Genomic DNA, 215,351 nt, shown 5'->3' with positions numbered 1-215,351 from the left:
AGCAAATGTGATAGAATTGGACACTTCCCCACGGGATCTGATGCTTCAGGCCTTTGCTGTCTTTCAGCAAGAGTCATCTAATGAATTCCGCCCTGTTCTGCTAACGGCAGGATGTTCTGCATTCAGGACAGGGCTCTGACACGGCTGCTCGATGCATATGCTACACAACCATTAAAAGATAAGAACTGTAATCCGAATTTGTGTAAAGATCTGAATAGACAGGATCCAAGTTGCATGAAAGAAATAAAAGTACATCCAGCATTTGTCCTACCAACCAAAATACAGTCATGGGGTCTAACTCTTTCCACAGGCTCGGTCGTCTGCGGCTGGAGCACCGTTCGCTTCTGCAAGTTCCCTGTGACTGACTGGCAGGGAGAATCAGAGAGGAGGACTGTCCTCAGGCTGCTTTGTGAGACAGAAAATGAATGTTTGAGCACAAGTTGTCAAATACCTCGGTTACAAGGGAGTGTGAACAAATCGCTCTTATGTTTCTTCCCATTTACATGTAGAAAATCTCTGCATAACTCACCGCAGAAAAAACGTCCTGGACTGAAAAGAGAACTGAGACCTGAGCCAGGCCCTCGATCTTCCTCAGAGTTTGCGTTTTATATTTTAAAACTGAGTCTCCAGATCCAAACCTCCCAGTGCTCTAGAGTCTGGGCTGAAACTGTAACCTGGTAAATGGGATTTTGGCCACCACTAGCAGAAGGCCATGGGCTTTGCACTGACCCAACACCGCAGGGTCTCAGGATGTCTCCGGGCTTGCCGTGCCCTGAGCTGGGTGTCCCTCTGATCACAAGTGTCCCATGGCCAAGGGCTCGTGCCTGACCTGCCTGAGCTCAGCGCTGGGGACACCCCACATGGCCAAGGGCTGCCGCCCCGGGCAGGCACTGCCCAGCAAACACCAGCCCTTTGTGTGGCCGGGCTGGGACCTGGGCAGCTCTGCCAGTGGGGCTGGGGACCGGGGAGAAGGGAGCAGGGGGTGGGGAGAGAGGGGAGGAAGATACACCCGGGGGGACCCAAGAGTGAGGAGGAAGAAACCCCACCATGGACATGGCCATCACACTCCTGCCAGGGAAGACCTGCGGATGGTGGGGACGTGTAACCCTCTCCCCGATTGTGGCTGAGGGAGACTGACCCCGTCACCCCCTGGGGTGCAGAGGGACACCATCAGGGTGAGCATCACACCAGAGATAAGGGGTAGAGTTTAGGAAAGTTTTTTGTATAAAAAATTAAATTGCATTACTGATGAGGCTTTAAAAACATTAACTAGGAATTTTACGATATTAGACTTTCCAAATACTAATTGGACTAAGAAATTCTTGGCTCCATTATTATTGTATGTTTCTTTTTCTTACCCCCATAACAATAGTTTGGAAGGACAATAAGGTACCCTGGGTTTTTGTTATTTTAGGGTTGAGATCTCATGAAGCTACTTCCATTCTGCCTTGGAGGATAATTTCCAGCTCCGAGTTGGCTTTGAATTTAGCCAGGTTCAGATCCAAGGATATCTTAAAGCATCTGTCTTTGACTTGGCTTAATCAGTAATATCAGCCCCTCATCTTGCTGAGCAAAATTTTCTACTACAAGCCACAATGTTATTAAGCAAATGTTCACCACCTGATTTTCCAAGGGGAATTAAACACCTCTCCCACCTCTCTTACATCTGAGCAGCACCCCAGGCTGAATAGATGCAGGAATTTTCCTGCCCCTGGGAACAATCTTTCCCTGAGAACAACACCCCACAAACTATAATTTGGCTGCCAATGTCATCTCCAGCATAATCAAGTGTTGACTTAATTAGAAATCCTTTTAAGTGATGCATAGGGAGAAAAACACATTTTTTTTCAAAGTATTCCTCATTTGTAATTATTATTTCACTTGTGAATCTTCCACACTCCATTGAAAATGCCATATGGAAAACAAATTAGTTTGCTACAGTGACTAATGTTTACTGCCACTTCTGCTCTGAAGTTTCGGGCCAAGTTTTTAAATCATCAGTCCTTCCTCTGGCAAAACTGCCGCTGAAATCAGTCCGTACGACCAAAGCCTGGATATAAGTCGAAGCACCGCTATAGGAAATGGCACTACGTTCCACCTGGTCACTACGAGTAATCCAGGAATTTAATAGCAAGCCGTTATTTATTTACGCAGTTGCCTAAAAACGTTGCATGTGCTAAATATGATAAAATTGAAAGGATGCTGTTTTCATTGAGAGAGGGACAATATTTCCCGGCTGCACCGCGCGGCTGCTTGTGGGGAGCTTCGCGATCTGTTACGAGCTTCGCAGCCTTGCAAGTCATTTGCGCCCTTCTTTAGCTCAGACTCTCCACTTGGAATAACAGAATACTTAGTCCCAAAATACGATTTGTTTAATTATACTCTCGTACCGCACCTGTCACTCCAGTCTCACGTAGTTCCCCTTTGCTTGGCTGTTCCCTGATCCTCCAGGAAAACACTGAGAGCATTTTTTTCTCGTCGTACTCTTCCCCTTAATTTCACCGAGCGTAGGCGTTGCTTTTACAGAATAGTGACTTTGAGGGTGATCCTCCTTCCTTTTTTGAAGACTGGCCTTAAGTTGGATTCTCTCCCACCTTCTGCTGCTTTCTCAACGTACTGTGTACTGTTTCCAAACAGTCAGTAGTACAAGAAATTCATTTGTTGGGAGCGATTTGCTTTATACCGCACAGATTTGCTCAGGTAGAAGCCATTGGCTCACCTTCCAGCCATGTCCAGAAGGTTATCGCAATAACCATAAAAGATGGGATTTCTTTTTTCCTTTGAATTCTGTGGAATCGTAAGGGGCCATCTGGATACAAGCACGTAAAGTCGGCAAGAGTTTTTGGCTCCTCTGCTCTGGGAATTTAGTGAAAGTTTTGATTAAAGTTTCTGTGGCCGAGTCCCGCATGAGCAAGTTCTGTTTCTAATGGCCATATGGAATTCCCGTTGGTGAGAGCTCATCTGGAGGATGCCAATAGGATCTGTATTAAAAACCCCCTAGTGATTGGTAATGCAGATCAGAAAGAAGGACTTGGCTCGGTGCAGTACCACACTTAGTCATCCAAAGATATTAGCACAAAGTACTGAGGAGTGTGGGAGTTGCTTAGGACTAAGGACTTCAGGGTTTGGATTGTTTGTATCATTATTAGGTATTATTTATTAATAATAATGTATCTAATCACTACTTGGAGGACAGGACAGTTGGCAACCGTAACTCTATTAGCCAAAATTATGAGTGTTTCAAAACACCATCTGTTGATGGTTACCTCTAAGCAATGAAAATAGAAACCAAATTTACATACTGGTTGGCTGCGGAGCAGCTCCAGGACTCTGGCTGAGGGCACGGTGCTGGGCATAGACGCAGGATTGACGGGACAACTGCTTCTTACTGTCCCCGTTCATTTCTGTACGGACCTCCCGGCTGCTGCTTCTGCAGCGTCAAACAGTACTCTTGTCAGCTGCTGCATCTCTGTAACACGTAATCATTTATTTACTGATCTTAAATAGAAATACAGGACAGAAAATATCACAGGCAACCGCATCATACGGAGTGGAAAGTACCCTGCCACTACTGCCTCAGCAATCTCTGAAATCAAAGGAGATAGATAAATTCAAGCTTTCCAGCCAGGACTAAAACCCTGCATTAAAAATACAGGGCGCAACACATCTTTTTTAACAGAAAACACTGTTAATGTTGCAAAGTAAAGCACTCGAAAATTAGGGAATGCCAGATTGATTGTTGCCATGGAGAAGTCCTTGAGAGCATTAATCACTGCCTTGAGAGCTGGGTTTGAATAGAGTGCAGAAAATAAAGCACGGGGCCACGCACGGACCCACGATGTGAAAACAAAACATCACATAGCTGCTCATTAGATGAACACCATTATCCTGCACGCTGCAGGTAGGTGTCCTGCAGAAAGAAACAGTACGGAATCATGTAATTAACATTCTACCATCATGCATATGCACAGCAAATGACTTGGGAGCTCGCCAACATGGCTGAACTCTTGAGTGCTTGACTATGTAACGTCCTTCTTTTATGTGACTGTGTTTGAATGAAAACTTGGCGTTTGTTCTTCCTAGAAAAGAAGTGAATTGACGGAAGATACGACACAGGTCGTACTACTTTGTTCCAGCCCCAGGGTCCTCCTTTACAGCGGAAGGAGGGCACTGCTCAGACTACAGAACACAGGCTTAAGAGCCTGGAGATCTGGGTCCTTGCCAGCCGTGTCTTCCCCGTGAGGCAGATGAGCTCTGTTACAGGCCTCCAGCTGTGGTCCCCTCTAGGGCAGGAGATCTTGTGGAGCCCACAATGGAGCTGGGAACAGAAGTACGGAGTAGGGACAGGATGAGGGTGTGCCTCAGACTAGATGTCCAGGATGCTCTACAGAGTGCATCTCCCCATAGCATAAATCACAGAATCACAGAGTGGTTCGGGTTGGAAGGGACCTTAAAGATCATCCAGTTCCAACCCCCCTGCCCTGGGCAGGGACACCTCCCACTAGAGCAGGTTGCTGAAAGCCTCATCCAGCCTGGCCTCGAGGACCTCTCAGCTCTGCCACGAGCGTGTGGTGTGATCTTGAGCAAGACACTCTACTGCTCCGTGCCTCACTTTTTTATCTGTAAAACAGGGATAATGGTGCTTAACTTTTCAAATGTCTTTGTGAGCAATGGGCAGAAGGGTATTTCAGCTCGGTATGTTCTATAGATGTATTTCTCAATGTTAATTAAAGCTTTTTCAAAATATAACCTGCATTGTGGATGGCCATCTTTGTTTCTCTCCCCTTGCTTTTTTATCTCTTCCCCATTTCAATTGATTTAAAAAAATCTTGCTCTTTCACTGCCCTTTTATGTAAGCATTGGCTGCCCTTTACTCACCACTCAGGTTTAATATTCCCAAATTTTATTAACTAGTTATTTACAAACTGCCAAATCAAACAGATTAGCAAGCAAGACTCAAAACAAGACAAAAGATCCTGTGTTAGTCTCTCACTGAGTAAATAATCTGCTTGGGTCATGTATAATTAATCAATCTGCTGTTTCACAGAGGACTCAACCATTCTTGTCCATCCTGGCAAATAACACAGCACTCTGTATTTTGCTATGATTGTCTCTGGTGCACATGCAAGCAGCTGACTGTGTGCTTTCTTCCAGAAAGGAAAAGAGCAAATTTAAGAAGAATGACTCTCAGGAGAAGCTGGAGACCTCGCCGCACAAACTTGAGAACACTGGGGTGTCTGAGTGGTATGTTAGAGATAAAAACGGTTCCCAAAGGGATCAAACACCTGCAGAAACACGGTATGATCAAGCATTCCCCAGTACATGGCCAAAACAGCAACTATGTACAGAAGCACTCATTTTAAGCTCGTTTATTGTATCTCAGTAAGAACCTGATTAGGGAAATAATTTAGGCATATGCTTAGCTTTAAGCATGTGGCTAGATCTGGTGATGTAGCATGACCAGCAAACGCAAGTGGTCCTTTACGAAGTTGTGCCAAAGAAAGCGACTATCAAAGTCCTTTTCCGCTTTCTTTCCCATAATCTTTTTTTTATGTGCTTTTCCTATTTTACCATCCTCGTGGAATATGTGACCACTGTTCCCTCTCTGTTAGATTGAGTCCAACACAGCAACGGACCAGAGATACGGGACTGGCAACAGCTCACGCTCTGGCCTCCGGTGGAAGGAATAATACTTGACAGAAATTGGTGTGACAGGCTGCTTTGAGGCATCGGAGGCTCAGCCAGCCTGCATTTCTGGGAATCACAGTTTCAGCGTAGACTGGCTGGGGTGTTTAACACGAGCAAGAAGACAGCACAGTTCCCCCTATTGCACCCTGTTGTTTCCATAGGATGCCCCCGGTCCTATCTGAGCAGATACCCGACTTTCCAAAGCAGTACAAGAGACTGTTCCTTGTCTTGATCTTCCACGTGCCCATGATATGCAGATTAGTTGATGATTATGAAGTCCTCAGCAGTGATGGGTAGAGCTTTTTTACCACCAATGGTAGTCATTAGATTACCTACTTTGACCTCCTGCCAGGACGTTTCATTCACTTACCAATAACTTCTGCCTCTCTGAAGCCGACCCTGCAGCAGGCACCCAGGCCGGAGACAGAGGATTTACCTGTTCCTTTGGGTTTGTCCCAATGCCTTCCTGATCTGTCTTGTCAATTGAATTTCTCTTCTTTTAACACCCATCCCCTGTGACGCCTTTTTCTATTAGATTGAAAAGCTCCGATATTTTCTCTTTGTGAAAGTGCTTAAGCACTATAATCAAATAACCCATCAGTCGTCTTTTTGTCAAGACAGAGACACTGAACTCCCTGACTCACTGTCACGCTTTATTTTAACCACTGAATCGTTTCCTGGGCTCTTATCTGCACTGCATCTACCTCTAGAATACTTTCGCATTTTTGGGGCACAACGCCATTACTGCTGTCACTCACGCCGTATCCAGAGGTAAATTCACCTCCTTAAATTAGTTGCTATTCTTCTGAATCGTTTAATCTCCTGTTTAATTATTATGGCTCCTTAGCAACTTAGCTGACAGCCTCTTTGAAAATTTACTGTTGGAAAAGCAAACAGTGCAAATGGAATACCCTGGATGGCAAATAGAGGACTTTTCCCCATTGATTCCCACAGACTATGTCTTGTTTAAGGCTACTGTAATGACATAAAAGAAATACAAGCACATTTCAATTAAAGAACTATGCTCTCCTTCGGGAAAACTCTTCCAGAAAACAGCGTAAAGAAACAATCTGACTGCTACTCCATTTTGGGTTTGGATACGTGAAATTAAGTCCTCTTGAAGAATAAGATATTCCTTGCTTAAGGCAATTTGTAGCAAAGTGATGTTGGTCCTTTTGCCTCCAATAAAGCTTAGGCCATTGGATTTAACTGAAGGTTTACCTTTCTCCCAAAGATCAGCCGTAAGATTCAGGCTTGGCATGAATTTCCTTGTGGAAATGACCATAAGAAGGGTTTCCATTAGGTCAATATCCAGGGTTGCTATGTATTGCTTTTTCTTTTGAATAGCAAGTTACCAATAACGACCTCACAGCTCCGAAGAGCTTTGTGTGCATCCTACACCATTTTTAAGTTGCGTCCTACACCATTTTTAGGTTTCCTACTTAGTTTACGAGAATACTGTTTCACACTGTGTTGGACAACATGTCGGACACGCTGGACAAGCTGTATTACACGAAGAAAAAAAGTCCCTTTAAGTAACAGTGGAGGGGACGTCCCAACGCATGATGACTCCTCTCATGTCTTCTGGAGGGACTGGGGGTGGCATTCAGGACTTAACAGTGTGGAAGTAGAAAGATCTGCCCATCTTAGTAATATGTAAAGAGACGGGGCACAGTAAAACTTTCATTACAGAGGGTGAAGACTGTTAGTATTGGTCTCCCAGCACGCTGAATTTTTTCTGCCCCCTTTGCTATCTTGCTGGGGGACAGTAAAAGACTGCCCCATCCCGTATGACCTCTTGAGTTTTTCCCTATGTGCTTCCTCAAGGAGACCCCAGCTTGCACAGTAGAAAAGTAGTTTCTCTTCTAATCTTTTCTCTCTCTTCTTCCTCACTTGTGCCTTTTTCCTGCTGGCCAGACCACATCTCGGCTGAGGCTGAGCTCCTCGGCAATAAAGGGTTTCCATGTCACGCGAGGTGCAGCCTTACAGGTGTCCAGAGCAGCACTTCAGGTCCCCATGGACAGCCTGTCCCTCCAAGTCTAGACTCTTGCATGTTTCTCTGAAGCTCACGACAACCGTGCTGCTGTTCCCCATTTGCCCACTCTGACCACTGTGCAGACCGTGATTGGTCCTCCTAGCTGCTGAGGAAGCACAAAAATAAACAGAAATATCAGATAATGGTTTTCCAGAGAGGGAAGGAGGGAGGTGTTTAATGATGCGGAGAAGAAGTGGTGAATATTAACGGAGATTACTTCAAATCTCTCTCTCTCTCTCTTCAGACAGAGCAGAAAGGATAGATAATGATCAAAAAACGGCTTCTGAAAATGCGGCTCCCGGCCCTTGTGACTCAGGCACCAGTGGAGCGAGGCCAGAGAGACTATCAATGCTAAGTCCCCGAGTCCTTGATGCTCTCTGCAGGAGGCACTTGAATGTGTCCAAGACGACGCTACGGCCCAGCCAAGTTTTCTGATGAATAACTCCACAGGGGGCACAGGCCTGTTGAAGGTCATGAAACATTTCTGCTGACATTGATGTTAAATACTAAATCCTTTTGCTTTTGTACTGAAGCAGCTGGAACCCAGCTATGTGCTGCAGTCCCTGCCACTCGTGTATTTACGAAGGCAACTGCAATGAAGCCAGGCACAGAAGACCACCTCTGACAGGCAACCCCCCGGCTTCAGTGATCACCTGAATCCGTGGATCTCTTTGTGGCATCCAGTACAATCTGGCGACACTCTGCTGTAAACCTCTACTAAGCAATTCACTTTTGCTGTCTCTTACACCTTTCTGTGTATTAAAGAGACAAGTTCTGGAAAAAACCTCAATACACAAAGTGGAAACAAAAAGCTTCCTTCTTTGCTCTGTATTACCAGAAGCATCTCAATTTGTTAAAACCAGATAAAACTGAATTTTCATTCTTTGTTTTCCACAGGCTTTTAGAAATTGAAGTGAGGTTCTGTCCTGTGCTGTGCCAGATTTGAAGACTGCTCTGTATGTCCAAACACGTTTGTTTCTTCCATGTATTTTTGCTAGGCGAATTTTTCATCCTCTGACCTTGTCACATTTATACTGTAACCTAGTAAACATGATTTTGGCCATCAGTAGCAGAAGACCGTGGGCACTGCATTGACCCAACACCGCAGGGTCTCAGGATGTCTCTGGGCTTGCCGTGCCCTGAGCTGGGTGTCCCTCTGATCACAAGTGTCCCGGGGCCAAGGGCTCGTGCCCGACCTGCCTGAGCTCAGCGCTGGGGACACCCTGCATGGCCAAGGGCTGCCGCCCCGGGCAGGCACTGCCCAGCAAACACCAGCCCTTTGTGTGGCCGGGCTGGGACCTGGGCAGCTCTGCCAGTGGGGCTGGGGACCGGGGAGAAGGGAGCAGGGGGTGGGGAGAGGCAGAAAAAGATATCCCCAGGTGGTCTTACAAGTGAGGAGGAAGAAACCCCACCATGGACATGGCCATCACACTCCTGCCAGGGAAGACCTGCGGATGGTGGGGACGTGTAACCCTCTCCCCGATTGTGGCTGAGGGAGACTGACCCCGTCACCCCCTGGGGTGCAGAGGGACACCATCAGGGTGAGCATCACACCAGAGATAAGGGGTAGAGTTTAGGAAGTTTTTTTTGTATAAAAAGTTAAATTGCATTACTGGTGAGGCTTTAAAAACATTAATCAGTTTGGACTACTAGACTGTTGCAATGTTATCTGGGCTAACTATTGTCAGTTCTGCCCTTGAGGTGTGTTCTGCTATTGCCCATAACGTGACTTTCAGCGTACCAGCATCCGGAGCCTGTCAGTACCACTGCCAGGTGATGAGGCTTTTCCTCAAAGTTGTCTTCATAGAAAGTACCGTGAACGCAGGCTTGCTGAGGGCATTGCTGAAGTACCTCAGCTCTCGGGAGGGACTGAGCTGATTTCTTCAGCACAGACACTTGCTTGACTAACTCCACCAGCAGTGGAAGGCTGTTAGACCACTTAATTTAGGCACATAACTGAGATGTCTTCTTTAGCAATGCAGTTCCCCTGGGGTTGCCTCTCTAATTGATGACGAGTCATCTCTAAAGGTAGTTCAGGTTTTGGGTGTCTGAATGAAGCTTAATTTGAGTTTAAGACCAGAGGACCATCCTCTAGAGGGAGATGAGAGCTGTGCTCAGACCACGACGTCTCTGTAACAGAAACATCATTCAAAACACGGAGCCTCCAGGCGGTTATAGCGCGACTTTTGTAATGCTCCCATACACTGATCTCCTGCGGAGTCTGAGCACCAGCATTCTTCTGTCTTCTGTACCAGAGACACCTCGCGCTTGGCTAGAGGAGTAATTCTGTTAGCCGAAAGCAGCAGTAGGTTGTTGTCATAAACTGGATGAAGCACTTAAGAGAGGGACCGCAGGCTTTGTACTGTATGCCTCTGTTGAAATAACTTGAAAAACCCATTTGTACAAGATATACCAGACGCTTCAAAATGTTCTCAGATGCTCTCCAATTGCAAAAGATATTTACATGGCCTATAAAACTGAGGATATAACCCGGGTATAGAAACCCTTCCGTGTGACTCATCTGACCAGCCCCAGTGGAAAGAACGAACGCAGAGAGCAGCCCAAAAGCAAACCACAGACTAACTACCGTACTCTTGAAGCGTGAGTTCAGCTCCCGCTACGATACACCCAGCTGGGTCTGGAGTGCAAGTGTTCCCCCATACTAAATGTTCTATTAATCAGTTCTATGAATGATAATTTTTTAATTTTTTTTTTTGCCAGAATGTGGTACACCTGTGACGTGCTACGGAGCAGGGGAAGGCAGGGCAATATTCTTAGCGCATCTCTCTGTTGGCTCCTGCTCTTGCTTTTAGGCAGATTGCACCTCAGAAACTCCTCAGGTGGTGCAGGCCAAGGGATGCGTGTGGTACACGTTCGGCACCTTTGAAATCCAAGCCTGAATTCTTGCACGTATTCAATGATAGTCTTTACATGCGTAAATGTTTTCAAGGTAAAACCCCTACTGGAACCACTTTTCCTGGCATGGATTTAAGATGAACCCTTTCCACTGCTCACGGGAGGCTGCGTCCCCTCCTCTGTTTGGGACTTTTACCTTTTTCTTTTGGTGTGTTGGTGCTTAGCACCATGTCACTTCTGGTTTTCCGCTTCATACATCCACGTATACAGCACACCAAGAAAATATTTTTGCTGTACCTTTGTGTTTGGGAATTTCAGAATTATTCACGCAGTCATTGCTTGGAATGGATCAAATCAGGGGCTGCTTCTTTTATCCATTCAGTCAGTAACGAAGGCTGAGTTCATCAGCTGAACAGGCAGCCCAGATAAGGCAGGTTTGGGAAAGAATTTTTATTGTTCCAAAGAGTTAGTATTCAGGCATTATAGACTTGAGTAAATTTTAATTGTGTTTCTAAGTATACATTTAATAAATGGACCGTGGAGAAGGAAAAAAAAAAAAAAAAAGGGGGGGGTGCTGTGAGCAGTGGGAGGAAAAACAGGAAATGAGACCATGAATCAAATCCCGTCTCGGAGATGACAGTCAGGCTGGCTACAAATTCTGCAGCTCACTTGCTGCTGACGTGAACCACACCAGTCAGATAAAAGTCTATCAACATAAATAATCACATATTAATATGACATAATATTAATATATTACGCTTTGAAGTCCATAGGCAAACCTGAGGGTCCTGAAGTGCGTGATGCGCATTAACTAAGTAAGATTTGCAACAGCTTCCCGTGGATGATGCTGCAAGGCATGGAATCCAGGCTGTCCTCTGCGGAAGGCGCAGGGATCTCCGGGGCGGTACGTGTAGTCATAATCCAATATACAGTGCATAGCAGCCAATAGAGAAATAAAAACTAATGAAGTATCACAAGTAGTTGAGAAACGATCTCGAGGAAGCGGTGGTGGTCTGCAGATAGCACACCTCACATGGAGCCCTCTCAGACACCGACTCGAAATCCAGCCTCGCTCCTGCAATGCGTATCATGAGTTGAACTCACTTCTTTTGTTTTTTATTATTTCACAGAAAAAGAATAATAATTCGTCATTATTCATAGATCGTGTTGTTAACCGTGATGCCTCAGGAAACTAAATCATGCAGGTACAAGTCTCTGTGTGGTATCAACTGGCAACTGCTGCTGATAAGGTGCTACTGGGCAGGCAGCAAAATTCAAGCACGCTCTTGTCTTGAACTAATGAGAATAAACACAGACTGAGAAAAGTGAAGCAATGATTGAAGCATCGATTCTGAGGTGAGCCATAAACATTCAAGCCTCTGCAGGAGCTGTATTGGGATTGAAAGGGAAGGTCTTCTGCCTTTCATATAACCAGGCCTTCAAAGATCTTTGAAAAGCTCATCCAGAGGAATTTGATGGTTTAGCTTAATTTGCCCTGCAGTTACAACGGTACTGAAAGTTGTGCCAAGAGCACCAACAGAAGAAGAATTTGCACACCAGGAACGTACCGCAGATACATTATTTACTCACGAAATCTCACCTTACGGCAGGAGGCACTGCAGATAGTTGCATCCAACAGGAAAGGGTAATTTCCGGATTTTGAGAACTTGCAGACTTTGCTAAATGCTCACTGCTGGTAAGGAGGAAGTTAGGCACTATCAAAGCCCTTCCGTGCTGAACATTTGGAAAGAACAGATGACCCTCAAGGGATAACCAGGTAAAGTCACGTGGTACAACACGCTCACCGTGGCAGTGACCGAGCAAGACGATCCTCCGCAGAATAAAAACTCACAGCAGGTGTGCAATGAGCCTTTATATGTCACCTCACCTATCGAGGGTTTTCACGGCATTTTTTAAGTCTCGAGACAAGAGTCTGAAATTTAATAGTAACTTGTTCCTGGGCTCATTAGGATTTATTTGTTTGTGAATGTCTGGCAATGCCGTCCTTCACTTCTCTTTAGCTATACTTTATAGCGAACAATTTGAGTATTAAGTGGCACAAGAAATATTTCTACCACAAAGGAATATGTCCAGGCAAGGACAAATCAAGACTGGACAACGGCATTGCTTTTTAACAAAGGATCAAGCAGTTACAATCTGGCCACAAAAACATGCGGGGTATGTGGTAAAGACACAGCACCACACGAAGTGAATGTTTTTAGCCTGGGAAGATACACCCTGTTTTTCAGATACACAGCGAAATACCTGAAGTTCACCAGTTTGAGATGGATTTTCTGCTTACGCAATTCCGAAATGCGTTAAGATCAAACAAGAATCAGAAGCAGTTAATGGGTTTGTATGGATCGCTACATTTTTATTTGTCGTTCTGCTCTTGCATCACCTTTTTTCTTGGTAGAAATGTACTCTCTAGTAACCACTGAAGAGAACTGACCCAGAAGACCAATGTCCTGCTGCTTTGGCACTGAATGACCTTGGGCATGTCACTTCATCATCTGTATCTTAGTTTTTAGTCTGTCTGGAGGTGGGACGCAGGTATTTGAGGTAACACACATGTCAGAAGTGCCTGGCTTGGCTGTACAGCACTCCTGTAGACTGATTAACACTACTAAGTAGCAACAAATTATTCTATGCTGAGCTCTGTTTTGATGTTTTGATTACTGCTGCTGCCTGCACTAGTTAGTTTAAACTAGGTTGTGTTTTTCTATGCCACATAGCAGGCAAATGTTTACCACATTGATAGACACTACTCTTAAAACAAGCGCATGATTTATGAGAACACATAAATTGTTTTCAGTTATACACAGAACAAAATCTTTTTCTATTTGCAAATTGCTTGTGAGAGTTGTGAACTAGACATGAGTTTATTTGCCAATCATTAACGAATGATTTTTGGACTGCAAATTTGTTGTAGCCTTTTCTCACATTAATTTCTAATAGCTTTTTCTTCTAGCCATGTCCCTGAAAGAGCTCTCAAATATGTTTGACAGTCCACAGAGAAAAGATGCTGACATACAGATAGCTCTGGCCTGCAGCAACCGGTCTTTCATTTCCACCTATTACAGGGGAGCCATAAATTCTGGGGTACCTCAGTCCTGCTCTTTCTACAGTGAGTGAACCCCATGGACACATCAAAATGACACAAAGCAATTTGGAGATGTAATTCTGCCCATTTCTTCTTCTTCCCCCTCCTGGAATCTCTGCATATGTTAGAGTCTTCTGTAATTTCAAACCATACAAAACAATCATAAACACCCTGGTAGAAAACAGCTGTTGTTAAAACCTTAATTCCTAAATATAAATCTTTCTGTTCAGCAAGACAAGAGTGTTTCCTCAGAACTCTCCCAACAGAGGACAAATATATTAGAAGATTCAGAAATATATTCTGATTTGGAGATGGGCGTTTCCACAACAGTTACATCACTAACTGAATAAATAAAGTTCGACCCCCTAAAAACATTCCTGGTTCAGAAAAGAAGAAAAATTCACTACCTTCAGTTTGTTGGTGCTCGCACCGTATCGACACAGATAGATGCACAGTCCATTTATTCCCTTAAAAACATACCGTTACCAGGGTGTTGAATTCATAATAGTGCCCCCTCATAGAAACTGGTTTAACATCTATAAAAACAGGCATAAACATCACGTCACATACCTCAAGAGAATGGCTCATATGTCCTTGATATATTTTCAAGCAATTTTTATTTGGATGTAAAGTGTCTATCAGCCAACATTTCAGCAGTATCTGCCTTCCTTGGGGCTTAAGATATTGCAGAAGCATTGGCTGACAGCCACTTTACTACCAAATAAAAATTGCTTGAAAATATATCAAGGACATGTGAGCAGCTCTGTTGATGCAACCAACATGATGTTTGCATCGATTCAGAGAAATGAAATGAGTCAGATGACACAGGCTGCAATAATCCGTTGCGATCATTGTGTAAACACTTTGGGACAAACTTCTTGCAAGGGGAGTTGAAGGCTTTGGTGTCACTTTGGTACAAATAGGCTATCCTTCCTTCAGCCAAGGAGATGAAGGCCTTGGAAAGGGGGAAAAGAGAGGATAAAATTTCCCAAATATCATGGTTATCATGATTTGTACGTTGCCAGCTTCAAGAAGTCCCGGCAGAAGATTAGGGCTTCATTGGGTAAAACCAGTGAAGAGTACAGATGGCAGGAGAGACAAAACAATGTATATTCATATAGTCCAGCTATGTAAAGTTACTTCTTGCCTCATACTTAGTCTAGAGAAATTCAACGATGTGTCTGACACTGTTGGCATCCAGAATGCAATACTTTTCCTGCTATCATACACTACAGAACACCTTTCTCCTCCTTTCAGCAGTCTCCCCAGCACACACCTCTGCGATTCTGCCGTCAAGGTAGGCCACTGGATCTACAGGGTGGATTTTACGTGGCAGAACAGCCAGATCCAGATGCAGTTTACATTGCAGGCTGAAAAGAAAATGTATTATGCATTATTAACATTATTCATCTCTTGGAAAGAAAATTACATGCCCAAAGGGACTATACTAATGGTAATTTTATGCTGGTATGATGTGGAAAATGGGATGAGGCATCAGCTCAGGCCCAGAGCTCCAGCAGGAGCCAGAAGCACCCACCTCAAACCAGGTCTGCCCTGAATCATAGAATCATAGAACCGTCTAGGTTGGAAGGGACCTTTCAGATCATCTAGTCCAATCATCAGTCTAACACTGCCACTAAACCATATTCCTCAGCACCACGGCTACACGTCTTTTAAATGCCTTCAGGGATGGTGACTCCACCACTGCCCTGGGCAGCCTGTTCCAAGGCTTGACAAATCTTTCAGTGAAGAAATTTTTCCCAGTATCCATCCTAAACCTCCCCTGGTAGAACTTGAGGCCATTTCCTCTTGTCCTATCACCTGTTCCTTGGGAGAAGAGACCGATCCCCATCTCCCTACCCCGTCCTTTCAGGGAGCTGCAGAGAGCGAGAAGGTCTCCCCTCAGCCTCCTTCTCTCCAGGCTGAACACCCCCAGCTCCCTCAGCCACTCCTCATCAGACTTGTGCTCCAGACCCCTCACCAGCTCCGTTGTCCTTCTCTGGACACGCTCCAGCCCCTCAATGTCTTTCCTGTCAAGAGGGGCCCAAAACTGAACACAACATATGAGGCACCATATGGCCTCACCAAAGGGGCAGAAGCATTCCCCTCCCCCGCCCCCCGCCCGCTTAGCCCCAGCGGGAGGAGCAGAGCGGGTGTGGGTGTGTGTGTCCCCAAAGTCCCCTCAGAGCGGGGCCGTGCCCCGGGAGAGCCCCGGGGGCCATGAGGGACGACACTTTCCCGCCCGCAGTGCGGGCCAGCAGTCACCGAGGCTGGTGAGAACTACACTACCCAGCGTGCACCGCGCGGGCGCGCAGCTCCCGCCTGCCCGCCTCCTTGCGCAAAGCATCACGGGACTTGTAGTCCGAACCCCGTCAAGTTTCCCCCGAAAAAGTTTCCGCACGCTTTCCGGGTACCTCAACGGTTTCCATGGCTACGGCCCGGCAACCAATGGAGAGCGGGGTTCTACGCGCGGGGGGCGGGGTGGGGCGAGCGGCGGGCCAATGAGGGGCGGGTTTGTTGCGGGGCGAGCTGGCAGCGGGGCCGGCGAGTCTCCTTGGGGCCGTCCCTGGCCGCGGCCTGGTGGCGCCGGGAGAAGATGGGCGGTGGCGGGAGCAGCACCCGGCGCGTCACCTTCGAGGCGGACGAGAATGAGAACATCACGGTGGTGAAGGGCGTGCGGGTGAGAGCGGGGCTCCCCCGGGGCTCACTCCCCCCGGGCCGGGGGCGGTTCTCGCCGGGACCCGCAGGGACACCTCGGGGCCTGGCTCTCCCCGGCCTGCTCCGAGCTCGGCCCGGTCCCCCTGCGCTGCTGGCTCCTGTCCCTGCAGTTCCGTCCCCTCCCGCCTTGGAGGGTGCTCTCCTCCGCTTCCATCCCCGCACCCGCGGTGACCTCCACCCCTTCCCCGCTTTTCAGCTGGGTTTTGTAGGGGACCGAGAGCCGTGGTGCTCCGGTGCGGTCTAGAGGTGTCCGTGGTGGCAAGAACCACGCTGTGCATAGGAACTTGTCCTGGGGGAACCTTGTCCCCAGCCTGGTTCCCAAAGACGGGGCGCAGAACAGTTGTAGGAGAGATGTGGAACTATCAGGGCTTGGTTTGTCTTTCCCTGACCTCTACATGTGAGAGCTCCTCCCTTTCCCATATTCTGCTCTCTTACGTGCGCCGTATCCCGCTTCCTCTGTACCTGCAGAAGCATTCCCATTCTTTGCCTATTTATGGCATGCTGTTTCCTGTAGTAATCCAGAAGGTAGTGTGTGTGACACAAGACACTCTTGAGAAAATCTCCCAGTTTAGAATTTTTTTTTATGTAAGACACTATATTTCATACCAGGAATGATAATAAGTTGTCTTATTACTGCTCATAGGGAGAAGTGTTGCAGAATGTAAGTGTGATGATAGCTGCTGCCTGTTTCAGCATACTAATATTTTTCAGTTCTGGTCATTTAATGCTCTCAGGCAAGTAGGTGACAGTAACGTTAGTGTTCACAGCAGAGTTCATCCGCTCTGAAACGTGCTTAAATACTGGGAAGGGCTATTGGAATTTCTCTAAAGTATCCTGATACTAAAGTATATTGTGGATAAAAACTGAATAATATTACATGTAATAAGAAGATCCACCACTTCACTAAATAAATTATGTTAGTCAATAGGACGTTCAAAAGTGGATCTCTTTACATATGTGAAACTACCTGTGAAGTTAAGTTGAGAGTTTTAGGACTGGGTTAAGAAATCTTACGCTGAAGGAAGGAATTTTACTCTTTCAGTTGTGTTTTAGATTACAAGTTTTTGCAAAAACCTTTGTAACACACATTTCTGCCAGTGAGAGATGTCATGCTGTAGGTTTAGTAAAGAATTTGCTAATTAAAATTAATTCTCATGAGGAGTTAAAACAGCATTTTGATAAGAATTGATGTTTGAGGAAACCAGTAGAAAGTTATTAGTTGGAAAACAAAAGCTTTCATGTTATTCATTCTTTAACTTTTGTTACTTTTTTCCATGGGCTACAATAGATCTAAAACTGGAAATTACTCCTATTTTCAGTTTGGTTCTGCATAATTTCTGACAGTATTTTTGTGTGTGTTGCACAAGTATTTTGAGGGCTTTGTCAGGATGAAGTTCCTCCTGGGTTAAGTGCTGTGTGGTATTTGACTGTCATCCAAATAACTGCGAAAGGCAAAAAGGCTGATTAATTACAAGCAACGTGTCGAAGGGTGTTGTTTCCTTTACCCTTCCCTGTATCCTGTATTTTCTTATATCATTTTCTTGTGTTCTGTGAGAGCCAAAATGATCTTGTTCAGAGATGAGCACTCACCCCACAAATAAGGGGGAAATAGAAAGTTAATTTTGCTTTGTGGATAGAAATTTAGCAGCTTTCATAGCTTATTTTGGGGCTCTGTGGTCTTTTTTTAAAAGTTTTACTTCATTTTTGGGGGAAAGAGAGGGGTAATGGGGATAATGAAGGAGATGCATTCTGACTGTGGGTTGGGGTTATATTTTTCAGCTTTCTGACAGTGTCATTGATCGTATGAAGGAACCTTCTTCACCCAGTGGAAGATCGCAGCACCGATCGGCATCTGGTGGAGGTATGCCCATGTTTTTCTGTTTTCTAATGTGAGGAAGCAAATCAAATGTGCCCTTCAGAGCATTGTAATGAACTCATTGCCATTTTGTACGGATGATTTTTTGACATTAACTTTTTTGCTTGTCTCCTATTGAAGAAGGAAGTAGTTTGTAGGCTTTTAGAGGAGTTACATTACTCTTTTTTTCGTCTGACTGACATTTAAATGTAAAACACAACTGTTTAGTAGATGTGGTTTTCTAAGGTATTATCCATTGTTAAAGTCCTTTTTTTTTTAAAAAAAAAAGAAAAAAAAAGGCAGATATTCAGTACAAGCATGCATTGAGTTGTGAAGTGAAAATTCTTGTCTACTTAACACCAAATTTTAGTATAGTGAGCCTCTGTTGAAGTATACTTAAGCAAACATTAAAAGAATAATACGTTATTTTCCTCTCATGGAAATAAGTCACATACAGTTTATACAGATCGATGGCTCAAAACGATGGCTTTCTTAACATATTATATTTCATTATTGAGGCCTGTTCAAATGCATCAAACAGGCTTCGTGCCAGGCAGCCTGTTTGCTAATTTAAAATACTTTAGCACAGTGAACACGATGTAGCTACTGAGGAGTGAAAATGAATGGCAGAGATTGGAGCATGTGATTTATGTTTGTTGACTCTGTGAAACATGTGAGGTTCGAGTAAGACTTCTTATCAGTGCTCCAGAAATACTAATGTCAGTATTCCCTAGGGGTGTTTTGCCTTGATACTTAAAGAAAATCCCACCAAGACTCAACACCCTGATTGAAAACAAGCCCTGTGACAGCAGTGGGCCTTGCAGCAAGACTTGAATGATCAGAACATAGCATCTTTCTTTCATCTGAAGCATAGAAAATTGGTTTCCTGTTGCTTAATTGAAGGTGTCTGTGGTGTAGGTGTCTATATCCGAGCTGGGCTCCCTCTGTAATCAGTAGAAAGAAAAAGATGTTTTGGGGGACATTTATCTGGCTTATTTGAGAATTCTAGTTCAGGATGAGATGAATTGTCCTGTAGGAACACAGGGGTGAAGAGGTCAGATGTAAGCATCTAAGGATGTCAAGCAAATCCAACACAGGATGTTTTACATATATCAGGGCTCCCAAATGATGCTGTTTTAGGGGTTTGTTTTTCCACTTTATGAATAGGAAGACTGTGGCATAGGGAGGGCAAGGAAAATACCAGTGCTAAAAATTACTTAAACTGTCAGTTGACTTGTGAAATGTAGTTTGCCCAATAAAATTGCTTAGAAGTAACGCTTGCTTAAGTAAGGTTTGAATGGAGTAGGGGGTAGTTTCATGGGGGGGCTGCCAGATTGTCTGTCTCTTTTTCTTTTCGAATAGTAGCCTTCTCATAATGCTACATGTATTTTACTGTCGTGAAGAAGTTATTCTAGGTAAAGGATTTGTATGAAATAATACTTGTGCATCCTACCTACTTTCACGGCAGTGCTTGTTGCTTTTTCATCCTTAAACCTGGGTTATGGAAGTCGTCCTGTGAATAAGCACCTGTGATTTTTGGGTTGTGGTGGCTGTAGGTGAAGGCTGTAATACCGCAGTCATGCTTTGCTAATTCGCAGTATGTACGTATCTTGGTCCTTTATTTTGTTTCTCTTTGGGTCTTGGAAATAGCGCTTTTTAATTTTTTTTATTTTTTTTTTATTGAAAGGCATAATGAATCACTTGACCATTTGCAAGGTTGGCAAACCTTATGCGTATTTTTGCTTTAAGAACAAGTGATTTGGGTGAAGTGCTTGTGTTTCCCCAGGAAAGTATAACTGGTGTTATACCTCAGCTGCTATAATGATTTGTATTTAAGAGGATTAAATTATACTTAAATGCATGTTACCATAGCCCCATTCCTCTTTCATTGAATGTGTTTTGATGAAGAATTACAAACTATTGAACTTCTTTGATGCTGTAAGAACAGTCAACCTATTTTTTTATTTTGTAGCTACATCTAACCTGTCAGAGTCTGCGTATGTCTGATAAGGTCCTGTTACAGGAAGGCTTCAAAGCCAGTGCTCCAATCACTTAATATCGAACTACTGTCTGCTGGAGGCTGTGGGTGCTGGATCCCAAATCTGGGGATCTTCCTTCTGTGATGCAGCAGTGCTGGCGCTTGGTGTCTTGGTAAAACCTCCTGCACTGTTAATGAGATACCTCTGTCCAGGCAGCTCCTCCCCTCATGTTTGTCAATCTGGTGATAGCGAGTTGTTTTTCTGACAGAGTGGATCCCTCACTGCTTCTGAAGAGAGTTTTCCAGGGATGGTGGTGTTTGGAGGCTGCCTCTAGCTTTTGGATTACCAGCTGGGCAACTTTCGAACTTGACAGTTTGTTAGCCTGAATTTATATCTTTATAAATTCTAGACAAATAACACTCTCCTACAAAAATAAAAAAGATGCCTAGAGGGAGAAACATTAGAGCTATTAAAAAAAGCCCTTTCTTTAAGTCAAGTCTTTGATAGCTTTTGGTGGAGGAATAATGGATTAGATTACATGAAAGAATGTGTATCTTGTTGCTTGCCAATATATGATGAATTTATTGACTTCAGTTTGGGGTCTGAAAATGAAATTACATACACTTACAAAGAAATCTGACATCTGAATACTATGTCTTAAAGCATCCTAGCTTGCTTGGATCGTTTTCTGACTTCTGAGTAATATTAAATGCACTAAAATATTTAACAGGTGTAAAATCTTTAAAGTATGTCTGTAATTCCTAAAGCAATATTGATGAAAAGTAATTTAGTCAGACAACGAATACTTTTTCTTTTCTTCTGAGTGTGTGTTATACCTAAAGCTTTAGTCATAACAGACAAAGGGAATGGTTTAATTCGTTTTAGCTTAGTGGATATCTGACAAGCTAGTAGTCTATTATGGAAAAAAAAAAACAAAAACAAAACAAAAAACCCAAATGCTTAAATTATCGAGAGTCTCTGCATCTCAGACAGCCATTTTTTTCCCTTCACAGAAACAGATTACACTGAGGATACTGAAGATTTTTCTCTTTTTTTTTTTTTTTTTTGACATTGTATTATTTGTTATTGTTACTCTACTGTCCTTGTGAAAACAAAGCAGTAAAGGACCCATGTCATAAAGTACTATGTATTGTGTAGGTGTGTAATCAAGTGCGCACTGCTGATGCCTCCTTAGAAATTGGAAATTGGGTTAGACCTGGCAAGTTTCCAATGGAGAAGAATGTATTTTTAGCCTTGGTTATTCGTGTGAAATGATACCTTTTAATTGTGTACTCTGTTGTGTTGGCATCTGTGTCTTTTGGTGGAGTTTCAGTGGCCCAGGGTATCTTGGGTCGATCAGAAACACATAAGGAAGCATTGTTGAGATGTACAGAAATGAGTGTTTGAAGAATTTGGTTGTAGTTGGAGATGCAACCAGGATTTAACTCAACTTTAGGAGAGCGAACTTCAGCTTGTGAAGAGAGCTAGGTGGTGGGATCCCGTGGGAGGCAGCTCTGAGGTATAAGCTCAGGAAACCTGTGAGGTCCTTAAGGACAACCTCCTCCTGGTGCTATAAGGTTCCATTCCAGCATTCAGGAAAATTGATAGGTATTATCGGGAGGCTGGTCTGGTTAAACAGGGAGCTCATGATAGTCCTTCAGCGTAAAAATGAGGTCAGCGGGAGGTGGAAGCAGAGACAGACTTTTTTTTTTTTTTTTAAAGAATCACAGCATGTACTGATGGTATTAGTAATTGTGGATAGTCAGATGTTACATGAAAAAAAAAGTAAAATTGGAATACCTCATGATAAGTGTTGTGGGAGGCTCTGCTTTATTGCTTCTAACTTTGAATTGTTTTGTATTTTCACTTTTTATGAGTATGTGGAAGTTTACAGAGTTTGGGTATGTTTACGCCAGTTAAGCAAGAATCGTCTGCAGATAAATCCTGTTAGTTCTGTGCCCTTTAACGTGTTAATTGTTTTCATCTACCTTTTTGTTGCAACAACGCTTTCTCTGCATAAACTGAAAGGTGAAGTACAAATGATGTTTCTGTTGTTTTTATTTTGCAAAATTCCCCTTATTTTCAGAAAAGGAAAACACCAGAGGTTTAACAAGACATTTTGGTGCGTGGGTTTCCCTGCTGTTTATCTTGCTGTGAGACACCGTAAGTCTCAGGCACTTCCTTTCAGCCACTGACATGGATTTGCAACCTTTCTTCCTGTAGTAGCAACCAGGAGAGCTTGGTCTCTCCATCTGGTAATGCTTAATTTGCCCTCCTCTAGGTGCCGTTCTGTGTACTCTTTAGAAGGAGGTTTTAAACTTAACGGGTACCAAAACCCTTTGTGAAATAATTCAAGTCGGAAACCCCAGTCAACAAACTGAGCTGGTCTGTGGACCACTGGTAGCCTGGAAGGCCATGATTTGCATCTTATAGAATATTTGGTTTGTTTTTAATAGAATGCTTGTTATTTTGCTTTGGTTTCCCTCCGACTTCTAGGAGGGAAAACAAAATAGTTTTTCAAAGGAATGCAGAGATATTTGTGAGAAATACCAATGACTTGTGATAGGCTTTTGGTCTGAAATTCTTGGAAGCCTCTAATGTAGCTGTCATGGCAAGAATACATTCCAAAGAATATTTGGCAGTTTTGTTGGGTAAGGTTCATCCTACTGTTCTTTTTGAAGGAGGTAGATGTATGGTGTAATGCATTGGTTTGTAGGGGAAGGGCAGCTTCATCGGAAGCTTCTGGCACCCAGGCAATAGCCTACTCGGGTGTATATTTTTTGATGCATGATCAAAATTTGAGCGAGCCATCACTGCATATGTGATGCTGCAGTGCTCACTCTGGCTGTCCTGGGGCTTGCTATATGGCTACTTATTTGTCACTGGGTTTCTTGGAGATAACTTTATTTCCAGTGATGTATATTGATATTCTTTGGGTTAAAGGTTCACTATTGATGGAAGTATTTTATTATCAAAAGGTGAAATGTCTTGTAACTCACTAGACTGCTAAAGATGCCAAACTTTTAATGCTGCCACTGTAACAGCAAATCTTTAGTTGCGTCTGACATTCATGTCACTGGATTGCAGGAGTATAGGGAAGATAGAATTATGCATGGGAGATGAAGCAAGTACTACAAAAATTAAAGTTCTCACTGTCAGTGTGACATGCAAGGTGTTCTGTGAATGCTTTCAGGTGGATGGGTATGTCCTTGTAAAATGGTACTGAAATTAGAAGGAAAAACTAGCAAGTAATGCAGCTTGTACATCTGGGTCTTTTTCTTTTAGTTCATAGTAATTTGAAGTTCAGGGCTGTGGAAGGGCTTAGTTCACTCCATGTCCTCAAAGTACTGTTTTAACCCCATCAAAAAGATGGTGCATAATTAATGGAGGGCTGGGTAGGCATGATGAGAATGTTAGAGTAGGCAAAAAGCCCTAATTTAATTGTTTAAAAACGATTCAGACTGGACGTTAGGAAGAAGTTCTTCACCATGAGGGTGGTGAGACACTGGAACAGGTTGCCCAGAGAGGTGGTGGAAGCCCCATCCCTGGAAGTTTTTAAGGCCAGGCTGGATAAGGCTCTGAGCAACCTGGTCTAGTGGGAGGTGTCCCTGCCCATGGCAGGGGGGTTGGAACAAGATGGTCTTTAAGGTCCCTTCCAACCCTAACAATTCCATGATTCTGTGATTCCGTGAATATGGAAAAAGTACATAACTGTATAAGAGGAACATCTAGAAGCTTACAAATACTAGTCTCGCTTATGAACAGAAATTTTTTAGGTGTGAATGAAAAAGCCTGGATCTGCCTGCTGTACTGTGTGGTACTATATTCCTGATATTCCCAATGTTTGTCTGATTCAAAAGTAGTGTTTTGACTCTTCACTGAAATACTGTCTTAGAGATGCCATCAAGACTGCATATTTGCGCTGCCCACTTTAATTGCATTTCCAGTGCTGATGCGTCCTGTGGAACAACAGACATTTTAAACACGTGTCCAAAGGTAGAACAAGAACAAATGACAAAAGGTGTTGGAACTTCTCATGCCAATGTCATGTATTTGAGGCTATAGTCTGATGTTACAACTAATCTCATCTAATGCTTTCATGTCTGCTCCCATAATAATGTGGTGCCCAGTGACCTAAACCATCCAGCAGTGCTCTACAAGAAGAGTTTTGTACCAGTTTAGCTCCCTTGGTTGAACCTTTGTGTATTTAGGGAAGGGAAGCAGGAGCACACACAGGAGCAATAGCATCACTTTTCTGTTTTAGTGATGACCACCTTTTGGAACAGCTTTGCGGATTACGTCAAACGTAAGTTTTTATTCCCTGAATCATCTGCTTGAGCAACTTCACCACTGGGCATCAAAGTGCCAGCTCTGGTGGAAGGGAGTAAACCCAATCATCCTTAATTAATGGAGCTGGAGAGCACAGGCATGGCTCAAGCGGTCTGGACTGTATCTTCAGCAGGGGAGTGTTGTGAGGTGAAACAATCCTCAAGCTTTCATAGACTAGATATATATTATTTTTTTTTCCCCTAATACTGAAATGATATTTTATGCTGTTCAAGGAAAGACTAATTTTTTCCCCCTAAACAAAAAAGAACTTTTACAGGTAAATTAGTAATAACAATTAAAAAAAGCTGACCTACCGGCCACCTGAAATCTTATTTATCTCTCAGTTTGGCAGTGGACTGCATGAAATACATACCCTTGAATTCTGCCTGAAATACATACCCTTAAATGACATGTGTGTTAATGTTAACCCGGAGTTTGGCATGATATAGATTTGGCTTAAGTTTGATTGTGCAGTTGGAAGGATGGGAAGAGGTAGAAGTAGAGAAGGTAGAAGAAATAGAAGAGGTATCACCATCTCTCCCTTCCTTTCTCCCTCTGTTTCTTTCGATGTAATGAAATGACCATGTTCAACTTTGTATAAAAACGTGGTCTGTGTGTGGGAGGCATTTAAGGCTGGAATTGCAGTAATTGATTCCCATCCTCCCTCTCTCCTTCTGCTCCTGCTATTGCTTTATTTGTTGTTATTCAGTGTTGTAAGGGGAGCTAAAGAAATGAATTCTGAGGTTTGCAAGGGTTCTGCAAATGGAGGAATTAGGTTTTTGAGAGTTCGTGGAATTGAGTTGTGTTTTTTGTTTTTTGTGTCTTCCCCCTCCATGAGCATCAGGCAGAAAGCCAATATATCCCATGAAAGTTGTCAAATATGAAGGGGACATTTGGTTGGTTTATTCGGGGAATCTTGTTTTACAACTGATAGAGAACTTTTGATATTCCAAATGAAATTTAAAGAAAGAACACTCGGTGTGTCAGGTCCTGTCCTACTCGTATGCATAAGTAACTTGGTCTCAGGCCGCAGTAGATTCATTGTGATGATAGTCAGCTTCTTTTATAGATTTTTTTTTTTTTTTAACAAATGATTTTCTATGTGTGTGGCTCTTTGCAGATAGGCAGAATTTATCTTTCAATGGGCATTCATTTAGAAGTGTCATTTTTGTTTCTATATATTCTTAGAAACAGGTGATTCTTATGTACCACATACTGTGTGCTTTTCGGTCTCTAGTGGATTTGTCGAAATTAAATTTCATGCTATTCTGCTTAAGGCTGCATGTGCTCTATTAGGGTTTACTGAGTGCAGACGTTTGCTCTAAAAATCTTTCGGAGTAGTTGTGTGGTACACATATAAAGCAATTTTTGTCGTAGCTAGTCTAACAAGCATATCCAAAGTATTTGCTTAGAAATGGCTTGCAAGTTAAACGTTAGAGCCACCTGCTTTTTGATGTGGAAGCACAAGATTTGTGCATGCTAAAACATAATCTTCCAGTAGATAACAGAAAATCATGTTGAAAAGCAACTGTTTTGTGGCTGGCATGTGATTCTTGTATTAATTTCTAGTGCTGCAGTAAGCTTAATTAAGAAAGCCAGGGAAACTGTCTCTAGAAACACAGAGGAAAAAAATTAACCTGGGAAAAAGAGATTGGGCACAGTTCATGGAGCCCTTTGAAAAACAGCATGTAATAATGAGTTTTAAGGGCTAAATGGTTATGCTTTTATGCGTGGAATTGGTGCCACTGCCTTTTACTAGTTGCGAGCACTGAATTGTTTTGTAGTTAAATCCTGGCAAAGTTTTAGACCTTTGAGCGTAGACAGTTGGAGCCTTAGGCTGAACGTTTTGAAAATGCAGCCAGAGGTTGCAGACGACACCGAGTTGGGTGGGAGCATCGATCTGCTTGAGGGTAGAAAGGCGTTGCAGAGGGATCTGGACAGGCTGAAAAGATGGGCCGAGGCCAACGGTGTGAGGTTCAACAAGGCCAAGTGCCAGGTCCTGTACTTGGATCACAACCCCATGCAGCGTTACAAGCTTGTGGCAGAGTGGCTGGAGAGCTGCCTGGCAGAAAAGGACCTGGGGGTGTTGGTCAACAGCCAGCTGAATATGAGCCACCAGTGTGCCAAGGTGGCCAACAGCATGCTGGCCTGTATCAGGAACAGTGTGGCCAGCAGGACCAGGGCAGTGGTTGTCCCCCTGTACTGGGCACTGGTGAGGCCTCACCTCAAATGCCGTGTCCAGTTTTGGGCCCCTCACGACAAGAAAGACATTGAGGTGCTGGAGCTTGTCCAGAGAAGGGCAACGGAGCTGGTGAGGGGTCTGGAGCACAAGTCTTATGAGGAGCGGCTGGGGTTGTTTAGCCTGGAGAAAAGGAGGCTGAGGGGAGACCTTCTTGCTCTCTGCAACTGCCTGAAAGGAAGGGGTAGGGAGATGGGGATCGGGCTCTTCTCCCAAGGAACAGGCAATAGGACAAGAGGAAACGGCCTCAAGTTGTACCAGGGGAGGTTTAGGATGGATATTAGGAACAATTTTTTCACCAAAAGGGTTATGAAGCATTGAAACAGGCTGCCCAGGGAAGTGGTGGAGTCACCATCCCTGCAGGTATTTAAAAGACGGGTAGACATAGTGCTTATAGATATGGTTTAGTGGTGGGTTTTGTCAGTGTTATGTTGATGGTTTGACTCGGTGATCTGAAAGGTCCCTTCCACTCTAGCCAATTCTATGATTCTAAATGTTTGAGGCAGACTCATGGAAAGACAGTGTGGGATTTTTCTAAGGTGGCTTGCTTTCTTTCTTTCCCTTCTTTCTCCTTTCCCTTCTTTCTCCTTTCCCTTCTTTCTCCTTTCCCTTCTTTCTCCTTTCCCTTCTTTCTCCTTTCCCTTCTTTCTCCTTTCCCTTCTTTCTCCTTTCCCTTCTTTCTCCTTTCCCTTCTTTCTCCTTTCCCTTCTTTCTCCTTTCCCTTCTTTCTCCTTTCCCTTCTTTCTCCTTTCCCTTCTTTCTCCTTTCCCTTCTTTCTCCTTTCCCTTCTTTCTCCTTTCCCTTCTTTCTCCTTTCCCTTCTTTCTCCTTTCCCTTCTTTCTCCTTTCCCTTCTTTCTCCTTTCCCTTCTTTCTCCTTTCCCTTCTTTCTCCTTTCCCTTCTTTCTCCTTTCCCTTCTTTCTCCTTTCCCTTCTTTCTCCTTTCCCTTCTTTCTCCTTTCCCTTCTTTCTCCTTTCCCTTCTTTCTCCTTTCCCTTCTTTCTCCTTTCCCTTCTTTCTCCTTTCCCTTCTTTCTCCTTTCCCTTCTTTCTCCTTTCCCTTCTTTCTCCTTTCCCTTCTTTCTCCTTTCCCTTCTTTCTCCTTTCCCTTCTTTCTCCTTTCCCTTCTTTCTCCTTTCCCTTCTTTCTCCTTTCCCTTCTTTCTCCTTTCCCTTCTTTCTCCTTTCCCTTCTTTCTCCTTTCCCTTCTTTCTCCTTTCCCTTCTTTCTCCTTTCCCTTCTTTCTCCTTTCCCTTCTTTCTCCTTTCCCTTCTTTCTCCTTTCCCTTCTTTCTCCTTTCCCTTCTTTCTCCTTTCCCTTCTTTCTCCTTTCCCTTCTTTCTCCTTTCCCTTCTTTCTCCTTTCCCTTCTTTCTCCTTTCCCTTCTTTCTCCTTTCCCTTCTTTCTCCTTTCCCTTCTTTCTCCTTTCCCTTCTTTCTCCTTTCCCTTCTTTCTCCTTTCCCTTCTTTCTCCTTTCCCTTCTTTCTCCTTTCCCTTCTTTCTCCTTTCCCTTCTTTCTCCTTTCCCTTCTTTCTCCTTTCCCTTCTTTCTCCTTTCCCTTCTTTCTCCTTTCCCTTCTTTCTCCTTTCCCTTCTTTCTCCTTTCCCTTCTTTCTCCTTTCCCTTCTTTCTCCTTTCCCTTCTTTCTCCTTTCCCTTCTTTCTCCTTTCCCTTCTTTCTCCTTTCCCTTCTTTCTCCTTTCCCTTCTTTCTCCTTTCCCTTCTTTCTCCTTTCCCTTCTTTCTCCTTTCCCTTCTTTCTCCTTTCCCTTCTTTCTCCTTTCCCTTCTTTCTCCTTTCCCTTCTTTCTCCTTTCCCTTCTTTCTCCTTTCCCTTCTTTCTCCTTTCCCTTCTTTCTCCTTTCCCTTCTTTCTCCTTTCCCTTCTTTCTCCTTTCCCTTCTTTCTCCTTTCCCTTCTTTCTCCTTTCCCTTCTTTCTCCTTTCCCTTCTTTCTCCTTTCCCTTCTTTCTCCTTTCCCTTCTTTCTTTCTGAAATTGAAGTTCACATATGTTCAAGTTCTTGGTTCATATTGAGAGTTATATGCGCTGAAGATTGCCAGTAGTATGCATTGAGCTGTTTAATATTTCTTCCGAAAATTCAGCCTTTGACTTGTCTAGTCCATGCTGAGTCTGAGCACCAGAGTAAAAGCCAGCTATTTGTCCTTCAGAGACCTTCCTGGGATTATAGGTCAAAAAGACCAGATAGCTGGCTAAGATAAAAGGGTATGTAATTTAAAGGATTGTTAGGCTAGAAGTCATTTGGAGCAGTGTTTTGCTATCTTAAAGAACAAAATGGAAAATATTGATAATTTTAATGAAAGAAAACCAATGACTAAATTACAACTGTTTGCTTTCACCAGTATTAGTCTTGATAGTACTATGCAAGGAAATTGTCATTCTGCTATATAGCATCCTCTCTGGTTTTATGGTAAAATATAATCTTATCCAAATCATCTCTCCAGTTACTACAACTGTCAATAAAATGAAAAGAACAGAGGGACGGCTATAAGGGGAGAATATATCAAAATATTTCTAAACCAAGTCTCCAATGAACGGGTAAGAGGTGGTTGTGCAGGACAAGGAGATCTCCAAGTAATAAAATCTTGTGGTTTTAGTAGTAAACGCTACTTTTCTTTCCCTCACAGTTTGTTTACCAGTTAGAGAATCTTCAGTGTGCTATTAAAGGATACTTTAAATGTATGATTTATTGCATTAAGGTGAAAAGAAAAGCTTTGTTTTATTCTTTCATCTTCAGGCTGCAGCAAAGTGTTACTAAAACTCTTCATCACTTGTCAGATGAGGCAGGTTAAGTGTATTATATAGTGCTGCTTCTTGAAAGCTTGTTGTTTTTTAGTTAAACAGGAGGTAACCACTTAGAGACTTATTTTCTTCTGCCCCAGGGGAACAGTATGCAGTTTCCTCTACTGCTGCAATTTTTTTTTTCCAAGACTGGTTTGCATGTGTACTGAACTCCTAGATTTTCTATGATCTCATGTTGAGATATATAACTAAAGTTTTGGGAAACACCAGACTGAAAATTGCATTTTTCAGATATTGCTACCTGTTTTTTGAAATCTAAATCTAAAAAATAGGAGGAGGACATTCTTTCTTCCCTTTGCGTGCAAGGTTGGTTGTGCACCTCTGACAATGCTTTGTGAAGCCAGTTTATCTGATTCGCATTTTTAGCTTCATTAACCGTGTTTGAGTTCACCTAATGTTAATCACCTGAAAAATATGCATCTAATCTAAGCTAGTAATTTAGCCTAGGGGTGAGATGTGGTGGTTCATCCCATCCTCTGAAAGGCTTCTATTGCTCCTTAATCTCTGAAGCTCTATACAGAAAGAGTTGAGATGAGTAGTTCATCCAAGGTACTCTACTTTTTTCGTAGTTCCTTTTTTTTTTTTTTCCCCCCCCTTCTCTCTCTTTCTTGGTGAGAAGGAGGCAGCTAATTGAGTCCTTTCTCTCACAATAATCCCTGATGATACTAAGTGACATTTCTCAACGGGGGCAGGGGGGGGTGGCACTGAATATTCTGAAATTTAAGTAGAAAAAGTAGTATCTGCAGAAATTGGTAGAAGGAATTAATAAAGGCAGTGGTTATATAGAAGAGTGACTTTAATGCTAACGAGCAACCTAAGGAAACTGTAATTTTTGGGAAGCAGCACTGGATATCACATCCCATGACGTTGTCGATGAAGTTTTGACTGAGGACCAGTCATCTGTTGCTGTGCCAGTCTGTCTGTTGAGGAGATTGCTGAGCACCCTGGCTCTTTTTCAATCTGCTCTCTCCTTTGCAGAGGAGAGAATGTTTCACTCAAAGTGAACCTCGTATATTTCTGAATTAACTGGAAGCTTCTTTGCTGACATCAGATTACTCTTTCTCCTTAGACTTTTCATATCTGACCTCTTGCCCACTTGAACAGCCTCTTTCTTTTTCCCTGCACCTTTTATTAAATTAAATTCCTGAATTTGCGTTCTGGTATTTGAGATGATACTCACTCTTGCATTTGCTCATTCATGCTGGGTTAACTTGCTACTTGGTGACTACTCAAGGCAGTTTGTTCCTAGAATGGAATGCAATCTCCTTTTTTTTTTTTTTTTTTTTTTCTCACAATACTGCTACTTGCTACATCCTTCTGGAGTATCTTGTTTTTCTTACTGTGAACAGCTTACACCATTTCCACCACTGATAGCTTTTTAGTGTTGTAAGTATTACATCAGTTTAGAGACCAGTCATTTGAAAAAGTTTTTCGGTTTTTTTTTAGTAGATCTCATTACCCGTTATTAAAAATGTAGGTTAGATTATTGTTGGGAGAATTTTAAGCATTTCAGCATTTGTATTTTATTTTTATATACTTTCTGAATAATGAAGATAGGCATAAACGTCATAGTTTCATACTGTTTACAACCATTTTTCAGCTTGTATTGCAAGCAGTAATACAGTGCTAAATGTTGGTTGGAAAATACTTCAGTTACCACGTTTCAGAGTTGACAATACTGTAGCTCTCTTCTGACAATTAAATATAAAGTCAGTTTTGCTGCAATTGAAGGAAGACACGTTATGATGCTTTGGAAGTCACCTCTGCTTTCCTCAACAGAACCAGATCCTTTTGCCCTTGATGCTTTTGTGATGCCTAGATTTGAAATGTGTACATTGGCTATTTCTGACCTGCCTCTTGTGTCCTACCATAAATATTACATGAAATAAGTGTTCTGTCACTTTGTTACTAAAGCTTGACTTTCGGATTATTCTCTAAACCAAACATGCTGCTGTATGGGATGTGGGAAATGAGAGACGCTAACCTCAAGACATCAGAAAGTACTTGCAGATTCTCCTGCAGCTCCCTTTGTAAGTCAGCGATTCTCATTTACAGGACCTTGTTACCAATGCTGTTTAAATTCTTTTCCTTGTATCCTTCTCGAGTCGGCAGCAATGAGACCGAATGTGCTGTGGTTTGCATCTGAGCTGAAGAAACAAATTCCGGAATTACTGTTTTCTCTGCACTGATACAGAACATCCATGTATCAGCCTGTTGTTATAACTTGAATGAATGAACAGGAGATTAGATTTGAGCGTGCCACAACAGCTCTTAAAGATCCACTTATTTATCACTGCAGGCTTCTTTGTACCTAATTTTGGGTGAAGTGATTGCTTTCAGATTTTGTGCACAGTTTCAGTGCCCATGTCATCGATAAATAAAATCATAACTTGATAAGGAGATGGTTACTTTTTTTTTTTCTGAATAGTCAGCTTCTACTGGAAAATTTTTGCTCCCTTTAAAATTTAACGCTAAGTTGTTAGATTGCTTTAAATGCACAAATAAAAATTTTGGCATCTTGATTTATCTTTCAATGCAACTCTAACCACTGAGAAATCCGGTTAATGGGATTAGCAGATGTATTGATGAGTGTTATCCTTGTGTGAAACAGTTTTTTTTTTTTTCTTTTCTTTCATTAACCTTTACCTGTAAAGACAGTTTCACTGCTTGTTTTGCTTGTATTTTTCACAGTATCATTGCATGATGGCCTCTTACATAATTTGTTTTTATCTCCCTCTTTCCCAGAATAACTCTCAAAGTTGTTAACTGGTTCTATCCAAACTAGTCAGAGAGGTAGATTTCTCAAGGATAATTAATTTATTTACACATTTTCTAATAATTTGCAAATGGATTGGTGACAATGGTACTACTGCAGTGTTTCCTGATACGATTATTGACCAACGTTATATATCATAGATTATCTTCATACTGTTGAACTGATTTGCAAAGAAAAAAGTACTCCTGTACCCTGCAATGTGTCTTGCAACTTACTTTGTTTGAACCTTAAGCCTTTTGTTGGTCTCCTAGAAATTTCCTGAAAAGGATCTGTTCAGAACGGATGGGGGAAGCTCCTTACTGAGTGTGGGTATGCTGCAGAATAGTAACAAAGGTCTCTCTTTCCAGCAAGCACCCGTTCCTTTTCCGTCATTATTGTCCATATTCTTTTTCCATCACTATTGTCTCCGCCAGACTCTTTTCGGTGGTGCCCAGCAACAGGACAAGGGGCAATGGGCATAAACTGGAACACAGGAAATTCCATCTGGACGTGAGGAAAAACTTCTTTCCTCTGAGGGTGCCAGACCACTAGAAGAGGCTGCCCAGAGAGGTGGTGGAGGCTCCGTCTCTGGAGACATTCCAAACCCGCCTGGACGCGTTCCTGTGCCACCTGCCCTGGGTGACCCTGCTCTGGCAGGGGGTTGGACGAGATGATCTCCAGAGGTCCCTTCCCACCCCTGTCATTCTGTGTGATTCCTAGTTTAATTGTAGGTTTGCGTTTCTGAATCCCATATCCTTCTCTTTCTACCATATCAGTTCTTCAAAATTTCTGTATTATTCTTTCCATCCTCCTTCTTACTCGATTCCTTCCCTTCAAAAGGGCTGGTCTCCTTGGCCGGAAAGGGAATGGTACCTCCTGCTATATCCCTGTCTGCAAAAAAATTCAGAGCATTGTTGGCGAGACAGGGAAGATGGTCTGATGATAGGGTTGAGCTTGGAGGAGATAATGATATGTGGAGACTTGCAGCAAGAGCTTCTGCAGCTGTACCTGATGCGTATAGATTCATTCCTGTTGGAAAAGACGCTGAACATCATCAAGTCCAACTGTAGAAAGGCAGAGCCTGGGGAATCCTGGGGAGTGCCAAGACTGCAGAAAAGCCTATGCATCAATGAGCCTGGGGGATTTGGGAGAGCTTGGGCCAATATAAGGTGCGGAGATCCCTGCGGCAATGCATGCAAATAGGCCAGACGAGATTTTGGAAGGCCCTGGAGCTGGTGGTTGTGCTGCTGCTGTTGGCATGCTTTCTGGTGCTTGGCTGTCACGTGCATTTGAAATTTAGCAGCTGAAGGGAAGGAACTGGCTGCAGAAAGATGCCGTTCTTTGAGAGCAATAGTGGGGTAGGACAAACAAGCAATTGCACCATTCTTCAGTAGAATTAAAATATAACTTCTTAAATGTGACATGCCTTATGGTAGCTTTAAGTAGCAGAATAGTTACAAGTTAGTGATTGTTGCTGGTATTGGCGTGTGTTGATATCAGTACAGGATGGTGATTCAGAACCATAGTTTTACCGCATTCCCTACTGCGTGACCCCTCAGGAGACTGGGAGACCGGTGAATTCCACCCTGCTACAGGACAGGTAGGGAAAACTCTCCGGGAGTGTGTTGTGCTACTGATCAGTCAATACAAGTGGGCAGTCACTGTGTGTGGAACTCTGGGTCAGCCATAAAACTCACCTTCTTTGTTCGAATATTACCATGACATGAGAGAAGGTAGGGTTATTGTGTATATAAGAGGAATAGAATCAAAATCTATGAGAAGCCCGGTTGTCGTTAATTTAGTTGCTCATTGGAAGGAAAATACCATTGTTTTTTAGTTTCACAAAGCAGAGAGAGAATTTCCTTTGGCATTTGGAATGGTGAGTGTGCGGCTGGCTTTGGAAATAGCGTAAGCAATAGTGAAGGGGTTGAATGTCAGAAGGCTGATGAAACATCATTGTCATGAAGCTGTGTCCTCCCGCAAATACCAGTCTTTGGTTATCTTCCTTTATGTTTATTTGCCTTGTCTGCTCTCTCCTCATGGATTGTTTGGATTGGTTTGCTATGAAAGGACAGGCTCTATCATCAGGCATGATAAGATCATTTAAAGTTACCAAGGTCTGAGTATGAATGGAACACAAAATTTCAGTTTAGGTTGAAAAGTTAAGTGAATAGCAATTTATATTTTGCAAACATTTATTTATAAAAAAAGAGGGGAGGGATTGTTCCTTATAAGTCTGTACAGTCATTTGCCCTATGTGTACAGAATGCACAATATCAGGAAATAACATTATTCTTTATTGCGTTACCTATTCATGCTAACTCATCCCTTTCATTTACTCATTGGAAGTCTTCACTTACCTTCTTTGGGCAAGGCCCGTTCCCTATGCTTTGAACCACATTTATGTAAAAGCAGGGCCCCCTGCCCCACAACAGTTGGCACATGGACATTTGACAATAAAATTCAATGCCTAGAGCCACTCCAAGCTTGTATTCCCACCAAAGGAAAAGTACGTGAAAGTATCCTCAAGAGAGGGCTTTCTGATTCAGCGTGATGAGCAGCTTTGTGAATCGCCTTGTTCCTGTCCAAAGCAATTGCAATCCAGAGCTGTAATTGGGTAAAATTGACTTTTCAGTGCCACTGATAGTGTGCAATCACAGCTGGAGAATCCTCTTTAAAGGTGATGGTAGTAGATGAACTGAATAGCAAAATTTGCTATTTATGCAGCCTTGACAGTATGGAGAGTCCCATGTGGGAGGGCTGGCCTGTGCAACAGCAGTTAGTAATTCTTTGCAATTAGTGGTGACTTCTAAATGTAAAACTAGAGATGCTTTGGTTTATAAACCCTTTTACCTAGGTATCATGTGTAGAAATACATGATTGTTGCACTGTCATCTATAGTGGCAGACGACTTTCATTGAAATCCACGTGGTGAAAGAATTTAGAAATGATTTTTTCCAAGAAAATAAAAGGGATACCACTATGGGATTTACCCATGCTGCCAGATTAAATAACTTTACAATAAAGTTATGAACCATAAAGATCAAAAACTGGACAACTTAAAATGTCCTGAAAGAATGCTTAATCCTGTTGAAAGCAGAATCATAAAATCCTTCCCATCATTGCTTACAATATGATTATTTTTTAAATGTTGGATTGTGGAATCCTGATGCTTTTATCCGTTGTATTCAGCAAGAGAAGCTTTACAGTGTATGCACAGAGAGCTGAACTAGCAAATCTCTCAACCGTTGTTTTCAATCTAAGGGTGTTCTGCCACTGGTAGTCTTGAAAAGGTATGTGATGCTTCTGTTTTCGTTATTATTGTTTTTTAAAATTACTTACAATGAACAGGACAGCAACATGACTTATGGCTGAATAGCTGCTGAAATAAGTTATTTCGTATATATACAATTACATGCCGGAGGTGGGTGAGAAGGAGGCGTTATTAAGAAGTTTCAGTTGAACAACCTTGTAAGGGCATTGAGAACAATTTAAAAAGTTACAATAAAATTTCTTGTAGTCACGTAGCTGGCACAGCAGGAATTCTTAGAGAAACTAAAAATTAGGTCCATTTTTATGTTAACTGGATCCTTTAACTCAATCCACTTATTAGTGCTAAAGGACTTGTTTTATTAGTGTCCCATGTTTCAAGGCGTACTGCCCGTATTTCAAGTTTCTTCTCTTGTGGTGCTTTCCTGTGTCTGTCACTTGTTAGATACAACTCAAGTTAGTGCTGACAGTCTGAGCTTGGCATGAGTGGGGGAGAGGCTGATGCGTTTGCTGGGCAGTGGGGAAAACCCAGAGTGGGTGTTGCACGAGGGATTTGTAGCGGGAGAGCTCACGCGTTCATTGTTCAGTGTCGGTGACTGGAAGGGCTGTGGGATGGCCGTGTCCTGCATGGAGCTTTGTTCCTGTGGCCTTGCTTCTTGACTCCTGCCCCTTCGTTCTCCTGTGCTCCATTTCTACTTTCTGTGTTGGTTAAAAGAACTAATTGTAAGTTTAGCCTCAGGATTTTATATTTTTCAATTTTCCGTCTTTTCTGTGGATTGTATACATCCATTTCTGTTTACTTGATTTTTCTGTTAGCTTATTAGAACATAACCTTGGACATGGTAGGGACTAATGAAAGTTCTTCTCTGCTTTTCTTGTTTAGGTGTGAATCTCAGAAATGAATTATTCTTATTAAAAAGATCCATTAAGCATAGGCAAATAGAACCCAATTCAAAGAATCGCAGGGGAAAGCCTTGTAATCCTCCTCTCCCCTGTTTTTTTCCAGCCTCTCTCGTAAATTCATTGTTGGGATTTACTGCTAAAGTTCCAACAATAATATTATACTGAAAAGAAGATGTTCCAAATATAATATGAACTAATTTTGCTTTATTATTTCTAGATCACGTACCATCTTGTTTCTAATTTAAATTAGTATAAATTGATTGATATCCACATTTACATTGTAAAATAGATAATGCAATATATACAGGAGCGCCTTTGGAAACTAAAATATTAAATATTTTTAAATTATGCACACTTAATTGCATTGTTTTCATATTTAATTATCCTATGAGCTTGTTTAAGTATTGCTGCACATTACCGATATTTAACAGTTAATACAAATTTCTGTCCTTGGAGGCGCACTTCATGTTTGTAGTGAATCCGTGATTGTAGGAAGTGTCTGTAATTCTGAATTTAAATGGAAGAGTTGCCGTATGTGTTGGTTGTTAAATTTGTATGAGTCTGAAAACAGAATTTATTCTTAAGAATGCTGTTCTTTCAAAATAATAATTAAATTTAAAAAAAAAACCCAAAAAACAAAAAACCGAAACCTCAAACCTGTTTAAATACTGACCATGCCTGATCCATAGCTCATAATAAAGAAATTGGGAAATGTGTAATAAGGTCACTCACGAAGGCGACTGTTCTGGCACATGTAGATACTTGTTTCTGATGGTTCATTGTACATATACCAGGAAACTTCCCGATGGTCTCTAAGGGATTCCTTTACTGTTGGAAAAAAAAAATAGGGAGAAAAAAACAGATACTTTGGTCGGTAAAGCAAATAACTTATTACTGGATTTTTTTTCTTCAATGCTGGTGGACTGAAGGGACGGTTCGTTATTTTTTCCATTGAGCATAAGGCTAATTTGGACTATTTATAGGGTTTGACACGGGTACAACAGTGTTTGAAAACCATTAAATCTTTTTAAAACTTGTATGCCGGGAATAGTGATGTACTAACCATTACAACACTTCCTTGTTTCCTCCTGTATGCTGTTACCAGCAAATCCAGACTATTTCAAAAATAATACATAAAGAAGGAAGAGTATATTTAATGGAGTCATTGACTTACCACCTAATTTAAGCACACTAAATATATTTGCTATGGCTTTAATCGACATTAAAATCATACAGTTTGATTTCAAAACTGGAAGTCTACCTATTTTCTTTAGTGTGCAATGACTATTTATATGGCTTTCTTAAAAACTTATGTTTTCAGGAGTCCCAGACCAGAGTTCCTTGACAGTGTTACTGATGTCCAAAGCAAACTAAAGTATGTAATTCTTCCAGTGAATTTTATGCTCATAAGAGTTACCTGATTGACAGCTCTGATGAGCTGAAGCTTCTACGTGTGCACAGACAGCACGTAGCACGGGTAGGTGCAGATGGACTGTCTTGCATTGATTTACCAGTTACTTTAACCTGCGCCTCAAGTAACCTTTTTCAGGGGTGAGACAAAGTTGTGTTTTTTGGTTTTTTTGTTGTTTTTTTTTTTTCCATGGTGAGCCGCTTGAGACAACTTTGAGAATGTTGGGAAAGGTAACACTAGTTTCTTCTTCTTTAATTAATAAGAAATAAACAATACACATTTTTTTCCATGTCTAGTGGAAATTCTTGTATGCTACTTGAGTGCCTGTCATTTATATAGTTGGCTACTTTTGCTAAATTAAGAGTTATGGATTTGATATTTTGTTATTTTCTCTGCTCTTCAACTTGCATGGCTACTGTTGATACTGATTTTTTTTATATATTTTTTTTAAAAGTATGGAATTTAGATATGGACCAAACCGGAGTGTTTATTAAGAATAAATTGAGGGTATTTGCATATTATAATATTTACTTATTATGCATCTTAAATTGGCATGTGGGTGGGAAAGGTGTTTTAACTGTGGAAGACCCGTAGTGTGTTTATAAGCCCATAGATTGATGCTGTGAAGGTACCAGGTTGCCAATTTATGCTTTCCGAGTCAATATTTATGACTGTTAGCGCGCCGTTAGAAATTTTCCTTGTGACATCTTCATTAACTTTAATGTCTACAAAGCTGCCGTTGCCCTGCCAGCTACTGAGACAGATGATGGGGTTGAAGGCAGCCCTAAGGTACGTTGTCCCAAGTGAGCTGGTTAATGTTCATACTTAATGTGCACGGGGACGTGAGAACTGCCTTGGTGGATCAGATCGATGGCTTGAATGCCCTGATGCTCTGTTGTCAATACTGGATGCTACAGAGGTGAATGCAAGAAATTCTGCAGAAAGTAATTGTGAAATAGTTTTTCCAGCAAAAAAATGAACTATTCCTGTTTCTGGCAATGATTGGTACATACCTTGAAGCAGCGTTCTCCAACTCCACTTTATATGTTATGTAGCCTGTTGGTGTTCTTTAGTTTTATTCCCCGCCCTGCCCTTGATTTTACTTGTTTTTGGCTTCAGCAAAAAGAGTTGGCAATATATTGTCCACTGTGCATTTCAAATATTACAAAAATAAAAATCTTTTAAATGCTGCACTGTCCACTTTGTTGTGAGCCTTTTTAGCAATGTGTGATGGAAGTATGAAGCCCAAAGCTGCCTATTTTACATTATTACTTTCTATGCCTTCTGTGTTGAGCCGTCTTGGGTTCTCTTTCCATTATTTCTGTGTGCTTTCCCAAAGGAAAATCGTTGTGTGGTAGTGCCATACCATTGTCTTCTGATAACTTCTGAATTTATTAATCTGTTTCAGCCAAATCTAATTAAGGGGGGCTGAAAGACTCAAGGTCCTGATATTTCTCTAGGTTTTGATAAATTAAGGGCTAGGTAGAAAAGAGCCAATAAGACAAATGCCTCTATGGAGAGAAGGTCTTCAGCTGCCTGGGCTGTTTTGCCGAAGGTTTACCACTCCACACGTACGCAATGGTTGGCAGATTGACTCATGTTCCGCAAAAGCAACTGCAGCCTCTGCTGTGCATTGCCAAGCCGAGCTGGGAGATGGGAGAGAGAGCTGATGTTTGGACACTGGAGAAGGGCTCAAGGAAGACGATGTCATAGAGACCGGGAAGAGGATGTCACAGGGACAAGAGAGATCGGCTTGACTTAACATGAAGGTGCAGAGAAACCCGCAATGCGGATCTGTGAGAAAATGGTCTATGTGAGTGCTTCTGATGCCAAAAAAACCTAAACAAACCCTTCTTAGTTTTTCTACGCTTTTTCTATGCTTTACTTTCTATGCTTTGAAACATTTTCTAATGTTTCCCCTTAAAAGAAAGAAAATGATACATGAGCTATTGGACAAAATAGGTTGGAGAACTTTTCAAAGTGATTATTCTGTTAAGACCATCAACTTCAGTGGAACTGAAATAGATCTCAGCAAAGCTTATCCTTGGCTCTAGCTGTTGTGTGGAAAGACTGATAAAACACTGTGCTGGAGGAAGTGTGGAAGTGCATCGTCTTATATCTATTTTTCATATTCTTCCTCTTTCATTCTTTATATATTCTGTACTTACATTGGACCTTCTCTTCCCCTTCTATCTTCATTCCTCTCATGCTCAGCTGGCCGTGTAACACGTTTTCTTTGTGCAATGCTTGGGACTTACGTATGATTATGGTTGATTTTTAAAAACCAAGTAAAATGTGAGATAAAATCACATTATGCTTTCCAGTGTGTGTGACTATTCATTTTTCTGAACTGAATTTGTATACCATTGTGCTGCTCAGCTTGCTTGGCCTTATTTTCTCCCTTTTAAAGTTTTCCAGTCTTACAAAGTCTTGATTAAAATGATTTAGACTATTCATGTGCAGAGTTTAAAGTTTCTGTTTAGCTTTCCCATTGCTAGTGCTTTCTGTCCTCTGTTCTGCCTTAGCCTGTGGCTAATCCATGACAGTAATTTACCACTCATTTTATAACTACACTTTCTTAACAGCCTCTACTGAGTGCCAATGTAAAAGATGAACCCAGTTGTGTATGTAGCTTCTGGTTTGCTGTCTTGTTGATGCATTCAGACACTAATTTGAAGATTGTGCGTTCTGGTTTTGTGTGTCTTACCCTTGCGTTAGTCCTCTGGATTGCAGCTAAGCCGTGTACTTGAAGCGTGGGTTGTCCTTCCTTGTGACTTGTTTATTTGATGACAGAAGTAGCCATTGTAGCCCCAAATGCATTGCTGAGCTCCCTGGGTGAAGGAATGGTGGCCTGAAACTTGAGAGGAGATGCCAAGGGACCTGGACTTGTTAGGCCTGGAAGTACCCTTCCAACAAGGAAGTTACTGAGAAGACAGAACCAGTGTTTTCATGGTGGTGCACGGCAGGAAGACGAGAAACAAGAGGCATGCGTTGAAACAAGAGCGCTTTAGACCTGTAAGGAGAAGCTGTTTCACCATCGGGTCAGACAGGCCTTGAATACGTTGTCCAGAGGGGCTGTGCTGTATCCAGCCTTGGAGATGTTTTTTGTAAAGGCATATTTTTATCTCTTTAAGGAAGATGGCCAAATGGCCTGGAGAACATCTGTATGATTATATGGTTGTGCTCTGCTCTTTGAGAAGTTCCTGTCTGAAGGAAATCTGTTCACTGGACATATCATTTTTTTTTTTTATTTATTAGCAAGGCTGAATGAAAAGGAAAAGTAGAACTGATTTATTTTCCTTTTTTTTTCTTTGTAAAATCATTCTCTGAATATTATTTAGCTAAGTATTTTCTAAAAGATGTTTGATTCTATCAAACCTAAGTGTCACTTCATTAATAACTTAATGCACCTGCCCTTTCAGGAGAGTTTAGTTAAGGTGCCTGATAATAAATGCTGTTTCCATTAATGACTTTTTTGAAATGCAAGACTAATGGGCAGATTCCTAGCTCTGCAGGCTAGAGCTATTTGATTAATTTGTCCACGTTGTATTCCTGATTTCTCAGGCTAACCTTTTTGAGACTGCAGGTGTCTGCTTTACCTAATGCGTGTTGTTTGCAGCTTTGGGTGCCGCCACATTGCTGTAACCTTGATACCATGCTGAACGTTTTTTCTAGAAAGCAACTGCTTCAGAGTGAGAGGAAAAAGATAATGGATTTAGATCTTCTGACTAACGAGGGCAGGGGAGTTGGAGAAAAATAATGTGAGAGTAGCTGAGTTGCACGTACCCTTATGCACCAACCTATAGTAGACCTGGGAGATAAAATTGCCGATTGTTTCTCAAGAATTGTTTTCGTCATGTGAAGCTCTTGGCTTTGCTCCAATACTGCAAGTGGATGCCCTTTGAAGTTCCAAGATTAAGTGCGTATTATATAGCTGAAACCTCAGTAACTGTTGGTAAGTGCATAAGCTCTTCAGCACCCTTTGCTCCTCTGTCCTCATCAATTGTCCCTGTAATTACTCAAAGTGTTTTGGACCCTGGAAAACACACGCGGTGTATGCTTTTGTATTCATTTGATTTAGAAGCACAAGTGGAGAATCAGTTATAAGGGTTAAGCAAATGGCTTTGCACAGTGTGTTTGTCTGTTTTTTGTTGTTGGTTTTGTTTTTGTTTTGTTTTGTTTTTTTAAAATAACAATCGGGTTAGGCTTTGCCGGGACTACAGAAAAGAGTATTTGTCTCTGAGTGGCTCCCAAAACCATTTTCATAGGGTTTGTGGCCTTTTAAAAAGGTGGCAGAATAAACCTCTTTCAGGTTTGCAGAAGGGTGTTGGATGGAGAAAAAGCTGAACAGAAAAGCGTTGAAACACGGCCATGCGTGGAATGCTCTTACTCTTCCATAACTGCCAGCCTGCGTTATTTTCAAAACAAAACCCTGTCCTGGTGCGAGGTGCCCTTACACCCTTTCACTCCACACATCCGTCTGAAGGCATAAAGCCAACGAGAGCAATTTTGGTAGAAAACTTGAGGAAATGTGCTATAACTTCTATTCTGGAAATTGCCTCTCTTCTATTTGTTGGGCATGATCACAGATTTGGGCCAATAGATGTGTATTGGATGTAATTTGTAGTTTCTTCAGATCTCACCTTTGACTGTCTTGTGCTCTTTCTTCTGTGCTCTTAAAGCTTTGTTTTGAATGTGAGAGAGCTGAATTTGCCTTTTTTTTTGTGTGTGTGTGTATGGGAAGGGGAAGTTAAATGAAGCAAATATGTATGTTATCTTGTGCTTGCAGTATGCAAAAATGGTTTAAATAATTGGTTAATTTATAGGGGTTAATTTATATGTACTTTTTTAAAAAAGTTAGTATCTCTGCATAAAGGGGAGGAAATACGTCATGCGTTTGTGCTATAACATTAGGTGTAAATGACCATGTCTTTCAAACTTCTCCAAAAGAGTAGGTGGACAAACAAGAAAGGTCAGGTAACTGCATCCCGGAGGCCATCAAGATGCCAAAATGTCCTTGTCCGTTGACAGTCCCTGCTTGGTTGGCCAAGGTGCAGGCAAGAGCTTTGTGTTTTTTATCATCTACTGGTATGCTGCGTCTGCGATGTTACATGGAGCGGTTTGGTCACTCTTCTAAGCGTTGTGCAACCTGCTGCTAGATCCGAGCATGGTAATGAGCCCATTGGCAGTGCAGCTGGTGGTACTCCATTCCCATTATCCTGAAGAGAATACCGCTTATCAGACACCTGTCAGCATCCACCCTTCACATGCGAAGAGGACAGAGAAGAGTTATTTCTGGCTGCAGCACTATGGCTTTTTGAGTATAGTTCCCATTACTGACCATCCATCTAAATTGTCTTGCGATGCGAGCTGTGCATTAGCACATTCAGCCTGGGGAAATGGGGGAGCTGCATTCATTTTACGCTCTTGTCGGAGCATAAGAAAGCGGAGGGATGCAAGTGTGACCTTCCTAAATGTACTTACCTGAAAATCTTCCGATTTTTTTGTCTGATCTGTGATGCACTTACTATGAAGTTGATGCTGATTTCAGTAGCCTGAAGAACTTAAAATCTCAGGGGGGTGGCAGTGGGAACGGCTACAGAATTTTTGGCAACTGCTGTATACTTCTTGTCTCCGGATCATGCTTATTTTAGCAGTCTTGCACCCACCAAGTTCTAATATTCTCCAATAGTTTAATGCCCAGCTGTCTGTTTTTAATGCCCCATCATCCGAGCAGAGATTGCCATCTGAGAGAAATGCTTTTATCTAGAAACAGTTCCTTTTTTTTTTTTTCTGATCCTCTTTCTAATAAATTAACTTTTCTCGTTTTAAATGCTTCTTCCCCCAGAACAAATCCCTCCTACTTGTAGAACTGCAATTTTTTTTACTGAAACATCATAAAGTTCCCACTGGGGAGCTACCCAATTATATCTTACAATAATTCTATTGAATGATCTATAGCTCCGCTTTTATTCCCTATTAGTATTTGGCTGATCGATGGGTAACCTAATTGATTGTTAAGGTCAAATGTCTTTATTAGCTGATGCCTGAATCTTTTCTCATTATGACTTAAAAAAAACCAAACCAACCCTTCTATGGTCTCTTAGAGTTCTTGTACTCATATTTGCACCCCAGAACAATCAACTTCATGACGTAGATGCTGGTGAACAATAGACGTGCAACGTTTTGTGTATTCTCAGGTGTAGTATTAAAAGGACGTGAAATATTGAAGTATCTGGATTGAGCAGAACTGCAGTAGGAAACACTTGATCATGGGTGTTCAGATTGTTCTGTGAATAAGGTAGCTGCAATGTGAAATAAATTCTTTGCTTTTATGACAGCTTAATCATTTCGAAGTGTACAAATGCCGAACCTTAACTGCTCTCATTTTGGCTTGTGATGCTTACTGAGGTGTGGGGGAGATTAATGGGCGCCGCAGTACAGAAGCGGGATCCTGGTGATTGCCTGATATTTTGCTAAACTTTTTTTCTCTTCTGGCAATACAGTTCGCTGTGGTTAGGTGGTCTTGGTTTGGAAACGTACGGGTGTGCTATAACAACTCAGTGTCTTCTCAAACAGCGAGTAGCCTTGTGTCGCCTCAGAGGGGGAAATAGTGGAGCGGTGTCAACCGTCAGTGGAGATTCTCCCAATATAATGGGGTCCTGCCTTTTCATCCATGGTTTGTGATGGTCATCTCTCAAGATTCATGTTTACCTCTGGATTTTCACATGTTAATATATTTTTAGGCTGGGGTCTGACTGGCCATTCACAAGTGTCCCCCCACTTCGCCCAGCGCAACTCCATTTCTGCCATCTAAGCATTTCCTGCACCTGGCAGGATGGATATCGATTCATTCTGCTTTACTTAAGCTGGTTATAACTGAATTAGTTGGCCAAGACTCCCATCCAGTCGATGAAACTGCTTCATTCATTCATAAAATTCACTGTTTTAAAAGTCTACTTAAGGATGAGAAGAATTGCACACTGGACTCTATTATTAACCATAATGAGAATGTGGGCTAATGATGTTGGATAATGTTTGCAGATAAAGCCAACTCCTGGAGACTAGGTCACTGAGATACGTGGCTATTTGTCACTGGCTTTTTTGATGTGTATCTCTTTAGGCAGCAATCAGATTTTAAAAAATAATGTCAAACAAATAACTGGTTCCACAAAGGGTACTGGAATTGGAGGCTGTCCCGGTTTTGTCTTCTAATCACTAGGCACCCTCTCAGGCACTTTTTCTTTAGCTTTATTTGTAAAAATAAAAATAAAATATACATATTGGAGTTTATACAATATGTGGACTCAGACCTGTCTGTCTTAGGAGGATCTAAATTCCAGATATTTTGATTTCTGGGCAAATGCTTTAACTACTAGCTTGCTGTGAAAGAAAAGGCTGATGGCTTTTCTTCCTCTGCCCCAGTATCTCCACAAATTTCCGCCTGTGAACCGATGAGTTGTTGTCTGTATACATAAATACTTAATGCAACCTCGAAGGAGGCTGCTTGTTATCTCGTGATTGCTTGTGTCTTATATTGCCTGAAAAAGTAGTTCTCTGGTTTTTAGCTACCTAAGCAAGTGTTTATCACCTTCTTGGATACTACGCTTGACCGATAGGCATTTTAGAGTGAGATTACACGTCTTTTAGCTCTGTGGTTCCATGGAGTGGAATTTGAGCCAGATGCTTCAAAATAAGAGAATTATTGGTAGGCTTGTACTGGAATACTGGAGTATTGCAGAGTTAGAGGTACAGCTCAGCTAGTGTGGGTGTACCTTTATTCATAGAATCGTAGACTGTGTTGGGTTGGAAGGGACCTCCAAAGGTCATCTAGTCCAACCCCCTGCAGCGAGCAGGGACATCTTCAACTAGATCAGGTTGCTCAGAGCCTCATCAAGCCTGGCCTTGAATGTCTCCAGGGATGGGGCCTCCCCCACCTCTCTGGGCAACCTGGGCCAGTGTCTCACCACCCTCATTGGAAAGAACTTCTTCCTAATGTCTAATCTAACCCTGCCCTGCTCTAGTTTAAAGCCATTGCCCCTCGTCCTATCGCTACATGTCCTTGCAAACAGTCCCTCCCCAGACAGACGGCTCTAGATCAGGATTTATATTTGCATGAACCTGAAAATAATTACTTAATTTTTAATCTCTTCCCGCAGCCGTACTTTACAGTTGTTTTCTTTTCTGCCTATTGGAAAATTCACTTTTCTTGATAGCTACAAATCAATATTTTATGGAAAGTTAACAGCTGTTATATTGAAGTTGGCATAACTTTTGGTTACCAACCTACTACATTTTCCCAAGTGGAAAATGTTCGTTCTTACTAGATGACCGGGTATTCTAATTTTATATTATTTCTAATTCCTGCTTTGCTGTGTGTCAAGTTGTATTTGGATAGGGATAAAACCATCTCCAAAGTTGGGTAGGTTTTTTTTCGTGTGTGTGTTTGTTTTGAGTGGGGTTTTTTTGGGTTTGTTTTTTTTTTAGGCTGAAACAACTTCTTCAGTGTCATTTCTTATGGAATTCTCTTGAAACATGTTTTATTGCTACATCTTCTATCGAAGGAAGTAACAACAAACTATTTCTGATCTCCTTGGGTCAGATTTTTTCGGAAGCGTGCAGTTGGCTATAGATGGAGACATGGTTAATACTGAACGGTATCAGTGTTCTCGCTTGCATGACTGCGCCCTTGAATATCAGAGAGAGTTGAGAATGGACCTGTTCTGTGTTTCAAAACCTTATTGAATGGATTTTGGTGTATACACATATATATAGGTGTCGTTCAATATATAGGTGTGTCGTATATATGTGTGTATATATGTCGTGTCCATATATAGGTGGTGTTCAAGCTTCTAGGATTAGTGGCTCTTATGCTTTTATACCTTTGTATGGAAAAGGTGATTCACAGACTTGAAGAAGTTGCGTCCCTGTTTTTTTTAGTTGTCAACCAGACTTCTAATTAATTTATCTGATATAATCTAAATGAAGAAAATATTCATTCTGTGGCTGCTTCTTTAAACAAAATGGGGAGAATTTGAGGCAAAATCACTTTCGAACAACAGAAAGTAGAAGTATGGATATCTAGGATGTTGTGAACGCTTTGTTGGGTAAAATACCCATCTACAAATACATGGTTCATTACACTGGAGGATGTTTCCCTTCTTTCCGTATGAATAAGAAGCAGCTTTTTATGACTTTTCTGTTTAGGTTTCAGTCCCATCTCCTCCCCGCCCCTCCCCCCCCGCCTTTTTTTTCTTAAGAAATATGCCTTTATAAAGAAAAAAAATGTATTTAATTTAACATATACTGTGTGGTTTTTAATTTTCAAAAGATTCCACTAATTGAAAAGTTGTTTAATAAGAGTAATTTTTAAAAGCTCTCTAGTGTTTGTATGCTAAAATTTGAAAGGTGGCTAAACCACAGGAAAGCACTCCAACTGCTTTATAGAAAAAAAAATAAAATAGGGCACTGTATTTTGCAGGTGTTTCTGTAATTAGGAATATATTGTCTTCTGTTAACATTTAATTTAATTTTCTTTTAATTGTAGTTAATGATGAAGAACTAAAGAAAAGAATAGCTGAAGAACTGGCATTAGAACGAGCCAGGAGAGACTCTGAAGCTCAAAAGAGAAGGTTGGTTTGATAATAACAATATTTAAAACAAACATGTACTTAATGATTTTATTATTGTTATTTATCTACTTACTATAAAAGTTTGATTTTGTGCCCCAAGACAAAATGGTAGGTAAGACCTTTGGGTGATACAGCAAGTTTTGATATTAAATACATGTTAAAACAACAAATTAACTGCAATGTCCTTAAAAAAGCTCATATAAAATGTTGATCTAAATCCCTTTTGATCTTATAAGCCTGACTTTTTTTGTTTTTTGCAGTCTTTTAAACTCAATCATCATTGATTTCTCCTGAGTCCAAATATTCACTTTGCCGTGTAGAGACAGAAATAGTTTGAGAGCAATGTGGAGGTGGGTTATTTAAAACCCCTCTATTTGATCAAAAAGTAAATTTTAACAGAAGTAGAAATGGTAATTCTTGTTATTTCTGTGAATTGTAGATGTTTCTGTGAGTTTCAATATGTTTAGAACTGATTTAATAGTAGTACAAAGTAGAATCATAGGGTGGTTTGGGTTGGAAGGGACCTTAAAGACCACCCAGTGCCACCCCCTGCCCTGGGCAGGGACACCTCCCACCAGCCCAGGTTGCTCCAAGCCCCGTCCAACCTGGCCTTGAACCCCTCCAGGGATTGAACCCCTCATTACTGGCTCGCGTTGAGCTTCTCATCCACCAGCACCCCCAAGTCCTTCTCCTCAGGGCTGTTCTCAAGCCATTCTCTGCCCAGCCTGGATTTGTGCTTGGCATTGCCCTGATCCAGGTGCAGGACCTTGCACTTGGCCTTGTTGAACTTCATGAGGTTTGCACAGACCCACCTCTCCAGCGTGTCCAGCTCCCTCTGGATGGCATCCCTTCCCTCCAGCGTGTTGACTGCTCCTCAGCTTGGTGTTGTCGGCAAACTTGCTGAGGGTGCACTCAGTCCCACTGTCCATGTCGCCCACAAAGATGACCCCTGAGGAATGCCACTCATCGCCACTTGGACATCGAGCAACCCTTTGAGTTTGGCCATCCAGACAATTTCTTATCCACTGACTCATCCGTCAAATCCATGTCTCTCCAATTTAGAGACCAGGATGTTGTGTGGGACAGTGTCAAATGCGTTGCACAAGTTTCAGTAGATGATGTCATAGAATCATAGAATCATTGAATGGTTCGGGTTAGAAGGGACCTTAGAGATCATCTAGTTCCAACCCTGCTCCCAACGTCAGTTCTGTTCCCTTATCCGCCAGTGCTGTAATGCCGTCGTAGAAGGCCACTGAATTTGTCAGGCATGATTTGCCCTTAGTGAAGCCATGTTGGCTGTCACCGATCACCTCCTTGTTTTCCATGTGTCTTAGCATTGTTTCCAGGAGGATCTGCTCCATGATCTTGCCAGGCACAGAGGTGAGACTGACCGTCCTGTAGTTCCCAGGTCTTCCTTTTTTACCTTTTTAAAAATGGGGGTTGTTTCACCTGTTCCCATCAGCGGGAACTTCACTGACACAACTTTTCAAATACGATGGCTAGTGACTTGGCAACTTCATCCACCAGTTCCCTCAGGACCTGCACACGTATTTGAGCAGGTCCCGTGGACTTGTGCACCTTCAGGTTCCTTAGACGGTGCTAAAGTACTGCATTAAAACAGTTTACTAGTAGAAAACCATTTTGATATCCTTTTTGTTTATTGAAACATATTTTTCAGGGATTGTAGTTACTGTGAAAGACTGGGGAGGGTCACACAGAATGCAGCGGCGGACTTGGGATGCAGCGTTTTTAAATTATGCTCTGCAATGTTTAGTCTGCTACTGTGGGATTATTAGCAATTAAATAAATTCCTGTATATATATATATATAACCTACACATTGTCCTCCATTCTGAGAATGGGAAGAAAAGCTCATTATGATGAATTAAAAAAATTAGAATTTAATTAGTACTACTTAAACTGTCTGCATATATATCAGTTGTTTCCTACACATCATTATATTATTATTTAATTGAGTTAGGTTGATGGAGTATATAATTAGATAGGACTATATAAATGTCCCAGGGGAAAAAAAAAAAAAATCAGGCTTTTTTTTTTTGCATCAGCAATAAAGGAAATCAATATGTTACAGTGAAACCTCTCCTCTTTTGAACTGCGCTTTGACAGGAAAACTTGCATTACATTTGAGCTTAATGTTGACTGCTCAAGTTCAGCTGAACGTGATTACACTGTGGAAATATTTGTTTTGTAACTTCAGTATTTTGTCATTTGACGCTTTTCGGTAATTTTCATTAGGTGTTCCATAATTCAGTTTTCACGGGTTGTGCATTGATCTGTGAAAGGCAGGGAGCAGATTGGCTTGTCGTATACCTGATTTTATATTTTGTAGGGAATAATGCTGGCAGCCTTCCCTTTATTTGGTTAAGGATTAGTGAGGAAGATGCTACATATTAAAAGGATCCTGTAAAACCTTTTTGGTGTCTCAGAACTAGGTTGGAGAATCTGTGCTTTTGAAATGTAAACTATAAAAATAAATTAAAATAAAAATATAAACAATAAAATGAGAACCATCAAGTCTTGTTAGCAGCTTTAATTCTTTCCTAGTTTTGATTTTTTTTTTTTTTTTTAGCAATAAGCAAGGATTTCACATTATGCTTTCTACACAGTGTACAGATATATTTTAGTCAGATTGCAGAATCTCTTTTCATGTTGATGCAGATGTTTACTTTGCTATTACTTGAGGCTTTTACGGACTGAATTCTGGTTGAGGTTTTTGTTTTAAAACCACTTCAGAAGTGCCGTAGCAAATGTGGAGCTGTTCTCCTGCGAATCCCGTTCTTCTGAGAACGCAGTGAGCGATTTTCTGTTGATTGCTTTAAGAACGGATTGATGTTGTTCGGGTTCAGCATATGCGTGTTTTCAGCATATGTGTAATTTTTCATCTTTACTTTCAGTTTTCAAGCACATACGTACTTAAGAGCTAGATGCACATTGTTCAGATAAAGTATTTTATATCTTGCCTGTCTGTCCGGTGCAGAGAGTTCTAGATAATAAAAACAGGAAAAGGAAAGGATTACCCTCAACTGTGGTTATTCGTAATAAAGATACGAACACATTGATGCAGTGTGGGAAAACAGAGCAAAACCTGAGTTCCCAGCTATACTGTGCTTAAAATGTGTAATGGAAGGAAACTGTTAACAAGAGAACAGTTCATAGTATTCATATGTCAATAGCTGCACCAGAAAAATGAATGTAATGCAGGTTTCATAACTTAGATGGAGGGATGCAGTATAGAAATGCACTGGTGCTGTGCAAGGCCAGTTAGGCTGAAGCGTGACGGTGTCTCGTGTCTCAGAACAGCAACGCGCAGAGCTCAGACTCACTGGCTCTTTCCACTCCAGTGTCAGGCTCTTTGATAGGGAAGTGAGTATAATGAGGTCTGACGCCCTGAACACAAGAATTGCAACTTTTATCTAGGAAAAACAAGTCGAAGTGCTGGACTTCTACTATTTTTATTAATTAATTTATTTATTTATTTTAAGAGGTATGGTAGGGCCATAAGCCCATCATTAGTGAATTTATCTGGTATCCTAGTATTAAGAACTACTTGACTTTCCATTTCTGATCTGTTTAGTTTGATAATCCACTACTTGTCTTTGACCGTCTTTTAGAATCATAGAATCATTTAGGTTGGAAAAGACCCTTGGGATCATCGAGTCCAACCATCGACCCCACTCTACAGAGTTCTCCCCTACACCATATCCCCCAACACCACATCTAAACGAGTCTTAAACACATCCAGGGATGGTGACTCCACCACCTCCCTGGGCAGCCTATTCCAGTGTCTGACCACTCTTTCTGTGAAGAATTTTTCCCTAATGTCCAGCCTAAACCTCCCCTGTTGCAGCTTGAAGCCATTCCCTCTTGTCCTATCACTAATTACCTGTGAGAAGAGACCAGCACCAACCTCTCTACAGTGTCCTTCCAAGTAGTTGCAGAGAGTGATGAGGTCTCCCGTCAGCCTCCTCTTCCTCAAACTAAACAGTCCCAGCTCCTTCAATCGCTCCTCATCAGATTTATTCTCCAGGCCCTTCACCAGCTTCGTTGCCCTCCTCTGCACTCGCTCCAGCACCTCGATATCTCTCTCGTGTTGAGGTGCCCAGAACTGGACACAATACTCAAGGTGTGGCCTCACCAGTGCTGAGTACAGGGGGACAGTCACCTCCCTCCTTCTGCTGGTCACACTATTTCTAATACAAGCCAGGATGGCATTGGCCCTCTTGGCCACCTGGGCACACTGCTGGCTCGTGTTCAGCCCCTTGTCAATTAGAACCCCCAGGTCCTTTTCTGCCAGGCAGCTCTCCAGCCACACTGCCCCAAGCCTGTAGCGACGCATGGGGTTGTTGTGGCCCAAGTGCAGGACCCGGCACTTGGCCTTGTTGAAGCACATTCCATTAGCGTTGGCCCATCGGTCCAATCTATCCAAGTCTCTCTGTAGAGCCTCCCTATCCTCATGCAGATCAACACTCCCGCTTAGCTTCGTGTCATCTGCAAACTTGCTGATGATACACTCCGTGTTCTTATCAAGGTCATCAATACAGATGTTAAAGAGAAATGGTCCCAACACTGAGCCCTGAGGGACACCACTTGTGACCGGCCGCCAGCTGGATTTAACTCCATTGACCACCGCTCTTTGGGACCGCCCATCCAGCCAGTGCTTGATCCAGCAGATCGTGTGCTCATCCAGGCCTTGAGCAGACAGTTTTTCCATGAGAATTCTATGGGGGACAGTGTCAAATGCGTTTTGAGAGTCTAGGTAGACAATGTCCACAGCCTTTCCCTTATCCAATAATCTGGTCAGCTTGTCATAGAAGGAAATCAAGTTTGTCAGGCAGGATCTGCCTTTCATAATAGAAGATTTTTAATTTCGTGTCACATGCCATTGACCAATGCCTTTCATAAACCCATGCTGACTAGGCCTGATCCCCTGGTTGTCCATTGGCTGAGAATATGAAGCTTGCCTAGAGTTTTGGCTGTATGAGAGTAGGATGAAAGCCAGGAGGCTCCTCGGAAACTTAAATTTCCCTGCAAATAATGATGAACCTTTTCAGGATTTTCTTCCTCCAGAATTTGGAAGTCCATAGGGAGGTTGTGGAAGCATAGGAAGTTGTTGCAAAGATTAACCACTTTCGTGGGAATGCGTGTGGCTTCTGGTCTGTGGATGGAAATTTGAATTTTACCAATGGCTGAATTCCCTCATGTTTGACTCTCCTGGCCCAGGAGACCGCCTCATCTCACTTACTGGTTTTGCAGTCCAACTGATGGAGATACGTTCCTGGAAGTGCCAGTGCTCATGAAAGGTATACACAGAAGAAAAAGTTATTTTGAAAAACCAAAATTGAGCAACAACTTTTATCATCAGCATAATGATAAAATTTTAGGTGCTGCCAACCTCATCAGACAACTGGGTTTCTCCACTAAAACATACGCAAAATAATACTTAAATGAAAGAGGCAAATGAAGGATGTGATTTTCCATAGAAATTGAACGCTCATGAATGATTACTTACCTCTCTTTCCCTTGAGAATCAGTCTTATTTATTTTGCTGATCATTTAGCTCAGGCTAATTATATCTGTGGGTTTTCAGTGTTTTTGGCTTGGCAAGTGTTTCCTAGCTTCCACTCTTCTTATATGATTTGGCACATGGCAAATATTAATTATATGCAGAATGAGGTGGTTTTGCAAAATGCTGTGTGTGACAGTCCCTTCAATATTGCAGAAAGTTTATTTTGTTCCAATATTCACTGTACGCATGCATTTAATTTTCTTAGCATGCCAAACAGACATCCCTGTGCAGTTTGCTGATGTACGACTGCCCCAAGAGACCCAGATGATTGTTTTCCCTATGCTTAGTTGTACTTGGATTCTCCTACATCCAAAAGATTCCAGCTTTTGTTTCTTAGATGAAAAGTACTACCATAAGTAGGAGTTTTAAGGCAGGGAAAGGCTTAAAAACAGCCTTTTGTTTGGTTTAGTGGCCCTTCAGTAACTCTGTTATTAGGTCTACTCTAAAATTGTTTAAGGCATGTAGGAGCGTTGTGCAACTGTTGCTCAAAATCTTGTTAAAAATGTTCTAATGTGTGTAGAAGTTACATGGTGTATCTTAAATCTTTTATTTAAATTTCTGTTTAGACAGTTGGAACCCTGCAAGGTTACTTCTGTTTAGTTTAATATCCTGGACATGGATTAACTTGATTTGAGGGACACACTTGAACTTCTCCACGTGACTTCATCTGAAGCTGAATGGGACCCATTCCCCGGGATCCCTTGTGAAGGGAATTGAATAGGTGGTAACTGTCGGTGGAGGGGAAATGGTGGGTATCTGGAGGTTAATGATTTTAGCCAGCAGATCCAGAAGAGAACTATTGCTGCAGCCTCACAAGTGTCTCAGTGTCTCTAACTACCTTGTACTGTAGGGACAATCCTGCGTTTGCTTTTGTAGTCTTATTCAGTCCTTGTCCAGCTTTCTGGGCCTTCTAGTGGTTGCCTACTGGCATCCCTGTTATCCCTTCCCTGTATTGGCTTCTGTTTATTTTCCAGTATGGTCACCAAAAAGCCAATTAGCAGAACAAGGAAGACATGGACCTGTTGTAGTGGGCCCAAGAGGAGGCCCCCAAAACTGGTCAGAGGGCTGGAGCACCTCTGCTGTGAGGACAGACTGAGAGAGTTGGGAGTGTTCAGCCTGGAGAAGAGAAGGCTCCAGGGAGACCTTAGAGCAGCTTTCCAGTCCCTAAAAGGGGCCTACAAGAAAGCTGGAGAAGGACATTTTACAAGGGCCTGTAGTGATAGGACAAGGGGTAATGGCTTCAAACTGAAAGAGGGGAGATTGAGATGAGATCTCAGGAAGAAATTCTTTGCTGTGAGGGTGGTGAGCCCCTGGCCCAGGTTGCCCCGAGAAGCTGGGGCTTCTGCTGAACCCCTGTTCAACCTTCCAGCTGAACCCCTGGAGGGGTTCAAGGCCAGGTTGGAGGGGGCTTGGAGCAACCTGGTCTGGTGGGAGGTGTCCTTGCCCAGGGCAAGGGGTGGGACTAGATGGTCTTTAGGGTCCCTTCTACCCCAACCCATTCTGCAATTCTGTGATGGCTTTTGATAACTCTTAGATTTAGCTATGTTTTGACTCTCTAGTCTCCTAAGATATCTTTGGTAACTTTTGTCTTGAACGCCACATGAAAAATGCTTTTCTTGAGTAATGCAGATGATAGATTTTTCAAACATTCCCTGGTAATGAATTGCTGGAGTCTGTTCTACTTGGCTAGCCAGGCTCCATATGGTGTGGCATTTTATCTGTCATTAGCTGGATAACTTATTGCAACCTCTCTATTTCTAAACATTCTCATCTGTTTAAAGAAAATCTTTCTAAACCCTAAATCAGCTTTTAAAAATATGTACACACTGGTGCACGAAGGTGGCTCTCGGTGGTAGGTTATTAGATTGCAGTCATTACCTTCTTTATATTTTTTTGTTGTTGTGCTTGGGGGAGGGTCCCTATATAACTGCAATTCACTTTAGGATTTAATTCATACTCTGATGCCTCTGAGTGCTTCCCCCCGATCTTGTTTTGTCATGTCTCAGCAGTACACTGCATCTATGACAAGCTCTTAGTAAACTTCTCGGAGTAGATGGCTTTGGCAGAAAAGAACAACAAATTCACCAGCGAAAATGTAAAGCGAAAGAAGAATGAAGAACAATATTAGAGAAGAACCCTTTGGGAAACTACACACCAAAAATGTTATATTAAAATCAATACTGGAGCTTGACCTTTTTGGGCTACCGTATAATTTAAAGCTTACTATTGATTTCTGTTTTAATAACATGTTTATTCTAGTTTACTGGCATAGGTCTGGAGAACGTAAGTAATAAAATGATTGATTTATTTACAATATTCATTCTATATTTTACTGAGGTAAACTTATGAAAAGCATATTAATCTATCTTCAGTTCACATGGGTAGTGCACTGGGGGGAAAACTTTTTTGAAGTAGACTTATTTTCTTCCTAAATGATTATATTTTCCCAGGTAATTAACCACGTTAAATTGGGAGACTGGCTCTTTCTTGCAGCCGCTTTCTCACAGGGGAGAAGTAGTTTCTTTTTTTCTTTTTTTTTAAAAATAGTTGTAATCTAGTCTTCTGCCACAGGGACCTCTTGCTAGTGTTCAGGTTAAATGTGAAAACAGTCAGGGAAATTTTATCTTCTTCTACCGCTGACAGTAGGGTAGAAAGCTGGAAATACTTCCATGAAGCAGTAAAAGTGATTATAACTATTTTGACTTCTGATAGGTCAAGAATAAGAGTTTAATATCTTCTGGCATGAGTGACCATACTGTTTTGAAAAAGATATTACCCAGTTGATAATCACATTTAGGAATGCAGGAAGTGGCACAACAGACTTTCACCAAAGCTTACCTCCTCTGGTCTTCCTTTCTCTGACAAGGTTTCCATGAAGTAAGTCTTGTGGAGTGGGATTCAAGCAAATTTAAAAATATAATTGAGAGAAACTGTTTTTAGAGGGAAGTTTCTGCATTACTGTTGTTATTTCTGGAAAAGAAAACACTCTGGTGTGAAAAGGTATACTTTAGAAGTAAGGCTGTGTTGTGAGTACAGCCACATTTATGCAACGTGTGGATAATTATTCTGTCTTTGTTCATACACCCTTATACATGTCTTATATATGTCTTCCACAAACGTGGGGAATCATAGGTTTGGAAGGGACCTCTGTAGATCATCTCGTCCAACCCCCTGCCAGAGCAGGGTCACCCAGAGCAGGTGGCACAGGAACGCGTCCAGGCGGGTTTGGAATGTCTCCAGAGACGGAGACTCCACCACCTCTCTGGGCAGCCTGTGCCAGGGCTCTGCCACCCTCACAGCAAAGAAGTTCCTCCTCGTGTTGAGATGGAACTTCCAATGCTCAAGTTTGTGCCCGTTCCCTCTTGTCCTGTCCCCGGGCACCACTGACAAGAGCCTGGCCCCATCCTCCTGACACCCACCCTTTAAGGATTTATAAGTGTTGATTATATCCCCCCTCAGTCGTCTTTTTTCTAGACTGAAGAGACCCAAATCCCTCAGCCTTTCTTCATAAGAGAGGTGTTCCAGTCCTCTCATCATCTTGGTAGCTCTTTGCTGCACCCTCTCCAGCAGTTCCCTGTCCCTCTGGAACCAGGAAGCTTAATCTTTTTTTAGTATAACATTCAGTGTATCAGAAGAACCCCTGGCTGTTGATTTGAGAGAGCAAAACTTGGATATTGTATTGTTTTAAAATAGTGATAAGATATAGTGGTAGGATTTTGGGAGATAAGCCATAAATTGCATATAAACTGGAAAGAAAGGCTAACGTGACATGTGATAAGGGCCTCCTGTTTCTGACTGTGACATGTACGTCTGCACGACTCTCTCCTTCCGTATCTGAAGGTGTGTAGTTGGTAGAGAGAGGACTTAAAATAGTCATTGGGTGAGATTGCGGAGTAGGCTTTTCTGGAGTGTAAAAATCAGATAACGTTGGGCGGTGATGAGGGCTATTTGTTTACCGAAACAAAATATTCAAGTTTAGTGTGCATAACTGATTTTATAAAAATAAAAAAAAACAACAGCTATTTCTTTCGGTGAGTGTCCAAGAGGCCACTTCAGCCCCAGGGCTGGGAAACACGCACGGAGACAGCAGCAAGTTTTGGCATCCCTTCCCCAGGTTGAGTTCCTGCTAGTCATGCCGTCCCAAACGTTTTTTTCCTCTCTCACAGCAGAAGGTTCCCTCATCTGATCTGACACCCAGCAAAAGGTTTAGAAGTTGAATTTATTCTTCGACAGCTCTAATGTTACTGAGGGAATGAGGAGGGTCAGGCTGGGTCAAGGCTGTTTCTTTACAGGCAAGGGAAGGAGCCAAGATTAAGCGTGAAGACATTTTGGGTTCGAGCAGATAAATCAAGTACTCTGATCAGGTGAGCTGCTGTAACGGATGCCTCTTTGGAGAGCCATCTGTTGAGAAGACAATTCTATTATGGACGCTCAAGTCACCTTCTGGATGGGCTTGAGTTGTACCCTTTTTAAAAGCATAAGAGTTTAGCGCACGATCTTACCTGCAAAATGCCAAGGAAGGATAAAAATGCAGCCGCGCTGCTTATGAGGTTGAGGGTTTGCAAATATCAAACTGTCAGAGAAACCTGCTTTCCTTTTCCTTATTGTTTTCTGGGAATAAATAAACATTATTTGGTAGTGGTAGAGTTGCCCTCCAAGATTTCTGTTATTGGTCCAACTCTCCATTAATACCATTTTGTCTAGTTCTCAGATATACGGAGGTGAATCTCGGAGACAGGACGTGGAAATTGGAGAAAGCAGCGCCATAATTCACTCCTACCTTTATAAACCCCAATTTTCAAGGGGGTTATTTTTCACTTCGATTTTAAAACTCGGCATCTCAACTGACAACTTGTATACCAAGCTTCATCTTGATAAGTTTATTTCTAGGAGAGATGGAAAAATGACTTGAAGCCAGTGAGTTTATTTGGAGCGAGCATCAACAAAAATAATACTGTTTCATAGTTTTAGATTCAAGGAGGGAGGAGGGAAACTATTTGCCCCCCGGCAATTTTAAACAAACCTTTGCTTTCAAACTGCTGAGCTCTTTCATTTTGAAAAGTAGCAAATGAGTAGACATGGCAGAGAAACACTTAAAAATAATAATAATAATAATAAAATTTTGTAACTGTCACTTCATTGTAACGGATAATTAATGTTGTCGTAATTTCATGGCTGCCTTTGCAGATCCCAAGAGGAGTGATATTAAGTTCGAAAGTAATTTCAAGTGGAGTTATGTGGATATCGGGAAAAGTCTTAGCTAAATACATATACAAATTATGTAAAACAGTTTTACTATTCTGACTTAGGTTCTCTGCATGCCTCTGGCATAAAGGTAGACATTTGTTCATTATTCTGTCTTTCTGTAACGCTGATCTATATGCACATATTTTAAAAACAGTGGCTTTATGAAGTATAATTACAAAATCCCCTCAAACAACCTTCCCTCCCTCCTACTCACCCTCCCTCCTCTCAACGCCCGCCCCCCCCAACCCAAGTATCTTAATAAAGTCAACTCAACCGTCCTCTATAGGCTACGAACAGCCATCAGACTGACAAGAGTCAGTGTCCATATTGCAATGCCTATTAACAAGCTGTCCGTGGAGGCATTGTTGATAAATTGAAGAGCTGTATGTAATTATGAGTTTTGAAATTAGTGTCTTTGATCTTTTTATCAAGGACTGGCACATAAAATAACATGGCCATTAGCAAAGATTTTTCAATTGACAGATGTTATGCTGAGGCTGGAAGGCAGCTGGAAAAAGGAAATGAATGAATATGTTCAACCGAATGTTATTACTCGGACTCATTATTATGGGTGATTTGAGAAATATAGCATTTGAAGTGGGGGGTAGTTGAGAATGGAAGGAAATGGTTAAGGGGGGCAAGGTGGAACATATTCTTAATGAAGATATTTTGTATTAAGTTCAGTGTTTTCTTGGGTTGGGTAACAGACTTCAGCCTAAGGAAAGAGTAAATCAAAGCACTCAAAACCTTGCCCTCCTTGTTATTGCCACTAGACGTGTCCAAAACCAATGGAAGAATTGTAAGACTATTTGGGACTCACCAAAGATAAACGTCTAATGGGACATATTGGAGGGAGCAGTTAACATTATGTGAAAAGCTACTTGCTGTTTACGGATCAATTGTGGAACCACTATCACTTTTATGTGTTCAGTAATATTTATAATGAATGAAGCTCTAATTTATATATGTGTATGGCCAGCATTAAGGAGGAACAGGTCACCATGAGGAAGTGGGCATGCATGGAATAAAGTAGTGGAGTTCTCATTAAATTTAATAGTATGAAGTGCAAGCATAGGAAAGTACCAGTAATATAGAATAAGACCGTAGGAAAATCTCACTCAGATTACTGTATGCATTTCAAGGTAGATGTGCCAGAAAGAATAAAAGATACATGGAACTGATATCTGATATTAATCTTTTTTTTTTTTTTTTTTGTGATGTTAATCTGCAAGTTCCAGAGCTGCAGCTAGCTCTCATCAGAGGACAAGGAGACCTTCCCAACCCATATCTTGAGTGTGTAACCTGGCTTCTCTCTTTCTCTTCCTCTTTTTCATTTGTTTCCTTAACTTCATTCCGAGCTGTTGGAGGGTGTCTGCCTTCCATGGTGCAGCTGTGACAAGTCAACTGGGCTGATTGTGGTGGTACGGGCAAGTGTTGGGTTCGGCTTTACTTATGCAGTAAGGGGGGAAGGCAGGCCCTAGGGCTGGAGAACATCAGGTTAGACTTGGAGGGCTCTACTGTGGAGGGCTCTACTGGTGTATAGGACAAGTTGTGTTGCTCAGAAGCGTTTGATGGGACAGTGATTGGAAGGGTTATTGGTACCTTTGATCTCTTCTCTTTTCCTGCACCGTAATGGTTACGGCTTGTGATCGTTTGTAGTGACTTTGTCAAAGAATTTTGATGGTGCACATTGTGGTCTATGCAGTGGGTAGCAATTTGGACCCCTGTGGTGATGTTTGAACGGTTTTGGAGTAAGCACTCATGAAATGATTGCAAGTCTGGGTTTGATGACCTGCGTGTTCCTTTTTTAACTTTGTATTTCCACATTTTAAAGCTTTAGCATTTTTGGTTTGCCTTACTTCTTTTCTGTTTTACCAGTCCTAATTCTCTTGTACTTAGAGATTTGTCCAGTATGTAGATGTCTCAAAAAACCACCTGGATAGAACCTAAGTTGAGGAAAGGTATATTCCAGTCTTCAATTTAGAGGAGTTTTCTGCCTTTCGCGTAGACAGTTTTCAGTAATGTTTTGGGTTCTCCCTCCAGACCTCACCCAGGGCCATGCGTCATTTAAAATACAATTCACATAAAAATCTGCCAAAAGAGCAAAGTAAATTAGAGAAAAAAAATACATATATATTTTGCCTATTTGGGACTTGTGGGCAATACGAGTGCAGAAAAGTTGAAGACAAAATGTGTCCTTTTTACATCATGGCTTTACGGTGCAGAAAAGTGATATTTTCTGATAACTGATAATGAAATACTGAGTTTAGAAATAAAATTTTAGGGCAGATTTTTAAAGAATTTGGTTGCTATTAACGTTAGGAATAGCTCCCTTCACCTGTAGTATGCAAAGTTTTATGTGAATAGAGAATAATTTTTTTTAATGTGTAAATAGTGCTAGGAAATCACTTTAATTTAGAAGAACTTGTTTGACTTGTTGTTCTGAGGCTTTTATGAAGAAAAAGACATTGCCTTTCAGATAATTTATTTGTATATCTCAGTCCTTAACTATGTTTTGCGGAGGCAGAAGAGCTTCGATAATGTATCTGATTTCGCAGTCAGGTGAATAATCGGTTAGTAGAAATTGAGTAGGAGAAATATCCGTTTCCACACCTCTCAGACCTCAGTTCGGGTTAAAGTTGTTTTCCTGGTGTTTTCTCGCATCTTTTCAAATCCCCTGTCAGCTACACTGATTTTTTTCAACCGCCGCTCTCTATGGCACGTTCAGCGTGCACTCATTAAATATTGAAACTCAGTACTCAGAAACATTATTCAGGCATTAATATTGCATGGTGGCCTAAACTGCATTGTTCACAACATTTTGGGATGTTATGCAGGTCTGTCAGAATGCATTAACAAACTTGCTTGTGTCAAACTAAGCAGAAAAACCTGATGAACGGTTTCCACGGTAAACACGTTGGACTCTTAATTTTAGTCGATGTAAGCTTTTTGAGTTGAGGGGGCATCGTATAGAAATGGAAGTGTTCAGAGATGAAGGATGAAGAAAGCTGGATAAAAGTAATCTTAATTTAAAAAAAAAAATCATGGTAAGAAAGCATACAGTTTTGTTTTCATACGGAAATGTTTTATGCCTTCTTACATGGAATTCATATTTAAGGATCATTTCCACCTTTAACGACTAATACCTCTTGAGCTTTTTCTGCGTTTTATAGAGAAGAGGGGAGGATGATTTTCCTGATAGTGGACTTGGAAGCAGGAAATATTTTGATTTTAGTTGGTTGGAAGTAATGAAAAATGACACAGTTCATGCTTTGGACTTGAATGAGTTTATCTTGGATCGCCGCAGATCCATCAGATTGTGCAGCTTGGAGACTCTAATAAAGATATAACAACTGGCAAGTAATCATTTCCCTGAAAAGTAAGGAAAAGAAAATATTTAATCTTTGATAGCGTAATAAATTTTCAGTAGCTGTAATAAGGGCTGAAAATGATATATCGCTATATTTGCTTTTAATATGGTATTGTTTACCAATTTTAGATTTCCTGTGGATTCTGGATTAATGTAGAATAAAGTGTGTAGTGGCCATCAAAGCACACAACTATTATTTTTTTTAAAAGTTCTCAGTGTGTTGCTGTTGTCTATGACTTAAAAGGTGCTTTTTCCTTAGTGATAATCTTTAATATCTGCAGGTCTTTTTCAAGAATGGCAGAAATGGATATTTTGAAGTAAACAATGGAGTGAATTCTTCTGGACTGAGAATTAAATTATTCATCTTGTTAGTGTGGCTAACATGTTTCGTGCTGTGCAAGATTACAGTACCATGTCATGGGGTAAAATTAACAATTTTCTTCTCTTGATCTCATTTAAAAATGGATCTGAAAAGGATGGAATTTTTTTTTTTTTCTTCAGACTGCATTGAAGTTTTATCATGCATTTTTTTTTTAAGTTTAAATTAAGAAGAGATACAGAAAACAGGAAATTTGTCCCATCAGGGATGGTTTCTTGTTTGTTTCTTAAATTTCTAATTCTTCTGCGCAGTAATTGGAGCGAGGAGCTGGCTGTGCGTTTTGACTTCACTTGTTTTGTTGGACCCTATACGATAGTTGCCAGTTATTAATTTTAAGTCATAACATAACTGAGGGATTATTTTTCTTGTTATAGTTTTGTATTATTTTTATGTTGTCATCATTGTTTAATACTGCTTTCATTTGAATAGAAATAATGACTTTAAACTGATATATACCGAAAATGTAAAATTCTGAAAACCTTTCCATCTAAGTTTTTAAATGTAGATGGATTAGTTTAGGCCAATTTGCTTTTCCTCTGTTGTCAACTGCAGTAAATGACGAAGGTGAACTAAGCAATTGAGATTATTATTGTATTTATTTTTTTTCATGGTACTTGTGGTGGTCAGCCATAACTGATGAGTCCGGTGTGTGCTGTGGCTGGGTGCTCTCACCTGTAGCCTGTTTCTTTGGTGACAATGTATGGGACAGCGTCACTGCCATGATAAATTCCAGCCGTTCTTCATCCAAGTCAGGGCTAAATCAGTACCACTAACTTGGGAAATGCCATAACTGAATTAATTTGGGCTCTTCCGAGCTGCAAAGAAAGAGGTTTTCCTGCCAGAGGTGCGGGGTGAGAATTTTGGGCTGTCTTAGATAATGCTCTGAAATGTTTTGTGGATTCACACGCAGATTCTCTTTCACTTCAACTTGCGTGGAGTATGCTCATAGCTGGTTCAGAAACTATATAATAACAAATGCCACCTAGGGTCTTGCAGTTGCTGCCTTTACAGAAAAAAAATAATAATAGAAATAGAGAAGCAAAAATGTTATTCTGCTGAAATCAGGTATTTCCCCTTTGGCTTAGCTCTGACGATCTGCTTCAGGAGATGGTTGGGACAGATGTTTTGATCACATGCATAACTTATTTTGATTTTGCCTCTGTCCTTTCTGCCCATCCCTCAACAAATCTAGAGCTAAGAACAAGTTGGCTTATATACGAGAGAGCATCTTTCAGAATTCTTTTCATCCGTCTGCTGGTGCGGGATTGCTGCTGGAGAATAATGTGGTAGGGTTTGTGGGCAGTTTTAACAGAATCTGATTATTTTGATGAAAGTGACTTCAGGAATAAAATGGTCCAAAACTTGTCTTCTAGAGGAACCTAAATATGATAATATGATAACAAAACACATCCAAATTCTTATTATGCCTCTGTTTGTTCTGAGAACCATAAATCTTTGGTGGTTGGTGTATGGGGATTTATGTAGCCTCTTGCAGTTTCCTCAAGGATTTTTTTTTCCCCTCGGTGACAGTGGTGTTCAATCATACTTCTGATTGGGGTTTTTTTTGAGGAAAATCCAAGCTTCTTATATTTAGGTCTGCCTCTTGTGTTCAGTAATTTTAATGCATGCGATGGTGGTCTGCTCTGAGTGACGCCAAGGGGTTGTTGTCTCCAATAAGACGGGAATTACTTGAATCTAGGAATTTTCTTGAGAGGAATCTGGAGTCGAGTTTTTAATTTGGATAGGGAAGCTTCATAACTGTCACAGTATTCATTTACAAAGGAAATGAATTTTTTTTTTTTCTCCTCTAGCTAAGCTTTTAAGTCCAGTCTTTAATGGCAGTAAGAGCTGCAGGCAGAGCGTTTTCATTCTCTGTTTTGAGATAGGCTGACATCACTCCAATCTTCAAAAAAGGCAAGAAGGAGGACCCAGGGAACTACAGACCGGTTAGTCTCACCTCTGTCCCTGGGAAGGTAATGGAGCGACTCATTCTGGATGTTATCTCCAAACACGTTGAGGAACAGGAGGTTATTGGAAGTGGTCAACATGGATTTACCAAGGGTAAATCATGCTTGACCAATCTGATAGCTTTCTATGATGTTATAACGGGTTGGCTGGATGAGGGGAGAGCCGTAGATGTCATCTACCTTGACTTTAGCAAGGCTTTTGACACTGTCTCCCATAACATCCTCATTAGGAAGCTGAGGAAGTATGGGCTAGATGAGGTGACAGTGAGGTGGATCGAGAGCTGGCTGTGTGACAGAACTCAGAGGGTTGTGATCAGCTGCATAGAGTCTAGTTGGAGGCCTGTAACCAGTGGTGTCCCTCAGGGGTCAATACTTGGTCCAATTTTGTTCAGTATATTCATTAATGACCTGGATGATGGGATAGAGTGTATCCTCAGCAAGTTCGCTGATGATACCAAGCTGGGAGGGGTGGCTGACATTCCAGAGGGCCGTGCTGCCATCCAGCGTGACCTGGACAGGCTGGAGAGCTGGGCAGAGAAGAACCAAATGAGGTTCAACAAAAGCAAGTGCAAGGTCCTCCACCTGGGGAGGAAGAATGCTAAGCACCAGTATAGGTTAGGGGCGGACATGCTGGGAAGCAGCTCTGAGGAGAAGGACCTGGGGGTCCTGGTAGACAGTAAATTATCCATGAGCCAACAATGTGCCCTTGTTGCCAAAAAGACCAATGGCATCCTGGGCTGCATAGGGAAGAGTGTGGCCAGTAGGTCGAGGGAGGTCATTCTCCCCCTCTACTCTGCACTGGTGAGGCCACAACTGGAATACTGTGTCCAGTTTTGGGCTCCCCAGTTCAAGAGGGACAGGGAACTACTGGAGCGAGTCCAGCGTAGGGCAACTAAGATGACTGAGGGACTGGAGCACCTCCCTTATGAGGAAAGGCTGAGAGAGCTGGGACTCTTTAGCCTGGAGAAGAGAAGGTTGAGGGGGGACCTGATTAATGTTTACAAGTATCTAAAGGGTGGGTTTAAGGAGGATGGAGCCAGGCTCTTTTCAATGGTTCCCAGTGACAGGACAAGGGGCAATGGGCACAAGTTGGAACATAGGAAGTTCCATTCAAATACACGGAAAAACTTCTTTACGGTGAGGGTGACAGAGCACTGGAACAGGCTGCCCAGGGAGGGTGTGGAGTCCCCTTCTCTGGAGATTTTCAAGACCCGCCTGGATGCAGCCCTGAGTAATGTGCTCTGGGCAATCCTGCTTTAGCAGGGGAGTTGGACTAGATGATCTCTAGAGGTCCCTTCCAACTCTGAAGATTCTGTGATTCTGTGATAAGGAGGATGCTATGAAGGTTGTCGGTACAATGGTACAGTTTTAGCCAGTACAACTTATATTCTTCTGAAAAAAGCCTTTCCCCCCACTCCGTGTTTAATGCCCAGATATTGTCTGTATTTATAATATCTGTATTCAGGAGATGACCAATTTTCTACTCGGAAAGCATGCTTTTATTAAAACATATATAAAAAATGGATCTCTGCATCTTGTCACAAAAACCCAGCAAGTTTTCTAGGTATTCACTGATAACGTTTTTCAGTTTTAATATTCACAAGTTTGGGTTGGACTGAGAATGGAGTTCCAGAAGCAGGATGGGACCTGATACGAGTATGTTGTTTTGAAGTATCATAGTTACAAGAAGGGTGCCCAGTACGTTGATGATGTCAGTCATTGACTGCAAGGCTGGACTCTTGCTTCCAAAATAAAACTAGGTTGAAGTACCACTGAACAAGCTAAAAATTGAACTTTGTGTGTACTTGATTGTTCAGAGAAAAATTTCAGGAAGGTACGCACGCGTTTTCCTGTCTTCAGTCTGTAAACTTTTTGTTCATATAAATAGCAAAATTAAAGGTATTGTTTGTTATTTTTGCTGTTCCTTTATTTAATTTGAATACTTTTAGTTATCTAGCAGCAGATAAATCTACGGATAGATGGGAGATGGAGATGTCTGTCTGTTTAGATATGAATACCAGAATATAGTGTTAAAATCGATAGCAAAAGGAAGACTGGAGTAAATGTGGACCCACTGGTAAATAGAGCAGAGCCCCTGGGGGTGACAATGGAAGCAGAGAAGGTGGAGATACTCTAAAGCCACCTGTAGCTTCTCTTCCTCTGTCTTTACTGTTAACACCAGCTTTCAGGAATCCCAGGATCCTGAGACCAGAGTGTTGTTCTGAAGTACAGACAACTAAACCCATAGTGAAGGAGGATCAGGAACGCTTAAATTGGACATAGGGAAGTTCCATGGAGACTGAGGAGTTTGTACCGCATGAGCGCTGAGGGACCTTGCTCATGTCATCGCGTGGCCACTCTTGATTGTCTTTGAAAGATCGTGGTGATCAAAATAGGTTCCTGAAGATGGTTAGAAAGCAAATGTCATTCCCATCTACAAGAAGGGAGATCTGGGGATTAGGACAAGAAGCAACGGACGCAAACTGAAACACACAAAATTCCACCTGAACACAGGAAAACACTGTGAAGGTGGTCAAACACTGGATCAGGTTGCCTTAATAGTGAAGTCTCCATCTGTGGAGATATTCAAAACCCAACTGGGCACGGTCCTGGGCAGCCTGCTCTGCCTGTCCCTGCTTGAGCAGGGGGTTTGAACCAGATGATCACACGAGGTCCCTGCCAGCCTAAAGAACTGTGTGAATCTGAGAGCTGTGGACTGCGCTTTCTACTTAATAAAGAGGCAGTCGTCAGCCATTTCAGGGATAGGTGAAAGGAGTTATGAAGTAGAATTTAAGAGTGCCAGAAGCTTTAGGGGTAATAAAAAGATAAGTGACTTAATCATTGGGTGTTTGTTTACTAAATTGCAAAAAGCCCAAGCGTCATGCAAGAATAAATTTTCCTCATAGCCTTAACTCAGAGTGTTGGTGTCCTGAAAGACAGTGCTGTAGAAGGGCAGGAGTTGTTGCTTTCTGTATATGACTGTACGCTATAAAATGGTGGAGAGCATGAAATACTGTGAAGTGTTAATCCAGACTTTAGTACGTAGAGGTTCTTGTTAATGCTTTATGTGTATTTTCAGATAGCGCTATGGAAAAGCGATAGCATCGTATACTTGGTTTCATTAAATCAGCGACTGTAGCTAAATAGCTGTACACTTCTTGAAACAGTATTTCATAATTATTTAGAAGTATTTTATTCAAGCTATCAACTGTGTAGAAAAATGTATAGCCAGCATGTTTTCAGTTTGCTGAAACAGCATCTTTTTTAAAGTGCTTTCTTTCTTCCTGTATAAATGAGCAGTGTAACGCATAATGTCTCTTGTCTGTTAACTAGAGCTTTGTGCTTAAACGTGAGAACTATTACATTGAGCTTTTATATTTGTTGTAATTAAAAATGTCATTTTAAGTGGTCTATTTATGTGGAATTCTTGGAGTAGTGGACTGTACCGACAAGTTGTGCTATTTAACTCCTTATAAATTGCAGTTGGGCATCTATCTATCTGTTTGTTTTTTTTTACTTTTGGCTGGATAATAATATAATTTATTACTGTAGATTTAGCTGATGTTTGCCTTTATTCAGCAGCAGTACATGCTGAACGCCAGTAAAATGAATTTGTAGCGTCAAGAAGAAAACTCCTGTAAGTTGATGCAAGCAAATGTTTGAGATCAGCACGTATCTGCCTTGTGTTTGTTTCATTAAGCTGCTACAAGCCACCCAATTATGTAACTCAAATAAATGAAAATTACTTCAAAATCCTCCTCCTTTTGTTAAAACTCTGGTGAATTTAGATCAGTTGAGGTGGGCGGGGTGGGGACTTCTTTGGGAATAAAAGTTGCCCTAAGTGAAGAAGTCTAGTGGGTGCTTCAGGAAGTTAACTAATTGTATTTTTCTCTGTAGGTGTGATGAGTTGTGTTCCTGATCACACAAATGAGGATTAGAGTAGATAGGGATGACTTCAGCAAGGCGGTCTTGGATGTTTTTGAACAGAAACCATGTAACGTTTTGGCCTAAAGTGTATAAAATTTGATCACGAAATAGTATGAATTTCTTTTGTGGTAGAATGCTGCACAAGGAAGGAGAAAAAAAATCAGTAACATGTTTGCTGTGCTGCGTTCTTTGCCTGAGATGACCTTAGCGTCTTGATCCAGAAGTTTAATAAAACTATTCTTAAACACAGTGGCAAAGCTGCATACACAGACGTCGCCAAGCCTTTGAGCTTATTTTCCCCCTGTACTGGGCACTGGTGAGGCCCCACCTCGAGGGCTGTGTCCAGTTTTGGGCCCCTCACCACAAGAAAGACACTGAGGGGCTGGAGCGTGTCCAGAGAAGGGCAACGGAGCTGGTGAGGGGTCTGGAGCACGAGTCTGGTGAGGAGCGGCTGAGGGAGCTGGGGGTGTTCAGCCTGGAGGAGGCTGAGGGGAGACCTTCTCGCTCCCTGCAACTCCCTGAAAGGAGGGGGCAGCCAGGGGGGACCGGTCTCTTCTCCCAGGTAACAGGTGATAGGACAAGAGGAAATGGCCCCAAGTTGCACCAGGGGAGGTTTAGATTGGATTATAGGTAAAAATTTCTTTACCAAAAGGGTAAAGCATTGGAAGAGGCTGCCCAGGGAAGTGGTGGAGCCACCATCCCTGGAGGCATTTAAAAGACATGTAGATGTGGTGCTGAGGGACGTGGTTTAGTGGTGGGTTTTGTCAGCGTTAGGTTGATGGTTGGACTCGATGATCTGAAAGGTCCGTTCCCACCTAGATGATTCTGTGTCTGTGATTATAGACGCAGGAAGGCAGGGAACTTCTTCGGCTTGCAGCTAGCCTCTGGTGAAGGAGTACGCTTTTGCTTCTGGAGGTGAGCACATAATTTGTAGAACTGCTTTGTTAGTAAGAGTTCCTGGGTAAGGTTTGGAAGACCTGTGTGTACGGATTAGGACAGAGACCTTTCTACCCGGTATGGGGCAAGCCATTCGGTTTTCATTAAAATAAACAGAAGTCCATCAGCAAGCACGTCGTGAGGAAGGGAGGCATCTAGTTAAGCCAATTGAAATGAAGAGCTGGTAAACTCTTCATGTAGAGGAGAGTTGGAAATTCAAAGAACTGAAAAGACAAAGCTGTGTAAACTCTCTAGTATTTCAAGAAGAAGAAGAAGAAGAAAAGTCACGTGGCAAAGAGCTCCTATGTTGTTGGTTGAATGACTGTCTTCAAAAACTGTTGCAGTTGATCAAAAGGTCCTCGGGACAGATGGATATGCAGACACACGGATCAGCAAAAAAAAGCTTTATGCTAAAAGTCATGGAGCCAAAGGAAGCCAAGAAGTCAAAATGAGAAGCAGAAGTTTTATTTTTCTGTAGTCCGATATGTTTTAAACTAAATATATGGGTTTTGTGTGGTTTTTTTTCACTTACAAAAGGATATTTTTGGGGGAGTTAGAAGGTAATCCAGACAGCTCTGTAACTGCTGAAGTAAAATCAGTGGCATTGATGTAACAAATGGTGAAAAGAAGATCTGTTACTGCTGTAGAAGGGAATGGAAAATAAGAGACAAAATACACATTTACTAAAGGGAAATAGCAGCAGGGAATAAGTAATTTGATTCCTCCAACATAAGAACGTACCTACTTTAAAACAACAGAAGCACGGTAGCCTGATGTCCTCAATGGCTACTAAAACGCTTGGCATCTTCAGAAAATTACTGGTTAAACTGGAGAAGGTGGAGATTCGTCACGAATGATAAATGGAGATTATTAGTCTGGGAAGGTGGTTGGTAATGGGATTTCTCGGCAAGTGGTCTTGGAACTAATGTTAATAATATTTTTATTTCTGGAAGATGCGTTTGGTACAAAATTAGTGATACCATTGCAAACGAAAGGTTAAGGTGTCATATAAGAGGAGATAAATGACTGACTCCTACTAACTGGTAAGTGGTATGAAAGCGGAAGGCGCTTTTGCTGATAAACTAATGAGTGTTTTAGCATTGTAAATCTATCTAGAAATAGCAGGGAATAAAAAAACCTGGGAAGCATTAGTTAATCACCAAAATGAAATCCTCTGGAAATGGAGCGAGTAGTTCTGCAACGGCTGCAGGGAAGAGCCGATGGGTTGACTGGGGAAACAACGTTCCTTATAGAAGGCTGAAAGAGGGGATTTTGTCTGCATGAAAAACGGAAGATGGAACAACGGACAAGGCCGTTGTCTTAAATGATCTTTATCTCCAGGATGGTGAATGTGTTTAAATGGGGAAGTATGAATTGAGTTCGGTGATTACAAGAACGTTCCTAAGTCTCCAGAAGCTGAAATTGTGCCACAGCCTTGCACATAGAATAGGGGCAATGGTAAAGTTTGGAGATTTAGTTATTCGTTTATTTTCTTTGTGAGGCGGATTGTAGTGGTGGTTTTGGGGTTGGTGGGTTTTTTTATGGTTGTTTTGGATGAAGTTGATCAACTTATGCAAGGCGTTAACTGCTATCTGCAAAGCTGTTCACTTAGTTCTGTGTTTGGATATTTACACTGGATTTTACACCATGATAAGTGTATTTTTGAAGACATCAAGAAATCACACTTTAAGGAAGAAAGCTGCATTTGGATGAGCTCTTACGAGCAACATAGATAAGATCTTTCCAGTTTTGATGTAGATATTTCATGTTATCATTATTGGTGTCAATGAGCAAGCTAGTATTAAATATCGTTTGTCCCCTTCAGGTATTGAGAAAGAACACGTCATTCTATCTGTTTACTAATACCATTTACACATGGAGTGGGGAAAAAAGGAGATGGGCGGAGATAATTTTTTTTTTTAAAAAACATGTAATGCTTTATTACCAAAGGTGGGCGTTGGCAGGGAGGGTCTCTCCCTGTGCTCCCATCAGTTACCCTGTTGTCATGGAAGTTCCTGGATGTGGTCTGGCAACGACAGTGGGATGCAATTGCCAGCAAAGGGTGGCACACAATCCTTTTCCTTGGATTTTTATCACATGGTGTGCTTGGAAACCAGTAACTTATAGGATCGGGTATGGGGCTATATAACTTAGGCAGGAATTTTCCGTGTGCTAATTTTGGGTGTCCCCATCTTTTCCTCTATCCCCATCCTTTCCTCTCTCGCTATGGTAGGATATAGCTGTTCATGGCCAAGAAGAGAATAAGGTAGTTGGTAGTATCAAGGTAGCATCAAGACACCTGGAGTAATTTTAAATGGGCTGGTTAAAGTTGAAATAGCAAATCTTGCCCTGAGTTCTCTGCTTGTGGGAAAGCAGCATTATATTGCCATCGCTTCTGTCGCTGGTGTGGCCGTCCCCACGGCTGTGTCATTGTCTGCTAATTCCAGGGGATGTCAGAGCGTCTGATGAAAAGCTTTTTAACGGCTCGCAGTAGGGTGGGGGAGTCATCTGACTCCTGTATGTAGACGAGATTCCGGGTCATCGTCTTGCAGCAAGTTTGCAGCAAAGGACATGCGGAGTTTTGGCGAAAGTAGAAAAGAAGATCGCGTCCCTCTGTAGTGTACTTGGCAGGGAAGCAGAATGTAACAGCAGTCAGGTTAAGCCATCAAAGGCTTTATCTTGACATTAGGAGCCCATTATTTTTAAGCGTTAGGAAAACTCACTTCCGTCTTTTTGCGAGAGAGGTTGAGAGGAAACCTCGCAGAGGTTCGCAATTCCAGGGACAAGAAGGAGAAGACTCAACAAGACTGAGCTCGCGTCAAATACGGGAATAATTTGCCAAGAATTAAATGTAAATATCTAAGTGTTTTTTAATTGCAGAGAGTTTGTAATGTGGAAACCTCTGGCAGCCTTTTTCAGCTATCATCTGATTTCATATACTTTAATTGCTCCGCTAAGGACTTATGCATAAAGAAGAGATGTTTTTAGGGGAAAACCCCTTGTGGGAAGTAAAATCCAGAAAGGGCGAGGGAAGAGCTTACTTCAGTCTCTGGAAACGCTAAATGCTGTCTCTGCCGTCTCTGGCAAGAAAAAGCTTCTGACACTTCTATTTTGACACTTTTTTTTTTCTTTTTAGACAAAACACGATTTTTCCAATCGAAAAGACAACCAGCGTGTTTTGACTGCACCATTGATTGTGTGAAGGATTTGTTATATCAATGCTGCTGGAATAATTTGGGGGACCTTGGGAAATCACTTAATGGAATTTGGTCCATGTCTGCATAATCTGACTTTTTTGCTGGAGTAATTGAAGATGCTGCTTAATAAACTTTTTATAAAGATTCCCAGTTGGTTGCTGCGTTTCAGAGGGTTGTGTCTGAGCACAGAAGTAATACATCTTGTAATTGTCTTTTTTCCCTCCCCACCTCACTTAAGTATTTTCCCCGGGGAGGAATCTAATGCACTGTAATGCTAGTACCTTTTACAAAGTGACCCCACGCATTATGATTTGTTCTCGGGAGCTCCCTTGACAACGTATAAATGCACTGAGAATACTCAAGCTTCCTCTCCATCACTCTTTCAAAAATCTATTTGAAAACCCGTGTTTGATCCTGCCATTACTATTCGGAGTTCCCTAATGCTGACTCCGTGTTCAGTGTCACAACACACATGCAACAGATAAGTTTGATGAGCTAAACCATTTATAGCTATGTATTTTCATGAAAATTAGGTATGGTGTGCTTATGTCACGTACTGTAGTCAAGACTTCAAATACGTTTATGGTTTATGACATATAAATGTTGAGAATTTTCTGGGACTGGAGTTGCCTTTATTAACTCTGTTGCAACAAGTTCAATAGCTTGTTTTCATCTCATCCTCCCAAATCGCTGGGAAAGGTTTATTATGGTTGTTCAATCTTTTTGCACAGCTTGGTAAATAGATGCAGTATTTAGGTTTATGGTATGTCCAGAGATAAGAAAGCATTATCCTATTGCAGAAAAGATGGAGCTTTTACCTGGAAATAGGGTGCCCGCCGGCTGGTGGGGAGAAGGATTTTCCTGAAAAAAGGGTTCCTTAAAAACAGAACAAAACCAACCAACAAACAGAGCTCGTGCATGTTCGTGTTACTGAAAGATATATTTTTGTAAAGCTTTTGAATTACTTGTGTATAAAGCTCTTGAATTAGTTGTATTTTGTATGATTTAATGAATAGTGAGACTAAGGCTTGTAGCTTTTATGTATTCTGATTTTGACACTTCAATCTGAAATCAGCTTCTGGAATTTTTAGCGAATATTCATATTTTGATGTCTTAAGAAGTGTAATGTATTACAGTGACTGCTTTTAAAGTGACTGTGCCTACGTCCTCTTAAAACTACGTTTGGAAAATGAACCTTTGGTCTAAATTTCCCCCCACTCTCTGCAGATTGAAACAAGAGCAAATGTACGTACGGGATGAGTTTGGCAGACTTCTGGAACGAGAAAGGATTTCTTCGAATGAACATTTGACCCGAGCCATTCTTCGCGAGAGAGCCGCGACGGAAGAGGAGCGTCAGAAGGCGCAGCGTTTTGTAAGTTCCCAGACTTCTATTAGATGGCTCAGATTTTTCAAGGAACCATGTCTTCAGGCATGTTTCAAACTATACGTAGAAGAGGAAAGCAGAGGTTTTGTCACTTTTTTTTTTCAATTTATTCCTAGTTTATAGTATGTAATTTTATTTTATTCTTTTATGTAATTTTATTTTATTCTTTTTTTTTTTTTGAGGTCAAATATCCCTGTCTTAAGAATAGCTGGTTAGAAAGAGCCTCACCTTCCTGAAGGCTGCAAATACAATATGCCTTATAATACGCTTATAATACATGTGTGCGTGTAATGTTAAATGTCTTCTTTTCAGAGGCTAAATTTGGTTATTTTTACTAAATTTAGTTATTCTGTGTTAAGAAGCTACAGAATACAAGAGAACTTTTCTAGAAATTAATTACTTCGTATTTAAAGGAAATCCATAATATTTCTGGGCAAGAAATCTGGCTAACGGCAAGAATTCAAAAAGTATTAGTTTTGAAGTCTCTTATGTGCTGGAAAACAAGAAAAATTCTGACTTTTGACCATTGTCTCAAACCTTGGAACCAGTTTAGTGGAAAATTCTGTATCAAAGAATCATATTTCATTAGAGCTGATGTATGAAAACTTCCTGACAGGGAAGTTGTAAAATACGGCTGGCGGTTTTCCTCTCAAAACTGACATTATATATTTCAGTCCATTGCAAACGTCCAGCAGATTTAGAACTTGTTTTGTTCTTTGCTATGTCGAGTCTGTATTGACTCGTCTTTGTAGCAATAATCTTTATTCTCTGAAGTATGAACATGCCTTTTTTCCAAGTAACTTGAGTATAAATAGTAAACAAATTGGTATTTTCAAGAAGAAAAGTTTAAGATACTTACGTGAGCGTTCCTATCAAAATAAATGTTATTTATGCCAGCATCTCTATAAGTATTTGTTTGGCTCTCTGTATCTGAAACAAAATCAAAGCTTTCTACCGTTTATTTGTTGGTAACGTAGTAAACCAATCACTTCAGTAAGGAATAGCTTTATTTATGTTGTTTGAGTAAAAATCTATTGCCCATGTTATTTTTCCAAATCACAGTTTAAAACCAAGCAAGTTTCCCCTAAGTACACCTGAGTATTAGTATCTTTTGCAGATGTTTCCCAATGCTATTTCACCTCTATGGTAATGTTATTGTTGAAGAATAATTACAGCATAGCAAACAAATGTTTAATATTTTGTCTTTTTTAAAATATGGGAACAAAAGAAAACAGACAGGAATTCTGACCAAGGTACAGCCTTAGTCTTAAACCTTCAACTCTTGGATTCTTAATATTGTGCAGGAGACATAAGAGTATTGTGGCCTCAACCTAATGACGAGCTGAAGATTCATAATGAGGAAAATTATTTGCATCATTACTGGGGGTTTGCGTCCTTCACTTACTACTGTAGTTAGCGCTGTGCTTTTGAGAAGCACACGACGCCCTTTTCATCAGCCAAATGCTTGGGAGATTTGTTATTACTGATATCAAACTGGGTTTTTTATCCATTATGTCAATTTTGTTCTTAATTTTTACTTACTCTAGAATATTTAAGTTGGCGCTACCTCTGTGAAGCAATCGGGGAATTGCTGTTAACTAATTTTGAACGTTACCAGCCGGGGGAGCGGTGTTTCGCGGTGTGCGGCGCCGCTGTACGTTGAGCTGGAAGAAGAACATGCAAGTGGTGCTAATGAAAGGAAGGAAACACCTCAAAATCCTACAGGGTGTCCCCGCACGTGGAGGACAGCGTGACTCGCTGCCTTTCCATGGTGACGGCATCGCTGCCTGGCGTTTTAGAGCTGGCTACCGAAAATGTGCTGTTGTGGCAGCGTAGGCATGTCAGGGCAGAGATACTCCATGTGGGAAGAGAACAAGGTATCTGAGCGCTGCTGGTGACTTAGGTATCCTGGTGTAGTCATCTCGGTTTTGATCATCTTACCGTTGCAGTCTGTGAAATTTTAAAATATCTTGAGGTTCTTTGGTGAAAATCACTACGCATGTTTGCTGTTTCTGCAAATTTGTCATTCCCGCTATAGTTTGTTCATTCTTGGAAGTGTACTATGAGATAAGAAAGTAACAAGTAGCCTTTGTGTGTTTGTTTCCTTAAAATGAGTCTAAAAGTTAAAACGTTGAGTAATTCTCACCTTCCGTGCAAGTCCTTCTATAAGTTGCCTCCTTTATTTTCCTGCAACTGGTCAGTTTTTATTCCCTTGGCTCCATTGGTTCTGCTGGCTCTTCATCTGTTTCATGTATCCAAGCCGAATTTATAAACTCGGTAACGTGAGGGGATGTGTCTGTGTGTACCATTGTCAGGCAGAATGAGTAATTCCATGTTCTAGTGAACAGCTACGGTGGGTTTATATTTTTATGTAGCCTGGATTTGATCTTTTTGGAGGAATAAAAGTGTGTTTCTGAAATGTCAGTAGCATTATCTACAAAATTCCTTTGCTGCTGCTAAATTATTTAAGCAGTGCACAGGAAAAGAAAGTATGGTTAGAAAGGAAGAATTTTATTTTTCCTTTATAAAGGCTGCTAATTCAGTTTTAATAAATAGGCACAAAGTTGTTAGATTGAAGTAATATTTCCCATTCTTAAACAATTTTAACACCAGCTGCTGCTTAGAGTTTCAGAGAGAAGAAACTTTTAAGTGTTAACAACCCCAAAGTTTGCATTAATGCTTCATACAAACAAAAAAACTTGATAAAATGAAGCTAAAATGAACAGCTAAAAGAGTAAAAGCTCTGCAGGTGCCAAGAACTATGGAAAGACGTTATTTGTCTTTTTTTAAGCAAAGAAGAAACCTAAAAGAAGTCAGCAGAGCATGGACGGCAAGGTAGGGCAAAGAAGGGTGGCATCCTTAAAAAAACCATCTGGAATAATTTTTAAGTGAGCAGCATGAGGAGGATTATGACACTTGTTAGGCTAAATGTTAAAAAAGCAATCCCAAAACCCCATAAAGTATGAGAAAAAGGATTTTAAAGGGCAATTAATAAAAGGTACAAAAGGTAACACAGCCACGCACACATGGACACACACTCACACCCAGCCAACCTGGGTGAATCCACCATGGAACAGGGATCCTACCAGAGCCCACAGAGCCAGGAGCAGATGGGGGAGTCCGAGCATCACGCAGAAGAGATGAGGCCATAGCAGCAAAACACCCTCAATTAATTTTTTTCACACCTTTCTTCAGAGCGGGGGAACTTCTGAAAGTTCCCATGCCAAAACTTTGCAGGGATCTCCTCCAACAAGGTCTGAGATGTGAAGTTGATGTAGAAAATGTTAAGGGAAATCGACAGTTTTACCAATAAGAGCTCTTCAAGCCTGGATGATGGTCGTAAAAGCTCTGAAAGGAACTCGGAGCGGATAGATGAGCTGACGACAGCTGTGCTGCTACACGTGCTGCGTAAGCTGGTAGGGAAAGCTCCCTCACTACAAGTGGACTGGAAAGCGGCTGATGGGATGTCAACTTCTTCAGAAACAATTTGGGGACATATCCAGAGGTTTACAAACCAGTAATTCTGATGTTTGTACCAACCAAGGTACGCTTTAGAGTGGAATTTCCAGACCCTGACTAAAGCCCTAGAAATCCCTTGTGGAGTCAGCGTGAGGATTTCTGCAACTGTTGATGCTTAATTCAGCAGAAATAAATGCCGCTGCTGTTGATTCCTTTAGTAAAGCTTCAGATGTCATTGACTTTGAGGAGTATTTCAGTCATGGCCTAACTTTCCTTATTCCGCAGCATTTGTGTCTGGGCTTTAAGTAGCGCCGCCAGCGAGACTCGGTGTGCTGAAGGGCTGGTGAGGTCTGGCATCTCCTTTGGCTTCTCACCCACCTCTGTCTGTGGGATCCTACCATCTCCATTGCAGCGGGGCTGATAGTTGATGCTGAAATGAGCTGACTCGGAAGATTTTCATTCTCTCCTCTCTCTTATTTATTTTTTTTTCTTTCCTGTCTGGCAATTTATGTGGATTAGCTTATTTTGAAGGGTCTGATGTACGTCAGTGCTAGATGTAAGGGATGCCCTGCTGATGAAGAATTTCTTCACCTCTTTTTCTACTTATTTTCATCTCTGCAGTGCAGTTCACCTCCTGTTCTGTAGTGTCAGTGCGGATGTTGTGGACTAAAGCAAATGTATTACAAATCCATCCTGGAGCCCTTTTTCAAATGTAGATGTGCCCATGATCTGCTTTAGAGCTTGACTGCAAAAATAGCTGAATTGGGGAAATTGCAAACTGTTTATGGAGGGCAAGTCGTTGGGGGAAGAAAATTAAAACTTCTTGAACTGGCCTTACCACCAGAGAGAGTGATTTTCTACCTTTAGCTTTATCTACAGTCAGTTTTGAGACGTGATATTTGTAATGTATCTCTGAGCGTGTTCACCGAAGGACAAAGTGCACTGTAGGCTTGAAGTCGTACATGAGAACTGCCTGTAGCCGTGCAGCTGATTAAAAAAAATATGTATCTCCTTCTTCTACACCTTTAGCATGTATATATTATTTTTTCTGCCCATCCTTCTTGAAGGAGGACTTCAAGGAGGACCTTCAAGGAGGACTGTTATTTCAGTCTAGCCATAAAGAATCTCGGTACTGGTGTGGTCCTCTTTAGCAAAGACTGGTGCGGTTGAAGGCCCCATTGTTCTGAGCTCTCCAAGAATACTTGTATTACGTTTTACTCGTGTAGGCAGCAGACCTATCCTCCTTTGCAGTATTTATTATTGGAGATCTTGGCTGCACATCTCAAAATTGTGGTTAGTTGAGTTGGGCATAGTCTTGTTGAGTGGCTTTAAATGTGGTAGCTTTGCCATAAATAGCTTATTGACGTTCCATCACTTGAGTCATTATGTGAGTCAGGGTGAGACGTAGAGAATATGGAGTAAAAAAAATCAATAGTTATCCAAAGTGCAGAGGACCTGTTGTATTTCCATCTCCTTATAATGACTTGGAGTTTACTGTTAACGTATTTTCTTCACTGTCTGGACTGAAACGAGCCATCATTAAGACCCTATATGTTAGAAAATGGTTTTATTGAGCTGCCAATGACATTAAAGTCTCATTTCCCTTTGAAGAGGCACAGAAATATTGTTCTGTTCATTTGCTGTAACCATAACATTAAAATTTGATTATTGCTATCATTAGAAATCTCTATCCATACTAATACAATTATATATATTTCCCCACGTATTGTTCCAGGCTTTCATTGAAGTACCTGTTAGAGAACGAAATCTGTTGTTGCTGAGGTATTTTTTTAGTTTTGTAAATTATTTTCTACACAAAAAGGGCTATTCATAAATTCTGTGTTCAAAAAATCAATTTGCTAGAAGTATCCTTATATTAAAAAGCACTTTTTGCACCTTAGGTGAGTGTGCTAATCAGATTATTGGATATTTTTTCCTAGCAAAATCACGTTTGAAACGTATGATTCTTCTTTTACTTTTCCGAGCGCTGAAATCAATAGACAAAATACTTTCCTCGATATATTAGAGCTGAAGCATGTTGAGTTATGTTAGGAGTGAATTTGACCTGTTGTCGTAATTAAATATGTATTGTTAAAATAGAGCGTTTCACTCTTCTATGTCTCAACTGCTTAGATGTTTTCCCTGTCATCCCTGGGTGGCTGGTCCTCGTCACTACCTGTGCGTGGTAGACAATGACCTTTGCTTCAGCGTTGCATTTATTTTTCCTGTCCTCAATTCATTAGCTTTGTCAAGAGGAGGTCCCCTGTTTTCCATAAGCAGATTATATTCTGACCCTTCCTGCTCTTTCCAAAGAGTCCTGCGCTAACCGTATTTTAAGGATGACTTCACTAGAAAATACCAGGGGGGAAGAATTACTAAATGAGTTAAGGCATTAGTTCTCAAGAGAAAAGAAGTCTGTTTACAAACCTGCAGTATTTATTACATACCTCATTTACCTCATTCATCATTTTAATAGAAAAATGAATCTTTTTAGATGATTCTGAAATAATTTGAGGTAAACTACACAGCCTGAGGCAAAACATGATTGCTTACTGTAGGGAAGGCCAAGCTGTTTCTGAAAAGTACGGTATGATTGGTGACTAGAACTTAACAATTTATGATAGTAAAAATATTAAAGACTCATATTTGAAAATTCGACTTAAGGTTTGGAAACCACGTGGTACAAAATGAAATGTAATGACAGTTGTTTTGTCTCTTGTTCTTCAGTTTTATAATTTAGAAAGTAGAAATTTCTTTGAAATCTCCTTGAAACCAGAGATTTTTAGAGATTTACTCATAAGGTTTCGTTTGGGTATATGTACGCGGTTCTTTCTTTGCCGTGCGTTGTTGTTACTGCTATTTAGAAATAGGAATTTTGTTGCAGCAAACAGACTTTTTTGCATTAGTACTTTGTGATGGGCAGAAGAAATCTGTTTGGCTTTGTTCACGTTGTAGAAAACAGGGTGAAAAGACAAGAATGGAAAGAAGTTAATTTTGAGTGTTGAGGATGTGATTGATCTTGGTTTTGTTTGGTTTTGCTTTGGGGGAGAGGGGTTTGGTAGCCTTTTAGAGAAGGAAGTGGGATACAATGAAGAAGTCATTTGCATTTTGAAAATCTTAAACTCCATTGCACTGTATGTGTTCATCTTCATTTGAATAAACATAATATCACGGATATGGCTTATGTCTCTCCTGGCACACATTTCTTCTCTCACTGACGCTCCCTCCCTCCCTCTCTGGCATTTCTGCTGCAGCAGGAAGGTGTTTGGGGTGGGAATCTGGCTTGCTGTCTTTTCTGGGATGTGAAATTGATGATGTGAAAATCTACAGCACGAAAAAGAAGCTGTTGCTGTGCAAATAGAGACCAACAATGCTTTTTCCAGCAATGCAAGAAATAGGACTTCCTACCAAATATTTGCAAATCAAGAATGGTTTTCTTATCTGGACAAATATGTGTGCCGTGAAGAAATGGTAAAGACCCATTTGTGTATCTAAAAGTACTTTATTGATAAGAGTGAACAATTCCCCCCCACCACCACCACCACCACTACCTTTGATATAGTTAAACAGTAAAAATAATTTAAAATAGCCTGGGGGTGACAGGTGCTGTAGGGTGTAATCCCAGTACGGTCTCTGTCACGTGAACTGTTAAGCAAATGTTTTATTCCATCCCTGAAACTGCCATTAAGTGCCTGGGAACTAGAATAAGAAGTTGCTTACCTGTGTCTCTCTTCTGTCCCTTTGCAATGTCCGTTCTGACACTTAAAATATTTATTTCAGTGGAACAATACAAAGAATTTTCTCCTTCCTTCACTTTTTCACTTGGCAACATGTTATAGACTTTTTTAAAATTTTTTATATGTAATTGTTAATTAGTTTTTTTTTTTTCTCTGTGTCAAAGTTTGACAGATAGGAAAAACACAGTAAAAATAGAAAATTTTGAAGTCAAGTAAGGTGCCTACAGTGAGCATTTATTCTCTTTAAATATTCCTTTTTGAAGGGTGAGAGGAATGTGTTTTGATAGTCAAACAGCATTTAAAAGCATGCTTTTTTTTTTTTTTAGTTCTTATATAGCAAAACCCAAGATATTTGACAGAAGCAAAATTAATCACTGTGTTATCTCAGCATCCAGATGAAGATCTAGTGCTTTACAAAGCCTGCTGCTCCATCAATTTGTTCTTTTGGTTGGATTCAAATTGAGTTCATTTTTATAGATCCACTGCATAATACTCTGCTCTCTCCTCCCTCATTCATTAACCAATTTGTTCTCGCTACTCCCTTTTTATCGAATGGCTAACGAAATTGCCATGCTATCTTTTCAAATGAATATCATCATTCCTTGTCACGCATGGGCAAAAAGTTAAGCATATTAATCCTTTTTACATATACCTTCCCTTCTTCCAGAGAGAAGACCCCTTTCTGCCCTCAAGATATCATGAAAGGAATGTTTTAAATAACATTCTCGTGAAGCTTTGAGCACAATGCTTGTGTGTATATATATATATATATATGTATTCCTACCCAGACTCCTTTTGATTACTTCTGGGCCTTTGGAGCATGTACGCCCTGCCAGTTGTATGACACAACAAAGGCCAAATCAAAGAATTGTCAAGACTTGTCCCTCTACATGACATGGTACAAGTACATGCAATGGATTAAAACATGTTCATTCGACAAAATTCTTGAAACATAATACGGGCAGTCTCCTCCATTTCAACAAAAGAGTTTGCTGGGTCCTCAGACTCTCGTTCTCACTTAGGGGAAAATGAGATTAAATTCCCTTGGGGGAAATTTAGTTGAGATATTAGGAAGAAACTCTTTATTCTGAGTGTGGTGAGACCCGGCCCAGGTTGCCCAGGGAAGCTGTGGCTGCCCCATCCCTGGAGGGGTTCAAGGCCGGGTTGGAAGGGGCTTGGAGCAACCTGGGCTGGTGGGAGGTGTACCTGCCCATGGTGGGGGTCGTTGGAACTGGATGATCTTTAAGGTCCCTTCCAACCTGAACTATTCTGTGATTCTGTGATTTAATATTTGTTTACTCTCAGGTTAGGTTAATTTTGGCTTGGCAAATAGTCTCTTGTCTCTCCTTTAGAGGACTCTAGTTATCTTTCTTCCTTTGGGTTGAATTAGAAGACTTACGAGAAGAAAGGTTGTTTGAGGGGAAAGGAGGGTGAAAATTAAGAGCAATTTGTTTTACTAAAGACCACCTGAACAATTAATGAAAGTCCTTATTTCATGATATCTGTAACTTATCTGAGGGCTCTTCACTGTGTAATGTGGGTATTTTCTTTAGAAACACCAGCTGCAAGAAGGGGACCAAGCCATTGGAAGAGGACGGTTTGGAAAAGATCTAGCCCCTGATATATTAAAAAAAGGTCACTATATTGATTAGTGGTCTTGATGTTGCTATTTTGTGATATTCACTCTGTGTACTGTTGTAGTATTTGCTATAAACAGGACTCTGCCTGTTATGTTGCAAGCAAGTTCTGAGACATGGGCCCTTCCTTTTGAAACATTGCGCTGGAAAACAACATGAGGATTTGTTGTGAGTAGCAGTAAGATGACAAAGTGGTACATATTGTGTTCCTTGCGGCTTAATTTGATAATTTTATTTTGTAGACAACCCTTTTAGTTTTCCGTAACTCCCCTTGGTTTTGTATACGTCTCCTTTTATTACGAGCAGTTGAGAATCTGGATACTGAGTCTTATGGACAAGAGGCTGTTGAGCAGTGAGTGGGATATGTGCTTCTTACATCTCGGAAATCCTGGAATAATGGAAAATCTCTTTCCCCTGGGAGACATGTTGTCTCTGTTTTCCAGGCAGTTTTGTGGCAATAGTATTTCTTGGGAATGGGGAGAGTGGCGGGAGGAGGAGGAGAGGAGGAAGAAATCTTGAATTTCCTTATGAATAGACCGTGCCACACCAACTTTTATATTCACAACTGTGCCAAACATTGGCTTTTAAACCCACGTTGTCAGGTAAATGGTTAATTACACTTACACTGCCTCATTTGGGAGGAGCTGACTCTTGGTGTTCGTGGGGAACTCAAAGACGTGGATGTCCATTTTCATCTTTGATCGACTACTTGAAGCTCTTTGCCGTTCAGGAGTCCCATTGCCACTTGATTTTACAACTCTTTCCCACTTAGAAAATTATCTTCTTTTCCATAAGGGCAAAAGATTTTTTTTTTTTTTTTCTTCCATTGAGTGCTTATTTTGTAGTACTATTAGTTAGGGGGAATGGACCCTGCACTGGTTTCCTCTACCTTGAGTGCTATAAGGCATGGAAGTGACCTTCCAGCCTTAGTTCCACCAGGGCAGTATTAACAAAGTATTTTTCCTTATCTGTTTCTGAAAGCTTAAGTCTGGTGCTGTGTTTGTACGAGACAGGGAGAAAATATACTTTAGGAAAGCTCTGTTAAATATCTGCGAACAAACAAAAAAGCACTTTGACTTGAATGTTGCTAAGGCCAAAGCAAGTGAAAGAACCATCTACATTATCAGCATTTGCAACAATGATGTCATATTCTTCCTTAACCAAAACACAAATGTAAGTGATGCTTGAGGCAGTTTTTTTGGTTTTGGTTTTAAATACTTTTTCTGTTCTTTGTGCATTTTGACATATTCTTTATTTATTAGTATAAAACTGGATGACTTGTGTTTCTGCTGTGAGTTATTGAAGTAGCAAAACTTCAGCGTCTCCATAGGAGAACTAAATGATGACTGTGAAATACTGCTGCATGCCTTTTTGGTTCCCCCCCCCCCCCCCCCCCAGTTGAAATGCAGATTTTAAGATTTGAAAAGTTCTGTTGCCCCTCCTTGTCTGTCAGATCTCAGTCTTAGTTACCACATTTGGTTAGCAAAGAGCGTACAAAGACATAACAGATAGTGTAACGGTCTTCATCAGGAAGAAATGATTTAACCTTCACCTAGGATAACAGTTCTTGAGAACTTGTGTCACAAGTTACAATGAAATGTGATGAAAAAGCGCCATCTTGAACAATTACTGTTAGCGTTCTCATAATCGTTGCCATAGATTCACTTCACTTACACAGTGTCACAAGATATGCTGGATGGTTTAAGATACTTGACGTAAGCTACTTGTCCTGGTAGAGTTGATGATAATGTGAATTCTAGAAAAGGAATACTGACACGGAATAGTATTTCGGGGAAAAAAAGAGAGAGGTGACAATTTTATTTTTTTTTTTTTTTTTTTAAATCTCAAGTTTTGATGTAATTTTAAGTTTCCATGTCTGGAATATCTTGAGATACCTGAGTGATGTAGCAACAGGTGCCGATGTAGGTATATACAAACACGGTTTAAAAGGATATTTCGGAGAGATGGTGAGGAAAGAAAATGTAGGACGAGGGGTAGCAGTTTTAAACTGAAAGACGGGAGACTTAGAATTAGACCTTTGGAAGAAATTCTTTATTGTGAGGGGGGTGAGCCCCTGGCCCAGGTTGCCCGGAGAAGCTGTGGCTGCCCCATCCCTGGAGGTGTTCAAGGGCAGGTTGGACGGGGCTTGGAGCAACCTGGGCTGGTGGGAGGTGTCCCTGCCCAGGGCAGGGGGTGGGACTAGATGGCCTTTAAGGTCCCTTTCAACTCTAATCATTCGATGATTCTATGAAAATGGAATGCCATAGTTAAGTCCGTGGATTTTGTTTTGTTGTTTTGGGGTTTTTTTATTACGTAGATGTTAAGAAAGTTTTCATTCCTATCACGTATTAATTGTATGATGTATTCTACTGTAGGTGTGCCACTATATGCGTGAAGGAAAAAACAGCCTGCCTCCTTTGTTTCTAAAGGAGGGAAGAGTTTAAAGTATAAGGGTTAATAAATCGGGAATGTTAATACACCATTTCACTTCAGTAATAAAAATGATTCTCTTGATAGATCAATCCTCTGAAGACTGAGGGCTGTTTAATTTCCCTGTTCCCAGTCGCACAGTATGTCATCTCTGGCCTGCAAAGTGCAGTGGGGTTTGCAGCTGGAAATCCAGTCTTCTTCCAAGATGTGCAGCGCTGATAGCCTTTGTATGTACAGTTGTGCGTGTGTTAGTCACTCTTTCTCTGAGATGGTGTATTTGGGGAATCTGACATATGGCTGTGTTGCTCCCAATAAAAAAAAAAAGAAAAATCAAACTTTGATTTATACAAGTACTGTAGAGAATTGAAGACAACCCCTTTTCTTTTTGGGAGATACCTTCCACTTGAAGCTATGCTGATTTCAACATGTAGCCTACAAATTATTTGTTTTTCTTTCTGATGAATTGCGAAAGCAGAAACTAGTTTCAGCTGTCAAGTCTGCTGTTTAAAAAATGTCATAGGAAGGATATGGGAGAAGTTGGTCAACGTTCATTTTTGGGAAGCCGTGGCACAAGATGATGATAATACTTGCTTGTCACTTTACTTCTTGGTTAATATGGCTGATACTTATAATGTTGTGAGCTTGGAAGATCCACCTGTCTATTAGCATGGTGAGATACTGCATTGTCTTTTTGTCATAGAAGGTTGAATTCCAATCACGTTTGTAAATAAATAAATAAATAGAAATTCATTACTTCTCATTTTCCTAATTATCATGCAGATAAACAGTGGGGATCGTAACATTAGGATAAGTAAGTGGCTTATGATTTTGCCTCGGAGAAAGAAAGTCTTGCTGTTCCCCCTTTTCCCCCCTTGGGCTATGCAGCGGTAATAAATGAGCAAGTCCAGAGGACTTTATGATAGATAGTTAATGGTGCTATGCCTGAGCCAACAGGCTTGTTCCTGCAGCAGCTGTCGCAATTCATAGTCATTAGCATACCTTTAATGGTTGCATTTCAAAATACTTTCTACTAGGGCATTTAGCATGCAGAAGTTAAAAAAAGCCATCACCTTGAAAAAGGAGTTTTAGGTGTAGGTGAACATTTTTGGCCGAGTGCGAAGTTGGCGTATGTAGGCATGAAGGGTGTGAGCTTGAGTTGAAAATTATTGAAGGAGGTAAATACAGGTTGACTTTCAAAGTCCGTTTGTGACCACGTGTCTGTGTTTAAGCTTGTGAATAACCCAACAAAGAGCCTTCTGCACCTTTTTGTTGGGTGGCTCTTGCATTTAGAGCCCAGAAAAACTCGGAGGGAAGAGAATTACCGTATGCAACAGCGATAGCAGAGGCATTTCTAGCAGGTAAGACAGCTGAAGGGCTACCAAATATTCAAGTCATGACAGCAGACTCACAGCGATGGCTCAACGTACCTGCTATTTTGGTGCAAGAGAAAAAAGACTTCTGTAGAATATCTATCAGATTTTCTTTTAATGCTTCTGAAAGTAGGCAAGAGGGATGTTGGAAGGAAGGATAATGAGTGGGTGTTGTTTCTGCCTTAGTAATGGGAGACCTTCTAAGAAGTACTCGGATAAGTAGGTTAGTTGGATCTTTGTTTTACATCGTAGTAACTCATGTAATATTTTAATTGTCCTTCTCACTTTTATCTGCCTGTTTGAAGCGTGGAGAAAAAAAAAAAATCATAGTTATTTCTTTTGAAAGTAATGATGTTGGAAGAAGATACCGAACTCGACAAAATCATTCTTTGAACATGCTACCTGCAAGGCAGCTATTGTACAGCAGAAGAATAGTGCCTATCGTTTTCTCTTGCAGTTCGGCATGTCTTAAAAATTAATTTTAAATTTTTATATGAATGGACTTGACCTTAAGGTAAAAAAAGGGGATATTAAGGCGAGCTTTGGAGGCTTCTGGAAAAATTAAGCTGTCGTTTTTGGAAGAGTAACTTTGTCTTCCTGCAGAAGACCAGTAGAAAAATGGTGGTCAAGATCCATCAAGTATAAATGCAGGTAAGTAGTAGTAGTAGCAAGAAAAGAGGGTGACCGCATAGTCGCCGTGAGTCACTATGGCAGGGGTGTGCGCTGGCCTTAAAGTGAGAGAGAGCTCACAACCCTTGAAGGATCTTTCAAAATCTGTCAAATGCTTGACGTCCTTATTTTCTTGGGGGGTTTGGGAGTTTGTTTTGGGTTTTTTTTGTTTTTTCTTTTTTTGTTCTTTTTTTGTTGTTTTTTTTTTTGATGGTCAGTCCTGGTATATTAGGGGAGCAGATCCATGTAGCCTTGAGGAGTAAGAGATATTCTGCTGGAAGATGAGCAGGAAGTATCCTGATGAGACCGAAATCTGTGGCAATACAGATTGATCGTGTGCTAATGCTCATCAACATTAATGTTTTATTGGACAAAGCAGATTCTGAAAAAAAAACTTCAGTGCCTTTTATGAACAGTGGCTAAATAGTTGTTAGAGTGGATGTTATCAATTTCTGTCTTCTTGTTATTGCCCAGTCTGAAAATTTGCAACTTGCTCGTGCTCAGCCAATTGATAACTCTTGACCACTTCAATTTTGCAGTATTATTGTACGGTACATTTTTGTGTGCGTGACAGAACTTTTGGCTGCCTCAACAAGTAAATCTGTCAGTCTGTTATGAGTATTAAGATTGCAAAATCTCCTAGAGGTGGTTAGTGTTACTTTTGGAGAGTGGAAAAAACATATAAATTACATAGGTATCGTGAAAAATTAGTCTCCAGTGACTTTTTTTGGGTACCCAGATCCGGTGAACCAATTTGATTGTGTCGGTCTTCATTTCTGTACTCTAAACGCGCTTTGTAGGGATGTGATATGAAGCATTAACTTATCTGAAAGCACTGTAATTTTCTTTTTCGTTCAGTATTCCGTTTGGGTTGGTACATTTTATTTTAGAGGCCTGTAGCATCCTTTGGATGTGGAACATAATGGAAAAGACTGTGTGTAATTACCAGGGAGTGCTGACAGTCTGGTGCCCGAGAAAGTGTAAAGGTGATAAATATGTTAGATTTGAAGATTGCATAAACACAGAATTCAGAGCTGAAGTTCAACAGATAAGAAATACCAGATAAAATAACTTCTGAAATTATGATTTTGCTATGTTACTATTGTTTTGATGGAGCTTACTTGACTGTAATTTTTTCTATTTTAAAAAACAAATCTTCTTCCATCTCCATTTCATCTTTCCCATGTCCCATGAAACGAAAGGTGTTTAAGTTCAGAGAGCGATATAACTATTATTCCGTGTGAACTACTGGAGAAACCCAAGACATTCATCTTGTCGTGCCTTCTGTAAGCTTTGCAAATCGTCCTGGAAACAAAAAGTAGTCTTGGTAGTTGGGAATTCTGAGTTAACCTCTATTAAGTGTAGAATCATAGAATCATAGAATCTTCATGGTTGGAAAGGACCTTTGAGATCATCGAGTCCAACCATACACACACGCAAAAAAACCCCTACAATCTCTGCCACTAGAGCGTGCCCTGAAGTGCCACATCTAGACGTTTGCTAAACACCTCTAGGGATGGTGACTCAGCCCCCTCCCTGGGCAGGCTGTTCCAGTGCCTGACCACTCTGTCAGTAAAGTAATTCTTCCTGATATCTAATCTAAACCTCCCTTGCCGCAGCTTCAGCCCATTTCCTCTGGTCCTGTCATTATTCACCTGGGAGAAGAGGCCAACACCCACCTCTCTCCACCCTCCTTTCAGGTGGCTGTAGAGGGCAATGAGGTCTCCCCTCAGCCTCCTCTTCTCCATATGTAGGATCATATTTGGCTTTTAATTATTTTATTTTTTTAAATGTGGGCATTTCTTTCCCAAATTCTGTTCTTAAATTGTTTTCTTTGACATCTGTTTCTGTCTAAACTTACCCCAGTGCCCCAGTTCTTTCTCAGGTCTTCTGCTTCTTTCCACCTCTGCCAAACCCTGTAGCTCCCTCCTGCTCTTAGTCACCCCGTTTTTCAGTTTTATGTCCTTCTTTTTGTTTTCTTCTTCTCCTACTTTCAACTCTTTCTCTCTCCATTTTTTCTCTCTGCGCAAAAGAACCACCGAGTCCTTCTGTTCATACCTTCAAGACAAACTACTGCTTCTTTTCTAAAAGATGCCTGGGAGCTAATTGTCCTCTCTGGTTCTGTTGCCTGATGCTACAGTGCCTTGGAGGTGGTGGAAGGAATAATTGCAGAAGGAAACCCCTCTAGTCACTGCCGTGCTGGGAGGATGCGTGTTCTGCGAAGCTCTGGAGGTCACTGGGCTGTGCGAATTGGCCCGTGCGAGCTCTCAGCAATGGGGCGTGCGTATGGCAGATGAAATTAATGCAGAACACTATTTGCCAGGCTCTGACAAAATTTTATGGAATCTGATCTCTGTTTGTTTTTTTTTTAATTATTTTTTTTTTTAAATTTTTCCAGGGGCTTATGAACATGGCTAAGTTTAATTTGACTTTATTTGAGGTAGAAGGAGGAGTTTTTCTGAAACTGATGTTATGGGCACCGTTCTCCTGGCAGATATCAGATTCCTTGGAAACTATGTGAATGCTCAAACTTTTCAGCAGAACAAAAATAAATTTTATTTACTATTAGTGGAGGTTTTTCTCTTTTTTTTTTTATGGATTAAATGAAGTTGGCTTAGGCCCTCAGAAGACTTGGGGACGAAACATCTGTGTCATCTTTAACTCTTTCTTTCTCTTGCTTCTGACACTCTGTAGCTTGAATCATAGAATCATTTAGGTTGTAAAAGACCTTTAAGATCATCAAGTCCAACTGTTAACCCAATACTGCCAAGTCCACCACTGAACCGTGTTCCTCAGCACCACGCCTACACGTCTTTTGAATACCCCCAGGGATGGCGACTCCACCACTTTCCTGGGCAGCCTGTTCCAATGCTTGGCAACCCTTTTGGTGAAGAAATTTTTCCTAATATCCAATCTAAAGCTCCCCTGGCGCAACTTGAGTTGCCACCCGCCTCTCCTTCCTCTCCTGTCCCTTCTGAACGGCCTGCAGCCATCGATAGCCACACTCGAGTCATAGGATTCATCCCACCAAGTTTCAGTAATAGCAACCAGGTCATGGAGGCTCCGTGGAGTGGAAAATGAATGGAAAGTCATTTTATTTTGTGGAGAGGATGACACAAGGCTTTTGTACAGACGGTGGAGCAGTAAGGAGACAGCTATTTCTTTTCCCGATAGCTTTCAGTGGGAGTCTGATCAATAAATTGGAGGAAAAATGCAGACGTTCATTCACAATTACTCACAAAATAAGTTTTACTATCAGTTCGGATTTACTTTCAAGTGTGCGATGGTTAATTACGCAGAGGATGAACAAATCTAAGTAGGGGAATTACCGGTCTATGCTGCCTTAAAAGCTTAGTGTTTAGATTGTCTACTGTGTACTGCTCTTGCTGGAAGCTTTTATCCAAAGTATAGCTGCACAGTTCATTTGCAAACAGAGTAACGTTTTTCTCTGCCTACATTTGCAGCTAGTTACAGGTCTAATCAGCTGTGCCAGAACTTTTCACCCTCGGATCTCTTTATAATTGAAGAGAAATAGGTGCTTTTAGGATGTGATTCTGACCTGTTTCAGATGTCAACTTTATGATGAAGCGCATTCTCTTGTAGAAGTGTCCGTTTCTTTGTATGTGACTGTCTGGGCTTGAGGGGCTCTGGCTGAAATATGGTTGTCGTATGGTGTAGACATCTTATTGAATTAAGTTGATTTGCACCCAAAACAGATAAATAATACAATAGTACCCACATCCATGTCTCACAAAATATACTGATAATAGATTAGAAAATAAGTCATAATGAAAACTATTCCCACCATGTGTGTTTTGTTATGAAGGGTCTTCCTTAGTTTTTTTTTTCTTAGAAGTGTTTGCCTAAAGCAAACGTATAGAGAGTTGGGGTTGTTCAGCTCAAAGAGAAGGCTCCGGGGAGACGTTATTGTGGCCTTTCAGTATAGAAAGAGGCTTATAAGAAAGTCAGAGAGAGACTTTTCACCAAGACCCGTAGTGACAGGACAAGGAGCAATGGTTTTAAAATGAAAGAGGATAGATGTAGTTTGGACAAAAGGAGTAAATTTTATATGATGAGGGTGGTGAGCCCCTGGCCCAGATTGCCCGGAGAAGCTGTGGCTGCCGCATCCCTGGAGGGGTTCAAGACCACGTTGGATGGGGCTTGGAGCAGCCTGGTCTGGTGGGAGGTGTCCCTGCCCAGGGCAGGGGGGTGGGACTGGATGGTCTTCAAGGTCCCTTCCAACCCGAACCATTCTATGATTCTATGATGTTACAGCATCAGGCTTCATACAAGGTATTCCCTAAATTTCTGGAGGAACTGACAACAGTCCTGTGATTTACTGGAATTTCATGCAGTTCAACAGTGTGTTCTCAGCAGGATACTATGATAGCATTTTAACAAAATAATAAATCGGTGGTATAAGTAATTCCTTTAAGTTAGAGTTTATATAGAACAATTTTTAAAATTGTTGCATCTGTCATAATTGTAAATGGGTAGAGGACATTGCTGAGTGGGGAGCTGACAACAAAAAAAATCAGAACTTGTACTACTAGTGAGAAGAAAAAAAGCTATTTTATACTCCATTAAACTGTTACACATCATAAATAATTTATGCTCAGCTTGCTCTGTTCTGTAGCAAAGATGATAAACTAGTCATTTTAGGAGCATTTTAATGAATATAATAGTTTTCCTGACTTTCTCTGTAACAGAAACCCTGTTCCTCCAGTATTCCCCTGGTCATTATATGTATGTAACTGGGTTAAATTATAAGAATACATTTAAAAGTGAATCCTTGAGTCATACTCTATGAATTCCACAGGTATCTAGGAATGGATTGAAAATATATGTAGGTTTTTTCACTTTACTTAGTAAAATAAATTTATATTGGTTATTTCTGTCATTACCAAAAGCGCGTAAGCACCTCATGTAATATTATGAGGATATCTGTATTCCCAGACTGGAATATTCACAGTTTTTCCAGTTTAATATAAACTTTTAGATAAAGCATAAATTTTCTCAGTCAAATATACAGAGAGGTTTTTGGACTGAGTGTTTTGTGTTTGTAAATATGTCCTTTGCTTTGTCAGTGAAAATTTCTTACTTTTTCATTGCTTTAAAAAAATCCAAATAAAACACCATTGCAAAGACTGAAATTGCTTGGAAATTAAAAAAAAAAAAAAAAAAAAAAGAGAGAGAATGTCTTTTGAACTACAGCATTTTTAAAATATGGAATTTTAAAGTTAGGTTTGACTCAGATTTTGAGAATTACAGATAACAAGCTCTATATTCAGGCATTTGCATTTGTTCTGTAGAGTGTTCGGTGCTTCTGAGCACGTAACTTGCGTATTTTACTGAAATGGGCTACATGTTCTGAAAATCTAAATAGCTGAAATTGGACTTCACTTAGAGTTGCCTCATTTGCTTTTGATAATGAAAGTATAAAATGTGATGTTGCGAACAGGTAACAGCCAGTAGAAGGGTCTAGGACTCGTATTTTAGTAACAGCGCTGGATTAAAGCGTGAACCCAGAGGGTGCTGGTAGTAGAAATTAGGGTTCAGGTTCAAGTTTTGATAGCGTGAGTTCATCCTTTAGCTTATGATTGAAATTCTGTAAACTTTTTCTTCATTTTTTCTGTGAGGAACTGAAATATTTTCAGAAAGAATCTTCTCTCTGACAATTTTTCTTATTTATAGGCCTATGCAAGATACGATGCCCGATACTTCACCGATACTACTGATAGAACAATTGATACTTCTGTGTAATACCATTTTAGTGTATTTACTGTTGAATTTCAAACGATGGCATAGATTTTTTGTGGATGTGTGTATTCCTCAAAATATTTTTGAGTAGGATTAGTGGGTCTTAGTAATATTAAGTATCACCTTAAACTTGTTTTGCGATAAAAGAATAATCAAGTGGTTTTGATCTCTCTGAGAGAGAACGAGTCTTTAGTTCTCTCTTACTTTTCTTTTTGTTATTACCTGCTCCTTTAAACATTTTAAACTTTGCAGATTGGATAAAATATTGCAGAAAATAGTTTATAGAGAATTAAATTCATGGTACTCTGCCAGGAGATTACTTTGACGAGGAACTGTCCTCTGACAAATCAGTGATCGTTCCCTTTATGTAGTACATTGCAGAAACAGCAACCGCCATATTAAATCTTAATCAATAACAATGTTTCGCTAATTACAGGAGCGGGTTTATATATTGGATAAATTGCTGTTTGTAAATGTTGTATTATATTAACTAAAACAGCTAATTACCAGCAGCAGAATAAACATAAGGTTTGCTAAAAGCTTCCATCCGTAGCTTGGAGCAGTCGCTGCTGCCTAATATTTCAGTCAATGTGGAAAATAAGGTAATGACATTATAAATACATTTATAATGCAGGACAATTTCTTCTAAAATGCATGTAAGTATTATTGCTTTACTATGAAATATGATTTATTTAATGCATTTCAGCCCCCATAATATTAAGATATAATTGAGATGGGGGGGGGGAATCGCATGCAGTCAGAGTCTGCATGAAAGTGAATCATGGTCTAAATTGCTTGTAATTTTAAAGGCACTTAGGGGAATCGTGGAGTTTATATAATGCAGTCTTTGGTTTGAAAAATGTGAAGAAAACAATCGTCCAGCCTTTCAAGTTTTATTTGGCTTCAAATATTTTTTTGTATGCTAATGAAAGTCTCGCTCAGAATGAATAAAGAGAAATGCTAAAATTTTACACCTCTATCACGGCTAGGAAATGAATCCAGATCTGTTGAGAGATGGACAATTATAGTGAATATTCAGTAAAATAGCAGCCAGTAGTGTGTAATTTGTGTAATTTGGATAAAGCCACTAATACAGACGTGTGAAGGGAATGAATGATAACACAAATGATGCCGATGATCCTAGACAGGAATCATTTGAATGGCGCTGGGAATTCTGATGATTACTGCTTTCAAAAGACTGAAAATCACAGGTCTCGGCTTTATGGTTTAATTACCTGCTAAACAATTGCTGGTGATTTCACTAAATCACAAAGCTCCCAAACAAGAACACCAGTAACTGCAGCTATGCCTGAGCAATTCCAGTTTTCTTGATAACGGCCACCAAACTGTGTTTAGCTTTACAGAAACTGTCAGTTTGAAAGAAACAGGTAGTGTACGTTATCTTCAAGCATGTATTTTGGTCCAAAGATGAAATGCAGAATTCCTAGTAACCCATACTTCTGTGGCAAGGTTCACTGTAGCTCCGCAGGTGATAAAATTAGTGCTTGTAAAATAAAAGCTTTTTTTATTTTTTTTATTTTTATGATATGCAATAATTCAACTTCTCTTGAAGAAATGACTTCATGCTTTTAAAACATCTGTAATTTCTTGTGTCAAATATATTGATAATCCCATAGAATATAAATCATATGGACGGGGCTTTGAGGAACATGGTCTAGTTGGAGGTGTCCCTGCCCATGGCAGGGGGGTTGGAACTGGATGGTCTTTAACGTCCCTTCCAACCCGAACCATTCTATGATTCTTTATATCATTGCACGTAATTTCAGTTGGCAGCCAGAACATAGAGTCATAGACTGTGTTGGGTTGGAAGGGACCTCTAAAGGTCACCTAGTCCAACCCCCCTGCAGCGAGCAGGGACATCTTCAACTAGATCGGGTTGCTCAGAGCCTCATCCAGCCTGGCCTTGAATGTCTCCAGGGCTGGGGCCTCCCCCACCTCTCTGGGCAACCTGGGCCAGTGTCTCACCACCCTCATTGGGAAGAATTTCTTCCTAATGTCTGATCTAACCCTGCCCTGCTCTAGTTTAAAGCCATTGCCCCTCGTCCTATCGCTACATGGCCTTGTAAACAGGGCATCACAGGGCTGAAGCTGAAAAAGGAAGTCAGTAGACGTCTCATCCCTATCACTTACTGCTTGGACAGACTCCGGTCTCTTTGATGAGCATCTTCTTCTAGATGCGATAATCTCGGTGGAGAAAGTTGCAGGTTTCAGCAGCTCTTCATCATTTCTCCTTGCTAGAGGTGAGCGTCCCTCACCAACTGGCCTAGTAGAAATTCACGCGAGCGCTTCCCTAATTTGCTCCGGGCAAAATCTATTTACTGAAATAGTTTAAATGAATGGTGTGAGCTGAACTGATTCCCTTGCCACGAAGATTCACATGAACAGCTCCTCCGTAGGCACGGCAGTGGGATCAGTAACCTTTTCAGTGGGAGCAGCTGCACCTGGAAGATGATGTTGAGTCTCATCTGACCCAAATTAATTTAAATCTCTTTGAATGATTAGTTACTGTGTTAGTAGTAGGGACTGGAAAATTCTATGAGCCTTTTTAATATTAACTCCAGATTACTGGATGTAATCACTTTTTTAATAAAGGAGAACTTTGAGGCTGGCAAACCACATTGCTTTTATTTTGTTTGATTAATTAAAAAGCATGGTAAGGATGAATAATAAACATAAAGAATTGGTAGCTTGATTGAAGCACCACGACTCCCTTGCCTCTGTGTACTTCCTGTACGCTGTTGCCAAGAGATTTTGTGAGGGTTGATTAAAATAGTTTGAAATAAGGCACTGTCTATAGGAGTTCAAAGTAATTGCTATAAGTACTTTTATTAATAAAAGAGAGCTTCCATAGAATGAATTCTGTCTTGGGGGCTCTCAAAGGGCTTTTACAAGTTAAATATATAATTAAGTATATTATCTCCCACTATTCACAGAAATATTTTTTTTTCCTGTGGTAGAACACAGTAGCAATTTACGGTGTGAAGATCTACTATGTGAAATTGTGCTGTGAAATGAGAAAAATACAGTAGTAGTATTGTTGAAATTCAGCGTACCGAGATGACAGGAAGAGGAAGCCCAGTATAAGCTCAGCCTAAAATGAATGAGCAGCACGAGCTTAGCCAGGCAGGGCAAGAATTGCTTTCAGAATAGAGGACGCTGAATTAACATCCATTTTGTGTGGCGCTTTAATGACTTCTAGGCAGGGACTTAACTGTCTCCAGAAGTAGTAATTACAAGCCTGTTGCTTTTTAAGATAATGCTGCAGTGGATAGCCGTATTTTCGTGTTACGTCTGTTCTGGTTTAGCAGTCCATATTTATTTGGGACCAGCTTTGTGTAGGAGCTCTGTGCTGAGCGGAGTTGTTGTGTAGCCACAAAATGCTTAACTTTGAGTTTGTGGAAACAGCAGCACGATGGAATGGATGAAATGGAAACTGGGGCTGCTTCTGTCAGTGAACTGAGGTTGCATCAGAGGAACTGAAGAGTGAAGGCCCCCCAAAAACACTCTGCTCTGGCTTGAAATGGTCAAAAAAGTTAGGGTTCTTCAGGGCTGATGTGCAAATCACAGAATCATAGACTTGCCTTGGTTGGAAGGGACCTTTCAGATCATTGAGTCCAACCAACTCCCACAGAAACCATCATTAAACCATATCTCTAAGCGTTATGTCTACCCATCTTTTAAATACCTGCAGGGATGGTGCCTCAACCACTGCCCTGGGCAGCCTGTTCCAATGCTTCATAACCCTTTCGGTGTAAATTTTTTTCCTAATATCCATCCTAATCCTCCCCTGGTGCAACTTGAGGCCGTTTCCTCTTGTCCTATGGCCTGTTACACGGGAGAAGAGACTGATCCCCGTCTCCCTACGCCCTCCTTTCAGGGAGCTGCAGAGAGCGAGAAGGTCTCCCCTCAGCCTCCTTCTCTCCAGGCTGAACACCCCCAGCTCCCTCAGCCGCTCCTCACAAGACTTGTGCTCCAGACCCCTCACCAGCTCCGTTGCCCTAATGGGCAAATGGGTAATATGGTGTAGAAGCTCACTAAGATGCATTTTTTTTAATTTTTAGTCCATGCAATAAGTAATCATAATTAATAATTAAAAAAAAAAAAAAGGATTGTCTTTAGTAGCCCTATACAAGCAATTTTTTTTTGTTGAAAGTAATAACAGTTATTTGAATAGACCAATTTGGTTCTTCTTCTGTAGTCCCTCTTTGTTCTCATGTGTCAGTGGCTTTTCCCTCTTTTGTCCATCCTGGGGATGCCAGATTCCGTGGGGAAGACCAGAAGTGATGGCCCCTGCCCATCTCCCAGCCTTACTAGGACCTGTCCTGTCTTACGAAGTCTTGGCTTTGTGATATATTTGACGACCTCATGATGCCTGCCTGCCTGCCGGCCAATCAGGCTGCTATAACAGAAGTGACCTCACAACTGATGTCACCTTTGTCTGCTTCCTGTCCCTCCACCTCCCCACGTGCTGCTCTAGGGCTTGATGGGGACAGTCCCGGTCTGGCAGCAGGAGGTTTCTTGGTGGGCAGCAAACGCTACAGGAGAAATGCAGTTGGTTGATGCCAAAGCTATTTTTCTTGGAAACCTCCGCCTGAGGAGCAAAGGTCTGTTCGAAAGAAAATTGAAGGCATTGTGTATTTCTACACAGAGCCAATTTTCTCGGGAATTATTTCTAATCTTAAAGCTGTTTTTTTTTCCTGCAGCTCAAGGATTTTTGTGCTCTTCAACCCTTCAGCCGGTGGTTGTCGTGACTCCACGGAATGGGTTTCTTTTCTCGCGACACCTACTCGCTCCGTAGGAGTCTTGTTTTGCACCGTCTGAACGTGGTTGAAGGTGGCGTGTGTGAGTGTCTATATCTGAGCTTCTCACTTGGTCATCATTGATGCGACACCTAAGCACGCTGACTGGGGCGAAATACAGATTTCTCTTTACTGGGTGAACTGTGTCGCGCTGGATGAATTCACTTTCTAAAAACAGGAGGTCATTCTTACGCTGCATACCCAAGTGCCAGGTTGTTACTACAGATAATTTATTGTATTACGCTCGGGCTCGGATCTAAAATCCTGTTTAAAATAACACTTAGAGAAGTGCATTTTTTATCAAATAATGGCCTTCCAAAAGATCTACTTCCAAATTAGTAATATGGTAACATAAATGGCCATTGATATATAAAGGCAAAAAACCCAGTGGTTTTATCAGTCTTCTGTCGCTTACCTTGTACAATAAATGTTTTTGAACATTGCCTTTTCATTTATTAGATGGTCTTTTTTTGCCTTTGTGAGAAGCTGACACCTGCATGCTGAGCACTGCTAAAGCGGTAATGGAAGTTAAAGGAATCGGGAGTACAAAAAGTATAAATTAGTACCCAAATTATTAGCACTAATGGCAGTTATGGAAAAAACCCACCTGTTTTTCCTTCCCGCCCCCACGGTCCCTAGCAGCGTAGCAAGCCAAAATTTCATTTGCTTCAAGAGTGGGATTTCTCAAACGTAGTTTATTTCAGACCTCAGACTTAATGCTAGGTGTGAATAAACGTGAATTCTTGGAGTAATGCTGAAAACACCGAGTATGAGATACAGATTTGGAATATGGGCATGCATGTAGTTGTGGGGGGGGGGATATATTTACACGTATATACATTTTTTTTTCCAGTTGACATCTGTGCAAAATAGAGAAGATTCGAATGCTGAAATTAGATAAAATTATTGATTTTTATCATTTTTTACTGCTAGAAGCAATATACAAATATAGGTCTCGTTTCAGGGGGGAAAACCAATGCACTAGAGCGGGAAGTTAGTGAGCGGTACGTAAGACATCTGTATAAATGCAAATAGGTTGAACTGTTGTTTTAAAAATGAAAAACTAATTTCTGCCTTTTCCATGTCGTGATCTGGCTTTCTTCCCCCTGACTTTCTGTGCAATTCCCATCGGTTTGGAATCCCCCATGTGGCAATTCCCTGCAGTGCAGCAGCCTCACTCCTTTAATTTTCAGAATTCGTCATGAATGTATTTTGTCGGAAATGGCAATGAGAAAGGATTGAGAGGATATAAACTGCCAGGCTTTACTTTGAGAGAAAAATATTTCGGAAAGGAAATAGAGAATGTTTTGTCTTTTTTTACTGCTAGTAGTTGGGTTTTATTTCTTTTTCTGCTTAGGGCAGGAAATTATTTTAAAGCTGGAGGGTGCGATTATATGCAAAGTACAACACCCCTGTATTTATCTATAATAAATAATTACAATTAGAAGTATTCTAGCTATTTTTTATTGTTTAAAATATTATTTTTTCCCTTTGGAAATTCGAGTTGGGATGTAATAAAAACAGTGAAACTTATTTAGACTAATAATATCTTGTACTTCAAAAGAAAAAAAGTATTTTTTTAACAATAAAAAGAACTTTTGTCTAGCACATTAAGGCACATTCATGCCATCCAGCCTGGCAATCTCAGTCCTGCACGAATATCTCTCTAGATTCACTGGCATCCCTAGCACAGGGATTTTATTTTTGGTTTATTTCGGAATTTGCCCATGAAGGACTCTGCATGCATGCGGGTTTATTTTGGGAGCCTGGAGGTTTCCTTTCTCACAGTTCTTCTCATACAGTACAGAAATGTGCAGAATTATCTGGAACTGACTTTTTTCAGGCTTTTTGACTCAGTGCTTGGGGACGATGTTTTATACGCAGAACTTCTCTCTTTTTCCCTTTTACATGTCACGGCAGTTTAATTTTATAAGATAGTTTTGGTTTGATCAGCTGTTTTCCCATCTTGTTTATTAGCTCAGCAAAATTAATATTAAGGGCGCCACTTAATAATAAAAATTTCTTTGAGGAAACGCGACTGTACCCTTAAACTGATGAGTGCAGATGAGAGCTCAGATAGGGAGTAATTTCAGAGACTAAGCTTCAGCAAACGGAGCCTTCCTCCCATAATCACGTCTCCTGTATTTAATTTCCGTTTACACGACCTTCCCTTATCATTTGAGTGTAATCTGTATAACATCGTCCATGTGGTAGATAATCATCTAACACCAACTCCTGTATTTTGGAAGAAAAAGAGATAAATTACCACATTACAGATATATTGGACTTCTCACAGACTTGTTTTAAACCAGGTCCACGGTGCTTTCATAGACAGAATGGCAAATGTAGTTGAGAGGTAGGAAGGTTTCATCAATATTTCTTTTCATTCGGAGAGCAATCAAAAGCGTTCAGAGGGTTTCTTGAGCAAGTGGCAAACTTCTGCTGGCGGCAAAGCTAGTCTTGCCCTCCCAAATGTAGGCATCGTTGGCACGGTCAGTAAAAACTCTTCACGAAATGGTGTTGCTGAAGCAGCTTCTTAGTCCCCTCGTGCAGGTGATGCCCTCGACCTCTCCCGGTACCTCCAGCCATCAGTGAGTTAAGGTTGAGCAGGTGACAGGGATGCTTCTCCTTTTTAGAAATGATGTGGTCTTTAATGGATAGCAGAATTCTGCTCGCAAAAGGTAATTAAAAAGCCTGGTGAAATGTTTTGTAGGGAAACCACCAAATTAGTGTCTCCTGTCTGCAGCATACTTTAGAATTTACTAATATTATAGATGAAGAAAAGCTGTGTTATGATATAAGTAAACGTGTATTTCAAGTAATATGTATTTTGTTCTCCTTTTGGTTGTTTTTGGGCTCTTGGTATATCAAAGTAAATTTTGATAGCGGAGATAAAGGAAGACTATGTATTAGGAACCTGCCAAACTGCTATTATGGACTAAATGCTATTGTTCGGTGGTCAGCTATGGTTTGCTGCCTAAGTTTGTTTTACTAGCTCATTTGTTAACTTGTTTGAGCTCACTTGTGACGTTTTCTGCTGCAGAAGAAAGGTGTTCCAGAACTGGGCAATAGTGGTGAGTTCCGGACGAAGATGTAGGCTTCCGTAAATGTTTAAAAATCAAAACTTGATTTATAAAAGCTAAAAGATCTTCAGCTCCTCTTGAAGATGTTAATTTTTACCAGCCCTGAGTAGAGGTCATTTCTCACAGTGTTTTGGGTTCCGCTTGTGATTTGGGGTTTCTTTTATACTTGTAGGACTCAACCCAAATGCTTACATTGCATTTTGGTGCGCGTGGAGAAACAGATGGTGATTTAAGTGCCTCAGCTTCTTGACTGCTCAGAGTGAATAATTTTTGAAGAGGGATACTTTTCCAGGGATGGCTGCTGAAGCAGATAACCCCAAATTACCAATTACTTTGTTTCTCAATAAATGAGCCATGAACTTGAGGTTCAGGGTGTTTAACACAGCTTGATGCAGGCGGCATCCTCCTAAATGCTACCGGAACAACTAGAAGAACCAAGAATTCCGCAAAGATTTTGTGATGTAATTTAAACAGGTCTTGGTATGTGCAAATATTAAGAATGAAATTATTATCTGCGGTTTGACTGTAGCGCCTGCGAGTTTTAAAACTCTCTCCTGTTAGAGAAGCAGCCGATAAACTGCTCTTCTGCAGAAACAGTCTCCGTACCCAAAGCTGTGCTGGTATTTCCGAAGGGTCTGTGGTTAACAAAGCGGTATATACAGCGCAGTCCTGTATATACCGACGTCAAATCCGCCAGAAGTGAATAAAATGCGAGTGGCAGGACTGCCAACTTTTAGCTGTTAATAGTTACTCAGAAAGAAAACAAAAAAATATTTTCATGGAATCACAGAATAACTGAGGTTGGGTGGGACCTCTGAACCTGATCTAGTCAACTACAGCAGGTTGCTTGCTTTTCTCAAAATTTATTTTTAGCAATACTTATAAGAAAATTAAAACCATCAAAAGCTTAGTCCTGAAAAAAATACTATATTTTGAATTGCGATATTTTCATTGGCTTCTGATGGAGATCTTAACGTGATCGTCACTAGGATACTACTTGGAGCCCATACAACTGAGTGAAAATGGGTTCTGAAAACACAAGCTCTGTAGGGTACCCCGAGGTCAAATTATCAACATATTTTAATTTTAATGTATGTCATATTGCCTCGGTTGTATATAAGAGCGAGCGTTGCTTTGCATTCAGAGCATCCTCCCGCAGCAGCCTGCCAAATACTCTTTTGTCATTTTGTCTTTCTAGAAATAGAGACTGAAATGTGGAGGAATGAATTTAAGTTCACCCTGCAGTACTAATGGGGGGCAAAGTAAAACTCTTGTCCTTCCAGTTTTTAATTTTACAGCATAAGAGTTCATGCTTCTGCTTCTGGTTTGATTTATTTATTTAATCCCAGTTGGATTTGAGTCAGCTGCAGAATGACCTATTAGGTACAACCTATACTTCAATGTGAGTTCTTATTTTCACTGTGGTTTTCATACATGGAGCGATTAAAAGTAGTTTTGGTTTGCATTTGAGAAAAGGATCTGAGATAGGGGAAGAGAAAATGGTAATTTTATTTATTTTTCACCCTCTGACTCTCCTAAACACATTTAATCCATGGAGTGCTCAGCCCTGCTTTCATCTATTATAACTGATTTTCATTTGAGCATGTCATTTTGCTTTTTCTGTTACAATGAAGATCAAAGTGACACAGGTTCACCACGAGTGTTCTGCAGCTCTTTTCAGTCCTGGACCTTAAAGTAATAGGATTAAGTTAATTTGTTCCTGTCAGATCTCTCTCAAGGCATGTGACACTTGGACGGTTGGTTGTTATTGCATGCTGAGTGCTTTGCCTTTTTTTTTTCTTTTGTTATTTATAAATAAAAATATACTCCATAGTTCTAAAAAAAATATATTTGTTATTTGTTGAAAGCATAAAAAAAAGCTACATTAACAAGAATCACTCAAAAATATTAAATAAGGGCTGTTTGTAACTCAGTTCTTTGACATAATTTTTTTTTTTTTCATCAAGCATTTAAGGAGTTTTGGGTCCACCGCCGATGATTTGAGAAAGGAGGACACCTGCACAACTTTGTCTCTTAAGCCCCAGCCTGCGGCAATGTCTGAGGTCTCCTGTTCCACACGTAGGCGATGGTGGCACGGCGATGATTTTTCTTGTGGGTTTATAAATAGATTAGCGTTTTGGGGAGAAAGTAGTAGGGCAGAGAGGAGCCGGGTTTTATGATAATGAGTTTTATTGATTCACCTCTGTAATTTGTTATTGCGAAGGGTGCTTGCATTAAGCCGCGAGTACTAGTAGTGGGAATAGTTTAAAAATAAATGGGGAGATAGCCTCAGTCTCCACTGTGTTTCTGATATGATATTGTTAATAAGCAGATCATTTTTTTTTTTTTTAAACTTAATATTTCGAACAGTGGGTAAGGTTGTAGACGTAATTTCTCTTTTAAATCTAAATTTCCTCGCCATTATGGTTTTATGACTGTATAAACCTTAGTGATAAGATAATACAAATTATTAACCTATTCCATTTAACTTAGTTTCTTAGATGTTTTTATTCCTTTTTATCCAGAGTTTTTTTTTTTTTTTAATACCAAGGCAATCTTTGAATTGCTTACAAGAGTAATTATGAATTTCTGAACATTTCATATCTTTTTTCCTAGCTCTGAAAATATTAGAAATAATTTTACTTCAGACATCACGAGGAAAATAGCAGCATGATTGTATCTTTCATTTCTTCCTGCTGTGGGTGCATCTTAATTTAAGAAAATCCATCAATATCTTACAAAAAAAAAAAAAATCCACCAGGAAACAAGAAAACTCCTAAGAGGCACCACTCCAGTTGCGATTCAGAAGTGTGCTTCGATAAATCGGAGTCTCAAACCATAGTTTGGTATTTTGTTACCAATGTCCTTTGGCAGCGTCCAGCCTCATCTAGCGCTGCCAGCCACCGTCAAACCCTCAGATGAAACTTTTCTGCTGGCACTATCGTCATCTCTGCTTGATTTGCTCCTTTTTGGTAGTTTTGCCTAACGGTGTATCGTAAATCTCAGCTGTAGAGCTTGTGCAGACTGAAAAAGTTTTTCTCATCTCCCATATTTAGTCCTTAAAGGGGGTTAGTTGCTGGTGGAAAAAGTGGAAGAGGTGGTCTTCTGGCCCACCTACTTACCTTGTCCAGTTCGTGAGCCACATTATCATTCATAATTTATTTAATTTAATAAAAAGATGTCCGGCTTCTTTCCATTTGCCATGCTTATTTTCAAATGTGAGTATTTAGTCAAGCTAAGCCAGTCGGTTCTGGGCTCCCTGGTTCAAGAAGGACAGGGAACTGCTGGAGAGGGGACAGGAAAGGGCTACCACGATGATGAGGGGACTGGAACACCTCTCTTATGAAGAAAGGCTGAGGGATGTGGGTCTCTTCAGTCTGGAAAAAAGACGACTGAGGGGGGACCTTATCAACACTTATAAATCCTTAAAGGGTGGGTGTCAGGAGGATGAGGCCAGGCTCTTTTCAGTGGTGCCCAGTGACAGGACAAGAGGTAACGGGCACAAACTTGATCATGGGAAGTTCCATCTCAACGTGAGGAGGGACTTCTTTCCTTTGAGGGTGGCAGAGCCCTGGCACAGGCTGCCCAGAGAGGTGGTGGAGTCTCCGTCTCTGGAGACATTCCAAACCCGCCTGGACACGTTCCTGTGCCACCTGCTGTGGGTGACCCTGCTCTGGCAGGGGGTTGGACGGGATGATCTCCAGAGGTCCCTTCCAACCCTATGGTTCTATGAGTCTATGAAGTGTCTTGCAACAATGTGCCAGATCCTACCATGCTGCAGAGCTGCTGCTTTGTGCTCTTTCTTGCATGGTACTTGGTGTATGGGTGAGGTAGGGCTTGGTTTTCATGTTTATGGAAATGGAGAGAAAATTATCTTCCTCGTCTCTAGCACAAGTTTCAGTTCCCCCAGCAGTTGTGGCCAGCAGTAGTTGGACACTGGCCTCAGTTCTTTCTCTGCATCCAGCTCTGGAGCCCCCAACACCAGAAGGACATGGACCTGTTGGAGCGAGTCCAGAAGAAGCCATGAAGATGCTGGTAGGGCTGGAGCCCCTCTGCTGTGAGGACAGGCTGAGAGACTCGGCGGGGTTCAGCCTGGAGAAGAGAAGGCTCCGGGGAGACATTAGAGCCCCTTCCAGCCCCAGCGATAGGACAAGGGGTAATGGTTTTAAACTGAAAGAGGGGAGATTAGGTGAGATATTGGTAAGAAGTTCTTTGCTGTGAGGGTGGTGAGCCCCTGGCCCAGGTTGCCCAGAGAAGCTGTGGCTGCCCCATCCCTGGAGGGGTTCAAGGGCAGGTTGGACGGGGCTTGGAGCAACCTGGGCCGGTGGGAGGTGTCCCTGCCCAGGGCAGGGGGTTGGAACAAGATGGTCTTTAAAGGTCCCTTCCAAACTCTAACTGTGCTATGATTCTATGATTCCTTTTGGAGGAATCTGTCTTCTACCTCCTCACCCACAGTCCCAGCCATATCATGAAACTTTTAGATCTTTTGTAGCCTTCAGGGGGAGGATTATGTCAGCCCTACACATTCTGCTGCAGGATCCTTCTGGTTTTTCCCATTTTGCCCTTAATAAATACTTCCATATTTCCTGCTTTTTTGTGTCTTCATAATTTATCACAATCTTGATCTGAGAATAACATCTGAGGAGGTTCAGGTAGCCTGGAGCAGGAGATTAGATGTGACTGCAGCTTTTCCCAAGCCAGCTCTGGTACGCAGCCTTAGATGAATGGATTTTTGCGTGTGAAGCCCGTGTATGTCTACGAGCGTACAGAGGAATAAAATAATTGTCAGAATTATTCCTCCCATAAATATTAGACAGAAAAACTAAGTTATATTCAGGGAATAAGATGAGAAAAGCTATTGCTCTTATGTCGCTCAAAAGACCCCGAGTGTACCTGTGCTTACACTCCCTCATTTCTACGTGCATTATCCTTTTAAGCCTGTAACTACTGGGTAGATCTTTCCCTTCCGTCTTCTGATTTTGTTTGCTGTTGCGCGAAAAAAAAAAGCATTTAAAATAGATACTGCTGCCACTTTTTAACAGTTTGGAAATGCTTGTGTTAAGGCTTTGAAATTTTGTTGGGAGCTGAACAAAGAGAAGATTAGTCAAATATTCAGCGTCTTTGATACTCCCTGTTATATTAAAAACAAACAGAAAAAAAAAACCCTGCAGAAGTATCTAGGTCTCGTCTTGGTCCCACTAAGTTCCCTGGTAGATTTGTATTAAAGTATTTTCACAAAAATGCTGATCCTTTTGAAACATTTGTCCCCTGTTCTTTACGCACACTGTTCCCTTCCTGCCGGTGCTCTTTCTGTATTTCAGTGCAGGTACAGTCCTGGTGCCGTTCGGAAAATGGTATCACGTGGATAAAAACAGAGAAAAGTTTTAGGCTTGAAAAAGAAACCGCTATTTAAGAAAGCGTCAATTACAAATTTTCACAACATTTTGTAGAAACCTTTTAATACTTTACCTTTTGAGAATGAACGTGTAAGTTCTTCACTATTTATTGTAATTTTTGTGATCAAGGTATGAAGGAGAAGGGTTTTTTTATTTATATACATACATAAAAATGCGTAAATATGCAGATACACACACGCAAATATGTGTGAAGTAATATACTTGAGGTGGGGAAAAAAACCCCCTGTGTGCCTAAAGGAGGTATATTTGCTTTCCAGCTGTAGCTTGTGATGTAATTAAGAAGACCAAATCTCTGCCTACATTTCTTATGTCACTCAGCCACAGCTACGCTACTAACTCTACTTTAATTTGGGCATTCGGAACGTTAAATACTTCCAACATACCCTGGAAATTTACTTGCTACTAGAATATTTATTTTGGAGTAAAAATCTGTTGTCTAGACTATTTCTCTTGTTCTTAGAGCAAGATAGCCTTTGGCAGCAGTTAAGCTCCTAAAGGGTGAGACCTGTTTGCATGGGCAACTCCAGAATTTGGAGTGAGCAGCCACTTTTGAGGACTTTTCCGAATTCTGTAGTCAGGACCAAAGCTGCCGTTCAGGAAGAAACACTTTTTTATGGGGCCGTTGGAAAGATGTCATCCAGCCTGTTCTGCCTCTAATGAGCTGCCTGTCAGGGGCATGGATAATTACTGCTCGGACGCTGGGGATTCCATGGGAGGCCAGGCTGGAGGAGACCATCTAACCAGGTGCTGGTCCCATTCCCATCCTGGTGCCCATGGCATGCCAGCCGTTTGGGAGTCAGTGTGAGGGAGAAGGAGGAACGGTGACCACAAGTGCAGAAGACAAGACTATCGGCAGAACTGCTTGAAGCTAGGACGAACCTGCAGCTTAAGTGAAAAAAAATTAGAAGTATTGAATCCAGAGGTCATCTGACTGGTTTGAATAGGCAGATTCCAATCTGATAACTACTCTATTTTATCTCAGTTTTGGGTTTTTTTATTTTTTTTTTAAGGTCTTGATAGATGAAGCCAGCTCTGGGCCGTGAACCGTATGTATTTGCGTCTTTTTGTTACAGATTTTAAAAAAATATCTAGTTTTGTCTTAAAATTATTATATTCTACCATAACAAACTCTTACAACTTAAATTTCCGGGAAAACTGAAACTGCTTTGGCCTTTTTTTTTTTGTTGACTCCAGTTAAGTTAGAGGAGATAGGAGGCTATTTCCCCATCATTAAAAAAAGTACTACTCGCTATGTGTTACAGATTAAGGTTTCGTAAAAGCAAAGTAGACTCTCTTTAATTTTAGTTTATAGGACCTGAATTTATGCATCTGTGGTGATATTTCCGCATAATGTAGATTTATGTTTCTGTCTCTCCTTTGGGTATGTCCGATCTGGGCTCTGACTGTATATCGCCAGCGGTAATAACACTTGGGCTTCTACCACAGTTACCTTGTCGTCATTTTGGTGCCCGAATACATTTTAACTTCTGCATGTAAATATATTGCTTCCTCCACCTATAAATTGAGGTGGTGAAAGTAGAATGTGGCAGATGTCTGATAGTGCTCAATAGCATAAAGAAAGAAGTGAAAAATAGTCATTGCCCGAGGCTGCCTGTTGAGTTTGGGAAGGTAGATTACAGGTAACAAAGCTGACACTGGGTTAGGGGAAGCACAAGAAGGACACGGAGCTGTTGGAGTGGGGCCAGAGGAGGCCCCGGAGATGCTGGGAGGGCTGGAGCCCCTCTGCTGTGGGGACAGGCTGAGAGAGCTGGGGGGGTTCAGCCTGGAGAAGAAAAGGCGCTGGGGAGACCTTCCAGCCCCTGCCAGTCCCTAAAGGGGCTCCAGGAAAGCTGGGGAGGGACTCTGGCTCAGGGAGGGGAGCCACGGGACGAGGGGGAAGGGTTTTACACTGAAAGAGGGGAGATTGGGATGAGATATTGGGAAGAAATCCTTTGCTGTGAGGGTGGTGAGCCCCTGGGCCAGGTTGCCCAGAGAAGCTGTGGCTGCCCCATCCCTGGAGGGGTTCAAGGCCAGGTTGGACGGGGCTTGGAGCAACCTGGGCTGGTGGGAGGTGTCCCTGCCCAGGGCAGGGGGGTTGGAACTGGATGATCTTTAAGGTTCTTTTCAACTCTAACCATTCTATGAATGGAGGAACCCAATTTTTACAGGACATTTTACTGAGAGGTGGTTAGGACACAGGTGTTATGTCCCATTTGGAAACATTCTTGCATTTCCTTAGCACCTTGTTGAAGTACTGATTCAATACTAACTTAAACTAAACCATACCAGTTGCTGCAGTGGTCAACGTGGACTTTGCTGTGCTGTCTCACTAGAAATTTGAAATTTTCTCGTTGAAGTTTAGCAGGATCATACTGCGTTGTGATAAATGTGCCAGAAGATGTCTGTGAGTATTTTCTCACATATAAATAAGGTTTTTTTGTAATTTTGAGTGGTCAGAGATGGCCACACAATGAGGTCTGTTATAAGAAAAACGTGATTTGTGTTGGAAATTCAGCTCTTTAAACTCTCCATCCCTGAGCGTGTGTATCAGTGTTAAATAAAGGTAGAATATCAGGTAAGCTTGAATAGTTGTGTTATCTTGCAGATTGATGTGATAACTTGCACATAGTAGCAAGATAATTAAATGTAATTATGTATATATAAAAATATATGATATGTATATTATTTCTTGTTTGCTGCAGTGCAATAATCTTTTTCTTCTTTTCAAATTTCCTCTGAAATCTCTTAACCTGTATTGCATTTGTTACTCTTCTAGACCTAAAATTATCAAAAAGGAGAATCTCTTTAGAGTGGCTTTAGATGCTTGCACTCATGACTGAAGAATTAAAAAAATATTCCGAGAAGAGCGCATAGAAAGTCAATTATAAATTTCTTTTCTGCTGTTTGTCTCTGAAATCTGGCTTGCCTTACAATTCACGAGACAGTATGAGGGCAGGGGAAAAAGCGGATAAAACAGGAGTTCATCCCTTTTCTGACATTTTTGGTCAATGTTCCAGTCAATCTGCCTTGATGGTGTCGCCGTGACTCCTGTATTTCTCTGACACCAGACCAGGGCGCTTGGAAGACAAGGGAAAGTCCTTCAATCCCTAGCGCAGGTTTTCTTCTCGTTTTGTCGCAGAGCCATAACCTGAAACCTCAACAGGGCGTCATGTACTCTGTATTATGAGGGATGAATAAACATTTTATTGGATCTTTCTGCCTATTTATGATCGGTCATGTTTTGTTCTGCAGAATTATTATTTTTTTTTCCTTCATCTTTAAGGCCAGGGGAAAAGTCATTACTTTTCTACCATTTCTGAATTAATCTAATTTTCACAATTCTTTGCTATTCTCAATTTCATGCAAATACCAGGGACATTACTTCTGCAGGTAGTTGGTATGGCTCTCCACGTTTAGAAAATTAAGCGCTAATTCTCACTGTGGGCTAGAACAGTCTGTATTGCATGGCAAATAAGGTTTAAGCATGCAGTAAAAAAAACCCCACCACTTCACAAATTTGGAGAAAAGCTTTGCTTTCTAGCACTCAAAATGTTGGGCAGTACACAAAAGATTGTGTAAAATTGACATGTTTTAGCAACTCCCAAACTGTAAGAGGGTGGGTTTTTTCCCCATTATTATAAAAGTACTTGGCAGCTTGTATTTTCCTGAAGCATTCTATTGACTGGGATGAAACCACTTTTTCTATAAAGCACTTTTAAGTGCTTGCTTTCACTTGCAGACTTGCTCACCCACAACATAAAACGGTCGTGTTAAAATAATAGTATTCCTTTATAAAATATATGGATTGTAGATTCTCCAAGCGCTGTACAGACAGCACTCAGCCTCCTCGCAAACGTCACCAGCAGCCTGCAAAAGAGAAGGAAAAGAGTCTTTTCTGAGGTTGCGCAAGCGCTTGAACGGAGGACACAACTTGTCCTCCTGCAGCCCAGGACCAGACGTACTCCATTTTAGAATCAGAGAATTGTTTTGGTTGGAAGGGACCTTTAAAGATCAAGTCCAACCATTAACCTAACACTTCCAAACCCACCACCAAACCATGTCCCTCAGCACCATGTCTGCCCATCTTTTAAATACCTCCAGGGATGGGGGTTCCACCACTTCCCTGGGCAGCCTGTTCCAATGTTTGATAACCCTTTCGGTGAAGAAATTTTTTCCTAATATCCATCCTAAACCTCCACCTGAGCAACTTGAGGCCATTTCCTCTTGTCCTATTGCCTGTTCCTTGGGAGAAGAGACAGACCCCCCCCCCCAGCTACCCCCTCCTTTCGGCGAGCTGTAGAGAGCAAGAAAGTCTCCCCTCAGCCTCCTCTTCTCCAGGCTGAACACCCCCAGCTCCCTCAGCCGCTCCTCACAAGACTTGTGCTCCAGACCCCTCACCAGCTCCGTTGCCCTTCTCTGGACAAGCTCCAGCCCCTCGATGTCTTTTTTTGTGGTGAGGGGCCCAAAACTGGACATAGTATTTGAGGTGGGGCCTCACCAGTGCCCAGTACAGGGGGACGACCACTGCCCTGGTCCTGCTGGCCACACCGTTCCTGATACAGGCCAGGATGCTGTTGGCCGCCTTGGCCACCTGGGCACACTGCTGGCTCATATTCAGCCGGCTGTTGACCAACACCCCCACGTCCTTTTCCGCTGGGCAGCTTTCCAGCCACTCTGCCCCACACCTGTAGCGTTCATGGGGTTGGTGTGACCCAAGTGCAGGACCTGGCACTCGCCCCTATTGAACCTCAGAAGGGGCAGTATGGGCACTGTGTTGGACTTCGTTGACAGGGGAATGGAAAAATTCCTGAAATATGGCTTATTGGATGTTAATTGTTGGCTGTGATCTCTTTCTTACCTTCTTATGTCTTCAATATATACTACATTAAATCTCGCAGGTGTTCTTCCACCTGCTAATTGTCCGTATTGCATTTGTGCAGCGCTGAACAGAGCTGAATCCTAATCGATGTCTAAGGTTGAGCTGCTCTGTTTGTGACACAGCAATAAACAATAAGAAAAACCAACACAGTAATTAATAGTTTCTCTAGTGGTGGATCCTAGTGGGACATTCGCATCCATTTCTACCTGGCCCTTAGAGTGGTAATATTTGATTTTTCAAATGATTGACTTCTTATTATTTAGATTGAAATTACAGTCCTAATTTATACTCACCCTTGATAGTTACTTAAGCAGCTGCAGTTCGAAGCAGAGTGTAAGTAATAGCTGGGACAATTTTGGGGGTTTTACGCCTGTTTGGGAAGGTGAAGAGGAGAAGAGGGAGAGCAGAAGGAGGAAGGAGGAGGCTGGAGCAGCCATCGCTTTTGGTTTGCTTTGATAAACTCAGAGCACAGGTTCACTGTCCTCGTCTTCACTCTGCTTCTCAGCACTTTTTCTCGTTTTCAGGCTGGAAAATTGTGCTTTATGCTGCATGGATTTCTCTGTCTTAAGAACAATACGGCTAATGGTAGGAAATTCGCTGAGCAGAGAAACTCTGCAGTCTTTCTTTCTGCAGAAATCATTTGAACCAGTTTGGCATTCTGGTTTCTGTCTCAGCAGTATTTAAATTTACTTGTTCTCTGTTTTGTTTTTGGTTTTTGTTTGGTTTTTTTTTTCCCTGCTGATTTGGTATTTTGTTTTGTTTTATACCTTGAGTTTCATTTAACATCGGTTCCTTACACTGTCAGCTGTTACCAACACACAGATGAGAGGCAATTGTGCAAGAAGACTTCTGGAAGCTTTCCGTGTGGATCTGTGTAATCCCCATATAAATTGTCATCTCGATTGTGAAAGAAAAAAGCTGGCAAGGTTTATTTATGCCTTTTTAAATTTCTTGATTATGTAAATACAGCATCACAGCAGCTGACTGAAAGTGGCTGAAATTTTTGACTTAAATAATGGCTTTTTTGTCATGCACCGTAAGAAACAGAGTAGTTCTCTGGAGCTACTTTGTAGCATACAGGTGATACAAAAAAGACAAAGAATTTCCTTCTAATCTCTTATAATTCATTATTTTTACTTGTTGTCAAAAGGATGAGGTTTACAGCCCTCAGAGGAGTGCAGAGCCCCAGCTACGTTACAGGTATAACCGCGGATGTTTTCAGAGTTAATACAAACATCTAAACTTTTTTTGGATTTTGCTAAGCGATTGGCTTCACTGATAACTTGTGGCAATGAGTTCTGCAGGTTAATTATGCATTTAATTGGTTTCAAATTTGTTGCTTTTCAATTTCACTGTTCACTGAATATCTCCTCGGTCTTGTATTATGAGAAGGAGTAAATAAGAGAGCCTGACTCACCTTCTCTGAACATTTAATTATTTTGTGTACCTCTGTCGTGTACGCTTCTGTATGCACAAAGAACTTCTGAAGGTTTTGGGCTTTATCTCCAGCTTCTTCTCGGAAGCTTTTGGCTGCAGTGACCAGAGCTCTGGGAGGATCTGGTGGGTTTTTTCAGTCTCTGTCAAATAATGCAGTCATGGTGTGGTGCTGTCTCCTCCTCCCCCCTTTCATCATAAATCTTTCTGGTTTTATTCAGCTCTTTTAACACATGGGACAAGTTTTTATTGACTTGGGTACAGGAATATAAAGTCTTTCTTTGGGGTTTTACAATCAGAATAAAAATGCTTCACGTGGCTGGCGCAGGCTTTTGCTTCCAACTTGTAGCATTTTCCACTCGTCCTCACCAGATCCTGCCTGTCCTCAGGCGGCCTGATCCATGTACCTTAAATAGCTTCTTCAGATCTTCTACATGGTCTTCATGAACTTAGATGATCTCCAGTTGCCGTCATCTCAACGTATTCCTTTTTTTAGATGATTGAAGTAATCATCTAAAGTGTAAACTGAAACAGGGGATATTGACCAAGTTGCATTAAGGGCTACCATTAAGCCCACTAAGGGCCACCACGATCATTAGAGGACTGGAACGTCTCTCTTATGAAGAAAGGCTGAGGGACTTGGGTCTTTTTAGTCCAGAAAAAGGATGACTGAGGGGGGATCTTATCAACGCTTATAAAGGGTGGGTGTCAGGAGGATGGGGCCAGGCTCTTGTCAGTGGTGCCCGGGGACAGGACAAGAGGTAACGGGCACAAACTTGAGCATGGGAAGTTCCACCTAAACATGAGGAGGAACTTCTTTGCTGTGAGGGTGGCAGAGCCCTGGCACAGGCTGCCCAGAGAGGTGGTGGAGTCTCCGTCTCTGGAGACATTCCAACCCCGCCTGGACGCGTTCCTGTGCCACCTGCTGTGGGTGACCCTGCTCTGGCAGGGGGTTGGACTAGATGATCTCCAGAGGGCCCTTCCAACCCTACCTGTCTGTGATTCTGTGACCACATAATCTTCTCTGGCTTGATCTTTTTGGCCATTTCTATCCAGTAATTTTTATTAAACCTTTGAGCATTTCATTGGATTTTATGATTATTTGCTTTTCATTATTCTTTGCGTAATGCATTTTTGAATTATTATTGAATATCCCATTAGACAACTGTTTTATTCTTTCCCATTGCGAGAAAAATTCATAGTGAAATGTAGAATCATGTTTTTGTAACAGCTAGTCTCTGCCCTGCTATGTTAGTCACTCTAAATGTTCTGTCATCAAATTTACAAGACAGGATTGTCAAGAGTAAGGAATAGAAATGTTAGCGTCAGACCCTCTCTTAAATATATTTCCTGACTGCAATTATTAATTGATATTTATAAGTTAAGGGGTTTTTAGTTGCTCGGTACCAAACAACTGGCACACTCACATACCATCTGAACTGGGCAGGGCTTTAAAAACACCTTTTAAATTATTTTCATTTGCTTTTTTCCTGCATGGTCTTTACAAAAATCAAGTGTTTGTCTCCCTTACTGTCTTGTATTAAGTCTGCTTTTTCCATCAATTTTATGTATTTTTATATATTTTCTGTGCTAAGAGTATTATTTATTTCTGCTAGAATAATACAAACGCCAGCAGAGCTTGAAGTATAATTATGTTAAACATTGCACAGATGTGTAGTGGGTTCCAGGCTCTGCCCTAGAGACTCTGCAATCAAATGAGAAGAGAAATAAAAGTGCAATGAATGGGAGTTGGACACAGAAATTCAATGACACGTGTTATAGGATTATACAAAAGGAAGATGCTCACCAATAATCAATACGTAAATCAATGCCCGCTCGTTTCAGAGGTACTCTGCTCAAGGCAGTAATTCTCTTGTGGGTTTCTTTCAGAATAAATTGCTAAAACTTTAAGGAAAATTCTAAAAGACCAGCATTGTAGTTTGCTAATTAAAATACAAAGAGCATTAAATCTTGCTGTATCCTCGCGCGGGCTGCCTGCCATTTCCCCCCGCTTTCCCAAGGCCTTAAGTTCTAGTTTTGCTGGATATTAGTTTGTATTCAATTATTTAAACAGGTGTAGTAATTTTTTTTCTTACACGGGATTTTCACACTTAGTCAAATGCTTTAGAGATATCATGAAAAGAACTATGTAAGTGTCAAGCAAACTGTTATTTGCTTGAATTGAGTTTTCAAAGTGCTGCAAAGAACAAAACAGAAGAGCTAAAAAGCAATGACTTATCGGGATAGATTTTTTTATAGCCTTGATGTACACGGCATACTAATTAGCTATAAATATTTTCTTTACCATGTGAATTTTTTGTGTGTTTTGATGGGAGAAGGTCTTTTGTGAAAGCGGTAGTAGCGTTCCCAAAACTGACCCAAATGATACTCCCTTGGCAATGCTGAGGTTAAATACCTAAATATTTCACTGGTAAGTCATACACCCCGTAGAAAAGATCAGCTTATTTCAGAGTTACAACTTCTGTCTTAAATTATCTACTGTTTGCAGTTCTTTTATTACCAAGCTGATTAGGAAAATCTCTCTGGTTTGGAATAATGGTAAACAGTATGGCCGCATTATTGACTCTCCCTCAAATGAGTTGTGATGTTTTGTTTTTTCCGAAAGAGAAGAGTTCAATTGAACAAGATTTGATTTCCAAAAAAATACAGACAGTCTGTTGTCTTAAAGATATTTTTTAGTGCCTTCTTGAACAGCCAGAAATGAAGGTTCTGCTTATATTGTATCTTTCAAATTGAGAAACACCTGATGTAGTTACAAGTTATTCCATTTTGTGTCTTAAGCAGAAATCAATAACTTGAATAGCTGAGAAGAAATAAATGTACTCTTATTTTGTATTCAAAAGTGGATTTACTTACTTGGGCATCATTATTTTTTGCCTTTAGTGTAAATTGCTTACCAGGATAACAGATTGAGCAGCCTGCTCCAAAGATGCAACTTCTGTTGGAAGGAAATCACATCAATTCATGTGTAGTTTTGATCATTTGATACAAGGAGTAAGATATTCGCGCGTGGAAAATAACATTGGAGAACGTGCGGTCCCTGAGGCTGCTCGGCCTCTAATAAACAGAGGACAGTAAGTTTTCTATGGGATTTCAGATGAGATTGACTTTGAAGTGGGCTTCAATGAGGTGTTGAGTTTTCATTGCGTATATTAGTGCAGCATCTATAAGAATTATTTCACTGCTTACCTTCGGTCTACTGAATCTTCAGTTTTCAAGGCAAAAGAAATAAGTTGTGGCTTTTTAAAAATATAATGATGTAATAACGAAGCGTGCACAAAGGATGCTGGATTCCTGAAGCAAGAATAAAGGTTTCCAGATGAAAAGCTTAGAAGATTTCAAAATTTTCTCTAGTGTGAATATTTAGGTATTAGGCAGCTGAGGTGCAAGTTTTCTCTTACTGAGACCACCTTCTGGAAGGGTGGCAGTTCTTTATGTTTTCTTTTGTTTCATGTGCTGTATTGCTTTTAAAGTACATCAAATATTGGCTCACAGTGCTTACTAATACCTTCTCTTTATCTTTCCGTTGTTCATGTCATCCAGGAATTTCAAAGTACTTCTGCAAAATTATCAGTAGATCAATTCTGAACACAGTAAAAAAGGACGCAAATATTTATGACTTACTACAATAGGGGTATAGCAACGAAGCTGGAAGTAAGCATAGCCCTAATTCTGTTTACTGACAGTTGTTTTTCCTGAATTTTACAAGATAATAGTTCCCTTGCTCCATTTTTATATGGAGGAATCCACTTTGGCTCGTACGGAGCAGTCTATGACTGCTTCTTGAAGATTAGTGGAAAACTGTACATATTTGACATACGACTGAAACATCAGAAGCTGTCAGAAATGGTTATAGACATTATTTGAATTGTTAGAAATACCTGGCAGCAGTACAGATAGTCTTTAAAATGTTTGATCTTTTTTGGACTGCGTTAGTTAAATGAAAAGCATGTATAAAGTTTCAGAAAAAAGTCATTCCTTTCTTTTATTCCCGTTGACATGCCTGTGTGTAATACGGATTTGTTTGGGATCTCTTTTTTTCTTTGAACTATGATTGGAGGGAAACATGGGGTTTTTCTGCCTATTGCTAATGAATACAATAGTCAGGAATGTATTTTAATTTTTACTGTCAAGAAAATAAAATCTTCAAAATCAGTTGATTTCAAACTGAACAAACCAGAGTTGGGTGGTAAGTGCAGCTTTTCTTTAGTACTCATATTGCTCGTTTCGTAGTAACTCGGTACAACCGTGTGATCAATCTGCCCTTGGTTTTGTGGGTAAGATCATAAACCAGAATCATTTCGGTTGGAAAAGACTTTAAGATCATTGAGTCCAACCGTTAACCCAGCACTGCCAAGTCCACCACTAAACCATGTCCCTCAGCACCACGTCTGCCCATCTTTTAAATATCTCCAGGGATGGGGGTTCCACCACTTCCCTGGGCAGCCTGTTCCAATGTTTGACAACCCTTTTGGTGAAGAAATTTTTCCTAATATCCATCCTAAAACTCCCCTGGTGCAACTTGAGGCCATTTCCTCTTGTTCTATTGCCTGTTCCTTGGGAGAAGAGACCGACCCCCCCGGCTACCCCCTCCTTTCAGGAGTTGCAGAGGGCGAGAAGGTCTCCCCTCAGCCTCCTTCTCTCCAGGCTGAACACCCCCAGCTCCCTCAGCCGCTCCTCACAAGACTCCTGCTCCAGACCCCCCACCAGCTTCAGGTGAAATAGTTCAGGCTGGAAAGAACCCAGAGTCCTCCCAAGTGAGGCAATTACTTATCTACTGCTGTAGTAACTTCTCCTTGAACCTGTTCTCTACACACAGAGCCTGGGAGACCTTGTAGAAGGCACAGTAGAGGTTGTTTAGTCTCTGTGCTTGGAGGTTTTCAAAACCCAACTGGATACACCCGGTACCGGGTCTTGCCTCTTAGTTGGCCATGTTTCGAGCAGGAGCTACATGACCTGCTGAGGTCCCTTTGAGTACCTCAACTATATTCTAGGCAATTCTATGATTCTATAGGTGTTTACTCTCTCTAAATCATGCACCTCCTTCAGCAGGTGTCCCACGTTTTCTTTGTTCAGCTTTTTACTTCTAATGTGGGGATAGAAGCTCTTCTTGTTGGGACAAGAACAGTAACAAACTTCTGTTTAACGGAGAGCAACTTGCCTCTGGATTTCGGTTGTCTGTTCCTGTGGCTTACATTAGAAATGGAAATACGTAACTATTTTGTTTGACACAGCGTACATTTGTTTTCTTCTCCTTTGGTCTGTAACTAGATTTAATAAATGAAGTTAATGTCACATGTTCTGTATAGACTAGACCCTAACTTGTTCGTAAATTCAATTTTTTAATTTTCTCCATTAGCCTCCTCTCAATGTGATCTTTTTTATCTGCACTACTCATTCTTTTAGGACTTCATTATTTTTAGAAAATGTACTGTAGCACATTTACTGGTAATTACAAAAGCTTGTTTTAATTACAGTTGTCAAAGAATGCGTTTTATGATGCATCATTGTTGCTGCTGTTTCTAATTCATAGCTATTCTCTACCTTTACAAGTGGAAATTAACCGGCTGTTTTAAGTGATGTGTCTGGATCGTTTTTTGTGGTGAGGAGTGATTTTGTGAATAGCGATAGCTTCAAGGAAATGATTTGGAGGGGAAGGGAGAAGTATACGTTCTTCAGAATATCTGTAAGTGACTTTTGTTGCCCACTCAGAATGGTGTGTGTATCTATGTTGAAACTGAAGGTTAAAATTGAACACTGTTGTAATCCAACATATATTGAAGGTGGAAACGGAGAATTGTTTTTATTGGGACGCTATGTTCAGTGAACGAAGATAGTTTTGCTGACCATAATAATATACATGAGTTACGAACCTTTCTCATCTTAGATTTTATCGACATGCAAATGTGAACGCATGGGGCTATACGTGATGGGTGAATGTTGCCCATTGCAAAAGGGTTTCTGGGCAGAGCAATTTAGTGAACGTCAGAAGCCGAATAACTGTTTTACAATGTGACAGTCATAGTTTGTCCGTGAGTGATGTTAGCATCAACGAGCTCGTGAATTCACACCTACAGATGCGCTCATCCAGCAAACCTGAAGTTGCAAAACAAAGGGAAAATCCCCAGCAATGCAATGCTGAAAGATCCTTTTTCGACATCTGCTCTCTTGTAGCACTGGTACATCACGTTCATCCTGACCTGCCAGCAGTTCTCCTGGGAGATGCTCATGCTTCTGGAGCTGCTGAAGGCCAGCCCTCCGCCGCCGCTTTCTTTTGCTTGTTAATCGGTTAACATTTTTGTCAAAGCACATGGGCCCGCCTGAAGGCCCGTAGATATTTCATGTGACCTTTCCCATGAGAAAAGCCCTCATTGCTGTAGTTAGCATTTTGTCGGGCAAATCCTCTTAGTCTTGTAAACCCATTGTGACAGGGTGCTCTTCCAGCCCCCGGACCTGATGCCTGGTCTAACTCACAGCCTTGAACCTTGGGAGATCGGGGTCCCTTGATTGTCCACTTACTCCATCCTTCTGGTGGGTGGTGAGGAAATGGCTGTGAAGCACCTTGGCAAGACCTAGGCAGAGCACTGTCAGATGGTTGACGATGTTTTATAAATTTAGTGTAGAACCGGACTCTTATTTTGAAACAGATTATTCTTCTCTGCCAGAAAAATGCAAGCTGAAGGTGTCTCAGGGGTGTTCTTCTGTAAACTGGGTGGATGTTAATGAATTTGGAGCTCAGAGTCTGCACCAAGAGGCAGCTGTAAACCCGGGACTGCTGGGAGCTTCAACAGCTGATTTTGGTATCTGTCTACAAACTTCTGGAGTGAATCCAGAAGATGGCCATGAAGATGATCAGAGGGCTGGAGCACCTCTCCTATGAGGACAGACTGAGAGAGTTGGGGCTGTTCAGCCTGGAGAAGAGAAGGTTCCTTAGGGACTGGAAGAACCTCTTCCAGTCCCTAAAGGGGTTCCAGGAAAGGTGAGGAGGGACTTTTGATCAGGGAGTGGAGCCATAGGACAAGGGAGAAGGGTTTTACACTGAAAGAGGGGAGACTGAGATGAGATCTGAGGAAGAAATTCTTGGCTGCCCCATCCCTGGAGGGGTTCAAGGCCAGGTTGGACGGGGCTTGGGGCAACCTGGGCCGGTGGGAGGTGTCCCTGCCCAGGGCAGGGCGTGGAACGAGATGATTTTTAACGTCCCTTCCAACCTAAACCATTCTAAGATTCTCCTAAACTACCTGATAATGGTTTATCCCCAGCAAGTCCTTAAAGAATAGCAATTATAGACTTCACGCACCTCGAACCTTGCTGTATCCAGCTAACTGTATTCCTTTATTTATTTTTCTAAAGATAATTATGAAACATGTATTTTAATTGGCTTCTTATTTGCTCTGGTTTACCTTACAAAGGACAAAATCAGTGTGTGTCTGTTATATCCAGCATGAGAAGGCTTTGACCTGATCATGGGACTGCACTGCAAGTGTCCCCGCAGCCGTGTAGGAGGCCGTGCGTGGGCGTTTTTTGGAGACATCCCTTTCTCCGGTGATGGAAACTCACACCAGCGCTGGGCTAAATCCAGGCGCTAGTTTTGAAACTGAAACCCAGGTTGGCCTTTAAATCTTGGTCCAACTTCCTCGCGGCTCCGAAGGACCCATGTTTAATATTAGCGATCTATTTTTAGATTTTAATTTTGGGTAGTCTTGGGAAGACGGGCTGCCTCTCAAAGGTGACCTTCTGGAGCTGTTTTCTAAATAACGCCCTAGCAAATGCTTTGTTTATTAGAGTTACTTTGTGAAGAAGCAATGAACCTGTTCCAATATCTCATTTACAACTAAAGTGCAGCATTCAGCTAATTGAATACATGGCTACTGTTAATTATTTTGTTACGGCTAATTGATATTCACTGGGATCATGTTGCTGCGGCCCCATAAATATAATATTACCTTACAGGTTTTTATTTCTGCAGTGAATTCTCTTCTGTTGGCATATTTATATTGTCTCCTGTATGAATGAATATTATTTCTTTTTTAACTTTGCCGTGTCTGCGTTGCTGTACATATGCCAGGGGTGATGGCTGTATGGAAGAAACTTTTTTCCTGAGTTTCTTACTGGCCTATCAAATCTTTACTTTCACAATACGGGGAACCAAACCCTTGGGTAAATTTATTATGTAGTCTTCTTATAATCTAATATTTCTATTTGATCGGTGATATAATTGATAATATTGATAGGATCAAGGCAATAAGCAGTGTGACTATAGTTCACTGCTTGGCCCCCGTATCTTGAGTGCAGTAAAATCCATCTGGTTTGATCGCTAATTATCTAGGTGGGCAGGAAACCAAACCCAAAAAACAATCCAAAAAACTAACCAACTTTCCAGGGCAAAAAAATTGCATTCGGATGGATATCTTTGGAAGAAATGTAGTTTGCGTTCCCCTGCTCAAATTGTCTTTCATCTGTATAAATTCAGTGATCAGATGCCATTAAACAAATCCGTTTCTCTCTCTTGAATGGTATTTGGTCAGCAAGCGTGGCAGAGATGAAAAGAGTTGAAGCTCAGAGGGACGTGCACATCTGGAAAGTTTTGTCAGTGCAAAACCGTCTCAGGATTAATTGTGTCTGTGTGAGATACAATTGCAGATTAGTAAATGTATGTCTCGAAAGCAGTATTTTCTGACTAAATTATAGTTTTTTACCTATCTGTGGCCCAAATTTTTGTAGAAGTATCAATGTTGCGTGACACTAATTCAATTTAATCCATGATTTTAGCACTTCTTGCTTTCTTTCTGCTGACCCGTGTAACAGGATGGTCCTGGGCGTATGCGGCTGCGGTGTCTTAAATGATCCAAATAATGAGATGTAGTTTCGCTGTAGTCTGTAGTGTGAGAGCTGAAGCATATTTAAATACCAAGAGTATCTCGGGGTGATTTAGTAAAAATCCACATTCTAGAAGTTTTGAAGTTGTCATTTATTTATTTTAATATTTTTGCTGTTATAGAGATATTCTGAACGATAAAATGGGTGATCTGCAAGCTTGTAGTTACTTCTTTTTATTCAGCTTTTATGTCTTCCATGATCTATATTTCTGTTTCGTGAAAAAATTCTGGGCAACTTGTGATGTCCTACTAAGGTTTTTTGGGGGCATTTTTCTAGGAATGTTGTTGTTTTCCTTGATATTGGTCTCTGAGAGTTTACCTTGATCCAGTTAAAATATATTGAAAGTTTCCAAACGGTTTTAGAGCTCACATCTAAGCCAGCTCTAATTGACCTCTCAGGACTTCTAATTAAAAAAAATAATTAAAAAAAGCCAGATGTCCACATGTTATTTATTTTTATTTTATATAGACTAGATGTGAATAGGTGCTGGTCAATTTTTGAAGTGAAAAGCAGTAGTAGCAACAACGGTATTTGACCATTAAACTGTGGTTAATGTGGATGGAGCCAATGTGATGTAAATTCTCATGATGGATGAGTCTTAAATCCCTCAGCACCGTAATGTGCAGAATATTAGAAATCGAGTTGAAAATAGTAACGTAGCTGTATCTGTGGCCATAGTAATAGCCACACAGATCACTGTTCTTTACTGTGAGGGTGGTGAGCCCCTGGCCCAGGTTGCCCAGAGAAGTTCCATCCCTGGAGGGGTTCAAGGCCAGGTTGGACGGGGCTTGGAGCAACCTGGGCTGGTGGGAGGTGTCCCTGCCCAGGGCAGGGGGTGGAACTGGATTATCTTTAAGGTCCCTTCCAACCCAAACCATTCTATGATTCTATAGCCATGTAATATGGATAAAACAATTTTGTGTTTATAAAAGATACAAAAACAGTGCAGAAGAGCAGCAAGCTTTTCTATGAATTGGAAATACAGCTCTGGCTTGGTGCAGTTTTCAACTGTGCACCGTGTTAAACAAAATAGGTGGGTTTCTATTGTATGAGAAGTTTGGCAAGGGGTTTTTGGGTTGGACCTCAGGGGATTTGTCATCTTCCTAAAATGGTTTGTGGCAGTTGTGCAGATTGCCTCTCCTTTCACTCCTCATTTTTCCCTAAGAGAGGAAGGATCAGCTAATCTCCTGCTAATGGTTTTTTCTCTGAGGTGGAGAGAATTGATGGGAAGTGATCTGCTCGACCTGGAGGAGATGCTGGGTTTCATCTCCTCCATCCTTAGTCTGCTGTTGACCTGTTGTGTTTTTACACCCTGAAAATTTCTGCCCTTGTGAATTGTCAGAAACAGGGCGAGAGAATTAAGTCCTGATGCTCTCGCATGGGTTTTATTATATCTTACTGGCTTTCCAAAGTCAGATTTGCTGCTTGGTTTCAGGTCATCGATAGAATCGTGTAAAACACTACCGAGTTGTAAGAACTAAAACTGAACTGAGTTCCCGTGAGCATTACAGAACATTAATTTTACATTTTCTTTGTCGCTGGCCTATTTAACGCCACTTGCACGAAAGGAATGTTCTTGAGTTTGCAAATATTTCAGGGATCATGCGGTGGTTAGACGTAAAATATTCGTGTATGGGTATCTGTGATAGTGCATTAAAGTGTTGTATCAGATATTTGGAAGAGGATGGTTTGAGGAGGCACAATCTGCAAAGAATTTTCAGCTGTTTCTATAACCACAGCAAGAGTTGGGTTTGGGAGGTGACACAGGGCTTATCTAGAAAAAGCAAACCCACGATCAATACAAAGCATGGTACTTAGGCTTTAGAATATTTAGTGTAATCAGCTTTGGAAAAACCTGTAATTAGTTTTCTGTAGTGAATAAAGGGTAATTTAAATGGGGGTGGACAGAGCTGTAGAACGTGCTCCATGGCACCATACTGAAGATGAGGTGGTTGGCAGAGGGCAAGTGTTGCTTCGTCCAAGTAGAATTAAAATTTGGCTGTGTGCTTTTGGTACAGCAGGGATATTTTTGGTGAAGTTTCATTAAAAAACCTGCACAACTTTCATAGAATCATAGAATCATTTCGGTTGGAAAAGACCCTTGGGATCATCGAGTCCAACCATCAACTCCTCTCTACAAAGTTCTCCCCTACACCATATCCCCCAACACCACATCTAAATGAGTCTTAAACACATCCAGGGATGGTGACTCCACCACCTCCCTGGGCAGCCTATTCCAGTGTCTGACCACTCTTTCTGGGAAGAATTTTTTTCCTAATGTCCAGCCTAAACCTCCCCTGCTGCAGCTTGAATCCATTCCCTCTTGTCCTATCACTAATTACCTGTGAGAAGAGACCAGCACCAACCTCTCTACAGTGTCCTTCCAAGTAGTTGCAGAGAGTGATGAGGTCTCCCCTCAGCCTTCTCTTCCTCAAACTAAACAGTCCCAGCTCCTTCAATCGCTCCTCATCAGATTTATTCTCCAGGCCTTTCACCAGCTTCGTTGCCCTCCTCTGCACTCGCTCCAGCACCTCGAGATCTCTCTCGTATTGAGGTGCCCAAAACTGGACACAATACTCAAGGTGTGGCCTCACCAGTGCTGAGTACAGGGGGACAGTCACCTCCCTCCTTCTGCTGGTCACACTATTTCTAATACAAGCCAGGATGGCATTGGCCCTCTTGGCCACCTGGGCACACTGCTGGCTCGTGTTCAGCCGCTTGTCAGTTAGAACCCCCAGGTCCTTTTCTGCCAGGCAGCTCTCCAGCCACACTGCCCCAAGAACTACTTCAAGTAGTTTCCTCCATTGTTTTAAATTACAGATGTGCCTGACATGCATTCTTTCTATAATAAATTTTGACTTTTTGATTATTTTTTTTTACATGCTTCAGGATATAGAAAAAAAGGTAAGTAGTTCAGTAAGGAACAACGAAAAACCCAAAGTTGTTATTTCATTTTATTTTTTGTCTGTCTGCAAAAAAAAGTGCAAATCTCGACAAAGAGAATTGCGTCCTGTATGTATAGAACAAGTATAGCGCGACGTATGGTGGAAGTTGTCTGAGACGCTTCTCTGAGCCTGAGCTGGAGACACCATCTTAAGTAGTGAGAGTACAAAAGTTTACCCTTTAATGGGATGCTGCTAAAATAGAAACTTTTTGCAGTTGGCTTTGTAGTATCAGTTACCTGGGTGGAAATAACTTGTTAGAAGTAAATGACTGATGTTGAAATGGCAGTTGTGGTAATGACCACTGATAGTTAATGATTAGTCACTGAAGTTATTTTATTAATAAGACGTTATGAGCCTGGAATGAATCTGCGCTGATAATTTAGGCATTAAATCCTCCATAGCTTGTTAAAAATCACTTGTCTAAGTATTTCCTCTGGAGGACTTGTAGCTTTGTATGCATTATGTGTGCTTGTGTGCCTTTTTTAATGTATTTTAGAATTCTTAATGAGTCCCCTTAATACTACATGTTAGAACGTACTACAGATGAAAAGCCAAAAAAATGTCAACGTGCTCAGTAGCGGTGGAAGCAACGTCTCCTAAATGAATTACTCGAGTTGTATTAGTATTCAAAAGATAGATGTTCAAAATTCTTCTGTATTATTTTAAGGTACTGGACATGGGAGTGATCCTACAGTGAAGGGTTTCAGCTTACTTAGTTGGATACTTCAACCCATCTAGGAGTTTCCAGAGGAATAATTACTAATTAAAGAGGAGAGCAGAGTTTTAGATGTACTTTTTAGATCCGCTTTTGGAAATAGGTTAAGCGTTTGGTTCTTTCCAAACATTCATGTGTTTGGAATTAAGCACGTGCTAAATGCATTCCTGAACTGGGGTGGTAGAGAAAAAACAGCTACTTCGAAAGAATTCTTTTTACTCCTGCCTGCAAACGGGTGGTGCCGGTTCAGCTTTTCTCATGTCAAAATGTCCACTTAGTAACAGTTAACGAATAAATATTCAGGCTCTGCACGTATTTCGTTCGGTAGCTTAAGCAAGTTTCCCCAAGTTCAGAAGTGATCTGCAAAGTTGATTTTAAAAAAAAAAATAAATAAAAAAATTCATCTCAGCAGGGTGTGCTGGGTTCCATCTTCGTGACGTTCCCAGATACATTTGGACAAACGACGGCACAGCTGTTGAGGAGGGAAGGAAAAAACCCAGTACAATAGACAATCTCTACATTTTCAATGCCGCAATCATCAGCTTATTAATGTACTGTTGGGGGAAAACTAATAGACTGCCGTTCTCAATCGCTGTCTATTCCTTGCTGGTACAATTTATAGTAATGTTTTGCTTTGCAAGTGATGCTCGCTCTTGATCCAGTTTTATCTCTCTGTGTCTTTTTTTAGGCCAAGCAGCTGGAAGAGAAGGACAGGGAGCTGAAGAAGCATGATGCCTACTACAAAGAGCAGCTGGCTCGACTGGAGGAAAGGGTAAGTCGCCTTTGCCTTTTAACGAAGAGTTCGCTCTTCGTTTCTGCTGCTGACTTTCTCCTTATGTTTTACCCTTAAACAAGATGCCTTTTCGAAGGAGATAAAGATTAAAACTGTGGCCAGAGGGGTTTTTTTGGTATTAACTGCTACGCTTTCTGTCTTAATATTGACAGCACGAAGGCTTTAATGATGAGAATATTATTTTCTTTACTAAGTTCTCACATTCGCAATGAGATTTCGTGTCGCAGTAATTGCGTACAGAGAAATAACACTAACGAGGTTACTTTTATACCAGCACTGATGAAGAGCCAGTGTAAGTGAATATCACCAAGTAATCTTAAAATTGCACATGAAACGTGAAGATATATACTGCATTTCTGCTTTCATTGCAGTCCACGCTTGCTTTCGTTGGGTGGAGTTAGAGGTTGCTCTAAAAGCCACCAGTATATGAAGAGTTTAATGTTAATTGCGAGTTGTTTATGCCACGTTTCGAAAGCAGTTCTGTGTCTTTTTTTCGCAGTAGACTTGAAACTAAACTGTACGGAACAGTCTGGTGAGCTGTGTGAAGTGCTTACAATGTTTTAACATATTGCTGTTAACATTCCTATTCTTTATAGGGTATTATTTTATAGGATGCGAATTTTCAAATAATTACTGCTGTCATCATTTTCTACATCCCAGGTTGGTTGTAAACTTCAGCGTGAGCACAGTTGCCTCCTTTTCCGCTCTGCCTTCTTCCTGAGCCTGCTTATTGTTGATTAATTGGGATTTTTTTTTTTCAGTTAGTTTTGAAAACAACATTAACAAGATACATATTCATTTATGCAGCTTAGCAGGATAGAAGAAAACCCCTTGTTTTTATGGATTAGGAAGAAGAACATGTTGCATGAATTATCAGTGTGTATAATTGGTCTTAATGAATATTTTAAACAGAGGGCATATCAGATACTGTCTCCGTGTTTTGTCCTACATTTTTGAAGATGACATTAATGAAGTCATGTTGTTGGCGATGAAAAATAGTTTGAAAGGATGAGGGTAAATTACTTTAATGATTCTAAACCTGCATTATTTAAACAGTTAAAAATTAAGATCCTTAAAAAAACAAACCACCCTACAGAATACCTTTCTTAATCTCAGATAACTGGCTGCTGTTAGAGGAAAAGGCGTCTGCAGTATCTCATCCACCCTGGCTTCTTGTGGGGTAGTTGTACCTCTGCTCCTACTTAGCCTTCCGTTCTGTCGTCACGGTGCAAGTAGTGCTGGAGTAATTAATGGCAAAGGATGTGTGGTAAACTGGGATTCTTCGTTTGAAAGGTTTTGCTTTGCCTTTTGAAGATGCCGTGTGACAAATAAGATTTTATTCTTAGCTATTTTTAATGTTAAATTAGGTCGCTGATGGAGCGCCTTCGCTTGCTCCTGTTAAGTGAAGACTTCCAGGGTGGAACCACATGTAAACGCGCGTGCGAATATGCCATTGTTGTGTGCGAGTGAGATAACGAACTTTAAATAACTATATTTGAGTGCTAGTGAAGTGTTGTCCCCCCAGGGATGTGAAACAGGCAAACTCTGCCATCTCCTGCTTTCTCTTCTTGGACTTGGAAGTCTCCAGGGCTACAGCAGGCGGTTCTGAATTGAGTGCCTTATGCCAGGCGTGATGTTTGCTCTCTCTTCAGAGTGGGGTTCTCGTGGTATTAAGGCTTGTCTTTTCATTCCAACTTCTTTATTTGTAAGCTAAGGAACCTCTGCTGTGCCGAGTTGTCATCCGGGTTGTTTTTAAAGTACACGTGCACATCTCTTCTGCACAAAAAAAGAGTTGTTCGAGCTCTGAAAGGAGGTGAACTCTTGCGCTCCCAATCTGGCTTTGAACTTTTTCTGAGATGTGAAGATTGTAGAATGAGAACCTGCAAAAGCAGAGAGGTCATGTCTCCTGCAATCCCAGCTTCGCTGCGGCTGGTGCCTGCAACCGTCATTAAGGTCATTTGTGAGAGTCTGGATTGGGGATTTTTGAGCATTGGGATGGAAATAGAGCTTTAAGAAAAAAGGAAGGTCTGCAAAGGCCTAATGTTTTGGAAATTACAGAGCGCAATGATAGGCTGCTTATTTGTTCCTAAACTGGTCCTGCTTTCAGTGAGAGGTACCCAGTGTTGGAGTGTGGGCCGTTCAGCAGGGAAAAGATCGGACCGGGAGGTAAGGTGGGAGCAGAGCGAGTGGAGCTCAGCGAAGAAATGGCAGCACGAAGAAATGTGCAATGTGAGTCTGTCACCTGTGACAAAGAATGCTAATTACATTCTCAGATCATTCTTACATCAAATGAGCACACTTTAAAAATACTTCAGTTATGCGTATGTGGTATTTCTGTCTGTTGCATCATTGAGTGTCAGAGCTCATCTGTATGATTAATTGCCTTTTTGATTACTTAGCTTTTTCAATTAGAAGCTTGATATTTGTGTTCTTCAGTGCTGCTGAAAAAACAATGCAGACATTGATAATAAAGGGAGATGACAACAGAACAGATTAGTGTCAGCACAGTGTGCTCCTTATGGAGAAAATTACTATACATATTCAGTGCCAGATGAAGTCTGTCAATTATAAAATATTTCAGTGACTGAGTGAAGATGCTCAACCTTTTCAGAGGATTAATACAGGACAAAATAACTGTGCACCAGTGACAGCTGTGATACTAAAACATAAACAATTCTATTCTCCAGGGCAATATCTGTTCATAAATTTGGTTTCTGTGCTAAAAACCTTTTGATACTTTCCAAAAACCCAGCGATTCCCCTAACAGCTGCCAGTGTTTCTAGGTCAAAGATAGCACATAAGCCGTGAGTTATTACATGCTCCACAGCAGCAAAGCCAAATGGGGTAGTTTAACAAAGGAGTTAAAGAATAACCTTCTCATACTGTATATCTGACTAGGATGCGAAGCTGTTATTTAAGGGTTCGCACGTTAAGCTTTGAGAAAAATTTGTCGGCGTTTTTCATTGTCTGCTGACAGGCTAATGGTGCTTCTTGACTACAGCAGAAAACCCCAGAGATGGCAGTATTCAAATCACTGACATATGTGTACCCTACACTGTCTTAATTATTTACTATAATAAGGTGGCGTTAGTGGTATTTGAAACCATTTGATTTTTCTTTTAAAATAGCAGAGCAAGAAAAAAGGAAAACTACCATCTCGGGCAGATTGAGCAGCATCCTACATGGGAGATCAATCCTACGGCCTCTTCCTCTACTTTAGTCTCGCGTGCGTATCCCCACACACGCTCACACGCTTCTGTCCTCTCCTATTCGTCATTGTTCTGTTCAGCTCCTCCACATCCATCGTCCTTCCGTTGCGTCACTGGTTTCAATGTCAATTCCAAGCCCTGGTGGCTGTAGACTTCGTAACCATCTTTGCATCTCTAATGTTGCCGTGAGACATAGGTTCCGGTCAACATCAAGAGTTGCGTTAATTTTGTCTGCGGAGCAGCTGGTGCCTCGTCGTTCCTTCACCCCATTGCTTTTGCCTTTCAGTATTTTTGCTTCCTTTTAGGCCTGTAGTTTTGGTGTCGTGCAGACATTCACGATGAGGTGTGTCTCCGTGTCCTTCTATCGCTTCCAGAACGATGTGTCTCTCCCCAGTTCAAATTTTCTTCAGCAAATCCATCTCTTTTCATGTTACACCGCTTTATAATGCTATTACGCATCATTATGAGAATCATGCCCCTAGCCATAGGAGCAGAAGGAAATTAATATGCTGCTGTATGACACAACTACTTAGTTTATCACTGTGAATGAGCAAGATGTGTATCCCAATATTAATCAGGACATTTCTTGCTTGAGCTAAGCTTTTATGCTTGTTGAGCTTCCTAGAAATACTTTCAGTAAGTATTGAGTAGTACGCATGTGAATATGCATACGAGTAAGGTAATAAAATCATTCTGTTAGCATTTGGAGGTTTCGGCATTACATTAGATATGCTACAGATTTAGCAGTCAACAAGTTACTGCCCTGAGAGTTCTTCCTTGCCGATTCCGTAATTTCTGTGCCTGTCCTTGCTGACTTCAGTGGCCTTTGCGCAGTGGGATTCCTGCACCGTACAGGGCTTACTGCCAGATCAGAGCCTGAGAATATAGACGTAAGTTCTGGGAATGTGATCCTCTTATCTGCATCCATTTTTTCCTGACTTAAATTTTGAGGAAGGATTTGCAAATCGTAGGTTCGGCACTTAATTTGGGGATTCTACTTACCATGTAGGCTGTCAAGGAGCATTAACCTTAAGGTAAGATGAGCACCCAGAGCACAAAGCTGTGAGCTGATGGCACATACTATACCAGGTGTTAAATAGTATTATCCATCCTGCTTGCTACAGTAAATAGGATTTCGCTATTATGATGTGTCAGGATTTTCAGAGAAATCAAATTTACTAGACACTAAACTGCCATCCTCACTGCTGAGCAGCTTTATTCTGGGATCTTGCGTCCCTGCTAATCCTGTTGGTAGGAAACGCTTCTACCAATTGTGTGGGGAAATTATAATTTAATGATCTCTTCCTTTTTTCTATTCAAGGCTTAGAACGGACCAACATGCTTTGCAGTGATAGCCCCGGTGCTCAGGAAAGGAGATGATACACGGTGCGGCTCCGCAGCCAAGTATTGGCTTTTTGTAGGTGTTTATAATGAACATAACATTATGATGTAGTCGCCATCACAGAAACGTGGTGGGATGACTCACATAGCTATAGTGCTGCCATGGATGCCTATAGGCTCTTCAGGAAGGATAGGCAAGCAAGGAGAGGCGGGGGTGTGGCCCTGTATGTTAAGGAGTGTTATGAATGCTTTGAACTTAATGATGGTGATAATGAGACTGAGTGTTTATGGGTAAGAATCAGGGGCAGGGCTAACAAGGCGGATATCGTAGTAGGAGTCTGTTATAGACCGCCCAATCAGGATGAGGAGGCAGATGAAATATTCTATAAACGGCTGGGAGAAGTCTCAAGATCGCGAGCTCTTGTCCTCGTGGGGGACTTCAATTTGCCGGACATCTGCTGGGAATACAATACAGCAGGGAGGGAACAGTCTAGAAGGTTCCTGGAATGTGCTGGGGATAACTTCCTGACACAGCTAGTGAGAGAGCCAACTAGGGAAGGTGCCCTGCTGGATCTGTTGTTTGTAAATAGGGAAGGTCTTGTGGGGGATGTGAAGGTTGGAGGCTGTCTTGGGAACAGTGACCATGAAATGATAGAGTTTTCGATTCTGCGAGAAGCAAGGAGAGGGGTCAGCAGAACTGCTACCTTGGACTTCCGGAGGGCGGACTTTGGGCTTTTCAGGAGCCTGGTTGACAAAGTCCCCTGGGAGGCAGTCCTCCAGGGCAAAGGAGCCCAGGAAGCCTGGATGATTTTCAAGAAGGAAGTCTTAAAGGCGCAGGAGCAGACTGTCCCCATGTGCCAGAAGACAAGCCGTCGGGGAAGAAGGCCGGCCTGGCTAAACAGGGAGCTAGTGTTGCAACTTAGGAAAAAAAAGAGGATCTATGGCCTCTGGAAGGAAGGGCAGGCCACTCAAGACAACTACAAAGAGGTAGTTAAGCTATGTAGGGAAAAAATCAGGAGGGCCAAAGCCCAGCTAGAGCTAAACCTGGCTTCTGTTGTCAAGGACAACAAAAAAAGTTTCTATAAATATATTAGCAATAAGAAGAGGACTAAGGATTATCTCTGTCCTCTAGTAGATAGGGCCGGCAACATAGTGCCCAAGGATGAGGAAAAGGCTGAGGTACTCAATGCAGTGTTTGCCTCAGTCTTCAGCAGTAGGACCAGTTGTTCCCTGAGCACCCAGACCCCTGAACTAGAAGACAGGGATGGGGAGCAGAATGAAGCCCCCGTAATCCAAAGGGAAATGGTGAGGGACCTGCTTCAGCACCTGGAGGTGCACAAATCTATGGGGCCGGATGGGATCCACCCAAGGGTATTGAAAGAGCTGGCGGAGGTGCTCGCCAGGCCACTTGGTATCATTTATGAGCAGTCCTGGACAACCGGGGAGGTCCCAGCTGACTGGAGGTTAGCAAATGTGACACCCATCCACAAGAAGGGCCGGAAGGAGGATCCGGGGAACTACAGGCCAGTCAGTCTGACCTCGGTGCCTGGGAAGGTCATGGAACAGATCCTCCTCAGTGCCATTACACGGCACATGCAGGAGAACAGGGTGATCAGGCCCAGTCAGCATGGGTTTGTGAAGGGCAGGTCATGCCTATCAAACCTAATATCCTTCTATGATAAGGTGACCCACTTAGTGGATGAGGGAAAAGCTGTGGATGTTATCTACTTGGATTTTTGCAAAGCTTTTGACACTGTTTCCCACAGCATTCTCCTGGAGAAACTGGCTGCTCATGGCCTGGACAGGTGTACTCTTCGCTGGGTAAAAAACTGGCTGGATGGCCGTGCCCAGAGAGTGGTGGTAAATGGAGTTAAATCCAGTTGGTGTCCAGTCACAAGTGGTGTCCCCCAGGGCTCGGTGCTGGGGACGGTTCTCTTTAATATCTTTATCAATGATCTGGATGAAGGGATCGAATGCACCCTCAGTAAGTTCGCAGATGACACTAAACTGGGCGGGCGTGTTGATCTGCTTGAGGGTAGGTTGGCTCTGCAGAGGGATCTGGACAGGCTGGACCGATGGGCTGAGACCAATGGTATGAGGTTCAACAAGGCCAAATGCCGGGTCCTGCACTTGGGACACAACAACCCCATGCAGCGCTACAGGATTGGGGCAGAGTGGCTCGAAAGCAGCCCGACAGAAAAGGACCTGGGGGTGTTGGTGGACAGCCGGCTGAATATGAGCCAGCAGTGTGCCCAGGTGGCCAAGAAGGCCAACAGCATCCTAGCCTGTATCAGGAATAGTGTGGTGAGCCGGACTAGGGAAGTGATCATCCCCCTGTACTCGGCACTGGTGAGGCCCCACCTCGAGTACTGCATTCAGTTTTGGGCCCCTCGCTACAAGAGGGACATTGAGGTGCTGGAGCGTGTCCAGAGAAGGGCTACAAAGCTGGTGAGGGGTCTGGAGGACAAACCTTATGAAGAACGACTGAGGGAGCTGGGGTTGTTTAGCCTGGAGAAGAGGAGGCTGAGGGGAGACCTTATCACCCTCTACCACTACCTGAAAGGAGGTTGTAGAGAGATGGGGGCTGACCTCTTCTCCCTGGTGACAAGTGATAGGACGAGGAGAAACGGGTTCAAGTTACGTCAGGGGAGGTTTAGATTAGATATTAGGAAACATTTTTTCACTGAAAGGGTTATTAAACATTGGAATAGGCTGCCCAGGGAGGTGGTAGATTCACCATCCCTGGAGGTGTTTAAAAAAAGAGTAGATGGGGCACTTAGGGACATGGTTTAGAAGTGGCTTTTGTCAGGGTAGGCTAAAGGTTGGACTCGATGATCTTAAAGGTCCCTTCCAACCTCAGCAATTCTATGATTCTATGATTCTATGATTCTATAAGTGCTAAGATGCCAACAATGCGAGTTCCACATTTGTTCAGATGCTTCAGAGGCTTGTTTACCTTTTCAGATCTCAACAACTAAATAATCAGAATCTGTTTACTGTGTCTTTTGTAAACTGTAGTTTGCAAGATGTAGATAACAGAGGGGGACTATTATAAAGCACTATAATAGCTACAAACATTTTTGTTCCCTACACCGTGTTTTAGCAGTTTAAACGTTTTTGTTTCTGTTTGTTTTAAGTTCTCAGTCTGTTTACTTTCCGCGATCTTGCATGACTCCATCATCAAGAATTTCATAAGCAGAGGATGAGTCTGCTCTCACCTCTTGTGTTCAGAAGTTTGTATTCGCTAGAGCAAACATGTTTACTTTCTGTGCATTTGTACGGCATTCTTTCGTGTCTTTCAAAATCAAATCGCAGCGATGCAGGTACAGCGCTTTAAGACTTCAGGCTGGATCCAGCAAAGTAGGAAATGATTTTGGCTGATGGTACCATGTACGGAGCACTTAAGGCAAGACACAGGGAAAGCACACCAACCTTTTGTCCTTCTTCCCATCAAGAAATGGAATTAGGTCTAGCAGGGAGCTGACAGACTTGCTAAGTTTTACTTGTTGATTAAGTGCAATGGGTGCTTTCCTTCCTGGACACAAGTAATTTTTCCAAATTGTAGGTTTTTCCAAATTGTCCTCTGCAGTACAAAATACCACTCAAACAGATTTCTGTTCTGAGCCTAATGTATAGCAACAGGAATAATCACCGTGTTCTATATTTGCTTTATATTTTGCATCTTTCTTACCAGAGATGAGTGAAGCAACCTTTCGGAAGCAGCTTTAATGTACAGTGCCAACATCTTTTTTGAGAACATGTTCCGTAAAGGAATAGAATCGTAGAATGTGTTGGGTTGGAAGGGACCTTTAAAGGTCATCTAGTCCAGCCCCCCTGCCATGGGCAGGGACATCTTCAACTAGATCAGGTTGCTCAGAGCCCCGTCCAACCTGACCTGGAATGTTTCCAGGGATGGGGCATCTCCCACCTCTCTGGGCAACCTGGGCCAGTGTCTCACCACCCTCAGCGTAAAAAATTTCTTCCTTATTTCTAGTCTGAATCTTCCCTCTTTTAGTTTAAAACCATTACCCCTGGTCCTATTGCAACAGGCCCTGCTAAAAAGTTTGTCCTCATCCTTCCTGGAGCCCCTTTAGGGACTGGAAGGGGCTGGAAGGTCTCCCCAGAGCCTTCTCTTCTCCAGGCTAACCCCCCCAGCTCTCTCAGCCTGTCCCCACAGCAGAGGAAACACTGAAACTCTTACAACTTCCCCAGCTTTCAGAGTGTCTCCAGTTTGCCTCGATGGAGGTGCTTCATAGCCCTCTGTCCAGAGGGATGAATTTGGTAAACGCACTACAGCTAAAAATGCGTGATCTTTTTCTTTCTTCTGCTGTGAGATTTAAACTGATGCTTCCAGTAATGCCTGTGTTTTCTTTGACCTGACCAAACTCCCGCGTTTCAGAAAAGACTTGCTGAAAGGCGGTTCGTAGACCTTCCTTCTCTTTACGTTCTAAGTGGATATACCTATGTTGTATTACTTAACAAGAATTTTTGCTTTTAACCAGTCAGTGTAGCAGCAGTTTGTGCTTTGAAAAAAACAGTTCCGTTCTTTTTACCCCCCTTCCATTTTTATGAGATATTCTCAGTGTTTTTCTCTTGTTTCTATCTGTTTGTCTACCTATTTCTGTCTCTCCCCCTCCCCATATCAAATATATATATGTATATAAAAGTCGCATATCAATACATAACCCTATTCCCAAACACTTTTCAGGTAGAAGCAGGAAAATATATTATGGGTTCCATTTAAAGAATACCACCGTATATCGGATCACATAATTATTAATGATTTGTCTTACCACTGGGAAGTTATTGGTGCCTTCTTTTTTTTAATGGATGCTCAGCAGCGACAGGGGCTTCTTGCAGTTTTCCCTAAATCGGTGCTGCTGGAGACCCGAGTATAAAATCGAGACATATTAATTTCTCGTTTTCTATTTGGGCCAGGAGACTTTTCCGTGTCTGAGCTCATCTGCTGCATCAACCAGATAAAAGTAGGAGTTCATCAGAGTTTCCCAGTGCTTTGTGTTCCCATATTGCTCGTGAAAACCACCCTTTTTAGTACTGACCAGGGCCTAATGTTTTTGTCAGTTTAGCATAATAAAGCTGTCAACCCAACCTGTGATCTTGCTTCGCGTCGCCGATATTAGAAAATTTCTCTCTTCAAATTTCATTATATTTTGGGGGATAGGGCTTTTGTTGAACGTTTCTTGCCTGGCAGGTTGAGATTAGGAAACTTGCTACCAATTACAATATCTGAAACCTCCGCCTGATTGACAAAGACAGACTGAGCTGTAGCCTTCCGACTGCAGCGCTGCATTAATGCGCCACCTCCGTGTCTTGCGGAGCCACAATGATTATTCCGAGCAATTGTTTTTAAGCCTTGATTTTCTTTTTTTTTTTTCTTTTTTTTTCTGCTCATTATCTTTTGTTTACTGGTTTCAAAATAAATAGATAATATGCCAGTTATTAAATACCCACCTCACCCATATATTTGTTCCCTAAGCCCACCAAAAATGCAGGGCATTTTCTTGCGAGACATTTTCCCATTAAAAATACCTGCTTCGGTCTCATCTTTCACTATCACATATCCGATCAATAACAATGCTGGAATGCTGCTTAATAACAAAATAAGGAGTTGTTCCACGCTGAACAGTAGGTATTGATGTTTCTCTAAATGTTTTGTTTATAGATTATTTTTCCATTCCGCATGTGTGTCTTTATAGAAACGGAGACAAAAAAGAAAAGCGCGATCACTAATATTCCAGGCCTTTTTCCTTGCGCGGTGTAAGATGCTTGATAACTTTTAACATGTAACCACTAGTTTCATAGAGGCTGTTTGCAGTCCCTTTTTTTACTTAGCCAATACGCGCAAAACCGTGGTTGGGGATGGTTTTTGATTTTTTGGTAGTTTCGGTTTGGGGCAAAAGATGGATAATTCCAGGTTTTCATTTTGTAAGAATTTGCAGAAGACCTCGGGGTAATGGTATACGGGATGCGAGCTAATAACTTAGAGCAGCAGGGAGGTATTTATGTGATCTCTCAAGACCTTTCAAGTGCGCTGTGCTTTTTGTAACACAGTTATGGGCTTTTTTCCCCTCTATTTCACCTCCATTAGTATATCTCTCTAACCCATCATCGTTCTTACAACTTTGTTTTCCTGAGTAACTTCTGGTTTACTACATTTTTCTTGCATCGGTGGCCAGAACCGACTCTGCTATTTTCCCTCCACTCTTCCTGCTCTATTTCATTCCGCTTTTTGGCCTAAAATGCTGTTTTAAACTCCTCCTGGAGTCTCTTTCTTAGCCTATAGGATGCCCCGGTGTCGTTTCCTATAGAATTTTTGGCACTGACATTTCCCCAGGTCTGGGCGAAGGTGTTTTTTTGAGGTTGCACTGTGCGTGTTATGCAGAGATGGGAGCGGTGGGATGGACTTTGGTTGGAAATGTGGATTCTCCAAACATCTAAAATTCAAGCTCTCAGAGATTTTGGTAGTAAATAGGGGATACACTAACCCAAGAAACAGGCAAAGAATATTTTTCAGGAATTGGCTATTTATATGGTGTTTGTGTTTATCCACCTGATGTGGCTTTGTAAAGATGATTTCTTTCATAAACCCATTTCCGTTCTTGCAGCTTTTTAGTCCTTGCTGCTTGAATTGCAATTGGTTTTTTTCCTAACTTTTCCTCCGTTATACAATTATCACTGCTCTGGATCTCGGCGTTTACTGACTTCCTCCTCTAAGAATAAGAATTTATTGATGGTCCCGTGATAACTGGGGATTCAAGTCACTTGAATCTTGGCGCTTGTGAAGTCTGAACACACCGACGTGTTGTTCCTACGAATCAAAAATATAGAGGAGGATATCTTCCCGTGAATAAAAAATACAGATGAGGATAAACTGTGGTGGGAGTGGGAATATATGGGGCGATATGCAGTGGAAAAGCAGCGTGTTGGGCAGCTCTGCTCACCCTCTTCTTTATTCCCGTGTCCGAAATGATGTTTTCCGGAGAGCTGGATAACGCCTTTCCTCTGCCGTTGCTGGCCGTGCCTGAGGGAAGGACTGGAAATCGCGGCGAGGGACGTGGGAGCAAGCGCTTCTCTCCCGAGGGACCGCTGTCCCCCAAAAGCACGTGCCGGCTCCTAATGAGCCTAAGCAGGTTCTTCATCCAGCACCGCTCGCTTTTCTGAATACAAATGAGCGTACGGTTAAACATAAAGATGTCGGCGTGGCCTAAGTCACCCCCGGTGATTGTGCCTGCATCTGTTTGCGTTTCTAGTTTCAGCTGCACTTTTCCCCTTCCCCTTCTCGACGAGCGAAGAGAAGTATCATGAGAGAGAGTATTATTTATTTTTTTTTTAATAGGCAAAATGGAACAAATCGAAGACATTTGTCATTTGAATGTTAAAAGGCAGTGTTTATCGCGTTTCATGGGATATGGCAAAATGTTTTAACATATGGGGAGTTAATGAATAAGCAGCTTTCATTTCGCCCAGGTCTGTTCCCTCCTCCCACCCTCTTTCCTTTGCAGAAGTTGAAGTTTGGGAACAAATGCTATTCTAACAGTGTATTAAAACAACACTCAGAGAGATAGTTTGCTTGGATTTCTTCATCGAGGTAACAAATTCAGAAAATTCCGCAACTGTAGATTGAACCAGCTGACAAGTAAAATATTGGTTGTTTTTTTTTTTCATATACCTTCTAGATATTTTACTGCTTACATGACATTTGGAATAATTCCACAGGAATAATCCTTTAGTTTCCTGGGAATCTGACAGGAATATTTTCCCTTAAACATATTTCTCTTTTTAATATAGCCATGCTTTTTTTTTTTTTTAATTGCTCAGTAATTTTACTTTGGGGCAAGCTGAGCATTGGATGTAAATAACTGGAATACAGACCAGTCCCTGTTTTCACTTGTTTTCCGTTCTCTGTCCTTTGTGCATTTAAAACCAAGTACCTAATTTAGAGCATACTTTCCATTTAAACAAATATCAACGACATTATGTGCATTAAAACATTCTCGGAGCGCCCTTTCTCTTTAGAACGGTCCCTTTTCTGCCTAAGCAGTAGTTAGTAATTTTTCCCATTATAAAGCAATAATGTTTATGTGAAATGTTGCCATGCTTTTTTTTGGTAAATAGTCTTGTTAAACCTAAAGGCTGAAATAGCCTTCCCAAGAACATACCGGTTTCATTTTCGCTGCTGTCACTCTGAGTGATATTTTAATTTTTTCTGCCCCTAAAAATACTTCAGTCCCATAACCGATAGATAAATGAGAGAATCCCCAGGAAATGCTGCAGAATGTTTCTATTTGCCAGCACAATAAATGCAGAAGCTAATAAATGTCCTCTTACATCAGGAGGAGGCGTATAATGAGTAAATGATGGGAAAAGGAATTTGGGAAATAAATGATCAATCCAATCTAAGTCGACAAACAATTTCTTAATAACTTGGCCGTCGGTGGAGGGAGGGCTCTGCTCAGCCCAGAGGAGCTCAGCGCCAGAGACGGGCCGTTTTCATGTAATACCTGATGGATATTGGGAGGCTGATTTGGCTTCGCTGGACAGTAAGTGCCATTCAGAGACAGCCTTTTTCATGTGAGGTTTTGATGGTTCACCATTTGTGTACATGGGGAAAAGGGAGAGCGGATTTAATCCTCGTCAGCCTCGACAAGCTGGAGAGTTGGATGGAGAGGAACCTCATGAAGTTCAGCAAGGGCAAGCTGGAGGGTCCTGCACCTCGGCAGGAATAACCCCATGCACCAGGACAGGTTGGGGGCTGACCTGCTGGAGAGCAGCTCTGCAGAGAGGGACCTGGGAGTCCTGGTGGACAACAAGTTGCCTGTGAGCCAGCAATGTGCCCTTGTAGCCAAGAAGGCCAATGGTCTCCTGGGGCGCAATAAAAAGAGTGTGGCCAGCAGGTGGAGGGAGGTCATCCTCCCCCTCTGCTCTGCCCTGGGGAGGCCACAGCTGGAGCACTGTGTCCAGTTCAAGAAGGACAGGGAACTGCTGGAGAGGGGACAGCAAAGGGCTACGAAGATGATCAAGGGACTGGAGCATCTCTGTGCTGAGGAAAGGCTGAGAGTCCTGGGGCTGTTCAGCCTGGAGAAGAGCAGACTGAGAGGGGATCTCATCAATAGCTAAAGGGCAGGTGTCAGGAGGATGGGGCCAGACTTTTCTCGCTGGTGCCCAGTGACATGACAGGGGGCAATGGGCACAAACTTGAGCATGGGAAGTTCCATCTCAACGTGAGGAGGAACTTCTTTCCTTTGAGGGTGGCAGAGCCCTGGCACAGGCTGCCCAGAGAGGTGGTGGAGTCTCCGTCTCTGGAGACATTCCAACCCCGCCTGGACGCGTTCCTGTGCCACCTGCTGTGGGTGACCCTGCTCTGGCAGGGGGTTGGACTAGATGATCTCCAGAGGTCCCTTCCAACCCTACCAATCTGTGATTCTGTTTCTATAGGGTGAGCACAGAGAATGCTATTTTTTGGGAGTGCTTTATGTGAAGGACACGGTTCACAATGTACTTGAGGAAATCAGTGCTCTGTATTGTGTCCTGCTCCTGGTATAGGCATATTGTCTTCCTTATCTCGTTTTATTGTGCAAGATATCGAGTCCTGCCCAGGAGCTATGGTGCCTAGAGATGATGTACTTAACGTCAGGGAGAGTCCAGCCACCGTTAAGAGCTGAGCAAGCATCTTAGGATGCAGCCACTGCGAACAGAGCAGGTAAGACAGATGTAATGGGTTTTGTATAAGATTAATTGTTGCCCAGCTCTCAGCTTTGGCCAGGATTTGCCACAGAAGGAGTGAAAGGTTAAGTAAAATCTTTTCTGTGTGGAGAATTAAATACAGAAATTCAAAATTCTGTATTTTTCTGTATTCTGTGGAACTCCACAGAAACTAAAATACTAGCTTTTAAGGTGGCAGAAGGAACTCAAATTCGAGATGACCAGGAGGGCTGAAGGAAGAAAACTGGGCAAAATTGAAGGGGAGAAAATCAGAATAATGGACTTGGTGCCAAGCTTAGTGACGACTTCTTTTCAGCCAAGTTTTTGGTTTGAAGAGAGCAAAACCAATTTGTCTCAGGCATTACCCAGATTCCTTTAAAATCCCTGACTCCCCATTCCTTTAAAAGGGGAGAAATAGATGGCGTTGAGTTTCTGTATTTCTGAGATCCTTCCTGGAAAAATAATGTGTCATTTTACACTGATCTGTCCAAGTTGAAGGTTTCTTTTCTCTTCTTGTATTCTGTTCGAACTGTTTTTCAGGCTGTTTATGGGTTCTGCGTCTGATGAGCAGCTCGTTATGAGGTAGACGGGTCCAGTTCAGCTGCGGAGGGGCTCGTTGTTGCTCTCCTAGTTTTTAATTGGGATATCTGGACGGTGTAGGAAAAGTGATGGTGAGCCCTCAGTAGCTGGCAGAGGGGACAGAGATGATAATGCCAGACTGGCGCCGTGCTCGGCTCTCTTTAAGCGTGTCAGAGAGAATTGAAAGTTCCCCCATCTTATGCCTCTCTAACTGAAAAGCATTATACCTGAAAGCTGAGACTTTTCAATATGTTTCTATTCACATGCATATTTCCATGCCTCAAAAGGCCTTTCCTTTTGAAATATGGAAAGATAATCATGTGTTTGAAATGAGTAGATACTCTCCTGCCACTTTTGAAATCTTTATTTTTTCCCCATGTCAGAGAGTTTAACCGTTTGCGTGACTGTGGGCTATAATCACGTAGGAATGTGTATTTACGCACACTAAAACACAAAAACATAGCTGCGGTAATTAGGAAGCAAATTCAAATGAACCATAGCAGAGGAGTTCAAACATATGTCTAATTCTCTGAGAAGAATTATAATTTTTTAAAATATCTTGCCTTAATAACATTTCAGTGTTTTCCATATCGGGGACCACTGTAATCCCGTTAGAGGTTTTTTCCTGCAGCAAAATTTATTCCTTATTTGTCTATATATTTATCAGACGTAAAGCCCAAAGAAGATGTTCCTTGTTCCCAATAGACTGCGACATTAATGGAGAATATCTTTTGGTGTTTGATACCATATGTATTTTTTAAAAGCATTGCAGATAATTGTTGCTGCGTGCCAGCTCAAATGCCTTTTTGTGCCAAGCTTGCCACTGATTTCAGTAGTCAATCCTCACTAGCCTACACTTTTCAAAAGTAGAAGCATAGTAGTGCTTGGCAGTTGTTAACGTGCTATAAACTATAATTAGCGCTTTCTCCAGGTATAAACACTTGCATTTTGACCCATGTTATGGAAAACGCCTCTATTTTTTGAATAAATGGCAATTTTGCCTTTGAGTAACAAGTAGATGTTTGGCCAGAAAGTCTGTTTGATGATCCTATTTCTGTTACGTACCTTGGAAAAAAAATCACCATTTTTTCGTTGCCTCAGTTTCTCCAAGCAAGGGAATAACAACGAAATCATCGAAATATCGTACGGAGAGTGAATTTTCGGATAAAATCTATGGAAGGAGATATTGCACAATTTATTGTCTAGAGAAGGAAGTGAATTAAAATATGCAATCTTTTGTGTTAACCATTGTATTCAGCAAAACGGCAAGAAATTTGAAGGCATGATTTTAAGTTACTCCTTGTTCATTTCTTGCTTAGCTTGTCTAACAGGCTTTTAAAGCGTTTTTGCGCAGATTTCATTTTTAAGATAGCAAATTGTTATTTTTCCTGTGAGGTGGTTATAGCGTTGCATGTGTTTGCTGTTTAGTGCATTGAAACAGCATAATGCAAGTTACAAAAGTATGTATTAAAGACTGTTCTAGATTGTAGTGAATGTTATCTCCTGCATTATTTTTCAGCAAACCCGACTTTGTGGGATTTACAGTAGTGTTAGGTGCTGGATGTATGCAGGGCTTTTGTGATTACAATAGTAATACGGAGATTTTCGCTTTTTTCTTATCCCTACCTCCCACTGGGTTTCGGTTGCGCAAGCTTTGTATTCAGCAGGTAATGTTGGAAGTGAACACAACATGTCAAAATGATCTTTTTTACAAGCTGTGTATTGTTCGGTAAAGCATAAAGAGCAAAGAAAAGCTGGTTTGGAATAAGAGAAGAGCCACAGTCTTAAATGAGGCCTCCAGAAGCCCCTTTTTCCGAGGGTGCCGGGCACTGAGGAGCTCGGTCTCTCTGTACACAAGACGCCTTGATATAGTTTCCTGTAGTTCACCGAATCACAGAATGGTTCAGGTTGGAAGGGACCTTAAAGATCATCCAGTTCCAACCCCCCTGCCCTGGGCAGGGTAGACCAGGCTGCTCAAAGCCTCATCCAGCCTGGCCTTGGACACCTCCAGGGATGGGGCATTGACAGCTACCCTGGGCAACCTCTTCCAGTGCCTCACCACCCTCACAGTAAAGAATTTCTTCCTGATATCCAATCTAAATCTCCCCTCTTTCAGTTTAGTTGAAGCTGTTCAATTTTGGGGTATTTAAAAGCAAAACTCTTGAACTGTTCTGGACTTCTGAGTTGAATGTACATTAAGTTTGCTGATGGTACTAAACTAGGAGGAGCTGTGGCCTCCCTCAAGGGTAGAGAGACCTTACAGAGGGATCTGGATAGGCTTGAGAGCCGGGCAGTCACCAACCATATGAAATTTAACAAGAGCAAGTGTCGGATTCTCCACCTCGGGTGGGATAATCCTGGTTATATGAACAAATTGGGGCATGAGAGGCTGGAGAACAACCCTGCAGAGAGATCTTGGGGGTTGGGTTGATGGCAAGTTGAATATGAGTCGATGGTGGCAGCCAAAAGGGCCAACCGTGTCCTGGGGCTCATCAAGCCCAGCATTGCTAGCTAGTCGAGGGAGGTGATTGTCCCACGTGACACTGCACTGGTGTAGCCCCACCTCTAGCTCTGTGTGCAGTTTGGGGCACCTCAATATATGAAGGACACCAAATTATTAGAGTGTGTCCAGAGGAGGGTGAGCAAAATGGTGAAGGACCTTGAGGGCAAGACTTACAAGGAGCGACTGAGGTCACTTGGTGTGTTCAACTTGGAGAAGGGATGGCTGAGGGGTGACCTCATTGCTGAAGGGCGACCTCATCACAGCCTTCTTCAAGGCGGGCAGCAGAGGGGGAAGGTGCTGATTCTGGTGACCGGCAATAGGACACGAAGAGATGGAATGAAGCTGCATCGGGGGAAGTTCAGGTTGGGCATGAGGAAAAGGTTCTTCACTGAGTGGGTGACCGGCCACTGGAACGTGCTCCCCAGGTGGATCCCATGGCACCAAGGAGCATCTGGACAACGCTCTTAGTCATACGGTTTAGTTTTAGATAGTTCTGTGAGGAACAGGGAGTTGGACTCGAGGATCATTATGGGTCCCTTCCAACTTGAGATATTCTATGATATGTTCACTGTCTTGTCCCCTTTAATACCAAGCGAAGAGATAGACTTTTTTTTTACTTAATGCCACCAAATAATGCACTGCCAGCGTAACACGCCCCTTGAAATGAATACAGACCATACTCTATTCATTACACATTTCAAACAGCTTTCATGATGTTCCTTCCTTCTTAAGAATTTACCGCTGCTCCTGTCACTTAATTTTTTGAAACTTTCTTTAATTATATGTTTAAAATAACGTGCAGAATGCTGATGACTTGAGAATCTCTTGCGGCTGAGCAGGCAGTAGTATTTCAGTAGGCTTTCAACTGAGCAAACCAAAATGTTGCTGTGTATAGGTAAGATGAATTCTTGGATAACCGTGGAGGTTGGACTTCCTTTTGTTAGAAAATATGAAGAAGTTTTTCTGAAAATGACCCTTTCAGATTCAGAAAACTTCAATGATTTTTTTTTCTTTGAATTGTTGCCGTGAACTGACAAGAGGTGATTTCAGATACCTGTAAAATTGAAAGAACTTCATAAAAAAAAAAAAGAAAAATCCTTACAAGGTCTGTGTTTCTATATTGGAAAATCAAGTGTAAAATACTGTGTGTGTTTGTGCCATACAACGTGTGGAATATTTTTGAAGTGAGATTTTTACCAGTGGTTAACAGAACAAAAGATTTATGGACAATATTTGAGGGCCATATAATGTCTTTTTATTTGACTAGTTGAAGTAATTAAAGCAAGTTTTCGGACACATGAACCTATTTTCATGTGGCTCTGAGTTTACCGGCAGTGTTTTACTTCCCTTCTTGTTCAGGTTTTAAGAAATGATATGAAAGTGGAGTAAGTAGAAAGCCTCGGTGTGCAGGTAGCGTAAATACAGTTCCTTGTGGCATGGTCCATAGGATGCAGATCTAATACAAACAAGGAATCATCCTTGGAGGTGTTCAGGACTCAACTGGACACGGTCCTGAGCAACTTGGGTCATGCAGTTGGAAAAGGTGATCTCTGAAGGTGCCTCCTAAATTGTTCTATGAGTTGGCACTATAAAATGAAGCGTTCCGATTCAGAGAATTTACTTTACCCCTTGTTACGTCTGGAGAGTGAATAAATAATTCCAGTAACACATGCAGCATTGCAAAGAGCTGCTCTAGTATTCAGTAAGCTTACAGTGATGCAGATCCTACAAGGTATTTCCAGATCTTGTAATAGCAAAATGGATGTGTTTCCCATGGTGGGTTTAAGATAGCTGACCAAATCAGAGGCTTTTGTTGAGTAGCTCTGGTACTGTGGAGGGAAAAAGAGGAGAAAAAATATTGACTATATCAAGTGTATTCTGAATTCTCCCATTTTTTATATACATATAATGTGTTACGTAGAATAAACTGCAAAAATCAAAACTTGAAAATACTTCCATACATTTCTCAGGCAACTGTGTTAATCAATATAGACGTGTAATTTGTCGAGCTAGACCCCCTGCTGTGTGGAATGAAGAAGAATTATAAATGATTGTGGTTGGGTTTCTGGTGTTTTGAAAAGAACTACTATGCGTAACTCTCCCTCAGTTGTTACGTATTATTTTGCTGTTATATTGGCACAGTACAAGTGTATAACAGAGTATTTGCCGCAGAGAAAAGTTGGTCTCAATTACCGTCACTTTTCATATGCTCCTTGGTGAGATTCTGTGGCACTGCTGCCTTTTCTCTGACTTCGCTTGAAGTGGAAACATCTGGTCTGCATTGGATATGCGGGTTCACTCAGTAGTTGCTGGTGAGAGACAGACGCTGATGAAGGTTGATCAACCCATCCCATCTATGTGGCTGTTGATTATTGAGGAAGCGTAAGTTTAAGCACCTGTCTCTAGGTAGCTGATGAGGTTAGGCGTGATGAGTCCCATCCTAAGCGACAAATGCCGTAGACCATTGCCAGCACGGGTAGAGGGATTGACAGACCTGCTTCGTAACAACCGCACTGACCTGCACAGGCAAATGTTGAGCTCCCCATGTTAGCCAAAATAAATGGACGTGGTGTGGGGGGACTACGTGTGTAACGCAGGCTGCATTCTCCATAAACTAAAAATCTGTTCAGACTAACGAGGAAGGGGGTGTCTGCGAACAGGTGTCTGCGAAAGGCTGAGGATGTCTGGAGAAATACAGGTGAATAACACAAGTGATTGCTTTGAATGGAAAGGAAAAATAAACGACACCAGTGGGAGAATATACATATGTAGGACAGAACATACACTAAATACCTGCAGGAAGGTTGAAAGGCAGAATAATGGCTCTGGCTTGAAAGACGCCCTGAGCGCTGCGGGAGGGAGAGTTGAAACGGATAGCAGGAATAAACAGAACCTGCGAAGAATGCAGGAAAAAGAAGCCCAGTAGATAGTGGGAATCATCTTTAGAGGTCAGAAAACATAGTTATAAATGATGAATGTTTCTAGAGGTCTGCATTTGAATTATTTGGCTTAGCGTATCGTCCAGCTGTAGGAATTTTGTGACATGTTGCCTTATTACTTGAGAGCAATAGAATCACGTTTTTAGCTTCCGAAGCAATGTATTTGGTGCTAATGATTGCACTGTGGCATGCTGAGACACTTAATCGGTTTCTTTTTCATAGGTCCTGGAGTTTTTATTTAGCAGGTTTTTGAGTGAGAAGGCCACCTGCCTTAGTTTTGGCCGCATTTCTTTCAGAAAGGCTGTTTCCAAACAGAATGGGTCTGCGGGGATACACTGTTGTAAGAGCATTGAAAAATTCTCACATTAGTTTGATTTAAACGTGCTCGGAGCTCGTTTCGTTTCTTGCTTCACTAAGTATGAGCATAGTTCTCAATCTAGACTAAGTGTAAAATGTAGTTTTCTTGGATACAGGTACTTAACCAGTCATCTAAACAAATACATACAATGTTTTTCACCAAGGAATTTTTTTGTATCCTTAGCATTCTTGTTGTACCAGTCCTGATATTTCCTCACTGCGCACACGTGGTGTTCAAAACAGCCGCAACCGACCGTCCTTGAAGTGCTTTAGTCACTTCATAATCGCCAAAAACTGTTACTGATATGTAGTTCTTTACAGTTTTGCTTAGCTCTTGTGGTACAGCATCAGCTGTCAGGCAGTTGATATTTTGCGACCGAAAGACTTTCTACCTTGATATCTTGTAGGTGGTTTGACGTGGATCCTGAACTTGGCACAATGAAAGGATGGTCTCTCCATATTCACCTCTTCTTTACTGACTTGCTGATCCTGACGTCGTCAAAAGCTTTTCCTCCAACAGTGGAAAAAGTTTGATGGTCTCACCAAATGCAAATATTAAAGTCCTAAATAATAAGCTCATCCTACTTGGTTACTGCAGCCTGTAATTCCACGGTATGAGGGCTCTGGTGGTATCGATCAAACTTGTTCTTGAGTCTCAGCGTCGTATCGGCGTTGGCTGTGCTGAGACAGTTACCTGAGAAAGTTACCACAACCCTATACCAGCTCAGAAGAAAAAAGACAAAACTTTTTGACGCTGTGACATAGGGACAGGAACAAGCCTGTGGGATGATGCTGTTGCCAGGGCTGTTGGATTGAGAGAGACGGAATATTTTAGAATTTCTTTCAAGAACTTTATTCTTGATCTCTTGAGGGTTGGCGCATAAGTGTTATTTGTGACAGCATTTTGCTTTTCAAAAAATGGTAATCTCGCACTCATTATGCCCTTAGGCAACCAATCTCACTGAGCAGTGATAGTGGTAGATCTAATAAACAAAGCTAAACCCAGCTACTTTCCATTTATTTGAAGGAAGATATAGCTAATCTGTGATTCTTTATGTTGGGCTTCTGCCACAAGATGAATTTCACATACAGCTGCAGAGCAGATTGCACATCTACAAGCCAAAAGAGATTTTCATTCTGATATCAGATATATCACTGACGGTAAGTATACGTATTCGTAGAATTATTCCGACTGGAAGGGACCTGGGGAGGTCCAACCTCCTGCTCAAAGCAGGATCAATACCGAGACAGGTGAGGTTGTTGAGGGCTTTGTCCTGCTGGATCTTTGACGACCTCCAAGGCTGGAGATACCACAACATCTTCGGATCCCTGTCCCCCTGCTTAGTTATCCTTGGAGGGAAATATTTTTCCTTTTATCCATTTGGAACCTCTATTGTTTTGATTTTCAACCATTATCTCTTGTTCTCCCACCTCCCACTGCGCATCAATAAACAGCTGGTCTCCCTCTTGTTGATAACCTTCTCTTAGGGCTTTTAAAGCTGCTGTTAGGTCCCCCCAGATCTTCCTCTCCTCTGGACTAAACAAGTCATGTTCCCTTGGCTTCTCCTTGTAGGGTGTGTGCCCCCAGTTTCTTGTCACCTGCAAACTTGGTGAGCATCCACTCCATCTCTGGGTCACTGGTAAAGATGTTAAACAGGGATGGCTGCGGTATAGACCCCTGTGGGGCTCTACGTGTAGCTGGCCTCCAGGTGGAGCCCGATGGTCCAGCCAAATTTTCACCCATAATTCACAGAAGCGATTTTCTCTTGTTCTTTCGGCCACTTTAATGGGATATCTGCCTGCCTCTGACAGCTGACCAAAATGAGTTTGAAACAGGTGGCATTTAAAGTGATTTTCCCAGATCATTCCTCTGACTGCAGAGGATGAGCAACATGATCTTAAAATTATGGCTGCCGTAGTCCATAGAAGAGCTGCCTTGAACTCAGAGCTGTCTCTGTTACAAGTTTGCAACAGCAGCTTTGTGAGTGAGCTCAAATTGTCTTCCCTTGAGACTCTTAACACCACTAGGCTTTGTAAGAGGTATTCGTGCAGCAGACGAGCTGCAGCTATGCGTGAGTGTAACAGAAGACTTAAGCTAAGCTGACTTTGTGCTGCCGTATCAAAAATGTGTATTTTTTTAATGATATAGACATAATGTTCGTCTGTGTACATTATGTCTATACCATAGACATATGATATATGTCTATGCCTATGTCTATATGACTATATGATATATATTTCAATGAAATATCATATATTGAAATAAAATATTGGGGTGTCCTCATAACCCACAGTCATTCAAGACAGATGCTGATCCTAGCTTGCTTGTGAGCTGATGCAGTTCCCTGTGGTGTGGCTTTTGCTACGCATATTAGGAGGTGACAGGACAAGGATATGATAGGACCAGGGGTAATGGCTTTAAACTAAAAGAGGGAAGGTTCAGACTAGATATAAGGAAGAAATTTTTTACGCTGAGGGCGGTGAGACACTGGCCCGGGTTGCCCAGAGCGGTGGGAGATGCCCCATCCCTGGGAACATTCCAGGTCAGGTTGGACGGGGCTCTGAGCAACCTGATCTAGGTGAAGATGCCCCTGCTCATGGCAGGGGGTTGGATAATATGGTCTTTAAAGGTCCCTCCCAACCCAAATTATTCTGTGATTCTATAAGTGACCCATTGGACCAGTATTTAAAAATTGATTCTATTAAAGCAACCAACAATGGGGATTTTAAATCCTTTATGAGTTATTCCATCTCTCTGATGCCACGGAGAGAAAGGATTCCTCAATTTACAGTTCTTGGGCATCCCCCCTGGCAGCAGCAATACCCATTCCTATGTGCCTCAAGGACACCTGGCAACTTGCCAAGTTCCTGTGCCATTTTGGGGGGGAAAGTCTGCTTTAGGACATGGAGAAATAATATCCGTTGGTACCTTCGGGAGATGGTAATTTATAATGTGTAACAGTGAAAGGGGTGAGACACAGAAGGAAATTTGAAAATCATTTAGATAAGGCATCTTGTCATCAGCGGGAGACGTAAATATAGTTGTGCATTTACACGTGCATCTCTAAGATTGAGAACATTTGTATTAAAGACGGTACTACAATTACATGCAGATTAGATGCTTGGCTGAATAGCTGTAAGAACTTTGAATAGATTTGTCCTTTCCACAAAGGTTTTCATTTTCTTTGGCAGCTCTGAGTGTTAACAAATTAGAGATCAATGTTCTGCTAGGGCAGAAAAGTGAAGTGAAGCATATCTTGGGAGAAACTTTAGAGACGTTAATAGTTGCAGTTAAAGGTATTACTTAGTGTTGCCTGAAAAACAGGATTGGAAATTCAAAAGAAAAGGTCAAAGAAAAAGCTGGTTTCCCCATTTTCTGCTCATAACTGAGTTAAGTGCTTCGCCCCACTTACTGCATACTGAATGTATACTCTTCAACAAACGCACGTCATGAAACCAAATGATGTTGGGAAGTGAATTGGCTTCTGGCAGAACATTTTGCCAAGATATGCAGCATGTTTTTCTCCTGTGTTTCCTTTGTTTGAGTAGGTCATAGGACTGTCTCGTTCTCTGGCATCTTCAGCAGTGTTTTGGATACCTGTTTGCTTTTTTATCCCTCTGCAGAAACAGGAACGTGGTGGCACAGGGGTCCAAGGCCCTCCCTTCAATCCCTTATGGTTCAGGCATCTCTTCTGTCAGAGGGTCACTCTGGGCCAGAGCCAGGACATAACGGGGAGATGAGGTTTTATAAAGGCTTGGGAGTAAAGGGCAGAAGAGAGGGAACTGCACTTGAATTTGAGCCAACACAGGAAATACGTAGCTTTAGGCAAACTCCACCAAAATCCTGAAAATCGGTCTTAGCCTTAACTTCCTTACCATCCGGATGGCCTCTGTAGGCTCAGTCCAGGATCCCAGATCGTTATCTTAAAATTCTGGGGCTTCTCTTTCAGCTTGTCTTCTCTTTCACTGCCTTGCAGCTTCTTTTCCCACTTCTTGCACATAAGAAGTTCTCCTCTGCTGTGAAAGCACGTCCCCTGATCTCTCCGTGCATGTTCAGTCTGACTGTTTCTGAGTTGTCCTGGACATCCTCGTTATGCAGTTGAAGTCTCCCATCAAGGCATCTGTTGGGTGCTTCTCTGAAAGTTGCTTTTGTGCTGCAGTTCAGAATTGAAAATCTGGTTTGCTTTGGACAGCAACCATTCTTTTATGGAAAGATGCTTCATTTGAATAGATTTTCATAAAAGCTAAATGCCTTATTATTATTTTCAGCCCTCTGACAGGTACAGAAAACTTCCTGGTCCATCCAGTGGGTTCTGACAAAGGCAAAACAATCCCAAAGGCAGTCAGTCCCCTCGTTCAGAAATGAGCTCGTAAGAGCGTGTAAAAACCCCAACAAGAGCAGAAGTCATAAGCATTACGTACGTTCCCTGAATGCGGAGTTGGACATCCTTCGTTTCATCTCTGGAGTCGAAAAATGCAACAAATGGCTGAGTAGTGCAGCTGGACCAAATGAGAGAAGTCATACCTTCTATAAAAAATAACTTATCTAAAAATTCAAGCAAAAGCCTGATCTGATGAAATTTCAGGAGAAATTACTTCATTCATATATCATTTTAATAGCATTTGAGGTAGAATAAAGATGCAGTAGTACTTCGGAATCTGCATGATGTTATATGCTTGGTTTTCCCACAGCTTATTAAAATCAATTCAGAGACAAATAGAGGTTTTTAATTCAAATAAAGATGCCATAAAAATTGTCATAGATGTATAAAGCTGTCATTTAATATAATTTGGAACTGGAATGTATGCATACCATGGTAGGTAGTCTTGTTCTCTTTTTATTTGCCCTTCCCCAGTTCCTCCTCTTTTTGCTCACTTGTTGCTTTCACTGGCAGCTTCACAGATGAGGCACGGCTGGCTGGTTTAACGCTATTTCTTCGAAGAGTTAATCTGGCCTTTTTCTTTATAATAGTTGGCGTAACACTGAGGCATGATCTAGTGATCGTACACCTTTCATAGAATCATAGAATGGTTTGGGTTGGAAGAGACCTTAAAGATCATCTAGTTCTGAGCCCCCTGCCCTGGGCAGGGACACCTCCCACCAGCCCAGGCTGCTCAAAGCCCTGTCCAACCTGGCCTTGAATCCCTCCAGGGATGGGGCAGCCACAGCTTCTCTGGGCAACCTGTGTTTCACCACACTCACAGGAAAGAATTTCTTCCTAATATCTCACCTAAATCTCCCCTCTTTCAGTTTAAAACTGTTACCCCTCATCTTATTGCTCCCCTCCCTGCTCCAGAGTCCCTCCCCATCTTTCCTGTAGGCCCCCTTTAGGGACTGGAAGGGGCTGGAAGGTCTCCCCGCAGCCTTCTCTTCTCCAGGCTGAACCCCCTCAACTTTCTCAGCCCGTCCTCACAGCAGAGGGGCTCCAGCCCTCTGATCATCTTCATGGCCTCCTCTGGACTCACTCCAACAGGTTGTGGTCCCCCTCCAGTACCCATAACACACTCCTGCATGGGTTTCCTTCGCACAAGTGCTGTGGTAGGTCTCTTTGGACAGCGGTGGCCGTGGCTGGCATTTTGTCCCGACTTTGCGGCACCATAGAATCACAGAATGGTTAGAGTTGGAAGGCACCTTAAAGATCATCCAGTTCCACCCCCCTGCTATGGGACACCTCCCAGTAGACCTGGGTGCTCAAAGTCCCGTACAACCTGGCCTTGAACAGGCAGTGGAAGTCTTGAGGCTGGATTCACGTCTGTGAAGCAACTCTATAGGCTTAAGAGCCATTCCTTCCTTCTGGCTTTGGACATCTTCTCTTTTAAGGCCGTATAGATCTCAGGCTGCGTGTCAACAGGATGAATAAACCAAAATGCTTCGTATTATCCACAAATGGGTTTCTAAAAGATACTGAGATAAAATGGCCAGAAGTTCAATTAAGGGATAAAAGAAAGCTGAACTTCAGCAGAAATGGATTAAAAAGAGGCAAAGAAAACTTTCAAATTTGCCATTCAGGGAACATGATAATCTCTGCCTGCCGATGCTTTGAGTCCTTCCGTGGGGGAGGATGACAAGGAAAAAGAAGTCTTTAAATTAAAAATTCTCCCCTGATTCTCAAAGGTGCCAAACAGCCCAAGCTCTTCGTTCCTTTGGTGGGTGGAGCAGGTGCTGAGCTGCTCTGAAGTCAAGCTGTGCTCATTTTTGTCTTTCACAGCACTACCGTGAAGCAAAGGCCAGATTTGTCTCTTTTGTATGGAAGTCACACGTCTTTTTCTTTGTCAAATAAACTGTTAACTACATAACTATTAAATTAAAAAAAAAAAATCTTAAATAGGTTGCATGAATGTTACTCTCATACTGAATCTGTTCAGGGCTTTAAGAGGCAAGGGGCTTAAAAGAAAAAATTCAATGGCAAAAAGAAGTCATGGTATGTCTGCAGTAAAAACAGTTTCAGCACATTTGTAATAAAACGGTGCATATAGGTGATGTGTCTTTAGTGAAATTAAATCAGGGCTCTCAAGTTCTCCTGGTTCTTTAGATAACCTTTTATCAGCTTGGATGACACGAGATCTTTCAGAACTTTATCTGGCTGAGAATCTGAAGATTTTCAGCAGAGACTAAAACATGCACTTGTACTTTGAGGTCCCACATGCAGACAAAACAGCTGACCTTCTGAGGTTCTGTAGGAATTTATTTTCTCACACAGGCCTTTGAGATCAGATCTGTCTAGCAAAATAATTCTTTTCCTATTCCTCCACAATGTTCTTTAAGAAGCTTCTGCTCTTACTTTTGTTTGGGGAAGATTATTTCAGGGGCAAACAGGATGAAAATACTTTTGTCCGTGGTTAGATCTCATTTTTCTGTACCTGAATTATAGTATTATTTATACTTGCTATGGCTCCGTGTATGTATCAGGGGAAATTGGATGGATTTAAAATTAAAATTCATGTCCTCTTTTCTTTAGCTTCTCTTCCACAATGCCAGCCTACGCTTCTCTCTGTTCCCTTTTTTGACGGTAGCTCTTAAAAAAGCACTTCTTCCCCAAGAACGACAAATCCCAGTCTTTCTTTTCAAAGAAGGGTACTAGGTGAAAGGCATAGAAGATACTACTTGTCACTCGCTTTGGTCGCATCCTATGTGTTATCTTTGAGCCATAAGCACTTAAAAAACTTAACATGTTGTGGTCCTATTCAGGTCAATTAGATCAAAGTCACATGTGGAAGAAACTTAAAGAGGCTGTGAGAAGGCGGGAGTCAGTTGACAGAAGAGTCTCCTCGTGTGGAGATACAGGGTAGGAAATACAGTAGAGTAATGGAAGAATAAGTTGTCTGGACTCAGAGAACAGAGCAGAGAGGTTGATAGCGGTTGGGAATCTCTCTCCCCTGTAAGAGAGCTTGGCCAGCAAAAGTTCATGCTACCTACTGGTACCAAGCTGTGTGGTGTGGTCGACGCGCTGAAGGGAAGGGATGCCAACCAGAGGGAGCTGGACATGCTTGAGAGGTGGGCCCGTGCAAACCTCATGAAGTACAACCAGGCCAAGTGCAAAGTCCTGGACCTGGGCCATGGCAATCCCAGGCACAAATCCAGGTTGGGTGGAGAATGGCTTGAGAGGAGCCCGGAGGAGAAGGACTTGGGGGTGTTGGTGGATGAGAAGCTCAACATGAGCCGGCAATGTTTGCTGGCAGCCCAGAAAGCCCCCCGGATCCTGTGCTGCATCAAAAGAAGTATGTCCAGCAGGTCGAGAGAGGTGGTTCTACCCCTCTACTCCACTCTGGTGAGACCCCACCTGGAGTCCTGTGTCCAGCTCTGGAGTCCTCAGCACAAGAAAGACATGGACCTGTTGGAACGGGTCCAGCGGAGGGCCATGAAGATGATCCGAGGGCTGGAGCCCCTGTCCTATGAGGACAGACTGAGAGGATTGGAGTGGTTCAACCTGTAGAAGAGAAGGCTCCACCAGGGAGACCTTCTAGCCCCTTCCAGTCCCTAAAGGGGCTCCAGGAAAGCTGGGGAGGGACTCTGGATCAGGGAGGGGAGCAACAGGGCAAGGGGAACGGTTTTAAAGTGAAAAAGGGAAAATTTAGGTGAGATATTAGGAAGAAATTCTTGGCTGTGAGGGTGGTGAGCCCCTGGCCCGGGTTGCCCAGAGAAGCTGTGGCTGCCCCATCCCTGGAGGGGTTCAAGGCCAGGTTGGACGGGGCTTTGAGCAACCTGGCTTAGTGGGAGGTGTCCCTGCCGTGGCGGGGGGGTTGGAACTGTGTGATCTTTAAGGTCCCTTCTAACCCGAACCATTCTATGATTCTATGCTTTATTAATTCAGGTAGAAGAGTACTACATTGGGGATCTTAAACATCATAATTTCCAAATGATGCAAACTCGGTGTTGTGATTTTACATCACAGCATTTCTAGCATTTGGTGGATTTCTTTTTTCTCTTCCTTCAGCTTGCTCTTCATTGTGATTTTTTTTCTTTTTTAAGCTTTCTCTGCTGAAAGAATAACCAAGCGCTAAACTCAAATTGAACGAAGTCAGCATAGAAGGCAGGGGGCTTCTTCAGTTGATGCGAACCTCTTATGTGTCCCCATACCTGCTCATGTAATTGTTGAGGTTCCCCCATACGACTCTACTTACTCAATATGCAGCTCAGTGTGTATGACATCTGTTACTTATTTCACAACAATCAAACTTTGAAAAATTACTAGTTACTCATAGGCCTTTCTGGGTTACCATTCCTATAATATTGAAGAAATGGAAATAAGTTCCCTAATTCCTGTGGAAGATGATAGTTAAGGCTATGGATAAAGCATGGTGACTAATGATCACAGGTATTTTTTGTGCTCGGTAAGAGGTAGGGAAGGCACGATGTCTTGGAATCTGTAGCTGCTTCTGGCATTTTATGTGTTGGAAACAGGACTCTTACCTACTGGTTACGGTTGTTCAGCTGTTCACATCTCGCATGGCTGGGTTTGTCCCTCCTGACAGTCACGGTGCAGTTTGGGGCATACCTTTAGGACTAGATTTTAGTCATTGTATGTGCTGGAGCATCACCCAGCATCACCAGAGCCTCTTCTGCTCTTCATCCTACATGTGGGCTGTTAATACTTGCCCAAGTCCTGAGCTGGATGAGCATTTGCTCTGGTCCAGTACATCAATTTTTGTTGCAAAGGTGGGCAGTGTTTCTTCAGTCAAGCAGACAGCAAATGAGGAACCTATACAAGTGACTTAATTTTCCCCAACTGTAGCGGCTTTAAAATTAATCACCTATTTGGAGTTAGTTATTCAGGCCCCCATTGAGTCGGCAGCGATAGAGTAATTCCTGTCATTCTGAACGCTCTGTGAGGCGGGTGGGATCTCCTAGCCGGCAACCTCTGTGATTCTGGAGCACACCCCAGTGATCGGTTTAGACTAGATACTTGACTTTGAAGAAGCTAAGGTTTAGTCATCAAGAACCAAATTTACCACATTATTTTGATGCTGAAGCCAAGCATCATGCCCACACAGTGCAAGGACTTCGTAACAGATACAGAAATAGCGCCTTCTACATAATCTGGGATGATGATTAAATGCCATAACCCTGACGCGTCTGTTCCCTCTTGGAAGTTCCTAGCGTCTTTTGTAACACGCTTCCTGCACTTTCGTGCTTCTGGCAACAAAGGAGACTGTAAAGGTCTACAGAAAACCATCCTTTTGTTATACAGCAACAGAGAAAGCTTTAAAGAGGGGAAGATGCTGTGTAACTCTACTGTTTTATAATGCCTGAGGGACTCAAGTCAGAGATACAAGGGAACTTGGTTGTTGTATTTGCTACTATTTTAGTGGCTTGCTTAGTTAAAAGAATCCTAGGAATATATATAGAGAGTATATATATGGAATGTAATAAAAATAGCCGAGGTTTGTATGTTCACGCACACAATGCTTGATGCAGAATGGTAAGTGGTGTTGCAGTTCTGTTCCCTTTCCTCCCTCCTCCCTGTCCGTGTACACTTTGGGGAGAAAACAGCTGTATTTGGAATATCTGCTGGAACTCGTGAAGGTCCACAGGCCTGATCCAGAGCTACTCTGACAGTTTGCCACCACTGCTAACCTGAGAATTGGACCATAGCTTTTTTCCTCCACTTTGAGTTGAACAGCACATGAACATGTACATCATATAGACAATGTAAATACAGATATGTAACTTTATCGGGAGACTTGAGGAAATTATTTATGTTAGCAGTGCTATATTATAGCACCATTTTTTCCTGTGCTTAGAGAAATGACCACTGCATTCTTATCTTGGGGATTAGGGGGGACTTCTAACATGAAACTTCATCTCTGGATTATAGAGAATATATCTCTGAAAGAGAACCTGAGTGAATTTCAAAGGAAGATCCGATCCAAGAAGCACGGCACACTTTATCTAAGATAACAAATCATTTCTTGATAGCTTGAGTCTACTGTGGGATTAAAACTTCTTGGCATATATAGCAGCTCAGTTGATCACTTGAACTGCAATTAAAAAGTAGAACAAGTACACTCAGAATATTGTTTTTGTGTCAGAAATGCTCCTTCATGCTTGAAAATGATAAAAAATTGCAATCGATCCTTACAACTGTTGTGTTCATCTTTATTGATCAGGCGAAAGAAAGATAAATCGCAGCCCAAATAAGATTATAGTAAATGTTAGCATCGTAGGGGACTGTAGGATGATAGAGAGCTATTCATCATCTCAAATGGTGACCTGTCCGCACTCCCACCGCAGTCCGTCTGCTGTCTAATCGCATCCCCATTGATTTCATCTGCGTCCCAGCAACCTGGATGGGACTCTCACTGGGCAGCTGAGATTGCTAAATGCAAGGGGGTCACTGGTGTGAGGAGGATTTCATTTTCATTTTCTTACCGGCCAACAATGATTTATGAAAAAATAAATGACCCCAAGTCACGTGCGTGGAAGCCTTGATTCCAGTACAAATGAATTATTAGGTCTGAATCTCAGAAGCAGGAGCGCAGTAGACCACCGTGCTCTTTGTGATCTGTGCGTGACCTTTGACTGCAGTGGATGTTACACAATTTGTTATGATTTGTGGTAAAATATTAGACTTGCAATACAATTTTACCCGCGTCTGGAGTTGGTGTTCTTTTAAGTGATTTCTGTACATTACAGGATTATCATTCACAAGGAATAACCTCAGAAGATGAGATCCTCAAATGGAAAGGAAAATTGGTTTTTTCCTTGTATTTTTGTAGATCGTGCTGCTTCTTTCGGAGTTCCCATCAAGTGTTTTCGCCGTAGTGGGCTATCTTGCCTGAATTCCTCATAACATAATTTGGCACAGATAAATATTGCTCGAGACATGTTTACTAACCCAATGATCAAGGAGACCATGTCATCTTTGAGTTTTACAAAAGAGTGATCTCTCCAGTTACAGGGGTTTGTAATTTGTTTTTTCTCCCTAACAATGTTTTAGGCACATTGCTTTTTCATACATCAGTGTCTTAAATATTACTACATTGTTATTATATGCTTACTTCACCCAAAATAAAATCGGAATGATGCTTTCCATGGACTGCATTGTGCCAACCATGTATGTTAAATGTTTTTAAGGTGCAAAATCAGTGTTGTGGCACGACTAGCTTTAAACCGTGGTATAAATAGGTAGATTGTTAAAATCAGGATTCGGAATGGGGTTTATGTAATGACACAGTGTGTGATTGTAAGAGTCTTGTTGCCATGTTAACGTGACTCCCCAGGATGCTGGATGACTCAAGAGCTGCAGAGCTACGGAAGAGTTCTTGCAAGTGCCGACAAAACCTTTCTACGTCTCTGCGACCGGTTTGCCCCACCATTCAGAGAAAAATGGTTTTAGAGAACTTTTGGACTGCTTTAACTTTTCTTTATTCCTCCAACTGTGAAGCCAGGTGCCTTAGCTATTACATCTTAAGTCCAACTGTGCTAAGGCTATAAAAACCTCCTTAAAAATACCAAGTATATATTATCTAGACATGAAGCATCACAACATTATAGTGATTTGTCTTTGAATATCCTGCGTCCCACTGAGAAACTTTGCCATTTTTAAGTATAGGGAAGTTCTATTGCTCGATGATTCAGTCTTGTCTTGCCTGCGTTTTGGAAATAAATGATTTGGTGGCACTGAGCGAAAGTCATTCCTGGCTTTAGGAGAGATGAAAATATGTTCCGAAGCTGCCTGATTTGAAAAATTAAAATTAGCAACCGATTGAAATGACCTGGAAGTTTGGAATATGACAATAACTCACTGTGAGAGGCATTATCGAGGCAAAGAGCAAAAGAGAAAGTCAAGCCATAATTAATTTATTGTGCAACTTTGAAGTTTGACTCAAGTGTCACCTGCAAACTAGATGGGGATGTACGTGTAACACAAACAGGGGCACGCAAAGAAGTAAGGATTCGGTATTTCGATTTTATTTGTATTTGTTCTAATGGAGAAGCTTCAAAAGGCTCCAGCAGCAGCAGCTACTGAATGTGTGATTCTTACCCCATGTCTCTTTACGGTTTCCTCCCTGAGCCATCTCTTTTGCAGAACCTTCCGGAACCAGGAGGACGCGCTTATTTAAAAACACACCCAAAGAAAAGTCATCACTGAAACTTTGTAGCGTACCTGATTTGAGGGTTAGGTTTAGCTGGGTTTTGGAGCAACTTAAATGGTTAAAATGTCCAAATTAGCATTGTTTACTTGATATTAGCAGGTATATAAATGATATTCTGTGAAATCTGTATTTTTTTTTTTTTTAACTTTCCAGAGTGCCCAGTTCTACAAAGTTACCACGGAGCAATACCAAAAAGCTGCCGATGAAGTGTCAGCTCGGTTCAAGTAAGTCTTTTCTACTGTTGTTTTTGAGCCTGGCAGCTGGCAGGGTTCTTACCCACGTTAAAATTCGCAATAGTTCCCCTTCCCCCTATCCTAGATCCTATCAGTCTGTGCTGATTATTGAAATGAGAGAATTTGGAGGAATTTGGAAGCCAGTGTATAGGAACCATAAGCTGCATAGAAATTGGGTGCACAGTTAGTAATGTACTAATTAATTTATACTTGATAAGGTGTGTGAAATATTCTAAAAATATGTTCCTTAACATTTTTTCTCTAATGGAGCACTGAAAAGGTAGTTCCAACTTTGCATTACAATGGTATTCATCCTGTGCTTGCAGGATGTGAAAGGATTTAAATTAGCAACTTCACTTTGCCCTTAACAGTGAAGGTCAAATTAAATAATTTTGATTAGTCCTGAGGATGGTTAAATGAAGATATAGTAATTGATGGATCAAAGTGACTCTGACCCTTAGCCTTGGACTCTTCCCTTTCTGCTGCTTCATCCATTACCCAGAAGGTTCCATTTATCATTTTAGTAAGGACACAGAGAGAACTTTTTACAACCTTTTAGTCTCAGCAGTAACCAAGAAATGCTGCGTGGAATGAATTATTCTGTGACGATTTTTAGGTTTGTGGAGGGATTTTCTTTTGTTTGGTTGTTTTGGTTTGGTTTTTGATGAGCAAGAAGAGAAAAGGCCTTTTCGAACTGATAATGATATAAATAAAGTTCTTAATTGTAAGATATAAATCATTTTATCTCTTAATAGCACAAATTGTTAAATATTCTCTAGTGGATGTGTGAGGTCTTTGTACCAGTCAATGGTGCAGAGTGTATTGAGGGCTGAATTCATCTGTCCCTTAAAGAAGAGGGACAAAGTGACCATTGACTCAAGGTCTGATGTACGCGTAATTTGGAGGGTTTCCCATTACGTACGGGAAGCCTGGTGTGTCGTTAGCCATTCTGCAATGAGATTCCTGTCGAGGGGGTGTCTCTCCTTCTTCTGTTACAGGGGGTTATTTTCAGGTTTCGAAATGTCATTATCGCCTGATCTGACTTTCATTATTCCAAAACAAGATTTTCTTGTGGTTTGAAGACCCAGTTGATGGCCCTAGGTGGTCATTGTGGCCAGAAATGGGAAATGGCTTTGGGTTTGGGGTTTTTCCTCCTAACATATAAATGATCAAGTGTTTTTGAGTTCTTTTTTACCCAAATGGAGCTGGTAGGTACAGCGGGGGCCAGTCCTTAGCATCAGGCAATATCTAAGAATTTCAAGAAAACCATTTTGAAGGATGTTTCAGTCTTTCTGCGTAAGCCGAAGAGTATTTAATGAAGAGGGATTTGGAGAAGGAATCAGAGATTCCTCACACTTGATGAGATTGGTCTTTTCTTAATTTTCTAGAGACTAAAGGTATAAAGAGATATCCCCTATTTGACTAGTCTCCTCTGTAATGCCACTACTGAAATTACTGTGCTTTCTTTGCACTTCAAGCCAAAGTTCCCAAAAAATTATTTGGAGCTTTTTGATTAGTTTTGGTCCATTGCTTGAAGAAACAATAGGAAAACATTATGAAAAGAAAAAGGTGTCTGAAGTATGCACATAAATTGCGGTAGATTTGATAAAGTGCATGAAATATCAATAGTACTTTATAATTTAGAAGTTTTCCTTATATAAAATCCTTTTAAATGCCGCGTCTTTTTGTTGAAGGTTTAAACTCAGCAGATGTTATTTTATCGCTGCCTTTTTGTATGTAACTCGATGGATAAATTATGAATGATTTAGTGAAAGCTAAAGATGATGCTCTTTTGGTGTCACCAGGCACTTCTCACGTTCAGTTTAATTGCATGTGAGGATTGAGGACAGGGTTTCAAGCAATGGTGTTTAAAGAGCTTGTTTAATTGGCTGTAAAAGAAGAATTAAATAAGGTTGAACTGCTAAATTTTGTTAATGCATAAACCGATGTGCTGCGTGTCAGTGCGATTTCAGATTCTAAGTGCGAGATTAATAGATCTAATTGTGGTGTTATTACGAAATGGTCTCTCTTTATTTTAAACACGTCTAGAATTAGTTACTAAGTTTTATTGAGAGAACTTGTACTTCTTTACCTTTTTTAGCTACATCACTTTGAAGAGCAAAGAGAAGTGGATAATTACTTAAATATTTCCTGGATTTTCCTTTCCCTTCCTCCATTTAGTCCCTGAAATTACATCAGCTGTGGCTTCGTCTGTCTGTAGGGATAATTCGCCCCATTAAAAGGGAAAAAGCCAAATATCCCACATGGACTTGTATCGGGGAACTGGCAGGTCTTCTGTACTTTGTCTGCAGTCCTTATTGATGCCTGTTTATTACCTTCTCCAGCGCTGCCCGGATTAGACTGATATTCCAAATGTTCATGATAAATGTTTTATCTCCGTGAGGTCCTGATTCACATTGATCAAATTCCGAATTATCAAATGGTTCATCTCTTTAAGACACTAATTCGCATTGATCAAATCCTAAATGACCAGGTTCGGGCAGTTCCTGCAGTACACAAATTACATTAAAACAACATTACTCGAGCATGCTGCCTTTTCTAATGTAGGAGTTATGTTACCCACAGTTACATTATAACCAGAATTATTATATTATGAAGATGTCTCTGTTATAATGAGAAGTTTACACAAGAAGAAAAGAATGCGATATTACAGGAAGAGCCGGGCTTTGGGCAAAGATTTGAACTTTAACTAATCAAATTGTACATTTGTATTGTGTGGGTTTTTTCCTTAATTTGAAGGGCTGGTAGCGGGAAATTTGGCAGCTGCGGTGGTGACATTTTATTCCCCCGTGGTGTCTAGAGCCAGTAACATCTTGATTATTAATTTAGGAATAGAGATAGGGCAGATTCCGCCTAAAATAAATGTTTTTACTGTATCTTCTGTGGGTTTTGATTCCTTGTGGTAGATAACAGACTTTATAGCTGTGCAGTGGTGCTTTTTCCAAAATATTTTGCCATTCCTCTCCTGCTCCCCAGCTCTCGCGTGGACAACTTGGAGTTGCTTCTTCCTGCTGGTTTCGTGGCAAAAACGTCGTCCCCAGCCAGAGAGACTGGGAGGAAATTCGGGGCCATTTTGGGTTTTGGGGGTTTTTTTCAAGCAAAGCAAGGGTGAGGTTTCCCCCGGTATCTCAGTGTGTCACTTCGGTGTCACCTCTCAACTCCTGTGTCTGCAACGAAGCCAAATTCTGGATCTGATGCGTCACTACGCAGAGTTCATCTGCGTGTGTATGTCGATAGACTCGTGGATGAAATTATCCAGCGCTAACAGTTTTAATCACGGAGGATTCTTTGCCTCATCTGGAAGCTTGGGTGTTTATTCTGAATTGCAGATTTTGATGGCTTTATTCCCTTACTGTGAGACTTTTGATTCTGACCCTGGCCAGCAGGAGGAATGCCTCTCGGGAGCCGGAGGAGCTGGTTTTATTAAACACAGAAAGGTTTGGGATTTGCTCAGGCTGCTTCACATGCTACAATCTTCACATGTTTGAGAGGTTTTAAAAACAGTTTTACAAACCAAATCAATACGTTTCACGGGATCCCCGATCGTTTCCATTGCTCTGATCGTTGATGGAAGTGGGGGCTCGGCGATAGCCAGGCAACGGGCTATTACAGCCTTGAAAATATGTTCAGCGGGGGGTTTGATTTGGGATAGAGTCAGTGGGAATAAATGACAAACCATCGATATCATGTCCTCCTTTAATCGGTGACTCCTGCATCACGAGGCTTGGTTTATTAATGTTTACGGAAAATAAAATTTAAAGCACGGTTGTGTTTGATGGTTATCTGTAGGTACATAGAAACGTGAAGAGTTCTTCCTTTAAGTTGTGTTCCAGCGAATATTCTTTTGAACCGGGAAGTGGAGCTGGGAAAGTTTGTAACGAAGCCATGTTAAATGAGTAACAGCGACACTTCGATCTTCCAATACAATTGTCTCACAAAGCAGCGATGCCAATTTTCCGGACATTGAAAGCAAATGCAGTATAGAGAGAAATTAAGCTTTTTAATGACAGCATTAAACGGAGACCAGGGAGGTGAGGGTTTATTTCACTGTTCTCGTTACCCTTCCGATGTTGGGCACATATGGTGGCTTTTAAGGGGGCTCTTCTGCACATGCTGTAAATTAGCAATATTGATAGTTCCTTAATGCAAATATCTTCAGTAACTATCACGTTGTACTCACATGCTACTGTAATGTCGAAATCCGTGTTGGAGATACCCAGGCAAATAGTTTCTGCTTTGTCTCTGCTTGGTGCAGGCCCACTGGTGAGAAACTTTCAGTTCTCTAGCAGTTCCTTTTGCTACCTTAATTAGTCTTAGTTGCTTTTAAAAACTAAAGTTAAAAGTACAGATTATGAATTATTTGTGAACTACTACACGGTATTTTTCCGATAACAGAAAATAGGAGGCTATCCGGAAATCCTTGGGGTGAGCCTTGCAGACTTGCTGCCTTCTCGTTGAGCTCCCTTTGCTCAGCCAAAGGCCGTGGGCTCTAAATAGAAACATCCTGAAATTAATCTTTGCTCTTACAAATATAGCGTGTATGTGTAGTGCTTTGTCATGAAACAGTTGTATCCGTATTGTTTGCCCTGATGATCCTGTTGCTGGTAGCATTCTTGAATTCTTTTTTCACGTGTTATGGCTTGAGACGCTGGTCCCGAGTTATCCACAACATCCCGCTGAGGAGCGTAGGACCGGGATGTTTGCAAGTCATAGAATCATAGGGTTGGAAGGGACCTCTGGAGGTCATCTAGTCCAACCCCCTGCCAGAGCAAGGTCACCCAGAGCAGGTGGCACAGGAACACGTCCAGGAGGGTTTGGAATGTCTCCAGAGACGGAGACTCCCCCACCTCTCTGGGCAGCCTGTGCCAGGGCTCTGCCACCCTCACAGCAAAGAAGTTCCTCCTCATGTTGAGATGGAACTTCCAATGCTCAAGTTTGTGCCCGTTCCCTCTTGTCCTGTCGCTGGGCACCACTGACAAGAGCCTGGCCCCATCCTCCTGACACCCACCCTTTAAGGATTTGTAAGCTGGTCCCCCTTCAGTTGTCTTTTTTCCAGACTGAAGAGACCCAAATCCCTCAGCCTTTCTTCATCAGAGAGGTGTTCCAGTCCCCTCATCATCTTGGTAGCTCTTTGCTGCACCCTCTCCAGCAGTTCCCTGTCCTTCTTGAACCAGGGAGCCCAGAACTGGGCACAGCACTCCAGGTGTGGCCTCCCCAGGGCAGAGCAGAGGGGGAGGATGACCTCCCTCCACCTGCTGGCCACACTCTTCTTGCTGTCCCCCAGGATGCCATTGACCTTCTTGGCCACGAGTGCACATGGCTGGCTCATGGTCATCCTGTTGTCCACCAGGACTCCCAGGTCTCTTTCCACAGAGCTGCTCTCCAGCAGGTCACCCCCAAACTGTCCTGGTGCATGGGGTTATTCCTCCCCAGGTGCAGCACCCTACACTTGCCCTTATTGAATTTCATAAGGTTCCTCTTTGCCCAACTCTCCAGCCTGTCCAGGTCTCTCTGTATGGTGGCACAGCCTTCCGGAGTGTCAGCCACCCCCCCCAGCTTTGTGTCATCAGTAAACTTGCTGTCCCTTCATCCAGGTCATTGATGAATATACTGAAGAGGACTGGACCCAGTACTGACCCCTGGGGAACACCACTCCTCACTGACCTCCAACTAGACTCTGTGCCCCTAATCACGACCCTCTGAGCTCTGTCTTTCAACCAGTTATCTATCCACCTTACTGTCCATTCATCTAGCCCACTCTTCCTAAGCTTCCCAATGAGGATGCTGCGAGAGACCATGTCGAACGCCTTGCTGAAGTCAAGGTAGACCACATCTACTTCATCGTGCCAGAAGGAGCGCACAGGGTTAAATACCACCAACTCAGCTTGAACCATGGAGCTTTTCTTAGCAGTAGAGGTAATGAAATGGTCTTATTTCTCTTTCCTTCTACTCTTCCAGCCCATCCCCTTTTTGCTCCCCAAGGCTGCGTCGCTGCGTAGCTGCACAGTTGTGCTGACACCGTGCAGAGGGTGGGAATCGCTTATGTTGTTGATTTACCCAGTGCTGTTGATATCTAACAGCATTACACTTAACGCGCAAAGTGTAAATGGTGTTTTGCAGAGCGGATGTGATACTGTCACCTCTCTTAGATTTAAACCAGTTTGGATTCAGAGCGCGTAGAGCTGCTTCAGGTAGGAAGAGAAATTGATAAAGAGACTACAAATCTTTTCCATCTCTGTTATTTATCTCGTCCGTCCAAAATCCTGTTCCTTTTTGAATGCAAAAGGAATAAAACAGAATCTGTTTTCTTTGCTCGTTCCTTACAGCCAGTGCTTGGTCCTGGTAGACTTACCCGAGGGCTGCTGTGGCACAGCTCATTCAAGCAACGTGTTTGACTTTCTACTACGACTCTTTATACGTGATTTTGCTTTGGTACGGCATTCCCTCGGCTGGCGAGAGAAACCCCTTACGCCAGGCACGCCTTATGCATGCCTTTGAATCGGCGTGACGACGCGGGAATTACGTATTTCTGCCTTTCAGGTTGAGTTGCCTATTGCTTCAGCAGCTTGGCTTGAGGCAGGGGCTGTGGTGGTCAGTAGTTACCCCTGTTTCGGTTGCTCTCCAACCTATAAAAATGTAGAAGAGCTTTGAACAGCTTTAGAATATCAACATTCTATAAACCCTTCATTCAGTACATTTACCTATGAAATGATGATCGCTTCCTAAATGACAACTTCAGTTCTCCCTACAGCAAGAGCGATATCTAACTTTCTTCCTTTGATCAATACGGTCCATTAGGAATGAGAGTACTCAACAGAGCTGGATGAAATATTAATTGTGCCCTTTTTAGCTAGATGCAGATTCGTTCTGAAGGAAGTGGGAGCAGGGGATCCTGGCGTAAGAGCTGTGTGTTTTTCTGTGAAGCCCAGAATCGTGAGTCTGCATGGGGATGTGTGCTCTGATTGAAATATTTGAGCTGCGGCGTGAACTTTAAATGTGCTTATTTGGTCAGGAGATAGGTTTGAAGCGTTGAATGTATTTTTTTGAGAGTTATATTAACTTTTTAAATCCATTATTCAAAATTTACATAGCACAAAGATTAAGAAGGCCAAACCAATTCTTTCCATGTTTGCCATAATCCTTCTCGCCCTTTTGTTTCCTTTCTAGAAATTGTGGGTACATTCATTAAAGCACCTCTCAGGGTACTCAGGTACTTTAACGGTCTGGAATGGAGAAAGCCATCTTAAAATTCATTTTAGTGAAACACAAAGTCATGACTAGGATTTTTTTTATTTGATAGGAGTGAGCACTTGAAATAACAAAAGATTTTCTGGAAGGTAGGGCAGTTAGAGTAGGGTATAGTTATAGTTGTAGTAGGATAACCATGTGGGCATCGTCCTCTTTATATGAATGTCCTTTTCCTCTTCAGGTGAGGCTGGTTGATGGGTTGAAGGGGAAAGCACGTGCTCGTGTTCCAGCACACCGCAGGGTTCCTGTAGTTGCTTATATAGACACGTTCAGTAATTTTATAGACTTCCTTACGAAAGCCAGTGAGTGAAACTCTTCCTTCACGCGTCAGTGGCCAACAGTTAAATTGGCGTGTTCCCTAGTTTTGTGTCCTGGTAATCAACCACGTCCCCTGAAAATTGATGGATGCACTCATTAAGGGCAGTTCTTGCTGCTGGCTGCGGTTTCGGGAGCCGCTCGCGACCAGCGAGGGCGGGCTCCGCACGCCGTAGCTGGCATGTAACGCTCTGCAGCGGTGCATCTGGCTTCCTGCTCCCTTTCAAGGACTAAAGCCTCTCGGTTTAATACGTTAAGCATCCTTTGTTGGGATTTTGTATAAACATGAGTAAATGATTTCCCAATTACAGTATTAAACCAAGGAAGGTTAAAACCCGCAGTCTCTTCTTTTTAATATTAATTTGTTCTGTATTTTGTAATCTTCTATTGCTGAGATTTACAAATACCTTTTCTAAGGATGTTTTTTTATGAGTCCAAGCCATCTGTAGGATCAAAGCCTACAAATCTCACAGCCCCCACTTTGCAGCACACAGCGGCAAGCCTCTCTGGAAGGGAGTGCGTTTTGCAGAGTTGATGGTATGGGTTTTTTAAGGAGCGTACACCTGTTTCTGGTTACAGGGTGAAGAATGAATTGCCAATTACCTCTACATGTTAGAACATGACACTTCATATTGCAGGAGCTTGCGCTGTCTGTTTAGTTAAGGCCCCCAACTATGTAACCATCCGTTCCGGAATCACGGGGTGGAAAACCAGCAATCCTTGATCGGTCGCTAATATTTGTGCGTGCGCAAGCTGCGGGAAGGGAGGTCAGTGCCACCGACCTTTGTTTTCCCATCAGAGCTCCTGAACAAGATGAAGTGATCAAAGCGGGATGCCAGGACATCAGCGCGATCTCATTACTTTGGAAGCTGCACGCACAGATGCTGCTGCTGCTGCTGCTGCTGCATCAGGCGTCACTGATTTACATTCATAACACCTCCATTACAGCTCATTTGCTGCTACTTGTAATTAACCAGTTCTTCCTTTTTTTTTTTTTTTTTTTTTTTCTTCCTCCTCCCTTTCAGTAGTGTTGGGCTAAAACAGGGGGAAAAAATAAACGGCAGTCGTTCTGCTTAGACTCCATCTAGGCGGAATCACCGTTGTAAAGCCAAAATATACATTAATCATTTTGGGAAATAATATTAAATCATATGCTTTGTTGCAAAGCGCTGTCATGCTCAGAAAATAAGGTTTATAAAAATAGTATTAAGATATCTCAGAAAGTAGTTAGGCTGTCTTGTTGCCTCCTAGTTCACATGAGATTAGTTCTAAAGTAAAACTTTTTTCTTTAATTGCTGGTAGTAAAAATTATTACTGGACTTGAAAATTATGGCATCTGGTGGGTATATTAGACCTGCCTTACTCTGTAGCTCTGAAAGGCTAAACGGTGTAAAAAATATTTTATTTATTCTTTCTATTATGGGAAGTTGGTAAGACATTAGCCATGCAGAGAGCAGGTATGCTTTAAAAGCTCCTTCTCTGAGCAGAACACCACTTTTAATTGCAGTTTGTCTTCCAGTTTTGCTTTTTATCTTCCTGTTTGCTTAGGGCAATCCAAATTGAGATGAATTTCGATCAGATTTGGACCTTAGTTACCAGTCAGGGTTTCAGCACAATGTGTCCATCAGGCCTGGACAAGCATCTCCGTATCTTCCAACACTCACCCAGCAACCTGTTGCTCTTCCATTTACATTTTTAAAATCAAATCCTTCTGCTCAAAAACATCAGAAGAGCAGAAATGCTGCTGGTACCAGAACCGGATTCCATTTATTTAATGCTGGTCTCACGTGTTTGTGTCTCAACCCCTTACAGATACTGGCAAGGCGGAGCGCAGAGCCGCAGCTGGCAACGTCCGGAGAAGGGGCTGCTCCAGTTGGTGGCATCTGGGAGGGTGGTACCTGGGAGGTGGCACGCGATTATCGTGTCCGGGGTGTCGCTCCTCTCTTTTGATAAAGGAGGAAGTTCATTTCTTTGCTGTCGTTCTGCCCTGCTCAAACGAATAAATAAAATTGTGCCAGGTTGCACTTGATTAAGTCTAATTTTTTTGTTGAATAGAGCAAAATCGTGCAGCCGGCAGTTGGCAACACGTGTGCTACGTGGATGTTGGATCGTGGAGAAGCCTTTATAGCTCTGCCTAGGATTTGTGCATTTTGTGTATTAGAATGCCTAACAAATTGCCTGCCTAGTGTAAATTTAGCTTTAATTAGTTCATCTACGTGCTACTGTAATGAAAATAACGAAAGGACCTGTATAGATGTGACATAAGTGCATACAATTACCCCTTTAGGGTTAGGGCACTTGACTGAGGTCAGCGGGGTAATACAGCGGTGCCGAATCTGAGTCTAGAATTAAGTGGTTAATGACTGCCATTTTTTACACAAACCCTATTGGCCGTTCTTCCTAATACAGTATATATTTTTTCAGTGACGTGATGGGTTTGGGTCTCATTTACAGGTAAGAGGTCATAATGGTCCCCAAACTTTTGGTTTCCATCTTAACTAGAAGCAAGCAGTGACATTTTGTCTTTCTTTGTGGATCCTGTCAGTAGCACTTCCAGCATAAGACAAATTCATTTTTTTAAAATATAACTTCGTTTCTTAAGCAGTTCCATTCTCTAGGAGCTGACCAAGGCACCAGAATGTACATTTTCATATAGCTTTGAACAGGGGAGCGCCATGAATCCTGCTCTCATGAGCATTACTACTTCTTTCTATCCCCAAACTCACATCGTTTATCAATTATTGTCCCTTTGATTGGGGAAAATTTGTCATTTTGATTGCTGAATTTTAGACAGTAGTTGCCTTTTGTGAATATGACCATTTTGATATTATTTCCCAGAAGATACAAGCCTTGAAAAAAATTTCTGTCGCTTTTTAGCCTGAAATTTCCCGCAAGCTTTCCCAATGGGCGTCTCTAAACACAACTGTGTAAGTCAATTAATTGCTCAAAGGCAGCTCTGCAGCTACTCACAGAGCGACTGGTGTCACTGCGCACACACTTTACACAGAGTATTAGGCCTGTCTTCCTGTAGGAGACCGAAACGGTGATTCATAGACTGCAAAATCCTAATTGTGACAGTGTTTTACTTCTAATGGCTGGTAGGAAATGAGCCCGTTGCCTTCAGACATGTAATAGCGTGTTACTGTGCCACGTTGGCCATGGAGCTAAGAGTTGGCCGTGTTAGTTGGAAGTACTCAGGTCCAACAAGTCTATCACCCAAGCAGAAAATTCAAGTTTTATTGATTTCCCTTGAAATACTATGCTGTTATTTAATGCTTTTCCTTTACAGGATTTTTTTTTTTTTCCTGATGTTCTGCCTGTGTTTTCTTAAAATTTTGCCCCATTAGTCTCAGTACTCCTCAAGGCAAAATGCTAAATTATTTTCTGAGCGTGCTTTTTCATTCTTTCCGTGGTTATCACTGCATTTTTAAAGAATGAATCCTGACATTTATGGGAGAAGATGTATATATTGGTCATGAAATGTCCTAACTGATTTTTTAAAGGCTTTTACAGTATCTGATAAATGCATTTTCAGATTTTCTTGAACATGAGCTTCATTCTTAAGCAAATCACAGCTCTTTTCCTGCTGCTTTTGAAGAGGGGATTTCCTGAATATTTTTGGTTTACTTTGGCCTTTTAAAACATTTTGGCTTGTGTAGATGTGACCTGATATTTATGTTCCATGCTGCACACTTAGAAGCATGAAAAGCACACCGCCTCCTAACCCTAAAAGAACATAAGAAGACATAAAGACGTTCAGGAGGAGCAATTTTTCCCCGTTACTGCTTAGGGAGCGGTTAAGTGTTCGTGGGGTTTGTCAATTCAAGTGCTGTGTGCCTCTATAGAGGATCTATAACCGAAATTGGAAAACTTGTCAATGTTTAAAAAAAAGAAATCATAAAGATGCACTCTGTCTCACTGTCCTCTGCCTTGCCATTCATCTGCCTGCAATAGAAAATCGAAGTACAGTCCTGAAACATTTAAAGCGCACATTTAAGCCTGGGGAAAGGAACTGAACAAAACAGATAAAAGTAATATGTGTATCTTTAAGGAGACCACTCCAGTGCCATGTCTGTGGCTATAAACTTTATAAAGATGGACTCCCCTGTCAAGGGTGTGTTAAGACGGATAATATTCCGTAGCAAATGCTGCGCTGTGCCGTATGCATTACTGGAAGCAAAAGAAGATCAGGATCGAAAGGTTTTGTGAGACAGGCTTTATAGATCCGTGTGTAATAGACTGCCTCTCTGTCTACACCGCTTTGCTGTTAGTGAAATCTTGCTCTTGCATGGGCTGATGAAATGCAGTCCCTTTTCTTCCATCACATCTATTCTTCTCCCTTCGCCTTGACCAGACACGCTACTTTGGCCAAAAAATTGTTCTAACCCTCTCAATAAAAAAGAGGTGCTCAACGCGGTCAATGTAGATTTTAAAAACAAGTTATAGATGAATTCAGTGTCAGATGAATCCAGTTCACCAGCTCTTCTCTACTAAATATTTTGGCTGCTTTAGGTAGAGAAGTTGCAGATATTCTTCTGGACAGTCTACAAAAGAGGTTTTGGTGGTTTTTCAAGAGGATTGATTAAGGATAAATCTAATCTATGTAAAGGCTCTATCCCCAGTTCTCTTTATTTTTAACCGGGAGACTTGTAACTCCTCTCCGGTTGCATAATGTGACACTGCACAGGGCAGAATTAGTCCTCAAGTTCCTCAAGACCTGGTAAACCTCAGGTTTAGGCAGATAAACTTGTTGTTTCTTTTTGGATCCTTGAAATATGGATGTGTGAAGGTCAAATGCCTCCATCAGCCTCTTGTTCTGGGTACGCACTGTAAACTAATTGTTTTCAGATAATATCCAAATTAATACAGATGATCAGGCACTACTCCTTCTTCTCTCTAATGGGATGTACGTACGACTGAAATGTTTGTTAATTCTGTCAGACTTTGAGTTCAGTGCTTGGGGACAAACTTTCTGGCAGGGCCTGTTGCAATAGGTGAAGTGGGTAACGTCTTTAAACTAAAAGAGGGAAGATTCAGACTAGATATAAGGAAGAAATTTTTCACTCTGAGAGTGGTGAGACACTGGCCCGGGTTGCCCAGAGAAGCTGTGGCTGCCCCATCCCTGGGAACATTCCAGGTCAGGTTGGACAGGGCTCTGAGCAACCTGATCTAGTTGAAGATGTCCTGGGATGTTGGACCAGGTGATCTTTTAAGGTCCCTTCCAACCCAAACTATTCTGTGATTCTATGAATAGATCCCTGCTAAAAGGAGCTACTGAAATACTGATAATTTGCACTTCTCGCTGTAGTTTCTTGAACATGTAACAAGTGATCTGATGAGAGGAAACGGCCTCAAGTTGCGCCAGGGGATGTTTAGTTGAGATATTAGGGAAAATTTTTACACCGAAGGGGTTATCAAGCATTGGAACAGGCTGCCCAGGGAAGTGGTGGAATCGTCATCCCTGGAGCTATTTAAAAGACGGGTAGATGTAGCGCTTAGTGATATGGTTCAGTGATGGTCTTTGTCAGAGTTAGGTTGAGGGTTGGACTCGATGATCTGAAAGGTCCCTTCCAACCGAGGCAATTCTATGATTCTGTGATACGCGTTTTCCTGGGGTCTCTATTTTGTGTGTGAAAATGCCTGTTGTAGTACAATATACATTTCTCATTTTATCGTATATTAGAAGAAATGAGAAAAGCAGTTATGTCTTTAAAACTTTCCTTGCCACTTAACATGGGTCCCAGTTTCCAGCCATTTAGGAGATCCATTAAGCCACTGGGTTGCTCCTCTGCATGCATTAGTAACAGACTCGGTGTAATATGGAACAGGCTTGCTATATCATGGACACGTTTATGAAGATTGATAACAGCCAGGGTTCAGTGTTAACTTTTATTGTCAAACAGGCTGGAGGAGAAACTGCCTGGTATTGCTTTTGCTTTGATTTATGAAAAGGTTGCTGCATGAAAAAGACATCACATAAAATAGCTCTGCTGGCAGTAGCGTTATAAAACAGGGCCGTAAGTAGACCAAACAATAACTAACTATAATTATGTTCATTATTGTCTCTCTCAGCTCTCGGTACCTTTGGTAGGGTGCTTGCACTCGTTCCCACATTAGCTTTAAAGTGGACTCGCCTTTCCCACGAAATGGGATGTGCATGATAAAATCCTGCTGGTTTATACGGGCAGTAGCCCCAAAGAGACCTTTTTTGTTTGTGCCGGGAAATGAAAGAGGTCATTTAGACTTTACCTACTTGCCGAAGTGATATGAGGAGGAAGAGGACGAAAGGTCTTTAGAAAAAATTGCTGTTTCTGTTACAATTTCCATCACTGAGGTATTTTGCCCAAAATTATTACTGTCCTCCTGTAAGGGTTATTTCAGACTCTGTTATATTTAGACCCCAGAAAAACAAAACCAAAAAGCCCAGCGTAATGGCAAAGATTACCGGTTTTCATCTGTACATGGCAAGAATTATTTTCTTTCGCTTACCCTCGTACCATCCTTTGTGACGAGATGTGCCGCTGCAGGAGCAAGTTGGATTCCTCAGTTAGCAGCAATTAGCAGTAAAACTTGAGTGAGAACCAGTTGAAATCGAGGGGCATGACCTAACTGGGAAGAATTTTAGTGGTTCATCTAAAGTTGGTGAAACTTTTGAGGTACTTGAACTAAAAAGCATTCTCCTACCAAACTGTCTGAAGACCTTGGCGAAAAAACATAGCAACTTAAAAATCATACGTGGTAAGTCTGTGAAAGACAAAGCATCAGAACCACTTCTGTGGATCAGACTGAAGTTCCATTAAATAATCCAGTGTCTAATTAATGCTGCCAGCACACGGCGAGTGTGTAAGGAGAGACCTTTGCAAGGTCTTTGTGAGCTGGCAACGATGTTTCCCTGCGATACCCTCTACCTTCGGGTGTTAAACTGCTTTCCAGGTACTGTCGTGTCTCAGGGAAACATCCCCCAAGTAGGCAGTGAAAAGCTACGAAGTGAAAAATAATTTAAAAATAAAAAAGATAATGAAAAAACATGAATGTTGTGCTTCACCAACTCATCTCTCTAACCTCAGTTCATGGTTTGTTCACGGACAGGGGTGCATTTTCCCTACCAGGATGCTAAAAGGGATGTTGAGGGCATTGTGTTTTAATATTTCTATAACACATTGTACAAGCGCATTAAAACTACGATATATTATAGCAAGGTCCAGTACCCGCTTGTTATCAGTGTGTTCGCAGGGTGATTATTACTCTTTGTGCGCGTTTGCTAACACGTTATTGTTGTCGCAGCCCAGCTGATTATATTTTATGGGAAGGGTGGCTCGCCACAGCCCCGGTGCAAGACCTGGGGAAGTGCGTATAACCTTTATAACTTATCAGAGTGAATCCAAGCCTTTTTTTGTTAAATAACTTCATGCCCACATGAAAAATTGGCATTTATTCTACTATCTCTTAAGATTGCAACCTTCAGTTCCCTCAAGTAATCATCACCCACGGGAGCAGCGATGCTTGAAGTGTTTAACTGTTGATTGCTTTTTCTGTGCGCTACTTCTACTCGTAATATCTATTTATTTTTTTGACCAGTAGCAGGCTTTTGGGCCTCTTAGGGCTGAAGAAAATAGTTAAACGTATATTGCTCTAGAGAGTAATATTTGGATAATAATGTGCCATGAGTTAGTGTCTTGTGGTGCTTACACTGAGTGCAGTAGTTGACCTTTGCTTGCGATGAGAAGCGTGTCTCCTTATTAGAACACATAATATGGCACCTATATAAAGGGAAAGCTGTTTTTTAGTGCAGCAGTGGAAGGTGCTGTGAAGATTTTATTACCGCGATTTTGGGATGGTCGCGTTACTCCTGAGTTTACAAAGCCTGAAGTGAGTTGCATAGCTCTTGGGAAATAAGTGGCAGAAATAAATCTACAACATGGTATCGCTGCCGTGTATTTGGTTTATGCTGCTCGTTTGGGTTTTTCACCTTTTTTTTCAGTCTGTCTATATTCTTTTGTGTGTGTGTGTGCTTTATAGACAGTGATGTAACTTTACTGCGGGAAATTTAACGTAGGGATAGGAATAAAATCAGAATGGATAAAATATCAATGGAAGTAGATAAAATTACGTATTTTTGCCACCTTTGTATAAAAGCAGGTTTCAAACTGCTGCAAAATTAATTTTTCCTTTAAAAATTAGAAATATTCCATTTTTGGTTTTACAAAGTACGTAATGCTAGTTAATATACCCAAGCGGTCCTGCAACAGCAATGTGCCAAACCACCGGTGTCAGCCACTTCTGTGAGAAATGTCTGCCAAAGCATCAATTAAATTTCCCAAAGACTGGATCTACCTTATCATGAGCTCTGGTTAGATCTGAAGAGGGCGGTAATTCCCTTGCTGCTTGCCACCGCCGAAACCCTCCATAGCGCCAAAAAGCCCCCCAAAAAGTCCTAATGGTAAGAAATGGCACCTCCTGGTCTCGTTTGCCGCGGTGATCTTTGATTTGGCTGCTCAGAAACAGCTGAGCGAGGGGAATCGTGCCAGTCTTCATTAAATAATTTTCTGGGCGGAGTAATGAGACAGAGCTCAAGTGATGCCACATGCGAACTCTAAAAATAATTTGCGATCTGAATTTATATTATGAGGCTTGAAATGCAAGCGTTGATGTGCTGATCACGTCTGCAGGAAAGTGAGGGGTTTTTACTCAATTCGGACTGAGCAGATTTGACTCTTGCGGTGGGATTAGTTTGGGGTTTGTTCTGATGAGTGGTTGGACAGACTTACACATGTCCGAGATGATTGTTCTTCCTCTCTTAATTTGCAAAGATAGGAACGGGTTTGGATCGGTGCAAGACCAATAAGTTCTTTTTTTAGTATATATATATATATATATATATATATATGTCTCACATAGGTGCATTACACGGCTACGATATATTCCATGTAGATAGAAATGCTCCTTCCAGAATTTCTTCTGATTACAGACCATAGTTACTACTCTATCTTTTCTATGCCGTAGAGGCGTGCATGCCCCTGTTAGAAGTCTAAGATTTGTATCATTGTCATCCACGTGGTTGTTTATTTTAGTATCCTGGTATTCAATAAAAACTGTTCCTTAAGCTAAAAAAAAAAATATGTGCATCCTAAATTTGGGTAATTCCAACATGTGGTTCCCTTTGCAGCTGCAAGGACCAGCTGTGTGTAAGGTACATTTGTATAATAATATGTTGGTGTACTTTGTATTTTAAGGAGTGTTTTGTCCTTTTTTCGGAGAGGGGAATTTTATAAATGAATAGTGATTTGGAATAATAAAAGTCAATGGACATCAATTTAAATAAAAGTTTTCAAGATGATTTTGTCTGTCAGGGTTGATGGGAGTCTTCTGTTCCTTTGAAGACTTGCTCATCAAGCAGTTTGGAGAATCAGCAGTCACAATAGGTCAGATCAGCGGTACCCCTACCTTGGGCAACACCTATGAGTGGATATTTAAGGAACACTGTGAAAATAGAGGAAATATGCAGTGATATCATTTTACCTTCAAACAAGTAGTGGAGTGGGGCTTTCCTGAGCCAAACATGGTATTTTTGCATATAATCTCTCGATGGACTTCTCTGATGTTACTGTATGATTATCTTTTGAACCCAGTTCTCCTTATGATAACCCCAATATAGAATCATCATAGAATCATAGAATAGTTTGGGTTGGAAGGGACCTTTAAAGGCCATCTAGTCCAAGCCCCCTGCCATGAGCAGGGACATCTTTAACAGGATGAGTTTGCTCCGAGCCATGTCCATCCTGACCTTGAACATTTCCAGGGATGGGGCATTAACCACCTCTCTGGGCAACCTGGGCCAGTGTCTCACCACCCTCACAGCCAAGAATTTCTTCTTGATGTCTAATCTAAATCTACCCTCTCTCAGTTTAAAACTGTTCCCCCTGGTCCTATTGCTCCCTTCCCTGATCAAGAGTCCTTCTCCAGCTTTCCTGGAGACCCTTTAGGGACTGGAAGGGGCTGGAAGGTCTCCCTGGAGCCTTCTCTTCTCCAGGCTGAACACCCCCAGCTCTCTCAGTCTGTCCTCAGGGCAGCTCCAGCTCTTGGATCATCTTCATGGCCCTCCACTGGACCCGTTCCAACAGGTCCATGTCTTTCTTGTGCTGAGGACTCCAGAGCTGGACGCAGGACTCCAGGTGGGGTCTCACCAGAGTGGAGTAGAGGGGTAGAACCACCTCTCTCGACCTGCTGGACATACTTCTTTTGATGTAGCACAGGATCCGGGGGGCTTTCTGGGCTGCCAGCAAACATTGCCGGCTCATGTTGAGCTTCTCATCCACCAACACCCCCAAGTCCTTCTCCTCCGGGCTCCTCTCAAGCCATTCTCCACCCAACCTGGATTTGTGCCTGGGATTGCCATGACCCAGGTGCAGGACCTTGCACTTGGCCTGGTTGTACTTCATGAGGTTTGCGCGGGCCCACCTCTCAAGCATGTCAAGGTCCCTCTGGTTGGCATCCCTTCCCTCCAGCGCGTCGACCACACCACACAGCTTGGTACCAGTAGGTAGCATGAACTTCTCTTCTCCAGGCTGAACCCCCCCAACTCTCTCAGCCTGTCCTCACAGTAGAGGGGCTCCAGCCCTTGGATATTCTTCATGGGGAACCTCTCCAACAGGTCCATGTCATTCTTATGTTGGAGGTCCCAGAGCTGGTTGCAGCACTCCAGGTGGGGTCTCACCAGAGCTGAACGGAGTAGAGGGGCAGTATCCTGTAGGAGTACCAGCTTTTCATTATGTGTTGTTTGCAAGAGGCTTCAATTATTTTTTCATCGTAAATCTACTGCTAGAAAACCTCACCGGCTGCCTCTCATCCGTATGCCATTGAGGATTTCACAGATCCATCTCAAGTTCACTTGCAATTGTCTTTCTCTAGGCTGAAGAGATCTAGTCCTAGTGTAACATCCTAAGAGTGTGAAGACTTACCTTGGCAACTAATTCATCAGTCTAATTAGGATTCACAACCAGAAAATCTTTTCTGATCCTCATCCTGATTTCTTCCCGTTGTAAGTCCCGGCCCAACAAGGGATTTAAGAATGTGCATAACTTTGCACATGCAAATGTGGAATTACTCACTTCTTGAAGTTCTGCTCGTATTTATGTGTGCTTTGCCAGATTTGAGATCGTAAATTCGCTCTGTTAATCTTAGAGATCCTCTTCCCTCCCTGGGTGCAATAAATAAGTTGTTGCAGTACAAGGAATGGTTTCCAGTTTGCTCATGCTAAAAGCGGAACCGACAGCCTACCAACGTACCAGGTGTTTTAGCAGGTGGGAAACCTTCACTAGATTAAAAAAAAAAAAGCATCTCTAAAGGTCAGTGGTACTATCTGCCAGTCTTCGTTGTTAAACCAGGTTTTTGTCAACATATTGAGCTTGACTTAGTACTCTCTAGACATAATTAAAGTCTGTCTTCAAGCGGGGGGGGTGTGTGTGTGTGAATGTGCTGGAATGTGTCTTGCCTCCTCGTCTCATCTCCGTCCCTAAATTTCAAAGGTCAGAATGTTTGAAATAGATTTTTATTTGCTTTTAAGAAGGTTGGGTGAGAGATAAATGAGAGGATGACAAACATTTGCCTGTGGTTTTGTCAGTGCCGGGATTTTAGGCCAAAGAGTCTGAAAATAACCCGGGCGATAATAACACTCGAGCTGATCAGAGTGGCGCAAAAGATACACGTGTCGGCAGACGGAGTAAGTTGTATTTCGACTTCTGCATAAGTCATTTCTTTAGTATTACTGCACACATTTGTCATTCTCAACTGTAGAGCAGAAAATGACTGTGATTCTCTTCCAGCGTTTCATCATTCGTTAAGCAAATTCTTTTCTTTTACACCTTTTGGAAAAGTCACACTATGTACTCAAGTGTAAATAAAAGCCAGAATCGACTCTACAGTACTTGATCTTTTGCTGGCAGCACTTCCCACACGGTAGTTCTGAGGGCTCTGTGTGGGCAGAGTTGGATTATGGACCGCTTCATAACCTCAGTTGTAGATATTCAGAAATCAGAGCTGCGCTATTACTTCCAAATGATTTTTAGAAGAACACAACCATTTGGTTTGTGCTCTACGCGTTTCATAATGCGCTTTCGAGTCATCACCTACTTCATGGGCGAAGACAATTTTTCAAAATAATTTAATGTAAAGAGTAAATTAATTTAAAAACTAAAAATAATGGTGCAGCAGTAGGGACTTGCATTACCATATGCCCTTTTGTCTCTTTCCCCCCGTTGTCTGTTTTGCAACTATTTTCTATACCGTAAACAAGTCCCGCAAATTCCCTCAGCAGAGATGCTGCTGGAAGTGGCTCTTTTTTGGATGAGGTAATCTTAAAAAAAAAAGAAGAACCCCCCTCGCCACCACCTTTTTGTGTCACGATGGAAAATACCCCTGTCTTGCTGCTGTTTCAGACTTGTCGCTTACGCTTCCTCTTTGAGCTGACCTTCTCTCCAGGTCTTCCCAGCTAGGCTTACGTTTCGCTCTTGCCGACTCTTTATGCAAAATATCTCAAAGGTGGCCTTTCTGGTCCCTCTGCTCAGCTAAATCCATCACAACTCAGGCTACCAGTTATGGCGGCATCATCATCATCATCATCATCATCATCATCATCATCATCATCATCATCATTATTATTATTGTTATTGTTATTATTGTTATTGTTATTATTATTATTATTATTGTTTGCCCCCTGGCCGTGAGAAGTGAAATCTTGCCCTGATGGTGTCTGTTGAAAGCGATGCTGCGGATAATTTCCTACCCCGGATTCACATCATCTCCTTTCATCCTGCCACTGCCTTCCCCATCAACGTTACCCCCTGCAAGTCACACGTCTTCGCTTTTGAAGCCCCGCGTGTCCCATTTCTGCTTCCCTGCTCTTTCCAGTTCCCTCTTTACTCTCTCTCCAGACCACTCCTGACACCAACCTCTGTCCCTCACTCGTCCGCTTTTCAAACAAGCGCCAAGTTCCGCTGTTTGTTTCTCAGGAGGAATTTCTGCTGGACGTAGACAACGGGAATTGATTAACTTCCCACAAATCCCTCCAAAAATCCTCTTGGTTGCTCATAAAGCACTTGAAAACTACCACTTACGTGTGTGTGTGTGTATATATATGTTATTATGAGAGTATATATATGTGTGTGTCTGTATATATATGTACTCTCACAATAATACATATATAATATATATAAAATATATATTTTTTATATATATAAGGGTTACACAAATAAGAACAGATGCTTTTGATAGGTGTCAGCATTTTAATGAGGAATAAAATTGAGCCCTGGATACTTCTGGCCATCTAATGGCACTATTTCTTGTAATCTATATAATATATATAAAACATATATGTTATCATGACAGTATATATATATATTATCATGAGAGTACGGATTGCCTCAGTTTCCTTGTTTCAATTTGTTGTTTCTTATCTTTGTGTGCATTATAAGCATGCTGAGAAAAAAAAAATCATCCTTTTTTTTTTTTTTTTTTTTTTTTTTCTCAAACTCTGGGCGCTCCCTAGCGCAGCTGGGGTCTGGTCCCGGCACGACTCCTCTGCTACGCCGGTAGGAGTAACTAAAAGAGGGCAGGACGTTGTCTCCAGCGCTCTCCCGTGCTGGCGCATGGGGGCTAATTAGTAGCATGTTCTTTTACAGGGTTTTCTTTTAGAACTAAGGCCAGGCATGACCGTGGGAACAGCACGCGTGGGGACTCTCCCCAGTTTGGGTGTGGATGTGGGTGTGGATGTGGGTGTGGGTATGGGTGTGGACGTGGATGTGGGTGTTGATGTGGGTGTGGGTGTGGACGTGGATGTGGACGTGGATGTGGACGTGGATGTGGGTGTGGATGTGGACGTGGGTGTGGATGTGGGTGTGGATGTGGGTGTGGACGTGGGTGTGGACGTGGGTGTGGATGTGGGTGTGGATGTGGGTGTGGGTGTGGGTGTGGACGTGGATGTGGGTGTGGACGTGGGTGTGGACGTGGGTGTGGGTGTGGGTGTGGGTGTGGACGTGGATGTGGGTGTGGATGTGGGTGTGGATGTGGGTGTGGGTGTGGACGTGGGTGTGGGTGTGGGTGTGGGTGTAGATGTGGGTGTGGACTTGGATGTGGACGTGGATGTGGATGTGGGTGTGGACGTGGATGTGGGTGTAGATGTGGGTGTGGACTTGGATGTGGACGTGGGTGTGGGTGTGGATGTGGGTGTAGACGTGGATGTGGGTGTGGACGTGGGTGTGGGTGTGGATGTGGATGTGGTTGTGGACGTGGGTGTGGATGTGGATGTGGATGTGGGTGTGGATGTGGTTGTGGACGTGGGTGTGGGTGTGGACGGGGATGTGGGTGTGGACGTGGGTGTGGATGTGGGTGTGGACGTGGATGTGGACGTGGGTGTGGGTGTGGACGTGGATGTGGACGTGGGTGTGGGTGTGGATGTGGGTGTGGACGTGGATGTTGGTGTGGGTGTGGATGTGGATGTGGGTGTGGGTGTGGACGTGGATGTGGATGTGGACGTGGACGTGGACGTGCTGAGCTGCTTCTTTGGAGGGGAAGGCAGGATTTTACACGCCAGAGATGCAGGTTGTGCTGTATTTGTGCTGTTTTCCCTCGGCCCAGAGGATCGTCTCTGGTCTGGTTTATTTAGTAGTACAGAGGTAGCCTTAGATGCCAAGGGTTACACAAATAAAACCAGATGCTTTTGATAGGTGTCAGCATTTTAATGAGGAATAAAATTGAGCCCTGGATACTTCTGGCCGTCTAATGGCACTATTTTTTGTAACGCATGCTGATTTTTTGTTGCTATTTTTTTCCCCATATTTTATGACAATTGCCTGAAGTCCTGATCTGGTGGGATTATGCCAGATACCTGCACAGTTGGAAACTCATCAGCGATTCAGATTCCTTCAGTCAGAATGTCAGTTTTATCACAAAACTTGTAAAGCTTACCGTGGTGATTTCAAATTTCCTCTTTAGTAGACATTTTGTTTGAATGCCGTGAAGGGGCTCCTTTCTCGGTGCCCCCAGGAGTACAATAAGCTATGCTCTTTGAGAGAGGTTAGATGACTACAAAGTTGCCTTCATTAAATTTTCTCTTCGTGCTTTAGCATAGAATATTTCTTTTCAAAACTCTCTCTCTCATTTTCTTTTGTGTCTTCATCCTATTACCTTTATGAGATTGCGGTGCATCGGCTTGATGGAAAAGGTGGGTGCGCGGCTCCCTCGGAGGCTTCTTCCAGCGCACAGGAATATTCTGCTGGCGTGTGAGGTGCTTGAGGAGCAGCTGGGAAAGCGAAAGCAGATCAAGTAATTGTAAACTTAATAAAACCACGTCGTTCCTAGGCGTGCCATGTGGTGCGCGGTGCAGATCAGGCTGCGGTTCATATTGACTTTTGGGAAGAAAGGCATTTTAGATTTCATGTGTGTTGATTCTGTAAAGGGGTTATTGAGTTGCACTGAGTGGAGATGGAGAGCTGTCGGGGTTCCCTGGCAGTCCTGGTTCACTGCTATGATCTGTGTTTTCTTCCTTCAGTTGAGTTGTGACATTCCCAAGTGATTAAATAAATAAATGAACAAATAAAATGACGGAACACTTTCCCTGCCACGTGTCCCAAAATATCTCTCTCAGGAATCATAGAATCATGAACTGCCGCGGTTGGAAGGGACCTTTCAGATCATCGAGTCCAACCATCAACCCAACACTGACAGAAACCAGCGCTAAACGCCAGGAGATGGGGTAGTTCAGGGAAGGGACCTCCTGCCCGACTCAGGGTCAGCTCTGGGAACGGACCAGGTTGCTTTGTCCATTCAGGTGTTTAAAACCTCCGTGTTTTCACTACAGATTGCACATAATTACTGCTTTCGCACTGTTTACCTTTTCTTACAAGCTTTTCCTTCAGTCAAGCCCCACAGCCCCTTAAATGCTTCTGTAAAATGACCCTTATTTATAGGAACTTTAGAGTTCTCTGTTAGGGAGATATTTCGTTTCCTTTTTGAGGCATTTCCTTGCTGTTGGCTGTTTCTGACCGTCCGTCTGAGAGTCCTGTCAGCCACCACCAAACAGAAATCAATCGCAAGCCCTTCGGTGGGGGTTACCATAATGGACATTGTAAGCTTCTTTCCTGACCGGGAGATCCTGCAGGACGTGGTTTATGGCCATCTCATGTTAGACAGTAATCTCATTTAGCATTTTCCCAAAAGTGCAAATAGTGCATTAGGGGAGCGTAACAAGCACAGCAGATCAATACGGAGACGGTGCTCTCCCTCAACAGATTAATCCAAGAAAATGGACCTGGTTGACTTGAAGGAAGCGGCCCCATTCGCATTGAGCTGCTTTGGGTCTGCAGTGCCTGGAAGGACAGGCAGCGCTTTAAAAAATCACCGGTGAAAAGTCATCGTATGAAAACAAGTCACTGGGGCAGGAGATGACGTGTCTTACAGGACTCCGATACTGTCGGCAACGTGAAGAGTCCATTGAAGCATTCAAATAAGGGATAATACATGGACTTCGAACGGTCACTAATGGCATGGCTCAGGGAAAAAAGCAATCAAAAAAGCTGCTTAATGTGGGTTAGAGTACCCCCGCTGAAATGGCTTTAAATACATTTAGAGAATTTGTGTAGCAAGTGAACGGCAGCCCGTTTCCTTTGCTCTTCACCTTTATATAAGGAGTCACTTAAAAATCGCTTGTGAATAAAGGCACAGCTGGGTTTACTGTCTGTATTTGTTGTTAACTCAAGGTCTATTGTATTGGTTTATCAACCCAGACCAGGGTTTCGGGCATTTAAAACGAGCTCTGGTTTAGTTGGACCGCAGTCATCACCACTGTGAGTCTTGCGTCTACAAAGAGCGTCCGTGGTGCTCCCTCTTGTACTCCATCCCGATACAGACCTTGCCATAATCAGTCGGCGTGCGGCAGTTTATGGTGGTACATTTTGATGCCTAACACGTTTTTGAAGTGCTTGCTGATATCAGCAGAGGGGGGATTAAGGGAAAATCCTCATCCGTAAGAGCCTACAGAAGTTCGAACTTTCAGATCACAAAGTGTGTAAGCACCTGGGACTGCATTTAAATTCTGGTTTAGGCCTTTCACAGGTGTACGGTAATGAATGAAAAGAGTAAGAGGGATGTTTTATATAGGTACATACTGTAAAATCAAGGCGACTTAACATTCCTTTTTTTTTTTTTTTGGTACTACATCTTGAGTGATTGCCAAGAAGTCAATTCCCCGAAGGAAGGGCATTGTGCTTCGCGTTTCACTTCCTTACTGTAGTAGAATAAAGAGCTGCCTTGGCCAATCAGCAAAATAAGAAGGAACAGAATATTCGTCTGAGGATACTGTGGCTGATGGGTCTCATTTTTTTCACAACCTTATTGAACTAAAAATAACATGGGCTGGGATGGACGTTAGAGCGGCCACTGTCGGGCTTTCCTGGTAGGGTAAAGGGGAAGGTGCGTTAAGTAGAAAGTTCACAGGCGTAAAGCGAATGGTTGTTTTCAAGGCATATGAACTGTAAGTGTTTTTCTAAATTTTCCTGTGTTTTTTTTCTACCATCGAAATGTTTTTTATCTTTGGTGTGAAAGGGGTGAAACTGTGATTTGGTTGTCTCTTATAGAAATGAGGACCTTAAAAAGTATTTATAAAGTAATTGTCCAATTAGCTTAAAATTTCAGTGGACATTTTGTCTCTGGAACACTTCGCCAACCCCCTTACTTTTGAAACAGGAAAACGTAGTCGTCCCATTTTAATTCTGTGGCATTATCAGTGTGGGTAACATTTTATAATTAATGCAAATGTCAAGATTTTTGTCCAAAAGAGGTTGGATTGTACAGGACAGACTAAAGAACCTTCCATTCTTTTGGCTTCCGTTGAAGGCAAAAAGCGTATTGCATCAGCCAAAAAGATGGCAAGTGTAATGAATTCATACGGTGAAGAAAATAGACAAAATTCCTAAATAACTTGCACATCTGGCGTCAGGATTAGAATTGAGGTGATGGGAAGGAGGATGCGCCAAAAATAGAGGCTATCATCAGATCAGCAGAAGTAGGTTGTGAAATTTGCTGATGGTAGCAGGATTTTTATATTTTTGAGGTCAACCCAATGGGTGATTTCACTTTTATGCAGGAGCAGTATTTAATAAACAGCAAATTAATGTGTTCGTAGGACTGTACAGCGATGAAGCTTTCCTGTGGTTCTCTGTTTTTCTAAGGTAGGTGAGATCAGACGTGCTTCGTCATTGCTGGGATCTTCAGTTAAAGACGTGTCCTCATAGGAAATTGGATGTTAATTTTCTCTGCCAGCTGGAACCTGGGTACTGGATCAGGAGACACCTGCAGTCCTAATAGCCAGATTTCTGCAGCTCACGTTGATGTTTGTGTCTGATGTTACCCACTTTATAGCCCAAATAGCTCTAGCAACAGCCTTTGTTTATAACTTCAAAGTGTTTTCCTTCATTTCCATTATCCAGTTTACTTCTTTAAAAAAAAATTTTTAAAAAGAGTTGCAATCTTTCCTGAAGTCTTTTCAAGAAGGAAACCAAAACGATCTTTTCTCTTTCCGCAGGCGGTATGAGTCTCACCCAATCTGCGCTGATCTGCAGGATAAAATTCTACAATGTTATCGGCAGCACGCTCAGGAGACCCTCAGCTGCTCTGCCCTGGCTAGCCAGTACCTGCACTGTGTCAATCATGCCAAACAGGTGGGTGGAGAAATATTGCCACGGGATTAACGATGGAATGAAGAAGAGAGGAAGACTATGGTATGGGGTTGTCCAGTCAGTCCTTACATGCTAAAGCAGTACTGTTCCCAGTATGTATGTTCTCACAAGCTCTGTGAGGTCCGCTTTCAATGTATTCAAATGCCAAGGTTTCCGTCTCTTCCCTTGGGAAGCTCTTGGTTAGCACAGTAGCTGTCGCTGTTGGCAGATGTTCCCTTCTCTCTGCAGTTTTAGCAGTAAAACAAGAGGATTAAACTACATGGTGCTATTTGGCGTAAATATCTCCACTTTCAGTAAGAAATGAATGGATGTCTCCACCTAGATTGCTCACCACTTGGAAGTCTTGATTCCTTTTATGTTATGTACTCTGAGAGTCTAATACCGCCCTTTACCTCGTCTTGCCCTCTTCTCGTCCACTTTCCTCGGGTATGGTTTTTTTCCTATAGATTATAATCTTCAATGCTTTATTAGTGCAGCGTAAAGGAAAACGATAGTAATATACACATTTTTCAGTTAAGCTAAAATTTCTAAACATGATTCTTTTTCAACAGCTTACGTCTTTCAAATATAGAGATGCATACATTGACCTTGATTGCGTTCTTAAAGAAACCAGTTGCAAACGTGCTTACAGGCCATATATGTAGCGTATGTTAAAAGTGCTTACATAAGTCTGTTGATCTTTATTTCTGCTAAAATATATGAGTTAATATTTGGAACATCTGAAAATGTGTGCTCTAATGTGTTAGCAGTGACCCAGCACCACGTCTAGTATTTGATAATGATAATAATTTTCACCCGAGTTAATTCTGCCAGTCCAGAAAAGTAGTAAGACTGTGACTATAATCATTCATCGTGACCTTTTTGCAGTTGCACTGGTGCAGTCTTGCTCTGGTGTTACTGAGGATCCTGCTCATGGTCTAGTGCTGTGTAATTCTTCGTAGGAGACAACGGTTGCGTGGCAGTGCTAAAGCTGTTCCTCAGTCCGCAGCACTTAATACATTTATGCGGTGCTATTATTGTTAATTCTTTATTTATACAGTTAGTCTGCTTCTTCTTGCGCAGGCAGCCTGGCTGGATTGGCAGTGCTGGAAGACAAACTCAGCGAACAGCCGTAGCGTGGTTGTTCTCTCAACAGTGCAGGACAATTTGTGTGGCTGTCCAGGCAGCTCTGAAATCACTTGGTGATTTTAAATGTGGTTATCATCAGTGAAAACTTTAAAGAGGATCCATGTGACAAAATATAAAAGTCAAGGAGGTCAGCCTGTCCTTTTCAAAATCACAGAATCACAGAATGGTTGGAGTTGGAAGGGACCTTAAAGATCATCCAGTGCCACCCCCTGCCCTGGGCAGGGACACCTCCCACCAGCCCAGGTTGCCCCAAGCCCCGTCCAACCTGGCCTTGAACCCCTCCAGGGATGGGGCAGCCACAGCTTCTCTGGGCAACCTGTGTTTCACCACACTCACAGGAAAGAATTTCTTCCTGAGATCTCACCTAAATCTCCCCTCTTTCAGTTTAAAACCCTTCCCCTCATTCTACTGCTCCCCTCCCTGATCCAGAGTCCCTCCCCAGCTTTCCTGGAGCCCCTTTAGGGCCTGGAAGGGGCTGGAAGGTCTCCCCCTGGAGCCTTCTCTTCTCCAGGCTGAACCCCCCCAGCTCTCTCAGCCTGTCCCCACAGCAGAGGGGCTCCAGCCCTCCCAGCATCTCCGGGGCCTCCTCTGGCCCCGCTCCAACAGCTCCGTGTCTCTCCTGTGCTGAGGCCCCAGCGCTGGAGGCAGCACTGCAGGGGGGTCTCCCCGAGCGGAGCAGAGGGGCAGAATCCCCCCCTCGCCCTGCTGCCCACGCTGCTGGGGATGCAGCCCAGGCTGCGGGGGGTTTCTGGGCTGCCAACGCTCATTAGTGGCTCGTGTTGACCTTCTCATCCACCAACACCCCCAAGTCCTTCTCCTCAGGGCTGCTCTCCAGCCATTCTCTGCCCAGCCTGGATTTGTGCTTGGCATTGCCCCGACCCAGGGGCAGGACCCTGCACTTGGCCTGGTTAAACTTCATAAGCTTGGCACAGACCCATCTCTCCAGCGTGTCCAGGTCCCTCTGGATGGCAGAAGTCACCTCTGTCAGTATATCCTTTAGTGTTTCTCCTGCCCACTTGTTAATGCACCGAGCTCCTGAGTTCCTTCATTTCCTTAAAAACTCTACAACCTACCAGATCTCCCTGCTCATGAAAGTTTTTCCTGATCTCCTAGCCTGAGGTTTTCTTTCATAAAGCTACAGACACTTTATTAATTTAGGAAAGGTGGTTGAGCCGTGTTCAGACGCCCAAGCGTGAGAATTGCCACTAGCTTTGTCCAGTGCCTTCCGTGGACACAGGAGCTGCTATGGCTCCAACCTGCAAATTTTGCTCATCCCCCTCTTCCCTAAGCTGTACCATTCCCTATGACCTTTTGAACTGGATTTTTTTTCTTTCAATGGAATTGCAGGTTTTTTTAGTTCATTCCTGCTATGACTAACAATAATTGGTGCTATATTTTTTCTAAGTTTTCCCTTAACGTGATTTTTGTATTCCAAACTCCAGTTTGAAGTTACTGGACCGTGAATGTTTCTGAGATATCTTATTAAAAATGTCATTAAATAATTTTAGGTTGTTACGTAGTGGACTAGGTTTTCACCCTGGCTTGCATCTTCTGGAACACTGATTTCCTGTATTTATAATTCTGTATTGTTTTTAAAAGTAACTAGAAAATTTAGAAGATTACTTATACATGTTTAAGCTATAACTAAAGTTTGCATCTGATTGATAGGAATTTCTTCAGAAGACTATGATGAGGATGAATTAATTCATGTTCAGAAGGTGCAGGATAAGGAAATTGCATAAATATGAGCATTAGGTGTTTGAACCCTTTTAAGCACCTTTTTTGTTGAAGATCTTCAACCAAGCCTGTCAAGTAGTTAAAAGTGTTTCCTAAATGCTTCTTACTCTCTTTCACACATGCTTCGAGATGAGAATTCAGAGAGGTTTCTCTCTTATGATAACAGAGAAAGAGAAGCCTTTCATGATGGAAATATTTGCAAGCAGGAACAATTGTTTTTCATAATGAACATCGGGCCTCTGCAGCTCATCCTCCATGTGTTGCAGCTGTAATTGTAATTATTTTTACTCGCCGATTGCCCAGAAGTCCAGACAAACAGTTACTTTGAAATAACCGCCGAACGCTGTTATAAAATACTCCGAGATTACCTGCTATGTATTGCTCGGTTGGAAGGCAGAGGAGTGGGATAAATAGCGGATTCAGAAATGAAAAAGTTAACTGACACTGACTACAAGAAACAAACAGAGAAGAAAATTTGCTGGAGGGAATAGACCAAGATATTGAAAACCAAATAAGTTAACTAATCCGATTTCCTGGCGGTGAGTCTGGGCACTTGTGCTCGGGCTGAGCACACTCTGTGCTTTTCATAAATTGAATTTATTGACTCCTCTTTCTTTCCTATCTTGCTTATAATTATCTCACCCTCTCTTCTGTGTGCTCCTTATTCTCAGCCTGTCTGTAATCTCATGTCTCTATCTGTCCTTTTCTCCCCTTGTTAGAAAGGCCCAGAGAGCTGTTAATTCAGAGGAGTTTGACACATTGCTGTAGATTCACTTTACATTTTTTCCCAAAGTCATGAGAAGCTAGTGAGAGAAATTAAACTCTATTATTAATGTTTGCATTTTATTGTAATAGTAACGGAGAGGAAAAAACCTGCTTAATGGAGCTATTAAGGGGAAGACGTTAGGATTGTGTGTGGCACGTATTTGTGCTCCCACTGCTGAAGACACGCACTAATACGGGCCATCCAGTGGCATTTTTATCGCTTATCCTAGTCTACCATCCACTGATATGGACAAGGTAGTTGTTAAAATACCCTTTTTTTTCTCATTTTTGTGTTTGGGGTTTTTTTCCCTTTCCCCCGGGCTACAGGGAGTCCTAATTCCTGTATGGAAACAAAACCAGACTATGGTTTAATGAAGTCTGTGCAGTAGTTTCCTATTAGGCTGTTGAATTCCACGGGGATGCAAGTCTCTGCAGGCAGGTTAGATTTGAAAGTGCTTCAAAGAAAAACACCAACAGCTGCTGGTGGCTGACAGCCTGGCTCCAAAACGTTATCCTTCAGCCTCTTCAGCCTTGTGGTAACCATTATTTTAATTTGTGGAATAGAGTGGTCTTTAATCACGCGTCCTAGTCAGAATGAAACCATTATTTTAGCCTCATCCTCCAGTATTGTTACTAGACGCCATCTTCTAAGCTAACAGGAAAATATGTAAAATTAGTGTAGCTGGAAACACTGAACTGAAATGCAATAAAAAGGTATTGTCTTTTATGGCCACCATGTAACACTCCCTTGATAGAAGGGAGTGTGTTATGGAAGAGTCACACCAGGTTCCCTTCACGCCTACGCTGGTGTCACGAAAAAACAGAAGGAAAATATTTTAAACACATGAAGTAAATTTGTAGGCGATGTTAAATGCCAAGAGTCAGTAAAGACCAATAAACCCCCCCTCAAATGTAGACAAAACCGTAGCAAGCCCTAGAACACTCCCATTTGTCTGGAGATGAAATTTTGTGGGCAGAAATAGGCTTGTGATGAACAAATACCTGCAATTTCTTTCCTTAGGACACTAAATAAAAGAAAAGTAACACAATTTTTTTCTCAGATCTTTTGGGAATTTCCTGTGTTAACTTCGGCAGTGTTAAATTTATGTAAAGTTAATATTCAGCCCAGCGATGGCTTCGAGCAAGTTTCTGTAATACCACTGCAAAAAGAGTTTTCCAGCTAAAGTAGCCTTCGTGGGTTTTGCAGAAATCTCCGTGGGGATGCTGTCCAAGTGAGATGGGAGATTTTGTTAACTGATAAAAGTTTACCTTACTTTTGTTCATAATAGCGCCTACGGAGCATAAACCCGACTCCTTTTATTTTGTCAGCCTGTACTTCTCTACCACGGGCCCCGGAGAACGTTTGCGATCACAAGGATATTTACCATCTTTTCACGTGCACACTGTCCTGCTCCTTGGTGCAGCTTTTAATCCTTACAGAAACACTGCTTGATCTACTTGAATGGTTCACTGGCTTAGTTTTAGAAATACCATGAGAATTTGGTTAAAGACACACGTGACGGCAGGTTTTTCATGCCCTTTATTTTTAATTTTCCCGAGCCCTAGGTTCTGTGACTCTGACAATGCAGTCCAGACTCACGTGTGCCCTGCCTGGCCAGATGCTGCTCAAATACTTGAATCAGCTCTTAGTAGGTCTCCTGTAAGATTTCAGGGTTTACATTTGGGCTTGCTCCTGACGTAAGCCCTAAAAATTATCAAACCCCTTCCTGCCATTTCTTACAAGGACACTCATAATTACCGTCTTCCTTATTTTCTGAAATTTGAAGGCGAGAACAGTAGATTGCCTTGGTCAACATCGTAGCCCTCCAGTCAACATAGATGGCTCCAGCATGCCTTTACCGCCTAGCCCATCAGTGTCCTATCAGGTCCCACTTTTCTGTTCCCCTTGCTGGTCTAGACAAGTAGTAGCCCTCCAGTCAACATCGTAGTCAACATCGTAGCCCTCCAGTCAACATAGATGGCCTCCAGCATGCTTTTACCCGTCTACCCTGTCAGTGTCCTATCAGATCCCACTTTTTTCTCCCCCTTACTGGTCTAGACAAGTAGTATCCATACATACGCCTGTTTCTGCAGGCCCTTTATTTCTAGATCACGTCAGTAGGAAGTTCTTAGAGCCCTACATACTGTCCTTGCAAATCTGCATTTTCATAGTAGAGGCCAGGACCTCTCTGAAGGGTCAAGACCTTGATGGCAGAGCTCTCTGGTGTGGCAGGAGGAATAATTCTTGGACTACTTGACAGATCTATACTTGTAGCTCTCGGTGGCCTGGCTGTGCCAGGAGGTGATTAATGAAGCGCGAGGTCAGGGCAATGTGTCCAGGCTATCGAGATTTTGATTATAACTCATAAGACAGGAAGGAGATAGGTAGGGGAGATACTTAGTGTTTTATGACTATGATATATTTTATGAATATTTTATGATATATTTTATCATATTTTATGAATGTGATATATTTCCTTGAGTATGGAATTGCTGGGAATGGGGTTTATCTTATTGTAAGGTCAGATGTTTTAATTTCCTTTATAGCCTTAGCACAACTAGAGCCATGATAGCGTTAGGATGGATGAAAAGGAATCATCACTGCAACTCTTCAGGCCTCCAAATGGCTGGCGTGTTGACTCCTCAAATAGGTTCATTCTGCCTCTGTGACTTGTCTCTGTGATGATGTGCGTGTTGACAGTGTTTCTTTTTCTATATTTTAATTGAAAAAATCGCAATTCCTAGGAAGGGATTGTTGCCAAATTTCTCTGGACTGACTCTGAGGTATTGAAATGTGTGTTTCTCTCTCTCCTTTCCCTTCCCCCCCAACCCCTTTCTTAGCAGAGCATGCTTGGGAGAGGAGGATAAAGGCATCGTCCAAATCAAGCACAAGACCATCAACTCTAATTTCAGCAGAAGAGCATTTTTTTCCCAAGAATGATATGACAGCCCATTTATGGGGCAGACCAATAAAGAGAAGAACTGGAAGAGCCATTTCAAGAGCAGCAGCCATCACGGCTCAATCAGTGTGACCATTTGAAAAGCCAAGACCTGTATCTTATTACATCAGAAATCGTACATCCGAAGATACTGTTCGGTCTTAGTAAAATCCATTTATTGGTGATTGAAGGAAGGAAAAGAAAAGAACCTTTCACTGACCTCAGAAAGGGGAAATATCCTTCAAATGCTGCTATTTCATTGTAGAATCTCCTCAAAAACAACTCACTGTCAAAGGCACGGGTAGGTAACACTTGGTGTGCCGGGACGTGGCGGTACTTTGTGAGCCAGTCAGCCGTTGCTCCTCACTGTACAGCCTGTATTCGTTGCTCGTATTGACATTTTCCTTACAATGTATAATGACGTAAATTGTGCTTTAATTTATATCACGAATTATGTAACTTAATGAAGTCTCCCTCCAGGCCTTCTGCTGGAATGATGTTAATGATCCAACACTTAAGACGTAACATGGCCTTTATTTACGTGAAATGATTCTGTTGTGCTCCTCACTCCTATCAAGTACTGACGAATATGCCTCGCTCTGTACCAACAATAAATATATTTTATGCACAAGATTGATGTTTCCGTCTGTCTTTCCACTTCTCAGAGGCGGATGGTGTTGCCTCTGCTGTGTCAATCATGTTTTTCCAGCAGATGTTATTGCTGAAGCTTTAAAGCGTAGATTTTTATGCATAACCAACCTTGGTTTCAGGAACGGTACTTACGTATAACTGTTTTCCATCACAGCAACCTAAAAGGATCCCACGTGATCGTGAGCTGTGATTCATGCACCACCAGAGCTTCCTTTCTTGGAAAGTGCTTGTGAATGAATGGGCGCGCAGTGCCCAAAACTGCAAACCGTCTTTATGCAAGTACCCAGGTTCATTTAATTGTTTTTTCTTCAGATAACGGCTGCCGCATTCATCTTACCAGACAATCTTAGAAATCAGTTTTTTGCACAATAGTGATAGTAACAGTGTCAAATGAGCACTGTGTCTTGAGCCTTCTGCTATTTATTTACCTGTTCGCTTTCTCTAATTGGCTACGTTTGAACTGCATCCTACTGTACAACTGCGAGTGCACCTGCGGATCTCATTTATATTCACAGTATTACCAGTGACTCTCCTATTCTAATTATCAAGATGCTTTGTGAGTGCTGTTTAATTAAGGATTTATTTTTTTTTTAATGCTACAAAAAGAAGCTGGGCTTTTTAACATGTGAAGCAACTGTAGTATCAGTCGGAGAGGGAAGATCCTGGAGTTCAGCATCAGGTGCCAGGTACACTGCTTGAGAGAAATAATAGGGACATAGGCAACATGTTTACATGGTGACTTGCTGTAGTGTTTACAAATCAGCTAACTCACAAATTCTCCTTTATAATGTTCTCTTTTGTAACAGAGAGCCAAGAAGTTGGCAGATCCATCCTTGCCAGACTTAGAATTGGCAGCAAAATGCAGCATAGAGGAAAAGCAGACGTTTTTAAGGCCAGATGATTCTGTAAAACCAGGAGAAGAGCTATGTCGGGAAGGAAGGTCTCTGTTATTGCCAAATGTTTATTGGTTTCCCATCCTGACAGCCTTGAGCAATGGGAGTCAGTCTTGCTTGCTTTGTTCCAACTGTGTTTCGGGCTTCATTTGAGATGTTGTGTTCTTTAAACATCTTCTGTATCACCCAGTAGTGGCATCGCTAGCATGTGTTGCTTGAGCTTGGCAGATGCTGATTGCGGCCAACAGGTTGTAGACTTCAAAACTGTCCACATTGTGGACAACTTTTGCCTTCGAATTAGAGCAGCAGTTCTGAATGTTTCTGGAGTGCGCTTCAGTTTGCTCTGCTGCCTTTGCCACCCCTCCCTCTGCGTACCTGCATCCTAGTCATAGAATCATAGAATGGTTTGGGTTGGAAGGGACCTTAAAGATCATCCAGTTCCAACCCCCCTGCCCTGGGCAGGGACACCTCCCACTAGACCAGGTTGCTCCAAGCCCTGTCCAACCTGGCCTTGAACCCCTCCAGGGATGGGGCAGCCATAGTTTCTCGGGGCCACCTCTCTCAGTGCCTCACCACCCTGACAGGAAAGAATTTCTTCCTAATATCTCATCTTCCTCCCTTCTCCCCGCTTGCTGGTGTAGACGTCAAGCAGAACACTGTTCTTTCAAAAACAGAGTTGAGAGGCAATGTTGGACATTTCTGCACAAGAAAGCAGTAGGTCTGCCTAAAATAGAGACATTTGCTGTCTTTTGTCCTGAAATTGGAATAATGATGTTTAAAAAAAACAAATTAAAAAAAGCAAGGTTCACAGGATCTGAAGCAGCATGAGGAGTGTGTGTCTGCAGGTTACTGTTCATGTTCCTGGGGGAAAGGAAGAGAAATGACGGGTCTAGTCTGTTCTGGACAATGTTCTTCCAGCCAAGACTTACCTTGTAGCTCCGTTTCAAAATTTAAAATCTTTGACGTTTCCCACTTTTCTTTTTTTTTTTTTTTTAGAGTGGAAGACCTGTGGGGAGGTCTCCCTCCTTCTCAGAAATAACCAGATCTCTCTAAGATTGCTCGCTGCCAAACTGAGAATTTGAACTCGGCTCAATGGATCCCGATCTCAGAAGGGATGATAGAGCTGATATTCTCCAGGGATGACAGATGAAGGCATAGAATCATAGAATCATTTAGGTTGGAAAAGACCTTTGAGATCATCGAGTCCAGCTGTTAGCATGACACTCTCTGCCCGCGGTAGAGAATAATGTCAGATGTTCTTGTTGATCGTTCTCAAGCTCTGATCAGCTCTAACCAAAGGGCAATTTTACCTAGGGTTTTAAATGGAAAGCAGTATTGTAACAGCTAAATCAAAGCTTTTCATTGTTCTTTGCTCAGTGTCTGAGGAACAAATCACAAGTCTTTCAATGGTGTCAAAATAATCACTGCTATCCTACTCTCATGTAATTTAGCAGCGTTAGACTCTTTCAAATACTAGACTTCCTTTTTCAGGAGTCGCGTGCGTCTGAGACAGATCACATAACCTTGCAGAGTTGGTGGGGTTTTTTTCACCTGTTAGGATATCCCCGCATTACTGTTTTAAGCAGATATTTGGAAGTAGCTTTAATATGGAGGTGGCTACGGGTTGGGATAAATTTTACACCTCAGGTGTCCACTGCTTTGTTCCCTTTTGGATCCTGTGCCTTTTTTGAGAGAATCTGAAGAGGCGAATGCAGTTTCAGGTAGACTCCGTCTGAGGGAGTTACATGTCACCTCTCAAGCTGAAGAAGCGATAGGAAGGGGAGCCTTTCCCTTTTCTATCCTTTTGGTTTTCCTTTCCGAAGCGACAGAAATTGTAGACAATATTCTTCTCTGCAAACTGTTGCAAGTTCTTCCCTCCAGCTGTGAATGCTGATCAGATTTGGACAAGGCAAACTGATTATTTCTAGTGTTTTCTTTATGTGCGTCTTTCCATTCTATGAGCACCTAGAGATCCCTAACCAAAACCAGCCGTTCATCACAGTAGGTACCGCCGAGGCAGAGCGAGGCAGCCTTGCTTCCCAAATAGCGGGGACAGAGGAAACTGGAGGGTGTAAGTCGTTTTCCCAGTGTGCCAAATCTCGTTCGCAGGGGTGCTGGTGGACAAGAAGCTCGACATGAGCTGGCAATGTGCGCTCGCAGCCCAGAAAGCCAACTGCATCCTGGGCTGCATCAAAAGAAGTGTGGCCAGCAGGGCGAGGGAGGTGACTCTCCCCCTCTACTCTGCTCTCCTGAGACCCCACCTGGAGTCCTGCGTCCAGCTCTGGATCCCTCAGCACAAGAAGGACATGGACCTGTTGGAGCAGGTCCAGCGGAGGGCCACGAAGATGATCAGAGGGCTGGAGCCCCTCTGCTGTGAGGACAGGCTGAGAGAGCTGGGGGGTTCAGCCAGGAGAAGAAAAGGCGCCGGGGAGACCTTAGAGCGGCCTTCCAGTACCTGAAGGGGGCCTACAGGAAGGATGGGGAGGGACTCTTGTTCAGGGAGTGTAATGATAGGACGAGGGGTAACAGTTTCAAACTGAAAGAGGGGAGATTTAGATTGGATAACAGGAAGAAATTCTTCACTCTGAGGGTGGTGAGCCTTTGGGCCAGGTTGCCCAGAGAAGCTGTGGCTGCCCCATCCCTGGAGGGGTTCAAGGCCAGGTTGGACGGGGCTTGGAGCAACCTGGGCTGGTGGGAGGTGTCCCTGCCCAGGGCAGGGGGGTGGAACTAGATGATCTTTAAGGTCCCTTCCAACCCAAACCATTCTGTGATTCTGTGACCCAGAAATCATCAGGCATTTGTCCCATGCCAGTTGTTAACACGTTGCAGCTCACCTGCCCATAGTAAATCCTATTTGATCAAGAGGTGGGTGCTGCCCACTTAAAATCAGGTAAGGATTTAGATTTTGGTGTCTTCTCACCTGCAGGCAAATGGCTGCAGAAGTGAATTGTGTAAGCTGGTCTGTTCAGAATTAGCAAAGGTTTGTGTCAACACAAACTGCTGACACTGTGTCTTCGGCTGAAGACACGAGAGAGGGAACCCTGGAGGAGAGAGCAAGAGAAGTCGTGCACAAGGTGGGCATCCACGCTACAGCCACAAGAGTCCTTTCTGTGTTCAGACTCTAACATCTCTTCCTACAAAATCATCCACAGGTCATGGCCAGCATTAATGAAACCATTTGTGTTCATGCTTTAAGAACGGTGATTCTTCCTTAAAGAGCTGGGGGCTGTTTGCAGGGCTAAGCGCCCACTGTCACCTGAAGCTCAGGAGAGCAGCAAGTGACTACCAGAGCCCGGCTTTTGAGAGACCAAGGCAAGATTCAAGTAGAGATCTGGAAAACGAAGAGGGGGTAAGCTTGGGGAGGGGAACTAAGTTGCCAGTGATGTTCCTGTTGGGTTTTGCTGGGTGAACACCCTGCTGGTTTCAGCTCTGTGTTGGAGAGGAATGTCTGTCATCTCAAGTCACCTTCCTCTTTGCCCTCAGCTGCTGTTCTCATCGGGGGCAGCAGTATCGAGTAGGGCCTGGAGGCAAGTGCGTCTCTGGTTTGACCATCAGTGTAATGGTCATCCCACAGCGCCGTGCTGAGGGTATTCCCACCAGAGAAACCTACGCGCAGCAAAGGTACCGTGCCCTTCCATAGCCTGCCCGGCAGCAAAACGGTCACTGCAATGTAAATATGCGTTCACTAGCCAAGGAGCTTGATCAACATCTACCCTTCCCTGAGGAAGAGGGAGACATCCTGAACCTGGTGTGAGGAGAACTGTGGTGTGAAGAGGACCTGGGTCTTCAAGTCATTGTGAAAGAGCCAGGCAGGTTCCCAGAGAGCGTGGGGCGCTGAGCCAGGGCTCCTCTGCAAGAATGTCAGCTCCCTGTGAACAAAGATGCTTGGTAATTAGAGAGGTAATTAGTTTGGTAATTACTAAGGTAATTAGTTTGATTCTCTCTCAAGCCAGTTACTGCTGGGAAGAGAACACTCAGCCATTGTGCTGGAGGGAGCACCTTGAATTGCAGTGCTGCAGCAACCCCCCCCCGCGTTAACCCTTCTCCCTCCGGTGTGGGAAGGAACATCTGACACACTGCGAAGAACGGGATGGTTCGGGGGGAAAATAACCCTGAAAGGTCTGTGCCTGGAGACTTGCAAGCCACCTTCCAATGACATCCAAAAGCTCTTGTGCCCTGGTCAGGAGAGGACCTAAGGCAGCAGATAGCCCGGCGGTGGGGTGGTATTTATGACAAAGATCTTATGTACCGTGAAGACTGCTGGGGGCACGCTTTTGACTAACCATTCCCAAGTGTCTCCATAGCATTGATGCTCTTGGGAGATGAGGGTTGTTCCACTGCTCCTTCTCTTAGATACTGGACATCCCTTCACCCATGGGCTGCCTTGCTGGTTTGATGGAGGCATTTCTACCAGTAAGTCGGCAACAGGAGGTGAGTTTTTTCTGTTCGGCTGTCATATGAAACCAGTTATTTTCTGACCACCCTACGCAGGAAAACCGGCCCTCCTTCCTTTTGCAGGTCCGGCGGGTGGATGGGGGCAGAGCAGCTGTCCCCGTTGTCCCAAGGTGAGGGTTGACTGCACAGATCGAGCTGCAAGGGCTCATCTGGGAGGTGGCATTGGAGCCGCAAGAAGCGGATCAAATTCCCAAGTAAACTGCAAGCTAAGGAAGTTCTTCACGTTCATCTGTTGCTTATATAGAAATAGCAGGGCTGGAAGAGACTTGGCAAATGCTGGGGTCCACTATTCCGTAACACCTGATATCAAGAAATTCTCACGTTCCTTAAACCAGGTCATCTTCGCCTTGCGAAGGTGCCCAGAGGTTTATTTGATTGTGGTATCGGGATTTAGTTCTGCAAAGGGTTTAATGGGTGAAATATAGCGGGGGGGGGGGGAGGGCATGATGAGGTACTGAAGTCCCATTAACGGTCAGGAACCATTTTTGCCAGACTGCCCATGAGATCATAATGGATCTCTCCCCTCTTTCTTATGTCAGATAGCGAGGATATTTTTTTCCCCCTCTCAGTTTTAATGTTGTTAACACTTGGGCTGTCTTGAAAAGTCATAGTCAGCTCGAATGCCTTCCAATCTGACTCTTCAAGCAACAAGCAAACGAGAAATTTATATGCCACCATAAGTACTTTTAAATAATGGAGCCTGATGGTATAAAGGAGGTATTTGCAGAGGTGAGTGAGGTGTGACGGATAATGAGCGCTTATGGGCAGGGAAAGGTCTCGTGATCTCTTTGGTTTTGTTTAAGGTTCCCGCTCCTGGAATCAGGCAGCCAAATGGAAATCGCTGCTTTGGCCCAAAAAAAAAAAAGGGCTTTGCAGAGAGACGTTTGTGAACAGGATCCAGATACAGCTGCGGGAGCACAGAAAAGGCAAAAGGAACAGAGCCCGTTTTACACCTTCGAGCTGATCCTGTCGCTGTTATTAGGACTGATGTGAAGTGCTGGAGAAATGCTGAGCGTGGGACGTGAGCTGGGGCCGGAGCAGATGATGGTGACACACTGGCGTGGTCGGCGGTACCCTTCAGCACCAAATAGGAAGGAGATATCCCGGCTCCTGTTCTTTGGTCCCAGTTTTCTGTTTTGGAGGAACAGCGAATGTGCACCCGCGTTATTTGTTCTTGCAGGTCTGGGGGAAAGCTGCGGGGGAGAGGCAGGGTGTCAGCAGCACGAAAATATTAAATAGCCTCCGGTAAAACAAGAGATGGTTGTGAATCCACTTCAGGCTCTCAGGAATGGGTAATGTGCGGCTGCCGCTAATGTTACGGTAAGCGGAGCGTGTTCTGGGATCTGCCCATCGACCCGAGCGCGCTGCCGTTGTGGCACGGCGTCCAGCAAAATCATTCACTCGATGCACCGTGCGTTTTCCTTGAATGGAGAGTGCACCCATTAGGGAGCCTGGAAAACAGCGTCATTATGAATCACTATCAAGTCTCGCCTTGTTGTTTGTTTGTTTTTTTTTTTTCCTTTAAATGGAAGCTTTTTAATCTGACGTCGTGGCACTTTAAGGGGTTTAGAACGAAGCTGATTGCTGCCGCTGCAGCTTGGTCTGCTGTTACCAAGAAACCAAATAGCATAATAAACCCGTGTGTATCAAACCTCGGTGACTCAGGGTTCCCCAGAGAAGCAGTGCTTTCTGCTGTATTGCACCTCCTGCTGCCTGGGGTCAGCCTTTTGGAGCTAGTGCTCTTTCATGTCTTCTTCCTTATGCCGCCCAGCTAGGTTTGAGGGTCCTACAGGTCTGAGGGGACCCTGTGTATGAGCTCAGATGGTGCGTCTCAAGGCAAGGAATACTGAAGGTGGTCTCACTCGCCTTGCTTCCCCTGGAGAAAGTGAATTGAACCGACCAGTGGAACCATTTTGGTCCATGTGAAGGATGACAAGCTCTCCATGGGGGTCACTGAGGCATCGGGGCATGTGATTTCTATTTTGAGTATTGCTGGGTATATCGTTCAGCTTTTTAATGCCTCTATTCAAACTGGGAGAGGGGAGATTTAGATGAAATATTAGGAAGAAATTGTTTGCTGTGAGGGTGGTGGGCCCCTGGCCCAGGTTGCCCAGGGAAGCTGTGGCTGCCCCATCCCTGGAGGGGTTCAAGGCCACGTTGGACGGGGCTTGGAGCAACCTGGGCTGGTGGGAGGTGTCCCTGCCCAGGGCAGGGGGGCGGGAACAGGAAACACTGGCCCAGGTTGCCCAGAGAGGTTGTCGAGGGCCCATCCCTGGAGACATTCAAGGCCAGGCTTGATGAGGCTCTGAGCAACCTGATCTAGTTGAAGATGTCCCTGCTTACTGCAGGGGGGTTGGACTAGATGACCTTTGGAGGTCCCTTCCAACCCAACACATTCTATGATTCTATGGAACTAGATGGTCTTTAAGGTCCCTTCCAACCCAAACCATTCCACGATTCTATTTCCACAGCCTGGTGGAAATAGCTGTGTTAGACTGGAAAATGCTCTATGGGCATTGGAGGAGAGAACGTGTGGGCATGAAATTTTTAATCTACCCACCAAGAATGGTCTCTGTGTGTGTGTTTGTTACTCTCGTCCTTTTTTTTTTTTTGAGTTTTTCTTTGGACAAACTGAACTAAGGAATTGTGTTTGATCTGCCCTGGAGGCACAAGGTCTGTGGTCACTGTCTCCTCCCTGGGAGACCCGTGGTTTGTTGGAAAACTGAAGTTAAGCAGCTCAGCAGCTCTGCCCCTGAGCTCAGCAGGTGTGAAACAGCAGTGCCTGGATAGCCACTGTCCCCAACTTGATTTTAAAATGCCAAAATACAAAATTATCTGTTGTCATTGCTGTCCCTGATGCACTGTGGGACCATGGGCTGCTCGCTTTGTTTGATAGAATCATAGAGTCATAGAATCTTCATGGTTGGAAAGGACCTTTGAGATCATCGAGTCCAACCAAACAACCTACAATCTCTGCCACTAGAGCATGCCCTGAAGTGCCACATCTAGACGTTTGTTAAACACCTCTAGGGATGGTGACTCAGCCCCCTCCCTGGGCAGGCTGTTCCAGTGCCTGACCACTCTGTCAGTAAAGTAATTCTTCCTAATATCTAACCTAAACCTCCCCTGCCGCAGCTTCAGCCCATTTCCTCTGGTCCTGTCATTATTCACCTGGGAGAAGAGGCCAACCCCCACCTCTCTCCACCCTCCTTTCAGGTGGCTGTAGAGGGCAATGAGGTCTCCCCTCAGCCTCCTCTTCTCCAAGCTAAACATGCCCAGCTCCCTCAGCCTCTCCTCATATGCCCTGGTCTCCAGAGCCCTCACCAGCCTGGTAGCTCTCCTCTGGACACGCTCCAGCACCTCAATGTCCCTCCTGTACAGAGGGGCCCAGAACTGAACACAGCACTCGACGTGAGGCCTCACCAGTGCCCAGTACAGAGGCACCATCACTTCCCTGCTCCTGCTGGCCACGCTATTATTCCTGATACAAGCCAGAATGCTGTTGGCCTTCTTGGCCACCTGGGCACACTGCTGGCTCATGTTAAGCTGGCCGTCCACCAGCATCCCCAGGTCCTTTTCTGCTGGGCAGCTTTCCAGCCACTCTGCCCCAAGCCTGTAGCGTTGCTTGGGGTTGTTGTGGCCGAAATGCAGGACCCGGCACCTGGCCTTATTAAACCTCATACAGTTTCCTTGGATGTCAGCCTGTAATAGTGCAATGCACCTACTGAAGACTGCAAGGTGCTGAGGGCAAGCAAGGGGGTCTCCCAGAGAGACCCAAAAGTTGCTTGTGGGAAGTTCATGTCCATCAAGCAGAGCCAACATTTATTAAATGTGTTTATTGTAATTGCAGGGGAAGGGGGGGGTTGCCCTTTTTTTTTTTTTTTGAGGGTTATGTACAACAACAATTGACATCTGACAATTTGAACACAAACAGCAGAAACACCAAACGGATACTGTGCCCCTGGAGGTACCTTCAGCCCCTCCGTGCTCTTCTCCTGGATTTCACCCCTTGCCTCTGCCTCTGGTTCTTAAGCGATCCCTTCCCCCCGACAGAAGTTACTCACCACTTGATTTACGGGATTACAGAGACATTAATTTTGCCGAGGTCCATCTCACCTGTCCCTGAGGGGGCTCGTTTCCTCCCCGCCGCAGGAGAGGAGGGGGAAGGAGGGGGCTCTGGGCTCCGAGGCAGGCTCTAAGTGGGGTCCTTCATTTTAAATCAAGTTTCTGTTCAGAGGTTAATAATTTCAGCTCTGATCCTCCTTAAAAGTGGCGATTAATCCCCTGCACATACAGTAGGTGCATGTACAAAAAAAATAGCAACCTGGCACTGGCCACTTTTTCCCCCAGTAATGAGAGCTATTCATAACCCAGCATCCTTTAAAGATTCCAGTTACCGTGCAGAAGACAGCATTGTTCATAAAAACAATTCAAAGGTGTTTTGTTCCCCAGTTTCTGGTGGGGAAAAAGTCTTTAGAGAAAAGTAATTGTTGGCTTAAAACTTCAGCCTGCATTCAGCAGCAATCCATCACCTCCACGTGTGTTTTGAAGCTCGGGTTACTCAATATTCAGGCTGGGAATACTCAGTAGGAACGAACGGACTCGGGATGGCATGAAATATTGCTTGCGAAATTCTCTCACACCTGCTTGCATTTCATGCCCTTCTCTTTGCTGAGGGACTCAGCGGAGGGAAAAGGAGCAAAATCAAAATTCTTTTTTAATGTTCCCATCCTGGGGAAAGCAGTAGGAATGTGGTGATGTGGGCACCCCACAGCCCAGCTCTCTGATGCTCCCCCTGGGATGCTAAAATGTCCCCCATCCCTGTTTGTGATTCTGCAACAAGGGCCAAAATGTCCTCGGGTGGTACCACAGGAAGCATCAGAGGAGCGGTTCTTGAGGGCAAAGAGTTCTTTGTTCCCAGCCTTCTGGGGAAATACCATTTTTGTGCTCTGCCTTTAGGGCCATTGCTAAGGGACAACTCTGACACACTCGGGCGATGGAGGCTCATTAGCCAAGTACGCAATTACAGGCTCTGCTGGTCTCAGCCGCCCTGTCCGAGGGCTCTCCCAGCCCTCTGTCCCGGTTGCCCAGGACGTTTGTACAAAGTTTTCTGACACTTTTAGAGGCATTTGCAAAAGCTGGGTTTGCCGCTGCAGAGAACGCGTGCAGAGAACGGTGCCTGTGTGGGACGAAGGATGTGGGCAGGAGGAGCAGAAGGTCACGTCCTAGACCTGTGTCCCTTTTTTTTTCCCTCCATAATTTCAAAAAACACTATAAACCGTGATGGTTTTGCACCTTGCCATGCTTTTGCTATGTGAAAGGAAGAGTGTGCAGGACCAGGGATGAGGGCTCTGCAGCACCATGAAGGTAGGAGGTAGCACGGGTGCACGCAGCCCCTGCGGCTCTCCCTCAGCTGAAGGGAAGGGGAGGTGGTTCTACCCACAGAACCTTTCCCTTTGTTTCTCCACTGGTCAGACTGGAGGAGACCTGCAATCCTTCTGGTGTGATCCCTTATCCAAGGTCCTTATCCAAGATGGGGGCTCATCTTGGAAATGCTGGGTATCTAATAGTCCCGTATCTACAACCGTCTAGACCAAGGAAGTTTTTCTCTTTCTTTCTTTCACTCCTTGATGAAAGAGGGTGTTTTATCCCGAGGATGCTTCAACCCACCTATTGGATTTATATGAACTGCCTCTGAATGTGCTCCTTCTTCCCATTGATCTCGGAGGGATCCTGGACAATCTTCTCTCATGCAGGGAGCTGAGGTTAGGTGAATCCCACACGACGGCAAAAGCTATTTCTGAAGAAGCAGTAACACAGTCCTAGAAAGGCCAGAAGGAACCTCAGCAGTCGTCAAAGTAAGTTGTCCTGTGCTGGACCATTCCTGAAAGAATGGGATCATCGCCCTGTTCGCAGATGGTGGAGGTTGAGCGGTAGACCCACTCTCAGTGCAGTACTGCCTGTCCCAGAAGGTAATTTTATAACTTTTTAATTTTTTATAACTTTTTTTTTTTAAAAAAAAACCCCACACATTCCTGATCAGCCTCTCTTCTCCTGGCTGAGGGTTGTCAAAGCACAGATCATTTTCCAGCCTGCAGCTAAGCCCCCCAGACCCTAAAGCCCACGGTCAGCACAGTCATCCCCTTCTTACAGGAGCACAGATCCTGACCCAGCCAGGCCCAGATACTCAGAAATGCTCTGGGTACCCCTGTGCCGCTGAAATCAGTGGGAGTTTGATGCCTCATTACCTTTGTGGATGGGGATCAGACCGATTCCTGATGCAATTAAGGGGCATCTTGCTATTTGTGCTTCCACAGTGGCAACACATGAAACAAGAACACAAGCCAGGCATCCCAATCCATAGCCCTCTGCATGGACAGCATGATGTTCTTCCCCCTGGTAATGAAATTAAACCCAAGCTCTTTATTGTTCTGACGTAAAGGGTGTATTTGGTAACAGGTCTGCAGCTCTTGCAGTACTCAGTGGGGCTGGTCTTCACCCTTTTGCATGTTTGAGTTTTGCTGTAACAGACAGGGCAGAGCTGGGCGGTGGAGGAGAAGAGGTTTGGCAAAGGGCAAAGATCTTGCCGATAGCATTTTGCTGCTGGAAAACTTCACTGGGGTTTGGGGCAGGGCTGGTGGCCGTGGGCTGGAAAACAAAGCGCCTGCGCTCCCTGTACTGAGTCAGGGGTTACCTCTGTGACTGCTTCTGTGGGCGTCTTGGTCCAGGGACAATTAAAGTCTGGGGTGATGTCTGGCTAATCATAGAATCACAGGATGGTTAGAGTTGGAAGGGACTTTAAGGACCATCTAGTTTCAACCCCCCTGCCCTGGGCAGGGACACCTCCCACCAGCCCAGGTTGCTCCAAGCCCCGTCCAACGTGGCCTTGAACCCCTCCAGGGATGGGGCAGCCACAGCTTCCCTGGGCAACCAGGGCCAGGGGCTCACCACCCTCAGAGTGAAAAATTTCTTCCCAATATCTAATCCAAATCTCCCCTTTTCCAGTTTGAAGCCATTACCCCTCATCCTATCATTACATGCCCTTGTAAAAAGTCCCTCTCCAGCTTTCTTGTAGGTGCCCTTCAGGTACTGGAAGGCTGCTCTAAGGTCTCCCCTGGAGCCTTCTCTTCTCCAGGCTGAACAGCCCCAAATCTCTCAGCCTGTCCTCATAGGAGAGATGCTCCAACCCTCGGATCATCTTCGTGGCCCTCCTCTGGACCTGGTCAAAGAGGTCCATGTCCTTCTTATCCTGTAACTGTGTTTAGACCTGTCTTTCATTGATGGCTGTCTTCAGTGGTTTCCTCCACCTGACCTTTCAGGGAGTTGCCAGAGGTGTGGGGACACAAGGCTCATCATGGGGGTGACAACAGGATGGAGCAAGGCTGGGAAACTGGGGCTGGAGTCCTTGTGCTTTCTCCAACCCCATGTCCCATTTCTGTTGGGCGTGTCGTTTTATCAAGGCCATAAGAAATGGCTGTTTGGGAACCAAAAAGCCCGTCAGACCCCATCTGGCTTGTGCCACAAAATCCCAACAGATCCCTAGCCTTGGGAGTCAAAGCAGAGAGATTTCCAGCCCAAATCCTGAGCTCACTCGCCTCCGTTAAATAGACCTAGTCTGTAGTTTCAGATGACCATCAGCATCCTCAGCAAGCGTAAATAGAAATGTGACTGACAGCGGCTTTGTCCCCACGTCTAGGAAATCTCCCGTTAAAATAGACTCGGAAAGAAGCCAACTGAAAGTAAAATGCTAAAGAAGGAAACACAAAAGATTGCTGGTACTTAATATAAATTTACATCATAAAGGCCATTTCTGGCTCCAGCGTCTCAGAGAGTTGCCTTCATTTGGGACCGACTTCAGTTTCATGTTAATTTGCTGTAGTTACCGCTACCTAAGTGGATGTGCAATGCCAAGCCTTTCATTTCTTGATGATAATTTTTAAAAGCTGTTATTGATCCATTTGGTTTGAAAGCTTGCTGCAGCTTGAGGAAGCTGAGGAGATGTCTGCTCTGAGGCACGGACAGGCTAGAAGTGGGTTTTAAAACAGTTTTGACCTTTCCTAGGCATGGTAAGCGTGAGGATAACACGGGCAAAGCTCACGCCATTTTGGGTCTGAAGCTTCACGTTATCTGAAAGTTGGGGACGGCTGGTTTGTTCCTGGAGTTACGGCCGCTGTTCAGCAAGGGAACGCACATGCACGGGCACACGCGTGTGTACCCATCTCTCCTTAAACTCTTCCTCTTTCTTGTTTGCCCTTCTCCATCCCATGAGGGAAAAACAAACCAGGTCCTTGCTGAAGGAAAAGGCGTATTTCTTTATTTTTATGCGGAGAGAGTTTGAAATCTGTTTCTGTGCATCCTTACCTGTTTTTTTGGGTATTTTTTTCTGAGCTCAGAGTCTGGGGAGATGCGGAAATAAATGACTCACTGGTTGGAAGAGGAGTATTCACACTCCTTCAGAGTGTGTATTTGATGGGATGGAGGGGGAGTTGGAGGAAGAAGCAGCATTGACTCAAGGGCTCCCACGTGTAGGTGATAAGAGAGGGTGGTACAACCATAAAATAAAGTTATCCCGATGTTTTCTCTTCCTGGATTTGTCTCTGTCTCCACCATCTCTCAAAAGAGAGAGAGGCAGTCTAGCAGAGGGCTATGAAGATGATCAGGGGATGGAGCACGTCTCTGATGAGGAAAGGCTGAGAGCCCTGGGGCTGTTCAGCCTGGAGAAGAGCAGACTGAGAGGGGATCTCATCAACGCTCATCAATAGCTAAAGGGTGGGTGTCCAGAGGATGGGGCCAGACTCTTCTCATGGGGCCTGGTGACAGGACAAGAGGCAATGGGCGCAAGCTGGAACACGGGAAATTCCATCCCAACATGAGGAAAAACTTCTTTCCTTTCAGGGCAGCAGAGCCCTGGCACAGGCTGCCCAGAGAGGTGGTGGAGTCTCCGTCTCTGGAGACATTCCAACCCCGCCTGGACGCGTTCCTGTTCCACCTGCTCTGGGTGACCCTGCTCTGGCAGGGGGTTGGACAGGATGATCTCCAGAGGTCCCTTCCAACCCCTATTGTTCTGTAATTCTGTGATTCTGTGGTTCAAAAGCCTGGTGTGACCAGAGTAGCTGACAGATGGTGGACCCTTGGCGTTACTGAGCAATCTTCCCTCAAAACAAACAGGTTTATAACAACCATTGCAAGGAGAAACACCAAATAAGAGGCTTTCTCCTGGATAAAAAGTCCTCTGAATCCTCTGCCACATGTAAGCAGCTGCACAAGGGCCAGGTTCAATGGGTCGTGAAGCAGGAAAGTTTCTGACTGCAGGGTGATGGAGCAGGAGTGGTCAGTGGCTAGACTGTGGCGTCTCTTATCTTCATCTCACATTTTTTGGCAGAAAAAGTGGAGGAAGTGGAGAATTTTGTGAGCTTGTGTGTATTTTGCAGTTGCAGCCTTGTATTGCCATCTCCAAAGAAGCTCCTCTCACCACGGCCTGGAAGGGATTGGTGAGGACTGCAACCAGCTCTTTACCTCACTGGTCCACTGAGATGAAGGGAGCCTCTGTAGCTCCTGAGGTCAGGAGAAGATGCTGACTTGATGGAGCTTTCCGAGCTCTTCTGTGTGCGCTGCTAGCTGCATTTGTTCAGCCAAGCTTGGCTAAAACCAAATCCCATCTCTCCACCCCATGCAACAGGCAGACTTCAAAAGCCTTTGTGTTCAGTGTGACAGGGGAAAGAAGGGGAGGTAAAAGCCGTGCAAACTGAAGGGTTGTATTGCCACGAGAGCTGGGCTGGGGCTCCTCACCAATGGGAGGTGTGAGGTCCTGATGCCCTCTTCCGCTGCCATGTGTGACCATTGGAGCTCTAGTCACTTCTGCGAGCATCCCGGAGACCGAATCCACAGCTTCCCCATGAGAACCACCTCTAATCCTCAGCTGCTGGGACAGGCACCGCCTGGCAGAGACTCCTGGGAACAGCGACCTGCCCCAGCTGGAGGAAGCTGGGAGACATTCTCCCCCTCTTTTTGTTTCAAATGCAGAAACGGTAAGTTTGGCCCATTTCATAAGACTTGAATCGCTGTTTTTCCCGTGTCCCATTACGCAGCTGATTGATTGATTGAAATGCAAACGGAGCCATCTCCTTGCTCTGCTTTGCTCCTTCCTCCCCAGACAGCTCAGGCACCTCGCTTGTCTTTCTGCCAGTAGATGCTGATGGTGATGGGACCCCATCATTGCGGCCCCTGGGAATTGCATACGCCTGTGTATGGCTCCGCATACCTCCGTGCTGTCCCGGAGGAGGCTGCTGGCTCCTCTTTCCTTGATGGCCAGGAAGGGGTTGGCATCACAGACTGCTACAACCCCAGCCAGATAATTGATCAATAATCTGTGGCATAAAGCTGGCCTGTAAATCTGAGTTATAGGGTGGATCACAGCGCAGAGTGATTGAGCGGGGTGTCACTTGGGGCATTATAACGGTTTATGTCTGGTAATATCTTGTGGAATAAAAATAAAATCTGACATAGCATCCTGAATTATCATCTGGTAGAGATCAGGATTCTTGGCTGGATGCAGTCTGGTATGCAGTGATGTCCACGTCATTACTATTGACCGTAATTATCTCCCTTGTTGGCAGTCTCAGAAAAGAGGTGGAGCATTGAATTTGCTTTTGGATACTCGACTTCTCTTTTGCCTTAAGCAACAGGATCAAGACAGGCAGACGAGAATGTTTCCAGTGCAGGCACAGAATTACATTTTGGTTCCATTAATTCAAAACCTCTCACCAGGATTAAATAGCAACAACAAAAGTTTTGCTCAGCTCTTTGTAATGGAAAGGAAGGAACAAATCAGCATTTCTTACACCCCCACAAATTGTTTATTGGATTACATCGATGCTTCTGGGAACAACCTGTTTGCATAGGAGCTAAACTCCAGTCTTGCTAAACATCTTCATTAATTAACTCCATCTGGCTCGCCTGCTTTTAGATATAAAAGATATATTGCTTTGATCATTTGCTGTTTACATATTTCTTGCAGTTTGGTGAAACGCAGCAGCAAACACACAATAAATACTGTGCCGAACAAAACAAACAGAAAAACTGAAACATGTTGAAACGACTGATGAACACCTACAAAATGTGAATCCTACTCAAGTGTGGGCTCAGTTTCCCTTGAGGCCCACTGAATGGCAACCGAAAACCACGTGCGTGGTTTAAGGCGGGTTTTACCACCTCCGAGCATTTGTCCAGCACCTCCAGGAGACAACAGCGTGGCCCCAAGACTCCTGTCCCTGCAGACTCGGTCTTGCAAAGACTTTTATCAGCTGTTTGAGGTGGTGGAAGAGAGGGAGACTGTGAACAAGGGATCTGGATGCCAGCTCCGTCCTGCCTTCACCACCTTCCTGGAAGACAGACGATGGGAATTTGTACTGCTCCCTCTGAACAAACTTTGGGGTTTGGGGTTTTTTTCTGTACCCAGGCGGCTCGAGCATGGGGTGGGCAGAAGAGACCAGCTGTCCTCAGAAGGGCACCATGCTAGGCAGATGCATGAGGACAGCTGATACAGAGATGCATGATGCAATGCTAAGTGGGATATTTTGTCTGGATATTTTAACTGCACTGCTCGCCTTGCCTTCACCCCTGCTCTGGCTGACCTGAGCCACCAGGTCTCCCGGTTGTGTGTCTCCAGGAGTAGAGACTCCACGATGGGTAACTCCAGAGTGAATGACTGAAGAGGGTTTTCTTCTCACCTTTTATCAGCTGGCAGCACCCCCGGCTGACAACCTTCCACCTCCTGTCTCCTGGGATGCCCTTGCAGGCTCCTCAGAGGCTACCCAGCCTTCCCGCTTGCTGCCAGGGCTAACACAGGGATCGGCTCGCAATTCCCCATGGCTGAGGAGTGCGTAGCCTGATCCTGTCCCGTTTGCAGAGCCCCGAGGGCCAGGGCCACCCCTTCTCTGCTGCTCCTGCCCCATGCCCTTCCCAGGGACTGGTCCTCTCCTGGGGCTCTGTGGCCACCCCATAACTGTGAGCATCCCTGGCCAGCTGGGATGCTGGGGAAGAGGTTTCCATGGTGACAGGCAGCACATTGGAAATCTCTCAGCAGGCTTTTTTCCCCAGTCTGGCCAGCTCGGATGGCAGGAGGAGATACGAAAGCCAGGATATGCCCCCAGCCACCCCACACGCGTGCTTTGTCATCACATCTGCCCCATCCACCCCACTGTGAGGGCTGCCAGACAATTCTCTTCCCCAGGGATATCCCATGGTCCTGTCACCCTGCTTCCCTGGAGAGCATTGCACCAAAATCCCCTGCGTGCCTGTTTGCTGCTTTCCTTTCCACGTGCCAGCTCCCCTTCCCCAGACCACTCTCACAACTTCTTATGGACACAGCCCTCCTGGTTCACAGTCTCCTCCACCCCACAGCTGTGGGCAACATGCACATGGGGCCCCTTGCTTCCTCTCCATCCCTCCTCTTCCCATTGCTCCGGCTCATGCCTTTGTGCGTTGTGCATCTCCCGCAGGCAAATGCAGCTCCCAGGGGATTTCTGAGTTCAGCAGTTGACAAAGATGTAACGCAGGTGGCTGTCAGCAGCAGGTACGAGGCCGTGCGTTGGATCACCCAGTGCTTTCGGTCCAGCAGGATGGTCCAGCCACAGACACGGTTTCACACTGAGCTCTTCCCACTGTGCTTTTCCCTTTCTCCATCCCCGGTGTGTCCACATCCCATGCGAGCCATTACAGCAGCAATGTCCTCTGCTACTCCAGTCCATGAAGGGACCTCCTCTTTCTTCCCAGCACTTGCAAAGAGACTGTAAATGGTATGTAAAAACATATCAGGCACTGAAGATGGCAAGGTGTTGGTTTGGCATGCAGGGGGCAGGTGAGGGGGATTTGTTATAGCTCTTCCAAAAGTGTCCTGTGGGTGAGCAAGGCTTTGCCCTCAGCTGGGAGCTGTACAGCCACCATCTGATCTCCGGTCAGAGCAGTAGGGTGGCCCTCAAGCTCTTGTCAGCTGCTAGAGCCCACGGTAAACAGCCTGGGTGTCTGCTTTCCATACAGAAGGCAGCATTTCTCCTTCAACCCTCTCTCCCCCCTCTCTGTTTGTTACAGATGCAGTTGGAAGACTTCCACCCTTGGTGATGCCCTGGTGCAAGGCAAACACTACAGCAAGGTGGCATTTTCCAAGGAGAAGTTGCAGAAGATGCCAGGGCTGTTTGGCTGTGTCGTTGTTGTTAAGTAACATGGGACAGAGGTCATTCACTGGCCCAGAGACACAGCATGGCGTAGTTGTGTCCCCATGCTTACATTTTCTTGTTCTCCAAAACAGAGTGACCAAACCCAGTCTATGTTCTGGGAAAGGACCTTTGTCCCATGTAGACCTCGAAGGTCTGGCCAGTGTCTGGGAAGCTGCTCATCGTGGTCTGGGACTGTGACAGATAGTTCACCAGTAGCTTAGAAGTATGCGTAATTGTGTGCTGGAGTTTGATCCTGTGCCCTGACCTTGTCTAGTTTGCTATAATAAATGTAGCTTTGTACGTCGGCTCCTGTCAGGGCGGCCGTGGGTCGTGGTGGTGAATGACAATAGGGTTTGGATTGACTTAAGGACACATCTGTTCACAGCTGCTGGGCTCTCCCCAGTGGCGAATCCTCATGTGTACTCTTATTAAAAAGGCAAACATTTATTCCAGCCGTTTTCTGAGTATTCTGGAGGGGTGAAAAGGATTTAAGATGTAAAGATAAAAATAAAAACATGATACTGGGGTCTTCTGTAATGAAGGTGCAGAGCAAAGGAAGGCTGGGGTTGTGATGAGGAGATTAGGACTCGGATTTTGAGGTGGGGTGGGCCGTATGGGGTGCTCAGGGAGAGCTCTGAGGTAGCAGAGCCTGCTGGAGTGCACTGGTTTTCATCTCCTTCCTAATTGTCTCTGTGTTGGTGGAAAGGGAATATTAGCAGATGAGCTTGGGCATAGTGGGGAGAGATGCTGCTCTGGGTGCAGGTCTGTGTGAGAGTGACATGGACTCAGAGCACCATTTAACATATTTCAATGCTTCCTGCAATTTCCAACAGTCCAGCAAAACAACAAAATAGTCTTTTCTTTGCATCTGGAGCTGTTGGGCATTAATTTGTAGTACTTGGGGCATGGGTGCGTTTTCTGTGGAGGAAGAAGCACTGTCAGCCCAGGCTGGTCATGGAGACCCCTTGGCCTGGGAAGCTGCTGAGGGAGAGGTTTCAGGAGCTGTCACAGAAAAGGCTTTGGACATGTTGGATGAAGACCCTGTGTGCTTCCAGACAGGTCCAGAAGGGATACCACATTCTTTCCCTCCCGGGGCAGGATGAACTCCACCTCACCCCTTCCTGACAGATGTTTGGCCACCGCCCAAACTCTGATTTTTGCCCATTAAAGGGGAATTATTTGTGATCATCGAATCATCTCTGGTCACGCTTTTGTGGTTAGCACCGCATGGCCTGGCACACAAGATGCTCCCTGTGTCCAAGAGTTTACAGTCCTACCAGTGTCCTTGATGAGTCCATCTTCCAAACCTTCTGTTTTCACATCAGCTTCAGTTAAAAAAACCTGCGCTAACACCTCATGTCTTGCCACCAATCAGACGTAAAGGGAAAGTGGGTGAACTTATTTTAGCACGGACAGCCTCCCATCGGGACATGGATCTCTCTAGTCTTGGAGAAAAAGTCCAGAAGAAAAGCTGCAGCCCCTGATGGAGACTCCATTTCTGTCCTTGTCCCTTTTTAGGAGAAGGACGTGATTCATCCCTTCTGCTTGCAATGGAAGGGAAATGAACACAACTGCTCTGTGGGCACGGACAGACATCAGCAGGAAAAGACTCACAAGGTGTCACCTTGATCCCCAGCCGGCTTGTCTCCTCCTCTCCACCAGTGCCTTGAATTCCCCCAGCCTCCGTTACCAACCTGCACCATGGAAATGACCACTCTTCCTCACAGCCTGGCAAGGGCGTTAAGTAGTTAATGTTTGCGCAGCACTTTGAACCCGTAACCTGCTGTACAAGTGCTAAGTATTAATCGATGGTCTCGGAGCACCCTGGATGGATAGACAGATGAGTGAGTGAGAGGCAACCCATCCTCCTATTTCTGTTTGCAGATGCTCTCCCTGACACCTGCCATCCTGCTGAAAGGAACGACTGATATTGTCTTTGATGTGGCTTGATTGCTACTGGTCCAGGACCCTGCAGTCGCTTGGAGTTGAAGGCCGATTAATGATGGGTTCCCTACGCAACAGCAGAGGAGAAGAGCAGGGAGGGCTTGAAATAACCTGGTCCTGGCTGCGATATGTGCTGTCTTCTGCAAACAGAGTAACGCCTTGAAATTCTCTGACGTGTCCAAGCTGCAGATGGTGGCAGCAAGGAGACAGTGCTCCCCATAATGTGTCTCCTGGTCCTTGTAGGGAACACAGGAGTGCCCATGGGGCTAACTTCAAGTTTTCTCTTTTCTCCGGTTCTCACAGGCATTTGGAAGGCTCCTGCTCCAGCCCCTCTGTGCCTCATGAGCTTGGGGAATGACCTGAAAGTGATGCAGGATGAGAAATGAGTTTGTGGTTTTAAATCTGAGTTTAAGTCTAAGCTTCTCCCGGTCTCCTTGTGTGACCCTGGTGAGTCTCAGGGATGCCTGGGACCCTGTTTCTTCCTGATTTCAGTGGATCTGCATCACTGTTTCTGACTAAGATTCAGAGCAGCTGAACTAGGAGCTGGAGGCTGGTCCAGGTTCCTGTCTCTCCAGCATCACCCAAATCCGAATGTGCCCTTCTGCATTATTCTGGGCAATGACAGGTTGAAACCGTGACAAAGTATGAGCGATTAAAAAGTACCCACCAAGGTCTGCAGACAGCCTGAAACAAGTCCTCTTTGAGAGGTCAAATGCCTTCTGCAAGGTGGGAAAGTCTCACTAGATGACTCGCGCATCAATGCATAGGGAGACGTTTTGCAGGGTGAAGTATGTCCTGCTTAAATCAATTTTTTATAAATTTATTCCTTGTACTCTTCGAAATTCTGAGAGCTGCCTGGTAGCCATGGTCTTAATAAGCTTAATAAACTGGTGCAACAGTTGTTTCTTAGGATGGATTATTTATGAATTTGCAGCAAGAGGAGGATGGCTAAGCCTGGACGAACCAGCAGGCTGTAAAACGCCCTCGGGTTTCAGATAGCCAGGCTGGGGAGAAGACAACTGCCTCCTCCAGGATTGCAGAACTCCCCAGCATCAGGTAAAACTGAACAACCAACCTCTCTCAAATCCAGCTAATGCTTAATTTGTACGCTCAAAAAAAAAACCCAAATGATGCTAATTACTGGACAGCACAACTCGAAAAATAATCAATGATAAACAGAGCTTAACAGACCTAAGACTGTCACCTTAATAGTCATGCATGCACTTCAGCGCAGTCCACCTCCTTAATAAAGCAGCGACACAGAGAGATGGACTGAAGGTCCCTGGGAGTCTCTTCCATACTCCATCAGAGCTAGAAAGAAAGCGAGGGTATACGATTTTCTGCGGGCAGGCTTGGTACCCACTCTCCTTCCCCATCCATAAGGGAATTTTTGGAGGCTGAGGGTGCCTGACCCATCATGGCCCCAGAAATGTCCCATTTCCTGCTCCAGTGTGACCAGTTTTGTCAGAACTGGATCCCAGGGAACACGCTGGGACAAGACCCCGTGTAGCAGAGATTGTGTCTCTGCAGAGGTTGCAGAGACAGAGACAAATTCTACAGACCAAAGCAGACTTTGGTCTCACCTTTTGCTGTTTTATCTTTTCTGTAGTGTCATTTCCATATTTATTTTTTTTAATCGAATGCTCAGCTGTTTGCTTCAAGAGTCTAACCCTGACTAATCTTCCTCCTCAAAGCTCAGCCATGGGGTAACGCTTACCCCCTCAGTGTCCCTTCCTTAAAGTGGGGCTAAATCCTTTCTTTTAAGGTGCATTGGGAGAATTTGTGTGTCCCGGTGATGATGCTGAAGGCAGCTGGGAAGTATTTGCCTCTTTGGGAAGGAAGAGGGACCTCATGTCCTGTTACATGTACGTCCCAGTTTGTATTAATCTGTCTGCTGCCATTGATAAAAAGTGCTGCCAGTGTTTGGACTCAAATGGACATATGTCTGAGTGTGATGGATGAGTTATTTTTTCTTTCTTTCTGGAGTTCAAACACTTTGCATTGATTTGTGTCTTCGTTTGTATATTGTATGAGCGGCTCAGACCAAAGGCAGCTCTGGCTGTCGTCTATCAAAACCTCCAAGTGCTTTATCTTCATTTCGACGTGGCTGCTCCTTCGTGGGCTTGTGGCCAGGCTTCTGCCAGACGGTGGTGGGTCTAAATCTGCTGCTGGGAAGACTTCACCGCAGGCTGACAAAACAGGGGTAAAA

The 215,351-nt window shown here is 42.7% G+C and overlaps 1 protein-coding gene across 2 annotated transcripts; it reads left to right on the top strand.

Moving 5' to 3' along the window:
• Window positions 1–16,201: 16,201 nt before the first annotated feature.
• Window positions 16,202–192,616, top strand: CHCHD3 (coiled-coil-helix-coiled-coil-helix domain containing 3). 2 transcript variants are annotated; one of them, XM_054191301.1, is made up of 8 exons: window positions 16,202–16,362; window positions 18,180–18,261; window positions 47,500–47,584; window positions 73,421–73,565; window positions 125,519–125,602; window positions 159,025–159,095; window positions 185,263–185,398; window positions 191,891–192,616. In XM_054191301.1, exons 1-8 carry the CDS (start codon window positions 16,279–16,281, stop codon window positions 191,912–191,914), a joined length of 711 nt encoding a protein of 236 aa, XP_054047276.1. In that variant the 5' UTR covers window positions 16,202–16,278; the 3' UTR covers window positions 191,915–192,616. The 2 variants fall into 2 exon arrangements, with proteins under 2 accessions (XP_054047276.1, XP_054047268.1); XM_054191293.1 differs by having other exon boundaries at window positions 191,888–192,616.
• The last annotated feature ends 22,735 nt before the right edge of the window (window positions 192,617–215,351 follow it).

This window comes from Rissa tridactyla, chromosome 1 (assembly GCF_028500815.1).
Source record: "Rissa tridactyla isolate bRisTri1 chromosome 1, bRisTri1.patW.cur.20221130, whole genome shotgun sequence".
Lineage (NCBI taxonomy): Eukaryota > Metazoa > Chordata > Aves > Charadriiformes > Laridae > Rissa > Rissa tridactyla.
The sequence above is the reverse complement of the archived record's forward strand: the minus strand, read 5'-3'. Positions and strand labels throughout refer to the sequence as shown.

Bases quoted from the DNA above. Each gene is read 5' to 3' on its own strand.
- CHCHD3 (XM_054191293.1), top strand. From the start codon at position 16,279: ATGGGCGGTGGCGGGAGCAGCACCCGGCGCGTCACCTTCGAGGCGGAC. The intron at 16,363-18,179 runs GTGAGAGCGGGG...TATATTTTTCAG, and splicing joins CGGTGGTGAAGGGCGTGCGG to CTTTCTGACAGTGTCATTGA. The intron at 159,096-185,262 runs GTAAGTCTTTTC...CTCTTTCCGCAG, and splicing joins GAAGTGTCAGCTCGGTTCAA to GCGGTATGAGTCTCACCCAA.